The sequence below is a fragment of the Phodopus roborovskii genome, unplaced genomic scaffold, assembly GCF_943737965.1.
Source record: "Phodopus roborovskii unplaced genomic scaffold, PHOROB, whole genome shotgun sequence".
In the NCBI taxonomy this organism is placed as follows: Eukaryota; Metazoa; Chordata; class Mammalia; order Rodentia; family Cricetidae; genus Phodopus; species Phodopus roborovskii.
The window spans coordinates 2,390,862-2,679,219 of record NW_026126550.1 but is presented as its reverse complement, the minus strand read 5'-3'; the positions used below and the strand labels follow the sequence as shown (position 1 = coordinate 2,679,219).

The 288,358-nt window shown below is 44.1% G+C and overlaps 2 protein-coding genes and 2 non-coding genes across 4 annotated transcripts; 2 read left to right on the top strand and 2 right to left on the bottom strand.

The window, feature by feature from the left end:
* Positions 1 to 19,800: 19,800 nt before the first annotated feature.
* On the bottom strand, positions 19,801 to 55,848 carry Acaa2 (acetyl-CoA acyltransferase 2). The gene is made up of 10 exons (XM_051201261.1): positions 55,772 to 55,848; positions 42,462 to 42,628; positions 36,947 to 37,075; positions 36,033 to 36,149; positions 33,994 to 34,141; positions 31,441 to 31,616; positions 30,779 to 30,908; positions 24,852 to 24,922; positions 21,665 to 21,819; positions 19,801 to 20,049 (listed from the first exon to the last, which is right to left on the bottom strand). The coding sequence occupies exons 1-10, from the start codon at positions 55,785 to 55,787 to the stop codon at positions 19,965 to 19,967; spliced, it is 1,194 nt and encodes a 397-aa protein (XP_051057218.1). The 5' UTR covers positions 55,788 to 55,848; the 3' UTR covers positions 19,801 to 19,964.
* Positions 55,849 to 56,306: 458 nt separating this feature from the next.
* Positions 56,307 to 56,446, top strand: LOC127234386 (small Cajal body-specific RNA 17). Its single transcript, XR_007835584.1, has one exon. It is a non-coding gene; the product is annotated as a small Cajal body-specific RNA 17 (non-coding RNA).
* Positions 56,447 to 56,534: 88 nt separating this feature from the next.
* On the top strand, positions 56,535 to 56,613 carry LOC127234385 (small Cajal body-specific RNA 18). Its single transcript, XR_007835583.1, has one exon. It is a non-coding gene; the product is annotated as a small Cajal body-specific RNA 18 (non-coding RNA).
* Positions 56,614 to 64,604: 7,991 nt separating this feature from the next.
* Myo5b (myosin VB) lies at positions 64,605 to 247,237 on the bottom strand. Its single transcript, XM_051201265.1, is given in 41 exon segments — positions 64,605 to 65,025; positions 71,226 to 71,306; positions 72,792 to 72,966; positions 73,953 to 74,238; positions 74,637 to 74,787; positions 77,075 to 77,164; positions 78,996 to 79,147; positions 83,226 to 83,369; positions 84,674 to 84,767; positions 88,994 to 89,192; positions 91,915 to 91,992; positions 96,996 to 97,096; positions 98,126 to 98,365; positions 99,831 to 99,896; positions 103,555 to 103,692; positions 104,627 to 104,746; positions 105,814 to 105,962; positions 107,142 to 107,226; positions 111,350 to 111,583; positions 118,773 to 119,012; positions 119,356 to 119,512; positions 121,294 to 121,505; positions 123,137 to 123,248; positions 134,375 to 134,461; positions 139,328 to 139,425; positions 140,032 to 140,187; positions 151,074 to 151,157; positions 151,906 to 152,028; positions 155,274 to 155,414; positions 155,933 to 156,014; positions 166,014 to 166,279; positions 170,964 to 171,073; positions 173,864 to 173,971; positions 179,632 to 179,713; positions 181,230 to 181,373; positions 186,620 to 186,776; positions 211,433 to 211,577; positions 213,681 to 213,723; positions 213,725 to 213,853; positions 218,068 to 218,178; positions 247,120 to 247,237. Coding segments are annotated over 41 exon segments (5,574 nt in total). The 5' UTR covers positions 247,171 to 247,237; the 3' UTR covers positions 64,605 to 64,872.
* Positions 247,238 to 288,358: the final 41,121 nt, after the last annotated feature.

Here is a 288,358-nt window from a genome sequence, read left to right as displayed (position 1 = left end):
TGCAATGCGACCATTCCACTTGGAGGTATCTACCCTGGAGAAATGAAAACACGCCACCCAGACATTGGTATTCAAACGACTACAGTCTTTCCGTAACAGTCCCTAAGTGGAAGCAACCCAAATGTGCGCCAGCAGGTGATTGGGTGAACAAAAGTGACAAGTGTATATGGTGGAACACCACTCAGCTGTGCAAGGAATGGGTAAATCATCCACACATGCGAAATGAGACATGATGAACTTCACAATTGTGATACCGGGATAAAAGATGCCAGCTTGTTAGTACTCAGGCATCTGTACTGGCCTGTCCTTGGGATTCTGACAGGACACACCCTCAGCTGCAGCCACTAAGAGCACCACCTGTGCATATTCACTATGTTCCCTTTTAAAATGGGACTGCCTACCTCTCAACTTTTTCTCTCTCTCTCCTTTCTACTCTCTCCTGCAGCTCCTGTCTCTGGAAGCCTGTCTTCCCCCCCTTTCCCTTTTAGGATCCCTTTCCCTAATAAAAACCCCCTCTGTTCAAACCCTGTCATGTGGTGTCTTTCTCTCAAGCACCACTTTTCTTAAATTACAACAACCTTGGAATAAGCATATGCTTGTTATAATATACCATGTCATTTTATTTATATAAAGTCTTGGGAAATACAAGGCAGCCTATAGTGACAAATAAACACACAAAGTAGTGTAGGGACCACTTGGAGGTGGCCTTGGGGAGGAGGGAGGAATATGATGAGCTTTAGGGATGCTGAGCAATGCTCCATGCTTTGACCACGATGCTACCTTTATGGGTATACACATGTACCAGCACATACCGGATTACTAAATTGTACACATTAAACATGTTATTCGTCATGCTGATTATATCTAGAAGACATTTGGAAAGAAAACAGTTGGACTACTTTTTCTTTTTTTGGGGGGGTGGGGTGGGGGGTTGGATTACTAACTTCAAAAGCACATAAATGCTCACCAAAATCTCTCCAGAGCTGGTCCTGTGAACTTGTTCTGTTCCGGGTTGAGCCCAATCCCTCTTCTGCTGCTCATTGGAGACCCAGCTGGTAGATGGACCCCAGAGGTCCCCAGGAAGCTATGTAGGGAAGCTATCTCCCTTGTACCAGCAGGAAGGTTTGAACCCTGAGTGTTTCTTCTTTATCTCCTCCTCAACCCACTATATAACCTAGGCTGGCAGCTCCCCTGCCTCAGCCCTGCAAGGTGTGTGCTGTCAACCCTGCTTCAACTTTCTTCTCTTTCACACCATGTGCATGCTGGTGCTCAAAGAGTGTCTCTCCTTTACCGAGCTTCCCATTTGCAGAGTGAGGGCAGTAGTTGTGAGTCATGTCCTGTTTGTGTGTGTCCCATTGTGATGTGTTGGGTGTCCCCCATCCTGTTCCCCCACCCCCACCCCATCCTGTCTGCTCAGGTGCCTAGAATTTGTACCAGGTCTAGAGATGAAAGTAAGCCTTGAGGTCTTTCAGTCAACAGTTGCTACTCTGAGACCTGAAGGCTCTAATCCTTCCAGGGATGTGACCCACTGTTGACACACACACAATTCTACTACTTCCTCAAGTCAGAGGCAGAGCTGCATGTCATTACCTGCATGCCTTTCTAGCTTACAGCCTAGCTGTAAGCCTAACTCAGCCCCTGAGGCAGCATTGTGTCTATTCATTTAAAATGAACTAAGGCTGGAGAGAGGGCTCAGCACCGAAGAGCACTGGTTATTTTTGCAGAGCACAGTGATTTGGTTCCCAGCACCCACCTGGTGGCTCACAGCCCTCTGTAATTTCAGTTCCAGAGGATCTGATGCTGCTTCTGGCCTCTGTGAGCACCAGGCATGCATATGGTACACATACATAAATGCAGGCAAAACATTCAAATTAATAAAGTAATAAATATCAAACTATTTGATTTTTAAATGAACTAAATTCCCTTTATATTCCTAGAAGGAGTCAGTGTCATTGCACTGGGAGATTTCCAGCTGACAGATGTGACCTTGGCATATAGCTTAGCCAGAGACTTACTGTAATAGCAATCCAACTCAAGCATGTTTGAAAGTCCATGCTGAAGGGCCTTACTCTGCCATTTCTTCTGCTTGGATTGTCATCTCCTACCCTGAAAATTAAAATCTGTTTGTCAAGGCCCTGCTGAGCCCTGAGTCCCTTGTAAGACCTTTCTTGGGTCTACAAGCATTTGGAAATGCTTCCCCAGAACCTTAAGGTCACTTAGTACAATGCAAGTCAAGTCCCATCTTGATACTTGCAACATGTGGTACACTAGTGGCCTTTGGGCATCTGTTCTCAAGTGACTTGGTGCCAGGGTATCGGATGAGGTGGGGAGCAGGCTTCAGTTGTTTCTTTGCAGAGTAAGAGATTCCAGTCACCAGTCACACACCAAGAGGACATGTGGTGCCCCTTGCCTGCTGTTCCTGTGGAGACTGCCCTCACCGTGTGTACCTTTTCTCAGCAGTATGAGAGCTGTACTGAGAAAAGCCTCACATTTCCCCAGAAACTTAAGCCTAGTCCCAGCACTGTGCCCTGCTAAGCTCCTCTGGGTCATGGCCAGTTTCTGCATCTCCTGGGGGGCTTCCTGACTCTGCAGAGACATGGGCTCCCCTGTGCCATGGCCAGAGATAGGCTGGGGATGCAAGGAGCCTGCCAGGGAGCAGCTCAGGGACTGGATGCCTGAAGAAGTGTGGGCTCCTTCTCCAGGAAGATTGTGGAAAGGACAAAGCTAAGGAGTCTGGCTGTGCCTTCCCAAGCCCAGTCCCAGGTCCCAGTGCCTTTGCCCAGCAAGAGCCACAGTTGTTTTATTTGTGACAGGGTCTCTTTTTTAGCCCTGACTGTCCTGGCACCAGGCTGTCCTCGAACTCACAGAGATCCTCCCGCCTCTGCCTCCTGGCTGCTGGGATTAAAAGCCCTGGCTTCTCAGTTTTCTTTGAATGAATCTGATCTAATTTAAAGGACTTGATCTTATCGTGATCACATCTCATATCTCCTCTCATCTTATCCTCTTACCCCAGCTTCAAAGAACCAGCACAACCTTTAAACAAAGATCCTCTGGTAGATTTAAGTGTCTTGGCATTAACTATTGTTATTAAATATTATTTAAATATCTGTTTAAATTCTTTGTAGACCTCCCCAAAGGTTACCAAAAGTAGTATGACCATATGTATCATAGAAAAAATGGGAGATGGAAAGGGAAAGAGCTTCTACACTCACAATCCCTTCATTGTGAGCCAGCTCTTGGTCATGTTCCCTCCTAGTTAGAGCCTCTGGGCCAGCATCTGAGCGGCTGTGGATGCCATGTGCCCTTCTCTGCTTTTCCTCCTTATTACTGGGCTGTAGAATTTTCCATCTTGGAACTGAATGGTCTCCATAAATCACTTTAGAGTCTGTAGACTAGCAAAGAATGGAATTTCTTTGAAAACTATCCCTTATTTGCTCTTTCAAAAGCCTCACTTCTGGAAAATCTGCTCCTTTTATACAGTGCTGGCATCTGTCCCCAGGCTCACCTCTGAAGCCCCATGTCTTGGTCCTGGACTTTGGTATTATTATTAGCCTCACCTATGGTGGACATCAAGGGAGGTGGGTGGGCTGGACGAGTACTGTCCAGACTTACAGAGGAACCGTGTGAGTCATTTTGACTGGTTCCCGAGTCGCATGTGGTGGTGTGCACCTGAGATAAGCCCTGGGATGGCCAAGGTTAGCAGACCCCAAATGTGACACCAGCCCCTGCTCACAGCAAGATCCCATCTCAACAAACAAAACTGTTTCTTGATTCATGGTGGAGGGAGTTCAACCTGTCTTCCGGCTTTCAGGCTGACCATTTTCCAAAATCCCTGAACAAGAAATGAAGAAACAAACCAAGAACAGATAGGACCTCTGTCTCCTTCAATGTCCATGCTAAGCTAACTCAGATGCCCTTTTCTAAAGGGGCAGGGGTGACTTAAGCTCATGAAAGGTTTCTTGGGTGTCCCAATTTCCATGTGATAAGGTCAATATGTTTCCTATATTGCACTGAAGAGGAATTACTAGGAGAAGTAAAACCATAGGCATCTTCACAAATAACTTCAGATGCCATAAAGATAGATGCACAAGACCAAATGTGGTGTACTTGTGGAAAAGCTGAGGATTTTCAATGGTCATTTGTATTACTCTGGTACTCTGATTCCACCCTGACTTTAGGACAAGATGTAACTCCATGTGCTGGGGCAATGATCTGAATCAGTTTCCTTGCTCTTTCAACATTTGTCACTGTGGCTCCCAGCAATGGGGGTGGCATGTTACAGGAAAAGCAATGAGAAAGAGAGTTCAGGACAGTGAAGCAGGAAAGTTACACTTACCTCTTGCCTGTTGCCTTAAAGCCTGTAATAAGGTTCTCATTCCAGGGGAAATGGGCCAGACAGAGTCTGAACATCACATTCCTCAGTTTATCAAATGAGATATGACACCATGTCTTCCAATATTAGTTCTATATAGCTATCCATCTTGCTGGTACTGGTTGGGTTTTCCTTCCTTCCTCTCTCCCTCTTTTCCTCCCTCTCTTTCTGTCAACTTGATTCAAGCTATAGTCATCTTGAAAGAGGGAACATCAGTTGAGAAAATGCCTCCATCAGATTGGCCTGTAGGCAAGTCTGTTGGGACATTCTCTAGGTTAATGATTACTGTAGCAGGACTTAGTCCACTGTGGGTGGTGTCATTCTTAGGCAGGTAGTCCTAGGATATATAAGAAAACTCAGAGGTTATGAGCACTGGCTGCTCTTCTGGAGGATCCAGGTTGGATTCCCAACACTATCTTGGTCACTAACAATGGTTCTAGGAAACCAACACCCTCTTCTAGCCTCAGGGCAACAAGTATGCTCATGGTGCATAGACATTCATGTAGGAAAAACAACATAAAAATGATATTTAGAGGTTTTTAAAAGAAAGAAAATTGAGCAAGCCACGGAGAGCAAGCCAGTAATCAGCATTCCTCCATGGTCTCTGCTCCACTTCATGCCTCCAGCTTCCTGCCTGAGTTTCTGACTTCCCTTTATGATGGGCTGTAAGCTGTAGAATGAAATTAACCCTTAAATCCCCAAGTTGCTTTTGGTCATGGTGTTTATCACAGGAATAAAAAGCAAACTAAAACAATACTTTCAATAAACATAAGCATAAAAACACATACACAGTTTTCTGCTTCTTCGGGTCTTTGTTTTTCATTTAGTAATTTCTGAATGCTGTCTGAAACGTGTCACTTCTTAAATATTTCTAGTTAATCTTCCTTTTGTTAAGGGCCTCAGTTATGAATCTAGAGATGGAGGAGGCGGAGGCTGGATCTGATTTGCTGCTGTTGCCAGTGTCATGAACAGTCAGGGTGACTGCATGGCATGTGACTGCATGGCATGTGGCTGCATGGACCATGCTGGGTTTGATACTGCATGATAATGGTCTGCACTCTGAATTACTTCATCTTGCGTTTTAAAAAGTCATACTATGGAACTAGACTTCCTTATCTGTGGAAGATACATTCCAGGGTGCCCGGTAGAAGCCCCAAGTTGCAGATGGTACTGAATTCTGTATACATCATTTTTTTCTATAGATGTTAATACATATCTAAAAATTAATTATATATCAGTCACAGTGATTAACCAGAATTCATAAAGTGATGTAGTTAATGTTATTTAATGTTTTTGAATTGACTATTTCTGGAATTTTTTTGTTACTATTTTCAAATTATAGCTGGCCAGAAATTGTGGAAAGTGACACTCTAGGAAAGAGGAGACAATTGTTTAAAAAAAAAAAATCTAAAATTTGCCATTTACACCATTGTAAGAGCCAGAGAAACAGCTCAGTTTGGTACAGAAGCACAGACAGGTGGCTCTCTGGGGCTTGTGGAGCAGGCAGCCTAACTTAATTTGTGAGCCCCGTGAAAGGTCTCCATGGAAGGCCATTTCCTAAAACCCAAGGCAAATGGTGCCTGAGGAGTGACACCTAAGGTTGATCTTTGACCCCAACTGTATGTATACATATATACATACACACACACCTACACTCCCCACACATGGACACACATATATTTTTTGCTTTGTTTAGTTTTTTTCAAGACAGGGTTTCTCTATGGCTTTGGAGTCTGTCCTGGAACTAACTCCATAGATTAGGCTGGCCTCAAACTCACAGAGATCCGCCTGCCTCTTCCTCCCAAATGCTGGGATTAAAGGCATGTTCCACCAATGCCCAGCCACATATACTATTTTTAAAACTCAAACCATTTTTAAAGTATATACTCATTACAATCATAAATATAAAATAGCTCATAAATATTATCATGAAGTACATTCACAATCCTGAATGCCTATTACCATCATCTCCATCATCTACCTCTAGAATTTCATCATCCCAAAGAAAGATGCTATCCTTATTAAATAATTCTCCATCTCCCTGACCTCAACCATAGGTAAGGTACCTCAATCTTGCTGTCTCCATGAATTTGACTTTTCTAGGTATATCATATAGAATAAACAATTAGTATTTGTCCTTTGTTTCTGGCTTAGTTTACTTGGTAAAAGATCTTCAAGTTTCATCAACTTGATAGTGTGACAGTATTCACCATCCCTTTTTAAGGCTGAATTCTAATCCCTTACATGGATATACCAAAGTTTATTCATTTATCCCTGGATGAACTTGGGTTATTTCCACCTTTTGTGCATTGTAAATAATGCTGCTATGAATGCCAAAACACAAGTTGTGATTAGCTTTTAATTCATTGAATAAAGGAGGGTAGAGGACTGGGAAGATGATACAGTAGATAAAACACTTGTCATGAAAATTTGATTTGATACCCTGAGTTTGATCCTTGAGCCTGTTTCTCAGAGTTCTCCTCATATGGACTTCAACACACACACACACACACACACACACACACACACACACACACACACACACCAGTAATAGATGGAATTTGACAGGGGGGAGAAAACCCTTCAAACACACAGGCCAATGGAGGTGAAAATTGCAGAAACATTTTGTGGGTGTTAAAAACCTAGGAATCCTTTGTTCCAGACACAGTTGTTTCCCTGTTGATTTTTTTTCCTGGTTTGTTTGATCCAATCTGTTTAGCCATGATGAACTATCAGACTTCTGGTTGTCTTAGCTGTAGAACTGGGAATGGGAAAGAGGTAGCAGCCACATGACCGTAAAGATAACTGCCATTCAGTGCCTCCCACTTATAGAAATGCTAAATGTGCCTCATTGAAGCTGGGCGAAAGGTGTGTGGATTCTTTCATGTCCATATGGTTTCCATTTTAATAAGAAAACAAAAACTAATTGGAAGGATATGAAGTAAACAGTGTATCTTGGATTGAAGGGGTAAGGGCTGACAGGTCTAACTACTGATTTAACCAGCCTTTCTTGGCTCCATCCTCCTCTCTGGGAGCTGGCATTCTGTAACCCGGTACAGTTTGTTTGGAACTCTTATCCCTCATCTTGCTCCAAGGCCAAGAGCAGGCACTATAGAACCAGTTCCTTGTCTCTGGATAATTCCTCATCTCTGCACCGTACACATCAATCACCCTGATGTGAATTCCAGTAAAATGAACTTCCTAAATGGGAGAAGAAAGAAGGGGGGAGCTCTCGTTCCACCCCCAGATGACCAGCTGGCTGAGCCCCAGCTTTGGGGTGGGGCGGCTGTAAAAAAAACGATGTTACCTTCAAGCCCTGTAATAAATTGGGAATTGGAACCAAAGCAGGAACCTTGGACTTGACAGTGATCCTGAACCGGGCTTTCACTTAGTCCTGAGACATCTGCTGGGAGACCATGAGCTGAGGTGGGATGGGGTGAGGAGGTGAGTCACTGGGGTCCAGCTTCTATTGGCTGGGAGGATCTCCTGATCTGGCTAGGGTGGGGTAGGAAAACCAGTTTGGCAGCCCTTGGAAGGCAGCAGGCAGCAACTGCCTGGCTGGACCACGTTGGAGCACAACCCCCACCAACACCAACACCACCACCATCACCACCAGCCTCTCTCAGCCCCTAGCAGTGTCCCTGGCTTCTCCAAACTGTCTGCAATGTTTGGAAGACAGTCCAGGCTAGACAGATGAAGGGACACAGCAGTACACTGCCGCTGCCAATGCAGACTGTGTGAGTGCCTGCCTCATAAAGACCAGGCCATGGGAGCTGTGTCTGGTTTCAATGAAGCATCAGTCAGAGACATCGACTCTGAGGTGGTGAGGGCATCTTAATCCCTCAGGAAAGTCATGTTTTCCATGGCAGCTGCCCCTGATGCTTTGGCTCTTTAGAAATTGGCCTGGCAAGCAGTTCTTAAAATCAGCCCATGAGAAGAAGGAGGAGGAGGAGGAGAGAGTTGCAGTGGTCCTCAACCTTCCTAACACTGAAACCCTTTAATGCAGTTCCTCATGTTGGAGTGAACCCCAACCATAAAATTATTGTCATTGTCACTCCATAACTGTAGTTTTACTATTGTTATGAATTATAATGTAAATATCCGTGTTTTTCAATGGTTTTAGGTGACACTTGTGAAAACACTGTTCCTCTCCAAAGAGGTTGGGACCTAGAGGTTGAGAACCACTGCTCTGTTGAAAGCCAGCACTCTAGGATGGAGCTGCACCTCCAATCACAGTTCTCCCAATTCCTAGAGGCTGGCTCTCCAAGTGTCCAGAAGTAGCTGGCCAGTTACCCTGGACTCTTGGTTGTAGGTTCCCAGCCTGTTCTGTCTGCTCTTCTTGCCATGGCTGCTGACTACTCCTCTGTGTGTACCCCAACAGGTTTTTCTTTTCTTAAAGAGAAGTGTAAAATATCTATTACACCCATTATAGTACATTTGGGGCCATTGAGCTATCCTGAGGATATGGTGAAAGGGAAAGGGGGGAGGAAATACTATTAGTTGTAAGAATTAAAGTATAATAAATAGCTTTTAAAAGTCTGTTAGTTTGATGTGTGTGTGTGTGTGTGTGTGTGTCCTCAAACTCAGATCCCCCTGCTTCAGCTTCCGAGTGCTAGGATTGCAGAGATGGATTACCACATCTAGCCTTAAAAAGTTTTAACATTCTCCAGCCTTGATGTCAAATGCCCACACCTGTTTCCTTTAATCGTCATTGCAGGCCTCTGGAGATCATATCCCAATCCTAGAGGTGGAAGCAGATGAAGTAACTGTTCCTACTCAGCTCTGCTGGAGTCCCTAGCCCATACCTGGTCAGTGAGTGACACCCTTGCAGGCCCTCTGTATCCCTCTCATTACTCAATGAGGCTGAGGCTTCAAGGTCCCAAGTGACTCACTCAGGTCTTGAAATCAGTTCATGCAAAAGTGGGGCCCGGAAGCCAGATGTTCTCAGAGGCATCCTGGGAAATGTGTTGTTAGCAAGAGCTTGGGTTGATGAGGAAACTTTAAGAAGCTGATTACTATCACTGGTGCCTCCCCACATGTAGATGCCACATGGGAAATAAATCCCCACCTCGGAAAGGCCAGGCCACGGGAGCTGCACCTGGTTCCAGTAAGCACAAGTCAGAACCCAGGATGGTATGAATGCTGTTGCTTGGGCAAACCCTGCATTGACTCTGACAATGGTGCCATCACAGCTGACCCCTTGTTTTCTACGATGCTAATAAACAAGCTTGCCCATGACTGGGCAGGGCAAAGCTGGGTCCAGGGAGGCTAACAGGCAGATGGAGCGTCTCACTTGGCCTGTCAGATAGATAATCAAAACTAGAGCTTGAGTTCTCAGAATTTGGCTGAGATGGGCCGGAGCCAATTTAGTAGGAGGGAGGAGGTGGTAGAATAATGATGATCATGTTGGTATGCCAGGGCTCAGGGAATTCTGTCTTCCAACAGAGATAGTTCAGGGCAGTGGTTCTCAACCTACCTAAAACTGCAATCCTTCAATACAGTTCCTCATGTTGTGGTGGTCCCCAAGCATAAAATTATGCTGTTGCTACTTCATACCTGTACTTTTGCTACTGTTATGAATCATAATGTAAATATCTGATATGCAAGATATCTGATATGTGACCACCATGACCCACAGGTCGAGAACCACTGTTTAGGGGTTAGTTGGTCAGATGATAGCAACAGGTTTGGGGCCAAGGTATGTTTCCTTGGGGGATTTGTTGGCATTCATAGGGTGCCATGGTTAGAGGTGACCCCAACATGGCAAGAGATCTCACTGGACTAAAGCTGGAAGCAGAAATCACTGGACCCTGTTGAGGGAAGCCAGAAACCTAACCAGGACTTCACTATGAAACTGCCCAGCAGTCACTGGGGAAGACTTGAGAATCTGTGCCTCATTGGTGCTCCAGGCTCCTTCAGGGAGATCCCCCAGGGCAAGCTTCTTCATGGAAAGGACCCTTCCAGAGCTCCCAGAAGCTCAGGGACATTTAATGTATATTATTTTACCTGAATGGGTTTCTCCCATTTCATAATATTGATGGTTCCTCGACTCGGTCCATACTTGTCAGGGCTAATTGTGTCTCCCACAGAGCAAGCCATCCTTCCAGAAGAGAGTTTCAGGCAGTAGCTAATATGAGGCTATTCCCAGAGAAGGTTCATGGCCTTTGAACTCTGGGGTAGGTGGGTCAGATCTCATGAAGAACCCTAGAATATCTGATGTTATTTTTTAGTTTTGTTTTGTTTGAGATGAGGTCTCAAGGAGCCCTTGCTGGATTTCACTCACTGTGTAGAGCAAGATTGGTTTTATACTTGCATCCCTCCTCCTGTCTCTAGGATTACAGACATGGACCACCATGCCTGCTGAGCACTGGGCTCTGATATTGAGGGGCCCAGGATCCAAGGGACAGGAACGATTAAGAAAACAACCCTAAGAAAGGGGATGGGTGGCTGAGGGTATTCTATTGACACTTGGCTTTTTATGGTAACATTCCCCTTCTGGTATTGTTCTTAATGCTGGAGCACAGGAAGGGCAAGGCTATCTGGCGGCCCCTAGAGCTCTAATGCTAGAATGCAGTCCAGGTGCAGAAGACACTGTTAGGTCCTGAGCCGGAAGGCAAGGAAAAGGAGGCATACTCTCTCTAGGGCCTAAACTCACTCAGCTGTATAATGCCTAAATGATTGTTGGGAACAGATCTGAGATGGTCAGTGCAAGGATTCAAAGGCATCAAAACTACTTGATCTTTGTAGAATTGTTCTGATCCAGTAAAAACAAAAACAAAACAAAAAGGGCCAAGACCCTGACAATGAGATGAAGCCTGTCTAAAGCAACAAACTCAAGAAACAGAACAGTCTGGAATTGCCTCTCACAACCTTGATAAACATAATGTCCCCCAGCTTCCACAGCAGTGTGGCAAAACAGGAAGCAGGGATTGGGGGGTGGGGGGGAGTCAGAGCCCAAATCATCATTGATCTGGCCCTGGTGTGTGAGTGTGTGTTGGGGAGGGGGGGAGGGAGGAAGGGGAAGAGAGAGAGAGAGAGAGAGAGAGAGAGAGAGAGAGAGAGAGAGAGAGAGAGAGAGAGAGAGAGAGAGAGAGATTAGTTCCACCAATGGGGATGTTTTGTCCTGGGTTTTCTCTGTAGCATCTGGAACCCTTGAGACAGGTAGCAGCTCTGAGGAAGCTAGAGGGGCTGAAACTCAATCCCAGTACAAGAATTCTGTACTCCAGTTCACAATGATGCTGTGGCCAGACAGTACAGGCTACAGTTGGGAATGGATGGGCTACCAAGGCTGGGCTTTGTGGGGTAGAAGCTATCAGGATGCAGGACTTTGAAGAGGGAGTGTTGGAAAAGGAGGGGCATGCCGAGACCCAGATCCCAATTAAATACATGAAGGCTCATTCTTTCTTATGAATGCACAGCCTTAGCTTGGCTTATTTCTAGCCAGCTTTTCTTAACTAAAATTAACTCACTTATCTTTTGCCGCTGGGCCTTTACCTTTCTCTACGTCTGTAAATCTTTTCTTTACTTCTTACTCCATGACTTGCTGTGTAGCTGGTTGGCTGGTCCCTGGTGTCCTGTCTCCTTCTTTTCTCGTACCTCAATCTCTTCTTCCCAGATTTCGCCTCCTTTTTTTTTTTTTTTTTTTTTTTTTTTTCTCTCTGCCTGCCAGCCCCACCTATCCTTTCTCCTGCCTGGCTATTGACCATTTATCTCTTTATTAGACTAATCAGGTGTTTTAGACAAGCAAAGTAACACAGCTTCACAGAGTTAAACAAATGCAACGTAAAAGAATGCAGTACATCTTTGCATCATTAAGTAAATGTTCCACAGCATAAATGAATGTAACACATCTTAAATTGATATTCTACAATGCCCAGGAGTCTAGCTACACTATGTAAAAAGGAGGTGAAGCCTGGATTGTGGTGCACAGTGACTTGGCACGTTCACACACCAATCACTGGCTAAGCTAGGAAGCCTATTCCATAACTCTTGAGCCAGCACACCCTGCTCAGCCTCACACAAGCCATGTTTCACCACAGCAAGGGAGCTGGAGACTGGCTAGAATCTGTCTTGCAGTGGCAAAGTCAGAATGGCTCATTCCTTTGGCTTGGTGACTGATTTGAGGTAGGAAGTATTTCAGACAAGCCAGTGATAATTGACACCAATTTTGCCAGACTCTCTGGGAACAAGGTGCATGCTATTTCTCAGTATGCACAGACCTGCACAGTTTAGGCCTAGAAAGTTCCATGGACTCCTTTCCTCATGTAGAAATGGGAACAGAGGCAGGCGATAACTCAGTCTTGGTACATTTTAAGCTCCACCTGAAGTTCTCCCAGGACATTTTAACCATAGAAAACTGGAACATCTTTTTTTTTTTTTTTTTTTTTTTTTAAATTTCCTCCCTCCCTCCATGAACTTGAGTCTGATCTCCAACGATTTGCTGTGTAGACAGTGGAAGCTTAGCTATGTCCGTAATCCCACCATTATTGTTCCTTTGGTCTCCGGTCATCATACTCAAGCAGATATGCCTCTGCCCACATCCTCTGATGATGTCCCTGGGATTTAGCAGAGTTGGAAGCCTGTTTACTTACTGAACAGAAATACTGCTGTACTCCAAGGACCACAATCTGCTTCAGGAGAGAAACAAGATCAGCAGGACACAGTTCTTGCTTTCAAGGAATTTGTAGACTCAGGATGTGTTATTAAATGAACCATGGCATGCAGTGTTATGTGCACTTACGCAAGTCTGTGCAAAACTCAGAACATATCTAGGGGAAGGAATTCTGCCTGGGGCGATGGGGGAGCCATCAAGGACATGATCTGGGTGACAAAATGGGAGTGAGGTTAGAGGCAGGCTATGATCCTGTGATGCCACCTTCCTTGTCCTTCCTTTAAGTGGCACTGGTTCTTTGGTGCCCCTCCCCTATGGACTGACCCTTTCTAACTCATAATGACTCCTATAGAGAAATTGGACCTAATCTCTTTGGTGACAAACTGAAGTCATTTGGCTGCATGGGCTATTCTGGGTTCTCTAGTCTAAGGAGAGATGAGTAGGTTGTTTTTTAAAAATTGTTTATTGGGTTGGGGATGTCACTCGTTGTTAGAGCCTTGTTAGTGTGCTTGCTTAGCATGTGTGAAGCCTTGGACTTGACTCTCAACACTACATAGAACCAGTGTGGTGTGCCTCATGCCTGTGCTTCGAGTAATCAGGGGATGGAGACAAATGTTCTAGGCAACTCTTGGCTACTTAGTAAGATCAAAGCCAGCCTGGACTACTTGAGACCTTGTCTCAAATAAACAGAGCAACAAAAATGAGATGCTACCAGGATTTATCTTGCTTTTAGTTTCCTTGTATGGCCAAGTGAGGAGTGGCTTTTAGCATAAGCACTCTCCAGGAGCCTGCTGCTCCCACAACAATGCTGTAAAATGGATGAAATGTGAGAAAATGTAAAGACAAAAGCAGCAAATCACCCAAATTACACAGTTAGTCATCTGATGATAGCCTTTAGTTAACACCAAGACCACATCTGTTTATGCAAGTGCATCTGGAGGAAGACAGAGGCAGAATCAGTGGGGCTGTTGAAGATGCTTTCCCAGTCGGCCCCCACTGTGCTCACAGGAACACATGTGCAGAAGTGACTTCTACACTGAAGTTTAAGTGAATTTCCAATAATTGTTCCTCACTTCCAAAAAATCCATCCTTATAGGTTGCTACCAAATGTAAGGAAATTCAATAAGGTAAGTTCAGTGTGAGTGTGCACACATGTGTGTTTGGCTGTGCATTTGAGTGTGTGCTTTGGTGCTCATGAACATGCATGTGTGTGTTTGGGTGTGCATACCCATGTGTGTTTGGATATTCATATATGTGTGCATTTGAATGCGTATGTGTGTGTGTGTGCATGTGTGTGTTTGAGTACACATGTATATGTATGGGTGCAGAGGGTAGATGGCAACCAAGGTTTTATTCCTCAGGAATTCTCTGCCTTTTTATTCCTTAGGAGGAGCTCAATATTTTTTGTTTATTTCTTTGATGGGGTTGCTCATCCTGGAGCTCACTGTGCAGGGTAGCTTAGCTGACCAGCAGGTCCACAGACGGAGCTGTACCTCCCCAGTGGGATCACCACGAGGCCTAGCCTTTTCAGGTTCTAGGGATCAAACTCAGGTCTTACACTTGAAGGCAAGTGCTTTACCAGCAGAGTCACCCCCAAGCCTGGTGCCTGTGTGTTTAAAGTGTGCACAGCATGGGTTGGTCATATCTAGGGAAGACAAAGGACTAGCCCTAAGGTACACACATCTTGCCTTCCTCTTCCTCCCAGCTTTGGTACCTGCGTTAGTCTTTGTCAGCCTTTCCCTGTTTATTTTCAAGCCACTGTTTTCTTGGTGTCTCACGGAGTAGAAACCCCATTCTCAACAGGTACCAGAGGAACAGGGCGTTTCACTTTGACTCACCCTTGAGATCACAGGGCTCCACCACTGAGTCCATTTTGCAGGAGGGCTCTTAGATGTGAGCCTTTCTATGCCTGGAAATATGATCTCCAGTCTTTTAACTATCAGTCCAGCCCAGCTGTGTGTGGTCCACTTGGATTGCACTCTTTTTCCTTCTAGACATTTTGCCTTTGTTATTGCACTGGTTGCTGCTGGAAGAGCATCTGAAGCTGCCCTATTCTTCCCGTGGGCTTCTTCTTCTTCGTCTTCGTCTCCATCTCCGTTTCCGTCTCTGTCTCCTTCTCCTTCTATTTCTCCTTCTTTTATGTCTTGGGTATGTATATACTTCTAAGTTTAATGGATTAGCCAGAATGTCTGCTATTATAGAAGTTTCCCAATCAATGGTGTTTTCAAAGCATATGAATGTCTGTGCACCACATGCTGTGACCATAGAGCCAGAAGAGGGCATTGGATCTCCTAGGACTGTAGTCACATATAGTTGTGAACCACCATGTGGGTGCTGGAATTGAATCTGGGTCCTCTGGAAGTGTAACCAGTGCCCTTAACCACAGAGCCATATTTCCAGCCTGTTTTCAAATGTTATACTCCTAGCTAGACCCATCAATAGCCATGTAACTTCAGAGAGATTATGTTTGCCAATGAGCTTTTGTTTCTAGAATCAGCAAGTAGTAGTGATATTTGTCTTAATCACTACACAGAGCCAGCAAGGCAATAAAGAAACAGGCTTGAAGTCATCTAGCAAGTTGTGCAATATAAGATGTCATTATTCAGGTGCCAGGTGGTGTGAAGTCAGGGTGTTCAGGGCTCCACTCCTCCAATTCCGTTGTAGCCAACTCCAGATCCTTGAAGGGTTGGCTCAGCTTGTCAGTTATCTAGAAGCCTCAATTCCCCTTTTTTTCCAGAATGTAAACTCCCTGAAAGGTGTAATTGACTTCAATCCAATTAACCCAAGAGAACATGGTAGTAGGAGCCTGAGTTGAACAAACCTGAGCCTCAGCTTAAGAGACCATGAGGATTCCAGAGGTTTGAACCACCCTTGCCAAACCTTCTCCTTGTACTGTACCCTGGCAATGACCCACAGAAGCTGTGATGTGCTTATTGAACACACAGGTACAGGTTCTCCAGGCAGTGCATTTCAAGATGGCTTCCTGAATCCCGTTACTTTTCCCGGTTACTGTAAGAGAATACTGACCTCGTCTTCCTCTCTACTGCCAGCTCCCAAATAATGACTTATTATGATTATGGAAGCTCGGCCTTAGCTTAGGCTTGTCCCACTAGCTCTTATAACTTAAACTAGCCCGTATGTATGTATGTATGTATGTATGTATAATCTACATTCTACCATGTAGCTCATGTCACTAATTTCTGACACTTTTAGTCTGTAGACTCATTTATAAGTACAGGGGCCAGGGGTGAGAGAGAGGTGACACTGAGTCCCACGAAGGTAGAAGTGTGGTGGCACCGTGACTGTTTTCCCCATCTTCTCTGCTGTTGTAGAAGGTTTTAGCCATCTTGCCTGTGCTTTTGGGAGCATGGGAGATGGGCAGGGGTCCACCTCCCTAGCTCTGGTACCCTGCACCTCTCCACTTCAGCAAGGGCCCATCGTGGTCTGCTCAGAGGCTCAGTCATGTCAGCTCTAGGGGTTTTTACCTCTGTCTCATTTGCACTTACGAGAAACACAGGACAGTGTTCTAGGCTAGGGGCCACTAGATGCTGGACAGGAGGTGGGACATTTGTTCACATCAACCGTCCTGGTTGTCCTTATTGTTTGTTCCTTTTTCTCCCTTGTTTGATGCCCAGGACACTAGGACAAGAGTTTGGCCACCATAGCTGAGATGCCTATTAAATTAAGTTGTAGTTATTGCCTATTAAATTGTCTATTAATTAAATGCAATTGAGAAAGAGAAGGAAGCACAAGTCTGGGGCGCCACCTAGGGGAGGAGGTATCTCTGTGCTTACAGCTAGTCTAAAATAACATCACTCTGACACTTGGTTTATGAAAATCTAAAAGTTCACACACACACACACACACACACACACACACACACACACATGCGCACACGCAGAATGAAAGCAAATGAATAGCCATTCATGTCCTAAGAATTTTTTCTTCTTCACAGGGCATTCTGGCTGTCAACATGGTTTACAAACCTTTTCCCCATGGAGGAGAAGACAGTGGCACTTGTATGAAACACCAAAATCAATCCCTGCCCCTTCCCGGAAGCAACACACATGCATTAGACAGCCTCCATGTCATCTACATCTTTCTTTAACACAAGGAAATGAACCCAAGGAGTGTCCCTGCAAGGAGAGCTGATCTTCATTCCTCGTTCATCTAGGACGGGGCTGATCAAGTTCCACCTAAGGCCAGAGGTTCTCACATCAAAATCTCAGACCCTGCTAGGGCAACTCACCTAGACCAGTGACCTTCCCTAAACCCTAAACCTCTTTTTCCCCCCTGAGCTTGGTGGCCTGGACTCTCCTCTCTACCAGTTCCATCCTATTGATTCACCAGGGACTTTCCAGGCTTTACCTCAACATGTGCCTATAATCTGAAACTGCTCACCACCCCAGTGCAGTTCCCAGATACATGTCAGAACAACACCCAGTCCCAGATTCTTGCAATAGCATCATTGCTGGCCTCTCTGCTCACATCTCTGCCTCGCGTTGGTGGACTTCAGCGGAGTAACCCCCAGATGTGAGATGCCGTTTCCCCTCTCCTGGAGAGCTTGCAGTGGCTCCCCCATCTTCTAAAGAAAAGCTCAAGCCCAGTGAGTTCCAAGGCTCTGCATGGCATGTACCCAGGGAGCCTGACTGGCTCCATTTGCCCAGCTCACTGCTCTACACACTTGCCTCCTCTCTTCCCTAAGCTGGATGTGCGCTGGCTGTTGTCTGCTCTTTTCCTTGATGCTTGCACAGGCATCTCTTACTTTTTTCAAGTGTCTGCTCAACAGTCACCACCCTGAGAGAAGTACACTCAACATGGACACATGGAGTGTGTTTTCTCAGTTCTCTGGAGCTGAGGTAGTCACCGAAACATACTTTGGCTTAATTAAAAGTAGGATAGCTTTTTGTCCTGGTTTGCCTGGGATCATGCATTTTACACCTGTTACCCAAGTGTAATTAAGTGTTGCTTCCACAGTTCAGAGGTGATATGGTTTGGATTATAAATTCTAGGATTGTCCCATAGGCAACCTCTGACACACTTGGCTTTCTCCCCAGCTCTTGTCAACAGTATGCTAAAGGTTCACTGCTCCCAATCACCTCATTGCTTTCTGCTGATTTGCAGAGCCAGGAAACAAACACCTCTGAACTTTCTCTCAGTCCCCCACTGACCTTTCTTCTAAACTGTACAGGCACATATGGGCATGAGTGGGCAGACACACAAACACGTACTTCTGTGATACTCTGTGCAGATAGAGGATAAACTATGTAAGGGCAGCTCCTTGACTACTGAAAGTCTGTCTTCTCTTTATCTGGGATATAGTCTCATGTAGTACAAGCTAGCTTTGAACTTGATCTATATAGCCAAGGGTAACCTGAAACACCAGATTCTCAATCCTGTGGCCTCCATTTCCAAGTGCTAGGATATTAGAAGTATGCATGACCATGCCTGGAACTAACTCTCTTGCTCTCTCTCTCTCCCTCCCTCCCCTCTCCTCCCTCTCTTTTTCTCCCTCCAACCCCCTCTCCCCAAGAAGAATTTATTGTCATTTAATTAACTTTCCTGTGTGGTTTCAAGTCAATGGGCCACAGCTCTCCTGCTGCCTGGAGGGCTCTCCCTTGCCCAGAGTGATGCAGTAGCTGGATGGCACCATATCAGTGACAGGAGTGCTTTCAGTCTTCTTTGTGGCAGCATTTAACACAATGTGACTGTTCCTGACCCATGTCCGCAATCTATCAGCTGCAATAGGGCAGATGTGCCATTTCCTTTAAGTGGTAATGCCTACCAGCTCTCCAAAGCCACCTGGATGACGCTTGTCTAAGCTCACCCTCTGGTGACACACGTTACTAGTATTACCCCAGCCTCCAGCTTGCTTCTGGTGTGTAGCTATGCACCCATGGCTGTGGTTTCAATGTGGGTCCTAAGTTTCTGAATCTTCCTAAATCTGGATGGCATGATGGTGCCAAAGGAAAGAAACTGGATGTTGTAGAATATTACTTTAACTAGACAAAGTTGTGCTACATTTGTTTATGCTGTGGAATAGTACTTTAACTGTAAAGGTGTGTTATATTTGTTTATGCTGTGGAATATTACTTTAACTGTGTAAAGGTGTTACATTTGTTTATGCTGTATTTGTTTAATGATGTAAAGATGTGTTCCTGTTTAGCCTTGCACCTGATTGCTCTAATAAAAACCTGAATGGCCAATGGTGAGGCAGATGAGGAATAGGTGGGGTTGTGGGCAGAGAGAATAAGTAGAAGGAGGAATCCTAAGCTCAGAAAGAAGGAAGGAAAAAGAGAGGGAGACTTCTGGGGTCAGACAGACAGACATGGAGTAGGACATACAGAATGAAAGAAAGGTAAAAAGCACAGAGGCAAACATAGCTGAAAAGAAACAGGTTAATTTAAGTTCTATGAGCTAGCAAGAAACGAGCCTAAGTTAAAGCCAAGCACTCAGCTAATAGTAAGTCTCTGTGTCATGGTTTGGGAGTTGGTTGGCAACCCAACCACACATAAAATAATACATTTTTTAAATGGACAGTTTCAGCTGTACAAGATGAAAGAGTTCTGAAGATGGGTAGTGATGCTCTTGGCACAACATTGTGAGTGTCCTCAATGCTACTGAACTGCACACTTAAGAATGGGTAAAAATGAGACATTTTGTGTAATTAAGAAAACACAACAAGAAAAGATTAGCTGAAGTTAAGGCAACATTTATTTAGCTTGTAATTGTATCATATAAGGCACACAGTGGTAGTTATGGATAAAGACACCATTTCTTTTAAGGCTTTCAATGGTTGGGTTTTTATTCCAACACATCATGTTAGGCAGATATGAAGTGGACAGAACCTAATGTATTTTGCCTTTGTATTTGCATTTGGTCAAATGCAATCACTGTCACAGTAGTACTGCCCTGAAGGTCACCAGGTCACCTGTTCTGTGGCCTGGCCAAGTAAAGGTGGTCACTGTGCTTGTGATCTCTTCAGGCTGTGTTCTGAATGATCAGGGCAATGCCTTGACCACCTCCGATGCAAGCCGACCCTACTGCGTACTTTCCACCTCGGCGCCTGGGAAAGAATGAAAAACTGTTATGGGGCCAATAAAATGGCTCAGCAGGTAAAGGGGCTTTCCACCAAGCCTAATGACTCATGCTCAATCTCTAGAACCCACGTGGTGGAAGAGACCATTTCCCTGTAAGATGTCTTCTGACCTCCACACACATGCTGTGGAATGTGCATACTCTTACTATATGTACACACACACACACACACACACACACACACACACACACACAAATTAATTAAATAGTATTAATATTCATTCTTAACCAGCTCCTCTTCCAAGGCCATTCCTCAACCCTTGATTTTGGTCTATGGTCATAATAGATTAAAAAAATTCAGAAAGCAGAATATTCTTGCCAAAAAAAAAAAAAAAAAACAACAACAACAACAAAAAGTACCACACAAGAGGGAGACAGTGGATGAAGGGGGACAGATGGGCTTAGGCAGGCTGAGGAGAAGCAGCAATTGCAAGGGTCATTTACGTAAGTGGGAGTGATAAAGAGGGGGCAACAACTCTGAGCACGATTTCAGATTCCTGTGTCACTGCAGAGTAAATGCAACTGATATAGTTTGTCTACTGAAGGGGCGGGTCATTTAGAAAGGGATCATGTCCTAGTCATAAAAGAATCTGTTTTCATTCCTCAGTCCTGATCTGTGACCTTAGGAAATTACCCAAGCACTATTTTTCATGTCACTAGGTGACAGGAGTCCTCCCTGTCAATCACTGATTGCCATCTCATGCATCACTAGATGACAGAGGTCCTCCCTGTCAATCACTGATTGCCATCTCATGCATCACTAGATGACAGGATTTCTCCCAGCTTCTACCTAACAGGCTGAAGTGAGCTTGCAGCCTCATAGAGTCAAAACATTTTCAACTCTCCTAACAGAACTGAATGGCCCCAAATACATAAAGCCAAGAGTTTTCCTACCCAAACCGGAGAATATCAAACACCCAGGACATAGGTAAAAATGTAGGTTGCAGAGATTGCCTGTTTGCTCAAGTTTTTGACAGTGGCTTCTAGATCTTTACCTTCTCAACATTTTGACTTATTAAGTAAGTTTATCTTGCTACAGCTGTAGACACTAAAATGCAGTCATAGAAGCAGGGCCTCGCTGTTGGTCACCAGCACCAAGGGGGCCTGACATGCCTGGGTCCCTCAGTGAGCATTGAGTGCTTGTATAGTGCACACAGCAAACTCCAGAAAGAGCTTGTAGGGCCACTAACAAACTGACTAGTGCTTCTGCAATGCCCAGTGCAGTGTCTCCTAAACAACTTGTTTAGGATATGAAGAAGGAAAAACATAATTGTGTTGAGAAAACCTAAACTCATGTGCTTCTATTTTTTTTTTTTTTAAAAAAAAGCCATATTTGGGGTCTAGAGAGATGGCTCAGTGGTTAAGAGCACTGGCTGCTCTTCCAGAGAACCTGGGTTCAATTCCCAGCACCCACATGGCAGCTCTCAACCATCTGTAACTCCAGGCCCAGGTGATCCAAACCCCTCTTCTAAACTCTTCGGTACCAAGCTCACACATGGTACACAAATGCAGGTAAAATACTCATACACAGAAAGTGATTAGAGAGATAAATCTTCAAAAAGAATGGGACAACTAGCAAGTACCTTAATTCGTGAACCAAGTGTGCAGTGATTCTCGATCCAGAGCCTCCCAGTGGGTGACCCAGGGCAATGGCACCTCCATTCACATTGCTTTTACTGGGGTCAAGATCCAAGCTCTTCTGAACAGCCAAGTACTGGGAAGCGAAAGCTTCATTCACCTTAGAAGAGTTAAAGTGCACAGAATCATTACTCACAGGCTAGTTTTTAACAAGACGTTCCAATTCTGTTGACAGCCATTTCCTATATCTTCTTATTTCAATTAGCTCACAATGTTATTTGAATTTATCTTTAATCACTTCATGTCAAGACTGTAGATCCTCAGGGGTGTGTGTGTGTGTGTGTGCGAGTGTGAGCTCACAAGGGTATCTTTCATTATTATTTGTTAACATAATCATGTTTAAGGTTATTTAGAATTAATTTCCTCTACAAATAGGTTTAAAAGCAGGCATAGAGCTGGGTGCAGTGGCACAGACCTCTAATTATAGCTAATTGGGAGGTAGAGATGGGAGGATTCCAAGTTAGAGGCCAGCCTGGGCATAGGCAAAATGTACCTGTTTAAAAATAAAAAGAGTTGTATATTTCCTAAACGACACATCAGATCAAAAGATTTCCCTAAAAAGCTATATACAATAAAAACAGATGTGTACATGGAGGAGTAGAGATGGTAGAGAGAGCTGTAGAGGTTCAAGAGCTAGATGGAAGGTACCAGTTTCATTTATTAGGATGTGACCTTGTGTACTTTTTAAACCCTTTTATACTTGAATTTCCACAGCAAAGTTCAATTCATTTCCCAGGTTAAATAAAGTCATGGTTAGAAAGCATCTGCATGTATTTCCTGACACATAGGAGTATGCCTACATGGCTGCTATTATCACCTGGTACTAAGCCATCCTTCCAGGAAGACACTGATAGACAAGAATATACCACCCTTGCCTAAGGCACAGGGATTAGTTACTGTGTTAGGTGTTGCAGAACTGCCAAGCACTGTTCACATCACAGTGACACCTGCCAGCTACCCATGAGAATGGCTGTGCTTTGTCTACATTATATTTTTCAGCTCGGAATTCCATAAAGAAAATCTACTGCAAAGAAGGTGATTGTCACAGAGGTGGCATCAGATTTCAATCTCATTATCCTTCCTACTATATTTTTGTACTCTCCCAAGATGGAGTCTGACTCACCCTTAAACCAATGCTATTCTTCTGTTTTATATAGTAATCCTCAAGGAGCTGTGGCAGGATGTGGAATATGCTGGGAAAACAGTCTTCCAAAGCCCAGGGAACAGTGTGTCAGGCTCTGTCCTCAGTATCTACATATCCAGAGATGAGCACGGGCTGCAGGCAGGATGCTCTAGCTCAGTAGCTAAGCATAAAGTCAGAAATGTAGTGGTAGCTTGCTGATTAAAAATTGACAGGTAAGTGGTCCCCTTGAGGCTTAGAGTGAAAAAAACTACAGAGGGAAGAAATATTTATGTTTCTTAAAACTTGGTTTCTAGGGTAAGGGTTATTATAGAGAAAATCATCCAAGTGCCTAGCCCTTCTCTATGAATTTTGGTAGACATTTCCTTTGTTATATTGCTTCTTAATACCAAATAGCATCAGTTTAATTACCTACAATTCTCAATATTCCCCATATATGAGGCATTTATAGTCCATCATTAAGAAGTTCCTTTACTGTCTCTTGATGATAGTATCATTTTGGTGTTTTGTTTGTTAGCGTGTTCTCTGAAGTGGTCTCACTATCTAGACCAGGCTAGCCTAGAAATCAAGAATCACCAGTCCCAACCTCTTCAGGGTAGAGGTTAAAGGTGTGTACCACCACACCTGGCTATTTCAATGTTTTTGAGACAGGATCATGTTAATGTAGTCCTTGGCTATGTGCCATCTTTTAGTTATGGTAAATATTAAAATGTCTTTGTTCTACTATTAGCATTTTAAAAAGTTACTCTGGGCTGGAGTGTAGCTCAGTATGGAATGTATGTTTGGCATACATTAATTCCTAGAATGACACACACACATGCATGGGCATACACAATCATTCTACCAATACATTTTAATTTCCGGTGTCAAAATTGGGATAATCTTTTTGTAAACTGTGTGATTTGTCTCTGTCCTTCCTCACCCACCTAAGGCACCTTCTGCTTGGTTAATAAAAATCTCAATGGACAAGTTACACAGGTGAGACAGGCAGGATTTCCAGGGAGAGATAGGAACTCTCAAGGCGAGAGATTCACCAACCAGACACAGAGGCAGTCAGACATATGGTACTGAGGAGAGGTAATGAGCCACATGGCAGAATGTAGATTAATATAAACTAAAGTCAAGCTTTCATAATTAATAAAAAGTCTCCGTGTCATTATTCCAGAGCTCATGGTGTAAAGAAAGACTGGTTACAGTAAGTGTATTCTAAATCAAGCCACAACTATGGTGGAGAAGCCAAATATAAATTTAAAGGGCCCTGAATTTGAGGGAAAGGGCAAGTAACTTCTAGATTGGCATTATGTATTGCTTTTCTATTAGATAAGTGACTCTTGTCTACATTTCTACTCTTTATTCTTGACAACAGAGTGAAGGCTACTTATTTCCCACCCTCTATGACACAGCATCACAGGTATACTAAGGTCTAAGCTGCAATAGTGTCCTAAGAAGTTCTAAGAAGTTTCCAGGATTAAGAGAGATCAGAGTGCTTGAGTCACTCAGAAGTAGGTGAAGTGGGGCTGGGGAGATGGCCCAGTGGATAAAGTATATATTATGCAAGCATAAAAACCTAAGTTAGCCCTGCACCGCCTACATGAAAGAGCTGGGCGTGGTAGCACATTTGTGTAATCCCACTGGGGTGGTGGAGATGGGAGGGTTCCCTCAGGCTTGCTGACTGCAGATTTGTCTCAAAAACTAAGGTAGAAGGAAATGAACGGAAACAACAATACAATCTATGTTTATATAGGTGAACACACATATGCGCATATATGTGCATATACAGATAGACACAAATCACACACACAAAAATAAGTACAACACTTTAACACTGTGGGGAACATACCAACACAAAGCATGAACAGTCAATACGTATGTGGGTGGAGAACACGTGGGAAAGTTAACAGTACTGAAGGAAGAGCTACAGGATACCAAGCTAAACCATTTATGCTGTAAAAGTAGATGGCTTATTCCTATTGCGAAAAGAAAACACTTACATCTATCAAATCCATGTCCTTAAGACTCAGTCCAGCTTTCTTCAAAGCTCCATTGATAGCAGGGACTGGGCCTATGTAAGGATAACGGAGTTAGATGGAAGTATATGTTCCCTTGCTATTCACATGCCAGACTTCTTTAAGCCAGGCGTGTGGTGCATACCTGTAACCCCAACCCTCAGGAGGCTGGAGTGGATGGACCATGAGTTCCAGATCACCTTGTTTATACAGTTAGAACTTACCTCACACAACAAAACTCCTACTTCTATCATATACAAGGAGATGATCACATAAGACGGGACAAAGGTGAAAAGCTGACTGCAGTCAACTGTGGGTGAGAGACCCACAGGAGACAGTCCTGGCTTTAGGACTCTGAGCAGCCAGGGGCCACATGCAGGACTTATGGTCCATTATAGATTATACTGATCTCAAATGACCAGGCAGACCAAGTGTTCCAAGGTGGAAACCATACCCATTCATTCACTTCAAACCTTCAGCCCACATGGATGAAAGGCAGGAACACAGTGGCATCTCCATAAGGCAGATGTCTGCCAAGGGACAATTTCCTTTTCTACTTATCCTTTAAGGAAGAAAGTGTGTGAATGATTCATCAGAAAAATTCTGCTGTGAAGTTACATGGCTAAACATCCCATACAGATTTTACCCAGTTAAAAGGCTCTTTGGACCAGTTTGCTTGTCAAATGTGACCATTCAGTAACATGATTCAGTTTAAAATGCAGTTCTGAATAGCTACTGATTTACTAGAAGCTAACTCCAGATTCTTTAGAAAATGGATGACTGGTTTTATGGTTAATAGTGACTGTCAACTTGACAGGATCTAGAATCATCCAGGAAACACACCTCTGAGGGGTCAACTAGATAAGGTTAGCCTCTAGGCACACCTGTGAAAGGTTATTTAGATCAGGTTAACTGAGGTAGGAAGACACACCTTAATGGTTGGTGACACTATTTAACAGACTGGTGGACAGGTACCTTGGATTAAGAAAGAGGAAGTGAGCAAACCATTACCATTCATCTCTCTGTTTCCTGACTGCAGACATCATGTGACCAGCTGCCTAAAGTTCCCGCAGCCACTATGGACTTGAACTGATAGCCAAAAATAAAGGCTTCTTCCATAAGTTTTCATATGGTTAGGTATTCTGTTGTAGCTACAGGATAAGCAACTAATAATACAGATGTTGGTTGGGTCTGGTAAACCCGGCCATGTGCTTCCCAGGTCTTTGGAACTATGGTTTTGTTGTTTTTGTTTTTTTTGTTTTTTTTTTTTTTTTTTTTTTTTTTTTTTTGGTGGGGGTGGGGATGTGGAAAGATTTGGAAGTCTGGGCTGGGAAAGTACTGTAGACAGAGCTTGATGGGCCGACCTGGTGGGTTCTGTAAGACAAGGGTGCTGAAGCAGACAGTGGCTCAGGTGGTTTCAGAGGGGGAATGGGACTCAATAGAGAATGGGTAGGAACGGTAACTAACATAGGTATAATAAACAGGTACCCAGCATAGTTAGGGCATTGCCAGTCAGCTTTCTACTACTATACAGAAATACCGAGATCATTAGCTCATGATGGTAAAATGGATGGACACCTGATGGTGCTGAGACACTAGCCACTTCCCTGTCTGCAAGAACAGTCTTAGTCTGCTCAGGCTAACTCAGAGTCTGCTCATCCTCTAGGCCAGACCCCTCTGGGGAAAGTACTCTCCCCAGGCACTCATGTTTATTTACTGAGACCCAGGAAGGCTTACATCCTTACACAAAAAAGACCTTATTTCTAGTTCTTACCATTGAAAGATGTGGGACTCGAGACTCTTTGAGGGTTTTAGAGTTAATTAAATCATTCTCTGAGGGGCTGGAGTGATGGTTCAGTGGTTAAGCATTTATTGCTCCTGCAGAGGAGCCCTGTTCAGGTCCCAACACACATATGTTGGCTCACAACTGCTCATAACTCCAACTCCAGGGGATCTAACACCCTCTTCTGACCTCCACAGACGAGAGACATACATGCAGGCAAAATATCCATACACATAAAATAAAAATAACAAATAAATCTTTTAAGAACATCTTTGAATGGGGTAACTTTTGTCTTCTTAAATTTTTTAAATTATATGTATATGTGAGTGTCTGAGTGTGTGTTTATGCACACAAATGCAGCACTCAGAGGCCGGAGGCATGGGATCTTCACAGAGCTGGACTGACAGACAGCTATGAGTCCCTGATGTGGATGTGGAAACTGATCTTGGGTACTGTAAGACCAGTACATGCCCTTAACCACTGACCCATCTCTCCATCCTCTGACCTTTGTCTTCTTTTTTAGTTTACATATATGGTTGTTTTGCCTGCATGTATGTCTGTGCATCATGTGTGTGCCTGATGCCAAGAGGCCAGAAGAGGGCACCAGATGCCCTGGAACTGGAGTTACAGATGATTGTGAGCTACCATGTGGGTGCTGGGAATTAAACCCAGCTCCTTTGGAAGAACAGTCAGTTGTCTTAAGCTCTGAGCCATCTCTCCAGCCCCCTGACCTTCTTAAACACTGAAACCATTTATAAAAATGACGTCAAATAAAGTTAAAGCTAAAGTTGCTCCATTCAGCTAAATGAGCTTCCACACTACACACACAGTCCACACCCCACCACTGCACCCCACACAGTCCACACCCCACCACTTACCCCACAGTCCACACCCCACCACTTACCCCACAGTCCACACCCCACCACTTACCCCACACACAGTCCACACCCCACCACTTACCCCACACAGTCCACACCCCACCACTGCACCCCACAGTCCACACCCCACCACTGTACCCCACACACAGTCCACACCCCACCACTTACCCCACACAGTCCACACCCCACCACTGCACCCCACACACAGTCCACACCCCACCACTTACCCCACACACAGTCCACACCCCACCACTGCACCCCACACACAGTCCACACCCCACCACTGCACCCCACACACAGTCCACACCCCACCACTGTACCCCACACACAGTCCACACCCCACCACTGCACCCCACACACAGTCCACACCCCACCACTGTACCCCACACAGTCCACACCCCACCACTGCACCCCCACACACAGTCCACACCCCACCACTTACCCCACACACAGTCTACACCCCACCACTGCACCCCACACACAGTCCACACCCCACCACTGTATCCCACACACAGTCCACACCCCACCACTGCACCCCACACACAGTCCACACCCCACCACTGCACCCCACACACAGTCCACACCCCACCACTGTACCCCACACAGTCCACACCCCACCACTGCACCCCACACACAGTCCACACCCCACCACTGCACCCCACACACAGTCCACACCCCACCACTGCACCCCACACACAGTCCACACCCCACCACTGCACCCCACAGTCCACACCCCACCACTGCACCCCACACACAGTCCACACCCCACCACTGTACCCCACACATGATCCACAGCAGTGTATTCATACAGTTTTGTGCTCCCTTGCGAAGCTACTAGTCCTGCCAAGTCCTGGGTCTTCCTTTTCCCTGGTGACAGCTATTCTGCAGAGATGTGAATGGCTACATGTTAGGAGCCTGCAGAACTGAGGAACTACTGTTTGCACAGACTGCCAAGCCAGCCCTACTAGAAACACTACCTGTTCTTGCTTATCACACCCAGCAGGTCATTGAGTTACCATGTTTAATCCCACCTGATGGGACAGACAAGCTTGCAAGTGACACAGGCACCAGACACTGAGGGGTCCTTGGCATGGAAAGTTCCACTCAAGCATCCAGGCCTAGCATTTGAAGCTTTACCTTTGCTCACCAGTTACTGCTAATCCACCAACCCCCATTAAATGAGTTCAACTGGAAAACAACTATAAAAGAACTACTGGTTGAAACCACAGAAATTTGATAGCTCATCAAAGTACTCAAGGGCTCAGAAATCAAAAGCAGAAACGCCCACCTCAGGTTATAGACCTATTGAAACAAAACCCCCCAGAGGACCAATTGGGGTAGGAACCAGTTCGGATGGTGTGATAAGATGAAAGCCATTTCACTCTAGAGATTTCATTTCTCAGGGTTTCCTTCTATTTCCAAAGTAGAAACTTTTTTTTTTTTTTAAATCATTGTAGCTTTTAAGTCCATAACATAAAAAAAAAAAAATCCTGACTTTAGTAGTGTCAAATTTTCTGCAGTTGCTGACATTTTTATGGAAGGTGAAAAGGTATGAGCATGCCAGGCTCGTTTCCTAGTAATTCTTCATGGAGGGAAGCCTTGTCTGAAGGCTTAGGCTGCCAGGATAGCTGGGAGCTGACTCAATCCCAGGCAGCAGTCACAGTGTCACCTACGGGGACCTGCAGCTCTGACATGGCAACAACATTACCATCCTCCTGTCTTCACAGCCATCTTAAAAACCAAACTAAGCAGTCAAAAGGCCCAATCTCACAGAAAACTCTGGTCTGCTAAGAATCTGAAGTCTACACTGTACAGAAGCCTTTTCCTTAGGAGAGGATGGAGGGTGGGATGCAGAGCACCAGTCTCTGCAGTGAGCACCTAATTGGCCTCTTGTTTCCTTAAAGGTGCCGGATAAGAAAGACTAAACCTCTCCTCACTGGGGCCAGTGAGATGGCTCGGTGGATGACAGTGCTTGCCACCAAGGCTGATGGCTTGTGTTAGATCTCCAGAAAACATAAAAGCGGAATACATAAAGAGAGACGACTTTTGAAAGTTGTCCTCTGACCTTGACATACAGGCAATGATTTGTGTGTATACATGTGCCTGTGTACACACATACACAGAATGAACTAATTTTAAAAATTTGCCTCTGTGTCTAGTGTACTTAGTAAAAAGCAGTTTTTGTTTTTCTCTTCTCTTCTTTCCTTTCTCTCCCTTTTTTTCTTTTCTTTTTTTCTTTTTTTTTTTTGAGATGGGTCTTGCTATATAACACTGGCCAGACTGGAACTTGCAATCCTCCTGCCTCTGCTTCCTGAGTGCTCATATATCCTCTGTCCCATTTCTAATTAATAAAATTAGACTGGGCCTGAAAAATATCAACAATTTCACATCTCCTCTCCCCCATTAGTGCCTGTCACCTGACACCTGCCTAAATAGTTCGATTTGCTGAGAAGCCTGGGCAGAGCCAGGGGACATTGCCAGCCTAATGGTGACTTCCAGAAAGAGAAGTGTGCTTTTTTCTGGTGTGGAACTACACTCATTGTAAGTTGTAAGAGAAGACTGAGTGAGACCCACTAGTGACTGTGGAGCTGTGGTACTGGCTCCCTGAGCAGGCTTCTCTACATCGTGATGTAACTGAGTAATTCTGTTTCCTTCCTTTCCCATGGTGCTGGGGACCAAACCCAAAGTCTTACACCTGCTATGAAAGGGCTCTGCCACTAAGCTACAACTCCAGGCCCCTCTATTATTTTCTATGTTGATTTTTAAAATGTATTCCTATAATTTTAAGTTAAGTGTACTCTCTCTTTCTGTATTTGTGTGTGTGTGTGTGTGTGTGTGTGTGTGTGTGTGTGTGTCTGTGCACGCGCATGTGTGTAGAACGCCCATGGAGGCCAGGACAATCAGATACCTCTGGAGCTGGAATTTCAGGCAGCTGTGAGCCACCTGATGTGGATGCTGTAAACTGAATTTGGATCTGCAAAAGCAGTATGCATTTCATGGCACTCCCTCTAGCTTCTCTGTGGGATGACTTTTAAATACCCCGGACAGACAGCATGCCAGGAATGCTGCCCACAGAGGGATTGCATGGTCTTGGTTGCCCTGCTATATGTAGGACAGTTTCCACAGTTTCCATAAAGATGACCTAAGTGATTTCACCAGGAATCTTGATTTGGTTGCCTTTCCAAGATTCTGAAAGCCCAAACAAACCTAACTCTGGTAAGAGAAAAGAACAGTTTTCATGATAAACTCACCAATACCCATGATACTGGGATCGCATCCAGACACAAAGTAGCTCACAACTCTGGCCAGTGGTGTGAAATTATGTTTTTTGACAGCATCTTCACTAGCTATGATTACAGCTCCAGCACCATCAGAGACCCCCTTAAAAACAAAAGCAACAGGTTAAAAACAAAACCAGTAAAAGAAGTGACTTAATGCTCCAGCTAATGGTGTTATAGACCACAGAGTAGAATTAGGGCTAGGAAGCACTGACAATGTGTGGGATGCCAGTGGGAAGTACTTAGGACCCTGTGGGACTTCAGAGAGCCTTTAAGGGAGGAGTAAAACTTGACCAAAGGGCAACAGGAAGGAATGCAAAAAAAAAAAAATATCTTAACATCAGATATGTGTAGATATAAAAAGAAATCTGATAAATTATTATGTGAAAGAGAAAAGGTATGAGGTACCATCATAAACCAGGTGGATCTCCTTTTAACATACTAAAAAGACGAAGAAATCAGATTATATATGTCCCTGGCTTCAGGTTTTGTGTTAGACCATGAAAACTCAAATTAACAAAATATGAACATACCAGTCTAAGTTAAACAACTAAGGGTTAGAAAGTTTCTAGACATATCTAGAAGAGACACTTGAGAATCACTTGGCAAGAACATAAGTCAATGCTGTGACACACCGAGGCATTCCCTGCAGTGACAGTGCCTTCTTTCTTGAACACTGGAGGGAGCTTTTGCAATTGTTCCAGGGTTGTTTGTGGCCGAGCATGCTCATCCACTTGCATCATCTGCTTTCCTTTCCTTGTCTTCACCTCAATGGGTACCATTTCCTCATTAAAGTAGCCAGCATCGTTAGCTGAAAGAGCAAAAGACTATCATCAGAGTGAAAACTCCAAAAGGAGGAGAAGCCAGGGGAACCACATCTGTCAACTTAACGCCTGCTCCACTTGCTCAATGGGATTTAATATACCCTCAGGAGTATACACAGTAAGTCTGCACCTTTTTGAAATTATCGTTCAGGGTGTGTAGTGTAGGGGTGTGCATGGTGTGTGTGTGTGTGTGTGTGTGTGTGTGTGTGTGTGTGTGTAGGTCAAGGAACAGCCTTGGGTGCTGGACCACACCTCCCACAATGCTGGAGGAACAGTCTCTTTGTGTTACTGTTGTTGCTCCTTGGTGTACACCAGACCAGCTAGTACATGAGCTTTTGGGGATTCTCCTCTCTCTGCCTTCCATTTTTCACTGGGAACATGAGGACCACAGATGGTGTTACCATGCCCAACTTATGTGGGTTCTTGGGATTTGAACTCAGGTCCTCATGCTTGCAAGTACTTTACAGACATATCCTGAGCTCCTACTCTTTTTTTTTTTTTAATTAAATGTTTTTTCTATTATGAGATGCTAAACTGATAGCTGTGTTAGATACAGACCCAATAGTACTAAGTACATCTAACTTGGGCTGGAGAGATGGCTCAGTGGTTAACATCACCGCCTGCTCTTACAGAGGTCCTAAGTTCAATTTCCAGCAACATTTATAGTAAGATTTGATGCCTTCTTCTGGCATGCAGGTATAAATGCAGAACACTCATACTTATTCACAAATAATATAAAAATTTTTAAAAAAATACATCCAACATTTTGGGTGAAAAAAAGTAAACTTTACCAAGTTGCCTATGCCACCAAGAAACTGATGGCTGAGACAATGATAACCTGAAGAGATTGTAACAGCTGTAACTGATGCTATTATATGTAAAACAATGTATTATTTTGAATCTCCATGGATTAGAATGGACTGGAGTCATCTATCACTTCAGCAATAGAGTTGGTCAGGAAAAAAAACCCATTTTAATGTGTGTGTGTGTGTGTGTGTGTGTGTGTGTGTGTGTGTGTGATATATCCCTGTGTACACAACACATGTTTGCACAGAGACCTGAGGTATCCTGGTACCCTGCTCTCACTCTCTGCCTTGTTCCCTTTAGAGAGAGTGTCCCTGAACATGAAGCCCACTGTTTTTGCTAGCCTGGCCAGCCAGTTAGCTCCTAGCATCCATGTCTCTGCTTCCGATGCTGGAGTATGGCCGTGTTCAGCTTTATGTGAGAGCTGAGTTTTCAAATTCAGGTTATCATGCTTGTGTATCAACACTCCCACCCATGGAGTCTCTTGACAGCCCTTCATCTGAACTCTGATATCATATTTCAGTTGGAAAACACAAACAAACAAAACTCCTCCCCTTATCTGCCTGAGAAACAGGAAGGTTAGATTTATCATCTCTATTTTATAGGTGGATTGCCTGGAAATTGCTATAAAAATCAGGTTAGCCTGGAACTCACAGAGAACTGGAATTTAAGGTGCATACCTCCATGCCTGGCTACTTTATTCTTGATATCATTTTATAGTTGGTAAACAAAATGAAACAAACAAAAACCCCAAAACAAAACCATGCCCCCACTGCTATAGTAAGTAGTTCCTTCTGGTGGAAACAACCACATACCTCAGTGTGTTCTGTGGAAAACCAGACCAGTTCAGGACAAAATCCCCATTTTCAGATTAGGCCAAGTGACATCCCACTTTCCCTCTTATTAGCTTTAGTTATTAATTTATTACTTATCTGAGTATATGTGTGCCTGGGTGAGATTATATGTATCAGAGGTACCCATGGAGGCCAAAGGGCATCAGGTCCATAGAAACCTGAGTTGTGTGCAGTTGTGAGCCAAGTAACGTGAGTGCTGGGAGCTGACTCTGGGTCTTCTACAAGTGCAGTGAACATATCTTAATAACCAAGCTATCTCTTCAGCACCCCCAGATACCACTTAAAAAAGGCTTTAAAAATTTACTTTATGTGAATGTGTTCTGCCTGTATGGATGGATGTGTGCCCCATGTATGGAGTGCCCACAGAGGCCAGGAGAAGATACTGGATCCTCTGGAACTGTAGCTACATTCAATTGTGAGCTGCTATGTGGGTGCTGGGAACCGAACACGAGTTCTCTGCAAGAGCAGCTAGTGCTCTTAACTACTAACCCATCTCTTCAGCCCTCAATACTGCTTTTAAAAGTAGCATTACCTTATTATACAAGAGAAATTCCATGTGAAACTTTCAATTACCTGATCATCCAAAACCAAAAGAAACAACAAAAATATGTGATTTCCAAAGGTACGAGTTTTAAAAATACATCACTGTACGGTCACTACAACCTTCAGGATAAAACCTCCCCTACACTCTCATCTCTATACCAACCGGCTTTCCACCTCTGCTGGGACTGCAGTGCATATCTGTCACAGTCTTCTCTGCTTATGTTGTGTTTTGCAGCAAGGTTCTCTGCAGTCATTCCCATGGCGAGCTTAACATGCTGATCCGTTAATCCTGCCCACAAAGTATCTTCCAGCTATAAAGACAGTGAGGCAGTGCTGTGTTAACTGCCATCTTTGGAAGGAACATGGCAGATATCTATGTCTATATCTACATATAGATATAGACACACACACACATATATAAATTGCATTTATTATTCCTATTCACATTTGAAACATTAAGAAAGTCTAGTATTTAAAAAAGAATATCCAATGTCTTCCAAATGTTCATTTTATGCCACTCTATATATACAACTCTAAATGTACAACAGGAGTTTACCCCACAATCCCAAGTGTATCCTTTGGTGAGAAACCCAACACTTGGCTTATATAGGGTTTTTCTGCAGCCCCTTTAAGTAAGCTGTCACATGTTCTGGAGGGAAGAGCACATGTGTGTAGCTTTTCCATCCCAGGCCTTTGGTGACAGATGCAGCTGGCTCTGTTTGTTATTACTAGACTAAGAAGAACCAGGCATGGAGTTGCTGAGGAACAGAAAAGATCTCATCAGAGAGATCTGAGAAGGACATTCCACTTGCTGCCCACAATCCCTGTGTTCAGCTGTCTCTGCAGAGATTTTATGTACATCCTGTGTCTGAAATGCTCATGTTTTTTAAGTCTCATTCCTTAGGTCCCAAAAGGCCATTTCTTATTTATTTATATTATTTAGTGTGTGTATATGTGTGTGTGTTGTGTATGCGTGAATGTGAGGGTGTGTGTGCACGTACAGAGAGGCCTTCAGGTGGCTTCTTTACTGCTCATTATTTTATGCCTTTAAGACAGGTTCTCCCACTGAAGTGCAGGCCCTCTCTTTTAGAGACACTGGCTTGCCAGAGTATTCCTGGGATCTGCCTTTCTCTGTGATGGAAAAATTAATAACTAAAAGGCATAAAATTAGGGCTTATGGCAAGAAGGGAAAACTAGAGAGGACAAGAATTTCTTCCAGAAGATAACTCCCTGACTGCAGAGTACAGAGCCCACTGCTCTCAGGAGATAAAGAAGAAAGCAGAGCCCACCACCAGCATCCTCCTTGCCCCTTTATCTTGAGAACAAGGCCACTGAGCCTGCCAACCTTGTGAAGAAATGTATTCGGTAAAATCTCTGTAACCTTGGAAACCTTGTGAGTTGAGACTTGCGGTCTCAAGCCTCCCTTTCCCCTTCCCCCTAATGCTTTGCAATTCTAAGCAGGAACCTTACTCTTTGGATAGAGTGAGGTCCTAGCTTGTTTGGTTCTTAGCAATAAAAAATCTTTGGTTTTTGCAGTCAGGAGTCACTTCCTTGGAGGTTGAGAGGATTCCTGGTAGGCACAACATCTCCATTTCCCGATACCAGGGTTAAAGATACTTGCAGCCATGTCCAGCTTTTTACGTGGGTGCTGGGGACTTGCCCTCAGGTCCTCATGCTTGCAAAGCAGGCACCCTTATCACTAAGCTGTCTCACCAGCCCCTGGAAAGTGCTAAGAGATAGAGAATGCTACCTTAAGAGCAGGGCAATGAACTATCATTCTTTATCCCAGATGCTATTATGGGATAGCTGTCAGAGGTGAAGGATCAGGTTTTTCCTAGACAGTCTGGATCAATAGATGTATTCAGACACAGCACTTTTTGTGATGAAGACACCTATTCAATGGACATTGCTCCACAACTCCCATAACCATGACAACAATCTAGTTCCCCAGATTACTTATTAATCTACTTCTCTCTTCCCTGCCCCACCTTTCCCTACGATTTCTTCCATATGAGAATTATAACCCCATGTAGATTCGAACAAGTTTTGAAGTAGCCTGTAAAATTTAAATCATACAAATCTTGGCAGTATTCCATGAACAAAATTGGGTTCAAAATTAGTTTTTTTTTTCTCCCTTAAGAAGGCTATTAACATTACTTATATAACTAGTAGAAGAAGTCATTAAAAACATTTAATGCAAACCTTGAGATCTAATCCAAATTTGGTTCCAAATCGCACATTTCTGACACAGTAGGGGGCCTGGCTCATGCTCTCTGTTCCTCCACACAGGACAACTTCGGCATCTTTGACACAGATTTCCTGTTTTAAAAAAAAACCACCAACAACAAAAGTCCTTCTATGCTATCCAGAGTACAAACTGAGAAATAAAGAATTCTATAAATTAGTGGTGATTCAAACAAATATTGTGTCTTCCTTTGCAGTGACCTGAAAAGAAATGTTTCAAGTCGGTGAAAAGCTATTCCCCACATCTAGGGGGAAGTGAACAGACCTCAATAGTATGTGCCAGAGTAATATACCCTAGACTAGTCTGTTTTTAGAGACAGAGTCTCATTCTGTAGCTCACCCTGGCCTGGGAGGGGTGGCAAGCCTTCGACTCAGCCTCCTAAACTCTGAGATTATAAAGATGCAAGACACACCCTGTTCTAAGAACAGTAATTCTTATTTCATTATTAATCTGGGAAACCCACAGGGATACTTATCTCCAGCTTAGATATATAACAGATAATAAAGGACACATCTATTTAAAAGTCATACAAATTGAAAAGAAAAAAAGGTCTTATTAATGGAACTGGTAAAGTAGAGGGTTCATAAAGGGGTCCATTTCATTCTTCCAGTTTCCATCTCTCTGAAAAGATGTAAGCAACATGCCTCTAAGAGGATGGCATTGTGCTTAAAGTTAACGCTGGAGGAGTAGGGACCAGGATTTAAAGTGTGTTGTCATAGAGACCAATGTGAAGATAACTTACCCATCAAACTATGACTATGTCAGTTACCTGGAGCAGTGAGAAATCAAAAGCTACAATGCCCTATTGAGGGGGAGCAGTTATTCAAGTAACTGTCACTGTGTTTATAGAGGAAGAAAGGGCAGCCCATACCTGACATCCACTCAGGATGGATTGGAAACCAGAGCCACAGAGCCTATTGAGGGTGAGGGCTCCAATCTCTTTTGGGACTCCCACTCGCAAGCCCACATGCCTTGCCAGGTACGCCGCATCTGAAGAACTCTGAACAAGAAAAATAAGTCACTTTATAGGAAAGGCAGTAACAATAATAAAAGAAAAAAAGATATGAAATGCTGGTCATCTATAAACTATGGATCCAGGGAGAAAAAATATATGCAGAGACTATATACATGATTTTAATAAATACTATAACTCAGTCAATAGTGTTTTCTATTGTTTTATTGTGGTAAAATGCATTATCTTGTTCATTCTTAAGCATACAGTTCACAGCCATCAGAAACATCTGTAATGTAATATTCTGCAACCATTCATTATTAATTTGTTTTTTTAGACAACTGAATTTTAAACGTACTAAGTTTTTCTTCTACTTAGGAAATTCACATATTAAGTCCTCCAATGTAAGATGGAAATTCATAACAATTTCTAACAATTATAAACCACAGAGGTTATATCAGAGAATATGCTTTTCAACCTTAGCTATATGCTAGTAAGATTCAGAACCTTTGCTAGCATTACTGTATTTAAGCTCCTGATTGGAAAGGCTGGATGAGGTGATAATTTGTTTGTACTTTAACAAATAAAGCTTGCCTGGAGATCAGAGTGCAGAGCTAGCCACTAGTTAACCCGAAGCCAGGTAGTTGTGACACACACCTTTTATCCCAGCACTTGGGACGTCATGCCTTTGATCCCAGTACTTAGGAGGCTCATGTCTTTAATCCCAGCAATAGAGAGGTAGAGAGAGGAGCTCACCCTTTTTCAGTCTGAGGATCTTGTGGTGCTAATAACTCTAGGGTCTTGCTGTTCTGCTTCTCTGATCTGTCAGCTTTCCCCCCTAATATCTGACTCTGGGTTTTTATTAGTAAAACCAATTAGAACTCAAGCTACAGCTGGAGGGTGGCCCAGCAGTTACTATTCAATGCATCTAAATAACTCTACTGTGAAATCAGTTGAGAAGTGCAATTTAGGGTAGAGATAGATGAATAAGATGAGTATTTGATTGCTTTTTATTATAGGAAAAGATTAAATAAATGTAAAAACCATAAAGAACTGGTCCATAAGAGTAGAGTTTTTAGGATGTTCACTATACTGTTCTTCAATTTTTTAATTTTCAAATTAAATTCAACAAATATTGCACACTTAAGCATTGTTGTTAACAAAATCTCAATTGTTTGGTTTTTTGTTTGTTTGTTTGTTTTTTAAATAAAGTCTGTGGAGCCAGATGCTGGGGTCAAAGCCTGCTTGCTCAGAGAGGCAGAGAAAGCACCCAGTTGACCTTCCTTCTCTACCATCACCCCAGAACCCCCCCAAAATGAATGTCTTTCCCTTCTACTTCCGGTGAATTGCTCTATCCATTCCCTTGACTCTATTTCTATGGTTTTTCCTTAAAAAATCCTATATTAACTTCCTGTCAACTGGTGTTTCCTCTGCCTCTTGACCCATGGTGTTTACAGTACTCAAGCAGACAGGTCTTAGATTAAAAGTGTGTGCTGGTGCTGAGTCACACCACAACTAGAAACAAGTTTTCCCAGTAAATAACACAAGCTAGAGGTTCACAGTGACAGTGTGATCAAATCTCCTGCAACACTCATGTGTTAGTGGTTTAGAATGTAGGGTGGAAGGGGAAGGAAATCATAATATAGCATCAGCCAATATGCTGACTATTTCATCATTTAGGGGAAATGAACTTACTTTACAAATCAATGCCACTGAATGTAGTTTAACCAACTGATATTCTTTCCCCTGGGTCTGTTTGTAGTTATTTCTCTTAAAATATTTTATTGTGTGCATTTACCTATTGGTAAAATAGTTGATTTGAATATGTATATATGTGTGGTATATGTGCAGGTGTGTGCATGTATGTTTGCAAGTGTGTGTGTGTGTGTGTGTGTGTGTACATGTGTACTCACGTAGAGACCAGACTTGACCTTGGGTGTGTGTGTGTGTGTGTGTGTGTGTGTGTGTGTGTGTGTGTGTACATGTGTACTCACGTAGAGACCAGACTTGACCTTGGGTGTGTGTGTGTGTGTGTGTGTGTGTGTGTGTGTGTGTGTGTACATGTGTACTCACGTAGAGACCAGACTTGACCTTGGGTATGTATCTTCCACAATCAATGTTCACCTTGTCTACTGAGATGGTATTTTTTTTTTTTCTTAAATATAGAGCTTGCTGATATGTCTAGCCTAGGTAGCCAGTTTGCTCAGGGTATCCCATTTCTGCCTCACCTACCACTTCCATAGGTACTGGGGATCAAAACTCTGGCAGGCACTTTACCCACCGAGCAATCTCCCCAGCTCCTAAAATAGGATTTTAAAAAACTTATTAATTTATTTTTATATTCCAATTCCAGTTCTCCTTCCCTCCTCTCCTCCTCCTACATGCCCCCTGCCCCCCCCCCTCACACTGCACCCTGTATCTGCTCCTTGGAGAGGATTTTTTTTTAAAGAAGAAAAATACATGCAGTAATTTGAGGTTGATAGAAAGAATACTGGGTAGGAGGTCAGGAGGCCTGGATTGGAGCATGGACTCTAAGATTTCCAGGCAGCACTGGGCTCTGATGCCGCCACCCCTGTGTTCTTCATGTGGGAAGAGTCATCTGCAAGTGCATGCATTTTGCATGCCTTTTGTGAGGTGGGGGCAGTCATTTTGATTGAACAGTTAGGTCAACTGAACAAAGACTAATTCTTTATAAATGTGCTAATACAGTCCTGCCTCTGTGTGTTCTAGTGTAGCCCTCCTGCATGATGCACAGACACCAGACATCAACTTAGGCTGCTGTTTTTGACAATCACTTTCCTTTTTGTTAGATTTTCTCCAAGAGCCCTTACAGAATGGCTTTGACGTCAGTTTGAATACTGAGACACTAGGACTGTTGGAAAAGCTTGGTGTAAGAGGGCGAACACAGAAGTAGATGTTTGGAAGTTGGTATTCAACGCATGATTGTGCTAGGCTGCCTTGTCAAATTGAGTGATAGAGCAATAAAAGAGAGACGTGGGCCTGGTGGTATAAGCCTATAATCTAACTCAGGAGGCTGAGGTAGAGGGAGTGCAAGTTCAAGACCAGGCTGAGCTACACAGTAAGTGTGTAATTAGTGAGATCTTGTGAAAAAATGTCTCAGTAGTAGAGCACTCACTTAGCACATGTGAGTCCGGAGTTTCTACCCTAGTGCCAGGGAGGGAAAATGCTGACTTTAGGAACAGAAGCTCAAACACAATGATAGTATTTATCAATTAACTGATACTATTTATCACTGACACTATTAATGAACTGATATTATTTATCAGTGAAGCTGACACTACTTATTGTAACTTCCTAGGAACACGAGAGATTCCACCAACACTGGGGAACAACAGTTGGATTTTAGAAGGAAAATATCTTCCTGAAGTAAATTCTAGAAAAACCTCAAACCAAATGTAGTTTATTTCAACTTTATTTCTATCCTAATATTCTCTTTGATCAGTAGCAACAACCCCCTGCCAAAAAAAGAAGGAAGGGGAACTAATATTAAGGATTAATTATTAAAATAGATTAGTCTCAATAGGCAAAATTGAAATATAAAATGGCATTGACTTTTCTGCCTCTGAAGATGTACAATGATGGATGGACAGAGAAGAGTTTAAATCCAAGGCCTTGCACCTCTGTCTCCACCATTGTTCTGATTTGGTAGAGCTCACATCATTGGCATCTGATATGGTTTGCACATTAAATGCCTCTGTGTGCACACAAAGCTTGTATGCCAAAGCTTATTGTGGGTGGACAGGGGGGAGTGGAAACTTTGGTAGGTAGGGTCTGGCTGGAGGAAGTGGGTTACTTTTCCACTTCCTCTTCCTCTTTTTACTTCCTGGCTTCCATGAGATGACCAACTTTCCTTTACCACTTCCTTCAGCCATAGTCTTGAAAGCAGAAAGCAATGGAGTCAGCTCAGTATGGGCCATGGCCTTTGAAAGTATGATCCAAAAGACATCCTTCCAGTCAGCCGTAATGGTGCATACTTCTAATCCAAGCAGAGGAGGTGGATCTCTGTGAGCCTGAGGACAGGCTGTTCTACACAGTGAGTTCCAGGACAACCAGGGCTATATTAAAGAGATCCTGTCTCAAAAAAACAAAAAGAAAGAAAAATCCTTCCACTTTAAGTTGATCAGGTATTTGTCACAACGGCTAGAGCATCTTAGAAATATACAGCCAGGCCCCTGCCACTCTCTCTTCCTGCTGCCTGCTGATCCAGATGTAGAACTCTTAGATAACTCTCCAGCACTATGTCTGCCTGCATGCTACAATGCTTTCCGTCATAACAACAATGGACTAGTCCCTCTGAAATGTAACTTGGCCCCAATTAAATGTTTTTCTTTATAAGAGTTGCCATGGTTATGGTGTCTCTTCACAGCAACAGAACCCTAACTAGGACACTAGGCAACCAGTAAATGGCTGTATACTTTAAAGGTGCACATAACTTTCAGTCATCTTCATATGGATGATCTACTTTGTAGATGATGCATGCCAAGATAGAGGGTAAGGAGGCTGCTCATTTCCACAAGAAATCCTGACCATTTCCTAGAAGGTGTAAGAGATTATGCCAGGTGCATTACATTGCTTGGACCTACTCATTCATGCTGTAAATAGGATCTAGAATATCCCCCAAGAGGTGTCTGTGAAAGGCCCAGCAGATGGCACTCATGGGTGGTGGCTCCTTTAGGAGGGAGGGCCAGTGAGAGGGAATCAGTCATTGGGGGAATGCCCTCCTAGAGCAGATTAGAGCCCTGACCCTCTATCCCTCTCTCTTTGCTTCTCCAGCACACACTCCTCTCTTGAGTTTTGTGGCCCTGGCTGAAAACTAGAGAGGCAAATGACTATGAACAGAAACCTCTGAAAACATGAATCAAAGCAGTCCTTTTCTCCTCCAAGTTGACATCCCAGGCATTTTTGACTTAGTGATGGGAAAATGACAGGTGTATTTCCTTTAGCAGTACATGGAGAAAGTGAACTTACTTCTCCTAAACCTAGTGACTGCTTTCAAAGAAATACTGAGCCAGGGCTGGAGAGAGGCTCAGCTATTAGGATTGGTCTCTCAGATCCCGGCCTGTTTCCAGACATGCAGGGTATCTCACAACTGTCATTAACTCTAGTTCCAAGGGATCTGATGCCCTCTCCCGATCCCCATGGCCACAAGATACACATGTAGTGTACATATACACAAATAGGGAAGCATACATACATAAAGGACAAAAAGCAGCATTGAAATGTGTTCCAACTCAGATGGGACATGTGGTGTGTTATATCTGCTATTGCTCTTACAGTCAGAGGGTGAGCAAGGTTACAAATGTCAAACACTGATAACTATTATTGTGTCATCATGCTGACACAGTAAAGGAATTATTCCCAGAAAATGACCAAAGATAGAAACAGACATGAATATCTACCCATCCCCACTAACCTGCATGACATTGCCCACGATGACACTGTCAATGGTTTCTGGTGGGACTTTGCCAGCAGCCAGGGCAGCCTTGGCAGCAAATTCAGTCAAGTCAGTAGCAGAGAAGTCCTTGAGAAGACCTCCATAAGCTCCAAAGGGTGTTCGCTTAGCAGCCACAATAAACACACCTAACGCATAGAGGAGAGATGTACAAGCAGTCACAGGTTAGTCAGCATCCCTAACATGTTCAAGTTACCTTTCCATGAAATTTCATGGTAAAGGACAATTAGGTAACTGAAGATCTTTGTCATCCAATAATTCAGAGAACCAACCACACAAACAGAAACAGAGTATCCAGTGCAGGGTCCAAGAACTACATTGTAAATAAATTCCCCTTAGACATTCTTACTCTGTTTACAACATTGTAAACATTTGAAAACTGAAATGCCTTTTCTCTGTGCTGAACCAAAGAATCTCCAATTTAGAGGGCACACTAGGTGGCCAAAAGTTGTGGGAGGTTAACTACCTACTTCCTAAGAACTCCATCTAGAATATTCCTGTCAAGAGGCTCTTTCTAACTTTCAATAAGAAAGTATACTCCCCCATGTAAAGCAGCATGCCCACAGACACACAGTAACAGTTTATGACTGTTCTCCATCTAAGCTGATTTGGATAAACCAAACCCACTTCTATCCATGTCTCTCCCTAAGAGAGACAGATAACACGATTTCTAGAACATATGGAGCACTGAATGACTTACATGTGCTACTGCTTCTGGAGTCACAGGATGACTTGAATGACAAATTTCCAAAGCCCTGAACTAACTCTCTCTCTCTCTCTGTGTGTGTGTGTGTGTGTGTGTTTTGCTATTGTTATCTTTTACTGAGTTACTGAGCAATAAAATGGGCAGATTTGGCTACCATTTACACACAAAATTCACCTGCAGTTGACTAATCTAAGGAACTCTCCAGACTTAGTGATTCTTTTCCCAGGTAAACAGAACGCATCCTTGCTGGGGCTGGGTTTACAGCTCAGTGGTAGAGTACTTGCCTAGCATGTGTGAGGCCCTGTGTTCAATCCTCAGTACAATAAATAAGTATGTGTTCTTATGCACTTAAATAATCATTCCTTTCCACCATTGCCAAAACCTTATGATTATACAATTCCAAAGCTACAGTGAGTGGCAAGCACTAGGGTTGTACAGTGAGATGATGGTGCTTGCTTCCAAGGCTGACTATACAAGTTTATTTCTGGCACCCATATGGTAAGATATACCCACAGGTACAACAGTGACAAGCATTTTGTAGGGTGACTAACTGCTTTCTGGTTGAATTTAAGGCCTTCTCCTTAGGAGGAAACTCAAGCATGGTACTATAAATTTGGACAAGAACCAATGGTTGGAGAGCTCACAGTCTCCAGGAGTGGGCCTACTGTTTGCTAAATGGACATAGCATAAGCTGCCTTCTAAATTCCTGTCTCTATACATCAACAAGTTAGTGCAGCATTCAGATCTTCAGAGGAGTTTCCTTGTGTGGTAGATGGCATTTAATGCAGAAAGGTGAAGTATCACTGGCACACTCAGCCACAAAAGTCCCTACTGTCCTTCCCCCAGGCTCAGGGACCATTGTGGAAGAGGAGGAGGCTGAAAGGCTCTAAGAACCAGGGGTCCGGGAGGATCAGAGACAATGTCTTCTGGACATGATAGGACCACTGTCCTGGTGAACTCACAGCAGTTGAGACTGCCTTCCACAGGAAGGAACCAGGCAATCAGCATGATGGAGGAGCTCAGGAGATCCCTCCTCTGAGAACCTTCTGACAGCTGCTGGCTTCTAAGGTAGGAGGAACCAGTTCTCTTTAAGGGTGTGTATTACTTTTCTGGTTCTGTGATAAAAACACCATGACCAAGGAGTTTATTTTGGTTTAAGGTTCTAGAAAGACAAAAGCCCACCATGGTGGAGACTCATGGCAGGAAGTAGCAGGCATGGCAGGAAGCAGAGAGAGTGAACTACACCAGGGACAAGGCTATAAACTGGTGGTTGTCAATCTGGATCGTGGCCCTTTGGGGAGTTGGTTGTACATCAGAGATCCTGCATATCAGACATTTAATGATTTATAACAGTAGCAAAATTACAGTTATGAAGTAGCAATTAAATAATGTTATGGGCAGGGGTCACCACAGCATGAGGAATTGTATTAAAGGGTGCCAGCATTAGGAAGGTTGAGAAACACTACTGTGAACTCTCAGTGCCTGCTTCTGAGTCATGCACTTCCTCCAGCAAGGCTACACCTCCCACAATCTCCCAGACTGGAGACCAAGTGTTCAAATCTGTGAAACTATGGGGGACACACAGTTCTCATCCAGGCCATCAAAGTGCAGCTATTAGTAGATTGATCACACTTCAGTACATGGCCCCATACCCATGAGTAATTTATTGGCAGCACAGTTCAGACTCTGAAGTTATTCAAACAGTAGGGGGAAAAAAAAAAAAAAGACATGAAGTTAGGAGGGGATAGGAAGTGGGGTGTGAATCTGGGAGGAGCTTGAGGGAAGACTGGGGGTGAAAATTATCTAAACACAATTGTAAGAAAATCTTAAAGAAGTAATGAAAATAAATTTTGAAGAATGGGCAAAGGCTCTGACCAAACAGTTCATCAAAGAAAACACACAGATGGCAAACAAGCATATGCAAAGATGCTCAACAAGAAAGGTTATTCATGTAAATTAAAACTGTGTTACAACCACACAATGGTTCCCATGGCTAAAACCCAAATACTGACACCATCAAATACTAGAGAGGCTGTGTGGCAACAGAAAGCCATTTACTGTCCGTGGAAGACAAGATAATACACTTTGGAAGACAGTTTACCCATTTCATAAAAAAACATAGCTTAGGTCCACTCGGAGTTCCTGCAGGCAAGATCCTTGACCCCCAAATCCTGGCCTCTGCCAAAGAACCAGGTCTCAGCTGGAAAGCACCAGTTTCCAGTGAGATCCCACTACCCTGCAAAACCTTCTCAAGTTCCAGCTCAGCCCTCATCCTCTTCCGCCAGCTATTGGCCAGAGCTATTGGCCAGAGCTATTGGCCAGAGGACCACTGTGAGTACCTGCTGGCATCTTCTTCTGGATCCTCATCCTTGACCCCATCCCTGGATCCCTGTCTGCGGAGAAACCTCCTAGAGAGCTTGGACCACACAGAGCTACAGATATTGAATCTCAGACCCACATAAGCCCATCAGGGAAGTACCATAGAGAGAGGGAAGAGACACCACCAACACCTACTGGAAGAAACTATCTGAAGAAGGCAATACAAGAGAACACCTAACAACAGAAAGACAAACATGACACCACCAGAATCTAGGGAATCTACACCAACTAGAATGGAACACAACAACAAAGCAGAGGAAGCAGAAGGGTACAACTTAAAAATTACCATCACAAAAATGATAGAGGCCCTCAAAGAAGATGTGAGAAAATCCCTTAAAGAAATGGAGGAAAAAACAAACAAAAAAGTGGAAGAAATGAACAAATTCCTTAAGGAAAGTACAGAAAGCCAAGAAAAAACAATTAACCAGGTGAAGGAAACGGTTCAAGACTTGAAAACTGAAATTGAGAAAATAAAGACAACACAAACGGAAGGAATGCTGGAAATTGAAAAGCTGGGCAAAAAATCGACAACTACGGACACAAGCATAACCAATAGAATACAAGAGATGGAAGAGAGAATCTCAGGCGCAGAAGATAAACTAGAAGAAATAGATTCATCGACCAAGAAAACCATAAATCCAACAAATCCTTAACACAAAACATCCAGGAAATGTGGGACACCATGAAAAGGCCAAACCTAAGAATAATAGGCATAGACGAAGGTGAGGAAGCCCAGCTCAAAGGTGCCAAAAACATATTCAACAAAATCATCGAAGAAAACTTTCCAAATCTGAAGAAGGATGTGCCCATGAAAGTACAAGAAGCATACCGAACCCCAAATAGGCTGGACCAAAGAAAAAAGACCCCTCGACATATAATAATCAAAACACCTACCATACAGAATAAAGAAAGAATATTAAGAGCAGTGAAGGAAAAAGGACAGGTAACATATAAAGGCAGACCTATCAAAATTACACCTGACTTCTCCATGGAAACCCTCAAGGCCAGAAGATCCTGGATAGATGTTCTAAAAATATTAAGAGAACACGGATGCCAGCCTAGGCTACTATATCCAGCAAAACTCTCAATCAATATAGATGGAGAGAACAAGGCATTTAATGACAAAAACAGATTTTCCCAATATGTATCTACAAATCCAGCCCTACAGAAAGTATTGGAAGGAAAATTCCAACCCAAGGAAGGTAACTACGCCCACAAAAACGTAGGCAACAGATAATCCAACTACACCAGAAACCAAGGGTGAAGCAGAACAAATATATTCACAATACCACTGCCAACAACAAACCTATATCAAACAAGCATCAACAATCAATGGTCCTTACTCACCCTCAACATTAATGGTCTTAACTCACCTATAAAAAGACACAGGCTAACAGAATGGATACAAAGACAGAATCCATCCTTCTGCTGCATACAAGAAACACATCTTAGCTTCAAAGATAGACATTACCTCAGGGTAAAGGGTTGGGAAAAGATTTTCCAATCAAATGGAAATAAGAAGCAAGCAGGCGTAGCTATCCTAATATCTAACAAGTTAGACTTCAAACCAAAATTAGTCAAAAGTGATGAAGACGGTCATTTCATATTCATCTCAGGAGAAATCCATCAACACAAGTCTCAATTCTGAACATCTATGCCCCTAATATAAAGTCACCCACATTCGTAAAAGAAACACTACTAAAACTCAAAGCTCATATAAAACCTCACACACTTATAGTGGGAGACTTCAATACACCACTCTCAACACTAGACAGGACCACAAATCAGAAACTCAACAAAGAAACAAAAGAATTAACAGAAGTTATGTCTCAATTGGGGTTAACAGACATCTATAGAACATTCCATCCAAAGACAAAAGAATATACCTTCTTCTCTGCTCCACATGGAACCTTCTCTAAAATCGACCACATACTAGGAGACATAACAAACCTCAACAGATACAAGAGAATAGGAATAGTCCCCTGTATCTTATCGAACCACCATGCTTTAAAACTGGAATTCAGCAACAACACAAATAGCAGAAAACCTGCAAACTCATGGAAACTGAACAATGTGCAATTGCACCACTCCTGGGTCAAAGAAGAAATAAAGAAAGAAATTAAAGACTTTCTAATATTCAACGAGAATGAGGATACAACATAACCGAACTTATGGGACACCTTGAAAGCAGTGCTACGAGGGAAGTTCATTGCACTAAGTGCCCATATGAAGAAAACAGAGGATAGTCACATAAGAGAATTAACAGCCCAACTGAAAACCTTAGAACAGAGAGAAGCGAATTCACCCCGCAGGAGTAGATGCCAGGAAATAATCAACTTGAGGGCTGAAATCAACAAAATAGAAACCAGGAAAACAATACAAAAAAAATCAATGAAACAAAGAGTTGGTTTTTTGAAAAAATCAACAAGATAGACAAACCTTTATCCAAATTAACGAAAAAGCAGAGACAGAACATGCAAATTAACAAAATCAGAAACGAAATGGGGAATATAACAACAGACACAGAGGAAATCCAGACAATTTTCAGGTCATACTTTGAAAATCTGTATTCCACAAAAATTGAAAAGTCAAAGGAAATGGACAAGTTTCTGGATAAGTATCACTTAACAAATTAAATCAAGAACAGACAAACAACTTAAATAGACCTATAACCCTCAATGAAATAGAAGCAGTCATCAAAAGCCTTCCAACCAAAAAAAGTCCAGGGCCAGATGGATTCAGTGCAGAATTCTACCAGACATTCAAGGAAGAACTAATACCACTACTCCTCAAACTGTTCCACAAGATAGAAACAGAAGGTTCATTGCCAAACTCTTTTTATGAGGCCACAATAACTTTGGTACCCAAACCTCACAAAGACAAAACTAAGAAAGAAAACTACAGACCAATATCCCTGATGAACATCGATGCAAAAATACTTAATAAAACACTGGCAAACCGAATTCAAGAATACATCAGAGAAATCATCCACCATGACCAAGTAGGCTTCATACCTGGAATGCAGGGATGGTTTAACATACGAAAATCTATCAACGTGATCCACCATATAAACAAACAGAAAAAGAAAAACCATAGGATTATCTCCCTAGATGCGGAAAAAGCCTTTGACAAAATCCAACACCCTTTCATGATAAAGGTATTGGAGAGGTCAGGGATAACAGGAACATACCTAAATATAATAAGAGCAATTTACAGCAAACCAACTGCCAACATCAAACTGAATCGAGAGAAACTTAAGCCAATTTCTCTAAAATCAGGAACAAGACAAGGCTGTCCTCTCTCTCCATATCTCTTCAATATCATACTAGAAGTTCTAGCTAATGCTATAAGACAACAAAAGGAGATCAAGGGGATCCAAATTGGAAAGGAAGAAGTCAAACTGTCTCTATTTGCAGATGATATGATAGTTTACATAAGCGACTCAATAAACTCTACCAGGGAACTCCTACAGCTGATAAACACCTTCAGCAAACTAGCAGGATACAAGATAAACTCAAAAAATCAGTTGCCCTATTTTTTTCAGACGACGAAGAGGCAGAGAAAGAAATCAGAGAAACATCACCCTTACAATAGCCACAAGCAACATAAAGTATCTTGGTGTAACGCTTACCAAACAAGTAAAAGACCTATATAATGAGAACTTTGTGACTCTAAAGAAAGAAATTAAAGAAGATACCAGAAAATGGAAAGATCTCCCATGCTCTTGGTTAGGTAGGATTAACATAGTAAAAATGGCAATCTTACCAAAAGCAATCTACAGATTCAATGCAATCCCCATTAAAATCCCACCACAATTCTTCACCAACCTTGAAAGGATAATAATCAACTGTATATGGAAAAACAAAAGACCCAGGATAGCCAAAACAACCCTATACAATAAAAGAACTTCAGGAGGCATCACCATTCCTGACTTTAACCTCTACTACAGAGCTATAGTTCTGAAAACAGCCTGGTATTGGCATAAAAATAGACAAGTAGACCAATGGAATCGAATTGAAAATCCTGATATTAATTCATGCACCTATGAACACCTGATTTTCAACAAAACAGCAAAAATTATACAATGGGGCGAGGAAAGCATCTTCAACAAATGTTGCTGGCATAATTGGATGAGGGTGTGTAGAAGACTGCAGATAGACCCATGTCTGTCGCCATCCACAAAACTCAAGTCCAAATGGATCAAAGACCTCAACTTCAATCCAGCCACATTGAACCTCTTAGAAGAGAAAGTAGGAGGTACCCTTGAACAAATTGTTATAGGAGACCGCTTCTTGAACATAACTCCAGGGGCACAGACACTGAAAGAAACAATTAATAAATGGGACCTCTTCAAACTTAGAAGCTTCTGTAAGGTAAAGGACACAGTCAACAAGACCAAACGGCAGCCCACAGACTGGGAAAAGATTTTCACCAATCCTCTATCCGACAAAGGGCTGATCTCCAAAATACACAAAGAACTCGGGAAACTAGTCAACAAAACGCCAAATAACCCTATTAAAAAATGGGGTACAGAACTGAAGAAAGAATTCTCAATGGAGGAAATCAAAAAGGCTGAAAGAAAATGCTCCACATCCTTAGCTATCAGGGAAATGCAAATCAAAACAACTTTGAGATACCATCATACCCCTGCCAGAATGGCTAAAATTAGAAACACCAGTAATGACTTATGTTGGAGAGGATGTGGAGAAAGTGGAACACTCCTCCACTGCTGGTGGGAGTGCAAACTCATACAGCCATTTTGGAGATCAGTATGGCGGTTCCTCAGGAAAATGGGAATTAGTTTACCACAGGACCCGGCAATCCCCCTCTTAGGCATATACCCAAAGGATTCACATCCATGCAACAAAGACATCTGTTCAACTATGTTCATAGCAGCACTATTTGTAATAGCAAGAACCTGGAAGCAACCTAGATGCCCCTCAATTGAAGAATGGTTAATGAAGATGTGGCACATCTACACAATGGAATACTACTCTGAAGAAAAAAATAATGGTATCTTGAAATTCGCAGGCAAGTGGATGGCACTTGAAGAAACCATCCTGAATGAGGTAACCCAGTCACAAAAAGAGGAACACAGTATGTGTACTCACTCATATATGGATTTTAGACCTAGATCAAATGGTCACCGGCCTATATTTCACATCACCAGACAAACTAGGATACAAGGTGTATTCTAAGAGATTCATATAAAGTCCCTCACAGAACTGGGAAGGGACAAGTCCCCCAGAGCTCAGGTGAAGTGGGGGAGGACAGCTCATGGAGAGAGAAGTAGGAGAAAATGAGGGGGAGGAGAGGAAGGTATGTGCGACCAGGAGGATTGAGCCTGGTTAGGAATGGAGGATAGGAGAGAGAGAGAGACAGAGACAGAGAGAGAGAACATAGGAGAGGGAGCCAATATTCGTTTGAGGATAAAATTGAACACAAAGAAAGGTCGAGAGAACTACAAGACTGCTCCCAACTAACAATCTCAGCTTCCATGGAAAGGCTATCATAAATGCCCTTCCAGGAGAGTGAGATCAATAACTAACTTCTCCATGAAGCCCTCAACTAATGCCTGTTGAAAACAGGATCAAACACCCATACATAAACACTGAGTCAAACTAGAACCCAGATGAAGATGGAGAGGACAAGACCATGCGACAGAAACACATAGAGACAGCTTACCTGAACAAGGAGGAGATGACGGCCACTAGACTGATAACTGGGAAGCCAGCATGGGACTGACTCAGGCCCCCCTGAATATGGGTCTCAGCCAGAAGGACTGAGCAGTCTGGGAGACCTCAGACAGTGGAGCCAGGATGTATCCCTGGTGCACAAAAGGATTTTGCAAACATATCCCCCATGGAGGGATGACTGCCTTAATCTAGAGACAGGAGAGAAGCCCTAGTCCCTACTTCACAGGACCTGTCAGATCTACATGACCCCAACTGGATGGCATTCCCCTACATATGGAATTGGGGTGGGGGGATGGGAGGGGAGGGTGTTTAGAGTGCATGTGAGAGGGCAGAGAGGGTAAAAGGGAGGGAAGGAGAGAGGGAGGGCTGGGGGGAGGGAGGGAGGGAGAGGGAACTGGGATCGACATGTAAAATAATAAATTAAATTAAAAAAAAATGCTTTGACTCCAAAATTTAAGTTGAAGGACAAGTTACTGGGGAAAAGGACTTCTATTTTTTTGTTTCCACAGAAAATAAAAAGATGTGGATTCCTTCCAGACTATTGTGGTTTGATCACGCCAGACCGCCAGATACAGAGTACAAGCTGATCCTACATTCAAAACAGCTGGACAAAACAGCCCTACAGACTATAGCCAGGATATCTGAATCTTCTTCGAATCCCCCAAGACAGCGCCCCTTACCAGCAGGAAGTAGTTTGGAAAGAACGACGCCCAAATTCCCAAATATTGTGTACAAATTTTTTTTTCATTTTATTGGACTTTGTTATATAAAATTAAATTAAAAAAAATCCAAAAAAAACATAGCTTAACCACATGCTCTAGAGATTCTGAGACTTAGCATTTTCCCAAGTGATTTGAAAGCCTACACACATGGATGATCTTTGACATGTAATATATCTAAGTGTCATATATAAGATGGAATTCTATTTTGACAATAAAATACATAATCTTTTGTACACACTGCTAAGTGAAATGAAGTCAGTCTGAAAATGCCACACACTATATGTTCTTACTTCACAATGTGTGGAAAAGGCAACACTACAGATAGTACAAAAATAAGAACTGGGGAAAGGGCTCAGAGACAGGAGGGAACAGGTGGGACATGGAATTTTTAGGGCCAAAAAATCTTTCTCTGCATTATGGGGATGATATGTGCCATTTATACATTTGTCAAAACTCAAAGCACTGAGTCTAACAAAGTGTGGACCTTGATGTAAATTATGGACTTTGGTAAATAACAATGTGTCAATATTAGCTAATCAGTTGTAACAAATGTAATGCAGGCATGATGGTGCACACCTTTAATCCCAGAAGCATTTAGGAGCCAAAGGTAGGCGAATCTCTAAATTCAAGGCCATCCTTGTCTACAGAGCTCCAGGACAGCCAGTGGCTTCAAAGAGAAACCCTGTCCCAAGAAAACCAAAAACCAACAACAACCCCCCCAGAAAACAAAACACCACCCCCAATCAAACAAAACAAACAAAACCCCCAGACGTTCCATGGTAATGCCAGGCTTACCATGGTAATGATGTTAACTATTAGGCAAATTGCCATATAGTAATGGGCTGTACATTCTGTAAATTCCAAACTGCTCAACAAAAGTCTATTACAAAAAAGTAAGTGCACCAACAGCTGTTATAGTACCACAGTGATGAAAAGGAATCGGAAGAAAACAATATGAAGAAATACAAAATGTAAATTCTCTAAATTTGGTAAAATTCAAATTTATAGGTTCAAATTTAATGAAGCCCAAACAGAATATACATTTCACATACACCTTCCTCCCACACCCTGGCACATTACTGTGAAACTTTTGAAATCCCAAAACAAGGATTTTAAGAAGATTTTTATTTTAATTATTGAGTGTAGTACCCATGGAAGAAAGGGGGAGTGGGCTGAGCCAGAGTTACTAATGTGATGGGTGTGTTGGGATCAAATTTCAGGTTCTCTCCAAGACCAGTACATGCTCTTAACCACTGAGCCATCTCTCCAGCCCCACAACAAGGGGATTTTAAACACTGAGTGATGGGGTGGGTACCTTATGTACATGGAAAATGGAATGATCATAGATGATCTTGAAGAAAAAAAAATGAGGCTAATTTCAAGTTTCTTCACAAGTCCCTTTCATTAATACATATGAAGTATTAATAGTGAAATAAGTGATATTAACAAAGAAGAATGTGGGGAAATAAAACCAATTCCATAAACTTCCCTTTCCCTGTATTACTGCTTCTTCCTAGTGATCCTGACTACAAACTCATTCTAACTATATTAGTCCAACTATTTAAAACATAACCTGGCATGTGATACAAAGATGAAATCTTACAGGGTTATTTCATAAGCCATTTCAATACCAAGCCAATATGTGGATATTTAAAGGTCTAGAAAACTTTAATATTAAATTAAAATCTAAAGTGCTCTGAGAATTCATATGCCAAAAACTTCTAAATGACAATACCAAACAAAAAGCCTTAAGATAGGAGACATTAATCCAAAGAACATGGAATCAGAACCTCAGGGGGAAACATAAACTGTATCGACTTGAGTGTGAACTTTACTACATAAGTTCTCATTTTGGGGAATAACTATCAACAACAACCAAGGAAAACTGCTAGTCATCCATTTGTTTCAAAAGTAAATTGGCAGCGCTGCCTGCTTGCTTGAAGGGTTCTGAACCTTTCCAACACAGCTATGGGAGAGTAGAATTAACACTACCAGGTGAATTTTCTTGCCAAAGAATGAAGTAAGTGGTTGTTAACAGTGTTTCTCAACCTTTGGGTTTGGGTCACCACCCCTTTGATTCACAACCCTTTCACAGGTGTTGATTAAGATCATTGGAAAACAGATATTTATATTACGATTCATAACTGTAGCAAAATTACAGTTATAATAAAGTATCAAAGAAAATAATTTTGTGGTTGGGTCACCATAGCATGAGGAACTGTGTCAAAGGGTTGGAGCATTAGGAAGGTTGAGAACCGCGCCAGAGTCACTCAAATGTGTCTTCCTTAGAACACTCAGTCCTGTGGCCTTAGTCCTCACCAGCCTCATCTTCTAACTAGCCCATAGCAGTCACTACTTCAGGCTTAAGGTTTTCTGCTCATGCTCGCTACCTGCTACCTGCCTGTGACAGGCCATCACTTGCATTTCTGGACATTCATGTCCTAGTGAAAGGCAGGGAAATGGAAAGACATCAACACAATCTAACACACACACACACACACCTTTTATTTCTTTAACACGGACATTGCTTTTCCTTAATATGTTTGCTGTTTTCGTTAAAATTTCAAAGGAGTCTGTATGATCAGAAAAGTGTGGCAACAGTGATACCCTGCATATTATCCCACATTTCACTTGGCTAAGTCACATGTCTCTTAGGCTCCTTTGACTTCCAGATGCCACTAACCAGTGCCTGCTGACATCTCCCCTTTATGTACTTCATAGGCTTCAAAAGCTTCATCCAAAACGAATTCTCAATCGTTCCAAGCCTTTCTTCCCCAGTCCCCACCCCCACCCCCCAAACCAAGTAATATCGCCCACAGTAAAGAAGTTCCACAGGACCGAACTTCTTGTCACTTGACCCTTCCTTCACATTTACCCACCACACTCTATCTATCGCCACCTTACTGTCAAACTCGAGTCACAAGAGTCAAAGTTATTGCCTGACGGCCTTTATTTTAAAAGCAGCGCCAGAGCCTGGAGGAAATCGAGACAAGAGTAGCGACCACTGTGCCCTCCGGGTTTGAAACGTTGCCTTGCCTAGCAGTGCCCTGGGTTTATGCTAACCCCCCGCAGAGCCCACTTTGTATTTGCATCACCAAAATGGTTTTAATGTCACGTGAAGTCTTCTCCTACCTCCGGGATTTGATATGCATTCTTTCACCCTCATGGTCAACAGAGACTCGGGTCTCTAAGTTAAAATTCCGTTTCCTGTGATGAGTTGCTACGAAAAAGGAGTTTGGCATTTCTTAAAACAATAACCCTGTAGTTATGTACTGAGGGCCTGCACTTGTCTGCAGTCGCTCCCATTAAAGGAACGGAAGAGAAAAGGAGTAAGATGGAGTTTCTCAATTATTTTGAGGGGTCAGGACACCCCAGTGGAGGTTCCCTGAAGCCCCTTGGGGAATATTATGTTCCCGCACACGGTGGCTGAGACAGGCCTCCGCGCTTCGGTGCACACCTGCTCTGGCCCAGGCCACCGAGGGTTTCTGGCACCACCACGTTTTCCCGCAGAGTTAAGAAAGAATTCACTATCACGCCAGCGACCTCCAAGGTCAGGAGCATAGCCAATCCTGGTCTTTAGCCTGTCCTCTGGAAACCGCACCGAAATCCCTGTCGCCCGTGCCTTCTGCGGAGTTTCCTCCTCAATGCAAACAATGTCCGCCCGACCCTGGTCCCGGGAATGACCAGCACCCGCCAGCCACCTCGGCCTGCCCGCAGAGCTCAGGAGCCGAAGCCCGGGATCAGGGTCACCAAGGGCGCGGGGCTCACCTCGTAGCAGCGCCATGGTAAAGCTCAGTTACTCCGCGGGGCAGTCACGACGTCGCAGGGGCACCCTCCCTAGCCTAGCCTTAAGAGTGTGGGCGGCGCCCCGCGAGGCCGCGCCCCTGCCCTTTCCCCTACATCCCTCCCCCCACGCCAGCTCCCCAACTCCAGCGCCGCCAGGGTCAAGGTTACCCTAATCCTTGCTACTCCTGCCCGGCGCCCCTCCCCTGGGAACCAGGGATGACCCGGCCACACACCCATCTGGCCTATCCCTGGCTTCTAAAACCCCGCCCTCGGTCCGTCTCTAGGGGCGAGCTTGGCAGAATAGAGTTGGCGCCAAGACCCCAATCTCCCTCCTCCCCCCCGCAGACGGGAAGTGGGCGGGCCGACGGCAGGGGGCGGGGCTGGCGGCGTTGCGCTGGGATCGGCTGACCCTGCGCCTGCGCAGTCCGATGGCTGGGGCCCTGCTTTGTCTAGGGGGCTTCAACAGCGGGTAGCTGGGCGTCTAGAGAAAGGGTGGGGAGCTCGGTAGAGCAGGGCGCGACTGGGTCCCCGACCCAGCCCCGTGTGAGCCCGAGGTATTTTCCTTATATGATCAGGCCTCACGTGGCCGGCGCTGCTGGTCTGGAGCCTGAGAGGATTATGAAAACGTGGCAGGTGATGGGGCCCGGGGACCCGGCGCGGGGAGCTGAGGGATGAGGGGCCGAGGGGGAGGTGATGCTGGGTGGGGGGCTCCGGTTTAGGGATGCCCACGCTGCCTGTTTGAGCCCTGCCGATGATGACGTGACCACTGCGCAATCTGAGTTCTGGGAACCAGGTGATGGAGTGTGCTGCGAACACTGAGGCCGGGCGAGCAGGAGGCGGCCTGGGCAGGGAGGGGAGGTTGAGAGCACAGGCCCGCTTCCCGACACCCGGCACCGAGCAGCCTGGAAATGGGAACAGGGCGTGGGTGCGCTGTTGCTTAGTTTTAACTCCTCAGACTGCCTGCTCCACGATCTAGCCTTGTGTATGTGGTGGGGACTGTGATTTAAACCTAATCCTTTTCCCTCCTCTCTCTTTTTTTTTTTTTTGTTTGTTTATTTATTTGTTTTGAAGACAGGGTTTCCTGCTGTTCTGGAACTCATCTTGTAGACTAGGCTAGCTTCAAGCTACAAGATCGGCCTAAATGCTGAGATTAAAGGCGTGCCCCACTACTCATAGCTTTAACTTAATTTTGTGTATGTGTGAAAACTTTAAAGAATGCAGAAATGTGGAAAGGTTTGTGCAAGGAAGCTACTGTTTGCAATTTCACACCTACTCATTAAAACCTTATTTAAAAAAAAAAAAGTTGAGTTTACTTCATCCTGAGAACCCTTGAGCACAAGTTTATTTACAGCTCTCTTTGGAGTTTTCATGCATGCCTACATGCCTACAAAGCTCAAGCTAGGCGAACAAATATCTGCGCTCTTGCATGTGTTCCTCTATTTTATTCTCCTTCCAAGTCACCACTAAGAGGGGCTTCCAGGTTTACCATGAAAAGTTAGTACATACTCAGACAGGTATGTGTATATCTGCAGTTTCAGTATCAGAAAAGGAAGTGAGGTGCTCTCTTAACCAGATGATCAAACTTAGAATCACCAATAAGATCATGGACTCCCTTGTGAGGAGAACATAATTCACTTAAGTAGGATTCCTCCCCGGAATGGCCTGAATCTAATCACAGCAAGACAACCCCAAAATTAATTGGCAGTAGGAGACTGGCTTTTGGAGGCTTTGTTTTGTTTTGTTTGTAGTCATGCACAGAAATGTTTAGTTGCAGTATCTACGACTAAAGTCATTCAGGAATAGAGATGCATATAAACAGTAAGAAGAAAAATAAGTGGCAAAAATATTACTGAGGAATGGGAAAGTGTATTATACTCTGTACTGTTTTCCCATTTATGGAGACTTACGGAAAGGGGGAGGGAGTATCTTTTAACCAAGCTACAAAATTACTTAGAAGTATCTCTAAAGTAGTTAGTTATTTAGACAGGTACACCTGTAACACTATACCTTCCAAAATGTTACAGGGGCCTCCACAACAGACTTCTAAGATCCCAGCCTGGTATTGTGTCCTTACAGGTTAAGCCTCCAATGTTTTTAGAGATGCAGTGTTATCTCTTTCTGTAGTTAATTTTGGAGGGGAAGATACAGTGTTAACAAAGTTGGAAATTAGTGAATCCATTCCAAATCTATAAATTCTACGGTTAAGATCGTCCAGGATCTCAGCTGTGCGGCTCCGTCCTTCCTCCCACTCTTTCTGAGTCATTTTTCCATGCTTTCCTATAATCAGCATTGACAGGAGGTACAGTACTGGCAGCAGAGGAAAGCAAGCAAAGTCCTTTGGAGCTGCAGTAGTTTTACAACAAATGTATGATTGTGAGTCTGTGGTGCATACCTATAATCATAGCACTTGAGAGGCTGTGGAAGATAGGAAGTCCATCATGTCAGCATGGACTACATAGTAGGACCTGTGTCAAACCCCAACCCCTATAGTGACAGTGCAAGTGGAAAGCTTGCACATACACACAGTCTGCCTTGGTGAGAACTTTAATTATAAGGCAAATAATAGCTTGGGTATGGTTTTTACTTATAGCAAGTATTTGCTCTCCAGGAAGTTCAAGTTGTCAAACAAGGATAAACAAACTATAGACATGAAGTGATAGATGTTGATTTGAGAGCTTGCTTATTTTAAGTTTACCCTGTCTTGATGAGTTCCAGTAGCTGCGAGGCATTGTCTTAGACATGAGTTGAAAGTGTTTTTCTTCTCTATTTGTCTCAGGCTATTTGCAGATTCTTATAAGCCTTTCTTAAAATGTCATGTACCAATACAGAACAAATCTTGATACATCCTTGAGTACAAGGTCACTCTGTAAAGCAAAAATGTTGATCAGGGAAGACAACAGTTTTGATATCTTTCAGTCAGATGGGTTCTGAAACACACTTGTGGTTAATGTTCACAATAGGCGGGAAAGTGCACACCCAGGGCATACCTCAGGGAATTGGTTGGTATCTCAGCAAGAAGGTGTTAGGATTTGGTGTTTGATTTAGGCTCCAAAGAAGCAGGAGCTCCTGTCTGGAGCTGGGGATCAGTAAGTACTAGGCCAGCCAGGTTACCTTATCTCAAAACAAAAGAATAGAGACCTGGTCCAATACAATTTATGGGAATGCTGTTGTATACACTCTGTGAGAAAACCTTGTAGTGCCTATGGAATAATCTGTAAGATTAGAGCTTGGCTAAAGCCACACTTTGTGAAGAAGCTACAGTCCCTTGTAGCTGGGATGATTAGTATGCCATGGTTTCCATTTTTTTGTACTTAGGTGAACTTACAAAGTTGTCTTGTTTCATCTCACATCAGTCACAGTAGGTGTTGGCATTTTATAAGATCATGTGTCTATCTGGTACTACCAACCATATGGGCCTTAGCCAGGTCCTGGATTTGGAGCTGCCTTCCTTTCTCAGCCATTGGGTGGTAAGGGTTTCACATGTAAATACAGCTAATGTAAACTGTTAAAGCCTAGCCTGGAGGATCAGGTGAAGGCTTCATTAAAGTGTACTCTACTGCCAGTTGCCAGAGAAAAGGACTCCCATCCTCTGGTTGGACTCTGGGTCCAGAGACTTCACTAATACATTGTGAACATTACCGTTTCTTAAAATGCAGAGCTGCACATGCCCTCTACCTCTGAGCTACACCTCTGTCTACTAAGAGTATTTCAATAGAGGTTCCTAGAGATGTATATCTGAGAGTATCAGCCAGCCATGGAGATGCCTTGTTTTGTAAGTGTGGGAAGGGCTGGGGATGTGACCTTTATCAGTTCCCAGGCGATTTTGATGCTTTTTCCTAGGGAGGAAGTAAGACTTCCATATTTGAGTCCATGCCAGTCTCACATAGCTGACTCGCTGGGGAAAGGCTTCCCATCTTCTCAAGGAGCTTTTGCTGTTCCATAGAGATTTTAGAATGAGCTTGTCAATTTTTCACATTAAAAAAGACACTGAGATCTTGATAGGATGGAGCTGACAACATGGTGGTGTCCTTTTATCAGTGGAAATTATTTCTGAGATCTCAGAAAATGTTACTACCAGCTTAATGTCTTCTCTACTGTAGTTCAGCATACAATTTGTTTGGTTTGTCTCTAGGCTCTATTATTCCTTATTGACATGCTAATTTTTCTTATACCCAAACTGCCTTGAATTCTTTATAGCTCCAGAGTAATTGCTCAATAAATTTTATCTTCCAGACCAGTGGTTCTCAATCTTCCTAATGCTGTGACCCTTTAATATGGTTCCTCATGTTGTGGTGACCCCCAGCCAAAAAATTATTGTTGCTACTTCATAACTGTAATTTTACTATTGTTAAGAATTGTAATATAAATGTTCCCCCACCAATGATCTTAGGTGACCCGTGTGAAATTATTTGACCTCCAATGGGGTCATGACCCACAGGTTGAGAATCACTGTTCTAGAGCACATCCTTTCCCATCTCCAGCTTACAGGTGGCTGTGTACTGACCCCATGCATAACTGAATCAATACTTCAGAATTAAGTTCTCAAGGAAACATTAAAAGTAGGGGCTGGGGAGGTGGCTCTGGATAACAGAGAACATGTGCTGTGTAAGTAGTAGGACCTGAGTTCAAATCCACATCACACACAGAAAAGCAGGATGCACAGGCATATTTGTAACCCCAGTACGAGGAGACAGATGAGTGGGTATTGGCAGCTTGCCGCCTAGCCCCAGGAAGTGAGGTCCCAGTCCAACGAGAGACCTTGTCTCAGTGAAATAAGGTAGAGAGTGATGAGGAAGGTACTGAGCATCCTTCCCTCACCTGAACTGGCATGGGCAGGTGTGTACACACACCATACACACATACACACACACACACAGAGACAAACAGACACACACACAAACACAGACGACACACTTGCGCGCACACACAGAGGCAGACAGACACACATGCAAACACAAACACAGACACACACATGCACATACACATGCACACACACATGCAAACACACACATGCAAACAGACAGACACACATGCACACACACCATGAGGCTAGAGAGATGGCTTAAGTTAAAAGTACTTGCTCAAAATTCACAAGGACAGACTTCAGTTTCCAGTGCCCACCTAACAAGCTAGGTGACCCAGCAAACTCAAGCTAAAAGAGTCACAGGGGCTTCCAGCCCAACAGGAAACAGAGTCCCAGGTTCAGGGATGAGTCTCTGCCCTGAAGAAATAGGCAGAATGATAGAATGATTGAGAACACAGTGCACACACCTCACACATGTGTGTACACACTTATACAGGTACATATGCATACACTCATACATACAAATCTTTAAAAAAAAAAAGACTTTAGTCAGTACTACTTTTAGTCAAGCTGACATCTTAAATTTTGTTCAGATTTGGCACACCACTTTATTCAAAAGTATTTATTTCCACAAATTTTTGTTCACAGCTGAATAATTACAGCAACCATTATAAGCGTTTTCCTATAACAAAGCTGTAGTTTACAGACTTGTCCAAAATGAAAAAAAAAATTTTTTTTCAGTAGTATTTCTTCTGCAGTGTTACATTTACCCCTGAATATTTTGTTAACTCTTTGAGAGGCAGGCCTTTAGCTAAATGCCAGCTGATTGCAAAACATTATATGCAAATTGGCTTCTTACCAGTATGCTTTCAGACAGTAGCCCAATTCCATCCTGTTGATTCCCTTTGTTGGAATGTACTCTGTTACAGTGTGTGAGTGTGCAGACATGTGCCTGTGTGTAAGACCTTTCACTGTGGGCTCTGGGGATCAAACACAGGTTGTCAGGCTTCCATGGCATCTACTCTTACCCATTGAGCCATCTTGCTGTCCCAATTCTTGTTTTAGAAAAGACAATTTTTCATATCCAATGATGGTCATAAGAGAAAACAATCTTGTTTGTCATTGGCATTATCCTTTAATTTTCCTATATCTTGTAATTCTGTGATTATGGGACCAATGTGTTAAAAAAAAAAAAAAAGGGCAATTTTGGGTATTTGACTCATAGCAAGCTAACTGTAGAGATCAACTTGAAATGCTTTGAGGAGAAATGAAGGCCCTATGCTAGCACAGTTAGCCACCACTCACTCATAGTGCTCAAGTGTTTGGGAACTAGTATATGAAAAAGAATTGGATTCCAGTTTGATGCTGTAAATATCAATGCATTCATTAGGGCTCTAAAAGTTAAATTAGTGGTAGATTTTAGGGACCTATAGTCTCCAAACTCCTAATTTTCACAAGAGCCTTAACATTTGATCCTAAGGAATATCAGGAAGGAACTCCTGCCGTGTTCCATGGAAAGGGGGTTAAAGCTTACCACTGGGTTAGTCAGGCGAGCCTACAGGTGCTGCCTCTCTTAACTGCAGCGGGGTTAGCCCGGGGAGGATGTGCACAGATCACATGCTTGTCTGCTTTAGTGACAACTAATTTATGTGGAAATGCAACATTTCTATAGGGAGGTGGGTAGTACCTGGGCGATAGCACTTAAAATACAAAAGGTAGACTTATGAATAGTGGTTAGTTTTTAAGGTGCTTGCTTCATGAGATGAATGGGAAGTCTACAGGGTGCTACCTACACCGAACATTAGGTTTATCCCACAGCAACTCTTTCAGAGAATAAGTGGTACACAGGTTATTTCAGCAACTGCTAAAGGCACATGATAGAAAGATAAGCAAGCAAAGATACCTAGAGAAGAGTTCAAACTTGTGTTGCATATATTTAAAGATATTGATTTTGTGAAACTGGGGCGTGTTTAAAACTACCTTTAAAAGGGGAAGGGAACCCATTGCTGAGGGAGGCTCTGGGGTAGTGTGCTCTAATGATATGCCTGAGGACCTGGGTTCAATCCCCAGCACTGGGGGGAAAATACACAGAACAAAAGTGTTTAAAAAAAAATTCTCACAAGGTACTTTTTCACCCTTCAGGTTTGCAATGAAACAGGGAAGATGTAGTTGCTCATCAACCACTGTAATGTCAGTACAGCTCCAGTGGAAACTCCTGGTTTCTGGAAAAACTAAAGATGTTGTTTCTTAGGCTGTAGAGAGGATTAGTGATCATCTTCCTCTGTGTCTAATTGCTAAGCTTTTATTTAGTGAGCCTTTGCACTTCCTGACCAATCAGTGACAGGAGAGTCACAACCCACATGGGGCTGCTTGGGATGAGGAGATGGCTTCAAACTGTATGTGGGCAGAGAGCCACATTTGGGAAGACACCACTTCTTAAAAATGCTTAATAAGGCATTTTTGGTGTTCTTGGGGGTTAAGGACAGTCTATACATGAGTCAATTTTGAACTCTAAAGTGTATTAATAAACAAATTCTATTCATAACCAACTTTAAAGAGGTAGCCATGGACCCAGTTGTTTAAAATTGGCTTTCCAAAGAATTTGCTTTTGGTGGTTGAAAGGTCTGGTATAGTTATCAAGGGCTGTAACTGAAGGTGGTAGGCTGCTCTTAGAGACAGACACCTAAGTGCCAGGTGTGTGTGTGGGGGGGGGGCTGCACACTGCTCTTGGGGACAAACACTCAAGATTAGTTGGGGTGCTTACTGTTGACACAGAAGGGATAATGCAGATAACAATGCATTTGTTGTCAAACTTAATCTCAAGCCAGGTGCTGTTTCTTGTTCTGGCCCACCAGGCAAGGAGGACTAGGGACACAGTCCTGTAAAGACAGAGGATTCTAGGGCTTGGAGTCACTGTATTCCCAGGAACCTTCTAAACTGGGAGACACTCAGAGAGGTCTTCTAAAGTATGGAGAAATCTCAGTGTGATAATGAGGCTCCTGTATGATTTGCAAACAACCTGAACTGTCAGGGACAGTGCATACTTTTAATAAATATTGCTTATAAAAATCGGTAGAAAGAATATATAGTTGTCCAACTAAATCTTTGTTCTTGAGTCTGAAAAAAGCACCCACAGCAAAACAAAAGCATAAGAGCAGCAAATACATAAGCCTGTTCCATTATTATTAAATATTCTTTTAAATGTTTATTTCATAGTAGAGTATTTACATTGATTTTAAAGTTTGAAAAAAAAGTTGAAAATAACTTGAGAAGGGAAAGTTTTCTCTAAGCAGTTAAAGAAAAAACAAACCATAAACCTTTGGATTATAACTTAGTGATCATGCATTCTCCTTCAGACAATTGGGTTCTGAAACTGAAGTCTGTTTCCCTTCTGCTCTTGGGGCCTGGAGTCCATAGCATACTGTGAGGCCCTTGTTGAAGGTTTAGTGACATAGGGGAAGTTAAAAGCTTTCACCCTGGTTTGGCTTTTATACCTGCAAATAAAAGTTATCTATTCCCATCTGCTATTTTTCATACTTACATTGTTGTGGAAGCTTTGCTGGCCCCAGGGCATTGGCTAGCACTGGAAACTATTTGTCTACCTTTCTCACACTTGGTATCTGTGATGGCATTATGTAACTCTCACAAACCTGAGACTATGGCAAGAAGTCAAGCTTATCAGGGTCTGCGTCATCCTGTTTGCTTAGAAATGGTATACAGCATGTTTAGTGCGGAGGTCAGCCGTACCACCATCTCCTATTTACCAGCAGCAGTCAATACTTTGGGGAAACTTCTGCAGAGGTTCAGGCCCACAGTTTGTTCTTAAAACACCTCACTACAAGTTCATCCACACCTTTGGTTTATCAACATATGTAATTTTTATGGCATTCATATTACTCTTTGTTGAAAGACCCACAAAGGCAATTTATGTCATTATTTTTTTAATATTATCTTAATTTGGACATTTTCTTTCCAGTTATATACAAAGATCAAAGCTAGGCACTTCCACTCTGCAGAACTGGCATTTTTATATGGCAATTGGAGCTACACAGTGGCTATTCATTATGATGTGTCTTTGTTTAAACAATCTCCCACATTTCAAGTGTTTTTATTCTGAGCAGCATATACAAAAACTGACAACGTGTGTCACTTTGTTTAGTTCGGTACTCTCCACGGGTTCTCTAACTCTGGTTTCATCTACTTTGGGCGTATTTAACAGGTCTAGAATTCTCTCAGCTGACAGCACATGGTTCCTGGTTTGCCTTGGAAACACCCATCCTCAGACTTCATTGAGAAACTCCAGACTGAGACATGCCGGAATGTGGATTGAGTCCATGGTCAGGGCAGACGGATTAAATGGAAACAGAACAGGAAACATGTGTTTGGAGTCCAGCAGTAGCTGCTGAGGGTCATTCCTCTCTTGTAGTTGGGCCTGGGGAGGGAGAGTAAGAACATGTAAAAACTTTACAACAACCTAAAGTTTAAGTAATTCCACCAGTGCGAGCGGGCATAAGGCATGGAAAGACTTCTAAAATAATGTATAAGGTGTACAGGGTCAGGAGAACGTGGTCTTCCTGTGCCTGTGAGGCATGTAGTGGAGACAAGCCCTAGTCTGGGTTGTTGGAGATCAGATGGTTAAGCACTGTTGCCATTCTAGCATTATGTTAATGCTTCCAGCTACAAGAGAAGGTGAAACTATGAGAACCCCATGGGAAGACTGATGGCATCGTTCATCGACCAGATCTTACAGCAGTGGTTCTCAGTTTTCCTCATGTTATGATGATCCCCAGCCATAAAATTATTTCATTGCTACTTCATAACTAATTTTGGTACTGTTATGAATCATAATGTAAATATCTGTGGTTTCCAATGGTCTAAGACCATTCCTGTGAAAGGGTTGTTCAATTCCCAAAGGGGTAGCTATCTACATTGAGAACCAGTGCTCTAGAGGCAGGCTTCCTGCCCTGAACAAATGTCCAAACCTCCCTATGTCTTAATTTTGTCATCCGCAGAATGGAACATCATGAAAACTGCCAAGGCAGGAAGTCTAAGGATGAGTACCCCACTGAAGCAATCACTGAGTTTGAAAGCATGATTCTGTTTAACCATTTCAAAATTCTGGGACACACTTAGAGACCCATTATAGCCATGCTGATGAAGAGAGATGGTGATCTTTGGGAGTATGTGTCTGAACCTACTTTATGCCCCATTCCTCAGCCTCGAATATGCCAATGGTGACAGAAGCCCACATCCCTGGAGTGTCCAGGGAGTGTCAGGGAAAGCAGTGGAGTTTTGACCTCTAAAAGAGTGAGATTGTGAACTTTGGTTCATCTGCTGGAATTCAACATGGATACTTGTCTTGGAAAGGTTTTTCATTGGATACAGTGGTTTATCTTAGTGGCATCAATTGGAATATTTAAAAGGACGAATTCCCTTATCTCTTCCCCTCTCTCTGAAGAGACAAAAGGACAATAACCAAAATTAAATTCATTAAAGGTGCTCCACAGCAGGCCTGGGGAGGCAGAAAGGAAGCCCAGTGAGCTGGAAGACAATAGTGTTGAAGTGACCAAGTCTCAGGAAAGAAAAGGATGAGTAAGAAATCTAGAGCTGGGTGTGGTGCTGCACACCCTCCAACCCCAGCGATTGGGAAGTGGAGGCAAGAGGATCAGGGTTCAAAGTCATTTTTGACCACATAGCAACTATGTAGGACCCTGACTGAAAACAAACAAACAAACAAAGCTTGAGGGTTCAGGAAGCAAGGTATCAACATACATGTAGAAGTAGCAAAAACGAGGGAAAGAGGCAGAAAAACATTTAAATAAAAACTAAACCCATCCAGACTCCAATGGGCAGTGGTATGAATACATCCACCCTCCTTGAACTTTAGTCAGGATAAACTCACACACCAAGATATACAAATTGTCAAAACCAAAACACAGGGAATCCTAAAAAGAACAGTGGAGGAATGCATTTGCCATAGAGTACCCTGAAATGAGACTAACAGTCAATTCTCATCAGATGCAATGGACATTAGGAGGCATTAGGGTGATACAGCACAAAGGGGGGGGGTACATGAGAAATTTACATCTGACAAAATTTCCTTCAAGAACACAGGGAAATTTACATCACTTCTGGAGACAAAGACATTTAATAAAAGTTTCCATTCATCATGAACAGTTATAGATGGGAGCACAATTAGAATATTTGATGCCCAAATTGACAGAACTGAAGAAAGATAAAGTTCTCTGTTAATTCTGGGACACTTTAATCTCCCACTTTTGGTGACATAGAGCATTGTAAGATAAGGTCCATAAGCAGGCATGATGAACTTTTTTTTTTTCTTTTTCTTTTTTTCTTTTTCTCTTTTTCTTTTTTTTTTACATGATGGACTCTTTAGGATGGAAGTTGGGTCACTGGGGCATGCCTTTGAAGATACAGGGACACTGTCTCTTGCTGTCTCTTACTCTTGGGCTATTGTGCAGTGAGCAGGTATCCCCTGCCCAAGGCTCACATCATTACATACTGTGTGTTCACAGACCCTTAGACAAAGGTTGAGTCACTGTGGACTAAAATATCTGAACGTGAATCATGAAGAACCTTTCAAGTTAATCTTAGGTACTATGCCACAATGACAAAGCTAAACTACACAATACAGATTTTTCCTTAGGAGGAGATGGAGGGAACTCTTCTTAAAAGGCTGTGAGGACCAAGAGTCAATAGTTCAATGCACTGAGTTCAGTTCTGGCACCTGGCAAGTGCTGTATTTGTCATTAGTATACCCTTACTTTGTTCTTCCTGACTTGGAATTAACCATTAACAGCTAACTACAGACTCCAGCAAGGAGCTGTACTTTTAACTAAGGTCACTGAACTGTGGAGAGTGTTGTCAAGGGGAAGATCCATAAATCTGCATCAGGAAAGTATAGGTCATGCCATGACAGCTTGAGACACAAAACTTTGTTGTTGTTTTGTTTTTCCTTCTTTGTGATAAGACACTATTGCTTCATATAGTAACAGTGTCTTGCTATAGTATAACTTTCTAGAGTTTAATTGTTACCCAACTTTGGAGTTGGAAAGCCAAGGGCTGTTCTTTGCTAAATCTCCGTAGCAGCTGGCTTTAACAGCTCTAGCACTCTGAGCATCTTTACCATTACTCTTAAACCTTGAAGCGGGCTGAGGCCTGCAAGTACCAGTGGCTGTGAAGGGCGAGCCATTTGAGTACAGGTCTCTGTGACTTGGACTGTAGAACATCAAATTGCTCACATTTTGTTCATTTACCTGGATGATGACAGAAAGTGCTGCTGAAGCCTCCAGATGTTAGCCACAGCATACTCATTTCTGGCATCTGAAGAGTGGGGCCACAACTTTAAAGAGTCTGACACAACAGTTGGATATAAGAGGTGGGGTTTGGAGGAGATGAGGCTATTTACAGAGGAATAAGCAACAAGCTTCACTGATTCAGGGTACCAGTGGTGGCTCGGGTGAGACCTGGCATGGTCTCTTATTGATGGCTTCATTGATTCTTGTAGAATGGCCACACACCCATGATTGTGGAGAGCAGGAGGCTCCGCAGGAAGCCACTCAGCATTGCTATTCCTCATATTTCAGGGCATTAGCTACATTGTGGGCTCTACTATTTAAAAGCCCTGAAGAATGCCCACCTAATTTTTGATAAAGGAAGCAAAAAAATACACCCCAGAAAGATAGCCCTTTAAATGGGCAGTGCTAGCACAATTGCAGAAGAATGAAGTTAGATTTGTATCTTTCACCTTGTGCACCATCAATTTAAAATTGATCAGAGACCTTAACTCTAAACCCCAAACCTGAAACTTTTAGGGAACTTTTAGAAAATAAGATAACGGGGTAGGCAAGACATATTCAACTACAGCATCAACAGTGTGGGTGCTAACCCCAGCACTATCAGATGGATTGCATGAAACAAAAGATTTCCACACTGCAGAGTCAACAGTGTACAGGACAGGAGCAAAGCTTTATCAGCTACCCTCAGGCCAGGGGCAAATATCCAACACTTACAAAGAACTGCAGAAAATAAATACCAAGGGAATAAACCTGCCAACAACAAATGGGCCAATGAACTCAACAGACAGCTTTCAAAAGAAAGAAACAAAAAACAAAAAAACACAAATGGCCAATAGCTATATTAAAAAGCATGTAATGTCCGAAGTCATGAGGGAAATGCAAATTAAGATTATTTTGAGATACTACTTCACCCTAGTCAGAATGACTATCATTGAGCAATCAGAAAAAAAAAATAATGAAGAGGATGTAGAGAGAAAAGGAACTATTATGTGTACTGTTGGTAGGAGTGCTAATTAAGACAGACATTAGGGAAATCTGTTTAGAGCTACTATATGACCCAGCTATTTCACTCTTAAGCATATACCCAGAGGCACTCCATACCCCACTATAGAGATTTCTATAACAGTTGTGGACCTGGTTGTTTACAAACAGAAAATATATAATATATATATTCTATTGCATATATAATGGAATATATTAAAGAAAAAAATGAAGTTTAAAAGTTTCAGGAAAATGGATAGTCTTAGAATGTATAATAGTAAGTGAGATTACATAATCTCAGAAAGAAATAAACTTATGCAGAATGTAGCCAAATATATATATATATATATATATATATATATATATATGCATGCATGCATGCACCTGAAGGTACAATGTGACATGAAAAGAACAAGAAAGGCTAAATACTAAATATAAGGGATGATGAAGGACTGAATGCAGGTTATTGACATGAGTTATGAAAGAGGACATAAAGCTAATTATATTTCTGGTTACAATTCGGTCGTGGATTGTTTTGAATAGTAAACATGTACATAAAATATATTCAATACTGAAAGTGTAAAATTTAAGGTGAAGACTCACAGCTTCTGTTCCGAATACCAACCCCAACTGTATATAAGTTTGCTAAGATATAATCCGACCTTAACTGTATATGAGCTCACTAAGTTGTATAGATTTTGGATCTGGTTAATTTCCATGTGTGATGTTTTTATTTGAAAGTTTTTTTTTTAAATAATAAAGATCTTAAACAACACCTTGAGGAAACTGTAAAAGACATCGAGGTGAACATGAAAAGGGGTGGAAAGGAGAGGCTTCATGACAGCAGTTTCAGCTGGGCTCAAGGTACAGGTACAAGGTCTCTCAGAAAAGCCCTGTGAACTCTGGTAGGTTTAACAGCTCTCAAGCTTCCAGTATCCAAGTTTTAATATTTAAGTGTTGTTTTGCTGTGCAATGCTTCAGTAATTCATATGTTTTTAAACACGTATACTGCATCTAATGTGCACGCAATGATATGTCTTACAAGCAGCGTTGACTGTTGGGACATGAGATCAAGTGTGGTGGGGGGTGGTGATGGGATGGGATTGGGGGTGTGGTGAGGGTGGTGACTGCTCACCACTTGTACTTTTGTTTGAGCTGCTTTTCAACCCTTCACAAAAATTAGTAGTGGGTCGGGGTATCTCATGGCTTCTCCCTCCCATCTCCCAATTCTTTCTCTGCAGTCAGGAGCTGGCTCTATGCTCATCCTAACCCATCCTCCCACTCAGCATCCTCCCTCCTCTATTTTGATGCATTCTTGTGTGGGTGAGCTGGCCTGTTCTGAGGGTTGTATGCTTAGTGGGCCCTGGCATTTCCCCATTGCCCTTGAGGCAGGCAACAGCTACCTTTAGTCTGCTTTGGCATCTGTCACTTGACCTCTGGCTTCATCTCTACTCAAATACCAGGCTAAAGTTCATTTATTTTTTTCCATGGGTCTCTTCAGGTCCAGGACACTCTTTCTAAATCTCTAGAGCACTTTAAATCTTGGAACAAAATCTCCAGCCTTGCAAAGGAGAACAGCATTCTATGCCAAAGCCCTTGTCTTCTCAGGGCCTCTAACAGCTTTGATAAATCTCCATTTCTCTGGTCTCCCTTCTGGGCATGTTCCTTCAGTTCCCATCCTTGGTTCATGCTGGCCAATACAATGTGTCTGTCCCGCATACCTCCCCTCCCCCTACATGTCCCAGTGAGGGAAATGAGTCCTATTTTGTGGAGTCACAATCAGCTCCTGCCAGTCACTGTCACACAAGAAGGCCCCCAACAAAACCCAAAACTCCCTGGGCTCAGCTTGAGGAAGCTAGTGTTTAGGTTAAAAATTTACATCTCAGGATGGATCTCTTAAATAAATTTCTCCTTACCGTATTCTCCAAAGACAAATACTGTATGGATCAGGGACACAGTTTAAGAGTTTTGATTTACTTCCTAGAGGATATTTCTTAGTTCCACATGGGAGGAATTGAGATTAAGCCCTCTTGTTAAGCCCACCTGGTAGCTTGATTCAGAAAAGTGTTCCTGGCCAATGAAATGCTTGAGTCAGAAAGCTGAGGGGCTAAGGTTAAGTCCACCCATCTGTGTGTTACTATTACTACTACTATTATTACTATAGTAATAGTTACTATTATTGTGAACACTGAGGTTCACGTTCATTTAAGTAGGAAGCCTATGAATGCAGGCTTTTCTAGCACACGGTGTAGCCAGCATTAGTAAAGAGAAGGTTAAACCCTGCCCATTCCGGCTTCTGACTAGGACTTCATATAACTGGTACAAGACTCACCTGTATTGTTCTTATAAAGGACACTGTTACCCGCTCTTCAAATTCATTCAAGGGAGTGTAAAGGTTTAAAATTTTGACAATCTGTTGGAATGAAAACAAAGTTTAGCACAGAACCAGGCAAACTGAAGACAACTCTGAAGTTTCAGACTCTGTGATAGCGGCATCGTACAAGTGTGTAACTCTGTGGAGAGAGCCCATTAGGCGTGTGGCCAGGCTGCTGTTTATGGAGTTTTCACCCATGGCTGCCTCTGCAAGGTTTGAGCTTCAGTACCCACCTTTCCCCTATGCTTGGTGGCTTACACACAATGAGTTCAGAAAACTGCTGTCTGGGACTCACGGCCTCCTTTCTGCTGGCAACTTAAAGGTTCTTCAGAAAAGCGCAGGGATCTTAGATGAGGGAGGGCTTACTTAACCATGCTTACATCTCTTCCTTAAGAAAATTCATTTATGCCAGGCAGTGGTGGAGCACATCTTTAATCCCAGCACTTAGGAGGCAGAGGGAGGAGGATCTGTGAGTTTAAGGCCAGCCTGTCCTACAGAGTGAGTTCCAGAACAGCCAAGGACGCAAAGAAACTTTGTCTCAAAATGACACACACAAAAAAATAAATAAGTAAAAATCATTTACAAGTGGGATTTTCTTCTTAAGCAGACACAGCCTTTTGTCTGCCTATCAGTTGTTTTGGTGGAAGTACTCTGGCCTCATGCAAGGCCAACTGCAAGCAAGAAGTAAACTCACAGAGGGACCTGGGAAACAGGAGCATTTTCAGCTTTCTTAAAGAGTTCTCTGGTTCATTTCAATGGACAGTGGAGGAAGTCTGAGAAGCATGTGTCCTTCAATGAACCGTGTTTAGAGCTGGCTGCAAAGGGGAAGGTTGGGAAGGGCATGCATTTGATCAGAAGAGACTGGTTCCATTTGTCTGTAGACTATTTCGAAGTGTCCAGATCAAAGGTAAGATCTGGAGACTCATCTCTCTATAGACTAGCCATTTGTATGTCTACAACATACAAATACAATTTTTGCGGAGAGGAATTTAAAATAATGAAGTACCTTTAGGTCTGTAAAGATTCATCTAAGATGATATAAATGGGGTCTTAGAATATGACCATATGAAAGTTATAGTTGTAAAGAAAATACATAAAGAAAGCAAACAGCCTCATACTGACGGATTCAGACAAAGAAATCTCTTTTTGGTAAGAAACTATCTGGAGCTGTCTTTAAAAAGTTGTGACATGAGGTCAGCAAGATGGCGCAGTGGGCCACCAAGTCTGATTACCTGAATTCAAATCCCAGAGTCCTCATGATGGAAGAGAGAACCGACTCCTTTCAATCACCCTCTATTATCAAGGTTTGTGGGTTTACCACCTTGTAAGTTAGCACATAGGAAGGAACAGAACGTTTTAGGGAAATGGCATCAGTTTTTACAGACCAAAGTGACCTCCACTTCATCAAGACCATGTTCATCAGTTGCAAATGGGGAGTGTGTCAACAAGGCTGGCAGGACCACATCAGAAAACTCTGGGCAAGAACAGACTGGTGGGGCCAGTGCTGGTCTCAAATGGTTGTACCTGCTGGGTGCTGAGGGCTGTACACAGAGAGCAGATGGCTTCAGCATCCTCCTGTGTTTTCTTCTTCAACTGAAGGAGCTGGGCTGCCTGGATCAAAGGTTCCATCGTCTGAACCGCTCCACTCTGGTGAAGGTTTTTTCCTCGAAGCCACTCTTCAAGTTGACTTATATTGTACCTGAGCCATAGGTAGAAAGGGAGCTGTGTTGGGCCTTAATTCATGGGGGAGGGAGGGTACCTGCTGTGTTTTACAGGTGAGGTGTAACTAGGGTCATCCTTACCTTCACTTTAACCTCATGTGGTTAAAAGCTTTCAGAGTATGGGTAAGGAGGCAGCTCAGTTTGTAAAATGTTTGCTTTGCTTTGCCAACGTGAGGACCTGAGTTTGATCCCCACACCCATATTTAAACACACGCACACATCCATGCACGCACACACCCCACAAATAAACAAACAACAACAAAACCAAAAATGATCAAGGTGGCACACAGTTGCAATCCCGGTGCTGGGAGGTGGAGATACCTCATTGGCCAGCCTAGACAAACTTTGGCAGGTTTCAGTTCAGGGAGACTTTTTTAAAGGTGGATATTTGAGTTGTCCTCCAGCCTCTATATGTTCATGTACACATGTATGTACCACTCCTATATGTGCACACACATGTTATAAAAGGACAAACTCTACAGAGTGCCTAGCACTCAGTAACCATATGATGAGAAAAGAATGAATAGAAGAGGAATGCATGCTTAAAATCAAGCAAAGCTGAGATACCCAATGTGTCTATATAGTAACAGGGAGGAAAGCATTCAGTATGCTAAGTTAAAAATCTATATTTAACATTTACAAATGTTTATACTTGACAGCCCCGATAAGTCATAACTTATCCATATTTCTCACTGACCTAGCCACATTTCATTGATCTTCAAAGGACATTTGAGCATCACTAAGCTAGTGAGCATCTAGTTTGTTTACGAGGTCACTATCTCTGCAGGGTGACCAGCACCAATCAATAAAAAAAAAAAATGTGATGGTTTGAGTCACATACTGATTATGACAAGGGCTACCAGTTAGATGTGGATTTCACCTTGGACACAACGGCCTTGTGTTCTGCCCCCAGCCTGTGTTGGGCCCCTTAGCCTCCACATGCTGGCATGGGCACCTCTCTCACCTGAGCTGCATGCCTGTACTCCAAGAGCAAGCATCTTTCCTCAGGAGCAGGTTGTTAAGAGTCACAGCATTGATCATGTAGAAGAGCTGTTTGAACACCTGCAGGATAATCTCAGGGTCCAGGCCCTGGTCACACATGACAGTATGGAACGAGTTCATCTGGCGGATGATGGCCTCCAGGCAGTATGAGTTCTCTCCATCCACCATGCTGGAGGAGCGCTTCCGGTAGCCAGTTGGCCTCACACCAGATAGCGCCTGGATACTCTCGTTTTCCAACATGGCAGAAACTGAAAGGAAGGCGTGGTTAGAGAAGTCTGTATGTTCCCCTCAGAATTCTACTGTAGGACCACTCCTTGGCTGGATGAAACCATTCAGATGGTGTCAACATATGCAGGGACTTAACACATTTGGCAAAGAATTCTGAATGTGGTGGATGTAAATCTTACATAAAAAAAAAAAAAACATGGATCAAATAGTCACTTAGATTCATGGGGATTGGACAGATAATGGATATGTACTAGCTGGATTCCATACAACCTCATGCTTACCCCAGGATGGGCCTGGCTTTGGGGAAGCCATAGTTGGTAACAACTGGTTGCTGCAAGGCAAGGCAAGCTTGCCACAACCCCCCCCCTCCTCCTCCAGACCACACAATGTGTGCTGGAAGCCTTCAGCAGCAGCTTACCTATCATAGGTTGTAACAAGCTCTCAGCAATTTTAATGAGCTGCTGATAGATCTGAATGGAAAGGTCGCTTAGCACCTGCCGATATTCCGTGAGGTCAAAGTTCTTGAGACAGTGCTCATTCTGCTTCGGAGTGTTCTGCTTCATGAAGCCCTGAAGAGGAAGAATGCATATTAATGAACTTCTGGGTACCCCTAGGCTCTGCCCACCTTCTGGAACTTGGGTCACCTTAACAACTCCCTATTTGCAGGGCTCTGCTCAGGCCTTCCCTATGTGTACTGATCTCAAAAGCAGGAGGCCTTTGGGATGGCAATCTCATGATGGATAAGTCAGAACTCTGTAAATGAAAAGGCCTACATCATTCAGACCCTCAAAATAAAGGTGAGTTCTATATATTAAAAACCCAAAGCCAGGAAAAAAATAGTAATAAAGGAGGTCCCGTGCTTTCTGAATGTTTATCTGGTATTATCTGCATTCAGATTGCCATAAAATATCTTAGGCTATACAAGACCCTACAGGAATAGGGCAGGTTCTATTTGTAGGAGACATCTATGGACTCTGCCATTTATCAGTTACCAGGCAAGCAGGAGTGGTGACTGCATTGTCCTCTTACCCTGATGTAGTAGGATGAACCTGTGATCTGGGATAAGTAATGACATCAAAAGGACTTTGTGATTGGGGTCTTCTTACCACTCTCTTTTGTTTTGAGATGGTCTTGCTATATCGTCTAGGCTGTCTTTAAAATTGTGGTATTCCTACCACAGCCTCCCAATTGCTGGGATTAAAGGCATGTGCCACTGAGCCTAGTTCCAATGTCCTTTTTATTCAGGCCAAGAGGAATCAACAGCAGCCAAAAAAGATCAGGACTGACAAAGAGGCAGCCATATCCCCTCACTGTGGTTCAAATCTTGTCTCCAGGAACAGAATTACATGGAGCAGCCCAGGGTCATGGTGGCCTTAGGCTTGCCCTTGTATAACACACTGGCTTCTAATTGTCAAAGGGGCAAAAGTCTAGAATCAGCTGGGAGGCCGGCCTCTGGAGCATGCCTGTGAGGGATTTTCTTAATTGGATTGAGGTGAGAAGACCCACCAGGAATGTGGATAGCACCATTTCAGTGGCTGGCCCTGGACTGAACGCAAAGGAGAGAGGGAGCCCAGCACTGGCCTGTTTATCCCTCGCTCTCCCTTCTCTATTGTGGATGTCACATGGACTAGCTGCTTCTGCTGCCTTGATTTCTCACAGTGGTGGTCAGTAACCTGGAGTTTATTGTAAGCCAAATAAACTCTTTCTCAATTAAGTTATTTTTTTGGTCAGGGCTTTCTGTCACAAAGGAAGCTAAGGCACTGTGAAGTGAGGGACATTGATGAAGTAACCTGAAGTGCTCCACAGGTAAAGAGCTAGCATGTGCTATTGTGGGTGAAGAAAAAGAAGGCATCTAACCTGAGACAAAGGGTGTTTCTTCTACCTTTACCTTCCCTTTCATTATAAAAGCAAGTGCCTAAACCCAAGTTCGAATTCTTGAAGGGAGTTGGGATCAAATGCACTCCAAAAATGATTGACAGGTGAAGGAGAGCCATTTACTACATCAGGGAGAAGAGTGTTCCTGTTGGTTCTGGCACAAAAGATGGAGTAAAACTTTAAAATACTGTTGCATGGTTTTAATTCTTGCTCTACCTTGGTCTTGGGCAGGGTGAGGTATGTGGAAGTCAGGGGGAGGGGAGAGTTGAGACTCTGTGGGGATGTGGGAGGTGGAAGGCCTGGATGCAGTGAGATTCTCACTGGGGGAACTGGAGAGTGTACTGTGTGGCATGAAGCTGAAGGCAGGCACTGCATGGCAGAGGGAAATCCCACCTGTGTTGGGAATGGTGAGTTCAAGATAAAGCAGGACTCAAGAGGTCTAGAGTGGAACAGGAAGTGATTTATCAATTGGGTCTCAGGTCAGAAAATCAAATTAATCTAGAAGCATGAAACTTGACCTCAATGTCTATTTGCACCATGAAGTTCTATACAGGCTACCTCTCTTTTTGTGGCCATCTTTATTCTTAAATAGACAGAGCTTAAAAGACATCTTAATGCACCAGACACTTGACCTTTCTCCCAGTCTTCGCTGTCATGGCTCCTTTAGGACAGCGTTAGAAATACAAAGGTCACACGGGTCCCTTAGAGAATGAAGGGGCTTTCTGGCACTGTGTGGTTAAGCAAACTCAATTCTATAACTATTCTACTGTTTTGATTAAGGGGTGGTTTTTCAGGGTTTCTTGGGTTCACTGAAGCCCAAAGTCTCTCTGCCCCCACCTGGTCCTGCTAACACATGCCCACAAGCTGAGGGTCCAGCAGGTGCCTCACAGGCTTTCCACCATCATCTAAGGAACGCCAAAGCACCCCAACTGCAAATAGATAACGTGTGGCCCACAGTGAGACACTTTGCTCAACACTCACCTCATCCCCACTGTACTGCTTCAAGCAGTGAAGGAAGCGGCAGGTGTTGGACAGCCAGAATGACGTCATCTCAAAGTCATCATTGTGCTTCTGTGAAAAGGAAAGCATGCCACTGGCTCTGAGTGAAGTGTCTCCCACTGGCTGACATACATCCCTGCTGCCCTCTTCCTGTATTTCCTGTGTCACCTAGCATTCCTCAGCCAGCCCTGATGTATGCAGTCTACTTGGCATTCACAAGAGTGGATACCCTTTGCTGAGGTTTGCTGTTTCTCCACTCCCTGACTTGGTACACAGATGGAACCGTTCTCTGGTCCCTTGATGAGTGGTGTCTACACCTGCACAGGTGGGAAGAATAGGCTGTCTCCCAGAGTTAAGGAATGTAAAGCTTAGGCCCATCAGTCCCAGGCTCTAGTCTAGTCAAAAGTTTACCCTGGCGGGGGCACAGTAACAAAATACACTAATGTCCCACTGGTCTAAAAGTCAGATGTTCAGAGGCAATAGACTGAGTGAGCAAGGCTGCTTAGCAACCTATACACAACTTGACCTATCCAGTTCCTATATTACATCCTCTTAATTCTCAGAGCCCTTCCTGTAACACAACATCGTTATTTAAATGCAATGACTATGAGCTATGACAATAAAACAACAAGGCCGACCACACAGGCTATGGGCTAGTGCAGGCAAATCTAGCTCAGAGCTAAAAAAGACCTCTCTGAGGAAGTGATGTTTGTCGTCCTCGGCTGCCTTAGTCTCCAGCTGGAGCTTTTAGGAGAGGTCAAGGCCAGAGATACAGATTTGAGAGTGACCAGCATGTGCATGACACACTTCAGGGAAATTAGTAGGTAATGCTGTGTGGAGACCGTGAAGATTTGTCGTTGTGATTGGTTTCATAAAGAAGCTGAATGACTGACAGCTGAACAGGATAAAGTTAGGTGGGAGAGCCAAACTGAGAATGTTGGGAAGGGGAAGGGCAGAGTGAAGAATCACCAGCCCGATGCAGAGGGAGCAGTAGATGAACATGCCACGCTAATGGAGGTACCACTATGGGTTAATTTAAAATGCAAGAGCTAGTTAGTAATAAGCCTGAGAATTGGCCGGACATCTACAATTAATATAACTCTGTGTGGTAAGCTGGAAGCGGCTGCCAGGACAGGAAAACTCTACTTACAGGAGCCTGAGACAGGGAAGGCAGGACAGCTGCCAAGGACACACTGCCAGAAGTAGAGACTAGCTCTCTCTCTCTCTCAAATCATGGACCACAGGCTGGTAGACCAGAAGAGGCTTGCCCATGGTGCTCTTGAGGATGGTTTGCCTCCTTGGAGTCAGCAGTATTGGGGAGGTTACAAGTCAGTCTATGACATAGGACTGTCACTGTCACCGAGACGTCTCTTGTCTCTAAAATCTCCTTCCTGCCACCTGGCCCCAGCTCCTCTGTGAACATGTCTCATCACCAAACAGCTGCTACTACATTCATCTTCTGTCTTAAGGTGACATTATTGAGCTGTTTTCACACCCACCCCCAGGCAGGCCCAAGCTGGCCCAGACTGCCTCATCCTGTAAAGTGATGATTGGCAGCTGCTCTCCTTGTGCCACCAGATAGTGTGTCCTAGCCTCTTGAAAAGGTGAGAGAGAGAGAGTATGGCTTCCTGAACTCGGTACAGAGGCAATCCATCTCCCTAGCATCTATGCTAGTGGGCAGCCAGTCATTCTTGTGAACACAGGTTTAGCAGGGAGGTTGCTGGGAGGCCCACACTGGAGTTCTGGGCTTCCTGGCACTTGAGTCCTGAGCCTGCTCTGAGAACTGCTAGGCATCCCAGGTAGTGTAATTTGTGCCCTGGCACAACATAAGAGAAACGATGGAGGTCCTGGCTTTGCTGGGGCTATTAGGAACTGAGTCTGTCTGCACAGGTGCCTTACTTACCTTGAGGACTTTCTTAATGCCGTTGATGGTGGAGCTCAGCAATGAGTGTACCTTGAGGTCATCGTTGGTGTAATCCGCATGCCTGATGCACATGTAGAGGATGTATGCAGGCAGACAGGGCACAGTGCCCGACAGCATCTGGGGCTTCAGGTCTAACAGCAATAACATGTGGGTTAGTGCTACTGGGCAACACTCTGAAGGTCAGAGTCCTGCCTCAAAGGGAAATGTTTGCATTATTTCCCTGTGACTCACCTAGGAATCCACTTCTTACAGGGATTCAAAGAGGGATAAGATAGACCGTGGTAGTTTGACAACTCTATGGACTCATGTGTCTGAACACTTAGTCCCCAGCTGCTGGTACTGTTTGGGGGCAGGGTTATGGAACCTTCAGAAGGTGAAGCCTTGCTAGCAGAAGTACATCTTTGAGGATTTATAGACTCCACCTACTTCCTGCTTCCTGTGTGCAATTGAAATGTGGTCAGCTGGTTTCCTGTTGGGGCACCTGTTGCCATGTCTTCCTTGCCTTTATGGCCTCTGTCCCTCAGGAACTGTAAGCCAAATAAACTCTTTTATGAGTTGCTTTGGGTTATGGTATCTTATCACAGCAACAAGATCACTGATGTAGACACAGGTCAAAAATTAAAAGTATGGCCTGGCCGGATATACTGGTATATGCCTTTAATCCCTGCACTCAGGTAGATGGATATCTATGAATTTTGAGGTCAGCCTGGTCTACAAAGAGAGTTTCAGGTCAGCCAAGGCTACAAAGAGAAACCCTGTCACGAAACAAAGCAAAAGAACATATTACATTCCTAGGTGCTTGTATTGGAGCAGTAAAATAAATAGGCCCCCAGTGACTTATCTGCCACATGAAGGAAAGGACCACCAGGTAGAGACTCATGCCATGGTCCCCAGGAAGGGGCTTTCACCTAGAGGCAGGATATAAGCTTGCTCATGCAATGGGGTGAGAATACCTCCATTTCTTGGTACCCTAACTTTTAACTAGGTCCAATGGGTTCTTTGAATTGAAGATCAGTATCAGGAGAATTTAGCAGTATCATATCTCATAGAATATCATGTTCCCAGAGATAGCCAGTTAGCTGAGGGCTGAGAAGGCTGGAATGACCTCTGGTCCATGGGTGTGCTGTTTAGTTATTTTGTCACCTTATACAAGTGGAAAGAAAGCACTACAATTGAGAAAATGCCTCCATAAGCGAGACCTGTAGGTGAGCTGGTAGGGCATTTTCTTGATTAATGGTTGATGCAGGAGGGTCCACAACACTGTGGGCAGTGCCACTCTTAGGCAGGAATTCCGGATGGTATTATAGAAATCAGGCTGAGTAAGCCACAGGGAGCAAGCCAGTAAGCAGCACCCCTCCATGTCCTCTGTATCAGCTCCTGTTTCCAGGTTTCTGCTTTGACTTCTCTTCATGATGGAGTGTGATGGGAATGGTCATGGTTCACTACAGCAACAAAAGTCAAACTTGAACAGTGGAGCTGTCAGTTTGGAATGACTCCCTCAGCACAGACCCTGAGGTTGCACAGCTGAACTGTCCAGCAGCCCACTGCCACTCTGCCTTCTACTCAACATGCCATTTTGTCCAGCTGCTGTCTTCTACCCCTTTCCCTTTCTTAGACTGTCACTCTATGAACTCCATGCTGGCACTCAAACTCCCTGCCCCTCCCTCCTAATACTCCTGAGAAGGTGTCATATGGATTATGGTGTCCTGGGTGCAAGGAGCCAGATTTAAAGTGATGAGTAATGGTAAGAAACCAGGGCAGTGGGAAGTCAGGAGATGGGTGAGAAAGTGCCCCAGCACCTCACTGTGGCTGTCTGTATCCTAGTTCTCAGCCTCCAGTCTCAGTACACTATCCAATCCAAGCCCCCAAAGCCTTCTGGGCTTGGAACTCACAAATGGGGAGGGCTCCCAGGCTCCCATCCTCTGCCAGGGACCAACAGGGTCAAGTCATCTGTCAAGGCTGATGAGGGTTGGGTTGGGCTGGGCTGCAAGTATCTTCAGTTGATTTACAGGTTACATCCTTCTAGTTAGTGTTACAGTCCTAACACTCTGCACTCTGGCATGTTCTAGGTTCTAGGCTATACATTGGATCTTGGTTCTAATTAGAATGCCAGCAGTCTCCATCCAGGAAAAAAAATGCATTTCATAGGCCCATGCTTCCAATTTCTAACATCTTACTTCAAGCTTTTCCCCATGTGCAGATTTTAAGCAGCTTGCCTTACCTTGGAATTTTCTACTGTAGCTCACTTCTGTTTCTAGGCAGATGTTAGCATTTCATAGGGTGGGAATTACAACTCTACTTTCTTCTCTTCTCTGAAGCAACTAGCCAGTGATGGGTTCCTAAGAGGTGGTCCTTCTATGCATATAGGGTCTCTTAAAGGCAGATGATGAGGCACTCTTCCTTGCTATCTGGGTAGGAGATGATTGCCTAGAGCCATCTCAGCAATAAGAGCAGTAAAGAGACCCTTGACTCACTCTTACTTATGTTATAAAATTTAGAGTCCTATTTACTTAGTCAGGTAACTCCAATGTTGTAAACTTTCTGATTCATGTTCACCACAGAGTCATCTTTATAAGGAGCATGACAGTCACTAACAAGCTACTAAAATGTCCAAATCAAACAACCAAAGGACAACCATGCAGAGATTACATTCTGTTTCTCCTGTGCTCTTGGCCTGGGAGCATCTCAGCAGAGGTCCCACTGCCCTGCAGTGACCTCTTCTGGGGTAATGTTTACCTGGAGCTCTGACTCCTTATGTAAGAAAGCCCTGCATTGCATCCAGTTTCCTCCCTGGCTCTATTTCAGATGCTGGGGTAGGCGGGGTCAGTCCTACCATCTGATTGACAGAAGGGGACACTATAGTACCACAGAGAAGAGCCAGTGGTGTAAGACTAGAGGATCAGACTACTAAAGGACCCTCCTTTTGTCCATCAGGACTCTTTTCTCTTAAGATTTTCCTCCTGGTTCTGCAGGAAGCTGATGGGCTGGACAGAGAATAAAAGGGCTTGTTGAAGGCAGATGAGGCTGAGAGAAGATAGGAAGGGGATCAGACCAGAGTTAGTGAGGAAAGTGGCTCCCAGGAGTTCTGTATTCCCTCCCTGAAGGCGGGCAGCATCCACTATTGGCCACAGAGAACTATCTTGACATAAACCTCAACAATCTGCAAACATGACTCAGACCCCCTAACTAAGCATCCCTGAAGAGTGACTCCATAGGCAGGAGGTTCCCCTCTAACTTAATAGGAAAACCTCTTCTCTTTTCAGAGCTGTAGGGGCTAGAAAGTGGGTAGCAGGTGTTTTAGTCCTGAGGACCAAGCTGGGAGGAGTTTACCTTTTCCAGAGCTGCTGAAGCTTCTAGGCCACTACTGAGCTTCTAACCCTTACCCTGCCGCATACAATGTCAATGTGAGGGTGTCCAAACCCTGGAATGGGAGTTACAGACAGTTGTGAGTTACCATGTGGGTGCTGGGAATTGGACCTGGGTCCTCTGGAAGAGCAGCCAGTGCTCTAAACTGCTGAGCTACCTCTTCAGCCTGGTGTTACAGGTTTTATCACCTTCTCAGGTCACACACAAGGACACTGGCCCTCGACTACATGGCTTGTGAGGAAGGGGGCAAGTTTATACATAGGTTGTCCAGTTCTAAAGTCCACACTCACATGTGCTGGATTGCACAGTACTACAAACTGTAAATAGAAGGATTAGAACCCACGACCCACTATTTATCCCTTATGTGATCTGAACAAGTTACAAGAATGATTTCAGTATTCTCCAAGATAAAGCCAGGGTTTGTATAGTGCTGACTGATATAGATGAGGGGAAAATTAAACAAACAAGGAGGGTACAGCATTTGGCACAGTTGCTGACAAGCCTGCGCTGCTTGTCCCACTATTGCCAAAGCACCATGGCCCACCCTCAACTTCCTCAGAGAAAGAAGAGGTGCAGCAGCCACCATGGAGAAGCAATGTGGTGGGCAGGAGCCATGTGGCCCCTGGCAGAACAGAGCCCCCACTCCCCTTCCCAGTGCTGACGCAAGGCTATAGAGGTGGGATTTTGAAGAGGCAGAAGGGGAGCATAGAGCAGCTGGAGATGGTCAGCCTGAGGTGGAGGAGGGCATTAAGAAGATCTACAGGGGAGATGAGAGGGTTGGGGGTGAATAGAATTGGGAGAGGAAGGAGGGCTGGCAGGTGGCATGCCACTGTAGATCCTGACCTGTCACCAGGTTCCTGATGAGGAGAGCCTCGTCCTCTTTGTGGTACTCCAGCATGCCTTGGAAGTCTTTCTCTTTTCGCTGGACCGTGACCTGTCTTGTGAGTTCATGGTGCCTCCTGTCACTCTGTGCCAAGGCCTGGGCAGCTGAATGGGACAGAGATGACAGAAACATGGTGAGAACATGCAGCTGACGATGTCTCAGCCTGGGGATCATGCTCAGGGAACTGGGACACCCATACTTTATGTAGCCTGTTCCTGCAGCCTGAACCCTCTGTTTCTGTGGGTCAAGGACCTTAGCACATGTATGGAGGGTTGCTGTAGACAAGGGGAGGAGAATATCCAAGAGGGAAATGGATAGGTTTTGACCAGAGAAAATATGAGAAGTGGTTGCTGTCATGTTCAGCCTTCCCTGCTGATAAGTCCTTCTCTCCTCCTACCAAGATGTAAGGAAGGTCCCCGAGTCTGGGAAGAGAGCCAGCCAAGCCGGTTCTACCCAGTTCCCATGTGTACACAGCACTGGCCATCATGACACTATGATAGTACATTTGTGAGCTGGCCAGGGGAGCAGTTGGTGTCAGTGGGGCAGAAACACTATACCTAGCATCTAAATGTAGTGTGAGCCTATGTAAGCACCACTATCTGGGAGACATCTTAGTGGTACCCGTCAGGGTATCAAGGACTTATTAAACTCTACTCAGATCTTTCCCCCAGACCAGGGGAGGATAACAGACTCCAAAAATTTATTCATTGCACACCGGGGGACCAACAGTATGAAAGTATTGCCATCAGCCAGGACAGATGTGAAGTTCTCAATTTTGTCCCCACTAGTCTAGCTGAGGAGATGCATTTTGCACGGAAAAACACTTGGCAATGCAGTTTGGCCAGGTTGCAGGCCAGGAGTGTGTATCATGGGTGCTGGTGGAGACAGAACACTGAGAAGGATGAAGATGGAGATCTGAGACATGAAGGGCCTCAGGGCTACAAGGAGGGTGGCACTCGCTCAGAGAGCACAACAGTTACAGTTACAGGACTTTAGGAAAGTGATTAGCCTTCTGTCTGCCCCTCCCTCTGGGCTAGACTCCAAACTGGGAGTTTAAGTGTAACATCCATGGCATGGGGTGAGAGCCATAGGTCTTCGTGACACAGTGTTCTTTCAGACCAGAAAGCCTTGCCTCTGGCTCTATGTCTTCCAAAAGCAGCTCACTATGAACCTGTGTGTCACTCCTCCAGCCTGCAGAACCTGGCTCATACCCACTCAAGCAGCTCTCTCTGCCTGCTGAGATGTGAGCTCCCAGGAAGATGAATTCTTCCATGACAGGGCTGGAGAAGGATCAGCCACCAGAAAACTGATGAAGGGGGCCGTGGACTGAAGTCCCACAGGCTGGCAAAGTCACCTCTGCCTCATGCACACACTCAGGTACATACTCTTGCACACCCAGGCACACTACCTTCTAAGTCCTGGGCTTTCTTCATGTAAATCTTCAGCTGCTTTTTCAGCTTCCTCTCATTCTTTTCCAGCTTCTCTACCAATTCCTTAAAATCCTGAAAGCACAAGGGAGCCGCATGAGCACAGGGTGTTGGCCTCACACTGAAGGAAATGGAAAACTCTTGCCAGGAACAGAGGGGCTCAAGAAGGCCAAGGAGCCCCACTCAGGTGGGGGAAGAAGGGCTGTCTCACACTGGCTCAGCACCTGCTCAGAGCTCAGGAAGGGCTATGAGTCAGAGTTCATTGTGCCAGCAACAACAGGCTGAACTCCTCCCAGGGCGAATTCCTCCCACTGGGACACTCTGGCGCCTTGTGGAATCCTAGGGCTCCCTAAGTCAAGCCTCCTCAGAGGGCACCCAGCCTAGGTGTCCATGGGAGTGTTGAGCAGCACTCTGGGTGGAGGTATGGTAAAGCAGGCATAGAGCTGGAAGGGTCAGCAAGCCAAACGGACTTCTGGGATTGGAAGCCAAACAGGACAGGAGTGGTGGCCTCAGTCCCTAGCAACCGTTGCCACTGGAAGCGAGTCAGTCCATTGGGACCTAGAGCAGTAAGCTGTCCAGGGAAGGACTTTGCAATCATTGTTATCCTCATCCAGATGGGAGGTGGCTCTTTGAGGTAGGGAAGGGAAAGGAGCCCTGCTTTCACCATTGGAGCCAAGCCTAGGTAACCAGAGCCATGGAAGGGAGAAGCAAGCACTTCATCCCACCCCATGTGTGTTACAGGGTATAGAACCCAGGGCTAGATATGTGCTAAGGAGTGCTCTACCACTAAGATAGAAGCTTTACCTTAGAATTCAAGGCTTGGATGACATTTTTTTAAAAGGATTTATTTTATTTTTATGTGTATGTGTGTCTTTGAGTGCTGTGCTGTGTAGCAGTGAACTTGTAGTGGTGGCCACAGCCTTTGGGCGTGGTTTCAGGTGCAGATGAGAGCCTTTATAAGGTAGAGGAGGGGCTGGCTTGTGCTCTCTTGGGTTCCGGAGAGCATGGGAAGGGCAGAGACTGAATCTTCTGGAGCAGGAAGATGGTGCAGGTCTTTTACTTTTATCTGTGTGAGTCCTTCCCTAATAAACACCTATTTATCATTTGTCTTGGGTCTGGTGTTTTGAGGGACTTCATTTTCATTTAAAAGGGGAAGAGGCTGGCAAGGTGGCTCAGCAGGCACTGCTTCCAAACTTGTTTGGTCCCCAGAACCTACATGGTGGAGAGAACCGACTCCTGGAAGCTTTCCTCCAACCCTCCATACGTGTGTGCTAGGATTCCACAAAAGTAAACAAACAAGCAAACAAACAAATTGACAGATAGTACAAACATCTAAAAAACCTCCTCAGGTTGAGGGGCATTTAAATGTTTACCTAGTTCAAAGGATGGGGGTGATAGCACAGACAGGTGGGGAAGGGAGAGGGGAGGGGCAAGGGAGGGAGGAGGAAAGGAGGGGGAGAACAGATCAGAGATTCTGCAAGAAGCCAATTGGTACAAAGGACTTAAGTATCTTGAAAAACTTTAGTCAAGATTCTTAGGGGACAGATAAGGTCTCCTGTTATCTTAATCACTGTTTTATTGCTGTGAAGTGACACACTGACAAAGGCAACTCATAAAAGAAAACATTTAATTGGAATCTGGCTTACTGTTTCACAGTCTTAGTCTATTATCATCAGGGCAGGGAGTGTGACAGCACACAGGCAGGTGCTTGAATAGTAGCAGAGAGCTACATCCTGACCCACAGGATGAGAGAGACACTGGGCTTGGCATGGGCTTTTCAAACCTCAAAGCCCACTCCCAGTGACACACACTCTCCAACAAGGCTGCACCTCCAAATCCTCTTAATCTTTTCAAATACTGCCATTCCCTGGTAACTAAGTATTCAAATCTATGAGCCTATGGGAGTCATTCTTATTCCAACCACCACACCTGTGAGCCCTTGGGTTTCTTCCTACCCCATCTCATTCATCGCATTGACTAAGCCAATTCACTGAATGAGGAATGTTGCAGACCCAGTCAAGGTTCTGGTACTGCAACTTTCAGCCACGAATGTGACATTACCAAGTCTGGAAGACAAAACTGTGCTTGTGTTTCCCCATAATTGTTCTTAACAAACTTTCACAAAACCCAGGGGGATAATTAACGAATTCTGTGACACCTGTGTGCAAGTGTCACCAGATACTTCTTCAAGGAAGGGTAAAGTCCAACATTCAGGCTGCAGCAACCATTCTATTTTAAGGCACAGACTCCACAGCAGCCTCTGCGGAGGAGCCTGGAAAAGGTACCCCTCCACACGAATTGCTCCCACAGTTGCTGACTGCTACCCATGGTGCTGCATCTTGTCTGCCAGCTCTTTAGGTTAACAGCCCTCATTTAAAATGCGAGGAGCCTTCTCCTTAACATGCTAAGCAGCATCATGTAAAGCTGTGCTCCCCACACTTACAGTGCCCTGGAGCCAACTGGGAGTTTTTAAAGCCCAAGCTCAGCAAACTCAGGATAAATTATGGCTACACTAAAGCTGGCAAACTTGGGGGGGCTACTATTGAGGTCTAAAGCCACAAAGGTCACAGTGATGGTGATTAAAGGACCAAATTAACCCAAGAGAAATCTTGGCATCGGAAGTTGAGTGTATCTGAAGACATCTCTAGTGAGATGCTATGGGGGCAATGACATCTTTACACTACCCACAAGCCTCCTTGACCTCTTCAGCCAGAATTGCCCTGAATTCCTATACATTTAGCTCTTGAAGTTCCCAGCATGCTGTGTTGTGATCAGTTGTATACACATGTTCACCTTCTTGCCCAGTGCCCATGATTCATCTAGCACATAGCTGGTATAGATACTTGCTGACAATGGGGACGCAAAACACAAATAGTTCATAAAATGTGCTATACATTGGCTCTGCTTCTGGGTCACAATCCCAGACCATGTGGTACAAGTCTTCCCAAAGGTGGCCAACTGTAGTCTTCTTGTTCCTCTCCTCATCTTCACAGACCCAGAATTTTGGGCTCCTACACATGTCAAGGTTCACATGGGCAGATGGGCCTATGATACAATCTTTCCACATAGTTTCTTCTCAATGTGGGATTGTCCACTGTCTCTCCTAGGCTGCAGCTGAATACAGCACCTCTATGTCATACAGCTCTTTTTGCTAGCTGATCACCCACAACATCATGTCCAGTGGCCCTCCAGGAAGCATAGACCAGCAAATACATTTTCTAGGCTGTCTTTAATCTACTGGAAGCTGGCTCAACAACTTACTTTTTTTTATTTGGTTTTTAGTTATATACAAAAGTAGGTTTCATGACATTTTCACATATGTATATTATTGCCGACAATGTATATATTTCCATGCATCAGGCCAATTGTCTATAGTAATAAGAGCATATAATAGGGGAAAGAAAAGGAGGTATGTGTGAATCCCAAACCTCACCCTCCTCTCTTTGGATTGGCCTGAACCCAGGCTTCCTGGTCATCGGGGCAATGGTGGCCCAGCTGGGCAGGGCTGGGAGCCCTGCCGGGGTGTGTCCCCTGACAATCAGGATTGAGTACCTCCTACTCTTCCCTCATAGGTACCCTGCCCCAAAAGACATGTGAGCCCCACTTTTGTTCTTTTCCTCCATAAATCCTGTCTCCAACTTCTCCTTTTTCTTTAATATGCGTTGCTAATGCCACGGAGAACCATGTTTTTACGAATACCGTCTTCCTTCTGCCCTTCAATCGCCTTCCTTCTGGCCTGTAGTTCTCACAGGGTACACACTCTCCCACCATTCTAATAGCTTCCAGGGCCACCAAAGATAGCCACCAACTACTTCTGCTCCCATCAAGGGACAAGTATATCCCTACTATATCCAGCTGAACTGTGGTATTTGTCCTGGTCACTTAGCATGGGGCAGAAGTGATGTCATACTGGTCCTAGGAATAATGGTTTAGGAGCCCTATGGCTCCTGCTTGATCTTCTTGGAAGCCAGTGCCACTAACATCTCAGGCTAGTGCCACATACAGCATCTCAGGCTAGGCTAGGAAATAAGACAGCATATGAGAGAAACTTCATGGAGAAAGACCAAAGTCCAGACACCAGATAAAGCTATATTAGGTCTTCCAGCTCCACGTGGAGCATAGGCAAGCTGTCCCCATTAGGATCTGCCAGCATCCCCAACCTGCACGTGGATGTTGCCATTTTAATACATCAAGTCCTACTTCAGAGCTAAGGATATGAGCCTTGCCCGTCTGGCAGCTCCTAATCCTATCCCATATATAAGTGATTCAAGAGCTATAATCCATGAGGCACAGCCACTTACCAGGTTCTCATTGGTCAGGCGAGATATCTCCTGCTGGACACCAAATTCCACCTGGGCCTCTGGGGAGAGCAGCAGGGTCTGGCAGAAGGTCTGCTGCTGCTTGTCCATCTCCTCCTTCAGGGCCTCTACCTGGGCCTTGAGACGCTCCACCTCCTCCTCATGCTCCAGGCTCTGGGCCTGCAGCTGAGCCTCCAGCAACCTGCACCCAGGAAAGCAGGTCAGGTCACCATGTGGCTGGGGTGAGCATGCACAGTGAGGGGCCGCAGGCAGACACAACAGAGGGGTAGCCAAGTGCATAGCAGGAGCAACCATATGGCCCCAACATGAATGAACGCAGTGGGGAGGTAGGTATCAACAGGCAAGCAAACTGACTTGCCATCCTCTCAGATGACCATAAACCAAGGCCAAAGGCACCCTTGAGTTTAGGCTTCTTTTGCCACCCTCACCCCCCCACCCTCACATGGGCACAGACTACTGGTTTGGGATTGAGAGGTTGTCTCCATGACAACATGCCATTAACACTGATAAATGACTCATAATGTTCTTTAAATAGTGACATCAACATCTGCTCCAAAATTTGTAAGAATGTCCTTATAAAGGCAAAATACTAATAAACAACACTAATTATATTAGTTTATTTTCCTTTCTTTCTTCTTCTTCTGAAGAGCTAATGTTTTGCTTTTCATTTCCTTTATTGTTCTACTTTATATGTCATCTTTTACAAAATTCCCTCTGGTCTAAACAGCTAAGACTATTTGGGGGGATGTGCCATAAGAAACAAAGATCCTGAGGAAGCTTGGGGAGGCTGGAGAGAAGGCGCAGAGATTTCTAAGAGGCTCATGGCTAGGGCACCAGGTACCCAAGGGGAGCACCTGCCTGCTTTAGCAGAGGTAGGGGTCGGTAGCTCAGCAGCAGCCTCAGCTTGGATCTGACCCTGACAGGACCAGATGCAACAGGGGCATCTCCTGGGACTTCAGTCACCGGATCTAGTTTTCTGATCTAGTTAGCTACCTTCAGCAAAAAGGGACATGGCTGGTGGGGTTCTGAAGGACACGGTCCCCCCCAGTCTTTTCCTGATCCTTAGTAAAGATTCTGCCCAGGGTGGTGCCCAGGGACATCTCCTGGAGTCCAGATGGCAAGGAACAGGCAGGCACCATGGGATTGCTGTTCTGCTGGTTTAGGAGCTAACTACCATAGGGAAGGGGAATAGTGAGAAAGAGGAAGTCTGTTGTGTTGGCAGAAGCAGCCACATTTTAGGCATCCAAGTCAGCTCTTTAGGCTGGTATATGTATGTAAGGGCTTCTCAGCAGCGTGATGCAAATGAACGAGAAAAACGATGAAGGGATTTGCCTACCACTACAGGCCTATTATCAATGAAAAACAATAGTAACTTTAGTACTTTGGTAAAGAAACCAAAATTTCAGCTTGCACACAGTATTCAGACAACATTCAGCATTGGCTACTACACACTTAAAACTTCATTAGCATAAGATGTAAAGTTAACAGGAAGAGGACATGGACCTTTTGGTTCTAGGGAGTTGTGCTAGGACCTCTTTATAACCTGCTACGTGTCCCCTGCTTGCATCTGCCTTACTCTCAAGTAGATTCAGCTCAGGACTCTATACCAGGAGTAAGATTCCTATTGAAGCGTCTGAAAGATCTCCTGAAGCCCAGATCCTGTGTGTTATTTTCTAATGCATTTGCTTGAGTTTTCTTTGTACCACATCCAATCTCATGATGGACATGAGGAGTGCCCTAGAAATGCACACATGGATTCCCACTTTGACTGGTAGAACTCTGACCATCACAGTAGAAACAGCACCTAATGCTTCTGTATTTTCTACATATGTAAAACTTTGCCTGGAATGAACCTTTTCCTTATGGTGGCCCTGTGTGCCAGGGCCTGCTCCAATCCACCATTTGACAATAAGAAACCTTGACCACATCCCCTGCTCAAGTTATGGGGCTCAGCAAAGGCTGCAGCACTAGATTTGCTGCTCCCTTCACTGCCATGTAGGAACCTTCACCATCTTACCAGCAGCAGCAGGGAGAGGGCGGTGGCAGGTCTAAGCTGAGGTATGGACACCACCCAGTCACCCAGTCGCTGAGGGAGCCAGGCCTCACACTCATCCACCTCTCTGAACTACTTTCCTCTTTTGAGAAGCTAGCCCTGATGACTACCACCACATATCTTGTCGAGAACAAAAGAACAAAGTTTTGCTTCTCTAAAAGTCACAGCAAATATAGCAGGCCATTGTGCCATTGTCATTCTGCATATGCTCCTGGTTAAACTGTTCACCCATTGCTGAAGATGGATGGGGTCAGCTTTGGTACTGATATCAAATGTTGGACTGTCTACTGAACCAGGACTCAACCACTCCCCTAACCCTGCCCCATTGCACTCACAAGGATGCTGTGAGGGTCAGATAGCACAACATACCTGCAGCACCAGCTGTTGGGACTGGGACTAGCTACATGCTGATAGCATGTACTAAGGAGTCTTGCATTTGCAGCACAGCCAGCATGCAAACTAGGTCAAGGATTGTGGCTAACCCAGAAGGGTAAGAAGGTTGGCATGTAGCATATCAGTAGCATGGGCCCTGGAGCCCTACAACCAAGTTTTCTTTGCAGTTTTTTTCTCAATAGTTGTGTGATTTCTGCTACAGAAACCCTGCTTTTCTCCACCTATAGAAAGAAGAGTTGGGTCACCTAGTGCCACCATCTTGACCTAGGCAAGCAGCTTCTGCTGATATCATTGTGTCTTCCCAGACACAAATGACTAATGAACATCATAGGGGCTGCTAGACAGAAGCTCTTGTGAATCGTGCCTCATACTCTCGCAGTTGCTCAGGCCAAAACAAGGAACATAGACATGAGCAGGCACATAGATGAAGCACACACAAGACAGGAACATGTTTGACCTGGCAACTTGCTTTAGGCCTTGGTAAGCCAAGCCGAGTTCTCCATCTTCATTCAAATATCCCCAATCCTCAGTCTTGCTAGAAATAAAGTATAGAAAGAGAGGGTGTCCAATGGAGAGGAGAGAAGCATTCAAAAAGACTGGAAAGCTTACAGGCAAGGCTTGGAGTCAAGAAGACAGTACAGACTGCAATTGTTTCCCACACTTCTCTCTGGCTCCCAAACTCTAGGTGCTTCCAGACAGCATCCTCCTTATCTCCCAGGTTTCAGGTACTGTCTGGGAAAGAGGTTCATGTGGTTTTACAGAGATCCACCAACAGCTGCAGATCAGGGACATATTGCCAAAGGCCAATGAACTGTACTTGTTCCAGTAACTCTACAAAGAACAGTCACATAGGCTGGGCCATGGCACTTCCATGTCTCATACCCACCATGTTTCCTTCCATCTGAAGAAGTTGAAAGAACAGGGAGACAAGCCTAAACAGGGTCTGAAGAGAAGACACGAAATGTGCATATGGCGCCACAGGGGCTGAGCAGGCCCTTACAGTATGGAGGATGTTGCACCACAGAGAGGCAGGTGAGGCACCAAGGGGATGCTGGCCTCTGCCAGGGTAAAGAAAGAGATTGCACATTTTGCTTCCCTTTCCATTCACAACTTTCTGCTATTCTCTAAGAACATGTATTTGTTTACTAACCTTAACTCCAGCTTTCTTTATAGAAATACATGTGTGCATGTGATTAAAGTTAACTGCAACAACCTTACAGGCTCAGAATCAAATGATGTCTTCCCTTGACTTAAGTTACATACCATTTCCCTGTCCAGTCAACCTGTGAAAGCAGATTCCTGCTTCTATCTGTTGGTATCTTCTAATGGTCATGTTATCTGCCTGAGGTCAGCCAAGGTGGCTCTTGGAGGTCATTGTGCCCAGTGTTCTTATCCCACCTCACAAAGTCCTGGGCACAAGGGTGTCTTTAAAGGCCAGTGGGATAGCAGATGGAGGGCATGAATCATGCAGCAGGAGTTAGTTTACACAGCCTAAAAGAAAGGGCATTCAACCCATCCCAGAACCCAGACAGTAAACCAAATAGCCCTGGTCAAGCAAACTACTGTCTTGCTTTGTCATGTTTTGAATAAAGTAGGGGCTGAAAGTATCCATTTCAGATCCTTCCAGAGCTAGGCTCTAGTAGAAAGCCCCAGACCTGCTTACACAGACTGCTTCTACAGCTGCAGTGCCCAATCTGTACCACACCCTGAAAGTCCACTTCTGGGACCTTTCTATGGCTTCTGTTCCTAGTCTATGGCCAACACTTAGTGTTAGAGGTCCCCATCTGTGTGGCAGGGCAGTGAGGAGGACTATTGCCAACAAGGTTACTTCGAGGAACACTTCTATCTAAGCCTTCTGCCTGGCAAATGTTTGGAACTTCACCAGTGTGGCGGTTTAGATGAGAATGGCCCTCATAGACTTATATGTTTTGAATATTTGGTCCCCAGTTGGTGGAAGTATTAGGGAAGGGTTAGGAGGTGGGCTTTGTTGGAGGAGGTGTGTTACTGAGGGTGGGCTTTGAGGTCTCCAGGGACTTTACAATTCTCAGTATTTCTCTCTCTGCCTTGTGTGTCTAGACCAGGATGTAGGCTCTCAGCTACCACTCCAGCACCATGCTGCCATGATCCTCACCATGATGCTTATGGCCTCTAACTCTCTCAAAGCATAAGTCCCAAATTATCTTTTCTATTAATGGTCTTGGCCACAGCCCCCTATCAACAGCAATGGAAAAGTAACTAAGACAGCCAGATACAGCTTTCTCTTTCCATGCCCAGTGGTTAGGTGTCCTGGGTAATCCACATGTCCCAGAAAATCCATAAGGACCTAAGGCTGTGTTGAGCAGGGGCTGATATCTGCACCTCCTGTTCTCAGATGTTGAGGCTTGAATCTCCCTAGGGTCATTTGTAGCAATTATTTACTCCAAAGGAGGCCCTGGGACTGTAGGAGTTCTTGGAAGTGCCCAGCAAGTGTGCACCAGTACTGAAAAGAGATAAAGGCCAGCATGCTGTACTCTAGCCATTCCTTCCACGACAAGTAGAGGCATGGCTGGACCTCTGGGATGGGAGTGTCTCCCAATCTTTTGAAGCTTCCCCAGCCTCACTGGCTGATCTTTTGAGAAGGACTGCTGGGTCTCTGAAAGAACATTTCCTCACTTCTGTAATTGTCATACTTTCCGAGTGGCACACGGATGATGCCCAGACATACTTCTTGAAAGTTAGCATCAGTCCCATTGTTTCTAATTTCACAGGGAATTAGAGTTCTGACTTCTGTCACCTGCTGGGGATCATGTAGAAAGGTAAAAGGTAATAATGTACAGCCCAGACACTCAGCATCAAAATGTGAAAACAGTCACATGAATGAATTAAGAAACTAATGAACCAACTCAGGACAACTGAGGCTTTTGCTCCTAGGAGAAACAAACCCAAAGTACCAGAGTCTCAGACTCTTTCCCTCCTATGCTTGGGAGTGTGGCTGGGGAGGGAGTGACACCTGCTGGTGTGAAGAGAAAAAACCAAACAGCTCAGCTCCAGGAAATCAACTAATATTCACAGATTGCCCTGTGCATAGGCTCACCCGCAGTGGCTAAATACAAAGGAAGGGGCAGCAAGGCCGTCCTTCTGTACTCTCTGACCTGATTTTCCATGGGTTAGGTTAACATAGTGAGCTAGATGACCTCAGAAGTATTTTCTAGTAGCTGCAGAGGTCATGCAACAGAAATGGCTTCAGAAAGGATGCACATCCCTCTGCAGACCTTGGAAAATAGGATCAAGCAACCATACTCCATCATATACCAAGGCATGTTGAGGCTGGTCAGTACCTTGTGTGCAGGAAGATCCCTCTGTGCTCTATGGGCACTAACTTCTTTAGCTCATACTGAATTTTCTATCAGCGGCCCAGGAGCTTGGCTGGGGCCTCTGAGAAGTAGATCAGGAGAACAGACAGAGGGAGAAAGAGGCCACATGAGGGGAGAAGCTGCCTTCAGAGCTGGGCTCTGTCTAGGTGCACCTGTATCTCCAAGAATTGGCACCTCCAGGGGCACAACTCTAGACAAAGGCAGTAAAGTTTTTCTGTGCTGAGGTCTCCTGCTGTTTCCTGGGTCCCAAGGACAGAGCCAACAATGCACTCTGACTTGCTGTGGAAGACTTCCACAACCTTGACAGGGCTCTGGTGGAAGGGGTCAGAGGAGTACTAAGGAGTACTGAGCCCCGGCCACACTCTGCATCCAAGTGCTAAGCCAGCTCAATGACCTGGAGGGCCTGCCTAGGGAATGCTGTCCTTGGGGGTGGGGGGTGGCAGTAGATTCTCTCCCAGGCCACATCTCCATCCCAGAGCCAGCTGGGAAAGGATGGTAGACTTCTGGCTCTAAGCTTGACTTCCATGGCTATTTCTTTTCCTCAGCTTTGCTGTAAGTAAAGCAGTCAGAACAATGCTGGCAGCTCTTAGGTCCCAAGATGGCAGCATGAGTTTGCAGAAACAGAAGAGGGAGTGTCTCACACTCTGGAAGATCTGGCCAAAGCAGGCCTCAGTACTGCTTTCCCACAGGCTCTCTGTGCAGGGAGACCCTAGACAGCAGGCTCCTCTCAAGGGAGACCCTAGACGGCAGGCTCTCCACAGTGCAGGGGAGATGCTTGCCTGCAGGCTCACAGTGCAGGGGAGACACAGAACAGGTGGGATCTCTCTGCACATCTCAACAGACCATGGGAATTCAGCAAGTGGGAAGAGTGCTAAACCTGGGGGACTGCACATGGGACTGAAGTGTAGCTGGAATCTTCTCATAATTCTAGCCTGAACTCAGGATATGCACACAATACATATTCTAGGTACAGATTTCATCAAAATTCTAAGGGACCCACCCAACCTCATGTGCATGTAAAGCTCTCCCTTGTAGGCCAACCACAGGAAAGGCACAGCAAATCTCCATCTTCACAGCACCCTTGTCATAAGGAGGTGTCTATCTGGGCTCCCAGAATCACATCATGGCCTAATTCCCCTTCATTGCCAGTCAATCCAGCTGCTTTTCCTCTTAATGCTCGGATTTGCAGCAAGCACAAAACTTTCTCAAAGCTGAGGCTGGAACTAAACTGAAGGAGACAAACTTGTGCAGTGCCTAATGTGGCAGATACTGAGGACCTGGGTCCCCCAACTTCTCCTCCTCTAGGCAACTGCTCTTTTCTTAAGTCAGGTTCTCAGCTATTAGTTCACTATTGCTTGCTGAGTTTTCTGAGCAGGGACTGATTGTAAGATATAGTAAAGGCTATTTCTGTCTCCTTGTCTCCATTGTTATTGAGGTAAGATGACAAAATCTGGGCACTGAGCAGCCCCTGTTAAGACCTAGATGGAGGACTGGACTCCTGACAACTAAGAAGTGAACAGAAAGAGGGCCAGGAACAATTTCGGTTCTAAAGATCAGAGCGATAAGCCCAGCATGGGCTGCCAGCTTGCTTTCTAATTTAATTTACTACCCATGCTCTTTTCACTCATGCTTCTCATTCCTTCTCTTCCACCCAAGAGAATTTAAGGTGACTGAATCTCACCTCCAGCTTTAGTGCAGGGAGTCATCTTCATTCCTTCTCTTTTTTTCTTTACGGAGAATTGGGGGCTGGCTACATCTCCCCCTCTGGTTTCCCATGCAGGGTGGGCATGGAGCAGTGCATCCTAGAAGCCCAGCCTCCTGGATTTTACCTTGGTTTGGCTCTAGGCAAGCTACCTGCCTAAAACTGCTTAATCCTTCTGGGCCTCAGCTTTCTCCTCTGCAGAAGATTGCAGCAGAAGATGTGGAAATCCCAAGTCTCAGAGGAAGCAAACCCAGGCTGTGCTTACAGCATGAGACCCTGGCTCTTTCTGAAGGGTTCACTGCTTCCAGAAATTTTAAACAAACACTTTTCACTGACAGGTTTCCAAAGGGCCTTCTCTTTCCAACAAATAATTCACTAAGGTTGTGCAGATGGTCAGTAACATGCTAGGCTAGACAATGGTCCCTCCTGTCACCAGACTGCCTACCACTTTCTCCAGGGACAGCTCTCAGAGGTGGGCCCTACCTGTTAGTCTGGCAGACCCCATGATAGGCCTCAATGGCATCTTCCTGGTCCACATGTTTTTCACTGTTGGGCCAACTTGTTCTGGAATTGATGTTTGGCTCCTAGAAGATACCAAATAAAAATTAATCTTGGTTGCACAATACCTAGGAAATGGCTTTCCAATATTGAGACATATAAATGTGCTTTTGGGAAGAGAGGAAGACCCAGAGAAACAGCCAGCTGCTGTTAGACGCAGGCAGGGGCAGGACTTCAAGGGGCCATCTTGGGTGGAAGGACAGCCTTAGCAGTGCCTGGTGAGGTATGAGAGCAAGTAGAGGGGAGACTGGACTGGATCCTGGGAGACGAGAGCACACACATCAGCGGACACCATCCAAGGCTCATTACTGAAGTACTTCATCCCCCAAGCCACCTAGGGCCCATGTCTACAGTGGTCCAGTCTATTAGAGCCCACTGGATGACTCCAGTTACCTCCCACTCTACAATCTGTCTTAGAAAGGTGAGAATACCAGAAACAAATCTGAAGGGGGCCCACTGCCCTGGAAGAGCTGATAGAGAAATACTTCCACAGACAAAATGAACAGCAAGGGGCATAACATGAAAAACAGCCACTAAGATTATTCCTGTCTTGTTTCTTTTGAACATTTTCTTAATTAAAAACCAAAACCAAAACAAAACAAACAACAACAACAAAAAATAACAAACAAAACAAAAAACAAACCAAATCATCCATGTGTCTGTTCATGTGAGTGCAGTGCCTATGGAGGCCAGAAGAGGGTGTCAGATACCCATGGAATTATAGGCAGTTGTGAGTTCCCTGATATGGGTGCCAGGGACTGAACTCTGCAAGGCCAGCGAAGTGCTTTTCATTGCAAAACCATCTCTCCAGCCTCCTTGATTAGTTTCTCAAGTTTAGTAAATTCTAGAAACTTCTAGCTCCATCTCTTGATCATGCAGGTCATGAAGAAAGGGCATTAAACTCCTGTTCTACTGTTAGAGACGTCAAAGATATGCAGACATTTTGCTCTTCAGGTTTAAGACTCCCCCCACCCCAAGTAAAGATACATAAAAACACAAACCTACAGGCTCAATGTCACCCCCAAGAAGAGCAACTGTGGCTGCCATCTCCTTACCATGTGCTTGCCAGACAGTCGGCGCTGGTCAGTGTTCATGATCTGGGTCCTGAGGATCAGCACCTCCTCTTTGCGGACCTCAAGCTCTTCATTAGCTAGCTTGAGCTGGTTCAGCAGGAGGCTGTAGCTATCTGGGGAGCTGTGGGTGGAGTTGTCCTGCATGGCTTGGTCAGCAACAGCTTTCCTCAGCTCATTGAGGTCGTTCTTCAGCTTTTTGTTCTCGGACTCAAGCTCTTGTCTCTGCAAGACAGCCAAGGGACACAGCTCACTGCTTTCTGGATCTTCAACAAGTCCCAGCTAGTCCATCTCTTCTCTTGCTTTAACTTTCCCTGTCTACCTGAAGAGCAACTTTCTGTTTTTAAAGAGCACATACATGGCTCAAGATCTGATGTCATCAGTGGTAAGTCAGAACTAGGGAGTAAACTCATCACCCCTAAGTTCTCAGAGAAATGTATCTCATACAATGGGTCTGTAGTATCCACTGGTGATTCAGTATATGTTCTAAGAAATTTGGCCATGAAATTTTTCTTTGTAGAAACGCTGGGCTGATAGCTCTGTGTGTGTGTGTGTGTGTGTGTGTGTGTGTGTGTGTGTGTGTGTGTGTGTATGCATGAATGCCTGCATGTTCATACATATGTAGTGCTGGAGATCAAAGCCAGAACAAGTTCTCTATCACCAAGCTGTGCCCCACCTCAAGCTGACAGTTGTAAGCAATACATTGTTTACAGGACTTCCTACAGCCATTATGTGTTCATATGTTCTGTGACTTTCTAAAAACTTTAAAAAGTGATATACTTGTTAGAGACACAAGGTGACTGAGCCAAATCCCACTGGGTAGAACCTCTATTATCTGAGCAAGAAGCCAAAGCAGAGTCTACAGAGGTGTAGGCCCATAGCAAATACTTGAACCAGGATAACAACATATATAAAATGACTGAATCTTGAAGGCGTTAATGTCATAAGAAGACAAATACTGTGAGTCTGCTAGAGTAGTGCATAGAGACAGGAAGTAGAATGGTACCTGACTGAGACTGTGGGGAGGGAGGAGTGGGAACTCTTCAGTGGAGTCAGGTTTTGTAAGATAAACAGAATTACAGGGATGAACTGCAATGAACCCCTTGCACATCATGAATGAATCCTCTATTGCCACCCCTCATAAACACTTAAACTTGTTGAGATAGTAAACGCTTTGCTATATGTATTTTACCACAGTGAAAAATAGTTGGGGGGGGGGGCGGTGTTGGAAGCCACAGAAGTGACTCAAGGCTGTTTTTTGTTTTTGTTTTTTTTTTTTTTTGAGCAATAGCTATGAACAAACTGTTGTTCTGTTGGGGACCAGCTGACTGTTGAAAGTGCCTCATCATAAAGTCTTTGGGAGGGAAGGGTCTCCCCTCCCTCCTCCTTGGGTCTGAAGCCTCCACTTTGCCCTCTCTGTTTGCCACACACAGAAACCCTCTGCCTTACATCTGGGTATCTTTCAAAGTGATTTTATTCCTGTGGCCACATTTTATTCTAGCTGGAGCCGTTTCAAGTAGGAGAGGCACGTGTTTCTTGGTATAAATACAAACTCCCCTTTATTTCAAAGATGAGGATGTGGAAGTGTAGAAATGCATTCACTTGCTTATTGCTCCACTGGCCTTTGGGACCCAGTTTCCTGAAGCCCGGCTCTGACATTTGCCTTATACTAGAGATCAGAGAGCCTTACCTTCAGACTGTTGTAGGCCAGATCTGCATCCTGGTCCACATCTATGCCATTGTTTTGTTGTTCCACCTGCATAGGAGGGACAGAACGGTAAGCACAAGCCACAGGGCGTGTGCTCAGCAGATGTTTTTTATGACAGCCACACTTTCTCATCCTGCTTTTGCATGAACAGCTGGCAACCTCACCCTCCACAGTTGTATTCCCCACCTCCTTCAAAAATAGGTTTGTGTAACACTGTGTCACGGCTTAAATTTTAAGTCCTAAATTCCTCTCCCTGTGAATGTGACCTCCTTTGGAAGAAGGGTCTCAGGAGATGTAATGGAGTCCTAATGCTATACAAGGAAAGGACACACAGACAAGATGGCAGGTCAAGAACATCAGAAACCAAGAGAAAGGAATGAGGTTAAGTCCTCCTCACTGCCTGAAGAAGACAGTCACAGTAAAACTGTCACTTCCGACTTCTGGAAGAAGACCTATTTGTTAATAAGTGGCCTATTTGGTGGTATTTTGTTTCAGCAACCCCAGCTGTAAAATCTGAATATTTGCTAGGAGTTGGTGGCACATGACTTTAATCCCAGCACTTGGCAGGCAGAGGCAGGTGGATATCTGTGAGTTCTGGGCCAGCCTGGTCTACAAAGTGAGTTCCAGGACAGGCTCTATAGCAATACAGAGAAACCCTGCCTTGAAAAACCAAAAAAGAAAAAGCAAACAAAACAAAACAAAACAAAACAAAAAGCCAAAAAACCTGAATATTGATACTATGCACATGTTTGGTGGTGGTGGTGGAGGGTGAACTCATGGGTCTATTTCCCAATTCAAAGCACCTTGTATTGCAGCCATTTCCTCTAGACACTCTAGCAAGGCAGCTGGCTCACAGTAGGTATGCAGTATGTAGAATGCCAAAGCTGGTGGCTCTGGGCAATAGTAACGGGAATAACAAGTCCACCAGGACTCAGGTTGGCCAAGGACTCTCATTCTGTGGCAGCCATTAGAGTTGAATTTACTGTTAAAAGGGGGGCACAAACAACTTTCTAAGCAGCCAATTGCTTGGAGTGAGTTTAATGTAGGGGGATTCATCTCTGAAGAGGATGGATTTTTAGAACTAAAACCCAATAGAGCACTTACAAGATTACCTAAGTCCTGGGAACCTGAAGTCCAAGTAAGGCTATCACTGCTGTGGTGCCTGGGGTTTAGAGTGAATGTCTCCTGCAACTGCCTCCAGACGAAGGATGTGTACATTTGTGGCACTGTTTCCTGCCCTGTAAGCTGGGGGAGAGCCTTGTCAAGGTACCAACTTCTGCCTTGGCTCCCTCCATCATCAGTGGTACAGGAGATATGAATGACCCAAGTTGGAGTCAGCAGTCCTGCTGCTAGGTAAGTGGCCTGCACTTACATTCTGTGTGGCACAGATTTGCCACACAACCCTCTAAATGTTGAATGCATTAGATTCTCAAAGAAAGAGGACCATGTAGTAATACCTCAAGGGCCATGTAAGTCATGTTTCCAAGTACACTGTCTGTCAGAGTCACTGTAGTTGATAAGGCAACTGTGCATGTCTGGGGGAAAGGGACTGCATAGATGGAGCAGTCTGATTAGCATCCACTTGAGGCTCCACTCTCACAGTGGCTTAGTCACACCACATGGATGGAACACCCCACATACACCCCAGTCAGGCTGTATTGAGTGCATGGCCTCTAAGGCTGGGGACCTAGGTTATATCTCTTCAGAAGATTCCTTCTGAAACTAAGGAAAGCCCCAGAACTTGATCTCTGGAAGTCTAATCTCAGGGGATAATAGAGGGTCCATATTATTTCCTGCGATATCCCTGTGGGCAACAACACACAGGACACAGTCCACCGGTCTTGATTGGGAATTGTATTTTGAGAGAGTCCCCTTTTCAGTTAGATCCAGACAAGCCAACTCTGAAGCCATTCTTCCTTTTCTGAAATGGAGGGTCCAGAAATCATGCCTTTAGGTTCAGGAGAGTACCTAGAAACTTCCATGCTAGGCATATCTAATGCCATCCACTTCATATACACAAGTCACCCATGACTTATGATGACTGACTTAAAATTCCTTGACTCTAGATGGCACAAGAGCAACTAATGTTCACCAGAAATTGCTCTTCATTTTGAACTTTGACCTTTTCCCAGGCGGGTGATTTGCTCATGAGCCCCACGGATGCCACAGAGCAATGGTAACTCTCTGTTACCCCCAGTCATCCCCACTGATCATGGAAAGGAACAGCCACACTCTATGGCTGTGCTGTTGCTGAGTTAGTGTCTGGACGCTTGGAGAACTAAAGGATATTTTAACTCTGCACATCTTCAACCTGCAGTGGGTTTTGGGGGGATACAACTGAAAGAACATCTGTCCAGTATTTGATTCCTGTTTGTCTATGAGGGCAGGTTTCCTTATAATTGGAAAAGCCACTTATGTACTTAATGCTTTCACACTACCCACTGTGATCTAACCCACCTGAGGGATATAAATCAACCAAGATTTCCCTCTTCACTTACAGCTTATTAAACAAGACATAACAAAACAAAACAAAGAAATAAAACAACAACAACAACAAACCAGGAAGCTGCCAGCAAGCCACACCAGAATCTGCACCACATCCAACTAGAAAGGTAAGAAAGTCATTATGAAAGAAGAGTTTGGGTACAGGCTGTGGAGGTCAGGGATGGCTGGAGAGTGTCAAGACCCACGGTTTTCAGCTTAGGCCTGAGAATAGATCTGCTAGTGATCTGACCCAGAACTGGACGTAAATCCCACAAGAAATATTCCTCACAACTTCAAAGTAAGAAAACATACATGGCTCTTATCCCCTGCATGGCTACATGCATGTGTGTGTAATCAACTCTGAATTCCTATCCACACTATAGCGTGATTTTTATATTACACATTGGGTTACATCTGCTACTCCTAAGCCCGATTCAAATTCCCCAATGGCTGTTTTTCTCTTGAATTTTTACCTGTCTTTAAAAGAAAGAAATATACTATATACTAGTGAATATGTGCATGTGTGTTCATCATGGCTTGCACATGCATGGTATGTATGTAGAGGTCGGAGTACAACTTACAGGGATCAGTTCTCTCCTTCCATCCTGTGTGTCCCTCGGATCAAAGTCAGGCCTTCAGGCTTGGCAGTAAGTGCCTTCACCAATACTGAGCCATCTTGCTGGCTCTGTGTTTTCTTTTGTAACATATGTATACTTGCTATGAGTCTGATACTAACATAGTTCTACACGTAGCCTAGGTGCCCCAAGGTCCTGGAGACAGAGCAATTACTCTCCAGCGTAAAGTTTCACACAGTGTTCTTTCAAGACTGAAGATGAGGATGGCTTCTGCTGTAGTGACAGCACAGCCATGGGTAAGAAAGGTCTTGTCTGACCGAGTTCGTGCTAGGTTCCAGGCCTGCAAGGGTGGTAGACTTTCTCTGCTAAATTTGACTTCTGCTGTATTATTTTCTCTGCATCTGCTGCCAGTCCTCCAGGCATGAGCTCCTACGGACTCCCTACAGCTTCCCGGTGGAATCCTTTGCCCTGGGACACTCAGGGAGTACACGGTGCACAGAGCAGTGGTATGGGACACTCACAGAGAAGTGATTAGTTTGACTCCAATGAGAGAAGGCTCTGAAACCCAACACCATCAATACCCCATAGGCTCACAGAGCTGCCACAGGCTCACAGAGCTGCCACAGGCTCACAGAGCTGTCACGCACCTGCACTTTCTTGTTGTCCTGTTGCTCCTTTTCTAGCTGCACCTGAAGCTTTTTCCTCTCCTGCTCAAGTTCCCGCACTCTCTTCTGCAGCTTCAGGAAGACGGTCATGTCCATAGCTGCCTTCTCTACACCAATCTCCTACAAAGGAAGAGGGGTGCACAGAAGGTAGTTTCCACAGCACAAATGTTTCAGGGAACACACAATGCCTCGCTGCCCACCTCTGTATCAGCCATCTGTCTCCTTACTCCTCCCCAACACTAACTTTGCCTCCAACACAAAGCCAGTGCCAAACCACTAGTGTTTCTCACAGGAAGGCTGATGCTGTGGGCTTATTCTCTTCTAGATTATATCTCCGTCTCAGTCAGTTGTATTTCTCCCATGTGAGCCACTTAAATAACCAATCACATATTCTAAGAACACATGGACACAGGCACAGACATTTTCTTTGGAAGCTAAAAGGGAATTTACTTCTGGGAAATGGCATTACATGAGAGAAACTAATCTCAGGACATAGTGCTTCCTGGTGAGGGATCACTGTGGCCACCAGTCATTGTAAATGTGATGCCCAAACCTACCAGATTGCAACTTGAAATGATCAATATCCCCTACCATGGAGCCCATGATACTAATGCACTTAATTCCCAGTATATTTCTATTCTTGCAGAATCATGTCTGGATTTTACTATGTGGGTTAAGTATGTACACAAACATGTGTCTGCCTGTGAGTGGGTACACTATACTGTGTACACGTGTGGCAGCACGATCTTGTTCTGCCTCATGTAATGAGTACTTTGTGCTCAGCCAGCTCAGGATCTGCCTTAAGAACATAGCCTGAGGTATGGTGTGCTCATATCTGCATGGAAACAGTATCCACACAAATGCTGGACTGTACATCTGACTGCACAGCTTGCACAGTCTATAAGTCCACTGTAACCCAATAACCCTGTTCTCAATGCCCATCCCCTGCAACCCTTGAGCTACCACCCACAGGGTGGGAATCTCTGTTGGATAGTTCCACGCAGGTCATTAACACATCCGGGGCAGGATGGCTGCAAATAGTGCCCAGGCTTACCTCTACCTGCTGAAGGGCATCCTCAGTGTCTCCAATCTCAGAAGTGGAAATGGAGGGGTAATTGGAGTCCGATTCTAAGCTGCTTTGATTTGATGGGTTCTTCCTGTGGCCCGGAGTTTGCTGCTTATGGAGAAAAATGTGACAATTCATAACCAGCTCATACTAAGAATGAGACTAACTTCTCAAGGAGCGGTAGGCCCTGGACATCAGCCAACTGCCTCACTTGTCAACAAGGACTGCTCCTTGTCAACAGCACTGCTCCTTGGAACAGTGGATAAATAACTACTCCCATGTACGCTATATAAACCTTCTACTGAAGAGCCACATGCCCAGCCCTTCCCTTGTCTCTTAATGTTTTACAATCCATGACACCCAGAAAGTGAGGAAGAACAGCCCTTCTCTCCCGACTGTGCCCCCAGAATGCACACAGTGTACCCTTTTCCGTGTTTCCGGAAGGAATGCTGCAAGTCTACCCTGAACTGCCTCTCCTTCCATCACACTCTGCTCATGGATATGGAGTAATTAGAAATAGAGCGGACCTTCCGTGCTATTCATTTAAAAAGACCTTTCAGTTTTTTTTTTTTTTTTTTTTTTTTTTTGGCAGCCGGGTTCTTTAGGAGTGAAAAACTGAGCTTGGTGGAATTTTTTTAGATTTCTATTTCAGTTCCTATTCAGATTGCTTTCCTGGTTTCCATGCAACTAACTTACTGATGTTGAATATGTATGTTGGGAGGGAGTATTCATATGGGTAAATAAGAATGTCAAATCTTGAAATGTCACAAAAATATATTGCATTTTTGTCAGATTAGGAGATCAAATCCGGTTCCAAGGGTCTCTCTCTATATGTACCAATGCAGCTGAGGGCACAGCCCACCATACCACTGTCTCAACACCTGAGTTTTCTAGAACAAGAAGCAGGATGACAACATACACACATAGGAAAATAATTGCTAGCCTCCTAAGATCTCAATAAGACCTCAGTGTTGACAAAGGGCATCCTCAGGAAGAGACCACTGACTGGCAGCTTCCTAACCCCAGGGTTCCCATAGGAACAAAAGAATAGGTGGTCCTTGCACACATGCATGTTTGCTGAGTGGGGCAGTGCCAGAGAGCAAGGGCTACACAGCCAGGTCTAAAAGGCAGAAAAGGAAGCCTTTTCCACCCGGCAGCAGAACTGCCTCCCTTGCCTTTAGCATGGTCACCTCATCTCGAAGGTTCTCATATCTCTGCTCCAGCAGGGAGTATTCCTTCACGAGGTTCTGGTACCTGGACCTCTCCTCCTCCAGTTCCTTCTTCATCAGGAGGTTCTCCTCCACAGAGCTCTGGGAAGATTCAGCTGGAAAGCAGGCATGGGAAGCTGGGTTTCAGCAACTGAGGGGGATCCTGTAATGCGCATGCCCTGCTAGGAGCATTCTGACTAATCTCCTGTTAAGAGGCTGCCCACAATAGCTCATCGCAGTCTCTCATTTCCCTCACCCACTGTGGAGTTGAGGAGGGTCTCATTGTCCTGAACCAAGGGTCCTGACAGGAAGAAGGGTGACCCTGCTCTCAGAGAGGTGGGGAGAGAGACTCTCAATGCACATGAGCACCCCAACCTGGCAGCATTTCCAGTAGAACCAGGCTTCATTCTGAACTCTCATCATAATCCTGCTCTTACAGGTCCTTGGAGACCAGACCAGAGGTGCTATAGGGAGAAGTGGGCTAGGAACCAAAGACATTCAGATGGGCTTTTTTCTCTTGCCAACCCCGTATCCATAGTAACAGATAAAGGAAAGCAAGTTGGGTTTTTTCTTTTTCTTTCTTTTTTTTTTTTTTTTTTCCAATTTGAAAGCATCTTATATTGTCACAAGATCTTAGGTTGGTGAGGGGCTGTGAGGTTATGATGCTCAGCTGCCCTGTGAAATTGATGAGGACCCCAGGGAGGAGATCTGGTTACACTGGACAGACGAGAACTGGCTTTGTTACGTACTCCACTGTCCCCACCTTAGACAAGTGAGCCACAGGGGTGGGTGGCAGCCTGGAAGTTAGTGAGTACTTGAGAGGTTCATCTAGAGTCTAATCAAAGACCCTGGTCTTCAGCAAGAGGAGTGACAGTATGGTAGGAAACACAGGTGATAAAGATGAACAAGACAAACGTAAAGACACACATGGACACTCTCTGTGCTCAGCACCAGCTTAAGCGGTTCACTGGCATATCTAGCTCCATCCTCCCATGAGCCCTTCCAGTTCAGTCTTCCCTGCCCATTTTCAGATGGACACTTGCACAAGGTCACAGAACTGTGCATAGCGGCGTCATGCTTTGAATACTTGAATACTGATACCAAGTCCCATGGGTGGCTTTACACATTAGGAATGTACTCTCCTTCCAACACATTGTTCAAAAGAATGTCACAGCAGAGTGTTAAGATTCACCTCCCATCTCCCCAGCTCTCCTTAGCAAGCCCTTCCTCCTCGGCATCATCTAGGCGCCAGGAAAAGCAGGAAGGAAGAGACATAATGCTGCTTTGGAGCTTACCTTTTGACTGGTGCAGGATTTGGTTATTAAGGTATTCTTTCTCGTCCTTCAAGAGAGCATTTTCATGTTCCAGGTCTGCAACTCGCTGAAAAACACCAACAGGTAAAACAAAACAAAAGCCAGAAAAACAAAACCAAGAACCCAGCATGGAGGTTGCAGGGGACTCTGAGGCTCCACCCCTAGTGGGGGAACTATTGGCAGTTGATGTCTACTCAGGGAAGGACAGTCACTCTCCTTTGAGGACATGGCCCCTGGGAGGTTGCCCATGCCCCAGTGGATGGCCCCACACCCATGGATATACAGGGAGCACTAATTGGACTCGAGTTATTAAAACCAAGTAAAAAAGAAGATATGAAGTTTTAGAGTGTGTGGTATCAGGAGGAGCTGGAAAGAAATAGTAGCAGATGGACTCAAAGAAGAAATTAAAAATTTCTAAAATCTAAGGCATGAGAGGCCAGTGAGATGCTTTGTCAGAGGGAAGGGTATCACCACCAAGTTTAATTACTTGAGCTCAATTCCAGATGGTAAGAGAGGGCTGACTCTTAAAAGTTACCCCCTGACCTGCGCGCGCGTACACACACACACACACACACACACACACACACACACACACACACACATACACACACACATTGTGATGACAATGATGTTAATATTTAGGTAGTGGACTCTTAACACAAAGTTGAAATTAACATCTTTCAGATACTTAAGCAATTTCAAAATAATGAATAACTCGCATCTCCAGGATACTCTTGGGGATGTGTTCCAGTTCATTCCCAAGCTCACAGAGCCTTCAATGCTGAAGACAACTGCTTATCTCTGGAGGTTTCACAGGCTACAGTGGTTCCTGACATCACAGAGTGCTGCCAGGTCTCACCCCCATCTCTTTGCCAAAGCCTTACTATCCTTCTCCTCCTGGCTGCTCAGCACCGGTCACTGCAGATGTCCTCGTGGCTCACTCTCACTCAGGTGTCTTCAGTGAGGCACCTCTGGCTGTCACACATGACCCACGCCCCACTCCCCTACAAAAGTCACTCTTCATCCCCCTGCTCAGTGTGCTTTTATAGCACAAGAAGGAAAATCGCAGAAGCACTCCCTTCTCTACCGTCTGTTTCCTAAGAATGAGAAGAACCTTTGTGACTATTCTTTTTGTCCCACTATGTAGAACAGTTTCTAACACACAGCGCACTAGATAAACACCTGCTGAGTGAAGGACAATGACTTCTATCATTCTGTGGCAAGCCCTGTCATCCTCAGAGATGAGTTAAAACCCTTTCTAATAACTGTCAGCCTTTTCATGAAACCACAAATCCCTGTGCTGCACCTTGAGGAGGCTCAACCAATGAGAGCCCTGTACTCTCTCCAGACAAATCTCTCTGTTTCCATTATGCCACATACTGGAATTACTGAAGGAAACCAGCAGGGGTGGTTCTGTGACTGCTAAGGTGAAACCACATACAATCTGATGCACCAGCCTGACCACTCAGGACCTAGGGCCTACTAGGCACCAGGGAAGTGCCCAGGATGCCACAGGGTCAAGCAATTGGATGCAGGTCACTTTTCTTCTCTCACTGCAGCCTTGTACCAAGGTAGGCTCCATGTAACCTTCAGAGCACACTCTCAATTAGGAGCTCATGATGGTTTGAAAGAAAATGGTCCCCAAAGGGAGTGGCACTGTTAGCAGGTGTGGCCTTGTTGGAGGAAGTGTGCCACTTCAGGGGTGGGATTTGAGGTCTCCTATGCTCAAGCTATGCCCAGAGTCACAGTTCACTTCCTGCTGCCTTCAGGTCAAGATGTAGAACTCTCAGCCCCTTCTCTAGCACCATGGCTGCCTGCATGGCACCATGTTTCCTACTATGATGATGGTGGAATAAACCTCTGGAACTGTTTGCCAGCCAAATTAAACATTGTCCTTCAAAAGTTGCTGTGGTCATGGTGTCTCTTCACAGCAATTGAAACCCTAATGAAGCTATTGTTTTCCATGCCAGTGGCAGCCCAGGGAGGTACCTCCCTTCTAAGTAACAAAGCTACACAGAACAGCACAGCCAGAGAGGGACGCTAAGGCTTTAGGAAGGAACAGACGGGACAGAGTTAAGATCCTTAGTGAGGACTAGTCTATGGAGAGGTCATGTCTCCCTCACTAAAAATTGATAGGCTGGCGTGTGACAGGGGCAGCCCCATGCTCTGTGGACACAGAGACAGACTCCTGAATCCTAAGAGCTAAGGTAGCATAGCCATGTGGTCTACTAGGTAAGAGCACTGGAGGTGGCAGCCCCAACTGTTCCAGGATGCCAATTCCAATACAGCACTTGCAGTTTCTGCTGACAGAAACATCAAACCCATTAATTAAACATCTACCAGCAGCTGGCTCCATCTCTGTGCTTTGCTGCTCTCATCAATCTCACTCAACACAGAGAAAGCTCCTGGACATGACCAGAAAGAAACCAACTGTCTTATTATTCAGCACTTGTTCAGGTTGGATACTGTCCTTGCTACATATTAAACCCCAGCTAGGCAGATACTAGAATAGAAAGTGGGAACCAGCTGTCCCTTGACCATTCTCCAACCACTGAAGTAAAATATTCCACAGACTACTAGAGAAAGGAGAATGTCTATTTCTCATTTTTCCATTTCCTAGAAAGCAAGGATCTGCCCACTTAATGAATCATTTTATTCCAGTGTCTTTTGAGGGCTGTTAACATAGGCTTGTATTCATTTGGAGTTAGAGAAGAGGGTCTTAGCTAAGTATATTAGTGTAAGATTTTTATCCCAGCTCTCAGGAGACAAAGGCAGATAGACAGATCTCTGTTTGAGGCCATTCTGGCCTATGTAGCAAGTTCTAGGCCAGCCAGGGCTACAAGGTGAACCCTCATCTCAAAAGATGGTGTGGGGGCAGGTGTCTTTGCACCAACTATCCCCTTTCTGGTAGTGTCCTGGACTTTTTTCTTGCTAGTTCCAAGCTCCAGTTATATTCAATCTCTAGGCCAATAGGCTCCTAGGTAACAGCCATTTTTTTATTTTTATTTTTTTAAAGAGAGCAGGGTGGACTTGGCTTCTCTGGTTGGCTTCGCCACACAAGTTTTCATACAATAAACCCTTACCTGCCTTTGGACAGAAACCCAACTATTTTAGGTGCTCTGAGACACCAATTCAAAATCTTCGTGGGAAGCTGGGAAGGGAAATTAGAGTTCATGGTTCTCAGCTACAAGGGAGAAGCAGGGTAGAGGAAGAGCCAAGGACTACAGAGCAGGACTGAAGTCTTCTATCCAGTTTAGAAAAACATATAAAATCGTATGTACTGGCTAATCCAAGTCCAGAAGCAGACTTAGAGATGATCAAGGCCATGTGTCGAAGTATGTTCATGTACATACATGCACACCTACACATGGGCATCCTGGCCAGTAGGAGATTTTGCACACACTTGACAGTATAGAGTAGGGGTTAGGGTCAGTATTTCTGTGTCTGCTCCAGGTGTGCCAGCATTGTCTGTCCTGATTTTAGACTCTCTCCTTCCTTGGGTTCTCAATCCACATGACTCTGTATGGTGGACAGATACCAAACATGAGGATGATGTGCTATTTTCCTTCTAGTTGCATTATGGTAGAGATGGGGAGAGACAGAGGTTCTCAACCACGACCCTCCAGTGTGGGACTTTCCTAGTTGGGAGAGCTATATTGGAAGTTCAGAAAAGCTGAACAGCTGGAGCAGTGGAAGCAATCCAAGAAAGTCCCATTTCATGGACTGGGAGAAAGCCTTATGAGCCTTATGAACTATAGTGAGAAAAATCAGGCTACAGCTTGCAAAGCAGACCCCCCCCCAAAAAAAAATATATGGATTTCCTGGTGGGAATGATATCTATAGGCTGTTGAGGCCCTAAAACTCTTAACACCTGTCATCTCTCTCACTAAAGACTAGATCTGTAGAGTTGACCTGGGAACTGCCTGTAGGTTTTAAGGAAGATGGGCAAAGACGTTAGACAACCATTTGCTATCGCAATGGATGCCACAGTGTTTAGCTAATGGCAGAAGCTCACTCAACACTTGCTCGAGGAAGAGACATTTGTTGCATGACCCAGAAGCAGAGCCATTTTCGAAGCGAAGAAGGGTGGCTGGTCTGAGGACACAAGCCCTGGAAATCAGGGAAATTTCCCAGCATGAAGCCCACCCACCACCCTTTTCTGCAGGCCTGCTCCCCGGGTCCACACATACCTTTCTCAGCTCGCTATTCTCCCTGCTGTGGGCATCCTCCAGGACCCTGCGCTCTGACTGAGCCCTCTGTAATTCAGTGCGCAGGCTCTGCACCTCCTCCTGCAGCTGCAGGCTGGTGTCAGCCTCCTGGTTCTGCTGGTAATGTGCCAGCTCCTTCTTCAGCTTCTCCACCTCCATGGCATGTGTGGAGGTGACTGCAGACAACTGCTCTGACAGAGTCTTGAACTCTTTGTTCTATAGAGAACAGAGGTGGGTAAGGAAAAACAGAGGGTGGTTGAGTCATGAAAACGCACAAAGGCTGCCAGACTTGTGGGGCAGAATTAAATCTCAGAGCCCTTACATGCCCAGGCACTCTCCTGCCATCTCTCTAGCATCTTTAACTTCTATTGTGAACCTAGAAGTGGAGGGAGACACAAACAGCAGCACCGACACAGAAATAGTTCAAGGAATATGCATGACTACTCACAGGGTAGGTTGGCTGGCTGCAAGAATGATGCAGCCAGCTTCCTGGATCTGTAGCCTTGGCCTCTTAGGGTTCCCCAGCATTTCACAAGGAGCCCTCCTGGCCTTGGACTAACTGGCACAAAGAGTTGTAACCTAATCCCTTCCTCTGAGACAAAGGACCCCTTCAGCATCCCCTCTTTCAAGGAGGCCCTCCAAGGGGCCCCAGGGTCTCTCTTGCCACCTGTCAACAGAGCTCATACCACATAACCCTCACTGGAAAGACTGGTATCTGATAACACCCACCCATAGGCTGTGTACCCAATCAGCAGCCAACTTGTGTGTGCATCAGGTTCTGAGAATCTACTTCCAGGATCAAGCTCCGGGTAGTAAAGGATGGGCTGGGAGAAGTGAGAGAGATGAGGCAGAGTAGTCAGTAGAGAGAGCAGGAGCAGAGGAGAGAGCACTCCCTGAATCAGCAGGCAAGCAGCACTCACTGGTTATTCTTCATTGCTGTATTCCACAGAACTCCAAGCAGAACAGAGCCATCAGCTAAGATGTCATTAAGCCAGGGCATCAGGAACCAATGGCTAATTCACAGGGAAATTAAACCTCATAGGAATGCTCAAAGAAAGGCTGCTGTCATAAACACAATAGCACACAGCTCCAAGTGCTATGTTTGAGCATGCAAGCAGTTCATTCCTTGTGTGCAAGATTCCCCATGCTCTCTGCAAGCTCCAGGTATAGCCTCCTTCCCCCTACATCTGTCTTGCTATGAGCCTCACCTGCAGAATCTAGGGAAGTCTAATTAAGCAGCATCTACTTAGAAAGACCAATACCTGTGTGAATTGCTCACCAGGGTCTGGGTCTACACTGGAGGCAGAGGATCCCTGCCCAGGTGGAGGTCATGCTTAACTAGCTACTTTTTGTCTTCATCTTTGCTCTGGGATGTGAGTTAGCTCAGATCAGTTGTCAACTCCCAATGGCTTGGTCCAGGCCAGATCAACAAGGGTAGAGAGGTGGCTGAAGTCCCTAAACAGAGCTGGTCGGGATATAAAGAGACAAGCACATGGTGGTGGAGCAGGCGACACAGGCACGTCTCACCCTGCTATGGTCAAATGTGACACTTTGGAATGCTGATGTTTTTGGGAGGTTCAGCTTTCCTGACTCTGATGCTACCAGAGACCAGGCTCAAACATTGAGGAAGAAGGTGTCTGAAGCTAACAGACCTGTGCCTGGGTTCGTCTTGTCCTCAGCCCATCTTAGAAGGTCAATATATAGGGAACAACATGCTTATCCAGTATGTGCCACAGTCACTCCTTGGTTACTGTCACTGAATCTCACTGACCTGTGTTCTCTATGGAGTCCCCTTGGCTGCTGCTCAGAGGCTCTGCTTCTCCCAGGCCCCAGTCCCAATCACCACCAACACCCTTGTCATTCAAACCACCTCCGCGCCCAGCTTCCTGTGGCTGTATGTTTTGTGTCTTAGGCACAAAACCGACACAATCAAGACTCGTTGTGCTTTCCAGTCTCGTGTGGGCTGGTGTGGGAAGAGGGAAAATCATTGCAAGAATCTCCATGGGGAACTCACAGACTACTTCTGCTAAGTGCTCACTTGGGGCTATCACTGTACCTCATTTATGCCTATCAAACGTCATCTTCAGGGAGGGCAACTGAAAGCCCACACATAATTCAGATAATTCACTGGTGCACAGAAAAGTCCCAAAGCTGTAATTTATAGCAGACTGTTTTCCTAACATATATGGATACCCCTGAGAATCATAAAATATGGACTAATGTAACATTTACCAAATGGCTATTATCTTGAATCCAACTGATTTAAAGGTCACTGACCTAACTATTGATTTGGGTTATATTTTTTTCAGATAAAAATGTTTAAACACAGCATTATAGCCACAAGGGCCTAAGAATCTTGAATTCTATGACAAGAAACTGTAAAATCTGGCCATGTCATTCTACCACAGTGACAGAGTTCACAGACTCTATCATTTTGGTTGAACCATATCATACCAGAGGCTAATGCTAGGTACACCATGGGACAATTTCCAGGATGGTCCCTGTAAAGGTCACTGCCAAGGAGGTGGCATGTGACATCAGAGACCAAAAACCCTGAAGAGAAATGTTTTAGCACCAGGGACAGCTCCAGACTCTGGGTTACCCTATTTCTTCCTGAGGGACTCTAATGTAACAATGTCCTCTTGATTACTCACAAACTTGGTGCCAGTTGGAGTCTGTTCTTTGCAGCTGAGGACCTCAGCTTGAAGGCATGAACTTGGGGTGCTCATCTCCCCTGGTTTTGCCTTTTGGTTTCCTTCACATGGTGGTGGGGAATACTCTCTCTAGACTTCAGTCTCCGGTATGGAGATACTACCTCCTATGTCATGCTTTTCTGACAAGTGACTTGGGACACTTGTCTCTGGTATCCCTGGCAATGTGCATCTTTTCCTTCTGGCTTAAAGACTGTAAAGAGAGTGGCTGTCTAGATTAATTCCTGGAGTCACAGGGAAAAAGACACCCAACTCACTTCCCAATAGATGTTTTGCCCACCAAGAGATCGCCAGTGCTCATGGTGATGTGTGCCCATGCCTCACCCACCATCATGGATGTCAAACATTGGCCACCTGCCCCAAGAACATGATATTTTCATGATCCCAAACCTACATTAGGGTCTCTGTTTGGCCTGAAGAACATTCCTTGTATGTCCCAAGGGTATCCCATGGGAGTGATCTAGCCAGAGGTGACAAAAACCTGCCTGAAAGCAACCCGCTATGTTTCAATCTCAGCCAGGATACCTACTGGCTTCATGGCTTTTGGTAGGTTACCTACCCTCTGTGCCCTTTAGTGTGCTCATTATTAAAATGGGGACAATAGTAAGACTTGCCCTGAAGGTGTGGTGAAGATCAATGAGTTAATGTATGAATCTAGTGCCCGGCATGAGAGTCACATGGAGAATGGTGTGAAAAAGATCTCATGTGTCCTCTGATCACCCGATGCATATAGGAAGCCTAGCCCAGGGTGGCAACATCTGCCACTGCTCACAGATGTTCACCAAGCAGGAGGAAGCTTAAGGCAAAAAGCTCCCTTTAAAAATAGCCCTTTCAAATCTACTTCTCTCTGATGTGCAAGCATGTGGGGTGTAAAATGCTATATTATTTTTATCCTCTGGCATTGACTTCATACATCAGCAAGGCCGATGCTGAGCACTATCTGAAACCAGCAGGTTAGCCTGTGGCACACAGGCTCCTCCCTAGCGGGAAGAGTGGTTTCAGTCCCCTTGTCCTTCTGGCTACACTGTGCCTAGGAGACTGAACAATGGTGACTGGCCCTGGCAGACACAGAGGACACTGGTGCTTGCTGTTTTAACAGACTCCTTCCCTAGTCACTGCTTCCCTGACTTGCTGTGTCACTACAGGCTGACCAGGGTAGGGACTGAGCATCCCCAACTTGTACTTAGAGGACTATCTTTAAATACCTTCAAGCCAGCACTCTGGATAACTTCCCAGAGAACACAGTCCCAGGGTACCAGCTCTTCTAAGAAACCTGGCCTCTACCTGGAGCAAGAAAGCAAAGTGTTCCACTGTCAGCTCTCTCTGCACAGGGGCTCACATGTAGGACAGCCAGCTCAGCCAAAGGATAGTTCATTTTACTGCAAATGTGGCTCAATCAGCAGAGTGCTTGCCTTGCAGCGTGAATTCCCTGGTTGAGCCCTAGCATGGCATAAAACTGAGCCTGGTAGCCCACCCCTGTTGATGCCAGCACTCGGGAGGGAGAGACAAAAAGTCAGAAGTTCGAGGTCATTCTTGGCTATAAAAGGTGTGACAGGCTAGCCAGGACTACATGAGAGTCTACCTTAAACAAAACAAAATAAAACAAAAAAGACTCATCAATTTTCTTGCCCAGAGGCTACAGGAAGGTTCAAAACTGCCCCCAAATAGGCACAGTCAGATCAGGTGACCTGCACTGCCATGCCTGGTGACCCCACTGCCAACTTTCTCTTTTCCCGACACCCATACCATGTGCACTTTGCATCCTTTCTCTTTGCTTTTTTGGAAGCCTGGTCCTGTGGTCCCATTGACATAGCCAGGGCCCTGATGCAGCAAGTTTCTTTTCCTCTCAGGAAGACTAAGCCAGTAATAACAAAGACCAGGGGCAGCTCATCAGTGACAGTGGAGACTAAGAAGCCAGCACCGTCCTCACACTAGCTGTGGGGTGAGACCTGGGGTGCAAGCTGTGGAGTGAGGTCTGGGGTGTAGGGTGTGGAGTGAGGTCTGGGGTGTAGGGTGTGGAGTGAGGTCTGGGGTGTAGGGTGTGGGGTGAGGTCTAGGGTGTAGGGTGTGGGGTGAGGTCTAGGGTACAGGCTGTGGGGTGAGGTCTGGGGTGAAGGCTGTGGGGTGAGGTCTGGGGTGCAGGCTGTGGGGTGAGGTCTGGGGTGCAGGCTATGGGGTGAGGTCTGGGGTGCAGGCTGTGGGGTGAGGTCTGGGGTGCAGGCTGTGGGGTGAGGTCTGGGGTGCAGGCTGTGGGGTGAGGTCTGGGGTGCAGGCTGTGGGGGTGAGGTCTGGGGTGCAGGCTGTGGGGTGAGGTCTGGGGTGAAGGCTGTGGGGTGAGGTCTGGGGTGCAGGCTGTGGGGTGAGGTCTGGGGTGCAGGTTATGGGGTGAGGTCTGGGGTGCAGGCTGTGGGGTGAGGTCTGGGGTGCAGGCTGTGGGGTGAGGTCTGGGGTGCAGGCTGTGGGGTGAGGTCTGGGGTGTAGGCTGTGGGGGTGAGGTCTGGGGTGCAGGCTGTGGGGTGAGGTCTGGGGTGAAGGCTGTGGGGTGAGGTCTGGGGTGAAGGCTGTGGGGTGAGGTCTGGGGTGAAGGCTGTGGGGTGAGGTCTGGGGTGAAGGCTGTGGGGTGAGGTCTGGGGTGAAGGCTGTGGGGTGAGGTCTGGGGTGCAGGCTGTGGGGTGAGACCTGGGGTGCAGGTTATGGGGTGAGGTCTGGGGTGCAGGCTGTGGGGTGGGTCTGGGGTGCAGGCTGTGGGGTGAGGTCTGGGGTGAGGCTGTGGGGTGAGGTCTGGGGTGCAGGCTGTGGGGTGGGTCTGGGGTGCAGGCTGTGGGGTGAGGTCTGGGGTGAAGGCTGTGGGGTGAGGTCTGGGGTGAAGGCTGTGGGGTGAGACCTGGGGTGCAGGTTATGGGGTGAGGTCTGGGGTGCAGGCTGTGGGGTGAGGTCTGGGGTGCAGGCTGTGGGGTGAGGTCTGGGGTGAAGGCTGTGGGGTGAGGTCTGGGGTGAAGGCAGTGGGGTGAGGTCTGGGGTGCAGGCTGTGGGGTGAGACCTGGGGTGCAGGCTGTGGGGTGAGGTCTGGGGTGCATTCAGATTTTAACACTTTATTCCCCTGTGACTTGGCTAAACTATTTGATGTTCCTAATCCATCATCTTCAAAATGACTCATGTACAGATCATCTACTGTATGAATCATATGTGAGTGAACATAACACACCTAACACAGGCTCAAAAACAAAAATCACAGTGGTATAAACAGAGCTTCAGACTAGTATAGACTATATGAGAGTCTTTTTTTTTTTTTCCCGATTTTTCAAGACAGGGTTTCTCTGTATTGCTTTGGGACCTGTCCTGGAACTTGCTCTGTAGACCAGGCTGACCTCAAACTCAGAGATCCACCTCTGCCTCTTGAGTGCTGGGATTAAAGTCATGTGCCACTAATGCCCAGAATGAGAGTCTATCTTTAAGAAAAAAATAAAAATCAAAAGCAAAATGACTCTCCTATTGTCCTGCCTTGAGGCTTTGAGAAGCTTCAAAATCTCTACTGTACTAAGGTTTATCTCTATAATAACAGCATCCAACCTGTGCCATGTTTCTTCCTGTCTGTCTGACAATCAGGCACCGAATGGAGGTCTTCTGGGGTATAGGGGAGTAGATCCTTGGGTCACCTGAGTGGTGTAAACCTATTTCCAACTTGTACTCTACCCTGAGCAGACATGAACCCAAAGAAGGAGCTTGCCTCAGATCCCTTTCACAGAAATCCACCCATATAGGGCTTTATCTAATTGCTTATCTAATTGGTTGATGTGTGAAGGTGGCCAGGGCAGACAGAGTTAAATGCTTAAGCAATGCAATACCAATGTCATGTCAGACAGGATGCCAACATTTACCTCATGGGGACAGTCATACACAAATAGGGAAGTACAATGTGGGTCCACAGGAACCTTTGGTAAACACCAGCCAGTGCTTTAGCTGTACCACACAGCCTCTGTAGGAGTCTGACATAATCTATCAATTTCCTACTATTGCTATAAAGAATAAGATGAAGTGGATGGCTCAGAACAGCATAAGCTACTATTTTACAGTTCTGGAACACAGAAGTCTAAATGTGGTCAGCAGGACTGTAGTCTTTCGGACACTCTATGGGAGAACATCCCTCTGTTATTTGTAGCTCCTAAAGGTGGCTTGACTGTTGTAGCTTGTGAACCTGTGTGGTGATATATTATTTATGATTTAATAAGCTTGCCTCAGGGTTCAGAATGCAAAGATAGCCACAAGCCATAGAGTCAGGCAGTGGTGGCACACACCTTTAATCCCAGCAGTCATACTAGCTAGTCATAGAGTCAGGCAGTGGTGATACACACCTCTAATCACAGAAGCCACACTAACTAACTTGATCCAGTTTTCCTCTTGCAAGCATCCTATGGTTCCTGGGTATCCCTACCTGGGTATCCCAGGGTCATCTTCCAAACCAGACATCCTTAATTGATGCACAAATTTATAGATCCTGGGGATTAGGGCCTAGCATCTTTGTTAGGGGAAGCTCTGTTCTGTGTACTATAGGTAGTAACTATTCTTACTTACTGGGCAGTACTTCCTGAGGTCTCTGGTACCTGCAGCTCCCTGAAAAAGCTTGAGGTCCCTCTCAAGCATGTCCCAGTATCCCTCAAGCTTCAGCAACTGTGTAGGAATTTCCTTCCACTGACCTGGTCATCGATCTTCCGCTGTAGCTGGACCACTTTGTTCTCCATGCCCACATTGAGACGTTTTAAATGCTCTGCAGAGCGGGCCTCAATCTTGAGGGCCTTCAGCTCCTGCTTGGCCTTGAGCCGCCGGAAGGCACACTGGATGACAATGGCTGCATCCCGCTGCCGCTGGAAATGTCTACGTGCCATCCATCCCCGGGCATACTTCTGGATGATTGTGGCTTTATACTCCTTGAGGACCTGGTGAGGACAAGCACATTCAGCCTGTGGGTTTGCTCTACAGAATGGGGACAGGTGCAGCTTCTCCAACCACCCTGAGGTGAAAGCAGGCTGGCCTTGGGTTTATGAGACAGAGCACAGGTGACCTCTAACACCTGAGGATTTGATGGAAAGTTTTAGCTAGGTCCTGTAGATAATGTGTCCACAGGGAAGCAGCTGTCAAACTCCTATTTATACCCTTATTTTACTAGAAAGGAAACCACAGCCTAAGAAGCTTAACATATTGGGAAGCCCAATGATCATTCCATTCCAGAGAGGCAGTGGTACTGGTGCAGAGAGTGAGATTCTCATGGCAGCTACTCACCTGGCAGTAGTTTCTTCGCACAAACATGGCCCGTGTGAAGGACTGGATGACAACTGCAGCTCTGTGGATTCTCCGGTAGGCCAGGCGGGCCCTCTGCATCCGGTAGTACTTCTGGAACACTATGGCTGCACGGGTTCTCCGCAGGTGCTCAGCCAGTCTGGGAGTAGTGGTGGAAGAGCACAGGGGGCATCAGGGACAGGGACGTGGCCAACTGAGCTACTCATGAAGTAAGCCCTTCCCTCTGTGGCCCTAGTTGGAGCCCCAGCTAGACTAGAGTTACAGACACCTGTGAGCTGCCGTGTGGGTGCTGGGAATTGTACCTGTGTTCTCTGGAAGGGCAGCCAGTGCTCTTAAATGCTGGACCATCTCTCCAGCCTAGCATCTCCCATTGTTAAAAGGGTCACACTGCTGTCATCCTGTGCCCCCACAAGCTCAGAGATAGTTCAAACACGCTGCATTCTTGTGTCTAGTTTAGGATTTGGCAATTCAGGACCAGGGCAAATGTTTGCTGAATGGAAAGAAACTCCTCAGGCCAACAATGACCCCTCCTAGTTTTCTCATTTCTCCCAAACTTCCCACTTTCTCCCTTCTGCAGTCCACCCACCTTTAGAGCACATAGGTCCCACCCTTCTTGAGAGCCTATCAAGTTCATTGCAAGGGCTCAGGGAGAGAGGATCAGAGTGCCCAGTGCTGGGGAGGACCTAGGAGATCACAGCACAACCCTGAGAAAGGAAGTTCCCTCCTGGGCCACCAGCACCTACATGCAGAGGTTCATGGGTCCCCTAGTCTGTCTCTCTGTCCTTTCTTCACACAAGGCCTGTCCATCCCCTGGGTCACATGACCCCTTCAAGGAGAATGCAGCAAGATCACCACCAGGAAGCCTGAGCAAGTGCCGATGATAGTGGGTAGGGACTAAAAAGCCACTCAGAGGTGGCCTGACTGCCCTTTCATCTCCACAGCTTCTGCACTGGAGCTTATCTTAACAGTACAGAGGTGACAATGGCAAGAGCTATCTCTGACTATGTGTAAGAAAGCAGCCTGCAGCAAGCACATAAGCGAGGACAGCACCTCCACCTTTACCATACAAAAGAGGCCTAGACCAAACTTAGGTGGGGGAGGTCCTTCTGTAGGCTGCAAATATGCGCTGCTTTTATTGGTTGATGAATAAAGCTATTTCAGCCAATGGCCAGGAAAGATATAGCTAGGCAGGACATCCAAACAAAGATGCAGAGAGAAGGAAGGCGGAGTGAGGGAGGTGCCAGGGAATTAAGATGTGAGGTAACAAGCTATGAGCCTTGTGGTAAAATATAAACTAATAGAAATGGGTTAAGTAATAGGTAGCCCTAGCCAGTAAGAAGTTTGAGCCATTGGTCAAACAGTATGACTGATATCAAGCCTCTGAGTGGTTATTTCATAAGTGGTTGCAGGGATCCACAAGTGGGAAAGAAAATGGTCCAGGGGGACTAGGTGGAATGCATGAAGAGATTTCAACTACAGGTCTGTGTTTCTCTTTCTCCAGTAGAGATGGTGGAATAGCCACTTGAGAAACTGGCAATTTCCATCATCTCTCCAAGGCAAAAAGGAGCAAGCACTGTGAGGCAGGCTAGGCCTCAATCCGACAACCCATGTACAGGCTAGGAGGAAGCAACATCTAGCATCTCACTGGAGCTCTGCCTCTTACCCCTGCTGCTGCCATCTTATTGTTCATTAGCCCAAAGCCACTCATTGGGAAGAGAGTGGTGGCAGTAGTTCCCCCCTGCATGGTACCGCACAGGGAAGAGTCTGGCTGGTGTCCTGTCAAGAAAGTCATCACAGGGATGCACAAAGGTACTAGGAGCGATTTAAGAAGCAGATTGGGCCCAAGAGGAATAACTGCAATTCTAGACAAAGAGTCCCTCCCCTTCATCCTGACCCGAGGTGCACCCCCAAATGGCTCACCTGCGGGCCAGGTGTCCTCTGTAGAACCTCTGCACAGTTAAGGTAGCTGCCTTCAGCCTCTGATACTTCACTTTCTGCAGCCAGCCCCTGACTGTCTTCTGGATCATGACAGTGGCCTCCCGGAACTTGTCTGCCCGAAGCTTCTCCAGGTAAGCCACCTGGCCCGCCCTGAAGAAGATCTTGGTGCGGCCAAACTGGAATTTGTCTGGATCCTTTACAAGGTTGGGAGGGAGACCAGCTGGTTAGAGAATGCTGCAAAAACATAATAGCCTTTCCTTCCAACCACTTGCCAGATTGTGTGTTTACCCCTTGCCCCAGGAGACACTCCTAGATTCTCAGTATTCATTAAACAGACTTCAGTCTTCATGGTAAGACAGGCATGGATCCAGGATGTAGCCATTAAAAAGATACCTGCCCTCAAAAACCCAACAACATGGGGAAGGCAGATAGAAAAGTAAACAGGAGAAACCCTTTAAGAGGGGGAGGATTAGCAAGAAACAATGTTCAAAAGGGGTGGTCTAGGCCAGTGGTTCTCAACCTTCCTGATGCTGCAATCCTTTAATACAGTTACTCATGTTGTGGCAATCACCAATCACAAAATTATTTTCATTGCTCCTTCATAACTAATTTTGCTACTGTTATGGATCATATTATAAATAACTGATATGCAGGATATTTGATATGTGACCCTCCCAATATTTAGGGCCCCACATGTTGAGAACCACTGGTCTAGGCAGTTAGGGCAGTGGATGTGAGCAAATATCTGTGAGATAAAGGGGGCAGCCATGGAAAGGTAACCTGTGGCTCAGCCAAAGCACAAGTGAGCAGTATATCTCCAAGATAGATAACTGTATACAGTGCCCTAACCAATCACCCCAGAGCAGTAGGTACTGTGCCTGTGAAAACCTAAGCAATTCATAGTCACTTATTATACTTCCGTTTCCTCATCTGTGGATGGAAAGTTCTGCTAATAATCTTGGAGGAATCCAGGCCAGGGTGAACTATGACTCAGGACAAAGAGGAAGGCAAGCATGCGGTCATGGAAGCTACTCACAGGCTTGGGGTATACACCAGGAGACCAGCCCTGGCAAGAAGGGAAGCACTATATATTAACTGAACTCAGCTGACCTTGAACACATTTTCCTAACCAATGAAAAATGAGATGTCAAAACCCATACAGTTATGATGGATGGGCCACAGCAACACCATAGTTAACCAGAGTCCATCAACCAAGCACAATCTACAGTTAACCACACACCACCCTCTCAGCACTGTCTTAGCCAGCTAGTTTGCAAAAACATGTTTAATATCATCACATTCTGGAAGGTGTTTTCTATAATTTAGCACTTTATGGAGACAGATTATTATACTTTGTTATAACCCTGGAACTCTCTAGAACTATTGAAATATTTAAGGATTTACCCCTCCAGGCTCTGCTCTTCCATGTTTTTAGCCTCAAATGTGATTTTTTGGGTTGTTTCATTTAAAACAAGTTTTCAAAGCCTGCAAATCTGTTTTTTTATTTATAACAAGCTGATGCTGGCTACAGATCAGACCTCCACTGGGCACAACAGTCCTGAGAAACCAGAGCTGCTGAGATACCAGCAGCAGCAGCCATGGCCACCATAGGTTGCCTCCACACACACCCTGGTGACCTGTGCTCTCTGTGTGCTGAGATGTAGAAATGTAGAGAATGCTCTAGGTCAGGGAAGGGATTCTCCTTTCCCAGCCACTGTTTCAGGAAATGGCTTAGGCAGTTTTTTGGGGATGAAGACAACACTGTAGGTAGCCCTGCCCTCCACTGTCAGGGCTTTTGGTCCATGCCCTCCTACAGCTGGATCACCTTGATGAGGCTCTCTAAGACAGACTTGCAGATACTCTTCTTGTCAGTGTTGACAAGCTCTCTCTTCTTCATCAACACCCGGTACCGATTGAAGAAGTCATGGTAGGTCCACCTGGAGGAAAAACCAAGGTGGTCAGAAGGTGACCTTAGTTGCTGTCTCATGGAGTCAAGGCTGTTATATACATTATTGTAGGAACTTCAGACCAGTCCCAGGAGAGCTTTGTCCTTTCCATTTCCTACTAGGAACTCCACAGTGTGTCAGGATTCCTGAAGTTAGGTTGGGGAAATTGTGTGTTTAGGAGGTACCTCCCATGGAGCCATGTCTCCATCTGTTCACACCCATAGAGCTCTCTCTTCTGCTGCCACCACTGTAGAATTCAGGCACCTTATGCAGACACAGCTTTGTCTATGCAGTTTGTTTTTCATCTTTGAGAAGTCATACTGATCTTTACAAACACATTTCTAAATGCAGGAAAGTTTGTAAGAATGAACATGTCCTCACCATGATTCTTTTATCACTGCTCTTAATTTGGAAGACAGAAGAACAGGTCATCGGAGACATTCTGCACTCCAGACTCTTTTTCACCTGACAAATTTTTACTGATCCCAAGGACACTGGGCCTTGGAACGAAACAGACTGATGTGAGTGGAAATAACAAAAGGTCATTTCTACTCATCTGTATCTCTTCCTTTATGACATACATGGCTAAAGATGGTTCTTTCCCTTTTTGAGGAAGGATTTTATGTACCCCAGGCTGACCTCTAAGTCACCACAAAGCTGAGGTTGACCCTGAACTCTGGATCTTTTCTGCCTCCCCTTCCCAAATGCTGGATTACAGGTGTGCAACACACCCCTAGCTCATGTCTGCTCCTTTTAAACAAGCAAAAGCTTTTGGGACATCATATACTATATACTTATCCTTTTGTGATTATTGATATGTATGGTATTTTGCCCACATGTACATCTGGGCACCACATGTGTGTCTGATACATGCAGAGGCCAGAAGAGGGCATCAGATCTTCTTGGGACTACAGTAATAAATGGTTGTAGGATGTTACAGGAATGCTGAAAATCAATTCCGGGTCCTTTGGAAGAGTAGCCAGTGCTCTTAGCCACTAAGCCATATATCTAACCTAAATTTTCCCCTTATACAGTTAAAATAACTTTTAGTGTATTTGTGAAGTTGTGTAACTATCCCCAGTATTCAATTCCAGAACATTTTCACAACCCCCAAATGAATTCTCATACCCCTGAGTAGTTTTGCCAGCCCCTGAAAATCACAAATCTACTTTGCCTTATACTTCTTGGTTTTAAGCTGGCACGCACTCTCTTAATGAGGGAAGGCAGAGAGTACTAGAGCCCTGAGAACTCTATCTCAGGGTCAGGAAAGGTGTCCCCTTGGCTTTGACATTCTACTCATTGAGCAGAAACTCTCCCACCCTCTAGTGGTGGACTACTTGCTACCTTTAACAGCTACCTTACAAATGCAAACAGGGCCATGCGTTAGTGGCACATGCCTCTAATCCTAGCACTCGGGAGGCAGAGGCAGGTGGATCTTTGTGAGTTCAAGGCCAGCCTGGGCTACAGAGTGAGTGCCAGGTCTGGCTCCAAAGCTACACAGAGAAACCCTGACACACACACACAAAAAAAACCAACCAACCAACCAAATGGAAATGGTAAGGTTATTTTCGCAGCTAAATGCAAATCAGAAGTGCATTTTGTTTAGTAGCTTATTGTGTTGGTGCTTTCCTAGGCTCTTTCTGCCCTGGCCTCTGATACTTCTACCTAGAGGAAGATGGACTTGGCTAAGAACCCAGTGGAATCATGCCTGTGAAAGAACTTCCTGGAGTCTAGATCTCCTTGCCACCTCTCTTACTCTGACTCCTTGCCATTGATATACACATCTCAGAATGTAATGGTTTGGTGTGGGCACTTTCTCCTGACTGTTTCTCCTGACTCTTGAAGGGCACTTCTCCCATTCTGCATCATGGTTATTTGTGTGCTTACTATTTGTCTCTGTGAGTTTGCAATTTTGCTGTGAAATAATTAAGACAGCATTTAGCTGGGCTAAAATCCTTAAATGTTTCTAATTTGAAAATTCTCTTGCTGCTGACAGATCTACAACTCAAGGAAATTATGAGGGTGGGGGAAATGTGACTGCAAAGATGTCAAATCCAGTTTGTAATGAGTTTGGAACACAGGAACATGGAAGTATGACTCTGACCTTGGCCATTACTGTGACCCAGGTAAAGACCAGACTGCATGACATCTCTGCTTAAGAACAGAGTCACCCATCTCACTAAAGTACCTGAGCCTTCATAGCCAATGAGTCATTATAGGAGTTCTGGGAAAGCTATCCAATATGTTCCTTCCTGCTTAAGGCACCCAGGCCTTTTTACTTGCAAACACATTTTGAAACACACCTGCAGAAGGAAAGGGTGGTACAGTGAAGTTGGAAAAGAGGAATGCTGAGAAGAGAACCCCTGGCCTTGGGAAGGAACTCGTTCCCCCAGGAGATAGTATAACAAATGTGAGTTTGCTGTGAGGGCCTGGCATCACCAGACCTATAGAAACATCATTTACCACAGAGTCCAGGATCAAAACACTGGTTCCCTCTTTTAAGAACCTGCATGTACCCAATGAGAAAACCTTCACAGCAAAGTCTCCCTGACTGTAGTGTGGTGTCTTTATAACCAGTTGCTTACTATAGTTGAATAATATTTTATTGACTATTCAAATGGTTGGGCCCTCCAGCTTAAACCTTTTCTACCAGTACCTCTTAAAGGGTGTGCTAAGGGATTAGAGTGTGAGAATCCCATACAATTCAGGGTATTCTGGAACTTTGGACTATCACCACTCCCTCACTGAGTCATGGAACAACAACAAAATCTCTCAATACCTGCAAAAACATTTGCTATAGAATATATGTTAGTTTTCATTTAGAAGGCTAGCAGCCACTATTGTCCTCTAATTATGTGGACCCTTCCTACTCAGGTGACCATGATATATCTTCTCTCATTCAGTATAGCACTGTGCCTCGCTGGCTGCAAAGCATCCATTCCCAAGGATGGCATGGCATGGAATTCTATCTCATATTAGTAGCAGAAGCAAAACACTCTGAGACTAGGGCCAGCTCCTGACAGCGCTCTATGACAGTGTGCAGCCACTGTGGAGGTAGGCTCCCCACTTCCTTAACCCTGACTTTCTCCCTGGATTCCAATGCATATGCTGGGTGCCCATCTGTGCATTCTAGTCTTCAATATCATGCTTCCTTTTCAGAAATGACTTCCTTCACCTGAATGGACAAACAGTCCTTAGTGTGTGTGTGTGTGTGTGTGTGTGTGTGTGTGTGTGTGTGTGTGTGTGTGTGTGAAATTTGAGGGCTGTGACTGCTTTGAGACTAGGCAAACATTTATCAGAGCATTCAATCTGGAGAAAGGCCTGCTTAGAAATGAGCTCCTTGGGCTTGAGACATTGAGGGATAATGCAGCTGTTGTGAATGTCACAGAAAACAGAGTTGCTTGGAGTGCTACTTTGGTTGACCAGGTTCCCATTTCGAGCCTTGCACTGTATTTAACCATCACCATGTAAGGCTATTCTGCAGAAGATGTCTGCCTACAAGATTATCTGTGAAGTAGGGTAGATAAAGTCATCAGTGAACTGAGACAGACATATGAAACAGGCTGGCCACAGCTGCACAGCTCTGTGTTGCTCCCCCACTGAATGAGGATATTGGCTTGATTACATAAACCCTCAGATTACCTCCTGAGAAAGACCTTGGTATGATTCTTTAAGTCAGTCTCTATGATGTCAGATCACAAAGAAGTTGCCCTGAAGATGCCATGGCCAATGGTCTCAAGGACCCTTTAGAAAATTGTGAAGAACCCTTCAGGGTAGGATTAGTATTCTTTAGTAATTATACTTTTGGCTGCTACAAGGGCAAACACATCCTTAACTGTTTCCATCTGGGAGGACTTGATTCAATCACAATTGTCCTGGGATTTGTTTCCTCATTCATAAAATGCGATACTGCCCATCTTGCTGAGCCCAAGAGTCAATGTGATCTTTTCATAAAGTGATGCCGAGACAACAGCATACCCCAAACAAACATTGAAGTTGGATCCCTTATCTCATAACTTACATATAGGATTACTGAAAGTTGTGAAACACTTAGAAGAACTAGTACAAACCTTTGTCCTTGGATTGAACAATGATTTCTTAGATATGATGTCTAAAGCACAAATAACTAAAAAATAAAAGCAAATAAATTCAACTTCATTAAAACTGAAAAGTTGTTGCATTTAAAAGAATGCCATCAAGAAAATAGGACCATGCCCTTCCCCTATAATGAGATTGATGGCTACCTTATACGCCATCATAGAGCCTTTATCTAGTAGCTGATGGAAACAGAGGCAAAGACCCACAGCTAAACACTGAGCAGAATTCATGGAATCCAGTTGTAGAGAGGGAGGAGTGATGAGCAAAGGGTCCAAGACCATGCTGGGGAAACCAACAGAAACAGCTGACCTGAACAAGGGGGAGTTCATGGACCCCAGACTGACAATGTGGAAGCCAGCATAGGACAGAACTAGGCTCCTTGCAAGTGGGTGTTATTTAGGAGGTCTGGGCAGTCTATGTGGCCCCTGGCAATGGAATAGCATTTATACCTAGTGTACGAATGGACACTGGGAGCCCATTCCCCATTCTCAGCCTAGACACATGGGGAAAGGCCTAGGACCTGGTCCAACTGATGTTGACAGACTTTGATGATACTCATAGAAGGCCTCAACCTTTCTATGGAGTAGAAGAGGGATTGGGGTCATTAGGATACATAGGAGGGGGAGGGTACTGGGATTGATATATAAGATAGTTTCTAATTTAAATAAAAAAAGGGAAAAAAGAAAATAAGAAGACTAATCATAGAATTGGTATTTGCATGTGTGATAATGGTATCAAAAGTAAAACTCTCATTACTCAACAACAGGCAAATAATCCAATTTTTAAAATGCACAAATGATTCAACCATACATTTCTCTAGAGAATTCACAAAATGACCTAAAACATGTGAAAAGGGCCAACATCATGAACCATTAGGGAAAAACAAATCAAAATTACAGTGAGGTATCACTTCACATGCCTCAGATGGCTGTGTGCGGTTATGGGGCTCTTTGTCTACTGCTGGTGATTGTGAAAATTTAACTGCTGTGGAGATAGTATGGCAGGTCCTCAAAGGGTAAATGGTTATCATAAGGCCCAGTATTTCTACTGGCAGCTATATAATGAATAAAAAATGAAAATATATGTCTGTACAGAAACATGTATGAGGCTAGGCATGTGGCATATACCTGTAATCCCAGAACTTGGGAGATAGAAACAAGAGGACTACAAGTTCATGGCCAACCTAGGCTCCATAGTACAGCCCTGTCTGAAAACAAAACCAAAACAGCATGTATGAACATGTTCACTTTCTGAAAAGTGAAAATCCTAAATGTTCCATACATGGGTCCAGCAAATGCTCAGGGCTCAGTCTCTGAATCTGACTTTTCACAGGTCTGAAAAGCAGTACTGGCTTCGTGGTTTGTAAATGAATAGTCCTACTGGGATGTACTGGCTGGAGTATGAACTGCGGCAGTGGCTCTCAACCCTTGGGGGGTCACATATCATATAGTCTGCACATTAGATATTTACATTGTGATTCACAACTAGTAAAATTACAGTTATGAAGTAGCAACAAAATAATTTTATGATTGAGGGTCACCACAACATGAGAAACTTGTTACATTAGGGTTGTAACATTGGAAAGGCTGAGAACCACTGAACTACTGGGTCATATCTCAGTTTATACAAGGACAGACAAAGCTCCTACAACAGAGATAAGAAACAGAGATAAGCTAAGCCCCACCTTACACATTCTCGGAAGAAGTCCAAGATCAAAGGCAGCAACTGTATGATTCATATAAGGTAAGCTAGAAGGTGAGAAGGCGGTTTCCAAGACCTCTATCTAATTCTATAATTATAGACCAGTTTTTCCACCTGGGTTGGGAAAGGTAAAGTCGGGAAAGCTGCAAGTCTTCAGCAAGCACTGGCCAGGGTAGCACATTCCTATGGGCTCAGCACTTAGAAGGCTGAGGCAGGAGGGACTGATACCAGTTTGAGGCCAGCTTAGGCTCTAAATGAGACCAAGGCTAGTCTGGACTGCAAAGTGAGACCCTGTCTCAAGATGAAAAACCAGTACTGGGCTTCCAAGAATAGGATGAGAACTGTGTGCATGAGGTTTTGTCTTGCTTCTTTTTGATACAAACACTGTATGTTTGAGGAGTCCTCCCACATCTGTTTTGGCTGAGCAGTATTTGCCTCACAGTTCTTTCAGTTATAAAGCTGTGAGAGCGCCTAGAGATGGTTAACAGCACAGACACAAGAACAAGAGGCATCTGGGAGCTGCTGTCCTAGACAGTCCATCCATCACCTTTCTTTATGCTCTTTACAGTGAGGATATTTCTTAGCTACTGCAGAGCATTTCAAATTGAATAATACATTTTCATTATAAGTCAGCTTCCTAGAGAGCTGTAATTCTCAGGGAGGATAAAAGTAGACAGGCACCGCGAAGCCTGTGGGAGAGTGGGAGACCCGGAACACTGCTGCTGACTAATCATGCACACTTGTTCTTACTGGTAAAATTTGGGAAATTTAGTGGTGCTGATTATGTCTCCATTTTCAAATGGGGGAAGAATTCCTCCCACAGCATCACTTGGGCTGGGTGGGAGAATTATCTGAAAGGCTGGAGCCCTTGGGAAGAACTCCATGAAAGAGTTTTCACAGTTCTCTGTAATCCTGGACAGGTTTTTTTCCTTTTTTTGTCACTCAAATAAGAGAAACACAGGAGGGTGTTTCTCCAATCATAGGAGCTTGGGAAATGCTCTGCACTTACTTGACAAGCAAATACAAGGGAAATCACTCCCTGTGAGTTCTCAGAAGCTCAGGAGGTGAATCATTTTTGCAGGGGAATCTCAACCTGCTCAAGTCTTTCTGGTCCCATGAAGGTCTCCCCAAGTCAGATCAACAGATTTGGCTACTCACAATAGCATACTGGATGCTGGAGCTTGGTGAGGACAGGAGCATGGATGGGGATTAGGATATGCACGTGATAGAATGGGTGCTGCAACTCCATTTCAACACTAAGCAAAGTGCTGCTTTCTGTAATGTATAATTTCCAATTGCAGTTTGGGAAGGGAAACAGCTCTTGGACCCTTTAGCAAAATGTGTTAAGGCAACAAATGCAAAAAGGACATGGGAAACATGTGCTGGATCTAAGCTCATGCATTTAAACTGCAGCTTTCTGCATCACCAGAAACACATCCTTTCTTCCCTGAACTTTCTGCAATACCTTTAATTACAAAAAGAAAAGGTGTAGAGACCCTTGCAATTTCCTTTTGGAAAAAGCTCTGAAATAAATAGGACACAGGAAAAGATATCCACTAGGTGAGCCAGCAAGCCATGGAATGCTATCCCTGCTGGTGGCTGTTTTACCTGCAGCCAGGTGAGCTGAGCAGTCAATGCCATTTCAGTGTGGGGCTAAAGCCTCAGTGGGCATTGGTCCTCTTTGCTGCTTGGGCGAGACATTGGGCAGATGAATATAAGCTTGTTATGACTCACAAACTAGCAGTTGCAAGAGGGCACAAAGTTGGCAGACAAGTAGTCTTAACTTGTTTGCCATCAATGGAGTGACAGCTCCTGCTGTTTTCCCACCAATCTGAATCCTTGTTCTTTAAGACCCAGCTTAAATCTCACTCCTCTGAGAGGCTACAGCTTTCCCATACTTGCTCTACATCCTTGTACCTTGCATTGCTCCCTAAATGGCTCCAAGCTTGTGTTTTCTAAATTTGAGCTCCTGGTGGGCAGGGGTGTCAACACAGGTCTGGATGCTCCACAGAGAGGTATGGAGAGAGACTGTGGGAGAAGAGGAGCCTATGAAGGCAAAAGGTTGTTCTCACTCTACATAAAGCTCTCGTGAGACCCCAGAAATAAATTACCCCCTTCTACCTTGAAAACGGACTGTATTGTGCTGCAGCATCAAGTCCTGTAGAAATACAGTGGCACACTGTCACTATGATTTCACATGGCAAGGCTGAGTGAGATCTTAGCCAGTGGATCAGAGGTGGCAGGTATACCCTCACGGTCAGGGTTCTATATCCACCTGCATGGCTGCTCAGTAACCACCTGCCTGAGCTTTTTATATAATACCTCCAAACAGTTTGCGCTGAGGTAACTCATCCTCCCCCCCCCCCGTGTGTGTGTGTGTGTGTGTGTGTGTGTGCGTGCACGCGCGTGCGTACACTCTGTATATTTGGTGGTGGGGATTGAACCCAGTGCTTTATACATGCATAGAAACACATTACCACTGAGCAATACCACCAAGCCTTTTATACAAATTATAATTAACTTTTTCAGTTGCATGGAGAGTTTAGGGGATTTCAGAACACTGACTTGAGGTCACACACAGAGATTTCACAAAAAGAAAATCAGAAGCCTCTCTCATGCTCCCTCAGATACTTATGCCTACACAGAGGCAACTATGTGTTATAATAATCCCTTTTCTGAAGGGCAGCACTTGACTGATTTGAATAGTACTGCTGGGAAATATCACAGTACAAGCAAAATGGTGTTGATTCTAGAACCAACTCAATTGCTGGCTGGTGACTCAGCAGCCCACGTCCTTCTGTGGGCCTCCCTGGGAAACATGTTAGATTTAAGTATGTCTTTTCTACCCATAACACAGAGATGTGGTCATGCCTAAACATCCTTTCTTCCACAAACTGTTCTATTACAATTCCAACCTAATGTTTTCAAGGAAAATCTGGCCACAGCCCATTCGATTGATTTGTTGACCACTAATGGGTCTCAACATACAATTTTGAGAATCAGCAAACTCATAATAGCAGGACTACAATGCCCTCTTTTAGATGATGTCTTGGGAGACTAGCTAATGCAAGAGCTAGGAGAGAGCACTCATAAGGATGCAGCTTGGGATCACTCAGGTCCTCCCCCAGTTCTCCCAATGAATGGAACTGTAGGTTCTGAACCCAGGGCCTGTGGCAGCTCTGAAAGGTGGCAGAGGTGATGAGAACACACATGGTTTATGTCAGACCCCAGCTCTACTGTACCAATCAAAGGGCAATGCCAGATACTGCAAGGGCCGATGGAAAAAGCAGGTGGATCTATAATATTCTGCTCTGACCTTCAGATTGAAACATGAGACAGACTCCAAGGACACTGCCTCCTGCTTCTCAAAGAGCCTTTCACATGGCTCCAGAATTACCCTGAACAATTGCCTAAACCTTCTTGGCCTGGAAAAGCTCCTGCTGCAGATTTGTAACAATTCCTACTTTCCAGCTCAAGTGCTGATTCTCCCAGCAATTTCCCCACTAGGGCTGACACATGGGAGCTGCTTATGGTTAAGCTGTTTATGGGCAATTAACCACAGTATATGAAACTGGTCCCCCACTGCCTGGGAAAGTGCCAGGTGCAGGAAAGAGGAAGAAGGCCTGGGATACCCCCACGCTGGCTCCTCCTATCTCCAAAGAGAGGTGTCTCAGAGTAGTGGATCTTCACAAGCAGGCTCCAGGGCTGCTCCTCCACACTGCCCCATCCTGGTTGACAGCAGAAGGCATTTGGCTCACACAACATTACTAGTGTGCAATGTGACTTTGGAAGAGCCAGTGCAGTAAACTCACACTGCTGGGCAAGTGCCCAAAGGAGAGCCACAGTCTTGGTGTGGCTTCTCCAGGCTGTAGTGTAGTTCTGTGGCATAGCCACACCCAGGCCAGATCACCAGAGTCATGCATTTTGTTTGTGGTGTGTGTGTTCATGTGAGTGTGTGCATGTGTGTAGATATGCACACAAGGGTCAGAGGTTAACCCTGAGTGCCTCCTTTGAGGCACCTTACTTCTTTTCTCATTTCAATTAGAGACATAACCTTTGAACCTGGGCCTCATCAAGTGGCTGGCCATTAAGCTCTGGAGATCTGCCTGTCTCTGATCCATCCCCCCACCCAATACAGTAATGGGGTTACTGACAATACATCTGATGCCGGGTACCTGAACTCAGCTTATGCTTGAGTAACATCCCCCAAGTCTCCATGAGAGTTATTTTTAACTCAAAAAAGTTGTATTTTCTACAATAGATATGCTTTCACATTGAGAGTTAGAGAGGTCCAACACTAGGGGAGAGGATAGGTAAAACATGATAACATACATATAAAGGCTCACTCTTCTGCCTGAAAGAAGAAATTCTACCACATGCTAAATATAACACAGAACCTTAAATATATAGTGAAATAAGCAAATCACAAAGAGGACTGGTACCACATAATTCCACTTAAGATGGAGCATCTAGAGTTGACCAAAAGACAATATGTAGACAGACTTAATGTCTTTTGGTGAAAGACAGGAGTAGACAGGGGTGCAGGGGCTGGGACAGGAATGCCGTGCCATAGTGTGTATGGTTTTCCCCATGAAGGTTCCTGAGTTAGAAGTTTGGCCGCAGAATGGCAGTGTTGGGAGATGGTAAAATAATGGGGCAAGCAGGGCTAAGGGGAATTATGGGAAAGTTGTTAGGTCAATGGAACTGCACCTTTAGGAGGGACTGTAGGACCCCAGCCACTCGCCCTCTTCTTATTGGATGATGTTCTTACATCATCCTACATAACTTCGGGCTTTCAGACTAAAACTGAGACCAACTCGAAGCGGTCTGAAAATGCAGATAGTCTGTGTGGAGTACTTTGTTCGCTCAGGCATTTCATGACAGTAATGGGGGACAGACTAAAACAGCCAGCCGCTGTGAATGGTTCTAGTTTTGTAAAATTAAAGGAATTCTTGAGGTGGCTGGTAAGAATGGCTATGCGTAATGCCACTGGACTGTATACTTGAAATAGTAAAGACAGCAAACATTATGCCACTGTATTTTGTCACAGTACAATGGGGGAAAAGATGAAGGATAAGACTGAGATGTCCACTTTGTAGTTCTAGCTAGCCCATCACCTGGGCCACGTTGCACAGAAAAGCTTCCCCAACACCCGGTTCCTGTTGACTCTCGTGTTTTCAAGTTGGGCTGAAATTCTTTCTGTCAGCACCCCGTTTGGGTTTTCAGGATGTAGGGGATTTGTTGAGGGTCTGTCCCAGGATGATAGCACATACCATGGCTCTGCAGCAGCCTGAGGAAGGCTTGGGTGATGGCATTACCTGGATGGGTAGCCAGCTGCACTGATCCGAATGGTCTCCAATACTCCACAGGCTCTGAGCTGTTGCACGGCTCTCTTTGGGTCGAAGCTGCCAAGTAAGATAAATCACATGAAGACATGGTGGCAGGTGGGAGAACAAGAGAGAGAGGGAAAGCATTCCTCTCTTGTGGCATATGAAACCTGCTGCCACCAGTTGCAGATATATGGCCACACACAAGGTCGGGGTAAAGTACTGACTGAAAGATGGAGGAAGCCACATCAGCAGTCTGAAGACTGCCTACATCCTTTTTTTTTTTCTTTTTTGGTTTAGTTTGTTGAGATGGGCTTTCTCATAGTTTTGGAGCCTGTCCTGGAACTCTGTAGACCACACAGGCCTCAAACTCACAGAGATCCATCTGTCTCTGTCTCCCAAGTGTTGGGATTAAAGGCATGTACCACCACTGCCCAACAATGGATTCATTCATGGAGTTGATTCAGTGCTGGGAATTGAACCCAGGGCCTTGAACATGCTATGTAAGTACTCCACCCCACCACTAAGCTATCCCAGCCGGAGACTCTGCACATTCTTACTCCCATCCTTTTCTTTGTCCACTTGCCTCCCTGAGACACGCCCACCTTCCCAGACCCATTCTGTCTACTCTCCGGAACTTGCCCTGAGCACTTCCTTCCACAGACTTTTTAAGGGTGTGTGTGATGCTAGGAGGGGAAAGAGGAGGACAGGGCTCAGCAGAAGACACCAAAAGGCACACCTTAAGATCTGTGGGGAAGCAGGTGCTGAAGGGAACACTGGAGAATGACAGCAGGAGACTGGGACAGCCAGAAATCTTATTAAGAACCAAACTGACTCAGAATAAGCCACATTTTAGAATTTTCTCAGACTATGGCCCTCCTTGGACAAGTGATGAGGAACATACATGCCCTTCTTTCTGGCTGTCAGGGGCTCAACTGAAGCCAAGGGCTATGCTTCTTTTGTTCCTTGCACTCTGAAGATGAAAGAACAAGTCTGAAGACCCATAAGGCCCAGAACCTTGTACCAGAGAGCACAGTGGCTTTGATCAAAACCTGGTTAAGGCTGTAGGCAGCTAGCTCACCCTGGCAGATGAAGAGAAGTGGGAACTACACCAGCTCCAGGACCTACATTGGCCCACAGGATAAACCCCATGCTCCCTGACAACCCCAGTGCTCTTTTACGGCTATACAGCCTACAAGGATTTTGGAATTCCAAGGATGGAGGTGGCCTAGGGACTGCCACCCTCATTCTGTCTCTCCGTGAGATAGACTATCTATAGTTTACTCATCTTGGTAAGGTGTGACGTTCCCTTGGCCTTACCCACATCACTCTCTCATGCTGTTTGCCACACGAGCGTCCCTCATGAGTCATCAAACTGGCAAAGGGTCCCGAGATTGCCTGGATTCAGCAGGTGTTTTCCTGGAGTCTGATGTCTCTAAGCTGTTACTGCATTATCAGGTGTACTGTGACTCCATTAGGTCCTAGGTTTGAGGATTCCCACACTCTCCTTCAGGCCTGTTCTTGTTTCTACCTCCTCACCTCCCTCACACTGCTTACCCTGCCCCTATTTTCTGCTGCACCCCTGACCTGGCATCTCCAAATTCTCTTCCTACTTCCTTCAGCTCTACATGAGATAACTTCAGGTCACTAGCAACATTATGTATATAGGGGACAACTCAGTGTTGAATTTTACATGTCTTGATGAGAACAGTCACTCTATGACTTAATTTCCTCTTGTAAGGACCACAGCTCTGTAGTGGAAGAGGCTTAGTAGACAAAAGGAACCACCGAGCACCTAGGTGGAACCTACACTTTCCCATACCATGCCCTGAGGTACTTATGTCCACTTGGATCTGCAGCACAGTTCTGGGATCTGGCCCTTAATTGGGCCAGAAGAGGCCTCTTAGGACAGGAGCTCTGTTCACAATCCCAGGAAAGCCCTCAGGCCCAGGTTCTGTTCCTCTTACCTCTAAGGCAGTCAATGGATGCTCTAGGGTTTTCAAGCATAGATGCGGGACTTTTGTCCCGGGGCTCCATATCTACTACAGCCCTTTCCTCTGGGCTACCATCTAGAACTCATAGGGGTTGCCTGCCTCTGCCTCTCAAGTGCTGGGATCATGAGCCAGGATGCTTAGCTGCTCCTTCATTTATTAAGAGGGCTACTCTTTGTCTCTGTGGCACACATCTTTCCTCACTCTTGTACCATCCTATATAATGCTTTTTGAAAATTCCTTACTCCAGCTCTGAGACTAGGCCTTGTCTGATGGCCAGAGTATGGTTTGTGGAGTGAGGATACCCCATATACCAAGGCAGCATTGTGAAATGCTGGGAGAACAGCGGGGGTGGGGGCAGTTTTCTCATGTGCCATGCCTAGAGATGGTCTCATCAGGAAATAATTCTTCTTGAGACATGGTGGGGTTCAGTCTGGCCTTGAATTTAAGATCTTCCTGTCTTATGTGCCACCACATCTAGTCTAAGTCAAGTTATTTCTTAGCTTAGCTTTAACATCTCCTTTGGTGATCAGTTCAGCAAAATATTCTCTGCCTCAGACAGCATCAGTATCCCATCCACAGCCCCTGTGTGGACTACCACAGCTGGAGGTCTCCACTGACAGCTGGGACCACTTCAGGCAAGACATGATCTCTCGTCTCATTTCCCTCACTTACTTAGTGGGTGTAGAGAGCATCTGCCCACCATGGCTCTTAGACTTGCTACAGCAGTCACAGAAGGAAAAGGAACTTTCAAGAGAAAAATCACCAAGACAGGACAAAGAAGATGGTGCACCCTCCTCCTTGTCCAGGGAATTGGGAAGCCCGGATCCTTCTGTGTTCTAATCTTATCACTACCCCACTATGGTATGATGAGGAATGGAAAACCAGTCTTCCACTTTCAATATGGATGATAAGTAACTCCTAACTGTAGACTAAAAAAACCCACCAGGCACAGGTGTAAACTGCTGAATGCCAGGTTTACACTTCACTGTTCTCAAACAGTGCAGGAACAGCATGGCCTCAGGCTGCAGACGGATAAGCCCGCAGCTGCAGCTTCTATAATCATCACTCACTACTCTATCAACTTTGCACAGGCTATAAGATTCCAGCTACTTCCCCAGGATCTGCAGCATCCCTATAGTCTCCTCTCAGCAACCAAGACCCTGAGACCAGTTAGTTAGTAACTCTCACCAGGTCCTCTACCAAGTAATTCTAAAGTGACACCCACCCTGGACCACTTTCTCTCTGAGAGAGGACAGTCACTTCATTGCTTCACAGTATTTTTCCAAGTCAGTTCTTTCCTCCAACTATGTGGGTTCTCAGGATTTGAACTCAAGCCATCAGGTTTGGGGCAGGTGTTTTTACTGGCTGAGACATCTTGCCCTTCCTACCCCCATAATATTTTCATAGAATTGTTGATAGTCAGTCACTTCTGTGACAGTTATTTGTGACATGGAAGTCCTTTAACCAGGGGAGAGAGGCACAATTTCAATGCCATTCTACCTGTCATAGCCAAGTGTCTAATGAAGAAGAAATAAGACAGATGTTTCTTGACCAAAAGCAGAGGGGAAATACTTTTATACAAGAAGTGCTATCAAAAATATACAGGACAAGGGGGCTTAATGGGGGCTATTATGCTCCCTAGGGAACACTTAGTAATGTGTATACATATTGGTTTTCACATTGATGGAGATGCCACTAGCATGTGGCAGGTAGAGGCCAATGATGCTTCTAACCTTGATATCATGTTCAGGACAATTGTTTATGACAAATACTATCTGATACACACGATTGTAGCGGTGTCTAGCCAGTGAACCTGCAATGGTGGCCACACCCTTTGGGCATGGCTTCATTATTGCTAAGGACAAAACACTGGAAATAGGGATATATATATATCTATATAGTGAATTTTGTTTCTAGAATAATGTCAATAGTTTATATCACCATATATAGTGCTATATATGTATAGTGTGTGTATGTATGTGTGTGTGTGCCATAAGTCAGCTGTGGGTGTTGTTCTTCAGGTACCATCCACACTGTTTTTTAAGGTACAGTCTTTCAGCTGGTCCTGAGGCTTGCTGATTAGACTACTTTGGCTGTGGCTGGCCACTGAGCCCCAGCGATCTACCTATCTCACATCTCCAGTGCAGGGAATACAAGTACCCACCACTTCACATGGCTTTTTTATGTGGGCCTGGAGACCAAACTCAGGTTCTCACACTTGCAGGGCAAACACTTCACTGATCGTGTTATTTCCCAGCCGATAATAATAATAAACAGCAACACATTTAAATCATATAAATTGTTATATTTCTTACTGGTTAATTCTCATTTATTATCTCCGTGTGTGTGTGTGTGTGTGTGTGTGTGTGTGTGTGTGTGTGTTTTCAAAGTCAGGATATTGTAAAATCATAACTAATTGACAAAGGAAGTAAAGATCAGCTTGGAATCAGCCAACTCTGGTCCTGGATTACAATTGAGGTTTTCTGCCTTGGTTTCAGTCTCTCTTATTCTGTTTTATTATCATTCTCTGCTTTCCCCTTCCTTTCTCATCCTCTTTCCCTCAGGGGTGTTGGTGGTGGTGTGTGGTGGTGTGGTGTGTGGTGGTGGTGGTGTGTGTGTGTGTACACTAGGCCTTGTAGAGAACCTGGCATTTAGTGAACACCGGTCTTTGATGAATGGACTGATGGGGTCACAGTTGGCTGGAGCAGAACAGGCAGCAAGTTCCATTTCTCCTCTTCTAGGCCTTGGATGCTGCTCTGCCCACCAGCTCTTTCAAGCCAACAGATCCAGGTGCAGAGGTATTCCCAAGCATGCCTTGGAAATGTGGCGGAAGGGAAGCAAGCAAGCAAGCAGCATGCCCAGAGAGGGCATGGTCAGCATGTAGCCCCATGGCTACTGACTCTGAGGCAGGATAAGGGGCCTGGTGGGGCTACACCCTGCTGGCACTTACTGGAAGGGGAGCTTTTCATCGTTGGGCTTGATGCATCGGACGTAGTGTGGCGTTGTGGCATTCAGGGTCTCCATCAGCAGGGTTAGGGAAGTGCGGAACTGCAGAGGTAAAACCAGACTTTGGTTATTTTTAATATTCTGTTGAATGCACTGTGAAGAAACACTAAATTTCCAGTGACAGCAGGAATCACTTTTATTATGGTGATTAATTCAGAAGGACAGAATAAGGAAGACATTCAGTGACCAACACTTGCTGTGAGTAAAACTGAGGCCTTCCATAGTAGGGCTCTTCAAAATAAATGGGGGAGACTACTCCGTAATGTGCCTAACTCTCACTGTCAGGGGAGTCAATGAGATAAAACATGAGTGCTAAGAGATGAGAGATCTGCCTGTTGTGTGCTAGAGGCCCACTATCCCTGCATATGGGGAAAGCGGTTATATAATGCCTGTACCCAAACATGCAGGAAACAGTGGGGTTTGCATGAAATGTTCAAATTGGCAGCCCCTGTGAAATAAAAGCAGGTGGGATTACCAGGGCTTTGTCTTTGGAGACATACTAGAAAGCAAGCACTTCAGTTGGACAATCCCTCCCTACACTACCTGGAGACCTTTAGTGGGACCCTGTTTCTAGGCCCCTTCCTTGTTCTGTAAGTCCCTACCAAGCCAGCCCTGCTACACATGCCACAGGCCTGGGACAGGACTGACCTGGAAGCCCACAGATTTCTTGTGCTCCTTGTTGGAGACCTTCATGGGGGGTCTGGAAGATCGAATGTTGATTTTTGAAGATGATCGATTTTTAGCTGTGTTGGTGGCAGGAACAGAGTCCTTGTCATCTTGGAACAAGTCAGCCACTAGTGGGAACTAGACATAATCACAGGAAGAAGGGTGAAAAGGAGATCTCTTATAGTTAAATGCTGTTTATATTCTTCAGAAACAGTTAATATATACTTCTGAGAAATGAAAATACACATCTATACAAAACCTTGTGCACCCATGTTCGTAGCAGCATTATTCATAAAACCTACAAAGTACTAATGGGTCAAACGACAACCATGGGATGAATGAATAAAGACTGGTACATCAATATAGTGGAATATTATTCAACAGTGTAAAGGAATGAAGTCTTCACACATGCTAGAACACAGCAGAGATGAACTTTGAAAACATTATGCTAAATGGTAAAAGCCATGCATAAATGAAACAGAGATGTGAGACTGTTTGAAGCATTTAGACAAGAGAAAGTGCCCTACTGGTTGTCCAAAGAGGGAAGGGGGTGGCAGGTATTAAGTGCATTTTTTTTTTTTTTGAGTAATGAGAACATTCTTGAGTTTGTAGCATGTGACTTGGTTGGCTTGTTCACAGAACTATTTGTAAATGTTAACTGTTTTCTAATACTTATTGTTGAATTTTGCAATGCTGTTGGGCTCCCCTGAGTCCTGGGTTGAGACTGCATCTACTATAGAAGATTGCTACAGGGATGCTGTTATGTGTTCCTGTGTTAGGGTGACAAGGTGCTAATGGCACAGACAGCATGTCCATCAAGACTCTCAGCCTGATGAGGACATGTCTGCCCTCGATCCCTGAGTAAATCAGTGCTGGACTAGCACTGTGAGGTCTCCAATACACACCTGACAGTAGAGGGGAAATGAGTCAACCTCAGCATGCTGAATCTCACTAGAAAAAAGGCTAAAAGGCAATGCCTCAGACTGGGGGTTCCTCTAATCCATTCTTTAAATACCACTTAAATTCAATAATCCCTCTCCCCTACCATGTCTGGATGCCTGGGCTAGCACGTCTGAGCCCATCACCTCCCAGAAGATACTGCTGGTACAGTTATTAAACTGCTTTCCCTGTTCTTCCTGATGGTAAGCCTTATATTCCTATTCCTCCCTTCCACCTTTGTTCACTGGGCTCATCTTACCCCAAAGACCCTACCTTCTATTCTCTCTACATGTCTTAAAACCTGTCTCTCTAGGACCAGCTCTGCATCCCTTTTACTTTCTCCAACACATTTTACCTGCTCCTAAGTCTGTATCTCATAGGCCTAATCTATAGCACACAGAAGCCATCCTGGCATATATGGGCCTAGAGTACTATTTTTGCTGAGCCCACAGTATTCTTGCTGTTCCCAACACAGAGATAAGGGCAATATGAGATGCTCACTACTTCATCTAACATCTAGACATTATCTACTTTTAGTATTATGTTATACATACAAAATCAATAAAGATTTCCCACTAGGAACACCCCCAGAACTCAAAGAGGGACGTTAGACAAGGAGGGGAAGCTCTGTCCTTAAAGACAGCATCTTCGCATCAGGATACAGGTCCTATGTGGCAGAGACAGAAGTTCACACTCTGATCCTGTTCTGCAACAAATATCCCAGGCCTTCTGCGACAACAGTCTCAGATTAACAAGTATTCATCAGGCACTTAGAGGACAAAAGCAGGGTGTCATGGCAATAGCTCAGGAAGTGACAAAATCATATGACAGGTTCACAACCCACAAAACAATTCAACAGCACATTCCATTAGTCCTTCAGTGTTTTCAGAGTCTGCATTCTCTACTTTTCCTGTTGCTAGGATAAAATACCCTGACAACACCACTCTACGAGAAACATCCATTCAGACTCACAGTTTAAGGATCCATCCTGGCAAGGCCACTGAGGGAGGAGTTTGAGGTAGGTGGTCATGTGACATTTACAATCACTAAGCAGAGAGACAAATGCTACTACTCAGGTAGAATTCTTCTTTTTATTCAGAGCAGGATACAAGCCTGGTAAGCATGGATCTCCCCACCTCAGGTAACCTAATCAAGACGAGCCCTTGCTGGCATGCTCAGAGATTAACCCAATCAAGATCATCCTTAACAGGCAAGCCCAGGACCTTGTCTGCTTGTTAATTCCAGATCTTGTCAAGCTGACATTCAATATTACCCACGACCCAGTCCTGGACTTTGTATTATAGCCTGCAGGAGGTCCTAACTCATCTCAGCCATTTGAATATGTGACAGTATCCAAATAAAGCAGCAAGATGGTGCTAGTGGCACATGAGAACTGAACTTGGGCATCAGGATCAGGTGACACAGCTTATCCAAAAGCAGGCTCTACAACACCATTAGGTAATTATGCTGAGTGGCAGGCTGAGGTGACTGGAGCATTTAACAGGCCAGTTACCATCTTATCCCCTTAGGGCTTCTTGCAACTCAGCCACACCCAGAGTGGCCTAAGACCTCTGGTCTGGAATTGGTTGTGTCCACCACACTGGGAGGTGCAGACACTGCACAGCAGGCATTCCCTAACCCCACATGATGGCCTCTGGCTTTCTTTGCATAGTAACAAAACTGGCAGACATTGTGAAAAGTAAAGCACTAATTTTCACTGGTCGTTAGGTCTGGTCCCATGCACAAAATTCCTGAGAGATCAGCACAGGTGTACCCACTGGCAGGTGCAAGGTTGTGATGGCTAATGTTCACAACTGGTACTCAAGGCTTGTCTCTTTCTTATACCAAGGATTTAAAACTAAAACAAGGGGTATATACAACTATTTTACCCTTAGTATTATAAGTTTACATTTTAAAAGTCAATTTTAGAGTCAAGGGTACTTACATTTAAGTGTTTTATAGTGCATACTTGGAAGAAACTGCCAAGTTTGTGTTTGTTTGTTTCAAGACAGGGTTTTTCCTGTACAGTTTGGAGCCCGTCCTGTCCTGGAACTAGCTCTTGTAGACCATGCTGGTCTTGAACTCAAAGAGCTCTGCCTGCCTATGGCTCCAAAGTTCTGGGATTAAAGTGTGTGCCACCACCACTTGGCTTGCAATTGGAGGTTTTAAGCAGCAAAGCTGTTTACTGTGCCTGTGAATACGTGTGTGTGTGTGTGTGCGTGCGCGCGCGCGCACACGCGCATGTTTGTGTGTGTATGCCTGTTTGCTCTTCCCTTTTACCCTTTCATTCCCATAGAGCCAGCCACGAGAAGCACCTTAACTTTCAGTTTTTTAGCATAGTGGTTTGTGTGCCAACCATCTTTACAGTTCACTGGCCTAGGATGTCTAAAAGCACCAAACAATCTGGCCTGGGGAGCTGTAGACATATAAGTTTGTGTAGCACATGGGAGGCCCTGGGTTTGATTGCCAGCATCACAAAGGTAAAATGAATGAATCAAAGTATAAACCAATAGTGCAAGGTCAAAGACCATCTATTGTGAATAGCTCAAGTACATTCTTCTGGCTGTAACAGACTAGTGACAATTAGAACTAGAGGATGTGATCACATTCCTTAGCAAAATGCTTCAAATCCTGGCCCAGGGTTTTGAAATCTTCAGAATATGCAGAACCAAATATTTACATAATAGGAAATAAAGGGATTCCTATACCATTGCTGAGGACAATGTTGCCAAGCAGGTGGCTTTGAGGGTGCTTCAGAGACACAATTATAAAAATTATTTGAAATTTTATCTGCCAACAGATAGCAATTCTGCACATTTGCATTGGGTTTTCAAAGTCATAAATACTCTTTTGTCTGAGATATATTTGCATGTCACTAACATAGTAGCGTTACTTTTACTAGGCATTAAATTCTATGTGCTATCATAGAAATGAAACCAATCTTTCCTGATTCCCAGATATCCAATCCATGCTAGGGCTGGTTACACAAAAGTGAACAGAAACAAATACAGCCTTTTACACATAAGGAGTTCATGGTGTAGCATGGAAGGCATGACTACCTGTCTTCTCTGATGGCTTCCACCCACTGACCCATACTTCCTTTTTAGAAGTCTTTTCAGCGACATGGAAGTTCCACATCCTGCTAATCTTTGTTGGTTTTCAGTTCTCCAGGACTCTTCACTGACCCAGCTTCTGGCCCCTCCCTTTCCTGCACTGCCTTCTGCAAGATCCTCACTGAGGGCTCTAACACAAATCCCTAGCAGACTCCTTCAGGCCTGAGTCTTCTACTATACCTCAACACTGGCTCTCCAGTCCAGAGCCTTTCCCATCACCATGATCCCTAGTTCCAACTGTCTGCTTTATATCTTTCTCCTTCTCTAATGCCACAGAAGCTCCAAATTCAGTATGGATGACAGTATCCTCACCCACTGACTTCTGAAACTGAGGGTAAAGACCATGCCCCATCTCATCTCATCAGGATCTGTGATAGTTCAATGCCTGACTCTTCCCTACATGAATCAGAACATGGGTGCCCTCCTTCAGCACCACCTGGGTTCTGTTGTAAATCATAATTCAAATGGATTTCATCAATAGTTGGAGCTTCCTCTCAATGTAAACCTTATCTAGAATCCCCTTGTTTAAACATCTGTAGGTCCTTACTGTTCTATGGCAGAAAACTACCATGACCTGCTGAGAACATAGGAATAGAAGGGACAGAAGAGATTGTAGGCAGGTGACTGCCAGCCTCTACAATTCTACCAGAGTGCCCAGGCATACTTGAATAAGGGAAGATCATTGCTCAAAAACTTCTACAGGGAGATAATGGGTGGCTAAGTGTTTGTAGCAATGGTAAGGGTTATTGAGCTGTGTAATTACACTATATGAGAGATCTAGTCTATAGAAGTCTTTAATAGCTTATGTGAAAAAATTTGTTAAGTCCTATAGTTGGGAATAGATCAAAAGTCTCATGAGTAACCTAGAAGTCAGATGATTGAGAAATAAAAGTATTTTAAGTTTTCAGCTCTTTTTTCTTAGGTCAACTTAGAGATGCCAACATCAAGGGAGATTAGGATCTGCACTGGCACACTCATCTAAAAGATTTGGGGTTTGTTTCCAAATTTATGTTTTAATTGCAGATCTCTGCTACTAAGATTGTACCTGGGAAGGAGAAGTAGGCTTCATGTGTGCAGGGCTTCCTTCAGTAACAGAGTCATATAGAAAAAAAAATCTAGGTTGGCCATGAAACTCAAAGGCTAAGAGGGACCCTTATATAATCCTGGATTGTAAGCCAACAGCAAAAAAGCCAGGCAGAAAATGCCTAGCATGACCCCTATTCACTCATCTGCCAAGGAGGGCTGGGATAGACATGCACGTTACTTGGGAACGCCCCAAATAGAAACAAACCTGAATCACAACAAATATCACAACTTGATAAAGGACTCAACAAAATTTCCACACTGCTAGTTGAAGAAGAAACTCCAGGTTTGCTGTGGGAGGTACTGAAAGCCTGTGTTGTAAAGAAGACCAAGAATGGAGGTCCCTCAGTTCTTCCTATGACAGCCACTGAAATGTATCCCACCAAGGCTTTTACACAAACTGTTCCTTTCTAACTCAATTGCAGTCACGGCAACATATTCAGATAAACCAAACACATTGCTAATCCTGTTTGGCATTTATGTGAAATATCCCCATAGGTACTGGCTTTTCTCTGCCATTCAAGCCTAGATACAGACTTTAAAGACCTGAGGCAAATCTATTTGCAAAGGGATTAAGAGAGGTATGAAAACACCTTTTAAAGTCTGACAGTCTAAGGAAATTTCAATTGCAGCTGTGTGCACACTGTTTCCTTGGAAACCACACTATTCATTCGTGTTTATAAGACTATATTGGAGATTTCCTTTCAGACAGACAGGTGATACTGGAAGAGGACATAGGAGAACAGTTTGATCAGGAGGTTGTCCTCAAAAACTGCTGCAAACACACACACACACACACACACACACACACACACACACACACACACACACACACAGCACTTTCTTTTCAAGTACTTCTTTCACTTTGGTGGGAAGGGGGTGAATGTTCAACATATAAATAAAAAAAATATTTAATGGGCTTTGAAAGACTCAGCCCCACCTTGGAAAAGGGAGGCAACACTATTTATCAACTGAAGTTCTAATCTTCTTATTATCTGACACATTTTCCAACAGCCAGGGTATTGGACGCCAAGCATACTGAGGAACACGTGTGTCATAATGCATAGTCTCAACAAAGTACTATAAAGCTTACACCCAACAGTAATGAATTTTAAAGCAAACCTCGATGGGGGTTTTTAATGTCAACTTGCTACAGATTAGAATCACCTGGGTAGGGAAATTGTTCTGACCACCTTAACTGATGTGGCCAGGTGCACTCCAGTTGTGGGCAGATGTACCCCAAATTGTAGGCAGCACCTCCAGATAAAAATGGCCTTTTGCTCACTTGGCTCTCCCTCCTGCCAATGAGTAGATTTGCCCTGTTGCTGCTGCTTTCTTTGCTATTTCAGATCACTGACTAAGCACTAGTGGCAGGAATCCTTCAGGGTTGTGGCTCCAGACTGAGACTACAGAGGCACCTAACCTTGTGGACCAAGTTCCAACTGGGTTCTCGGCCCTCCTGGTGTCAGACAGCCACTATGAGGGTCCTCCAACTGCTGGGGCCCCAGCCTCAAGGGAGGATCTGGTCCAGGTTTTCAGCTTCTTGAGAGTGAGAAAACTTGTTACTGTTTTACAAATTCTTTTATATATACATATCACTCTCTCTCACACACACACACACATGAGGACATTCAGACACATGAACGAACACACACACACACAGACACACACAGACACACACACACACACACACACACACACACACACACACACACACACACTTCACCGGTTCTGCTCCAAAGAACCCTAAGGCACACACATTTGTTCCAAGTGGAACATTAGACCTCAGTCTGAGGGGCTTCTCTGCTATGCCTGGATCCTGGGGATCACCAGGCTCAGTGGAGGTGCTTTGGACAGACTCTATAACCTGTACTGTACTTTAAGTCACTTCTTGGAGGACATAGAGTGGAAAGACAGTGTTACTTGTGTCCATCCAGACCCATGGCCAGGTTGCCTGGCTCACACTGACATCAATTTCCAAATGAATAGTTGTCCCTCTGACCTACACATTGTGAGAGAACATCTTCAGAGGAAAAACACTGTCCTTTTTAGGACTGCATCCCCTGAGCCTCCCCTACACCAAGATAATCCTTTCCTTAAGCATAACAGTTGGGAGGGAAAACTTGCTGTTCTTAGTATTAAAAGGAATGAATGTTTTAATGCTGGGTTTTAAAGAGGCCTTTCTTTGCTGCGTCCCTATTTATAGCTCTGTAATAGCTGAGAAGCCATTAGCTCCATTCTGCCTCTTCATAGTCTAACAGGCTTCCCTAATCGCATTCTCCTTGCTTTATCCCAAGTGTGCTTTCTGTGATGGTTCCCTGGCTGGTGGCAGGGGGGACTCCTCTGTTTCACACCACTTAATCACTCTCAACAAGGTGATAATTTCTTATCAGGTATGCCACATAAAGGATAAAAGCCAATAGGATTCTCATAAAATAAAAATACATGAAATAAAATTATGATTTAAACAATGATTTGAGAATTAGCTGTGTTTAGAGATTAAAACTTATCTTTAAAAAGTAAGCTTTACATTATCCAGTTGGTGTCCTAGGGTCTTAAATGTTTCTAGGTCTTTATTATTTTATTTTTGGTTTGCAGTTCAAACCTAAGTCTTGGAGGACTGCTACTACAGCTAAACATTTTTTAAAAATGAGCATGGCTTAGTAAAGAAAGACGTGTAAGTGTTCATAATGACAGATGCACTAGGCATCAGGCAGAGCCTGAGAGCCCAGTGCCCCTCTTTGCTGTGCAGCAGCATCTGTGCAGGCTCATCTGTAGGTTCTGGTTGTGCACACGTAGAGGAGGCAACATGGCCATGGAAAGCCAGAAGTGTGGTAGTTGGGTTGGGGCAAAACAAGGGAGTCTGTCATTAAAAAAAAAAAAAAATAGCACAGACTTTTTTTTCCCCTTCAGTTTAACAACTCTACAACTGTTGCACATACCAATTGAACAATCAATTTCACTTGAAAAATAATAGCAAACTACCAAGAGTTATTTACAAAAGGAAAAGCCTGTGTGTATACATATGAAGGGATGGCCAAGACACAACGATATGTACAAAAGCAGAGGGGAGCAGTTTTGCATATTTTGATTATTTCACCCTTAAAAGAACACACCAGTGTGCTATAATGCAGACTAAGCACTCAACAGAAGATGGCTCATGGAATGGGAGAGGGGCCTTGTATATAACTCTGTGATATTTCAATTTTTATCACTAAATTTCTAATAAAAGTCCAGTATGTTTAACTTAAGACACCATCATGTGTAGAAAAGAGCAAGAGCACCATCCTTCCCACGGCCTGCTTTCCAGCCCAGCTCTTGACTGGCATCTGGCAACTTGGATTTTGGGTGGGTTTTCACCATTCCCTGATATGACTGCTTCACTATTTCTAATTTGGCTGTGCAAACAATTTCATTCATTGGTGAGCATCTGCTTTTCTCGTGGGAGTCTGAAGGTTTACTTCTTGCTAGACCAAGAGTGCCAGTCCATTGGCAAACATCCTCTTAAGTACTATTGCACTTGTCTCTGTGGAGGAACCCCACACACCTATGTGATTCTCCGGGAGAAGGGTTTTGGAAGCTTGCACCTGCTGTATCCTTGATGCTCCCCTACACACCTGTTCTTTGCTGAGTTTGCTTTGTGTTCTTACACTGTAATAATTGTTACCCTAAGCATGACCACATTCAACTTCTGCAGGTCTTGGTAGCAAATTGCTGACACTGAGGTCTCCAACACACTCTTCTATAGAACTTTCTTCTTGACCTCCACACTCCTGCATCACAATCACACACATCTTTCTGCATCTCACATGTTAAGTACTAAATGCATTTTCTCACTTGACTAAAATCTCAAAGATTGTCTAGATGTGTCCATATATGTTTCTATATACCTAACTATTCAATGAAACTGTTAAATAAAATTAAGTGGCAAAAACTGCTCAGCTAATAATACTTGCCTTGCCAGATAGTTTTTCTTCTCTTCAATTGTGATTAGAGAATACTTTTCTATGCTCCATCCCCATTATCATCAATAATGGAGAAACTCCTGCTAACCACCATGAGCTAAAGATCTAGACATTAATCTGAGATCAAACTCCAAAACACTATGCATGTTTACAACAATCTGATTGTCTCTGCAGTTTGTTCCCTGATGTGGATATATGCTCAGATGACAAACAATGGGCTGCTGCTGACTCAAACCCTACCCAAATCCCATCTTTGACCTGATTGAAAAAGGGTTCACCTGGCCTTAATCGCCTGGGTCAATGCTTCTGGCTGCTCTTTCTCCATCGCATCATTTCTCTCTATTGCAGTCACAATTCTAAAGCTTATCACAAAGAGAAATTACTGTCATCTCTTCAGTGTTATCAGGGCCCTGCAGTGAGTTTGGTACAATGTAGTCTGGGAGAAAGGCTCCTAAATCCTGCAGAGTGGTCCTGGATGTACTGAAGGGCCGAGGCTGGCACCACTGTCTATACCTGCATCAGCTGTAGGTGCACTGGCCCCTTTTGGCTGCAGGCACGCCCAGGCTTCTTGTCCTTCTACTATTGAGGTCTCTGTTCCCTTTATATTTCCTGTGTGGATGCTTATCAGCTCAGCTCATCTAGGGACAACAAGAATGTAGCTTTGCTCATCTCTGAATGAAAAGAGTGGGTTGGTATGGTGACTCACAGGAAAGTGCTTACAAGTATATAGTGAGAAGTGCAGATGGACACACTATCTGCATTTCTTTGCTACGGTCCTGAAAAAAGGAGCAGATGAAATTTTGGAGATAATAAATATTCCAAAGTAGGTTTAACTGTCCTTGAAGTTTCACATTTTATTACTGTGATGGCTATTCTTGGCTGTCAACTCAACTACATCTGGAATTAATTAAAACCCAAACATTTAACATACTCATGAGGGATTTTCTTGATTGGATCATTTGACTTGGGAAGATCCACCTTTAATCTGGGCCACGCTTCCTAGTGGCAGCCTATATAAAGCACATGGCAGAAGGAAGCTCTTGGTCTTTGCCTGAGTGTCCTCACTCTCGATGGAAAAGTCTATTCCTTCATTAGTTATTAGAGCCTGCTTCTTTGGGATTCTGACACATACTGAAGACCAGCTGAGACATCCAGTGTCATGAACCAAACAACTGTTGGGTCCTTGGACTCTCTCTTTGGAGACAGACATTGTCAGAACAGTCATGTAAGCCATGCTAATAAAATATTATAGCTATTCAGTCTACCAGTCCTATTTCTCTAGGGAATCCTGACTAATACAAGTACATTCAGGTTTTGTCCTTTAGATGGCCGAACAGAAATGAAGTACACAAACACTAGGCTTGGGGTGGTTCAAATCGTCTTATGTATGCAAGCAGAGGAAGGAAGGCAGGTGACTTGAACATTAGCGAACCTTTCAGCATAGCTTTACTCCTGTATCTCTTCCTGGTTGTCAGCTGTCTTGCACCTCCCATGAGCTTCATCTGGGGTTGTCTTTCCTAGCTTTTCCCTCTTGGAATTGAAAGATGCCTTCTTCCTGCTTTGTCCCCTCACAAGATGTAACAAAAAACACTTCACATTGCTACTGCCCCATATTTCATAGTGGGGCTCATAGGAACATAGCCCATCCCTTATCTGTTGGTTTATATTATTATTTTTTCATTCTTTAGCACCAGCTAAAACTTGCTATGTAGATCAGACTGGCCTTGAGCTTTCAGTGATCCTCCTGCCTTTATCTCCAGAGTGCTAGAATAACAGGCATACATGACCACACCCAGTTCCCGTATGTCTATCTTTTTAAGGTGCTGGGGATTGATCCCAGGGCCCCGTGAAAGTATTCTAACATGACTAAGCAAGCATTCCCCCACTGAGTGACTTCACCAGCCCCACTCCCAGTGTTCTTTACCTTGCTGGCCTTCAGGATGTTGATCTGTTCTTCATATACCGTATCCCTATTTTTCTCAAGAAAACCATCGGAAAGGTACTCCACCTGAGCTCATGGCAATAAAAGAAAAAAAAAAAAAAAAAAAAAAACAGTCTTTCAGGAGCCTTAGCAGCTTCTTAAGCAATTTCATCTCATCTAGTAACATTTTTCTAAAGAAGCTGAGAGTAAACGGAGACCCACAGATGTCCCTGTTTAAAATGCAAATCCATTATGTCGAGATTTACACAGAGGAAAATGCCATCTTAAAAGGGAATTCCCATGAGAGAAAGCTTTTTTAGGCTCCATGAATGCAACTTCTCAGCCAGTGTCCCAGATGCATTGAATCAGGATACGCAATTACACGCACATTACCACCTAAGAATTTGGTTGAAGTCCACTTAGAGATGTTCAGTGTCTATCCCCATCACTGGGATCAGTCAAGCTACTCCAGAAAGAGCCCAAACATGTAAGAACCTTGTCTTCACTCCTCCCTCTGCTCAGGCTCAATGACAGCAGCTCAATGACTCCTAACTGCTCCACTACTGCGGTTGTCCCAGGAGAGCAACCCTCAATTACTACCTGATGTTTATGTGAAAGGCAACTGTGATAGCATATGCTTAGCTTGTATCTAGTCTTGACAGTCTGGTATACTAGAGTTGGGGTCAGGGCAGGCTGAGGAAGCAAAGTGCAGAGGGGAATCTATCTACAACCCCAGGCCACTGGAACTCACAAAGGCCATTTCCTTAGCCTGGGAACCCTTTATTTTTCCTACTGTGGGCCTAAAATGGCCTAGGTCAACAAAAAGGACAGATACCTTATCTGCAAAGTGGATGACAATGAAGGCTGTGTTGGACATGCGTGGTTTCTGGAAGTGCTGGCTGTTGGAGTGCCGTTCGTAGAGCTTCTGGGCCCAATTCTGATCAGTTCCTTTGGGGACCTGCAGAACCACAAGACCAGTAACAGTGCCTCGTGAAGCAGAACAGAGTAGTGGCACATCATGGCAGGGGGTTGGAATCGGGATTCAGCTCTCAAGCCAGGACACTGACAGACTGTGATAAGAATAACTCAACCCCAAACTCTTAGGGCCCTGCTATGAAAGATCATTGACCTGCTGTGTGTAAGTCGGCATCCATGGGAGAATGTTGAGCCTCAAAGGACAAGCTAGGCAGCAAAAAGGGGATGCCCAAGAGAAGATGAAGATGGACACTAAGGCCACAGGGGCAGAATCCCATCTGTGGAGTTGTCTGAAGATGCTTCTTCCTGCAATGCCACCCCCATTCCCTGCAGCACCATGCTCATGCTCACTTGGAAGACTAGCATAATTAACCTTTACCCCTCCCCTAGCTCATCCATACTACTGCCTTGGCTCAGCCTGTTGCCCCTTTTTGAAACCTTGCCTGGCCTTTTTTGGTCTCGTGTCTATCTTCTTTGGAATTCCTAACAATAGAACTCACACACATAGACATACTATTACAGGTCACCATCAGCTTCTGGATACTGCTAGTACATACTCTAATATACAGAGTCAGAAGACTATCTTAGATCTTTTCCCACACATCAAAGGACTGAGAATTGGTCTCTGGCCTCACACACAAAGATGCTTTACTTATTTCCTGTCCCCCAAATGTAGATCTAGCCTTAGAGGTGCCACTGTGTGACAAGTTCTCAGGATCAGCCTCTTTCTGCATCTCTGCAGATGGCTTCCAAAGTAAATAAGCAACTTGCTTCATTGAAGCTTTTACACAGACTGCTGGCTGTGCTTTGAGATTAGCTCTGTTCTTAGCCTTCATCAGAGAAGCTTCCTCTTTTTGCAGTGGGTCATGCAGTCACAATTGTGTGTGTGGACAATAAGTGACAGTGCAGTGCTCGGCTCTGAGTGGGACATCTGTATCACACACACAAACACGAACACAGGAGGTAGGGTGTGCACACCCAGCAAACACCCTGGAACAGAGAGTGTAAGTAATGCAAGTGGCAGAACTCTTGGAGGAGTGTGTGAAACAGTGATCAGTGCGGCATGGCCAATGAAATCATGAACTCACTGAAGCTCTTGTTTCCTGCATGAGATTAGGCTCATTAGCATATATAGAGGAGGGACTTACAAGTCTCTGTCTCTCTACAGGCAGTTAATGGACCCTAGGGTGAAGGGAGTCCTTTTCTTCAGTGGTGAAGGCACTGATAAACTGCCCATGTTCCAGTCAAATAGCACACACCCCCAAACAAACACACACAAACATAGATACTCAGCCATACAGGCAGCACTGGGTTCATTAGGTTAAAAGAAAGAACAAAGACAACGAAGTAGGAGGGACCTGTTGGAAGAAGAAGGGTTTTGGGGAGTGGGGAGAGAGATGGGGAGGGAATGAGAGAGGACAATAATGGGGTAGGAAAAATACAACATAGTCATTGTGCCTGCTGTTTGAATGGTCAGCGATGGCAGTGGCGTATCCAATAAGACATCACTCGTTCTGTTACCCTTGACACTCACTGACAGTCCTCAGCTGCAGACCCTCACCTACTCCCTATGAGTTATGCCAGGCTTTCAGGTCAGGCAAGATTGGAAGTGACCCTTATAGTGGCCAATTAGAAAAGGGCTTTACTCAGTAAATAAGATGTGTTCCTAAAGAAATGCTTACAGATGTGGAAACAAAGTTCTTAGGCCCTTTGCAAGCAAACCGTTTTTTTCTCCACATTCAATTTGGTGAAACTAGTATTGAATCCCCTGAGCCATGTGCCATAGGAAATTCAGAGAAAGAAACCTCTTTCTTGAAGGAGGCTATTAATTGTGTTGGACAGACAATAAAATACATTTAATTCAGCACTTTCTATAAATAATCCTTTATATTTGTCTGCTAGAGTTCTGTTTTAGAACTACCAGGTGTAGGTGAAGGAGGAGTCAGCACATAGCAGGGCTTGTCAGGACAGTAACTAGGAGCAAAAAGGAACTCAAGGGACTGGCCCAACTGGGTCACACCAAACCACAAAGAGAAGCTCCACGAAGTAAATGCTGCCATCTGCTAGCAACCAAGTCATCTTGCCTTGAAAATACACTTGAACTTCAGTGAGAAAATCCTATGATCCGATACAGTCACTAATTTAGATGGACATGAACAGTCAGAGACCAGTGATAAAGGTCACGTGTATACAAATTTTCTGACTAAGATCCACCTCTCCTATAACTCCCCATTCAACACATTTTTACCATATCAAACTCACTTGTCTCCATATCACCATACTCAGAGAGTTCTAGGCCATTCTGGGGTGTAGAGTGAGACTCTGCCCCTCAATTCCTCACTGCCAACCTCAAAATTGATACACATATGCCAGCTACAGGATTACAGGATTTGGTATGTTTCTACCTTTTTTTTTTTTTTTTTTTTTTTTTAGGGGTGGGGAGAGGTTTTTGTGTGTTTGTTGAGACAGGGACCCAATAGATAGCACAGGCTAGCTTTGAACTCACTTTTTAGTCTAGGCTAGTCTTACACTTGAGTGATCCTCTTACTTCAACACGCTGAGTGCTGGGACTATGGATGTGCACCAAGGCAATGTTTCAGAAAACCATTCTAGAAGTAGTATGCCTTTCCTTCCCTAAACACCCAGCCATACTCAGTGTTTTTCCAGAAAATTATGGGAGAACAGAAATCAAAGCAATTGGTTCTTCTCTGTCTAGAATAAGCCGTATGGCTTCCACACCTTCTGAGGCAGGCTTCTATCACCAAAGGGACCAATTGCTACACATTCATCTCCCTTCCCAATCAGGCACCACAGTGGGAGTGACTGTCAACTGCTGTTGGCACAGTTCTATTTTATATTAGGAGAAGTCCACAAAATTCAGGGGTTTGTAGATGTGGTTCTCACTGTCCTGTGGATTCCCATCATCACAGCCATCTGATACTATAAAGACCACCCTAGGAACACCTGTCTAGATGTTGGCTGTGAGAGACCAAATCCATACCACCAACATAGCAAGCACCCACTTTCTGCCACTATTTACTAGGAGAATATTATCTGCTAGTTACATTCAGTGGGTTAAAGTTTAGTAAGCATGATGGACAACCAATACTCCTTCCAGACAATCAGATTCAATTCCAGCTATGAGATTTCATTTGTTCCCTTGCATCACATAGGAGCCCTCTGCCCAATACCTAGACCTGAACCACTCAATGACAACAGAAGTATTACCTTACACTCTTCATCCAACAGGTCAAGGATACCCAGCTTTGCTTCTATGAGGTCTATACAAGGTTGATTATCATAAAAGTCAATCAAGGTCCATGGGATCTGCTCCTTCATGTATTCTTCTTGCTCCAGCTTGAATACATGCTAAGGCAAGAAGCAAAAAGCCAGGGTGAGTGCATTACAGACACACTTGGCAGTCATCTCCCCAAGCACTTGTAAAGTTCTTTGTCTTGGATGGCAGGTACCTGTCAGAAAAGGTCTAACTCACAGTTAGAGTGGAAACGGCAGAGCTCAGCTTGGTAATTCCCATTCCTTTGCAACCCTTGTCTTAGGATATTATAATCCCACATGCATTGTTGGACTCCAGCCAGTTAAAGGAATCCTGTATCTGGCCTCCAGTTCCTTAAACGCCCTGAGAGCTTGGGCTCAGAGAGAAGTGGGTAAATCAAGGGAGACCTTTTACCCTCTCCCCAAGCTGCCTAAGTCACATTTCCTCCCCGGCAATGAAAAGCCAATTCAAAAAGTTAGGAGCATCACCAGGAAGAAAGGGAGGTCCAGGCAGAGCAGAAATACACCAATCTCAGAAGAGAAGTGGCCTGGGTGTCATGCCAGGGGGATGGCGAGCCCCTGCCCTGTCAACCTAGGTCATACATCAAGCCTACCGAATTGAACTGTTGCTGGAGCTTTTCATTGGCATAGTTGATACAAAACTGTTCGAAGCTGTTAATCTCGAAGGTCTCAAACCTGCAAAGGAAAGAGTGAAGCCGCAGGTAAGATATACCATCCATGGAAGCAGTCACTGAGATTCAACAGAGCTGCCTTCCTCTTTATGTCTTCCCTATGCACACAGACTTCTGTTGTGGCTCATCAATGCTGCAGTCTTGGGAAATTAGAAGCAGGACATAGACAGCTTTGTTTATAACTGATAAAGGACTGACAGTAGGAAATTACAGGGAAGACAGACAGAAATGAGAAGGTCAGCCATGATTCTCTTCCATAGCAGTAGGTCTTTTCTTGGTGATTTTTATAAAAGAAAAACAAACACATACTTTACTCCTGTTTTTACTATTTAACTTCCACTCCAAACACATCACTGCACTATTCTTTGGGTCTGTATGGATCTGTGGGCTGATACCTGGGAATGCAGAGGTGTCTGGATTGGGGCAGACAGAACACAGGTATGTTGCTACTTCTCAAGCCTAGGACACATCCCCCAATTTACAGACGCACCTGGGAGCTGGCACACAGATGTGCCAATCCCCCATGAAGGGTGTTTGGTTCTTTCCCATCCTATGATGCTATCAGTGTTGTGACCATTTTACAGATCTCTTCAAGTTCATGATTCTTTCATGACAATATTATCCTAGGAGAAGAACCAAGTCAAAAAACATGTGTGTATGTGTGTGGGTGTGTTGTATGCAATGTGTATGTTATGTGCAGGTGTTTATGTATGTCCATGCATCTGTGCATATATGAAGAGGCTAGAAGAGCTGTTTTGTTCCTACCACTTCTCTACCTTATTCCCTTAAAAAATTCTCTCACTGAACCTGGAGCTCAGGTTGGTGGCCAGCAAATTCCAGCAATCCTGTTTCTAGTCCCAAAATGTTGGGGTTATAGTTGCTCATGTAGCCATGCCCTGCTTTTTATATAAGTGCTAGGGATTTTAACTCAGGTCCTCCTGCTTGCACAGCAAAGATTATGGCCCACTAATCCATCTCCCCAGTCTCCAGAGCACTGTTTTGTGAAAGGGAGAAACAAGCACATACCCAGAAATGTAGAAGTAATTTCTTATTTTTCTACCCTCGTCCTTGCTATAAATGAGTGTTATTTTAACACCAGTCAACGGTGTTATATTTTTAACATATTTTTATTGAGTTAAGTATACCAATGAATACAATGTTTCAATATTGCAATGCATTTTTACAAATGTCATGTATAATGTATTGCAGAGACACAGATAAGCAACTTTCGCAGATAAATGTTTTTAATACATAAAACCTACTGTGTTCTATTTAGGTCATTCTACTCCATCCCCACACCTCACTAGGAGTATTACCATATCTGTTGGTTAAAAAAAATATGGTGTGATTTAAAGCCCACTCCACAAGATGGAACTCATGTCTTATACCATTAACTGGGCTTCAAACTAGTGGCTGTCTAGGTCATAGGACCTAGGAGAAAACCTAATACCATTAATTCTGCTAAATAGACATACTAATAAACTTCCCTCTAAGATCACATCTTTATACTCACAAATTAGCAAATCTCTCAGACCTAGCTAGAGAAGGTTCTTTTTGCAGTAGGTTGCATTTAATAAGGACCCACACTTGACCAACCCAAAGAAAACAGGAGACCCATCTCTAACTGGGACATCTACATCATACCCTCCTTCTAACCCCAAGACTCAGGGAGCCATCTCAGAAGAGACTGTGGGAAAACTCTAAGAGCCAGAAGTACAGGCAGTATTTGTGAGACTTGACAGTACCATTGCACAAATGAACTTACAGCAGCTGTGAGAGCTTGCATAAACTTGTATAGAAGTGGTTCTCAGCCTTTGTAATGCTGCAATCCTTTAGTACAGTTCTTTATGGTGTGGTGACCCCCAACCATAACATTATTTTTGCTGCTACTTCATAACTGTAATTTTGCTAATATTATGACTAGTAATGTAAATATCTTTGTTTTCTGATGTTCTTATGAAATCACCTGTGAAAGGGTGACTGAGCCCCCAAAGGGGCTGTGAGCCACAGATTGAGAACCTCTGCTGTATAGGCTCAAGCTAGCATGGATGGGGGAGGGGTCCATGAAGTCCCACACCTAGCCAAAGAGTTATTGGCAACTGATGTTAGAAGACAGAAAGTCACTTTTCTTCAGGGATGTGAACCCTGAGAGCCTACCCATGCCTCACTATAAGGCCATGCACCCATGAGAACACAGGTGGATCCGGAGGATCAGGGGAAGCACCTATGAAGTCGGAAAGGAAAAGTGGTGGTGGGTTAGGAGAGGATCTGGATGGAAGCAAAAGAGGATAGAGATTGATGAACAAAATGCACTATATTCATGAAGGAAATTCTCAAACAATTTTTTAAATTTCTTGTTACTTGGTGTAAAGATGCCTTTGAATTCTTTTGATAATCAAGGGGGTTCAACATTTCTTCTCTGAATCACTTATACTTGAAGAACTGTCTGGAAACCTCTGTAGCTTTGTTAGGTTATAGTCCCCAACATGGACTCATATGACCTGTCCATACTTTAGAATATCAGTACTTCATTGTTCAGCCCACACATTTGCAATATGGCTGAGGGATGGGGTTAAGGAAGGAAGCCTGTGGGGAGGAGAACAGGGAAGGAGAGAAGAGGAGAGGGCAAGGGAGAAGAGATTTGGAGCAGCAGAAAGAGGAGGGCCCTGCCTACAGGGCTTGTAAATTATACTATTTAAGGTTTGGATTTTTCTGGGGTCAGTAGGGGATTCTGGAAGATTCTAATTAAGAAATGACTATTATATGTGATCCCTAAATAGGAGAAAGATAAGGCTAAGCAAGGGAGGAGGACAGGCAAAAACCCCTACTAGGGCCTGATGTCTATTGGTGGCAAGTAACAAGTTCTAAAACATTAAGGAAGGGCGGGACTAGATAATTGCAGGTGACCTATAGGATGCTCAGAGAGGTCCACCATTAGGGGCATTGGAAGGGTGTATGGGGGAAGGTTCCCTCCATTCAGGTGACTCTAGCCTATGCCAAATTGATATAACACTGGCCAGCACAAGCACCTACTGGTCACTGGCTTGGGGTGGGAGGTTCCTTTAATGCTCACAACAAGTAGGAGTGAGGTCTCTTATTAATTCCACTCTACAGCTGAGAAGCTCATGTATGAGAAAATGAACTACCCAAAGTCAGAGTGTAAGAAGACCAAAGTGTCTTCTGACCAGAGAGAGGGGCCAAACTTTAATTTAAAAGGAAGAGATCACCTGGAAGGGCTGTGAACAGTGTTTTTTTGTTTTGTTTTTTGTTTTTGTTTTTTGGAAGGAGGGGTATCTGAGGCCTGGAGAATGATACTACCAACAGGAACAGGTTGGAATTACAGGCCTCATCTGGCCTTCTTCACAACCCATAAGTTCCACCCCGTCCCACTCTTAAATAGAGACAACTGAATTTTCTGTCTTACGCAAGGTGTCATTGCAAGCCCTTCCCTGAACACTGCTTTCAGGAAGAGGTGACAGTCCTGTCCCTAAAGAGGAGCTGGAGATACAGCAATGGGGAGAGAGCTCTCTGTGTAGAGGGACTACCAAATATAGATTCACCAGACGCCTAACAGGCCCAGAGCACTGTGCAAAAAGCCCCAGGCTTCCCCCATAGCCTCCTCCCCAGCAAGGTCTAAGATGTGGAAAAGGGAGAATCAGTTTCAGATCAAAAGGATCAACTTCTTGGAGTCAGCCACATTAAAGTACAGCCTTTGGCCATGCCCACATGGGAAAAAAATGACTCCAAGTTAATAAAACAAGATCAAAGACTTAAATGCTATGATGAGTCACTGCTCCATCACAGTGCGGCACAAGCAGCAGTTATTACCCTGTAGAATGGCCTCTCCTTTTCCAGATAGCCCTTCTGTAGATCCAGTTATATCACTTAGAACCTCAGCCATCCCCACTTCCACCCACAGTGGTAGCTGATGACTGTTCAAACCTAGAGGAAATGTAATTAACATAGCCTAAAAAGAAGATTAAAGAGTCAGCCCTGAAAATGGCCAGATAATGGCCATCGGGTATGCTGGCAGAGCCAGCCCTGAGCTCTACAGATAGAGGATTTAAGTATCTTCCACTTGTCATTTTTTACAGGTTTACACTGGTAGCACTCCACAAAGAACATTCTCATTAATTTGAGATGGCTGAAATTAGCTCATAATTTCCCTGTTTCTAAGATACTATCTGGTCACAATTCCTCTGCCTTCTAGCATAATTACTGTAATGCTGGAGACAAATGGGAGGCTAGGCTGACTTGGAAAATGACTAAGACACCCAACTTCAGAAACACACAGTCAGGGAGACAGGACAATGTCTCCCTTCCAACAGAATTATATTTGTATAATTCTGTCCATCAACAGAAATGACTCTTAAAAATAAACACACTTACTCCATAACATTAAAATGTCACAAGAACATTTATATACAGGAGGGAAATGGATTTGTCTTGAGAAGAGTTAGATCAGAACTCTTTGGTGGGAAGAAGGAGAACACAGAGAAGGAGATATGGCATCTGTCCTTTGATAGTGCAATGACCATACCGTTGTTTCCTTCTGCAATAAAGATGTGACCAGAGCAATGAACAATTTCCTTCTCATTGGACCCAGTTTCAGGAAGGATGAGAGCTATTTGCCTCCAAAAACACAACAAAAGCCACTACAAGATGAACTTGCAGTGACAAGGCTATGCCTTAGCTCTGAATTATTTACCTCCATGAACCTGCTGCCCCACAGAAAGGAGACCCAGCAGAGTGATGCCTGCTGCTTGAAGGCTGGGCAACAGCATCTCCTCTGAGTGTGGGTCGGGGCAACTAGGACCTTAGGCTTCCATAGCAGAATGTAAAGAGGTGTATATGGGCTTTACACACTGAACAGCTGAACAGCACCCAGGAAGCTGACCTTGGAGAGATTAGTTCTGGATGAACTTTCAAAAAGAGTCAGTAAGCATGGATGCCAGAGATCAGAGCCAAATATCTTTTCCAGGTCCTTTCTCACCCTGAAGCCATGAACTCTCACAAGGGCAGCCTAAAGTCTTCTTGTCTATCAACCATTCTCATTCTGCGCATTGGACTTTCAAGTGGCAGAGATTCCCACTGTCCCTGTGCTTGTGTATATTCTGTCCACAAAGCTTGTCCTTCTGTGAGAAACAGGTCCAAGGCACTGATGGAAGACAAGTACTCTGCCAGTATCTTAATTCCTCGGTGCTTTTCACACCTTATTTCCATGGGGATCAGAAAATGCCCATTCTCAGGTACTATACTTCTCCAAATCCAAGAGCCAAACTTCTAAGAACTGCAATGAATAGCAAGCCATGATCCCTCTTCCCCAGTTTACTACTAGAAAGCTGCCTATAAGCTATTTCAGTACATGAGAACCTTTCAGGGGTGTGACAGTTTGAGAGAAAATGACCCCCAAAGGGACTGGCACTATTGAGAGGTGTGGCTTTGTTGGAGAAGGAATGGCCTTGTTGGAGTAATATGTCACTGTGGAGGTGGGTTTTGAGGTCTTAAATATGCTAAAGCTTCACTCAGTGTGATACTCAGACCACTTCCTGTTGTCTGCAAGAGTTAGGATTCTCAGCTACTTCTCCAGCACCATGTCTGCCTGCACATTGCCATGTCCTATCATGACAATAATGGAATGAATCTCTGAACTGTAAGTGAGCCACTCCAATCAAATGTTTTTCTTTATACGAGTTGCTGTGGTCATGGTGTCTCCTCACAACAATAGAAACCCTAACACAAGGGAATACTAACTTCATCTTCTCTAGGCTTTTAGAGGTGAGGTTACAGTATCAAGGTGGTTAAATATAGACAGAGGAAAAATGGGGCTTCATATGAGCCTTCAATTATGGAGGGTTCATATTCCAAGTGACCATCAACTATGCCCAGCCCATGGGTCACGTGTGGCCATAGATTGCTGTGACTAGAACCCCTAATATAAAATCATAAACTATCTTAAAACACTGTTTTGTGACTTCTGTGTATGTGTTTATGTGTGTGCAGGGATGGGTATACATGTATAAGGGTGAGCACACACATGTGTATGTGGATGTAGAGGCCAGTGGCCAGTGTCAGTGGTCCTCCTCAATCACATTTTCACCTTGATTTTGAGATAGTCTCTCTCATTGAACCTGGAGCTCACTGGTTCTGCTAGCCCATTTGAGCAGCAATCCCCAAGGATCCTCCATCTCTGGCTCCCCAGATGAACTCTGTAGATGATAGCATTGTTTTGCAATGTCAAAAGGCTGGACACCCTGAATGAGTCTTGAAGATTGCACATGGTTTTGGATTACCCCAGGATGGAAACCTCTCTTCAGATGTCAAGATAATATATTACCAACATAAAAGCATCACATGGCCTGTGAGTCTAACACTGAGGTTATCTGGCCATGCTTGCTCTGGAGTTGACAATGTCCTGTGGCCTTCCAGTCCACCAAGAACTGGGATGCTGTCCTCAGGCCAATGGGTAAATGTAATTGCAGAGTTTGCCCCCTTCATTCTCCACAACACCCCTTTACACAGGTCAGGAGAGGCTGGGCAGTCTCTCTGAGTAACTATTCTGGGACTGTGCAATTATCTGCTCTGGAGAGTGAAACCAAAAGCAAAACAAACCAATGACACAAAGATTTTCTTTCAACAGCAAATGAAGGCAATGGTAAATCTAAGAAATAAACTTACAAATACAGGACAGTGAGTCTACAGAGTAGAAATGGAGGACATGTAAATTCACCTCCACTAAGAGATTAATGTTCAGATATGCACTAAGTTCCTGAAACCCCAAAGCAAACACTAAAGGATCCTGGACTGTACAGAGAATCCTAATGAACACTGGCATTCATACTTGTTTCTGGATTGTGGATACATGAGATGAGACACTTCAACCTGCTGCCATGACTTCTACCATGGTTGGCTTGACTTTGAATTGTGAGCTAAGACAAACACACTTTCTGTTTTGTTGGTTTTGTTAGAATATTTTATCATAGCTGCAGACAAAAAAACAACAACAAACAAACAAAAAAAAAAAAAACCAAAATAGACAGCAAATCCCATATCCTTCATCCCACAACTGCCCTACTTCTTACTTCAGCCTCTCCTACAGTATTTCTCAGAGTAATGTGCTTACCTACTGCACCCTTCATTGTCCTCTGCACAAATGGACTGGCTGGAACCAAACCTTGGCATTTGAAAGTTGAAGTCAAAGACAAAAAAATAATAGTGTGTATTTCCCCCAAATTGAGCCATTTATTTCTTGATGCCTCAAGGAGGAATAAAAGATTACCATTGTAACTAATGAAGCCAGTAGAGGCCAATGCTAGCTAATCAACGTGCAAAGAAACTCCAGCCAAAAGCTGCCAGGCTGTTCTATATCAATGTCCAGCCCTGCCTGGCAGGAAACATCCCACAGGGAGTTTCACAGGTCCTTAGTTAGAACAGCTTGGATTGGCACAATTTCTCTGGGCATTGCTTATCTTGCACTATTTTGGAGAATAGAAAAGGGAGCTAAAGAAAGTGAAGCCATTCTTATAACCAGGCACTGTGTGTCTGGAACTGGTCTACTCAAAATGCCTGTAGAGAGCCCAGTGGGTAGCAGGCTCCCACAGATTTCTAGAGGCAGCTGCAACTTTTTCTCCTCCACAAGCAACCTGACAGTCAGTGCATGGATATGTAGCGTGGTGCTGGCCCCCATGGTGCTCGCTTGTATCCTGATCTGTGGAAATGCTTACATTTACAGATTAACATAAAATGAAGCAGCACCTCCATAGTTCAGAACTCTGGCCAGCTCTATTCCACTGAGATTTAGGGCTGACCTTTAGGGCCATGCTTGAAAGAAGACCTGGAGACACTGGGTTATAACATCTGATCCAACCTGTCTTTACTGTTTTTCTGTAACTGCAATAAAATACCCCAATGAAAGCAACTTAGGAAGAAAGGGGTTTGGGGCTCATAGTTGGAGGTTACAGTCACTGGTTGAAGGAAGTCACAGCATCTGGAGCATGGAGCAGGTGGTCATACTACATCTTACAATCAAGCACAGAGCAATAAATGCTTGTCCTCAATCCACTCTTTCCTTTTAATTACAGTCCAGGATTCCAGCCCAGGGAGTGGCACCACCTGAAATCTGATGACCTGAAAATACTCAAGGTGGAGGGAAAGTAAGAATCGGTTATTGACAGTTAGGCAATAAGTTCTGTAGGAATGAGGTGCTCTCACAATGCAACAGGAAGACTGAGTAGAAGTATGTGCCCTGCTAACCAGAGGGGGGGGGCGGTTACATCGAGAAGCCATGGGGAGGATGCACCTCCCACTTCTGTTTTTTCTTCATCAAGCATATGACTTCTTTTCACGTTTAAGTTTTTAAAATTTATCTGAATTTATGTGTATGAGTGTTTTGCCTGGTTGCAGGCCTGGTAGCCACAGAAGTTAGAAGAAGACATTGGATCCAGTTAAGGCATTGGAACCCTCTCAAACTGGAGTTACAGATGTGTAAACCACCATATAGGTTCTGGGAACTGAACCCAGGTCCTTTGCAAGAGCAACATGTGCTCTTAATTACAAAATCACCCCTCCAGCTCTGACACCTTGGGTGTTTTCTACCACCTTGACTGTACTTCTTTTCCCAATGGTTGCCTCTCCTACTTCCCATGTTCTATCCTCCTCCATCTAGTTCACATCTTGACTCCTGCAGAAAATTTTTCATGCCTGTATAAAAATGTATGGCTTCTCTGGTTTTCATCTTAGGCCTCCATCACAAAGCATCTAAACCATTGTGTGGACTGTTTTACAGTCTCTAAGGGTTCTTGCATTATTTACTTTGTGCAAAAGACTTAACTCTTCAGCATGCTCCTGAGGTCTTTGTGATCCCAGAATAAAACTTAACTCTTTTCTTAAGCCCCATGCAATATGGGCCACCGACAAGCCAAGGCACCAGCGGGAGGTGGGGGAGCCTATCTGCACAGGAAATGGTCTCTTTGAAGAAGATTCTCCTTTGTGCCATCCTCAGGTGGTCCCAGTAGTTCCAACCCCTAGAGTGTCCCTGTTCTTACAACACTGCAATTTATGGTCTGGGCTGCTATTTTAAGCAGAAGCATTCCTTCTAGGAGAATTTAATCTATTCTTAGCTTCAAAAGGTCAAGGCAGCCATGAGAAACGAAGAGCAAAGGGGGATACAGCCCTGTCCACAAACCATCATGCGTCTAGATGGGTCTGAAATAATCTCAGGAAGACTGACTCACAACCTCACTTGAAGCCATAGAAACAGCCAGAGGGGTTATGACTGTAGTCATTTAGCTCTTGGTGGCAGCCTGGCTAGAGAAAGTCAGTCTCTTGCTGTCTTGTCATACATACTTACCTCCAAGCTATGTGGCCTCACCCTGCAGAGATAAGTCATAAATAAAACCTGTCAGTTCCCCCTAGATTCCAAAAGAAAGGCAATCCTCACAAATGCTAACATATAGCACTAGTCTATGCAGAACTGGGCAAAATTACTATTAAAACAACCACCTCCATTGAAGAGAGTGAGATCAAATGGTAAGACCTAACATATATAAAAACTGAGAGAGACTCCTACAATGAGAATAGACAAGGCATTTCTCTCTCAGAGTCAGTTTCCTAGTAGTAAAACTGGAGGTCTAATATGACCCTGGCAAAATACAGTCAGAATCCCTGTACCTGGGAAGCTGAGGCAGAAGGATTCCAAGTTTGAAGCCAGTCTAGGCCACATAATAAGTCTCCATCTTAAGAAAAATGGTGTAATAGAGTTTGTGATGGGCACAGGGCTATCATTGCTTTGACAGAGCACATTCTCCCTTGGGAACTGTCACCTGTAGAACAGTAGGCATCTCTGCTTTGGGGTAAACAATGACTCTAGTTATAACAGCCCCAAATGTCCCTGCACCTGCTGGCTGGAACCACTAGGGAGCCAAAGAGGTTGTAGACTCCTAAACGCTAGCAGGGACACACTGATGACCAGCAGACAGAGTGAGACCAGGGAGTGCAAGCCTACCCGTAGATGTCCAGGACCCCGATGAAGGAGTGCTGCTTCAGGGATGAGTGCAGGGCCTTATTGATGTGCTCCACGATCCAGGAGAATAGCTGGGCATAGATGTGCTTGGCCAGGGCGTTCCGGGCATTGACCACCTGCTGCAGGGACATGGTCTTGATGTAGGTCTCTGAGGTGGTGACCAGCTTGCGGTGGCACAACCAGTGCTCCATCTGACTGTGTTCCACTCCCAGCAGGCGGCAGAAGTTGCTCAAATGTTCATCCTGAGGCTGAGGAAAGAAGACAGGATCAGGAGGGGGATGGGAGACAGGATGCTTTGCCCATTTTCCCTCCTGCCCAGAGCCCAAGAGTATCCTGGCAGGCATGGAACCTGTCCTCCACCTCAGTAGTTTAGTTCCCCATGGCCCATATCAGGTAAGTATAGAGCCTAGGTGCTGTTGCTTAAACTTATCATCACACCTGCCAATGACCAAATGACAGAGACTTAAAGTAAGTCACTGTGCATTGGTCCTGTGCCTTCCTGAACTGCAGGTTACAGCCAGGTAACTGGTAGGAGGGGACAGCGGGACTGAAGGGAGAAGCCTGTGAACTGACAGCTTAGTAATGCAGAGGCAGTCTCCTGGCAGGGGTCAGAAAGCAGAAGACATGAGTTAAGCATATAGCATGCATCTGTAGAGGGCACATGCAGCACCCATAGCACTCCAGAAAAGCAGTGCTCAGCCTCCCACCCTAAGCCCTTCACACACACGCTCTAGGGCTGAGGGACATTCAACGGTCTCCTGCCCTCAGGCTTCAGTTCCCCTTCTGTGACAGGGACCCAACTGGTAACTGTCCTACAGGTAGACAGGACATGGGAAGCACCCTGGTGTTTTACACTCCAGTCCTCTAAATCATATGTGACTCTAGTGGGTGTGTTCAGAAGTGCTGGTAGAAACAAGTCCAGACCTAGGGGACAGTGCTTCTCAGCAGTGTTTACCAGTCACACCGCCTGGCTTGTAAACTGTTAGGAAATCAAACCCCTCCTCTCTAGGGCTGTGCCTCACCTCATTAAATCATCTAAGTCTCTTGGAAAAACCCCACAGAAAACCATCACCCCTGGTGGTTTTTTAGACCCTCATCTTGCTGTACTTGGCAAAGTGGCTAAGCCAGCTTATTAACACTAAGGCAGGAAGGGAATCTTTTAAATTCATAACATGATATGTTACCTCCTTCTGGATCTAGACTGTTTATGGGTCTCAATTTCTGATGAGGCCAACTGTAGGATTTAAATAAGGGCTTATTCAATTAAAAAAAATTAACACAGACAACACTATCATTTCCCTCTTAACATTATATCTTCTGGCTATTTATCCCTTGCAGTATCTAGCCATCTAGCCAAAGCAAACATTAATATAAAATGGGATGTTAGAAAAGAAAGCTCCTCCCCACAAACTCAAGAACAGTGTGTTCCCCAAGCATGGGTGGGAACACACCCTGGAGAGAGCTCTAACCAGTGTTATACCAGGTTAAACACAGCTGAGCTCATGAGTATCAAAAGGCAGGCATGTAAAAGAACATGCCCACTCCTGTGGACTAAGGTCCTCATTTCTCTGGGGTCAGATGAGGAAAATGTGTCTGAGTGAGGCTCCCTGACCATCAAGCCAGGCAGGCAGCTTGAGCAGGCATGGCTTGGGGTGTAGAGAGCTGCCCTTCACACTCACTAAGCAGTTAATGGCAGAATCAAGGCAACTTCTGGCCACAGCTTTCACTCTGCAACCACTCTACCCCTGCCTGCTCCAAAATAATGTTACCATTCAGGGTAGAATTTGGAACCTGCTTGGCAGGCAACAAGTTCACATGTGGCAAGTGTCCAATTTGTTCATCTGACCTAATTTTTAAGGAATTCTTAATTGCTAGGCACACAGTACAGATGGATCCCCTGACATTTGAATGAGTGGTTTGCCTGAAGCAAACAACATGGACCAGCTCCCAGGCACCCCCACTCCAGAATGTGGCAGAGACACCACAGTTTGGGAGCTAACTCTTTAACAGCCACCAGGGGACAGGTCTCCAGCACAGTGGGGACTTCTCTGCTCCCACACACTTCTGACTGTTGATTAAAGGTGTTAACAGAAACCGACTTAACATCATACAATTACATTTATGCATAATTAGATGATGATAAATCCATTAAAACAGTCAGCATTATAGACAGCAAGTTAGTTTTATGAGCCTGTATTGCCAAATTCAAGAGGGAAAAATTGCCTCTGGTGTCCAAGTAATTGGACACTGTTGCATCTCTAAGGTAACACTGGCAATCATGGAACACGTTCTAATAAAAACTACAGACAGAAGGCACATTGCTTATAAGTAGACAGCAAACCTACCTATGGACCAGAGGAACATATCAAAGATCCATCCTAATGTGCTTCTCAGTGGCATACTTCTCCAATAAGCAATAATGGGTCACTGGAAGTTTGTATGGGTGGCTCAGGTCACTAGGTCAAAAATTTGAGTGAGAAGAAGTGGTACTAGAAAGAACCCTGCTTGGGCTTTGTCCTGGCATGAGCATTAGTTATTCTGTCCTTTATGAAAGAGGGCCCTGTCTCTGGGATTTACTTAGTTTGTTCCTCTGTATAGGAAGAGAGTCATGCTCTAGAAATGGTTCATTCTGGCTCAATCAATCAAAATGGTACTGAACTTAATCAAGATCAGCCTGGAGTGATGAAGGCCTCCATAAGGGGCTGCATTCGGCCTCCACTCAGTGTGTAGAGGAGAAAATGGACACAGGGAGGTGAGTGAGCATCTCTAAGACACATACCTGATAGACCTCATAAGTTCCCCAATTCAGTTCACTTTGTCTGCCACCTGCATCCTCTGTCCATTTTTCTCTGAGTGTATCCTGATGGCCCCATCTTTATGCAGACCTCACAAATACATGGTGCTACTATGTATCCAGAAGAATAGTGACATAACAGACATGGTCCTACAGTTAGTGGTGATGATGGGCACTGATCAATGACTTGCCTCTCATAGGAATACCCAGGAGTGTAGGACTAGTCATAATATCAGAGAAACTGCTTACAAGCCCAAGGCTGGACATTCCAAAGAAGGTACCAGCCCTGACTCATATCCAGGACAAGTGCTCAGGGCCTTACTCCCTTACTGATGGCTCACTGAGTTCTGTCTCAGCCACACTAGCTCTCATTTTCATTACCATCATGGCCTACTCAATCTCAACAAGTCACCCAGCTATCATTCTGGAGTGCCTCCTGGGCCCTGTACATTGCAAAGGTGACTCAGAACAAGTAGATTTGTCAACTTCAACAGTTTGAAAGAGGGGGAGGAGAGAGAGAAAGAGACAGAGAGAAAATAATCACACAAGGAATGAAAAATCATTGTGCTAAGGGGAAGAGGGTAGGCTTGGCATAGTGTGAGAATCCATAGCAAAGAAGCTGTGCATGTAGCTCAGGTGGAGAGCTCATGTGGAGGAACCTAAACCTTGATCCCTAGCAACACATACACACACACACCAAAATTGCTTATCATCAGCCTAAACCAGAGCTATGTCAATGCATATTTTTCTTTCCAATCTTCTTGGTTCCTTGCAGAATTCAGCTGCCCTAAAGATACACATGGCATTTGCCAGGAAGGGATGTGCATATGGGAGGCTTAGACCCCTATGGCAAAGACCCCAGAGGGCCAATTCTTCACCAGCCTCAAACCCTCACTACTAGGGTGGGTCTGGGCCTGCACTCACCAGCTGGGCCACAGACATTGGAACTGTCCACTTGCTAGCCAAGCATCATGGCTGCCATTGCCACTGCACTGCAGTTTCCACCCACCCCACAGTACACACATGCAAGGCAGGTTGTGAATGTCAGATGTCAGAAATCACTCTGGGATACTACAAGTTCCAAAACCTCCTCTCAGAGCTACAGAAGCTACAGAGTTCATGCTGGAGAGGGTGATAGGCCCAGACACCACCTCACTCCCAACAACATTTCTCACTTAAGGACAACATATAGGGCTCGAGTGGAGGTTGGGGAGGAATTCTATTGAACTCAGGTAGAATTCAGGTCTTTTCCTCCTTAAAGGCAGGGGCATTCTGAACTTCTGCTAACTCTAGTCCTATACAATAGCTGTAGCAATAAGTGGGAAGGGCAAAGGCTTTGGCTTGTGGCACGGGCACCTCTTTGGACTTTTCCTAGAATCTGGTTATTTAAATCCCACATCCTGAGAAGTAAGAATCATACTGTGGACTTTCTTCTAGGCTAGTCATGAATAGCCATACATATGGAAATATGGCAGATGCACCTATTCAGGGTCTGAATGCCAGTTTTAGCCCTGGCCAACAGAATTAAGTGGCAGACAGGACACAGCCACACAAACCCCCTCCAGCATCCTTATTCCACACAGACACTCTTGTCTACCACATGCCAACTGTGGCACTAGACTCAAAGGAAAGGACCTTTGTTGTAAGCCTTTAAGGAATTGCCATGGCTGCTAAGCCTTTGACTGAGATGCCTCACTCAGTATTCTGCCTTGGGGTGGGAAAGGGTCAGCACAAGCCATCCCATCTCAGCCACTTAGAATGCCAGATCTTTAGAAGTGGTCACCAACTATGGTGTCCAACACTCCATTTCCTTGCTGCAAAGACTTCATTCAGCCTAAGGCTCACATGGTACTCAATAGATTGATGACATGGTGCAGAATTCTATGTACCTCAGAGTACTTGGAAAATAAACCCATCAAACAAATTTATTGACTAGCCACTAAATCCCTTGCCCCAGTGATAGAAATTTGATGGCAGCTAATTTGAAATTGGATTGGTTCTTTAAAAAAAAAATTATCATCGAGAAAACAGAAGTCATTATTGCTCAGAATAAATAACCAGAGGGTGCCCTCTAAGCCCATGGTATCAGGCCGGGGAATCTGAGTTGACGATGCACATTTTATCTTGGTGTCACTTACTGGTATGCTGCAGGAATCCCCGTCACGCTCAGACTGAATCTCCACACTTCCAAGGTGCAAGATGGAAGCAATTATCTTAAAGATGCTTATTTGATGAGATTCCCGCACTCCTGAAGGAGAAAAAGATGCATGAATGACATACAATCTCTGTTCTATGATAGAATGGACTTTTTATCCTTCTTAAGGACTTTAAAAATTGTTTGATTTTCCTTCCTGGGTTAATGGCTCCCCAAACCAGTCAAGCCAAGTAATTACCTCTCAGAGAAGCATCTCAGAGGGCAAAGGGGCTCCTATTGGAAGGGAAATAGCCTCACTCTGCTTGTCTGGGTCACACCAGATGGGGCACGTTCTCATTGAACTTATCCAGGAGCATGGACAGGCAGCAGTAGGGCTGACTCACTTTGGGCTTCATTTCAACCAGACACTTTATGGGTGCTTTTATGAGTTTAATAAGGATGGCCGTTTATCTGCAGTCGTTTTTTCCCAACTTAATATCCTGCAAACATCTGTGACACAACCATGGAGCCAACAGGGGAAGAAAAGGAGTTTCCTCCACCACACCCCTGGGATTACTGTTCCAGGGACTGGCCAGCCAGCTGGCTTATGGGCAGTGCCAGCTGAAGGTGGCTGTTTGACTTGCCATACATACCTCAACAGTGACAGAAACACTCACAGCCTAGAAGTACTACAGCAATAACCTTGATCATCAGATTTGTTATTTGCTTGCACCAATTACCAGAGGCATATCTCTTAAATTTTAGATTTAGCTTGAGGGCATTTAATTCTTTTTAAATTTCAAAGTATTTCAAACTTATTTAAAAAGTTGACAGGACGGTATGATGAGTGTTAGTAAAGTTGCCTTCTATTGAAGAAATGGTAGTTGTTCCCCACATTCCTCCACAGCTACACCTAGGTATCCTTTAGACTGCTCTACTCAGGCTACAACAACCAGTGCACCTGTCTAAATGGAGGCAAAGACAGGGTTAACATTTCCCCCAGCTCCTCCACAAAGTGGACAGCCCAAGCATGACCTAAGAAAAAGAATTGCCAACTAGGAATCAAGGGGTCCTCTGAACAGGCAAAAACTAAACATTCTATGATGAGTGACTACAAATGATAAGTGACCCAACACTACAGTGCAAGCCCTATACCTAAAGGAAAATCATGAGAAGGAAATGGGAAGATTGAGATTACTACATTTATTATGTTGTAGAGAAGCAAGTAATGTTGAAATAATTTCACAAATGTGATTTGCTTTGAAAAATATCTGCCTCACAGCTTGGGAGACATCCATCTGTTCCTACCAACTATTGTCCATTGCCCACAGCACTGCAGAATGGTGGATGTTTCTCCTGTAAGCAGAATGGGCAGAACACATCTGCTCACTATCATATATAACCTAAGTCCTTCACTGTGGAGATCTGTATGGTATGTGATGCTTGGTGAAGCAGCTATCAATATACTCTGTCTTCCCCTCTGTGAATTGCTTGGTGCTGACTGACAGAGGGTCAGGGTTCTGAAGTAAGGACACCTTAGTGACGCAAAGGCAGCAGAAGATTGTCTCCATTTTGGGTCTGGTCCCTCCCAGTTGTCACCATTTACCTAAGGGCCAACAACCTCCTTGCTGAGCTCACATTAGGCGTAGGGACCCATCATTCTCAGAGCAAGCACAGCCTACTTGTTCAGAGTGCTGGTCCTTAGCCTTGGGTATACTTCTCCTCTTCCTAGATGGGCCTAAAGTTCATCCACAACTCTGGTTCCTCTACTCAATAGTCCATTGGATGCTTGGTTCCTTACACCAGCCATAGCAGCACTTCTTTTGTCCTCAAAGGCCACTTCAGCCCTTTCCACAGTTTCTTACTGTTGCTCTAGGTATAACCATGTTGTTTTCATGATGGAATAACCAGAATGTTTTCTATCTCCTGATAACTCACAGGTACAAAAAAATGAGTTCTACCCATGTCTCATCTACCCAAACAAGTGCCCACACTGGAACCACATTGCACAAGCCTTTCATTTCCTCCCATAGAGACTAGGGTGTGTACAGTTTGTTCACATTTAGCTTGAACACTGACAAAACTTGGCTTATACCACAGAGCTGAACAGATGTTGTTCTGAATAACCTGGCAGAGAAGCCAAAAGCTTTGGTTCTATCAGAGAAGAGCTGGGGAAGACACTGTGGCCATCTGAGTCACCTTCTGAGTTTCAGGCTGCCCTAAGCTTCCCTTTGCTTGGCTAAGGGCCCCAGGATTGACTACTTTAGTTTCCCAATTAGGAGAGAAACACCCTTCATCTCACAAACCCAGGAGCACCTCTCCCCTGAAACAGACTGGGATTAGGACAACTCTCCCCAGCTCTAACAAGTTCATCTGCTAGTGAAGGTCACAGAGAACTTTTTGCTTCTGGGGTTGCAATACATGGCTAGCACAATAGTACTGCATGTAACATGGGGCTCCCAGACACTGAGGTCTGCTTTTGCCCATATGCTGTGGCTAGTCTGGCTCAGTGGGAGGGTCTTTCCTAGTACACAGGTGGCCTGGTTCAGTGGGAGGGTCATTCCTAGTATGCAGGTGACTGGCTCAGTGGTAGGGTCTTTTTTGGGGCACACATTGCCTCTGAAGTCAGCACACAAAGACATGGCTACACTGGGCTTCTCTCCATGTGTTTCAACACCCAAGTAAGTGGCGGGATACTTTGCAGTTGCTGGCTCCAAAGTTTATTTCTAAGAAAGCTTCCAAATTCTAACCTTTGAAGCCTATGAACTGACAGAAGTAAGAGTACAAGAAAGCATCCATCAAGGCTCAGCAGACTTAATAGGTAAGCAGGGAGGCCTCCCCTCTTTCCCTCCCCTCCATGGGATCAGACCCTGTGCAGGCTACTCTTGTTCAGCAGGTCCTTACCAAGGAGTGTGAGGGCTTGTCGAGTCTTCTCAAAGTCCTCTGCATCATTGACACCCTCGATGGTTGTGTTTCCTCCATGGGATGTATAGAAAAAGTCCTCTGCACAGGCTGTGGGAGGCAGGAAGAAGTGAGACACTAGAGAGATCTCCATTCCTCATTACCCCAGACCACCAGCTATGAGGGTGTCTGCTCTGAACATATTAGCTCACACCAATTCTTTGGTATTAGATGGATGTTTACTCCCTTATCCACAATGGAAAACTAGAGAGAAAACTGAGTGATAAAGAAACAGGTACTGCACTCAGTATGTGTGGCTGTGAGTGCATGAAATCAGCATGGTAAACAAGTTGGTAAGGTAGACAAGTCATGGGAAGTTCAGGTTAGCATCACTCAGTTCAGAGTTGAGTTTTCAAAGGACCTAACATACAAGGAAAATGTATAGAGTCACATTCTACAATTTCATACTTCTGGCCTTGGGTGATATTCATCTAGCAGCCACATTTGACAAATGAGGGACAATGAAGGGTGTCAGGGACTTGGCTTCATCTCTTTTACAAGGTCAGGGCACACGGGAGCTACTCCGCTCTAAGGACAAGGAAGGGCTGGTATCCTTATGTGTTCTCTCACCTCCCAGGTTCCCTGTCCCTCAACTGTGCCTCTGACAGCCTTAACAGATGTTAAAAAAAGAAGAGTTAGTGCTATGTTTTACAAGCAGTAGACAAGCTTAGCAAAAGGCAAACATCCAACAAGCACTTGGAATGGCATTACTTGGAGGATGGTAATATCTGCTCTTATGAAGGGGCTGGCCTCAGGTCAGACTGAAGAACATGACTGACTGCAATTAGAATTATGGGGGTGGGGACTGAAGAGACAGCTCAGCAGTTAAGATCATGCACTGCTTTTGTAGAGGAAAGAAGTCCGATACTAAGTACCTATCTATGTCCTATGCCAGGAGGCTCAACACCTCCTGTAGCTCCAACTTGTGGGGATCTGAAGCCTCTGACGTCTGTGGGCACTGACACACTGACACACACCCACACATGTACACACAACTTTTAAAAAGTTGCCTTTGGGAAATACTTAAGTCTTTGACAAAATGTGACGACAGCCCTGCCTGGTACTTCAAGCTCTGTGTGTATGGCACTTGCTTTTGATGGGAGGGCAAGCCTAGACATAGGCTGCTTTTCCACTTTCCCTCAGAACCACCCCCCCCCAATCCTTTCCCCCTAGACCTAGTAGTGCACATTGAATTTTGACTTACACCCCCGACCCCAAGCTGGTAACTTCGGTCACATCACTCTCCTACACAAAGCCCTTCAACAGTCTGACTGCTCTCAAGGCAAGGCTCAATTTCCTAAACCTTTTGTGGCATGGCTACCTTCTACTCCACCAAATTCAAGGCTCATTTCTTTCTTCTCTTCGTATTTGACACATGCCCATCTCCTCACAGCTGTACCTCATCAGCCCTTCTCTTTGTCATGCCGTTGACAGTCCCCAACTACCTCTATTTTCTCATCTCTACCCATGCCCTGGTGCTCTTACATAACATCAGTGCTCCAGACCACAATGAAGTCTGCCAAGAATTCTGGAAAACTGAACACTAAACAGTCCTAGGCCAGCTGCAAAGTGTCAGAACTCAGCATTGACGTACAGGTTGACTATGCAACCACATTCTAATAGGCTAGACCAATACTTGAATAGGAATAAAAAGAAAGGGATACATAGAATATCCTCTGTGTGCTGAGAGAGATTTCCTGGAGCATCAACTTAACACACTTAGATGAATGGAAGCCAAGCTTCTTGAACTGGAAGAGAAAGGATGTCAGTCCTTTACCCACTCAGAGCTTCAACAGAAGTGAATTTTTATGACTCACACTCAAAACATATTTAGCCCTTTCATAGCTGATTACTCCATAAGCTCAGAGTGCTGAGCAAGAATAGATCCAGAAGGTTAATAAAGCAATCCTTCCTCTTACACTCACTTTTTAAAAATAGCTTACCTGGCTACTTTTCCAGTGCCACCCGAAGATGACTTACTACATTCACCCCTTTTCAGCACGTAAGCTGAATATGACCACAGCATGCTAAGGAGCTACACAGGCTTACCAGGGGATGACCAGGATGGAGAGCCTGATACTAGAATATTCCACTGAAGAGATGATTAATCTTTAGTGTCCCATGACTTTGATTTCTTTTCAACTCATTACTGAATGCCAGCCAAGATAGCGTAGTCACTAGAGATTCCAAAGGTGGACATCTAGCTTCCGCATCAGAGGGAAGCGATATTCAGCATCTTCAAAAGATCCTTCACTGTCAACAGCGACTGTGCCACTGGCAGCTGTTCTGTGTCTGACAGACCACCCCACCCACCTCTCCTGTTCTGCATCCCCAAACTCAGGACCAGCTGGGCTGTTTCTTAGGCTGAGGTGACACTGCCTGTAGAGGCCACCTGCCGAAGCACCTGACTACTATCAACAAGGTCATCTCTTCCCCCTCTGCTTCTCCCTGCCTGCAGTGAGTAGCTGTCATCATACAACAGCAGCACACAGTTGGTCCTTCCCTCTCTGCCTGGCTGGCTGCAGCTCAGTTCTCCTCCATTCAGGTCCAAGAAGCCATCACTATCCTTCCTTCCTACAACACCTTCACTCATCATTCAGCTATGACTCCTTTCTCTCCTCTCTGCCCCTCTCCTAAGAATTTACAAGGAGAAATAAATGCTAAAATGCCTATTAACTGGTTCACCAGACAGACACCAGCCCAGGAAGTCAACAGAGGACAAAGAGGCCATCAGTCTATTGATTGGAGCACCAAACATCAAGGCCTATTTCACACAACTTGGACCTCATCTGGGGAGGCTGTACTCTGACCTGTGCAAGTCTACAGCAACTGTTATCAAACTATATCAACACACTCATGAGTGTGAAAAGGAAGAAGAACTTCCTTAACACCTAAGTAATAGATTTAAAGAAGGTGGGGACTTTACTATCAATTATCCCCTAACAAAATTTCCAGTGGAGTTGTTCTAAATTTCCCAAGGTCAAATAATAACAGTGGGGTAGAAGGAAAATATGAATGACAAGGCACAAATCCATGCCTTCCACCTTCAGACAATTGCACAAGTTCATGCCAGGACACCAGAGATTTTTGCATAATGTGTTTTAGATTAAGAACAAGAGAAGGATTACGATGTCCACAGAATCTCTGGAGTTTTTGGCTAGTTCATTTCTTTGACTTTTCCTGCTATTTATCAGGGTTATCAGTGAAACCAAAAGCCCACTTTCAGGGCTCATAGGCACACAAGACCACAGGCTTATCATAGGCCCTTCATTTCACTCCAAGATGCAAGAAATTGATTGAATTGGGTAGTTTTCAAGGATTCTGGCAGAAGCCCAGAGTCTGTACCTTTCACAAACAGCGAATAAGGAAAAGTCTCTTTAAACCTCAATACAACTCACATAAGTAAAAAAGTTAGACAACTTCCCTATTAAGGTTCCATTCAGGATCAAGTGGCCAGCCAGGTGGATCATGTCAGATTTGAGTCTCCATGAAACCTATCTTAGAGAAAAAATAGCTTCTGCAGGTTAGCCACAAAAACTTCATTCCCCATTTTGGGAAGACAAGAGGAGGATGACAGTGGCCCACATTGTGGCTGCTTATCTAGTCACTTATGACTAAGAACTGGAATTCAACCCAAAAGGCCCCAGGTCAGGCCAGTGCTCACACAAGGTCCACTGAGAACCTGCACTGACTACCTGCGAGCATACACTCACTCTTTGTCCTTGGGAAATTATGGTAATCCTGGAAGGATCAGACTTGCTAGCAACTGTACAACAGGATAGACCAGCACAGTGGGTACCATCCAATGTGTCCTTTCTGGGTTACAAGTAAACTATGACTTTTCATAGGGAACACTTTACCTTGAGACTATGGTTCTTGCAAAATGGTTCTTACCATTCCATACTGTAACTGCCAGGCTAAACTATGGTAGTAGAACCTGCAGCTATGTCATTCAATATTACATCAACATGGTCCCAGTCAAGTTTCATGAATGAATCATGTTATGTGATATACACAAAACACACCATAGGAACTTACCAGGAAGGAAACAAATCCTGGAACCACGTAGGGTTTGAAAAAGAATTGCCTGCCAAGGGTGCATATATTCAAATGCTTAGACGCCAAGGAGTGGCACTATTTGAAAGGATTAAAAGGATTAGAAGGTGTGGCCTTGCTGGAGAAAGTGTGTCACTGGTGGATGGGCTTTCCAGGTTTCAAAAGTTCATGTCACGCCCAGAGTCTGTCTCTCTCTGCCTGCAGATCAGGATGCTCAGCGCTGTGCATGCCATGGTGCTCCCTACCATGATAATCATGGATGAAACCTCTGAACCTGTAAGCAAGCCCCCAACTAAATGCTTTCTTTTATAACAATAGCTGTGGTCATTGTGTCTCTTTACAGCAATAGATCAGTGACTATAATACCGCTTGAAAGATTTTAGCTATTGGGGACACAGCTGGGACTGGGACTGGATCCTTAGGATAGCTAAGTTTTGGGGACAGGGCCTCACAAATCTGTTTATATCAGAGCTGCAAAGACCAACCAGCCTTTGCCTAGACAAACAGTTCTTCACATCATCTTTTAACCAAGGCTCTCCATATATAGATGTAAATACAGATAACAGGCCAAGGACAGGATGCCACTCAGCTCCATCCCAAGGAGAGATGCTGCATGCAAGACAGCCAGGAATAAAAGCCTGCCCTGTCTCCCTATCAATGCTTCAAAACAAGGAGGACTTGCTAATGTGTTCAGGGGAAAACAAATGAAGGGCCCACTCAGTTAGTAGGGACAAATGTGTTGGCCATGGTGGTTGTGAGACACTTTTGGCTGCTTCACTCCCTTCCAGTGAGTGCTCCATCATGGATATGCAAGAAGCTTCCATGCCTGTTCATAAGGGATCTACAGTTTTGCATACTGAATCTCACTTGTCTTAACTGTGACTTATCCTTCATATGTGTGTTCTGAAGGCTTTCCCACCATGGCTATCACTGTTAGCCACCTTTCTGTCTCAACCCTAAAATATGACTTAATATACATTGGCAAAGTGATGAACATTATATAAATCTCTAGATCATTTCTGAAAGGGACCCATTTCTCATGGTGCAGAAAGAAGAAACAAATTGTTTCATTTAAAATTAACAACAAAAAAATCTGTGTGTGTATGTTGTATACATACACATTTGTGTGGGTCTGTGTGTACCCATGGAAGCCAGTGTTCACAAGTGCCAGGTGCCTTCCTCGCTCACTTCTCTTCCCTATTGTTTGACACAGGGCCTCTTACCAAGCCTGAGCACATCTATTCCAGCTAGGCATACTGGTTGGCCACAGAACTTCAGGAATTCACTTCTCTGTTCCCCACTGCTGGGGTTACCTACATGGATACATGAGTGGCTTTCTGGGGATCCAAATGTAGATGCTCACGCTTGTGTGGCAGCCCTTTGACTGAACCATTATTAGCCTCACAACACATCCTTTTCAAGAAGTAACAACTGCACTGTCATGGAAAACACACTTCCCACACCTGCAGTTCATCCCTTGTGGGTAGCCTAGATATATTCAACCCTTTACTAACTGGCAGCAAGGTTCTGACTAAAGGACAGGACCACAGTAGGGACAGAGCTGAGACAAGAACCCACAAGCCAGGGTTCTGGGCAGAGCTCCGGGTTGCCTGCCTGCTCCAGCGGCTACCCTGGCTGTGTATCTGGTGACTTACTTAAAGCGAGCTCTTTAAACTCGGGGAGACTGGCAGCAGCACAGAGCTGGTAAAAGATGTGGTAATTCCTCTCATCTTCTGCCTGGGGGAGGAAAGGAGATCAGTTTCAGGCAGTGATTCCCCGGATCATCTCCATGATCATCAACATGGCCACTCTGATCCTAGGTGTTCCACCCTGGTGTTATGAGTTAGACAACCCCCCCCCCTCAGGTTTTTCTTCCACACCCTGGTCACCTGCAACTTTAACTGCCTTGTTTTCCCCTTGCTCTGACAGGGCCTTCTGTGAGGAATTTTACCTCTTGGCTTACATGGAAGCAGGCATTTCCTTTTTCTTTCTACATTAAACACCAGTGTCATGCCACAAATGGTGGATCAGTCAGCAAACACTACCATCCTTGCTGCTGCCTGACCCACACTCTCAGTCCTTTGCATCCCTGTTGGAAGCTCCCCTGGGGCTTGGGACTAAAGCTGAGCTTGCCTACATCTTTGGGCTGGGCAGTCAGGAAGGTCCCAGAGGACTTTCAATGGATGCTCATGACTAGAATAACCTTAAATTGGCTGGAGAATGGTATATAAATATTTAGGAGGCCTGGGTAGTGACTACCATGAAAGAGAAAAACTCAAAGCCAGTGTGAAGTGCAAGCAGCTTGTCAGTCCACCCAACAGAGCTACCTGCTCTCTCTGCTGTAGTGAAGGAAGGATACAGGACTGCCCAACTAACTTGTGAGGGAAGAGGGGGAGCTGGTCTAAAACTTCATGAAATACCTGCCACCCATCAGCAGGGAGGCATCACTCAGAAACAGCTCAGGAGATTCTGGGGGATCCTGGGGAGGGCTAAACCCCAGGGACTGGGAAGCCACTGTGCATAAGAAAAAAGCAAGCTACAGATGCAAATCAGGCCACCTCTGCTAACTCAGTCCAGTGGTGGGAGGACAAAGCTGCTACAGAGGAATGGTGGGTGGGGTGGCACCAACCATCTCCAGAGTCAGGAAGAAAGGGTTCAGGCAGAGGCCAAGGATAACTAAGCAGGAGGCAAAGGAGGGGAGGCAGAGGACCCCCATCCATATGAGGACATGGATTCCTAGGAAAGAATGCTGTGTGTATGTGACTGACTGTGTGTGTAACTGTGTGTGTGTGTTACTGACTTTGTGTGTGTGTGTGTATGACTGTGTGGGTTGAAAGTGTGTTGTGTGTGCGAGTGTGAGTGTGAATGTGTGTGTACACATGTATTCTATTTTAGCATACACACCTATCTTTCTAGCCACACCCATATTTTGACCCACCAAACAAGCAGGCTCCCTGAAAAGCTGAACCCAGGCCCTGTTTATAACATTGTCTATTGCTAAGACTGTAAAAGCTGCAAGAAGACTACCCTGTCCTTTATCTCAGGGTTGAGCACCTGTTTAACACACAATAGTCAAAGCTGTGTAAAAGATTTGTGGACCAAATGCTTAGTCCAAATGAATGTTTACTCTGAAAGAGAAGAATGCAAACAAGAATCTTGATCCCAGGCCAAAAGAAGGGCTGTTCTGTGCGTACAGGGTGTGGGCATAATAATACTGGCAGCAAAATACAAATGTCCGAGTCCAACCACTCACCTGAAAAACCACCCTGGACTTCTCCAGCAAGTAGGTCCTCATGTTGGCCCCAATGATGTGGTACTTTTTATCAAAGCCAATTTCAATGAACTTCCCAAAGCGGCTGCTATTGTCATTGCGAGTGGTCTTGGCATTCCCAATGGCCTGGATTGACAGACAATAGAAATGTGTAATAACCGGGAAGACAGCTCAGTCAGAAAAGAACACAGGCACCTCCCATACAAACACCCTGCCCTGGGCTTCTTGACTTCAAGACTGTAGACCCATGGCACTATGGTAACCCTTTTCCTTCGATATACACATCTCTGCTATTATGAAGACAATGGGCTGACAGAGAAATTCTGCTTGGTTTGATTACAGCTAAACCAAAACCAATGTCCCTTTCAGCCCTTTTACAATTACTGGCCACCCTAAAGAGCTATTAGTTGAGTAGAAGCCTCTTTAGAGTTGACACAGGCAGGTCAGAGAGCCTCTAACCCACCATTCCTCCACGCTGATTCCTTTTTTTCTATCTGGAATATACATGTGACAACTGTACCAGTCACTCTGGGCCCAGGAAGCAAAGGGCTAGAGAATCAGAGACTCTGGCTCTGATGTCCTGGAGCCACCAAGTCAGCACTTGTGCCCACGTTTCTGCAGCGCTTAATCTACCGCGATCCCTCATGTAATCAGGCAGCCAAATGCTTTGCCCTTCTGGTAAATGGCACTTCCTGGAGTGGCCATCAAATAGCATGCCTATTCTACTCATTACTAAGGCAAATGAGCATGTCACCCACCCTAAGGATCATTTTCCACAGCACAAACCATAGATCAAACGATACACAATACTTTAGGTGGGGGATGGGGGTCAAGGTTCTCTATGTAGTCCAATTGCCTGGATTTGGGTTCTGTCCCTGCCCCCACCCCTGATCTCCTGATTAGCAATACTCTCCTAATTGGTGCAGACTTGGGGACAAATCCCTCCTGGGATGCTCACAAGCTCTTTAGAAAAATCGGGTTAGGGCATACTAGCACTGCCAACGAATCACATGGATCTGCCCCAGCCAATCCTAGCCCAGTCTTCATAATTCCACAGCTGACACGCAGCTCAGCCTACTAGTCCTTCTGTATCCTCAGATACAGATATGTCTGGCTCTCAGTCTCCCCGGGGTGGTGTCTGTAGTGAGAACAAGGAAACATGACACAGTAACTGATTGCTTAGGGGTGAGCAGGGGAACTCTTCCAGGACTGGGCAGAATAGTCAGTAACCAGCTGCTCCCAGTTGAGACAATGTTGCTTAGCCCTCTCCGAGGAGCCAAAAGTTGATGACTTCCTGAGTACAGGCTGGCTAATCCTGAAACATTTGAAAAGTTGTGCTCTGGATGTTGGCAGAGCAAAAGGTTTCTCACTTTCTGTTGGCAGCACTCTAATCCCAGCCAGCATCCCTCCTCACTGCTGCTTCCTCTTCACAACCAAATTCACACCTTCCCCCACAGATAGCACCATCCACTCACAGCTGATGGGTGGAGTCCTCAGTCCTTAAGTGGATGGATTCCAAATCTGCACCATCCGCTCACAGCTGATGGACAGAGTCCTCAGTACTTAAGAGAATGGATTCCAAAGCAGCTAGCTCACAAGGCAGAGTGTCAAGCCTGGGACCCAAGCAACTATATATACACAGTTGTGATTAGGGCAGTTCATGTCCTCACTCCTCATTCAGACTCTAGCAATTAACCACACCCTGGTCTCCATTGGGGATGCATGTTGCTCTTATGTTTGTTCCATGCCAAAGCATCCTTCTCATAGAACTCAACAGCCTACTTGGGCTGTAAGGGGCAGTGCATACTATAAGTTAATAGTAACCACTATAGTTTAAAGTATTCCCAGGATAGGGATTTAAATCAATAACTTCCACATTATCAATGTCTACAGAAGGAATATTTACAATAGCCAAAACATAGAAACACCCACATTTCTATCAGGAGAGGAATAACCAAACAAATCATAGTATTGATAGATATGGATGAAACTTGGAAACATCATGCCAAGTAAAGTTAACCAGATAAGCATAGACCAGTATTACACGATGCTACTCACATGAAGTTCCCAGAGTAGTAAAAGTCAAAGAGGTTGAAAACAGTTTGGCAAGGACTTGGTGAAGGATAAAGTCATTGTTCAATGGGATAAGATTTTTAGTGGTGCAATGGGAAAGTTTGGAAGTAAATGGTAGTGGTGGATACAAACAATGAATTTATTTAATGCCTCTGATTCATAAATCTATAGTGGTGTATATCTGCCATGGATATTTTACACAATAAAAATTTTGGAAATGCCCCTTTTTGTCTTATTTAGTAACATGGTGTCTTGCCTGCGCTGAATTCCAAGAATGACTAACATGCACTTTGATCAGCGACCAGGCATCAAAGAGATAATTCTCTGATGTGCCAGGATAACTACCTTATTTTTAAAAGAAGGCCCGTGTCTCTGAAAGATAAACTGAATGTTGAAAGTCAAGCAAGGGAGAAAGGCTGACTTCGGTCTCATTTGAGAGGAAATCCAGTGTGAACTGCACAGCAGTGGCCTAGCTGTTTTCCTGACACACCAGGAGTCAGGAAGGCCAAGGCTATGGTCCTATCCCTGAGCAGGAAGGACAGTTTTCCAGGTAAAGCCACTCTGAAAGAATTTTGTTTGAATTAAAAACAAAAACAAAAAACAAAAACAAACAAACGAAAAAAAACCTGCTGTGACCTGAGACTCTGAATTTACTTCTGTACTTGGCAAAGGCAGAGGGAAATAGAGGGACTCAGAGGTACCATAGAAGGTTCAGGAAGCATAGTGCTACATAACAGTGCAAAGATCTATGGCTGCAATAACTTGTTTGGGTTGATGGGGCTCAGGACCTGCAATGAAACCAGACTTTATCTGAACTGGGCTGCTTCTGTTTCCTTCCAAACCAAATTCCAACCAACTGTATCCAGGTTCTTTTCATGATGGGCAAATGACCATTAGTATTGAATTTTCTGACTCCCTTCTTGTATAGATTATTAAAATCAGACAGCCCCCTCCCAGCTGCAAAACTCAATAAAGTCTCCATTTGAGGCTGGGAAAAGGGAAAGTTCACCATGAGAGTTGACTGCTACTAGGAAGTATGTTCCTTAAAGGTTTACAAACCAGCCCTGACTTTCAGGAAAATAAAGTGGCAGAATTACTCATCCGAAGACTAGCAGTCTAGAAAAGGAGTCACCACTCTTGAAGAGGGCAGCCTCAAAGCTATCAGCAGAGAATCCTGATGACTTGATGCACTGTCCCCAACAGGTCTCTGGATTTAAGGGAGTCATAGACAGGAAGGAGTATAAAATGGGCTGGAGTTTTCACTCACTACCAGGACTTGTGCAAGTGGCCATGGGTCTTAAGGTCAGGGAATCCTTCCTCTTGGAGCCAAGAGGAAGACTGTAGCATGAGCAAGGGAGATATTTCCTGCATACATCAGTCTAGTCAAGGAGACACTGTTAGCAATACAGCTGCTCCTCCACACCAGTGAAGTTTTCTGTGTGCTAACAACACACCAAGGGAAAAAAAATAAAATAAGAAATAAAACTCTTCTCTAGAATTTCATAAAAAAAAAAAAACACTCCCAAATTTATAGTCACTGGTAGTTACACACACACACACACACACACACACACACACACACACACACACACACACACACACACACGGCATCTAAAGTGCCTGCAGGCTTCTGTGACAGCTCTGTTGGGAGGTTGGGAGTATCCATTTCTGCAGTGATGGCACCCTTGCCAGCATCAGCTTTCCCCTTCTTTCTGCACCCCCCCCCTTGCTTTTTTCAAGTTTGGACTCCAGCTTTCAAGAAGTGAGCTCAGCAGAAACCCCTGCAAATCTTCTCTGTGGCTTGTCAACTCCTTCACTTATCTCCCCCAGCAATCCCTATCACCCTTCTCCAGTGCTATGCTGGCGATGGTACGGTTAACACACAGAAGTTGGAGGTACGGCTGCACATAGCTTTCAGTTGGGTCTGGGGAGTCATTTTTACCCTGTCCTCTTCACAATGTGTCTTTATTTTTTTCTTAAGAAAACAAAGGTGGCGTCTGGTCTGGAGAAAGTAAGCAATATTCAAACCTGCCAATAAAAAGAACACTGGCTTCAACAGTGGGTGTAAGAGCTAGCCAGCTTGATTGCCAATTTAACATGGCCTAGAGTAATTTGAATGGAAACCCTCAACTCAGGAATTACCTAGATCAGCCTGGTTTGTGGGCATGTCTGCTAGAGACTGTCTTGGTAATCATCTGATGCAGTAGGCCCAGCACACTATGGACAGCACCATTCCTTGGGCACACATGAGCCAGGTAGTAGCATTCCCATATGGTTCCTGCTTCAGACTTCTGCTCTGACTTCCAGTGTAAAGTAACATAAGTCCTACCTTCCTTCCTTCCTTCCTTCCTTCTTTCCTTCCTTCCTTCCTTCCTTCCTTCCTCCCTCCCTCCCTCCCTTCCTTCCTTAGCTGCTCTTGTCCAGCTAAAGAAAGAAACTACAACAGTGGAGTATCCAAAGTGACCCAGGCTATGAAGACATTTAGTCCTCCTCTATCAGAATAAATCCTTTAAAGAGGACAGACACACAGAGAGACAGAAAAAGACAAAGAGAAGGGAGGGAGGGAGAGATTAAAGAGGAGACAGACGATGAGAAGGGAGAGTAGAAGACAGAGAGAGATAGAGAGAAAGAGAGAGAGACCTTCAACCATTATGAGCTACATCAAGATCTAATTTTTAGAAACAACTTTGACCTGAACTTAATTCCAGTTCTCTGAGCCCACCCAAACCAGGTTCCTGTCATAGTGTCCTAGCCAGTGACAGGACCCAGACAGGGCGTGCCTTGGCTACTTTGTGCCATTACAGGGCACTGTTTCTGAAGATCTTCAGCAGAAGCAATGGTGTCCCAGCTGTGCTGCTTCTCCTTCACCACCCTTCTCCATAAGGATAATGCTTCCCAGTTGCTACCTAGTCTGTCTCACCCACCATGGAATGGCCTTCTCATTCAGAGAGTCCTTTGAAGTATCTACTGGTTCTGGGGAGATGCTAATTTTCTGACCTATGACAGCAGCAAGAATGGGAAGCAGCAGTGGTGGCAGCAGTAAGGCAATGGCCATTACTACAGTGAGCGCAGAGTCTGAGGACACAGAACACGAACACAGAACACACTCCGTGTAACGCTGGGCCCCTGCAGGATGTGGCCAGGTCAGATTATGTTTAGATCTGAGGTTTTGGTGACACTCTTGTCTCTCCCTGACATAGGAGGGCGTGAATGTTACCTAGGTGAGCTGTTTCAAAGATATTCTTCATCACTCATGCCGTATTCAACCCCCATTGATCCCCTGGGAAGGAAGGCTTTACCTCCATGATGGGACTGGATGCCAGGACCTTCTCTTCAATGTTGGTATCACTGGCTGAGCCACCAACTGTGGCAAAATAGCGCATGGCATACTTGGCTGATACAGTCTTCCCTGCTCCAGACTCTCCGCTGACTATGATGGATTGGTTCTTTTCATCCCTGGAAGGAAAAGAGCTTGTATTAGTCGCTGGCCATGGAAAGGTGCTGCTCCCTGTCACAGACTCCAATAAAGGTGAACCATGATAATAAGCATCTCTTGGGGATAAATGTGGATAACTGTGTAAAGTTTGACCTCCCTCATAGGCCTACACAAACCCTGAAAATGGGAAGGAGAAGCAGGTACGAATGGGGCTTTCAAACGTCACTCAGGAGATGGTGTGACCCTATAGATGGGGATACATTGCCTGTTATCCTAAGAATTTACACATGCATCCTTTCATCTTTGTTCCTCATACTCTGTGCCACTCCATTCCCCAGATGTTTTCCTTTTTAAGAACAAGGATCTTCTCTTGCACTGAACCTAGTATGCTGGTGGGGACAGATTTGAATACAAATCTGTTCATACAGATGTATTACACAAAGGGCATGCACCAGCCTGATCTCACATCAAATAAAAGGACCGTAACCAAAGCGATTGGAGACTAAATTCAAGTCAGATAAAGAGGATACCTCACATCACATAAACACAACCACAGTTACTTTTGAAATACAAAGTAGGAAGACAGGTAATAAATGAAAGGTGTGTGCTTTCATGTCCCCAGGGGATACAAGCATTCAATGCAGAGAGGAATGACAAACATTTGGGATACCGATTAGGGCAAGAAATTGCTTATGATGGTGAACTGAGCCATCATCGTTTCATAGTTCACAAAACCACAAGGAGGCTGGCGCTCTACAAGGGGGGCTGGTGCTCTACAAGGGAGGCTGGCGCTTTACTTCCAACTCTCTGATAACAGTGCCTGCTACCCACATATGTACCCAATCAGCTAGTGAACTAAAAGCAACTTAGGGCCCAGAGGCTCCAACTCCTCCTCTCCTAAATGAAGGCCTATTTAAAACTCAGGACTCATAGTGCCGGGTCCTGTGGTGTCCCAGGCACATTGAGTAGAGAATAACTGAGTAGTCTCCATGATTGGATACCCTGCCTTGTTAGCTATCAAAGCTATCAGTGTGGCTGAAAAACTGCCTACCATCTCCAGGTCTGGGCCAAAGCAAAGGAGCTGGGCAATGGTGTGATGATGTAAAAGGACTAAAAAGAGGAAGAGCCCAGTTGGAGGCTGGAGTGCTTGTGGAAAACATATGAAGGACAGGGGTGGAGCTAAAGAGTTGGACACAGAAGGCCATCCCCATTAGCATCACAATCATGGACAAACATGGACCCCAGGGGCTCTGACACAGAGAAGATGAAGTTGAACACACATATAGGCTACCCAACCCATTAATGAAAATGCATACAGATCCCTTCCTAGCACTCAGGAAATGAAGTCTTCACATCTTTCTGAGATCCCCCTTTACTCTAAGTATTATGGTTGCTCTCGTAAGTGTCTATTTCTAGGCTCCTTGCTCTTATAACAACAACACAAAAAGGTAGCCTCCAAACATGCCCACAATGTGGCCATTTCCCATTTTCATCCATTTACTTACTTATTACCATGTGTTTATCTGCTTTTATGTATGTACACCATGTGTGTTCCTGGTGCCCATGGAAGCCGGAAGAGGGTCCCTTGCAACTGGAGTTACAGGTGGTTGGAAGTCACCATGTGGGTACTGGAGCCAAACCCATCAAGTGCTCATAGCTGCTAAACCTGCATTGTCACCTAGTTATTTATTTATTTACATTGCAAAGGACACTTTGGACATAATGTCAAGTGTCAGGTGTCAGCTCTGTTCTCATTATGTCAATTACCAAGTTTGTATAGCACTGATAGGAGACACAAGCATTCAAGATAGCTGGGAACTTTGCCTGGCTTTACACTTCGGCAACAGGCACATGGCTCATGTGCTTTTTCTGATGTCACCCTGAGAGCTCCCTGTGTGTAACAAGAACCAGACTGGGAAGCCACACCCAAGATTTTGGAGCTGTGTTCATCTTTTATCTCATAATAGGAGAATGGATGCAGGATGTGTCTGTGGTCCTTGGCAGAGAGCCACATACTGTCCCATTCACCAAGGATCCAGGGAGGGCCATGTATATTGAAACAGCTAAATTGGGGAAGGGATACATGAGTGCCCTGAGGCTTCCTGTAGTGGCACAGTGCACACAGGAAATTGGACAGCAAGGGGATCTGGGTAAAACATCTTACCTGGCAAAGATAAATAAAGCACCTTTTTCACTTTCAATGTCCCAGGTGCAAAACACTGAGAATGCCTGAGCAAGCGCTGCTCAGGGAAGGGATTGATTCACACAAGAGGCAAGATGCTTCAGGAGCAAAGCAGCCTAGTGCAAAGCAAAGTGGCCAAGAAGGAAAAACAGAGGGGCTAGTTTCTTCGACAAGTGTCAAGGGGGAGAAAGTATCAAAAGAGTGGAATAATCAAAACCCAGCAGGGTGAGGAGATGAATCCATGGCCAAGATTCCATCAGAATCACAGCTATCCTTGCACTGTTCTGGCAATAAGGCTCAGTCAGTACAGTGCTCCCTACACCACCCTGAGCATTGTGATCCTCAGTTAGCACTTAAGAGGATGAGCATGGGGTGTGCACCTGTAATCCCAGCACTTGGGAAGTAGAGACAAGAGCATCCATGGGGCTGCTGGCCAGCCCTTTAGCTCAAAGTATAACTTGGAGAGCAATTGAGAAGTGTAACTCATATGTGCACATGCACATGTGCATGTACACACAGACACAGACACACACACACACACATACACACACACACACACACACACACACACACACACACTTTTTGTATCCGAGTCTTTTTAGAGGAGAGCTATTAGATGTGACTGTGAGTTTTCACTTAATCTGGTGACTATCAGGGCAGTTACTGCCATGTAGTTTCAAGTCAGATAAACTCACTTCCTAGACCACCTGTGAGGTTATGTTCACTGCTGCGTGACAACCCACAAGGATGATGGAGCAATGTCACCTTCAACTTTATTTTCTGTGTTACCTTTCCTCCTGTCTCAGAACTGGAATCCAGGCAGGCTACAGACATTAAAACAGACTTGAATTTGAACCTCGGTTGTATTACAGATTGGCTGTCTGATGTTGCAGGCCATTGTTAACTTAACCAATCACTTCAGCATCTCTTAGGCCTGGGATCCCTAAGGCATGAGCTGTTCTGAGTAGTTGCCTTGATTTGGTACTGTCACACCCTGGCCAGATTAAATTTCTAAATCAATGATCTGATTACGTTTTTCCCTTTTCAAAAGTTAAAAAGCTCTTCAATACTCATCAAATCAAGTTAAGGCCCCTCAGTTGAACATGCAAACCCCTCTACAATATATGATACTAAAGCCATTAAAAAGTATGGGGCAATCTAAAAGAGTGGAGAGTGTACTAAGCCCCAGCTTCTGCCACTAACAGGCTCTGTAAGCCACTCAATCGCAGTACAGAGGAAAATCTGTACACTGAATATCTGCCATGAGATCATAGGACAGTTTTGTGAGTTAGCCACAATGGACCACTTAGTCTATGATGAACGCATACTTTCCCCAGCACTGCATCTGGGGTCCTCTCTGAACTGAAGTTCCTCCAGTACAGATCCTTTGGGAGTCACCCAGACTCCCCACCCCAGGCATCTCAGAAAATGTAATTTCTCATCTCTTGAAGTCTAGTGGCATTTGTTTCCTTCCTCTTTTACTATGGTGCCAACTTTCATGCACACTGTACACTGGCTGCAATCCTCCCGGGATAACTTCCGCCTGCCCTTCCTTTTTCTCGCATTCTGTCTTCTCTAAAGCAGAAAGCAGCAACATGGGTCCCATGTTAGGTTTCTCCACTTTTGACATTTAATCATTCTACAACTAGTCCATTAATAGGAGTGGTGGGCAAGGAAAACACTTAGTTTCCAACTTCAGGGCATTTGGAGATGGGCATGGGGATACATGTGTAAATACAGAACCCTACCCAACATCCTTCAAAAATTACAACCAGTGTTGGCTTCAGCTATTCAGCCCCCTCATAGAGATAGTCTAGATGGTGACTTGAGTTAATCTGCTTTTTAATAAATCCTTTCCTTTTAAGCCCAGTAAAATTCCCTTTAGAGAAGGCAAACCATGGCCAAAAAATCTATTGCCCAACTGTCATCCAGAGTCCCAGGTGCTGCCTGGATGGCATTTATTCCTGCAGGCAGAAAATGTTGAAAGGCCTGTGTCTCATATCAGAGCAGAGGGTTAGCAGAAGATCAACAGCTCAGCCATTCTGCAGCTCCTGGGAAAAAATGCCTGACGTCAACATCTACATCTTGCCTCTAGTTACCAACATCTACATCATTCCTCTAATCACAACTCACTCCAGGACCCCTTCCTGGACACTTGGGAGGTACGACTTGCCTTCGAGACCCCCTAAGTTTTCTTCTAAGCTTCCCCTCACAGCCGTTTTTTAAGCTAGTGACCTCCCCTGCCCACCATTCAGGTAGGTGTAGAACATGGCACATAGGGTGGTTGAGACATGTTCACCCTAAGGCCATATGGTCAGCCATGGTACAGTCAGAGAGTTTGTTTTCAATCCCCTGCTGAAGGGTTGTTTTGTTTGCACTTCATAAAGAGTGATTTGTCATTCATGGTTGCCAGATCAATAACATGTGTACAGGAGCCAAAGAGAAATCCTGCTTGAGTCATCTCTGAGCTCAGAGACCTGAGGTCTGCTCTGGGGCTCTAACTCACAATAAACTGACCAGGCTGTGACTTGGGGACCAAGTATTCCACCCACACATGTAGCACTTTGGCATCTCCTATCCTCCCATCCAATGCTGTGCCAGTCACATCAGTTAACATGTTTGGTACTGATCTAACAGTTCCCAGACACTGGCCTTAAATCCTGATACCAACACCCAGGGAACCCAACTAGAAATAAAAAGCCAGGGCTTTCTTTGTGTAGGCTACCTAGCTGCTACTCAACCCCTCCCATGAGTACAGAAACCACCATGTTGGTGACCCTTCCCTCTCCATCAGAACCAAAATCAGCACATCCTTCTCACTTCATCTCCAGAACAGTCTGCTCTCCCCTCTATAAATTTCAGGCCAGTCATTATCTGTAAGCATTGGACAACAACTGTTCAGCCTCTTCCTCTCCTCCTTTACTTAGCAGGCAAAAAGGCCTTGTGCAGACAGATGAGTACTGGAGAAGCCAGGAAAGTTAAACATACAGCTCACCTCTTCAGTAGAATGAGGTGTGCAGCTGCTTTTCCTGGAACACTAGGAATGATGTCATTTTACAACCTGTATGATGGGACAGGCTCTATCTTATCTCCCAGAATTTATGTTTTTACTTATCCAAGACCTTTCCCCCTAAACCTTGAACATTGTTTTTAGACCATATAACCCACTCTTATGAGTGATGTCACTTGTGCTTAACAACAGCCTAAGTGACTGCTATGTTATCTTAGGGTCAGACAAATCCTGACTCTCACGGGCATTGTGTTTACCTCAGTCAAGTTCCCTATACACTAAATCTTAGGAACTATCTCTGAGTCAACTGTACTCATTCTTGTAAAAGAAGCCAGGAGTACTTTGTAATGAATCTCAATGTAAACATGCCTTAAGTTGCTGTGCACCTGGGACCGAGTTATCTGAATACAGTTTTCAAAAACTGGTCTGTGCTTAAATATGGCTAAAGCAAAATGATCTGGGCCAAATTCTAGAAGTCCTGGTCCAGCACTGGTTACAATAAAATCAGGCTGAGCTGAATTTCATTCTTTGTTTTTTTCATGGATGTTTGCCCCTACAGGCTGTAAAGTGAACACATTTTATCATTCCCTTCTCACATGACTTTCTGAAAACCAATGAGGCTCTCTACCCACTCCTTGCTATTAAGCCTTCCAGTAGCTCCCTTCTGCCTCTGAGGAAGAGACACATTCCACTGGGTTCAAGGCCAAGGCAGCCCAGCTTCTCTGTCCAGCTCCATTGCCTGCCAATCTTTATATCCACACCACAATAAGGCTTTGCCCTTCATTCACTCCTGCTCTGTGGCAGCCTGATGCTTTCCTAGATCAACCTGATTGGTAACTTTTCATTTCAGAGCTTTTAATGCCTGGTACTCAGTCATATCATGCCTCATAACGGCTCATGTATAACTGCTTTTTAATTTAATTACTAGCCTATTTACAATATGCCCAAGTGTTTACAAAGCTCTTAGTCATGTATCTCACACTTAATAGCCATAAAACCAACAGATATCAATCTTTGCATTTTAGAGAAGAGAAACCAGAAGCTGAACATATCCAAGAAATGTGCTCAAAGTACCTGAGCTTGGGATGCATCCTGTCAAAACATGAGCACAGGTTTGCATTATCTGTTCAACCTTCCACAGCCTATCCTCTATCTTCTCTGTGACCATTTATTTCTGGTATAATTAAGCAGTGTTAACAAATCTAGCCCTAATACAGGGTGAAATGTGAGTCAGGCATCCTCAGCATTGACCGGATCACTGTCAAGTCCTCTGCTCAAATACACCATCTGCAGAGGTCCTTCTCCAAGAACCACATCATCATGGCATTTATTCCACAATTTACTAAGGTATTAATCATCAACCTAATGTCCTTAAACCTAAGTCACATGATAAAGAGTCTCAGCTGCAAAGAGCCTGGGTGGGCAGTGCAGCACTTGGACTGTGCTACAAGGACAGTTGACACACAGCCTTGTTGACATATGTAGTTGCAAAGCTGAACTCAGAGCTAGAGTCTCTTAGAGTTGTGCAGTTTCCTATCTGTAAAGCCAAACTGGTTATCCCTACCCTCGTGGATCAATCATGGTTGGAAGACAGCTAGCCGTTTGGAGCCTCAGGCAGGCACAAATCTGAACTAGAGTCTCTGTGGGAAGATGAAGAAGTGGGAACATCATCCACTTAGGCTCCTAGTATCCAGCGTGGTTGTAAACCAGGAAGCAGAGGAGTCTGGTTTCGCCAAAGCACAGAAAGGACTCATCGGCTCTGACATGTTGTTAAGCCATTCTGTCGTTTCCTCCATAGTGACAAGTCATCTGCGAACTTGAGTGTCAGCATATATTCTGTCTATCCTGGGCATAATCAATCTACTGTTTCTTGCTGCCTAGTCTCTAATTACATTGTCAACCACGGCAGCAGTGGGAAACCACCAAGCTAGAACAGGAACGAACTGTTCAACAAGGCTGTCTGTGTCAGCACCATGGACAGTGTTGCTGAGAGACAGAAAAGTCAGGGGCAAACTGGGAAAGGATGGTTATTTCAAAATGGCAATGTTGATACTGTCTTCATAAATTCAAACAAAATTAAACCACCCGAGATGGAATAAAAAAATCCATATTAATATACATCAATAAAAACCTGTTACAGGGAAGAATCTATAGAGAGAGAGGGCAAATAGGGGAGAGGAAGGTTAGGTTGGAGGTGAAGGAGGAGAAAGACAGAAAACTTCAGGGAGGCAGACTGAGGTGTGACCTAAGAGCCACATAGTCACAATCACTCTAATCCCAGGATCAGAAGCGACATAAAGACACTACCGCTGTGACAAGAGTCTGGCCCAGACGGATGAAAGCAAAACATCTGAGGCACAACAAGAGAGCCAGGACTGGCGGAGGGAAGGGATGGATCCAGACAAGTGGAAGGAGGACACTCTGATAGGGGCCCTGCAGACCTCAGGTTCCAGGGATGAGGGTGACAACAGGTTTGTCTCGATCACCTCAGCCATTGGGCACTGGCATCCTGCACATCCATACCCTCCCCTCAGGGCCCAGCCCCGAAACCAATCTAAGTCATCCGAAAACTGCCATAAATACACTCAGAAAACTGTTCATTTGTCCTTAGCAGTCAGAGTCTCCAGTGTGTACTTGAGAAGATGAAAATGGACTTCTGTGTAAAGGAGAAGTACTTAGTGAAATTATCACCCAAATACCATTTCCCACTTTTGCTTCACAGTGGTCCTAGAAACCAGGAGCTCTTCATAAACCACAGATGTAGCATGATACATGCTCAAGTCAGTCATGGGTCTGTCTCCACCACATCTGAGAGAACCCAAGAGCTCCATCCAGCCGACCTGCCTGACATATAAGCAGAGACAGACTGGGGACCCGCCCTTGTGAATGGGAATGTGCCCATTCCTGTGCTCATAAAGCAAGGGACCATAAGAAGTTACAAGACATCTGACTTGCTGTACTTGGCTGAGCATATTCTTACGACAGTGGATTTAACAAAGCTCTAGCATGTGATTCTCAACCTGTAGGTCAGGTCCCCTCAACGACCCTTTCACATATTTACATTATGATATTACTCTGTATACAATGTAACACAGCCTTAAAAACTGGCTTGAAGAGACTGAACACTCCTTAATTGGAGAATGCAGTAACTGTTCTTCCCAGTTCAGAGAACAGGGGTTGTTACTTTTCATTTTATGCTCCAGTGAAAGGCTTGCGATTCACCTAGAAAAAGCAAGCAGTTTCCTCATTAGCTGGATTTATAGTTTTGAATTTTTTGAGTTTGGAAAGCAGTACAGCTGGACAATTTAGAGAAATCAAATGCAGCCAAGTATGGGCACAACCTGTAACCCCAGCCTGAAGTTAATTAGGTCTGGGTTACTTTCGGGGGTCTACTCCACAGGTTATTGGGACTAGCTGGAGAGAACCAGTGCTTATGGGGGTCCCCATCCCTCTCATGCAGCTTTTGCAAGTCTCTCACATTTAATTCAAGGTTAACATTTTCCCGTCTCCAGTCCCTTAAAAGCAAGAGAACCCCAGACTCATGGATCAGAAGCTGTTTCCTCAACCACAGAAATCATTGAGACATGGGGGTGAGGGAGTGGTGGCTTGTATGTTCAAGAGACAGATGCTTAGTACAAGGTGGTGTCAGGAGCCAAAAAGGCCTGTTCAGGACACAAGACAACGGTTAAACGGCACAGAGCACAAAGACACATGGTGAATAAAATTCAACCACATGTCCAGTGCTCTGCCGTTACTCAAATATTTCATGATGAATGAATACATACTGTGGGTGAGAAAAAGAAACCTTAGAATATTGCTTGGCTATGAAAAAGTACTAATAATTATACCCATTCATGTCAGCTATTTGATATCTATGACTAAATCATGCAGCACTATTATTATGAATAGCATTAAACCTGATACATGAATGCTGATGTAGGCTTCATTCAACTGCAAAGATAAATGCTCCATCTTCTGGGTTACCTCTAGAGTTTTTAAAATGCAATAGCTCTCTCTCTCTCTCCAGGAACAGATGCACACACCTGCAACATAGGCAAACCAATTGCCTCAGGACTCACCCATTACACAGCATTACAGCCCCCTCCCTTAATAAAAAAGTGTTTGAGAGGCAGATAAAATAAAGGTTTCAATGAAGCAAACAGCTTCTAAGAAAACAATCAGGAGAATAGAACAAAGGAGGCTCATGCTGACAAGTACTTGAACCTCAGTTTCTCAGTGACTTACTGGGTCAGAGTGTGCTTAGATTGAGTTGGGAACCAAGGATGATTTGATAGAGGGCAGATAATGCTCCTCTTGTTGGAGAAAATGTAAGCTGCAAGGCTTGGGATACCTCTGCAAGGCTTACAGGAAGAGGTATGAGGCCTTCGTGGTTTCCATGTTCTGACCACAGACTGCGCAGTAAGAATGTTACCTCTGTCCCTCCAGCAGGTGGTTGGGATACAGTGAAGTGTCTCAGGATTTTCACAACACAGAACTGGCAGTGTGGGGGACAACAACATTTACTACTATTCTCAATCAGCCAAGAGCCCAAGAGAGGATCCGTGTCCTCATTGACCACAGATTTCACTCCAGGAATTTCTCTTCTTCAGGTTTATCCCCAATTTGACACAACTCAAACCTCTCTCACTTTGGTTTCTTCACCGGCATTAGCACAGGAGTGAAATGAAAGACAGATGATGGCACAGGGAAGGGATCTTACCTGACCACACCAAAGGACTTCCTTGGCTGGCTCAGCTTGGGTGGCGCAGCCTCTGCCTATAGGGTGGGTCTGGGTCAGGAATTCCAGTGTGTTCTGTACTGTGGAAACCTGCAGTGGATCTGCAGACCACTTGGCTCAGACTGACCTACAAGGCTGTCTATAGAAGAGTGCATAGAACTGTGGGAACCCAGGCAATGCTGTGTCAGATGTGAGGGTCTGAGAGCCCCAGGGTAGAATGAAGAGATACAAAGAGCCAGAAGGAAACAAGAAATCAACCTGACCAGGCAAGCTCCATTCATCATCCAAGAAGAACTCAGCTCATAAGGGACTGGCAGACTGTTCTGAGGAACACAAGACCCACATGCTTCAATGAAACAGGATGGCTGATGATCCGTGTTCAGCCTGTACTTCCCTTTTACATCTTCCTTCACATGAAAATTCTCTCTCTTTCTCCTTTCCCTGCTCCCTTAACCTGTTTCCTTCATATTTGGGGCCCCATGATGAAAATTCTCTTAAGAGTGGCTATTTCTCCCTCTAGGGGCCCACCTCCTACAGCTGCTTCTTTTCTAAGTGAAAAGAGTTGAGAGGCACACAAAGTTGAGGGACTCAAACCAGACACCTAAGTCCAGCATTCTTCCCTCCCACCATGCCAAGGTCCTTTAACCACATCATGCATCCAACCTCCAGATTGGCTTCCCTGTGAAATGCCTGCTTCAGACTGAGACATTCAAGCAGGTGTGAGCCACCTGAAAGCTGGGCTGATAATTCATGTAATAGCAAAGCTCAAAGCGGGCCCACAACCCACGACCATGCTGTTTATCAGCAGCACTCCTTTATTCGCTGGTCTCTTTGGTGCAATGTCCTAAGTCTGTGGCTCCCAGAGCACAAATGAATTCTCTGCATGCAGTCTGGAAAGTCATCTGGGTCCTCAAAAGGCTCACTTTAATGAGCTGGAAGAGACCCAGCAATAGAAGGCAATCAATCATTTGTTAGGCAAGCAGGAAAACTTGCCAAATCTCAGACAGCCATCTAAGAAAATTAAAATTGAAGTTGTCTTTTCTCACCCGTGCAAGATCTGGATAGTATCTGATGGGTCCCATTTGGGAAATGCTGTTGAGAAGGGTCACCTGTATCTCTCCACTCCTCACAGAGCCCCTTACCCACCAACAGCTAGCTGAGGTTTTAAGGTGATAAAGACAGGAGAACACCACACTTAAGTCAATGGCTGAACTTTGCACTGGCAGCCTCTAGGCAAACCCAGACAGCATCATACTAAGGACACAAAATCTGCCAATACTCTGCCTAGTGGGAGTCCAATCAAGAGCTTCCCTGTAGACAATGGTGTCTCTACTGAAGGCTTAGAATGTGACTTTTTTTTTTTTTTAAAAAAAAAAAATCTTCAAATAACTCAGGTTTGCTTTGATTTTTTAAAAGCCATTCTAGATTTCCCTTTAGTAACTCCAACTCCTTAAATCTATTTGTAGTAACAGGCATTTGTAAAACTGAAAATCGTATTTTTAAGTGTCTTTCAGTGGTCCTTTAGTGTCATGTATCAAGATCCTCAAGTTTTTAACGACAAGAAATTCTACCAAAGCAGAGTAAGGAAAACTGGGCTCTGCAGCAATAGCAGTCACCTCCGCTGAGGACTCAGGAAAGGTACCCTGGCACCCATTCTCATGGGATCACCAGGCTTGCTCTTCCCTTGCCACTGGTGTGAGCAAATGGCCCCTGCAGACCTCTGTCAGTGCACCTGTGCTGAGCACTGTGTGTAGCCTGGAAGGCAGCTCTCTCAGGGCCGTGTTTGTCTACCCTGTGACAGTATTGATTAATCCAGGATCTACTAAAATTCTTAAGGACACTGGGGTGGGCTCGAAGAAATCCAAACAAATATTGGAATAGATTCTGTACAATTTAAAATCATTCACACCTGCATCTCTCCCTCCATCCAACCAGTCTGAACCTCACCTACTTAGGTCTCAAATGATACCAGCCATGAGACCCCCTTTTTTGCCCTGTTTTCCCAAACTGCAAATACTACTCACAGAGTTAGTGATGTTTTCTGAGATATAATGCATATGTCATACCATTTACACAGTGGAACAACCACCAAATTACCTTTTAACATTTCCACCATTCCCGTGTCTATTATTATCAGCTGCCTTCCATTGGTAGTAGTCCTCATACCCTACCCTACTCCAATGAACTTACTGCATCTACAGATTTGTCTATTCGGGCATTTTATGTACATGAAATATATCATGTTTCCTCCCGTGACCAACTGATTCCTTTCAATGTGCTTTTCTTGAGGATCATCTATACTATATGTCAGTACTTTTCTTCAATAAACTTCCCCCCCCAAAAAAACCCATAATTTTCCATGGTATATGTAACTTGCATCTTGTTAATCCATCTTCAGCTGATAGATTATTTCTACTTTGGGCAATGATGAATAAGGATATATTTATGGGTGGGTTTTGTATGGGTGTATGTTTTCATTTCCTTGGGGTCAATTGTACTGGCTAGTTTTGTATCAATTTGACACAAGCTATGATCATCTCAGAGAAAGCCTCAATTAACAAAATGCTTCCATAAGATGGGCTATAAGCAAGCCTAATGGGCATTTTATTAATTAGTGAGTGATGGGGGAGGGCCCAACCCATTGATTGTGGGGACACCACTGATCTGGTGGGCTGGTTCTAAGAAAGTAGGCTGAGCAAGCTCTGAGGAGCAAACCAGTAAGCAGCACTGCTCTATGGCCTCTGCATCAGATCCTACCTCTAGGTTCCCACCCTGTTTGAGTTGTTTTCGTGGTTTCCTTTGATGAACAGTAATTGAAAGTGTAAGCCAAATAAATCCTTTCCTTCCCAAGTTGCTTTTGGTCATAGTGTTTCATCATAGCAACAGTAACCCTAAGATACTCCATAAAATACAATCCTAACTTTTGGATCTATTCCACTCATTAAAACTCTTTTGTCCTATGGTCCAATCTCTTGGAAGCCAGTGTTTAGTTGGACAATGTCCTCAATATCCCAACCCAAATGACCACGCTCATCTGTTGCAAGCTCTCAGAAAACCCTGCAGCCCCCACCCTCAGTTACCCATCCCTTAGGATACAACCCCTTTGTCCAGCTACTAGGTCACCTTAGGATCGCTGGTGCACTGGCTATGCCAATCACTGCAGTTCAGCTGCAAATTTTAATTTCTCTAAATGTACATGACTTATTCTCATGCAGCCCAGGATTACAGGAGACATCAATACTACAAGGAATATAACATTCACACATTATTTATCCAGGATCTCACTGCCTGTGTATATATAAAGATTATTACAGAGCTTAACAAAAAAGGGGGAAAAATTCTGGGACCTCCCCCTCAACTTCTGGTCCACTTCATCAACCCTTCTACACTGACTATAATTCAGAAGCAGTTCCAATTTCACCTTGCACCAAAGAGAAAAAACTTTTTCCTGCTTTTATAGTTTTTTGCTTATTTACATTTTAACCCGCTGTGTTCACTGCGTTTAATTAGCACGACCTATATCTGAACAGCCACAAGGTCACCTTGCTCTCAGTGGCCAAGATCCTAAAGAAAAGTGACTCTCAGTTCCTCAGCAGTCATCAACTGTCAATAGCTCCTCAGCTAGTGGTGGGACCTTGAGAACATCTCACCCCAAACTATATTTTAAAGCTGATGCGGCAAAACAGAACTCCAAGGTGTTCTGTCTGACAAACAGAATGGCACTCCCTTACTGTAAACATTAAGCAAATTAAATGTTTAAGCAACTATGATGTTTCTCACTAGACCAGTTTACCTTTGACTTCTAGAAATTCCATTTCACATTAAATTTTAAATGATCCATCCTGTCCTTCCCATAGCAACAGAAGGAGCCCATCTTCTCCATGAGGGGCCTTCAGCCTTTGAGCTCTCACCCTTCTCTGTCACTGTCCTCATGACCTGCTGTACTTGCCTCTGCCTCTTGGCCTAAGCTCTCCCTCCTGCTGACTCATGCCTATCAGCATTTTCAGAGACTGAAATTATTTACCTTACAAAGACAGACCAGGATGGATTTGGGAACAGAGACAGACAGACAAAGACAAGCCTCAGGGAATGTGGCTTTGACCCAGGGGAAGACAGACAAGAGACCTGAGTAACATTTCAGAGGTGTGACATAAATGGCATTTTCCATCTTAGAGACAACGTGTATTTTAATAGCTTTTGACTCAGAGCTGACAGCAAAAGTAACACTTTAAACAAAGTGACAGGCCAGGAGATGGATATTTTCCAGCAGAAAAATCTCTGGGCAGTCAGCTCACTAATGTGACAAAGTTGTCTATCCAGACAGTTTCAAAAGCTGTTCATTCCATGTGGACCCTGATACGCAGGGCACTCTGTCACTCAAGCCTACCAGTCAGGTACTGAGTGGAGAGGGAAATATGCAGACAGAGGAGAGGAAAACTCACCCTGCCCTCCCAGGCCACATATAGGGACATGTAGGTACACATCAAGGGAGAAGTGTCATCTGCATTGTGACATTGTTGGAGCAGCCATCAGTAGCAAGGTGGCTGCAACACACTTGGCTTCCCAGTAGACTGGCTGTCCTGCAGTTGTGAAAACGATCCACTGGAACTTGCTAATTAGTCAGGATGCAGGTGATGCTCTTTGGAGATGACAACTAGAAACCCCTCAGCTCAGCTGAGAGTTACTCACCAGGTTGGAAATTTGCATGTGGGTTCCTCTTCTTCCTTTATCAGAGATTCAAACATTGATTGTTCTCAGGGTTAAATCTGAGTGGTAACTTCCTCATCCCCACACACTCTCCCTACTGGGAACCATCAGTTCCCAAGGTTGGGTACCATGCATAGGCCAAGAGCTCCCTGAACTGCATACTGCATTCAGCTATGAGCCCCCTCTCCTTGAGTGACAGGAGTAGGGGATCTAAAATAGAAATGGCTTCAATAAATACTTTCTTTCCTTTCCTCAAGAGCCTCCCTTCATCCTCCTTCCTACTTCCCTGGTCTCAGCAGACAGAATTTCCATCTACCCACTGTCCAAAGTCAGCAACACAGATCTATAACCAGCATGGGGGCTGGGGTTATGGCTTCCAAGTCCACAGGTCTCTGACAGCTACCAGTCATGTGCCTTAGAGATGGGTAATTTCTCCATGGTTTTACTACCAACCTATGAAACTAAGTCCTAGTCGATTAATCAACACCCATACATCACTCAGCATAGCAGGGACATTCCCTCTCATTATCATGCAAACCAACAATGTGGGGAAATAATTTTGAAGTATAGTAATATGTTTATCTCTCCCACATTTCTTCTATATAACATCCTCCTTTTTCAACTCAGGGCATTAATCTGTCACAGAAGATTAGGATTGTTATAGTAGGAAGACAAAGATGAATGAAAGGTGCCACATGGTTCAGCCTTTGATGACCAAAATAAACATTTTGGTTCCTAGCATGACTGCCTTGAAATTCTGCCAGTGGGTGTGGAGATGCAATGTTTCAATGTCTATTAGTTTCAGCTTGGCTACTGTGAGTCAAGTCTGCAGATTCAATAAACATCATGGCCAGAGAGAGTTCAGAATATGGCATGATATGGATCCCACTGGCTGAGGAGAGCCTGAAGAAAAGGGGGCAGAAACAAAGAACAATCATTCCCTGTTTGAGCCTTTATCCCCACTTCTCAGATTTAGAAAAGATTTAGGGGGAATCCCACGGGACAGACTTAAAAAGGCAAACCTCTCAGGAAAGGCTGGGTTTGGTTTTGATACCTCTGGTTTGTGTGTGTAACAGCAGATGGAAGCCATGGGAAGCAGTATATAATGAACCCATGGGATGTGCTGGGTGAGGGTAGAAATGTTTGTTGTCAAAGTTAAACAGGGTCTTCCTTCTCAAGAGTAAGCCATTGCTCTAGAACTATGTATGACTCAGCTAAATGAACACCCCTGCTCTGTCCTATTAAAAAAAAAAAAAAAAAAAACTTTTTTGGGCAACTGACCACTAGGATAACAAAGACTGATGTCATTATCTCTAAGCACATTGCCCCATCAGATCAACTCTATAGCAGAAAGAGTGCTAGAAGAACATAAAGCCTAGTTATAGCAAAGACATGGCTACTTAGCTATGGTGCAAGACCATTTATAACCATGATGGGCACCCAGAATATTCTACAGCAATGCTTTACCAACCAACGTCAGAGCGACCAGAGTCTGGAGACACAGGAGAATGGAACAGAGTCACAATCCTCCACTCTAGATAGACTAAAGCTGGGATTCTAGTTCAAGTATGGAAGCAACCATATAGGATAGTTAGAAAAGGCTGGAATATACACCCAGTCAAGTCTCTCAGAATGGTAAGCTCTCACATGACAGATGGTAATCAGAGCAGGAAGAGTTCAATCTGGTGAAGACAAGACAAATGTTCATCCCCAGTTGCTTCATTAGGAGGCAGATGCTAGGGCAGGAGTAGTGGGGTTGCAGATGTCTGTCCACCTTGGAGTGCTTCCAAAGAGTGGAGCGGCCGAGTCCAGAGGGAACTGCAAGTTTCCACCAGACTGAGTTATCACACACTGAAAATGAAAATGCTGAGGAAGAAATGTTTTGTCCCAGATGATGTGACCTCAAAAGTCTTCCTCTGTCAGGAAGAGACACACTCCTCACACACAGTACATCATATCAACACACACACACACACACACACTACAAGATAAAATATAAGAGAATCTATAAATGTGAGAAAGTAAAATGAGCAATACTGTGGAAATGGCAACCCTGCACAATTGGGAAGAAAAATCTCTGCTGGTGACTGCTGAGCTGGATTTGTACATGTCAGGTAATTATGATGGATCAATAAGGGCAATGACGAATGGAATGACTCTCTGGGAGCCCAGTGACCCAGTGGGGAAACAGAACAAACCAGAGTGAGCATTGATCCTGAGCACCCCAACTGAAGAGTGCTCCCCTGCCCGCCCCCTCCCCTGACCCACACCAGCTAAAAGTAATGAGAGAACTAACTAGTTCACACCTACATCAGCAGGCCTTCAGCAATCTCCCAGGAAAACTAGCTATTCTTAGCTAGTAAAGGCCAGTGATCAGAAAGGTTACATAGTACGCAAATTTTCTCCTCCTCCATCTTTGCTACTAGGTTCAAGGCATAATCTAAAAAGAAATCCCATAATTATATATACATATTCTTGGTGTTGGTTCTTATAAGGATGTTAACTCCCCCCCCTTTTTTTTCCAAAAGAGGACATCTTTTTAAGAATAAATCATTCGATCATGAAGCATTTTATTCTTTGGTTCTGGGAATGTAGAGGACCAGCAAATTAACTTGCCATCTTTTAGCCGCAGGTGCTGCCTCTTGGGCATCTAGCATCATTGATCTCTAACACAGGTGGGGGCCAGACAGCCATAACTGGCATTTGTTGTTTAAGCTTGTCCTCGGAGTCCCTGAAGGACACACACACATGGGCTGCCCCATGGCATTGCTAGGCTGCAATCTCAGTACTTTAAAGTCTTCCCAGGGGTTCCCTGATGCATCCAGGGCAGCTGATAAAGTTGGAGGATCCCACCATCTAACTTGTTTTCAAATTCGGAGACCCCTTTCCTTGACCATTACTTCACAGTGAGGTGTCAAAAGCAACCCAGCAGAACATGAAGGCTTGGGGGCAGGGGTGATCAAAACCCATCACAAGGACTCCATGAACACTAGCTCTGAATACCCTGACCCACAGAAGCTAATCCATCCTAGAAGTTCCCTAAACACTAGCCCAAAGACTTGAACCTTTTCAAAATTACTAATATGGCATGTTCACCTCCAATACATTATTTTTCTATGCCACCATATTATTACACAATTACAAATATATAAATGACACCTCAAAATTTAAAGACATGGAAGAAAACTTTTAATGTATTTTCCACACATAACTAGTTGAATCATCCCCCAAAACCTACTGTACTTATGCAGATTGAAGGCCATTGCCATTTGTGAAAAGCCATTTTCCGGCCTCTAACACAGGTCTCAGGTGAGAGCTCTCTCAAGCTACTTGCTATAAGATAATTGGAGTATAAGAGATGGCTGCTCAATCTTACAGATCCACTTACCTATTGGTGATGATCATGTGGTTGGTATTGCCCCAGACTCTACCATAGGAATGCCTGGGCACTCAAAGTTCAGTTTCTCAGATCATAAAACCAAAAGCTGTTAAACATATTTAAGAATAGCACCATGCTCCCCTAGACAGATTAAAATCAGAATTGTAGAGTTAGGTCTGGTGGTATTACCTGTAATAGCCCCTAGGAGGACTGTAGCAAGTTTCAGGTTAACCTCACCAACATAGAGGACAGCCTAGGTTACAAAATAATAAGCTGTCTAAACAAGCAAAAAAATCTGGAATTATAGAAGTTACTTGTGGTTTCCAAGGAGTTTATGAGAAAGTCTACAAGAACTTCACAGGGCACATAGAACAGGAAGGCCATGGGTGGCTCTTCATTCATAAGACTCAAAGTAACATCAGCTTTGAGGCTATCAACCAAGGGGTCCTAAGGAAGTGTAGCAATTTCCTCTAAACTGGAACATTCCATCCTGAAAAAGGCTGCTTACAATCCCCAAACTAAGTAAACTTACAAGTCTCTTGAAGTTCCTGAAACTTACAAGATTCTCAAGGGCCCTTCCCTAAGGTTATATAAATAGTAATAATAACTGAGAAGAAGACTCTCAGAACTGTGAGATTTTCAGGCAGCTCCAGGGACACATCTTTTGTGAGCTGTCTCCTATGCTGCGGTGGGCTTTTTGAAGCTTCAGCTGCCTTTGAGTCATCCATGTTCCTGCAAGCAACCTTTCACCCATATTCCTACACATGCTCAATAAACTTGCTGTTTCACTAAGCTAGGCTTGGGTGGAATTATTTCTTTGGTCTGCTAATTGGTACTTTATCTGGGGTGAATAGACATTTGCTCACATCTCCCCAGGAAAAGTCATGTAACACCTACCCAATTTTGAATTCTCCTCTGAGTACCATCTCCTCTAGGGCACTGTACTATCATGGCACAAATCACATATTACTCTCCATGTCATCACTACCAACACCATGTCTTATATTCAATGAATGCCCTGTGCTACAAGTCACACAAAAGCACTTGTACTTATCAACCTGTTTAATCATAAGGTAGACATTACACCTCTATTCTTTTGATGATGACGCCCTAAGGACAACAGTGAGGTGGATCAGCAGAGCTTGGTCATCACCCCACCAGACTGTACCCTTTGCCACACACACACACACAGCATCCTGGTTTGAGAAACCAGATGTTATCCCTGTCCTTGGGACCCTAGTTTATCCACCTTTCTTCATACACCTTCCTTTGCTATTACAATCAGGCATGTCAGCATGCATGGTTCACAGCTGCTCTGTCTTCTGGGATATGCAGGTGGAAATATGTAGCTGAGAAAGAAAAAGAGTGGTTACCACAGCATGAAAAGGCATTACTGTGATATAAATAGAAAGAAACACCATCCCATCCTGTCCAACTTCAGCTTCTATTAGCCGTTTTCACCGAAAACCATTTCTGACACCTTGAAAAACGAATCTTGCTTACATGTCACCACATTATTAATTTCAGAGATGCATAGGGGGTGACAAGCTTGACTTTGACACCAGAAAAAGTCTATATAATGAGAACAGTATGAAATAAACTCAAGTGCTCAAGAGCCCACCTCTCTAGAGCATAGCCCAACACAGGGCTCAGTCACTCTACACAGTTGAACCCTTCTGTGCCTTCCAGGAGCCTGAGAAGGCACACACATGTGCACACATAGGCACATACACACAGAGACACTCATGCATGTGTACACACACACACACACTCACACTCACACTTATGCTCAAAAGGGCAATTGAAGCACAAGAACCTGACCAGGAGGAAATGGGATATTGTTGACTGGTACAGCCCAGAGCACTGCTGATCAAACTAGCAAAAGCACAGGCTTCAGCAAATTTCAGATCATTTGAGTTCCTAGCTCACATCTTCTTCTATGAGATTAAATGAATGGCATTTGAAGACAAACTGAACTACCAGCTGGTTCCTCCATTAATGGAACTCATCAAGATTAAGACATTCTTGTATACCTGTGTGGTGACTGAATTCAGAGCCTTATGTATGCTAGGTAAATGCTCTCACTGAGTGAAATTCCAAGCTCATATTCTTAACTGATAAAGAACTGAGAACAAAATCATTGAATTTGCACATGTAGCAAACTAGAAAGGTCATATATGATTCAAAATTCAGAAGGCAAAAAATGTATACATACTTAAGGATTCATAGCAAGTTCAGTGGGATATAAAATACTAGACAATATTGATCAGCACATGTGTTCATGCACATGCACATACACCTCACAGCAACACACAAGTGCAGGGAATGAAGACAATAAATCTTAAGGTGGTTTGAAATTACAGTGCCAGAAAGTGGTTACTTGGAGCTGATAGGATGGATTTTATCTCAGGACAATTGTGGGAGTAAAGGAAGTGCTATAATGATTGTGGTGATGGTTACATGAGTTGTATACATGAGTCAGAACATGTTATACTAGTTTCCCAATATGTCCAATTGCATTAGACATTGCTGCCAATCATTGAAGACTGAAGTTCTAGGACCTATAATCCTTGAGCATGGATATGGTTGAAAGGGAACACAAGTTTAACACATTAAAAATGTACTGAAAAGCAATACAAAGTGACAGCCTAAAATAAATACTTTCTGTCTTCTTTCACAGAAATCCATTCTAGGAAGTAACTTCATCCCAATTCAGAAAACCACCTAGTGAGCAGATGATGAGTCTGAGAGACGGGTGGGGATGGTTAACACAGCACCCAGAGGTCCTTGCTAGACATGCTGTCTGGCATTCTTATGCCCCACAGTCATTGCTGAAGGCTCTTTTCTAACATGGAATAGTGCTGCACATAAAATAAAGACTACTAGTGAAATACCTCCAAATGTGTGATTTTCATTCAGGATTTAACATCCCAAAGAAGTGCTGCAAATACGTCACTGTTAAAGAATATTTACATCCTTTAGGGGGTGGGATCAGCACATAGGGCAACACTCAGGACATAGTTTTAAAATCATACACACGTCAGGAAAAAATAAAGAGCTACCCCTGGATCTACCATCTGGAGCTCCTCCTGCACCATGTGCTGGTGCCGCTAAGAGTCACACTTACATCACATGTAACGATGGCGAGGCAAGTACAACTCTGCGCAAAGATGAGCAGCTATCAAGTCAGTGTTTCATCTCACTATGAAATCCAAGCCAAACTACACTGCCCACTTATGAAGCTCGCAGGGGCCTCCTCCCTCACATGCAACAGTAGTCAATGACATGCTCTATACCTCTGACAAGTAGGCCACAAAGATTACGATAGACAACTGTCACCCACTCCTAACTTCTTGAATTTTATGATTTCAGAGGCGAGAACCGTGCCCTCCTGACAAGAGGATGACCCTAAGCCATGGATGGCAGGGACAGGCCATTATCCATCAACACTCAGTACACCATGATCACTGGAGGGAAGCCTAGATCCCCATGCACACAGATGACTCACAGACAAGCCAAATGTATCCCTGGGTTGGTCTACCAATGATGTTCTCACACAGAGAACATGAAATCTCCACCGGGAAGCTCTTTATACCCCAGACTTCCAGGAACCACAACAAAGAATCTACTAAAGATAAATAAACAAACAAATGAAGCAATATATCATCTAATTTGATCCAAAAGCAAGCTTTGAATTTGGCTTACAGATAATTGTGCCCCCCCCCCCCAAACCATCTCAAGTTCTACCTACTGCAGCTCAAACAGACACTGGCACATCCCAAGTCTATTCTCATGCACACAAGAGTACTCTACCTCCATGACTACAAACTTGTCAGTTATTTTGATCCCAGAGATGGAGAGTGCATAGCTTTTCTTCTTTCCTCTCCCGTTAGACCCCTACCATGTGGAGAGGATCTGAGCTGTCAACTCTTGACAATCAAGGAGCCCCCCATCTCCACTGATGCCATCATGAAAAGCCCTTTTCCTGGTCACCACACAGAGCTATCTTTAGTTTTTTACCAGGAACACTTTTCTCATTACGGACACTCACTTTCACCGATGTTTCCACTCAAAAGTCTGTCAAGGGCCTTGAACTAAAACACTGTTTTCACTGAGCACAGGCTTTCCCCTTCCTGGGCTTCATCTCCAGGGGAGGCAAAGCTCCTGCTGGGCAAGAGTGTGTGTTTTAGCCATAGCCAGGAGCCATGCCACTGGTCCATGCAGCTGCACTCCCCACCCCTGAGTTCCAGGCAATGACAATTTCATCTTTCATTGTTAGTCACATCTTGGCAGCATTGAGCAGACAGATGGGGAATGTGGGTGCTCAATTACCTTGGCTACCTGAGCAAACAGACTTGCTTTGCAGTGTTCCTATTATTTTCAGAAAAAAGCAACTCAAAAAAAAACACAAATAGCTTTTAAAAAGAATTAGACCCAGCCAGCTCAGAGAGATGACCACTCCCACCAATGAGGCTGGGAAATGCACCAAACCAAACTCACTGCAGAATCTGAGGTACTTCTTAACTTTCCACTGAGGGGAAAACTCTAGTTCAAGACCCTCAGTGTGGCCTTGAGGACCAAAGTCTGTTCTGCTTCAGCAAGCCTATGGGAGCAGTCAGTGAACATTCTTCTTGGCTAACACCGGAGGTTGTGAAAAAAACCACTTGTCTGGGATTCCACCTCAACCCATGTGATTTAAAGACCATGGAACATTGTCTGGAGGCCTGTCCCATATCAAGGGGTAATTAATTTATGTGAAACTCTGAGAAACAAATACATCCATGTGTCAATTATTCTTCATTCATTCTTGAGCAACAATCATGTGTCCTGGGGTTAAGTGTGGGTGACATAAGAAACAACACCGAACCACAGTCTCACTCTTAATTCTCTGCTGTGTTCATTCCACACAGGTAGGTGGATAACTTATGACAAAACAAGTTATTTCTACAACAAACTAATCTTCTCATGAGAAAGCATTCTTACCCTTGGTAATGGCACAGAAGCAGTGAAGGAAAAGACTGTTATGAAATAGGATCCACCAGAGATCAGCTGTTCTTTGAGCAGCGCAGACATCACATCGTGTTCTTATCCAGTCAACATACACATCCATACTTCTCCAGGACAGTGTTCCACAAACAGTGCTACATAGAACATTGGTCCCCTGAGATAATCTCTGAAAACAGTTTTGTGTCTAAATATGATTTGTAAATCCAGAAAAATTCAGCCCGTTGATGTAGACTCAGAATGCATCCGTCAAGGCTCTGGGAAGTTCTGCTGTGAAGATGGTTGACTTTAAGGTTAATTCAGCATTCCCTATGTTCATCTGATCACCTTTTTACCTCTTTAACAGAAGGCCTTGCTTACTTCAGTAGCGAAAGGCCTCCACAGTCCAGCCTGGGCTCACCTCTGTAACTCACAATGATCTATGGAGCACCATGAAGCTAAAACCTTTGCCTTTGTTCATAATGGCTTTATCAATACAACATACACACAAACACTAACATATCCCCCCCCTGCGTCCCCCCCACACACCCCCTGACAGACAACAGAAATTACTTTCTATGTCCCTCAAACTGCATTTCTAGAAAACCAGTGACTTAGCCATAAAGGTGTCTCAGTTGTAAAGTACAAGATATGGTTTTGGATTCCCGGTGACTACATAAAAACTTGGAAACTGCAAGTCATGCCCATGATCCAAGCACTGAGAAGGTAGAGAGGAAGATCCTTGGGGTAAGAGAGACCAAACAATCCATAATTCAGGTTCAATGAAAAATGTCTCTAAAAATAAGGTGGAGATTAACTGAGGGGGACACCCACTGTCAACCTTTGGTCTTTGCCTACACGTGGACACATATGAATATACATGCACACATGCACATAAACACATGCAAGAAAATCGATAATCTACATCTTATTCACCTGCCTACACTTGGCATTTTGTATCAATGGGATTTTAAAATATATAGCTTTTGGGGTCTAGTCTTTCAGTTTCTGTGTTTCCAAGGCTCATAAGTATTAGTAGTATGCACATCAGCTCTTTGTTCCTTTTTATGACCAAGTAACATTCCAGTATATGGATAGTCTTCATTTTGCTTACTCCCTGATGACACAGATCCACACCTACTATAAAAAAAAAAAAAAAACTCTAGTGGGAGAAGGAGGGAGGGAGAGAGGAACAGTTGCTCAGACACCCAATCAGAAGTCCCCTTCCAGTCTAAAAACAGAAAAGCACTGAATCCAGCTGCTCACATGCCATTCTGTTTTCCACCCGCAATGCTTGCTACCTCAAGAAGTCATCAAGGAGTCCTTGTTTCTTCAAGTGTCTTTTGGGAGGGATGCGGAGTGGGCTTCACTAAATGAACAGAAATGCCATGAAATGGTTCTCTTATAGCAGCAAGGGAGGAGGAAAGAAAGCCAAGCAGCAGCCAATGCAGGGGATTATTTCATTGCTCAAACCTGAAATAAATCTAAGCAAGCCCTGTTCCAGGTACACACAGCCAAGAGAAAGAATGGAAGGACCAGAAATGTGGGTGGCTTTGTTTCCAAGAGGCTTCCCGGGTCCTAGTCTCACCATCTTTTGAGTAACTGCAGTCAAGCAAAGTAGGCACTCCCCCCTTCGTGCCCCTCTCAGGGAACCACTGAGCTGAGGGTATCTCTCACCTGGCCATCTGCTTGTAGGCTTCTTCTGCCACAGCAAAGATGTGAGGGTCCATGTCACCCATATTTTGGCCACTGTAGGCATAGATGACATCTTGTCCATAGATTGGCAGCTGCTCATATGGATTGATGGCAACAAGCACAATTCCTGTGAACAGACAGGACATCAGCCTAAAGCATGGTTCTTGTGTGGAGGCGAGGGGGGTGTGTAACCAGTCAACTACAGAAAGAACTATCCGTGAGCTGCAATGGAGGTCCTTGTGGTGAAAAGAATGAAGAGGGCATAAGCCTCAGGCTGTCCCACAGGAACACACAGCCACACTAACACTCACAAGCACCCAACAGCTGAGTTCATGACATAGATGCAAAGTATTGCAGGGACAGAGAGGAGAGGACCTTTCACCTAAAACTCCACCTGAGAATTAAGTCCAGAAAAGACATTGTCCCCTCATTTGTACATGAGCTATTTAAACAAAAAATATAAACTTGAGGACAGCATGATTTACCTGCCATAAAGTCTAATATTGATGTAATCAGTGTCTGTGAACACCAGGTTCTTATTTAGCCTCTGCTATAAAGTGGGCAACATACACATGGACTATCCTCAAGGAAGCACAGCCATTGGACAGAAGAAAGCCTACAGCAGTGCCCTGCATCCGAGTCTCTGTGTTTTCTCTCTACTGGATCATACCCACATCCCTGCACCCAAACATGCTGACCTGGTAAGGAGAGAATCCTGCTAAGGTTTTAAACCTCTTTTGTGGATAGGTGAGGCAAATTGATCACAAAATGCACAAAGAAGAAAAGCAAATTCCGTCTTCAAGACATGATAGCAATATGCCTTTTTGTTCTCTCCCATGAAGTTGCATTGCATATATCCAAAGACCCATGGACTAAATACAAAACTGGAAAATTTCCAGTCATCTGGGAAAGATGAGGGCCTGCCATGATGAGAAGTTTTCCTGTGTTGTGTTCCCTCCTAGTGGTCCAGTGGGAAGAGAAACACATGTATGTCCCCTTCAACAGGAATTGGAAAACAAACAAACAGAATGAAACAGTACAATAGGGATCAAAGCCCTGAGAAATCCCACTGAGGCTTATCATTTGGAGAACACTCTTAGGAGCAGCCATACACGTTCTTCCATTTTTCAGAGGGTTCAGTTTAACTCACATGACCACTCAGATGAAATTTTAATCTCATGAGGTCACCTATTTTCCCAAAACACTGTGGGCTCCTCCAGAGAGGAATGCTTCCACATTACTGCATTCTGGGTGGCACTGGGTTCTCTTGAGAGCCAATGGAACATTGGATCAGCTGAGGGACCTCTGGTCTGTACAGACATGGAGTTGACTCCAGGGGGAATTCCCTGAGACTGGAAAGCCGATGGTCATTTAGCTCTTTCCCCTAAAGGGGAGCTTTGCAACAGCTTCATATTGGAATTTTTTTCTTGAGTTTCTGATAATTGATATTTCTCCTAAATTAACATTTACTACCAGTTGGAGGTAAAGGAGATTTTGTTAACCATTCCTTCTCAGTACTAAAACCTAGCAAAGCAGCTCACCCAGGCTAAGTAATCAACCCCCAAGGCCAAGAGGAATATGAAAGTGGAATAGCCCCTGGACACCTGAGCTGTCATAGCAGTAACAATGAGGCCAAGATCTTCAGGACAGCAACTTGAACATCCCACCCACAGTCTGGTTCCCTATCAGGCCCTCATTATTTCCAGACAACTGCTGGAAGATTCTATTCTCAACATACTACAAAACAATACTCAAGGGCAGAGGGGACTGGGGGAGGGATGAGGAATGGTGTGAGGAAGAGGAGGGAGAGAATAGATCAAAATTAGGGTTATACACATAAGAAATTTCAGGACTTTATGTTCTAAGCATTTGTTACTGATTTTGCACATTACCTGAACAACATCTCCAAGCACTACATTTTCACCTGGGCAGTGAGAACACCAGTGGGGAAAGCAGAAGAAGGAAACAAAATCCATGTTGTACACATGTTCCAGAGTCAGGGTACCACAAGGGACTTGCTCTTCTACAAGTAACTACAATCAAGAGCCTAGACAAACTTTCCCAGAAGCTGTGGCCACTTCTCTGGCAGAGAATCCCCCTAACCATAACCCTCAATGGGTCTCATATGAAAGGTTCATATGCATGAGAGCAGAGTCATGGTTCTTAATGTTTTAATATCCTAAGTGCTGGCTAAAGATGACAATCCCCCTCAGCAGGTGCCCCCACTTACCACAGTAAGTGTAGATGTGGTTGGACTCCAGGAAACGGACTTTTTAAGTTATGCAGAACTGCAGGCTCATGGAGATGGCTGAGTGCAGTGAGGTCATTTTCTCCTACTAAGATGTCTGGATTCCGTAAGAATGGCAGATGGTTATTTTGAACATCAATTGGGTATTCCAGGATCTATCGACAAGCAAGCAGCAGACACAGAAGAGCAGTTATGAAGCATTTGGCTTATATTTGGTGTCCCACCACTATCCTAACAAAATCATAAGACATACAATAAGCAATGTTCAAAAGAAGACAAGATGAATGAAATACCTACGATTCCCATAAGACACCAGGCCACGTGGAACTTTGATTACATAATCCCAGCACATCAAACACAAAAGACTAACGCAAGAACTGAGGCACAAGCAGACTGAAGGGTGGGGATTCAGCCGCTTGAGAAAGATGACAGTGAACTTTACATTTCAGTTAATATGGGAGGGCTCTCTCTTCCCAACTCACAAACCTTCCTAGACTGGTTTTCTTTACTAGCTCTGTCTCTATTTTCTTTTTAATCATTTTTCCCATACAATATATTTTTATCATATTTTTGCCCTTCCAACTCCCCATAACCTTCTCACCTCCCTACCCATCCAACTTCATCATGTTCTCTCTCTCATTGTCTCAGAAACAAAAAAAGCAAACCAAACACTCAAAACAAATCAAGAAAAAAACCCCATCAAGGTTAAAAAATGTCTCCTCAAAACAAACTCCCCCCAAAAAAAAACCAAACCATGGAATCCATTTTGTATTGGCCAACTACTAGTAAGCATGGAATGTGGCTGATAGGCATAGTGACATTCCACTGAAGAAAACTGAGTTTCCCTTTATGTGTGGGTATCAGTTTTAAGCAGCTCTTTGGTTAGGGGCTGGCCCTGTGTCCAGTGTCTACTTTCCTTTTAGTGCTTGGACCTACTGCACATGTCTCCTTACTAGCTCTGTCTGGCTGCCCATATGCTCACTTCTCATTTGGACTATCTTGCCATTAATGTTTTGCCCTGTGTAAGCAGACTCAAGCCTCAAGCCCAACCATTTGCATGTGCACTGCTTGCTCCACGGCCTATCTGTAAGTTCTTCCAGGACAATAAATTGTCCTTGGACATAACTTCATTAGGAACTCCAGTTCTGTGTAATTTGGGTGTGGTACAGTTTATCCAAAGGTCATCTCTCAGGACATCACCTTGGTTGTTTTGCTTGACTCAGCATTTGAATTGAGAGCTCAAAAAATATTTGACAGAACACATGGATGTATATATGTAATTTACTAAAAGCAGTTTAAAGGTGGGATATGTGGACATTTAAACAAGATAAGCGTGGCTATTGCTACCTTTTTAAGTGTTACATTTCTTACACGGCTCTTCAGAACTAGCCGGGAAGCTTGAAAACCTGTTTTCTGAGCATGCTTTTGTTTTGGAAATTCTAAAGCACGGCCTATAAGTTGGAAAACTTTAAATTCAACTAACTTTGATATACATGCCTTGTATGTTACATAAGAATCACTAATGTCAGAGCCACATCTATTAAGTCTCTCCAACATGCTGTCAAACATGAGCTACACAAGAATGACACCAATGGACCTGCCAAATGGATGGGGGAAATAATACCAGGCCTCAACCCTGCACAAACACCTATAGGCACCTACAGAATGCTGAGTTGGAGAGCAAGTGTCTTCCCTAAGGAAGAGCACACAGATGCTTCCCTAAGGAAGAGCACTATCCAGTACCAAGTAGTCAGCCCTAAAAATATGCAGAGTAATAGTGTATAGACAAAGCAGACTATTTTTAGGAATATGTATGTATATACATAAACACATTCAGCAACCATTAATGAAAAAAAAAAGACCATGAATTTCAAAGAGAGTGAGGAGGAGCATATGGGAAGGTTTGGAGGGAGGAAAAGGAAGTGATATAATTATATCATAATACAAAAAATAAAAAACATATTTTTAAAAGGAGGCAACATGTGATTAAGAAACATCAGGAAAATGAAAAAAAAAAAAGCAATTTAAGTACATATATTCCATACACCAAACTTTCAGTCAAAAATTCACACTTGTTTGAATGTGTTCAGTGTGTACAGGTACTTCGAGTCTTTCTTTCCTGCTCTTTTTTTTTTTTTTTAAGACATTGTTTCATGGAGTCTAGGCTGACTTCAAACTCACTATGTACATGAGGGTTTAGCTGGAATGCGGCCAAGTAAAAGCACAGAAACAGGGAGTTTTCAGCCAGCAGAGGGCAGGAGTGGAGCAGTTTGCAAGGAGGTGGGAACAGGAGGTGGCACTTGACCTGTACTGAGCTCTGCTCTGGTCAAAGCATAGAGAGACTGCTCTCATCAACCCAAGGCTGGCATCCACCAAATGCCCAGCACAATCTAAAAAGCAGAGAACCAGACCAAGAATTAGCACACAAGTATACCATACTCATCTTGACTCTAGAGAGGAAAATAAGATAGATGACACTATTCTTTTCTCCAGAGATGTCACCATCTTCTGGCTGGCTGTCAAACAGAACATCTTACATTATGGAAAGTGACCTAAGCCAGAGGAAGACATGTGCACCCATGTGGTATGATGGTAGCTAGTGTGACCAGAGTCAATGACAGAAGGTGGCCCAGTGGCAGGCTGTAAAAAAAAAAAAAAAAAAAAACAGGAAAGGTGTTCAGGAAGGGGGTAGATCCAGTTTTGCCATATGGAAAAAGAGCATGGTAACCGTTGCAGTAGTGCAAACGCCACTGGATTGTTCACTTAGAAATGGACCACCTGGTTACATTTATATTCCACAGTTTACTAGAAGAAATACTAGAACAAATGCAAAAGTGGGAGGGGCATCTGAGGTGAATGGTGAGGAGCCTCATCACAGGAGGCCATTGGCAGTGAAGTAAGCAGTCCTGCTGTCAGCCTGGGGTTGGATTTCCTAGCAGATCTGGCCTACCTTCTTTGCATTTGCTTCTGCACTGAAACCAACCCCACTTTATTTTAGGGGCTGGGAGGCCATGAAGGTAGCACAGGATGGCTTCAGCTTCAGAGGAACTGCTCTGAAGCACTCAGCCTCCAGCCATGCAGTGCCTGTGTCCCTACCTCCAGTGGACAGTGCCCAGTCACTTTGGGGGCCAGCTTTGCGCCAGTCATAAGCCATGGGCAACAGAGACAGAGACTCATATGCTCAGAGCCCATGCTGATCTCCATCCCCAGGCTCTCTTCCAATTCCACAGTGACCAGTCTCATAGCTGGAGAGGAAGAGATGAGCCATGGGCAGCTGCCAGGATTTGTCATTCAGGGCCAAAGCTGTGTGCAGTCAGGGACACAAGCATCTGCTGTTTTAGCAACATGACAGATCAGCCCTCGCTGCCTCCACACAACTTTTAACAACATCCACCCACTTGAAAAGGCCTACTGAAATGAAATTTGTTGGAGTAGAAAGCACTCCATTCAAGCAGGTGAACTAAATCCATTCTGTTTCAGGTGCAGGGTGGGAAGTTATTCAACATGGTAAAAGAGTCCATCTGCTGACAATTTTGTTTCTTCCCTCAAAACCAAGAGATGACTATCAAAACCTGTCAACTGGTGGGGGGGTGAAGGGACATGCTAACTAACTCCAATTCACCTGCTCAATGCCATACTCAAAGTGACACACTCAAATTCATATAGAAGGAGTTGGTGGTTGGGGAATGTTCAATCAACAGGTTGCTCAACCAACCATTTGGAATGGGAAACAAAACAAAGTACACTGAAGAATGAACAACAGCAAGACAGTTAATAATTGACAGGCAAACTACACAATACAGACATTCCAGACCCTGGCGCTCAACACAAACCTTCAGTCCACTCTATCCTGCTCTGCAGCCCATCCATCTAGCTATCTGTCTGTCTGTCTGTCTCAAACCCAGTTCTGCATGTCATCCCACCACTTTGATTAAAACCAGCCTCCCTGTGTATACCTGGTGTAAAATGGCTGCCCATCACCTCAGCCTCAGGCCACCTGGGTCCCAGGTTCACTGGTCTACCTCCCTTACCTTGTGCATATGCACCACTGGGGGCTCAGGCATTGGGCACACTTAGCTCCTGCATGAACATTACCCACTGTTGGCCCAAGGCTCCCACCACCTATTCTGTTCCTGGGGATTGTTCCCTCCTGCTGTTGCCTCAACACAGCAGACCTGTCCCCTTCACTCCAACATAAAGACTCTTGTCTCGACTACCAGCAGAGCTCCAGTTGCTAACCTGAGTGGACAGACTCATACTTCGTCACTCTCCACATACACTATCATCAACAGTGGCAAAAGAATTTGGAGTTCAGAAACTCCAGTGGGCAAGCAAATCTAGGGCCCCCACCTTAAGGATCAGCACTTACTGTGTCATCTTCCAGTCTGAGCTGCAGGCTTTTATCCCCCTCTTTGTAGTCCTTGGTTAATTCACCCGAGCGCCACACTTCATCTGGGTCAGGGATCCAGACCCTTGTGTACTGAAAGATGAGAAGGAAAGAGACTTAGACCCTCTGTGAAGCATCCAATCCTATAAGCACATGCCACCATCTATGAAGAGTTTGTCGTGAAAATATTCTACAGCAACATCCACTTACCCTGCTCCCCCACTAAAGACACAAGATGACTTAATGTTATAAATAATAAATAATTCACAGGACTAATTTACAACAGCACCCTCTCAATCTTAAGAGAACTTGACAGTGATATTAAAATTCTTCCAGGAGACAGATGAACACAGGCTTAGATCTAACTATGGGGGTTTTACACTACCCTTTTAAAAGGAGACACAAAACAGAAGGATGGGGCATGCTATAGTTAACAAAATAATTCTGGCCAAACACAGGGAAGTAGAGCAAGACTTCACAGTATAGGTTATGCTGTTCTGATAGTCTACATTCAGCGGAATTGGCTGACAAGTCAAAGGCACTGTTAAATTGTATGAATCCAAAATGTCTCCTCATGCTCTAAATGATTTTGGGCCCTGGTGCTGCTAATCCAGGAAGCCCCGACCCTTTAGTAGGTTTGGCCTAGTCAAGAATGGGGGGTTATGATGGTTATACCTGCCTCCATCCCCTGCCCTGATCCAGCCACTGTCTTCTGGCTCTGTGGCCCACCATGATGTAAACAGCCTCAACCACACAGTTTCATTGACTATGGACATGGAAATCAATTGTTCAAGCTTCAGGAACCTACTTAGTTGGAATATATCAAATATATATTTGAAGGAGTGCTGGGACAACTCCTAAATATGGGGGGGCATTGATAATGGCTACTTAGTCCATGCAGGAGAAGGTAAATTGGGCTGTGAAAGAAGAACCAGGCAGCTACATTCTAATGTGGCTTTAGAAAGGCATTGCACATTCAGATCTTATTAGGCAAACTTCAAACCAAAATCCAGTCAACACTTGGCACCTAACCTGTGCCAGTCTGTGGCAATGCTGTCATGATTCTCTGCAGTCTCCCTCCAGTAATAACCTGTGTGACGTTCCTCTTCTCTTCTGAATGCAGGGTGGCTACATCTGCAGGCTGGCTTCCCTGTGCCTCCCATCTCTTACATCTATCCTCTGTGGGCTCTCTGCTTGAAGCTCCTACAAATTACTGAACAGGGTAGCTCATGCAGCGTCATAATCAGTGCACACAACGGGCAATTTACAGCATTTTAAAGAGTAATTTAATGATACACCAACTTTGAATTCTAGTTTTGCAAACACTGCCCCCACACACACTTGCCCACATGTAAAGTAAGGCATGGTCTCTGAAATATGCATAAAGTATCACCAGCACAAAATAAACAAGAAAGCAGACTGAAAAGGGAGAGACAAGTGCCATGGTAACTTGAGAAGGGAGGGTAGCCAGGTGTGATGGGGCTCTGGAGAGGAAAAGGATCGGAAGGAGACATCTCTGGGAGTGATGCAAACAAATGCTAGACAGAGTGCATGTGCTAAATATGACTTGAAATGGTTCCCTTTACATTCGGCTCATTTGCTCTCAATTAAAATGATGTGAGAATAAACCTTGAGTAACTGCAGCAACCAGGAAAGAAAATGGGCAGGGGGAGAGGGGAGTAGCAGGGTACAGGTGACTTGAAGAGGGAAAGGGGCAAAAGGGAGAGATAACTACTACTGTGATAATGTATTCAAAAGTTGTAAGGAAGCATACTATTATATCCCTGACTAAAATAGCATCGTATTTGTGATATATAACTTTTGGCAGGGAGATAACATATATACATATATATCTCTGTGTATACATACACATATACAATTGAAATGCAGTCTTCTCATGTGGGCTGACAATGCTTCCCCCAAGGGCCATAACTAACAAAAACCCCAAGCATGAGATCCCCCTTTTGATCTTGGGTGGGGCTGTCCAAGAGACTACCCTTTGTTGTCCCAGAGATGGAAGGTAACTCCTCCTTGCTGAAGACATCATGCACTTCAGATACAATACCCAGAGGACCAGAGCTGGGATTGGCCTCAAAGCCACCTCCCAGAGGACTAGCTTTCATGGTATCAGACAGAGCCATCCAACTTTCCAAAGGAAGAGAGAAGGGGTCTTCCCCCAGAGAAGAGCCCCACAGAGAAGAACTTATCTAATAGCAAGCAGTCAGCCTGGAGATTATATACATACAGGTAACATTATAGGCTGAGCAGGTTGTATTTGTGTACTAAGGAGTGTGTGTGTGTGTGTGTGTATGTATGTGTGTGTGTGTGTTTATATTCCAATAACTAAAGAGACCATGAATTTGAGAGAGAGCTGCTGGGTGTGTGTGTATCAGAAGGGTTAGAGAAATAAAGGGGAAGGGGAAAATCATGTAATTATAATTTTAAAAATTTATTAAAAACCAAACAGCAAACCTTCCCTAATGTCCACCACACTGTTTTACTGCAGAGGGTCCAAAACCATGATGTATGAAAACCTTCTCTTGTCATGTGTTCTTAACTACTAATCTGTAGGAAAACTGTAGCAATATATATGTTCAAGAAACTTATCTTCTTGTATTTGTGTGTATGTGTACCTGCCTGAGTTTATGTGCACCAGATGCCTGCACAGGAAGGAAGAGAGCATCAGCTCCCCTGGAACCAGAGTTAAGAGGTACCTGTGAGCCACCATGCAGGTGCTGGGGGTCAAATTTCAGTCCTACACAAAAGCAGTAAATACACTTAACCACTGATCCATCTTATGAGCTGGACAGAAACAGTTCTAAATTGAGTGTGTGTGTAAGGAACTGGGGGACCAAATCTAGTACCTGGCATATGTTAGGTCAGAGCTTTGCCACCGAGTTACCACCAGCCTTTTATTTTTCACACCTGTGAGAGTTCCTCTCAGATGCGACCTCTAGCAGCTTCACTGTATGTAAGACATCAACAATCTGAGGATGTTTGCTCTGTATTCTAATTAGAGTTACAGAATCTGTCACTACCATATTTTAGGCACACTTAGCTCCTTTATAAAAAGCCAGTGAACTATTCTTATATTCTTCTTCTTCTTATTATTATTATCATCATTACCAAGTAAGAGGTGATCTGGGGAGGAGCCCCATATATAAACTAGGGATGCCTGCATCAAACATTAAAGATCAGCACGGAGCTGCTCTCCAGGCCTTTGCTCCTTGCCTGTCTCCAGTGGCAGCTGAGCATTCAGCTAGAGGGCGGGTGCCTATGACAACAGTACTCTGTGCTCTGGCTGCACATTACAGTCACTTGGGGCTTATGAATTCCCAAGCCAGGCAACACCCTAGATTATCTCCATCAGCCTGGGGGGGGGGGAATCAGGCAGTGTGGAAGCTTCCCAGATGAATCCAATGCACAAGCACCTTGAGAACCAGCAACCTATGTGGTTTGTCTGAGAAACCTCTTTGGGTAAAGTGATCCCCATGGGTATAGAGGCATCCTTTTGCCAGCATTCTCAACTAAAATGCTGCAAGCAAATGCAAACACCATGTCTGCAATGCACACCATTTGTTCACATATGTATAGCTTTACATAGCATAGCACTGTGGTAGGTGTCTGGGCTCTTTAAGGCAGTTCAGTGGCCAAGCCATAACTGTCTTGAGTGGGCTGTTGTGTCTAGATGCCACTCTCCTCAGATGAACAACAGGGTGAAAACTGTATCTACCTCAAATAGTTACCAAGAATTACAGGGATATCAGAGAATGACAGGGGTGATACGAAGTACACTATGTTGTATGAAAAGCAGGATCCTGGTAGGATTCTAGATAGCAATACCAATTTAGACATAAGTCTGCTACCTCAATTATTTTAGTGTTCTTGGGTCTCTGCACTTAAGCAGTTAAACCTTGCCTTATGTGTGGTAACTGGATCTAGCCCCTTTCACTCCACAAACTGAGAGAGGTGACTCTTGGTGCTGGCTGATGGAAAAATATCTATCTGTAGATCTTTAAAACACAAGGACACTATACCTACATCCTGAATTTGAATAATTAACTCTCTAGGGGGCAGATCCAGAGCAGTACATTAGAACAAAACAAAACAAAAACTCCAACTTTCCAAATGATGAAATAATCACATAATCATAATCACTATGTCAGTGAGCCTCAGAGCAAAGAAGAAACATGCAGTAAGAGAACACAGGCACTTTCAGGATTCTCTTCCTGGCATTATTAGTGCTACCTCCATCACCTTAAGCTGAGGTAACTCACATCAAGTCCTTTGGTCATGTCAGCCTGGTCTCAAATCCAAGTCAAGGAGAGTGGCATTATAAACAGAAGAATCCAGTGGTTAGACACAGTAGACAATCTACCCAGGCTTCTGAGAGCTGAATGTGTAGGGGTTTTGCAGACCCAGAGTAAAGACCCCAGCTTCTGTCTCTAAGTCCTGATCTTCTTGGGGAGGAGCCCATATCCTTCTGGCAGGTATTTTATATTAATAAAGTGTCGCATATAACAGTGTCATATATGAAAACAAGTGTAAAGGCATAAAAAGGTAAGAACCCCAGGGAGTTTCTGTGTTATACACCAGATACACTGACAATTCAGGTACAATGATGCCTTGATCTAAGGCAAAACAGTTTGGATTATGCTCCCTAAAAAGAGCCAGAGATGGGCAAATGGCTTAGTTTGATGGCTGAAGGCATTCTCTGCCTGCTGACACCTATCTGTGTTTGGAGGCCAAGTGTTGAAAGGTCACCTGAACCCCATGTGTTTTGTACTATAACTAAATATCATGCAGAGTCACTTAGCCCAGGCTGTGGGTAGGGACTTCCTAACAGAATGGAACACACACACACAGTGAACAAACACTTGGCCAGGGACATACCTTTCTATTGCTGTGATCAAACACTATGATCAACAGCAGTTTGGGGGAGGAAAGGTTGATTCCATCTTACACTTCCAGATAGCACTCCAGCACTGAAGAAAATCGGAGCAGGCAGGGACCTAAAGTCAGGGACTGACACAGAGGCCTTGGAAGAGAGCTATTACTGGTTTGCTCCACCTATTTTTCTCCAGTGCCACACTGGGCTGGGTCCTCCCACATCAATCAACAATAAGAAAATTGCCTACAGGACAATCTGGTGGGGGCATTTCCTCCATTGAGCTTTCTCCTTCCCAAGTGACGGTCGCTTGTATTGAAATAAAAGCAGCCAGCACAAGGCATAAATTCTGTCTGGAACCCATTGAGGAAGAAACATCTGAGTGAGTCAGCTCCCATCCCTAAAGGAACACAGAAGACAAACATCTCCAGTTAGGGCCAAGTCCAAGTTAGAACGTAGGGCCTGATCATAGACTGAAGCCACCACCACAGAAATGAGATAGTAACCGGGCTACCCATTTCCAGTGGAAATGAGTGTCAAAGGGGGAAAACTCGGGTGCCATCTGTATTAGTTGCTTTTCTTTCTTTTTTTTTTTTTTTACAGTATTTACTTTTTTAATTATGCATATATGTATGTATCTCTGTGCATGTTTACACACATGGATGCAATGTTCAAGGAGGGCAGGAGAGGACATAAGAATCCCTGGAGCTGGAGTTACAGGTGGTTGTGAGCCCACGTCGTGGGTGCCGAAAGCAAACTCAGGTCCTTTGTAAGGAAAGTATGTGTTCTTTAATCACTGAGCCCTCTCTCCAGACCCTTTAGTTTCTTTTTTCATCACTTTGATAAAATACTTGATAAGTGGAACTTAAAGATTACTTTGGCTCATGGTTTGAGGGCTTGGTATATCACACTGGGGAAGGTGAGGGAGCAGGAGCGTGAGGCAGCTGGTCACATTGCATTCACAGTCACAAAGCCCAGACAGATGAACACTGGTACTAGTTCGGGACACCACCCTTTGCAACCATGCTACCCACATTCAGGGTGGTCTTCCTCAGTTAAACATTTCTGGACACACCCTCACATATACAGCCGGGGGGGGGGGGTTTCTATGATCATTCTAAATCCAGTTAACAATATGGATTAATCATTCCAGACACCTGCCAAAAAGCACAGGCGTGGATTCCCCAATCCTAGCAGGGAGAGAGAGGTGGGAGACCTCAGATCCTCTGTGTAACTGAACTTGAGCCCCTTAGTATGAAGATATTTAAGGTCAGCTCTTCAGAAAGCTTAAGCCAACACCCTTGACTGCTAGGCCTAAGGATATCCACTGTATGTTTCTTTGACACAGTGTGAAAGAGACAATAAAGAAAGGGCAAAAATCCACAGAAATTAATCCAGTTGTTTTATTTAAGCATCCCCAAATTGGCACCCTCCCAAATGTCCTGGTACCCCACAGTAGCAGTCACCTGTTTTAGGAAATACGAAAATAGCCAGGCTGACCTTGCTTATGGAAAGTTAGTCACATTCGATTGTCTCCCAAATTCCTAGAAAAATGAGGCCTTTACTGCAGCTGAGTGGAATCTCACCCACTCATCCACACATTTATGTATATCTCAAGATAGTGTGTATGGGCCCAGACATCAGCTGTATCCAGCCAAGACCCCCTGAATTATGAGGGCTGAAGTAAAACAACTCTCCCACTGATGAGTTGCTGGCCATCTTCCTTTAACAAGGAAGTTAGAAAGAAAAATCAAATAAACAAACCCTAGTAAGTAAGGTGCTTGCCCCAGCTCCCATCAACAGGCAAGGTTGTCTACTTCTGCAGCTCAACTTCCTTGTCTGTAAATCGGGAAATAACTGCTCTGTCAGAGCTGTTGCTAGGACTCAGCATGTACAAAAACATTCAGCACAGTATCTGGTGCACTATGACTAGTGGCTATGGTTGCCACGAAGGCATTCAAATCTAGATCTGGTAACACGTGGAAGCTCCCTGGAGAAAAGTGCCTCACAACCCAAATCCACCAGAACCATGATTCCACAGGGTGTCAAGGGAACATGCAAATTTTTGCTTCCAATTTATTTCCACATGATTTAACTCCTCCTCTAGCCATCAGTAAGCCACCCCCTTAGTTTCTCTTGATTCATCCCCAAGAAAAGCTTAATCCATATTTTATATGTGTATCTGAAGTTTAGAAAGAACCTCCATGTAGCTGAAGACAAAATTCACTGCTCCACAGACACAATAAATAGAATGTATACTATGTCCTCAAATGACAACTTACTAGAAAGGAAGTTCTTAGTGTACAGGGAAAGGGACTGACATTGTAGAGAGCTGGCTTATGGCAGGATCTATCTTGCTAATGGCAGAGTTGCAGGGATACTAAGGCTGTGGGATATAGCAATAGAGAAATGTGTTGGTGTTGAAGCATCCAAGACTTCCCATGTTCTATTTGCTCAGCAGATGTATGTATCAAGTCCCTCCTGCATGCCTATTCCCAACAAACTTGGATATAAATCTGTGGAGACATTAGGGAGGGAGGGAGGGAGAGAAAGGGAGGGAGAGAGGGAGGGAGAGAGAGAGAGGTGACCCACTAAAATTCCTCTATCTGAAAGGGCTAGGTCAAAACTGATTGCTGTAAAAGTGGTGAGAAGAATGTCCCCCACCAGCTCATATATGAATGCTTAGTTGCAGGGAATGGCACTAGTTGAGGAGGATTAGGAGGTATGGCCTTATTGGAGTAAGTGTGTCAACAGGTGGGCTTCAAGGTTACAAAAGCCCACACCTAGCCCAGCATCTGTTTTTGTCTATGCATCAGGATGTGGCTCTCAGCAACTGTTTCAGGGCCATGCTCAGCACCATGCTTCCATGGACTAAGCCTCAAAGTGTAAGCAAGCCCCCAATCAAATGCTTTCTTTTATCAGAGTCACTTTGGTCACAGTGTCTCTTCACAGCATAGAACAATAGCTAAGACGGTGAGCAAATGAATAATAGAAACTTCATATGCAGCACTCAGGAGGCACAGGCAGATGGATCTCTAAGTTTGAGGCCAGCCTGGTCTACAGAGTAAGTTCCAGTACAACTAAGGCTACACAGAGAAACCCTGCCTGAAAACACAAGAGAGATAAAGAAACTAACTTCATATACCAACATGCACATTTACCACCAATGGAATAGGGTTTATTTCCAAATCTATAATAAAATTATTAGCAGTTGGGGCTGAAGAAAGAGCTCAGTAAAGTGTCTGCAAGTCAAGCATGATGGCCTGAGGTCATACCCCCCAGCCCATCAAAAAAGACAACTTTGAGTAGAGAGCATCCATCCTTTAACACAAAGTAAAACTTTCCCAATTGCATCAAGTCTGGGTTAGAGCATGGAGTCTGATCAAAAGAGAAAGTTCAACAACATAGTACTAACTTACCAGTTGGTCTGTGGGCTACAGGGGAAGGAAGAGTTAAAATGAGGAAGATCAACTGCCATCTCTACTAGTTGTTTTTCATTTTTACAAGATTTTTTTTAAGAAGATGGGTGTGTGAATAGTGTCTGTGGGTTTGTGCACCTGCATGCAGGACTGGAGGAGGTCAGAAGAGGGCAGCAGATCCCCTGGAGCTGGAATTACAGGCAGTTGTGAACACATGGGAACTAAACTCAGGTCCTCTATAAGAGCAGTATGCACTCTTAAATGTGAGCAAGCTCAGTACAGAGCAATTTAAGACATAAATTCACCAAACTGTTGTGATATTTAAAATCTCATTTGCTTAGGACTATTCCAGAGCAGGCCATCTTCGTTTGCATCAAAGGTCTTTAACATAGTACAAATGTAAGCCTATGTAATGCCATCACTAGGTAATTTCCTTTTTTCTTTGGTGAGTTTATACTCTATAATAAATAGCTAGTACATGACTTCCTTCAGAAGAAATAGTCTTAAAATCATGACAACACTCATTAGAATGTCACAGTCCCAAAAATGTCTGCCTCTTTATTCTCTTTTTATTTTAAACCTGTTCCATTACATGGACCTGCTAAGCCAAAGTCACCACACCACTGACTTATATTGTTTCAGGGTTAGGTCTCTCTTCTAGAAACCATATTTGACCAATCAAAATAAAGTAAGCAATGGAAGACTGCAGAAAAACACAGTTCTCTTGCTGAGCAGTCACTTAGAGAAAATGGTACTTCGCCTGAACATGGGAGCATGATGGTATGTTCTTGATATTCTACAAGAGACAGAATCACCTACCACAGAACTGAAATGCGCCACATGGACAGGCAGGGCTCAAGGGAGCTGTATGTCTTCCTTCCTTAGGATCAAGCATGCCAAATCATCCACCCCAAATAATTCACATACTCTGTCTTTGAGGCTATTGAACATTGTTGAACTTCTACAAGTCCCCAGTGAATGACACAGGTCTACAGACTAGAGCATGAATTCTAGTCCAATCACCTATCCAGAAGACTTAGAGAATACTTCTACTTGACTGGTGCAGTGTGCAGTAATGGGGACTATAAAAGAAACACCTCTGATTCCAAGGCATGCAAGCACACTCTGGCTCATCTACTGTGATAGTATAAACTGCTCCAATGAGCATTCACATCACATAACGGGGCCCTAACTCATCCTATTTATCAGCAAAGACCCTACTGATGGAGCAAGATTCGAGTTGAATGACATATGGGAAATGGACTAGGTCAGAAAGACGGGAGGTTTAGATGATGCAAGACTGCATCATCTAAACCTCCCCAAGAGTGGAATTCATACCCTCAGGACCTCTGGGGGAAGGGTATGAATTCCACTCTTACCACTAAGAGCTCAGTGACCCACGGAGACCCTAATACAGTCTTACACATTCTACAAGAATGTTCCAGAAAAGCTATTTACAAAACACTTTCAACCCAGAACTATTTTGAATCCAGATAAGAACAGAAACCCTAGGGCAGCATGAAAAGCCTCATTTTCGACAAAATTCTTGCTTCTTCCTGGATTCCTTGTGCTCTAAATAACCAGTGAGCTGTTGGCAAGTGTGATGCTACATTATCGATAGTTATTGAGTCAACCACAAATCTAGCTCTTAAAACAGATACACATGCCAGCTGTTCGGTTATGCAGGTTCAGACATGCTTCCTCCGGTACCATTTACAGAGATACATCCCCAGTCTGTAGATCTAGACTTCCCAGGAAAAGCAAGCATCACTCTCCCACTGTATCTTTGGGTGATACTTTGTAGAGTCTGCATTCACTGCAGCTCTAGGGATGAAGAACAGCATTGTGTTGTGACAGAGTCACAACTTACAGCAGCAACATCAACCACTCCATCTCCAACAAATGGTTTCCTACTGCATTCTAACCTCCCAGGACCAATTCAAACCCTACTTGGTAGGATCATTCAAGCACCCAGCAGGCAAGTGCGATCTGAAAGAGGAATGCTCCTGTAGTGGGAGAGCTGTTTGGGGAGGTTTAGATGATGCAGCCTTGCAGGAGGAAGCATGTCAGATTGCAGGGGATGGGAGGATGAGAAGAAAACCCTGCATGCTTTCAGTTTTCTTTTTTTACTTCATGATTACAGTTGACGGTGTGATGCTCAGCTTCCTGCTCTGGTCACCATGTCACTTGCTGCCATGACTCATCCCTCTGCGACCATGAGCCCAAAGAAACTCTTCTGTAAAAGTTGCCTTGGTAATGGTGTTTTATCACAGAAACAGAGAAGTAACTAATAACATAAGGTGCGGAGATGCTGAGGGCTCCCAGTCTCTACAAAATAAAGAAAAACTCTAAATACTCATACTGCCCAATCAAGTATCAATAGAAATGTAATATTACCTAAAAGAAAGGAAGGAAGGAAGGAGGGAGGAAGGAAGGAAGGAAGGAAGGAAGAAAGGAAGGAAGGAAGGAAAGAAGGAAGGAATGAATGAAACTCATCCTCTGACATCATTCTCCTGCATGAAAACATCCTTCTTGCTTATAGAAGGCTCATGCAAGACTTCACGATCTGGTCCAAGGACTCCCGTGATCACCTCCCTCTGTCACTTCTATGCTCACTATTCTATAACTCCAGCCACACTCACCTATTTTCAATATCATTGCTGCCTTTCCTGTCTGTGTGTTTTGGCTCATGCTTGCCTTTCTTGTATTCTAGATGTCTTCCTGTTCCCTTTCCTTCCTATTGCTGCTCCAGGATCCAGTTGACATACTATTCCCTGGGATGAACAGTTTTGTTCCCCCAGTGCCTCTTTTATTTTTGCTGCAACATTTTTGGAATGTGTTACATTAAGTTATGTGCATTCCCCTGCTCTCCAGAACAGGAGTGGCATGCTTTATGTCACATACAGATGGGATGGTCCTTGCAAGGGACTTCAGTGCATGCTGGTGAGATGCACTGTGGAATAATTCTCTTGTAAGTTGCAAAGATTTGTTGCTCTATAATTTGTTTAACAAAATGCTGACTGGCCAGGAGCCAGGCAGGAAGTATAGGCAGGGTGACCTAACTAAGGATGATGAGAAGGGTGGGGTCAGGAGACACTGGCCAGACACAGAGAGAACAAGATGGGCATGCCATACTAAGAAAAGGTATTGCCACATAGCAGAACATAAATAAGGAATATAGGTTAACTTAAAATGTAAGCGATAGTTAATAATAACCCTGAGCTATTGGTTGAACATTTATAAGTAATATTAAGCCTCTGTGATAATTTGGGAAGCAGCTGTTAGGTATTTGGGACAAAGTAGCTCTAAGACAGTAAATTTCTGCCTTCAGGGATAGCTGAACACATGAACACACTCTAGCACGCAGATTTTTATTTCTCTTGACCAGAAAATGCAGCCTCTTTCCAAGAAATACTAAGTGTAGCACATAACCCACCAACATAGGAACATCACAGCTCAAGAACATTTGGGCATCAAATCCCATCCCCAGTCTGAAGTCTCTGTACTTCCCTCTTCCAGAGGTTATCCATGAGAAGTCTAGCTCTGACAGATTGTCTGTGACCTGAAGCCTCAAGAAGCACTGAGGCAAAATGATATATGTAAACAAAGTGTTTGATTGCCCTTAAAGTGGAAGAATGGCCACAAGGAACGACCAATGACATTCCACTAAGTCTTAGGCTTTGGTGTCACAAGAAAAAAGTCAATAGCTAACTTCTAGAACATGCTGTGTCAGAGCAGCAAGCAACTCCTAAGGAACCTTATATAACCAACAACCATTACAAAAAAGGGCTACAAAACATCCAACACTCTCCACAGCCTGAGAGGATAAAGCAGGGGGCAGTGTAGTGGAGGCTTTATCTACCAAGATCCAGCCCAAAGGCTGCTGAGCACCCCTGAACACAGTTCACAGCAGAGACTCAAGAGCCATTCCTGAGTAGTTCATGCTCAGAATGCCTTGGGAAAGTTGGAAATGCAGTGAATGCTGTGTATACCTGCCCACTTCCTCTCTTAGTCTCCTTAGTGGTAGGAGTTGCCTGCCTCGTCTCAAATGGGCATTCAAGGGAAAGGGCTTTCATGTATTAAATACCACACAAATACCTCACAAGTTTGTGCAATGACAGTGTGAGGCACAGTGGCATCTTTGATGGGATTTGCTGTTAAGAGCTCATAGCATAATTACACAAAGCATAAAATCAGCAGCACCCAATAAGTGGAAGACCACAGAGTTATAGAAAATCAGCATAAGGCTAAGCCTAGTGAATGGCAGTAGCTCTGGGAAAGGCTGAGCAGGGAGTTCCCACCATCAGATAAGGGCCAACACAATATGATGAGCATGACTGGAGGTGGAAATAGAACAAAGGCTCATATTGCAAGCAAGAAAATTGAGGAAGAACTCTGAGGAGCAACACCACTGGTTAGAGTGGAACCTGTTGTGGAATAACCTTTTTGTACACTATGAAGTTGTGTCTTTGCCAAGGCACCTTCTGATTGGTTTAATAGAGAGCTGAATGGCCAATAGCTATGCAGAATATGGTTAGGCGGGACTTCCAGGTAGAGAGAGAAGAAGAGATAAATCTAGGCACAGGAGGTACGACAGAGGACACAGAGCGGAAACACGAGGTGCAAGATGGAAGAGAGGTAAAAAGCCATGAAGCAAAATGGGTTTGTTTAAACTATGAAAGCTAATGGAGCAAGCCTACGCGATAATAAGTCTCTGTGCTGTTTTGATGATTGTTTTGTTTTGTTGCTTTTTGTGATCTCACAGACTAAAGGAAAAATCTGTCTACAGGAACCAGTGACTTGTGGACAAGAAGGTAAATCCAAAAGACAGGTTGGGTTCACAGTGTGGCATAAGATTGAGCCATTACTAAAGGAATCTCACCAACTCTTTATTCAGGAGAAACCAGAGCAAGTTCATGAGTAATGAGTAGCTGGGTGACCAGTTTAATAAAAAAAAAAAAAAAAAAAAAGGAATTGTTTCATGTTTAGCAGGAGAAAACAAAAATGCCAAGCTTCCTCGCTACTGCTCCAGTATTAAAGACTGATGCCATAGAAGGGTACCCAGATGGCACAGATAAAATGACTGAAAGCAACACCCAAACCATCAGATGGTTTCTATTAATTTAATCACAGTGATGCATGCGCTGTACTCTTGTAAGATGAGAACATGCCAAGAGGCTCTCAAGAAGGTGAGCCAAGGAGATCATGCCAAAGTTAATTACGAGACTACGCTTCCTCTAAAAGAAAGCTCTGTGAGAGCAATTAGCTCGCCTGCCTGTCCTCCTGGTGTCTTCTCACCTGCCTAGTCCCCCACTGTGGCTACATGCTATAAAGTGCTGGTGTCCTCTTGTCCAGCCATGCTACTAACTTGACTTGTCAATGACATCTTCTCTGTGACCTGCACCCACATATCCAACTCAGTGTCCAGGTTTGGAGTCTAATGTGTATGATGAATGTTTTGAAAACTTAAGCTGAGCCTCTGAGCCAGTCCATCTCTTCCCTAGTCTTTCTCACCTCTGAAACTGATATGCCAGTCTACTTGATCACTGTGGCAAAGAAGTCCAGGTGTTACCCAGTTTCCTATCTCTTCCTGTAGACACATTCTATCATCAAGCCAGGCTCCTTAGTTCAACCACCCAAAAGCACCATGTTTTATTCATATCCACGGGAGACCTGCCCTTTCCTGAACAGAATGAATAGAATAAAGGAGGAGTGCATTGGTAAGGGGGGAGGGAGCACACACAGAGGGCGGCTGGGGGAGGGACTGTGAGGAGAGGACGGTGGAGAAACTGTGACTGAGGTATAATTTTTTTAAAGGCACCTTGGGTCTGCCACATCTCCCTTTACTCTGCATACTCTAGCCCAGCCCCTCTCTGTGGCCTCTGCTTCTAGTCTTGTCCTCACAGACTCTTTTCTCCCCAGCAGCTAGTGTCTTCTTGGAAGGGTCCACCAGATCATGTTGCTTCCCTGCTTAAATCAAATCTGAATGTAGGTTGTCTCTGCTCTCATCTTTCCAGTCTGTGGGTTCCATAACATCTACACCTGTGTCTCCTTCCCTTGTTGTCTGAATTAGCCACCTTCCTGACCACACTCTGCCTTGGGAACTTTCATAGATGGTCTCCCTCATGTCACAAATCTCAACTCAAGTCTCACCTTCGCATAAAACTGTTCCTCAGGAATTAATCTACAAACAGGCTCATCAATCACTTCTGTTCCTTGCCACAGTTTCTTCACTTCTTCTGTCTGGATAGCTTGGGGTCATTTCCTGACTGTCCTAAGCCCCCTCAATGTGAGTGAGCTTCAGGCAGAAACATCTTGCTTTGCTCACTGGTCCATCTCCAGTATCAAGAATGATGCTGGATATGCAGTAGGCACTCAGGCATTTGTAGGAGAGCCCATGCGTGTTATAAACACTTCAGTGCTGGAGCAAATGGCCACACTTCTGTCAGTATTGCTAGTATGTTAACATCCAGAGGAAAGAGGCAATATAGAACAAATTCACACAGAAGACATAGGCTGGGCAGTAAGATATTGCAGGTAGGTGACATGGTCCTGAGGACTCTAACTTTAATTTTATTTTGTATTTTAGTTTAAAAAAAAGTATGTGTATGTATATGTGTCCATGGTTGTATGCACATAGATGTGTGCTTGTGTGGACAGGAATAGTGTGTTGGAATCCCTGGAGCTAGAGTTAGAGGCAGTTGTGAGCTGCCCTATGTGGACACTGGGATCTGAACTTGGGTTCTGTACAAGAGTAGTTCATATCTTGAGCCATTTCCTCAATGCCAGGAATCTAAATTTTAAACATCCACTGGACAGTGCAGGTGACTAAGGAGGTCCATACAAAGGAAAGGTGTCACTCATGCCACAGTGCAAGGCAGCCTATTGTTTCCTTGCATGGCAATGAGATTGATACATTCTGATTAAGTGGTCTGAACACCACCACGTATCAGCTACCAAATCATGTATTCTCTAGCTGTTGTCAGTGAGTCCTCTAACCCCCATAGTGAAGCATTAGCCCTGTTTGTAAGCATACTAAAGCCTGTGACTTGTAGAAGGCACATGCATCTTTTTCTGCCTAAGGCCACGAACCAATGGCAGCGAAAGCCCAGGTTCCCATTACAGACAGGGTCCCTTCCTTTTTAGCCACACTACCCTCTTCCCCTAAAAGAAATGGATGACTTCAGACTTCTAGGCGAATAAAGATGTCAAAAGAATACAGGACAATAAACAAGGCCTGCTACAAATAAGTCTTGACACTCACTATGGGTCTAGGAGAGACAGGCTCTCACCCCTAACCAGACACAGGAGGCAGAATGACTTCCAGTTCTCAATAGTCCTTCCTGCTCACCACACCCATTTCATAAAACAATTAACAGTGGCAACATGCAGTTCTACCAGTAAATGCTCATCCAAGGCCAGAGCATGGCTGCTGGTGGAGTGACTGCTGAGCAAGTGTGACTGCAATCACAATCTGCCTACCTAAAGGCCTCAAGGATAACCCTGTGAACTCTCCACAGGTGTCTCCACTGACACTGCTGGATGGGGTCACTCTGAGCATCTGCCTCAGATGACCACAGCTGTAAGGACAACAAGGAAGAAGAACTGGCAAGCTGTTTCCTTTATTTTTCATTGGCAAAGAGCAATCATCAGCCAGAGGCATGGACTCACTTGATATTAACAACAGACACTGGGAGCATGGCAGAGTCCTTCCCCTGGCTGGGGGAACTGAACAACGGAGAAAGTGATTAATTATGAGTTTACATACTTGGGGAGGCAAGAGATAGCCCTGTGATGCTCCCTCTAGCCACAAACACCCCACAAGGTCAGCCTTGCCTCAGCAAAGTGAGGTAAAAACAACAACTTAATAAGGAGAGAAAGAAAGGTATTCGACAATAAAAGCACACCTCCAACTCAAATACACTAGCTGAAGGTCACCTACATCTTTCCATTCAGAACTGATGGTTCCTGACCAAGAATGCAACATCTTAGTTCAAGAAGCCATTTACCCAGTTGATACCCTTCAGCACTAAGGACAAGATGACACAACCGGTGATCCCACCCAGCACACATCTATTCCAAGGAACATCCATGTAGGCAAACCTGCACACCATCCCAGAAGCCAAGGGAGGTACCAGCCAGAGACATCCACAATGATAGTACCATTTCCCAAGGCCTTCCAAAGCCAGCACCTCCCCCAAGTGCATGAGGCAGCCACCCCTGCCCTTCCTACCACAGGCTCACCACAAGCCTTCAGTGAGCAAGACCAATGGAAGCTGAGCTGATAGTTGCTTCTGACGAAACGGTTCCCAAACCAGCCAAGAAATACTTTCCACTGGCCATGGCATCCTTCACACCCCTGCCTTGGAATTCTGCCTCTGCAACCACACCTTTGAATCTTTGCCTCACTGTTTCAGGACCTGTTAGGAAATGTTAGATTGAAAGCAGCATTTGTAGCAATTAAATACATAGAGACCATGGATTTAAGAGAGAGCCAAGAAAGTTACATGGGAAGAGTTGAAGGGGGAATGACATAATTACATTTTATTTAAAAATGTCATTGACTAAGTAGCCTGACAATGACTGTGATGGTAAAAATCTCCCAGGACATTCACACTTACATCAAGTGAAGGAGGCCACGCTAAGATGTTTGCTTCTGGAAAGTACACCTTGACACAGTAGCTCATGCCTTTAATCCTAGCATTTGGGAGACTGAGGCAGGAATATTGCCCCAATTCAAGGCAATCCTGGGCTACATAATGAGTTCCAGGCTAGCCTGGGCTACTACTGTGTGTAAGCATTTCAGTTGTTCTTTCTCTTCATTAGAAATTGCTTTTAAATGTTTCTTTTATGTGCATACCTTTATGTATGTATGTTGTACGGTATGTGTATGTATGTGCATGTGAGTCCAGGTGTGCAAGCCTGTGTACCTAGATGGACAGGTCAGAGAAAGACTTCCTCTATTGCACTTCCTTGAAACAGGGTCTCTCTTTAGAAGCTCACCATCTTGGGTAGGCTGGTTGCTAGCTACCTCTTGGGATTTACTTGTTCCAGCCCCGCAAGTGCTGGGCAAGTGCTGGTTTTATAGGCTCGCACACTATCAATACCCCCCCCCCTTTTACATGGATGCTGGGGATTTGAACTTGGGTCCTCATGCTTGCATAGTAAGTACTCTTCCTCCACTGGGCCATCTCTGTAGCCCTGCATACATTCCTTTTAAATGCCTGTAAAGATGGCACTCTCTTCTCAAGAAAATAATATTCTTTATACTGGGATTGTATTTTTTTTTTAACAAAAGACCAACAAATACTAAACAAAACAAGAACCTAGGGTAGGTAATAAATGGCAGGTGAAATTCTTTTTTGCTTGTGGTTTAAAAGGACGTAACCTCAGACTAGTGCAGGCTCAAGCATCAGAGGACATTTCTTTATGCAGTGAAAAGCAGTTAAATGAAAAAAACAACTGGCCAAAGGGCAGAGAATAAGTGACTGAGAAGTATGCAGTCACACACAGGACATCTATGTCACATACACCACACCCCAAGGCTCAGGAACCATCACAGGTAAGGGGCAAAAGGACTGTAAAAGCCAGAAGTCAGGGAGGACCAGAGCAGAAACAGTGATTTCTGGACATTGACAGGGCCACTGCACTTAGGGGCTAGGCAGCTGGGGCTGTCTAGAGAAGATCAAGCCAGTCTACCCTGGAGTGGGAGGGGCTTCTTGAGCCCTTACTCCAGCTGGGAAGCTGTGGACAGCTGGTGGTTTCTGGGGGATGGAGAGGTGGGTTTTGTTTTTAGAGTGTGGCTCCCAGAAGAAGGCGCCATCCTCCAGGGGAAGGGTCCCACACCCAGCAGTGTACAAGCAGCACAGACTGGACTTGGTGGGCTAGTAAATGAAAGAAAGAAAAAAAGAACATGAAGTTGAAGATAGGGAGGTAGGGATGGATCTGGGTAGAGTTAGTGGAAGGAAGGAAAGGGGAATATAATCAAAGTATAGCGTATGATATTCTAAAGGAATAAATACAGTTTAATAAATAAAATACAAATATGTGGTGGGCAGTGGCAATCTATCAGTAGTTAGGATTCTTGAATGTTATCTCTCTTTTCCTAATCCACAAAATCCAACATCTGGGGACCACTGAATCTGTGTTCTGGTTTTCATAACACACCATGGCTTTGTGAGCAGGGTCATGGAAGCTAAGAGGTGCCAGCCACATCCCTGCACATTTACTACCGGGAAGGGCCATCAGAGCAATGGGGAAGAGGAACACGGAGGACAAAGAGTAGCATCTCTGTGTGTGTGGGGGGGGGAACCATGATTCAACCCGTTACTTTATATGCTAACCAGAAAACTAATTTTAAAACTCAAAGAAAAATGAACTTTTAACTCAAGATGGCTAGATTCAGCCACTGAATGCACACCTACATGCAGCATGAACAGGAGGCCCAATCAGAAGAAGCTACACAGCCAGAGCTTAAGAATCATGCGTAATCAGTCACCGCCTATAGATTTAAAGTGCTCCTTTGCACAATTCTCAATCTTAAGTTTTTATACCATTTGCTTAATTATACTTTAAGCAAACCTCACTAAGAGGCTTTATTTATTCATTTTGAAGAATGGCTGCTTCTAGAGAGGTGCTTGGGTTACATAAAGGGCAGGTAGGGAAACAGGCTAAGAGAGGAAAGAGTAGTTAAAAGTGGTCAGCAGACCTCTAGCTGCTGTGACCCTAAGGCTCTGTGCTCACAAGGTAAGAGTCCTATTGCAGATTGGGAAGAGCCAAGTTCAGGGAAGTCAGCCCCTTCACTGGCCCCTACAAAACATACGTTAGCCTCCAGCCAACACACTCCTTGGATCAGATTTTACCAGGCAACAACCCATTGTGAACTGGAAGAAGAGGTGTATGTTCCCACACAAGGCATGAACGCTTGGACTTACCAGAGCTCATGTTTTCTGAGATCAACAGAAGCCAAGCAATCAGGGCCAAAGTATGTGTGAAACCAACAGAAATACAAGAAGAGTTAGGATGTTCCTTTATCCTGAAGTCATCTATGTCCTAAAGGCTGAAAAAGGACAGGAGTCTCCAAAGACCTCATGCCTGTTAAGCTGAATCCAAAGGGAGGGAGGAGGCCCCACCAGGGAAGAATTGCATCAGCGCTTGCCATCTTTCCCAAATCAGTCCCAGATCCTGAGCATCCTGGGAAAAGGTATCCTTCTAGGTCCCATGAGGCCGAGCGCATACTACAATGCCTATTAGGGCAAATCTTTCTATCTATGCCCCTAATGGCAAGAGGGGAGGGAGGGCACACACTGTTACCCATCAGAATTCTCCTCCACCTTTATCTTATTTCTTTAACTTAATTTCTCTGATTACTGAAGTGCTCAACTTCATTAAGAGAGATTAAAAGTGTGATTCCACCTCATACCTCAAGAGAAGGGAAGGGAAAGGGGGCAAAAGGAAGGGAAGGAGAAAAGGAGGGAAGGAGGAAGAGGAGGGAGGAGAAGGAGGAGGAGGGAAGGGAAGGGAAGAAGGAATGAAGCTCTGGAAAAAGATGCAGACCAATGTAGGCTTTTCCAGGAGGTTCCTAGACAGACATACAAAGAAGGGAATTACTCAGACCCACTGAGGCTGTGGGTCAGAGTCTTCTGTGACAGCAATGCTACTTTTGTGTCCAAAAGACATGTGAACATATGTTCATCAAAAGGAAGGCACAAGACTACTACAAGCAGCCTTTTTTATAATTGCCAAGGACAATAAATAACACAATGCCCACTAACAACAAAATGAACAAATTCCAGGATATCCCTATCATAGTACACTAAAATCAACAATGACATGAACAGACTGCAAGTAAACACAAGGCTGATCCCAGATGTGACCAAAGCATAACATATATTAAATTGCTCTATTCAAGTAAGCCTTGAAAACAGGCAAAGGACAAGAACATTTGGACATCCTTGTCCTAGGGAAAAAGATGGGGCTACAAACTTCCAGGGGTGTCTCCTCTTGACTGGATGGTAACAGGTAGCAGCATGAATCCCTCATTAAGTCTTTGCATTTTAAATGTATTGTCCTGAGTATGTTTTATTTAAATACTGTTAACAAGGAATGTAGTTAATCTTTCATTCTGGTTCATTCACTGTAACTGTCTTTTTCCTCAAATCTTTCATTAATGTGCATGTTAGGTTAAAAAAAAATACATTCTGGGAAAATGTGACTATTGTCCCTCTTCAGAAGGCTCACACATTATCCCCGCCCACCACCGACTGCCACTATGTAAGAGAGGTCATAGAAGCCTTCTTTTTCCCCACTGACCCTAAAGGTGGCTAATCCCTACCTCCTCTAAAAGATGATGCATGGGTTAAGAAATGAGGCCCTCTTAAATTCTTTCCCTGGGATGCAGAGCCCCTCACTCCAGTAATAGAGCAGAGAAACCTCACTATTTATGTTACTTAGTTGCCCACCATCTTGCTGGCACTGGTGACCATGAATGGAAGATTGCATGAATGGCTGAGCCTCTTTAATGCAGGCACATGGGGTTGCAGTGGAGTGGGTGGCCCCTAGAGTACTGCCAGATCATCCAGGCTTAGCATTTGGGCAATGGTCCAAATGGGACGTGTCCAAAGGAATCCCTGCCCTGAATTCTCCTGAGAGTCTACCCGAGGGTAGCTGTGTCTCCTTACCACAGGGTATTATGTACAGCCCAGAGACTTCTGGTGTAGGGAGGGGCTGCTCCTGGTACAAATACCACTATTCTCAAATTACAGTTAATTAAACTAAAAAGTAATAACATCTACCATTTTAGTCATTTTAAACAATCTGTAGCATGAAAGATATTCATATCACACAATCACCACCATCAAGCCTCTAGGATTTCCATCATCTCAAACAAAATGCACACAAGAACTAACATCAGTACCATTTGCAAAGGCACAAGACAAAACACAGAAAAATAAAATGGCACTAGGCAGAAGGGATTGTAGGGGCAGTTAGTACAGCTTGGACAAAGGGGACAGCCTGACAGGACAGTAAGCTGGCTCTAGTGGCAGGGTTAAGAGACTTAAGCCCCCAATTCTAAAGGCTCTATGTCTTAGTTCCAGAATGCCATCTGGGCAGCCTCTCAAGCCAGTTTTCCAGAGTAGACCCTTGCAAGAATCCCACCCATTTCTCTACCCATCTTCCTGCCTGCCCTTACTCTGTTCTTATATATTATTCCAAGTAGACATGTTTATAAAGCCCAGAGAGAAAACAGTGTTGATATCACCTCTGCCACCACTGAGAATAGCATTTGACCAGAGGCCAACAGACCTCTCTATGTGCATTTACAGACAGTTCCCAGTCAGCAGAAGTCTCTTCAAATATTAGGTGTTAGAAACAAGGACAATGGGAGGAGGCAAACAAGGAAAGAGTACAGAGTGAAAACTGTCCCTGGAATTATGCTAAATAATATGCATTTATGGGACATATACTACCTACGGAAGTCTGCGTAAGGAACTGTGCCAAGCCAGCCTATGGGAACTCGGCAGTCAAAGGGCTGCTTGCTGAGAGTCCCTGCAGCCTTTGATCTCTGAGTCACTGCCTGACTAAGGCTCTAACTCACCTGGAGGATGTCCTTTAAAAGCTCAGTTAGGTAAACCAAGAAATGAGCAGAAAGCAGACTTGAGACAATATTCTTTTACAACTAGTATTGCAAGCTAAACTTGGAAGGAAGTTATGATGTCAATTCCCAAAGTCCTCCAAGAAAATATATGCCATTTTCTCCTCAGGTGACTTCATTTCTCCATCCTCCCCATCCTCCTCCAACTTTCAATAGATCATCAAAGCAAGAATTTAGGGTAACCCCTGGTGGGGGGGGGGAGGTTGCCTTCCCCAGGACTCCATCTTTCAAGCAGCCCTCAGATGGATTATATCAAACATGAAGTCACCAAGATATTTGACATTTCTGGATGAAGATTTCCTACTCCACAGTCCAGAAGATTCCCCAGCTCATTCTCAACGCCTTTATCCTCATTGGAGAGGAATCTACAACTTTCAGTAAAAACAAAGACCTGCCATTTGTCTAACTAACAAAACGATGATAGTTCTGGTCTGTCTCAGTTGACTCACCCAGCCTGTGGGCAGGTGACTCACCCAGCCATTGTGCCAGTGCCGGGAAGGGGGTTAAGAAAGCACAAACATGATGAGCCTCAAGTTGTGGCTCAGTCCCACAGCACTGGTGTCCAGGTGAGATGAAATTGCAGGCCTCATGTGTCTGCCCATGCTTCTGACCTATCAGCTGAAAATGCCCAGTTGGGGGGGGGGTGTCTTTATGACTCCCTTATTTGCTGGGAAAGCTCATAAAACTTACAGAAACGCTTTACCAACATTATTCATTATAAAGGGCATAACTAGAGAACAACCAAATGGAAGAAATACACAGGATTGGGGGTGGGGAGTCTTGGTCTTCATGCTTCCTCCAAGGGAACACAGTCCCCTAGCACCTCCATGTGTTCACCAACCTTGATGTTCTCCAGACTCCATCATTTAAGGTTTTATGGCAGTTTCATTGGCATAGGCATTATTACTTAAGCTACTGGTTACTGGTGATTAACTTCACCCTCCTCTTCTCCTTACACACACAGCAGTAGAGCTGAAAGTTAGTTACAGCCCTCTAATCATGCCTTCATTAGCATTTTTGGCATCCAGCTCCCATCCTGAAGCTAAGTAGAAGCTGCAGCCACCTTGGTAACAAAAAAAAAAAAAAAAAAAAAAAAAAGCATCTGTTAATCCAGAGTCCCATGGTTTTAAAAGCTATGTACCAGAAACTGGAAATAAAAGACCAAACATATAATTACCCCAGGCACACATATTCTGTGTGATGTGTGAACATTAGAGCCCTATGCATCCAAGGACAAGAAAGAATGCAGTCTTTGGTCAAGGACAGTTAATGTCTCTTTAACATATAGTCAATCATTCTTCACATACATAGGTTTACTTGGAGCCATCTTTATGGGCACCCATAGTCCCCAAGGCCATATATGGCAATATGTGCACCCAGCATCATCGGGGACCTCTAGCTCACTCACCCTCAAGACATCTAATCTACCCCAATGGAGACCTTTTTACTTAAAAGCAAACTAACAAGGCATGGATGTTTCCTGGGACGATTAACAAAGCCTTTTCACAGAAAACACATCCCAGCCAACCAGATACAGTAGCAGACGTCCAACTCCAGAGAGTAACACAGTGTCCCTTGTGCCTCAGAATATCATGAGGTTTCCTCTTCTAAAAATAGATGGGAGAACTCCACAACACATTAAAATTTGTTGAACACTACCCAGCCAATACTAGTACATACTGTCAATTTGAGCTGCAAATTTCCTATCTGTAAAATAAATGGGGAAAAGGTGAGCCCCTTATCCTTTGTTCAGGGTAAAGCAGGCAGTCGGGTATTTGTCCTCTCAGCTTTCTGTGAATACTATTTGGATTTTTTATAATATCAAGTCAACCATTTGCACTGCTCTAAGCTAGACCCCTTTACATTCTTTCTCATAGTAGATTGGTAGAGCCAAGAATAATATGTCCACGAGGGATCTAAACCACATAATTGGTGAGAGGGAGAAGACTAAAAGGAAATGTGTACTCAATCTTCATATCTCTTTTGGATCTCTGGCACAAGGATGGTTTTATGCAGTCTGGGTTTAAATACTGCCAGCCCCAAAGAACTCATTACTCACACAGTGATTGCTTTAACTCGCTAGAGAAGCTCCTAAAGTTCTCAGTTTCCACCCTCTGGGAAAATTTGAACCTATAATACATATGGCTCACCACTTACTCTAATGGTAATAGCAGCAGATGTGTTTATCGTTTGGAGAATGTAAAATCACTGTCAAGCTCAAACCTCAGAATTCCTCTGAGATGTAAACAGAGAATAGATTATTCCCACTCAAGAAGTGGTTGGGAGGTTGGGCCTCCGTAAATTTGACTGGCACAGTCCAGTCTTCTTATGAAGTGTCAGCACAAAACCAGTTTCTTCTCAGTGGATTTTCAAACCATTGTCATCCATCTGCCAGGTCAGAACCACAAAATCTCTAGGCAGCCTCAACATAATCAGTGTTAACAGCCCTGGAACCTTTTCTTGGTATGTTGCCTAGATCATCCAATGTGAATATTTCTCCATCATACTAACAGCTTATTTTCTTTGGTAAACACAAACATCACTGGAAATATATTTACATCACCTGCTTTATAAAATTTAAAATTCCATTTCTGTAGCAATGGACTATCTAATAACCATCTCCAGGCTAAACAAAGAAGGTTTCACCCTGTTACTTTCCACAGGGACACCAGCCATGCACCCACTTAGCACTGCCTTCTAAAACTGTGTGCCAGATGAAACTAGGATAACCAGTTGAATCCTTAAGCTATATGGTGATGTAATGGACCATAAAAGTGCACAAAGGTAATTTAACAAGCAAATGCTGTTCAGGACAGTGCTATCACCCAGAGGCGAGGGCAATACTCAGCAAGGCAGAAATCTGCCCTGTTTTATTGCCTGGAAAGCTGGACTTCTCATTTAAGCAGGTGTCCTTTCACCCATGAACACTGAACATAGTACTCATGGAATGGAGAGTGGAGGGGCGTGACTATGCATCTACTCTCACCCCACCCAAAACTGAAATGCCTCCGAAACTGTATCATTTCTTTCCCTGTGGGAATGTGGGTATTTTTGAAATTTCATTTTTATTTAATTTTTTGAGAATTTCACACATGATTTCTATATTTACATAATTCCCACTCCTCCAATTCCTGTGGGCCCACTAGCCTCTCAAATTCATGACCCAGTCTTCAATTGTTATTGATATATATGTACACACACACACACACACACACACACACACACACACACACACTGTACTTTGCCCCTGTACATGTGTTTAAGGCTGACCACTTGGGATTGGATAGTCTATCTGGGTCTTATCCCTGAAGAAAACTGATTCTCCTCTCAGTAGCCACTGAGTTTCTATAGATTTTTATGTAATGTAGGGCTGGGGCTCTATGACATTTCTTCTACCAACACTGGTTTGCCAACTGCTATCATCATTGCCAGGTCTTGTTTGGGAAACCACACTATTGATATTTCATGGGTATAGCTTCCCTGTCATGTCTGGAAGACACTGTCTAGCAGCAGGTGTCCTGATCCTCTTATAATGTTCTTGCCTCCTCTTCTGGAATTTCCCTGAAGAATTGTGTTGTAGTTACAGCAATTGGAGCTTGGTACCCCACAGTCACCTTTTGCCTGCATTTTGACCAGCTGTGGACTTCTGTAATAGTCTCTACCTATGGCAAATAGAATTTTCTTTGATGAGAGGTGAGGGTCCTACTTATTTGTGGGTATAAGGATGTGTACTTGGAATATACTAGAGATCATATTAGTTTAGAAAATGGTACTAGTAGGCTTCCCCTCTATGGTCTATGACCTTTCCAGATCCTGAATGGAGAAAGGCACACATAGTCGTGTGAGCAATAGTTTGAGGATTTTAAGTGGGGAGGGGAAGAAGGAGAGAAATAATACTAAGGATATTTTTTAAACATTCTATATGCTTATTTAAAATATATATTTATGTACACATATCTATATGTACATATATATGTATACATGCACATATAGGTGTGTGCATATATGTATATATATATATATATATATATGTATTATACATGAAATGATAATGTACCTTTCAAGAGCCATAAACTAATAAAAACCCCAATGTCAGGTATGGGAAATTTCCTTTTGAGTTTTGTTCAGAGGAGTCCAAGAGACTTCACCAATACTATAAATCATTGTTGTTGCCCTGTGGCTGTCTGCCAGAATGTGAAGATAAGACCCTATTTCTCAAGGCACTACATATTTCTGACAAAGATCATGGAGAAATATAGCACTATTTATTCACCAAAAGACTATGGGATGCTGTGCTTTTGGGAAGAAAGTGTTGAAGATACAGTGAGTGTGGGGAAGAAGGCTACCGTGAGGAATGGTGATCACACAGGGGTGTGTCACCTGCTTTCCATATGCTGCAGTAAATGGCTTGCCCTTGGCACTGGAACCTGAAGCTCTCAAGGGGCCTCTACAGCTTCTCCGAGGAGACTCTTTGTGGGTACAAAGGTCTTTCCCGCTCTCTTACTATTTTTTTAAACCTAATGTATCATATTGTATTCTCAGTAGCCAGGGAGAAGATCTCATACCCACCCTGATTAACAGTTATGCATGAATAAAACATCCTTAGATGAATTAGTTCAAATAAATATTTAAGCACCAATGTGGTAGGTGCCAAAGCACATGGGCAATAAACAGTTCCTCATGAAGCCAACTGACGCTTCTCAGTTCTTGGCCTTCCTCTGAGAACACATAATAGTGTCACATTGAGATTTTAGCCAATTATGTGAGTAGCCAATCATATTATAAAGAAGCCAGTTAAAGATGTTCTTTAAGGAGATGCCAAAACATTTGTACAAATTTGGCCTTCAATATTAGCTGCCAAGCCTGTGTCCAGCATGGAACTTGACCACCATGTAACAGGTAGACACTATGTGTGTACTGGAAAGGGGTAGTTTTACAAAATGTCTGAAGTCTCAGTACATGACCTGACATAGGCACTCTTGTCTAAACTCTGGCCTCCTTCTATCACAGAAGTAAGGGTCTAATCAAGCTGCTGTGGCACTTCTCAGCAAAGCATACTGATCTTAGTCCTGCCTACCATCCTTTTAAAGAGTTTCCCTACAAAATAGAAGAGACCTTTTGAAAATATTGAAAAGTTCCAGTAAGTATCCATATCACCAACATTCAGTGTTATTAACATTTTAAGCCTGCTCCAATTTTGGAATTTAAAACAATTCCTTCATATTTGTAAGTTTCATCCCCATTTAAACTCCCTCTCCAGCCCAAACAAGCCATTAGGATGCTACCTGACCAGTGTGACAAAGCGATATAAACAGGTACTCCAGAATTCCTGATATTATCTGATTGTATATTTCAGGTAAATTATAACATACTATCCATTCTACAAATTTTTTAGACCCAAACATGACTATCACTGTTGGTATATGTATGTCTGGTTCACCCATTTTAGTATTCCAGTATACAGATATAGTTAGCCACCTATCCCTCTATTGCCAAGCACTTGGAAAGCGTTCATCTACTAACTCCTCAAACTATTGCTCACACGACTATGTGTGCCTTTCACCATTCAGGATCTGGAAAAACTTTGAGAACGTATATGATTCCTTCATTTGGAACTGAAGATAAAGAACTCCCTTGTAGAAATGCCAAGCGGTTAGCTGCATTTGTGTGTAGATAACACATAAAGAAACAAACACTGGGGAAATGATCCAATGGTTACTATGCATGGCAGACAAGCACTCCACAAGTGAACCATAACCCCAACTCCAAATCTTTAGAAGATTCATGTCCCTATCTAACTCCAAATAAACTCATGTGAAATAAAATGGAAAGAGAATCAATTTTTACATCCAACATCTTGACAAGTTTCATTCTCCTTCAAGGACTCTACATTTTAAAAAAAATTACCATTTTCTACTAATTGCCAGGATTAAGCAGTTGAGCACATTGCCATTAAAACAAATTCATCCACAATACATCATTGTACAAAAGTGATTACAGCATACAGTTCATTTCAGACTTTCCTGAATTTTCTGCCTCTGTTTTGCAAGTCTATCTTATCTACCCCTCTAGATCATAAATTTCCTTTGAAGACTGCTTCTGTATTATGCATCTTTGCTTCTTCCAAAATTCTTGGCCCAACAGAAGCCTATGCCTGACCAATGTTTGTTAATGGAGTCCTATTCCTCCCAGCTTAAGTAACATCATGGGGAGGGGGCTCTCCCTAAAATAATCATCTGCCCACAGTGACCTTCTGGAAGACAAAGCAACTTCCTTTCAAAGCATCATTTAAAAGTAAATTTTAACTTTAGTTTTGATCAACATATAATAATACATTTTATAGGCTATAATAAGACATTCCAATACATGTACACATTTATAGCCATCAAGTAAGGATAATGGTTGATCTGTTTCCTCAAATATTTGGCTTTAGAACAATAAAACTCCTAACATTTTTCGAATATTCAATTACTGTTAACCATAAATGTCCTGATATGTTACAGGACACTGGAAGCTATCCCTTTGTTCATATACAGCCCTGTACATATTGATTCTCTCTACTCACTACAACATAACCCTTCCAGAATCTAGGAACCACTATTCTATTCTCTTAAGTTGCATTTAAAAAGTTCATCTAAAGATCAATTTATAAGGATCCTTCTTTAAGGAAAAGAGAGATGAAAAGTAAATCCACAGTTTCTTTCTGAGGAAAAATTAACAAAAGATGTCTTTGCTCAGCACACTTGAGTCTCTTCCTTAGGAATGAGGTCACTGATCAGAGACAAAGATCCCAGAAAGATGGTGTACAGTATTACCATCCTTCAGAAGGTTTGTCTTCAGATGCATGTGGGATGCATAGTCAATCTACAATCATGTTCTACAATCAACATGTTCACTATTCTGAAAAATTACTATTGTGCCATGAGTGTGTTCTGCCTCTGTACCCACTGTCTTCACCTAACTCTTCTTTTTAAAGTCTCTTTGGATTTTTTTTTTAAATCAAAGTTACTGAAGTGCAACTTAAAATCGGTAGTGTTCTAGCTTTGTGTACTTCACATCTCCCTGCAACTGACCTGCTGTGTGTTGTAGTGCAGCACAGGGAAGCTACCCCCTTTTGGATCCATCCGAAAAGGACATCACTGTATTACCACTTCCCCTGTGGCAAGATCCACCACATCCTACCTCACCGTCAAAGAACTTCCTTTATCAGTATGCAAACAAGTTGTGTTCTGAGTTCCAAACTGGAATTCAGAATTTACCTTTTCCACAGCAACCATCCTAGAAGTGCTGGGTTCCCAGGGATAGCCCACACAGCCTGCATGCTTAGAATGCTGTGAGACCTTCCCAGGAGGACAAGCATCTCGGGTCACTCAGCAGGTATGTGCCTGGGCCCCAGCTAAAGACAAGGAGAGGCAAAGGCTCTATTGGGAGCAAATATGCTGCAGACACTGGCCACCTGATCCAATGAAACTGGAACAAAGTCCTCTACTATTATTCATACAATGGGAGGGGCAGGGTTGTAAAGGGCAAGCTAAATATTTGGAGGCCCATCTCAAAAGCCTTGATTAATCAATGCATATTTACTAAAGCAAGTATCTACTTCCCTCCTATGTCCACATTGATAGAGTACTAAACACTTCAGGGAAGACAGCTCCCATTGGAAACATCCCTGGTATGTTTATTCATTTGCCTTCATTGTACCCCTATCCTTGTTTTCTTGGAAATTTAGTCACAACTGTCACCTACAGTAATAAAGCTACAGTTTATAGATGGTACTTCATTGAGGTCAGCATCCACAGATCTCAGCCCTTAACCTGCGGGGATGTACCATGAGGTAGAGCACACTCAGGAAGGAGATGCTCCTAACACAAAACTGCTAGCAGCTTCCAAATGTATTCTGAACACTACCAACTTCTCTGTCTCATCATCTGAAACTATTTCTGCCATTGCACAGTTAAATATACACTGTGTGTGTGTGTGTGTGTGTGTGTGTGTGTGTGTGTGTGTGTGTGTGTGTTGTTGATACTCAGGGGAGATCTTCCCTTTCCAAAACAGAATTGGAAGAATGCATTGGGGGGTGGGAACAGAGGGGGTTGAGGAAGAGAGACTAGGAGGATAGAAGGGAGGGGAAATTGTGGCTGGGATGGTAAAAATACCATTTTTAAAAATGAGCCACTTCAGAGCACGCTTGAATACTACACCCAACTGAAGCTCAGCACCTCTCATTTCTGTTTAGTTTCTGTGGATTGAAACTCCCATTGCATACAGGTATCCCTTGACTGTATCCACTTTACATCCTAACACACTTAGAGGAAAGAGGAAAAAATGGAGGTAGAAAAGGCAAGGGATGGCTTACAGGATACTCATGCACTGAGGGCACCCTCAAAAGTCTAGGAAGCAGGAGACTGATGGGACTGCTGGTTAGGACAGCCCCAAGGCAAGCTCTCACTGGAGCTGTGTAGCCCAACCCTCTACCAGCCGACTTCGGCTATTTCAAGGCTGTTACTTCATGATATTCATGCATCTGGTCTGCCTCTGCAGGTTTCTAATTTCAGCCACAGAGACAGGGTCCAGGAAATGAGGCAGACACATATAAAGGCCTGCAGAAACAAAGAAGGTTCCAAATGAATAACTGCTCTCCTTGAAGGGATTTCAAATAAGAGGTTCAAAGATGGAAAGAAAAGATTAGAAGAAAAACGATAGACCAAAAAAGCCCATAGATGCAGACACAGCCTGAAGCTGAAAGTCACAGAAAAGAGATGGGAGAGAGGCATTCCTGCATTTGAAATCAAGTGGAGATGATGAGAAAGGTATGGGGAACAAGCCCAAGGTCAGGCAGTGATGGGGAGGAGAGACTGGAGTGTAGGGTTCCTGCTGCTGGGTCCTTTCTAACTCTAAGGATGTGTTTATAGCTCATAACTTTGGTTAAGATTCAGGTTTAAAAAAAAAAGTCTGCTGGAAAAACCATACATGATTACAACAGTACCATGGAAGCCAAGTGACAACAAGGAATGTTGGAGGGCTGCTTAGCTGGACCATTACTTCCAGATTTTCTAACAGGCCAAGCCTCGGCTTCCTAAAAAGCCACCTGTCATCAGGGATGAATGTGTCTGATATTCTAGAACTCAGAGTGGAACAAGGAGGGGGAAGAAGGTGCTCTGCAGCAAGTGCTCCAATTATTATCTAATATATATTATATATTATGGATATATAACTTATACATAATATATATTAGAAATATTATTATGTTATAATAATAATATATATTATATAATATATTAGAAATAATAGAATATATATTAGAAATAACATATATTATATATTAGAAATAATGTAATGTGTGTAATGAGCTTTTTCATACACAAGAGTCTAATCAGTTTCTCTTCCCCCAACTCTTCCCAGCCCCCCACCCCACAAATTTTGTCACTGAGTAAGTCACCATATTGTTGTCCTCAAAAATAATCCATTTTCTAGATTTTGAAACCCTGACATAATTCAGAATCCATAGAAGAAAGATTAAGAAATATTACAGCATTCCCTTTCTTTTAAAAGATTCCATAAACAAATGTAAAGTCTACCAGAAGATGGGAGAAAACTTTCACAAATACGCCGAGAAAACTCAAAAAATAATGATGACTTCTCACTGGCTGTGGTGGCACAAGCCTTTGGTCCCAGCTCTTGAGACATAGACACAGGTGGATCTCTAAGAGGTCAGCCTGGTCCACATGAGTTCCAGAACAATCAGCTATGTGATAAGACACTAGAAAGAGAAGAGAAGGGACAGGATGGGAGGAAGAGGGGAGGAGGAGAGGAGAGGAAAGAGGAGAGGGGAGGGGAGAAGAGGAAAGAGGAAATGAGACAAGAGGAATGGGGAGGAGAGAGGAAGGGAAGAGAGAGGAGGTGAGGGAAGGGGAGAGTGTCAGTGAGTCAGCCAGTTGTATATTGTGATTAGGCGTTCTTGAATTACCTCTTACCCTGACCCACCAGAAACATCTTAACCTCCACCTGGAAACCCTGAACCTCTACTGTGCCCTTCTCTCATCTCTGCCAGCACAGGCAGTATCTGGCCTAGCATTACTCACACACTGATCCAGACTACAGATTGTATAAAGGCAAATTCTGCCTTGCCATTGTTCTGATTCCCCATCATTTGACCCCCAAAGGGGTTATAACCCACAGATTGAGAATCACTCACTGCTAGAGAGCAAAACCGGCAATAATCACAACAGGACTATTGCATTCCCAGTAAATTTAGTAAATAATCAGCAACTGTCAGCCAGTGGGCTGGGAAGGACAGAACAGCCCAGCCTCACAAGGTCTCAATGAAATCCTTGCTACCTCAAGGAGCAGAACTGGGTAGTTATGTGTAGGATGGCAACAAGGGACCCTCAGCAGTAAACCATGGGCCTTGTAAAGGAGAGGGAGGAAGAGAGGAAGAGAGCAGAGAGAGAGGGAGGAAGAGAGGAAGAGAGCAGAGAGAGAGAGAGGACAAAGAGAGAGAGACAGAGAGAGAGAGAGAGAGAGAGAGAGAGAGAGAGAGAGAGAGAGAGAGAGAGAGAGAAGCAGAAAATCAGAGACAGCTTGATTTGGGGAAGAAATCACTAGCCAGGAAACCAAAGCTCAGTCTAAAGTAAGAGAATGCTACCACTGTTTAGTGTCCAAGAACATAGAAATGTAATGACAGAATGACTACTTCTTACACACACAAGGTTTGGGCTAGAGACCAACACTCAAGAGCAAGACAGTAATTCTCCCCCAAGTAAGCATTCCCTCCCTCCACAATTAAATTTGCCTTTAACTTCCTGTCAAGCAATCAATCCATAAATTCCTGTAGGGTTATACTTTAATGACAACAAAATATATGTAGTGATATTACACAGCTTTAAGCAGCTTATTTTATGAATGTTATCCTTCTCAAACAATTTGACAGACAATGTGTCAAATTGTAGTTGTTGTTTTGAAGCAACAGGCATCAAAAGCAACTGTTGAGTTGTACAGATTGCAATTAAATTATAACATTGATAGTAGGCATCCCAAAAACCCTACCAAAATCAACACCAGACCACCTAAGTACTTAGCTATTTCTCAGGATGGGAGTCTTCTGTGCCTTGCTGGCTGCAAGGTGGATTTTTAAATGGTTGCACTGTGTGATGTGGGTCATCAGCATAGAAGCATGGGCTGGATCAGCAGGGAAAGATTTGCAGTGGAGGCAGGTTTCAGCAGAGGAAAAGGAAAGATATACACTCAGCAATGAATAGACACACTCTTACATAATAGATGCTGTAGGGAACCAGCTTTCAGTGTGATCCAGGTGACAGCAAAGAGACCCGTGGTCCCTTCTACTCCCATGGGACTTACCTCAAGGTAACTCATGGGAACCTCCCTCACTTCTGATGATCTAACCAAGGATCTCACCTAAGTAGGATAAATATAGGCCTCCAAGAGACACTTTACAAGGACTTGAGATACTTGTCATTGAATTTTATGCTGCTTTCATGTGAGATTGTGCTTCTGAGACCTTTCAATAATTGTCTGTGTACATTTACTGGCAGCATTTAACTAAGATGTATTATTTTCCCTGCAAAGTCAACTGGCCTCATCATGCTAGTAAGCATTTAATATTAGATATATAAAACTTACCTTCTGCCAAAACAAAAAACAAACAAACAAAAAACCAACTCATTACCAGTATTTACTAGTACCCTCTCCATCCTGCACCTCCCATGGACTCTCTGGACTAGTTTGGAATTCCCATCCCACCCTGTACCTCCAATGGGCTCTCTGGACCAGTTTGGGATACTCAACAGAAGGCAGAGGTTCCACAGTTCACACTGACTCTTAGCATCATAGGCAAACTTCAGGGATTTGTCTCCTGCCACACAGCAGGCACCTTCTAAGTTCACAGCCCAGTTAACCCAACTACACATATCAGCAGAGCCCTGGCTGTGATAGCTAAGAGTGGTCATATGTAAGTACATGCAATGACAGAAGCAAAGGGAATCCTCTCTTTACTACATGGTCATACCTATTTGGATACATACTAGTGTGGCTAACTGACTAGTTCCATTTTACTGTCAAGATTCACACAAAGTATTTTATGTGACATCTGCTTCTGGAAAATCAGAAACTCATTTCCTCCTGAGCTGTCCCACTGAAGAAGAGATATTCAGGCAGCTGTGCATCTTCTCAGATACAGGAACCCTAGCTTTCTTGATGTAATGAAGTCTCTACTCCTCCCAGTCAACAGACCCATGGACTACAAGAAGACTCAACACCTAACACGCAAACACGGTACGAATAGGTCCAAGAACTTAATGGTGTGAATCAGGGGAGACTTTAGCTCTCTGCTCTCTGTACCAAGAACCTCAGAATACTGCCTAGTCAGGTTCCAGAGTATCAAGTAATAGTAGTTATTGCCTAGCATGGCCATGGGTGTTGAAAGAGGCAGAGCCAACAAAGAGTGCATCTACCCTTTTGTCCCTTCACCTGCTTCAGACCAAGGGATCAATGAACAGAACCAGGGCTCAAGCCTCCTCAGAGCCACTGGGCTCTTAACTTGGCATGCCAGAAACAGCCAGAAGGTCCAATGGAAGGGTTTCCTTCTATGCTGAAGCCAGCCATCAGGACAGGAAGCATCTCCAAAGAAACTGTGGCATATATCCATAAAACCCACTTTAAGCTACCTTGCCCTCACTTACACAAACAACAACACCTGGCTCCCACATGTATGTGCACCCACCATGCTTTTGACAGCAAATTTAATTAAATGTAATCGGCCATAATGGGGGAAAGATATGACAGGATAACAAGGACTTGTGAGGAAGAAAGGGTTTATTCTGGAGAGAGAGGGAATGCAATCAAGATAATGGGGAGAGATTATAATCAGGTATATAATATATATATGAAATTGTGAGACAATAAATATAAAAAAATTTAACAACAAAGAGGTCATGATTGCATTTATTCTAAGATCATGGGGATGTGTGGCAACTAGTGCTATGCTTTCTGATGAGTGATGTTCTGCCGCCAACTTAATTGTGACCCATTATAAAGGTGGGCAGCAAGGCTATGGGCGCTAAAGATGCTTGAAGCTAAAGCCTGGTGACTTAAGTTTGATCACCCCATAAACCAGGTAAGGGCAGGAAGAAGGAATCAATGAACTCCACAAGACTGTTTATAACCTCCACATACAAGCATGGCATGCATGACACCCCTCTACATGGAGACCACACACACATACAAATAAAATATTACAAGAAGGCCTCTCCAGGGAATTAATGCAGAAGAGAAAGGGTGGAAATAAAGGTGTGAACCCATAAACACCGAATGGACAGAGCAGATCAGAAGTTGAAGGCCCACTTTAGATCTGGGATAAGTAGCAGAAGCGCCTTGATCAGAAGTACCAAGAGCTTCATTCTGGGAAATGATGCTGTAAAAAACGCACAGTTCTCTCCACATGGCACTCAAGCTGACCCATCATGGTAACCCAGGCACAGAGACACTCTCATCAAGAGGAAAACACAAAACCTCTTCTTTGCCAGCAAAGTCACCCATACCTATCAGACTCTATTCCAAAGAAGCCGGGGTAGTAGCCCCAGCTCTGGACACCAGCTAGGCACACCAGCAGCAATCACTTCAAGCATTCAGTCAGTGTGATACTTGACAGGCTGTGCCAAGACTCCTTCCCTATCTGCCTTTAGCTAAGGAGGGCCCTTTGGTATCAGCTCTTCCTTCTAACCTCCTCTGATACGAACTCCTTCAAAACAGTGTGTTTCTAAGCTAGCACCTAGTAGGAACTCAACTAGGTGAAAATAAACAATTACTAGTGACAATACATAGTCAAGATGTAATGAAAATGAACCGGTTTCACAGCCACCCCCAGCAGAGCTGGGGTGCTCTGCCACAACAGTGCTAAAAACGAATGGGGCCATTTATTTCAATAAGACATTTATTAACACAACACAAATCAAATCACAAACACCTAAGCCTATCACCCACATTAAAGTTTAAAATAGTTTTGTTTAACGAAGGTTATGTGATGCTGATTGCCTATGAATAATGCACAATTAGAACATATTCTCATTGCCAGGAATTAATGGTTGTTTGCTGAGAAATTTTAGTGGAGCCTGCCTGGCCCTACCACCCACCTGCTGAGTGACAGGCAGCATTCTCAGAAGCTCCCCATCCTTTCAAAGGATATCTGCTCAGTTCCATGCTACACTGGTAACACTGTTCTAAGTGCCTGTTAGAGAATGATGAACCAAACTGATGAAAATACCCATCCCTGGAGCAATCTCAGGGGGTACTGTGACACAAACCACTTTGCCTACCAGGACTCTCTCTCTATGTCTCTGTGTGTGTTATCTCTGTGTGTGTGTCTCTGTGTGTGTGTCTCTGTGTGTGTGTCTCTGTGTGTGTGTGTGTCTGTGTGTGTGTGTGTGTGTCTGTGTGTGTATGTGTGTGTGTCTGTGTGTCTGTGTGTGTATGTGTCTGCGTGTGTGTGTCTGTGTGTGTGTCTGTGTGTCTCTGTGTGTGTGTCACTGTGTGTATGTCTCTCCCTCCCCATCTCTCCCAGTCTCTCCGTCTCTGTCTCTCTGTGTCTCTGTATCTCTGTGTCTCTGTCTCTCCCTCCCCCCTCTCCCCCCCCCCATCTCTCTGATGTACTGTGATCATTTCTGCCAACTTCACCGCAAGGCTCATGATCGGGAGGCAGATAACTATTTCAAATTTGTGTGAAAGATGAGAGCACGTGCACATCAGAAAAAACCCTATCCCTGGGCTAAGGAACACTGCTCTGTTAATGGTTTAATTATTTGACCATAGAGCTGCTTCCCCTTCCCTGGTGTCTGAACATCAAGTGTGGCCTTATCAGGCTCAGGGCATTTCAGTTCATTTCTGCACATTAAGGGGCATCCAAAACAGTACTAACTACCTAAAGATAAATACGCTGGGAAGGCTTTAAAGTCTCAAGTCAGTGCAGGAGTTTTGATAACAAAGTCCTTCAGGGAGCACCTCCCAACTGCGCTCTTAACCACTCTGCTCATCACCTCTGATTGTTGCCCTCTTTGGAAGCAATTCAGCTGCTCGCCTCATCTCTCAGGAATCTCAAATGCAGAAGCTGAGCTACTGTCCAAATCCTAAAGGGCTGCTACACCAATTGCAAAAAGAGAACACACAATTAACTCATTTTATTGATTTCCCAAGTTCATTCCTTACACTGAGCAAATGGGATCAGATTTCAAAAGATTAAACTTCCATTTCACAGCCCCATTTATAGCATTAAAATCTCTCTGCCACCTGAGCCTGGTTTTCATCCACAGCCTTGTGCTTAAAGCCCCCAGCATGCCTGGCCACCACTTCATCTGGCTTGCTGTCAGCTCTGTAAGGTAATACGCAAGGGCAATGGCTGTGTGATATCACCATTTTTCAGATGAGTAAACTGAGGCACTGGCAACAGGTTTTCAAATAGTAGAATTTAGTTTTCGTTTATGAAATGTCGGTGTCATTGTTGTGCTCAACTCACGTTGTTTACAATGCAAAGAATATGCAGAAAGCCCAGTCATAGTGGTAGACAGGCAAGAAGGAACAAAGTCTATCAGTCTGCATCTCAACTGTGGCCAAGGCATCAGCTAACAGGCCCTTAGCCTAGGGCTTTCCCTGTGCTCCAGTAATTCCTTACCAGGTCACTTGTCCAACTTATTCGCTAAAGGAAGAAAGAGTCTAGTTATCAGAGGGAAGGACAATCATAACAACTGAAGTGTTTTATAAATGAGCAACTACAGAATCTATTTCCACAGGGACCTATTTTTCCTAACCCCTCAATGATTGACAAAGGCATTTTGCACTACCAAAACCAACAAATTATACTTATGGAAAACAAATAGTAATCACTATTTATACTGGTAAGCAGTCTAGACAAATAAATAGCCAAACCATAGTATATATCCTATGGGCACAGATCAGGAAGTGAGGAAGAGGAAGGGGAAAAAAGCAGGTGCAAATCAAGTTAGTAGGACAGACATCCTCAACACAAGCACAGTGCAGCTTGGGTCTGGGCTGATTCCCCCACCTGTCTCTCAGACAGGCCCAAAATGCTAAGCCGACTCCGATACCCAGAGCACACACAAATGTGAATTTCCTACCAAGTCAATGATCATTTTCCTGGAGAAAAGTTTAAAATGGAGTCATCAATTTAATTAAGAAACGGGCTGATGGTCTAAGAAAGCCTCCCAAGAATAACTCATGATATATTACTGAAATCAGAAGACCAAAGCTCTCAACTGCCAAGAAACTTTTGTCACTTATTTTCTAGCCAATAGCCAGAACTTCACCGTCACCCAATGAATGTGAGTAGGGTGCTCATTTCCAACCAGAAAAAGACAGCAAGGAAGGAAGGAAGGAAGGAAGGAAGGAAGGAAGGAAGGAAGGAAGGAAGGAAGGAGGGAGGGAGGGAGGGACGGAGGGAGGGAGGGAAGGAGGGAGGGACGGAGGAAGGAAGAGGGAAAGCTCAGGTACAGCTAAGAAGTAGTTGTGCCAATCAAGAACACTTGGTTGAATTCACTGACCCTAATTGGAAAATTTCACTTATGTAGCAAGAGAGTTTCCAGTTTTAACTCGAAAAAGTAAGGTGCTACATTTGAGGTCTCCAATGTGCTCATTCAATAGTTAGAGGACAAGACAATCCCTGACCTCAAGGACTTAATCTTCCTCAAGCCAGGACAGTGGTTTTGAAAGTGTGGTCCCCAGACCAGCATGTTCTTAGTCCTCACCTGAGACCCCCCTCAGTCACTGATCTGTAACTCAAGAATGTGTGCTGACCAAACTCTCTAGGGAACAGGGAGGCAGCTAAAGAACACCAAGGTTCAAACAGTCAGGCACATAAAGTCTTCACAGTGGAGAATCCAATGTCCTCTAGCTGTGAACATGTTTCATATATGAGCTACATTTGTGAGCTTCTTGACACCATCACATGGCCACAATACACTAAGTACCAGTAAATGGCATTTTGCCGTGAGGTAAACCTCACTCCTACATTCTGATACATTACTTCTGTGTATTCGGTAGTTCATTTAAAAAAATTTCCCTTGCTTGTTTTTTTGAGGGGAGAGGGAGTAGGGGCCATGACTATGTTTGTTTCATTCACTGCAATTTAGAGTTAAATAAAGTAACCTGAGTAGGAATGTGACCAAGGCCCTATAAAAGCAGGGGATAGTAGTCAGTTTCTACAAATGCCTCCAGAGAAGAAACCTCAAAACCACATTTTTAAAATGACACAATCATGAATCTGAGTTCTGAACTTCTGAACTTCTTCCTACAAGGTCTTTTTACAAAGAGTCCCATCAAGTACATGGCAGATTTCCCACGACTTTGTAAAGCCTGTCTTGCTCCTGTTGCCTCGGACAGCACCTCTTAGACAAATGACTGGGTCAGAAAGAACCCTCTCATCTCTAAGCACAAGGAAAACATCCCCAGAAGACATCTTCTACAGAATCTTTAAAGTTTAGATTATATAATCCTGTATATCTCATCTCCCCAGGAGTCTGACTTTCTTTCTCTCTAGGCCAGAGCCCAACATATATAATGGGGGAATTTGTTCCCTAAATGCTCTGTAAAACCCAATGCGGGAAAGGTGTATCTTCAGGGCATTCTGCACCGTGCCCTGTACCACCCATCTGAACAGGAAAGAAATGGGGTAAAGAAAGGGGTAGAACAGCCTCCCAGCACTTGTCCCTAATGGAAATGATATGCTTTCTAAAAACAGCCCTTCCTCTTTAGGAGCCCTCCCAGGCTCAGGCCTGAGCCCACACAATGGCTTATGTAATATCACCACCACGTGGCACCTCATGCCTTGGCCAAGGGGCTCTCCATCCAGCATGTGCAAGAAGCACTTACTGCACAAAGGAAATGAAGCCGAGTGTGGGGCACTAATCTCCTCCCCGGATCACTCAAGCTGCCAAATTTCATGAGGAAGTGAAAGACAGGCGAATGGGCTCCAGTGCCTGGCAGCCGTACATTACTGCGCGCCTAATGAAAATGGCCTTTTTATTACTGCCTCAGCCTCTGCCACTCAATGCAATCAAGGAAATGTTTGTTAAATGATGGCAGCTCAATAGAACTAAATAAATAAATAAATAAATAAATAAATAAATAACCAACTCAGAGCAGAACAGTTAGTATCCCAGCTTTCCAAGTTTGCCCCCACATGGTCTTGGTTCGACCCTGAAAGAGCCAGGTGCTCCAAACCGGGACATGCTATGAACATCAGAGCCTATGGCTACTGGAAAACAAACAAATAAACAACAAACCTGCATCTGTCACCAAGACAGATGTTTCCAACCTGAACCTGTGGAAAGTGTCAAGGAAGGACTGCCACAGATTTTAGTAATTTAAAATACCTATCTTTCTGTCAAAGAGCACTTAGCCAAGAGTAAAAAGCCAAGGCTGGGGCTCAGGTGAACCCCAGGTTTGCAAACCTCCCTAGAAGGCTTTATAAAACAGTGTCACTGTTGTCATTCCAGGTGGGGCCCATGAACCTGCGTTTCTTCTTTTAAAATTTTTATTAATTATTTTATGTGTTTGCCTGCATATATGCATGTGCACCGTGCATATGCCTGGTGCCCTCAGAGGCCGGCAAAGGGTGTCACAGATCTCCTGGAACTGAAGTTAATGGGGAGTTGTGTAAGCCACCATGTGGGTTCTGGGAAATGAACCTGGGTGCTCTGCAAAAGCAACAAGGCCTATAAACCAGTAAGCCATCCCTTCTGTCCACAGTTCCTAAGAGGGGAGGGGCCACAGTTGCTCATCACCATGGACCACAGGAGGGATATATGAACCTCCATTGCAGCTCACCCACTAAGCCACTGAAGGAACACGAGCCCGCTATTGGCCTTCCTGGACAGCCTGGAGCATCTCTGGGACCTTGTCTTCGCCTGCAAGTGATGACAGGAGGACTCAGGAGCTAGATTCCTAGGAATGTTTCTCTACTTTTATCATGTGGCATTGTCCCCTGGAAGACTGCTGTAACTGAGCCCTGCTGGGCTTGATTAGGCCCAGGAATCTGGACTTCTGACCATCTTCCCCATGGTGCCAGTCCTGCTGCCTAGCAGCCACTGTATGCAGTTCTGTCCTATAGCACATGAGGGCCCTCCTTGGCACTGATACAGCTGTCCCTGGGGCTGTTGTATGTAACAATTTAAATAGAAAACTGAGTAGCAGCAACCCTAAAAACTTCGCATCTTTCAGTTTAATTGTTCTAAATTCTCCATTTTCTCTCAATGTTCATTATATCAACATCTGCATTCCATCACCCCCAAACTTTTTGTCTGTGGATTTCGAGACTGCTGTCACTGCAGACAGTGTAATCTTGTGGGCTGGGGAGGTTTTCTGTTCCATGATCCAAGCAGCATACACAGCAGGATTGTGGGGAAATTCAATGGGGAGGTAGAATATCTGAAGCTGGGGAGTCAGATCCATGGCTTGCCCAAAGTCTCAGAGCCAGCGAGCAGCAAGGATTTACTCACTTGACCTCCAGTCACAGTAGCTGCACGGCTCCTTTTCCGCTCTAAGAGGTACATGATAAAGAGGAAGGCCAGCAGTAAAGTCAGGCTTCAAAAGACAATCCATCCCTTTCAAGTGCTGGAGGTGAGGAGAGGGAAGAAGGCATTCAGCCAATAAAGGCAATGCATTTAGCTTACTTTGTGTTCTAATAGATACTTTATTACATTTTTAAATCATTTTTCATTTTTTTCATATATTTTGGACATATTCTTTCCCTACCCCATCTTCCTAGTTCCTCCCTATCCACTCAATTCACACTTTCTCTCATAAATAGATAAAATAAAAACAAGAAAACAAAGCAAAAAAGACAAAGAAAAAAACCTTCCAAACCATAACAATACACAAATAAACATGAAGTCCATTTTGTATTGGTCAACCACTCCTGAGCTTCAGGCCTGGCCTGGAGTGAGGATGATATACCCGATGTCACTCCCTAAGAGAAAACTGGTGTTCCCTCTTGCAGCAGGAATCAACTATACATAGCTTCCTGGTTAGAGGTGGGATTATGTACCCATTTCCCCTTCTCCACATTGGGGATTTTTGTCTGGCTTGAATTTGTGCAGGTCTTGTGCATGCTGTTAATTCTCTGTGAGTTCATTCATGCATCAGCTCTGTTGTGACTAGGAGGAGGTTCTTCCTTGCAGCCAGATGATAGGCTCTTACTATCTTTCTCACCTCTTCTTCTACATCAGTCCCTGAGCTTTGAGAGAAGAGGTTTGATAAGGACATCCATTTAGGGTGAGTGTTCCAAGGTCTCTCCCTATGCATTGTCCAGTTGTGGGTCTCTGTGTAAATTAGCATTTACTACAACAAGCAGATTCTCTGATGAGGGCTGAGTGATGCATTGATCTATGGGTCTAGAAGTATGTCAGGAGTCGTTTCATTGCTATATTCACTTAGCAGAATAATTGGGTACAGGGATGGGAGGGCAAGGCAAATGAAGGAACATGTAGAGGGACAGCTAACACCGAAGACCTACCACTCTAGAAGCTTCCTAAAATATATAAAAGGAATTCAACTGGAGTTACTATACAATGGGGTGGGAGGGAAGAATGCCCCATAGACATCATATGATATCCAGTGAAGCCATCACCACCAGGAATAAGTTACACTTATTGACTTGTTGATCAAAGAGGTTCCCAGAAATACCAAACATTACAGGCTATTTCCAATGTTATTAGTTGCCTTCCACTACAAGGCAATAAAGCCCCATTTCTAAAGACAGCATTTAATTCTTCAAACATGGAGAAACTGAACTGTTACCAAACTAGACATTTCACTCTTACTGACTAGAGGTCATGGTGCTGGAAGGTTCTATATATGATACCAGCATAGAAAGTAATTATCTACCTCTTGCATTTACAACCTTGCAACCTATAACAGTGACATGCCTGTAAGATATCCTGGTGCAAGGGTGCCATAAATGTTATGGGGGTGACCAAACGCTTTTTTTAAATTTGGATTTAAGGCCCATTCCATGAAATGGAACCCACAACAGACATTGTCGATGAGGCTAAAAACCTGGGACTAGAAGGTCATGAGCCCTAGGACAAAATCTACTACTTGTATTCTGCTATAAGTAATCTACTAGTCACCATTATTCTATTAAAAGTACAGATACTTTAAATGAACTAACAAATTAGTCTGAGCAGAGTAGGAGAAATTACAAAGTTTCGTGACCTTTGTAAGCATCATTCTTCAGGTCACACTCTTCAGTATCTGTGGTAAAGCCCTTCCCTAGCTCACTGAAGGTATGGAATGAAGACAGTGAAGGCAAGAAGATAACACCTCCTCCCAGGACATCATCAATCTCTGTAGCCAGGATCCCTAGAACCTGTGTGAGGTCCCGATGAAGTCAGTTCCTAGGAAACACCTGGCAGATGGAGCGCTCACTACTTCCAGGATCGTCATTCACTACTGCTCCCTCTGCACCTAGGCTGTTAGGGGAAAGGGTGAGCCCTGGGCAGGATATTCCAGCATTCTTGGGCCCAGCACATTTTCCTCTAAGTATACAGTTGGACCTTACACAGGTCTGCTGCATGTGAGTCTCAGTTCCACAGAAGTAACAAGGAGATGAATATCCCTGCTTATCCAGAGACTACAAGATAATTCTTCCAAGCGAGGAACTGCCTGTGGGAAGGAAAACCTTATAATTCATGCCTCTAGGCCTGTCCTCCCTTCAAAAGAAAACGGACATGTATGCTGTTTTCTGAGCAGCTGGGAGATAGTGGACACTGGCCTCAATCTGCCTGAACACCTTTAAGTCCACAGAGCTTCTCCACCAGCCCCCTCCAGTGAGGTGTCAGGTCAAGCCCAGTCCTGGTGCCAACACACTCTCCTCTGGACCTTTTTCACACACCACTCCCCATAGTTGAAATGTTTTCCTTTCTCCTCCCTGCTTTTCAAATTTCTCTAGAACTACTCTGGACCTTCCTCTGAAATCTTTCTGTCCAGAGCATTCTTTCTCTTTATTTCTTTCATGAAGCCCCACTGAACTCCTTGTGGCATCGCCAGACCCCACCATGAATCCAGCATTTACCCAGTGCACCTAGAGAGTTGGAGTATCACTCTGGACATCTGCTCCCCTTCCAGATTGTAGTATATTCCAGACTTCATCTCCAGAAACCAGTTCCCACATGGATTTCATAAATAAACATGGTCAAAATATATGACTTATAAAGAAGGTAATCCGGTTATAGCATCAATGAATGACCTTTTTAAATAAAATTGTGGTACAGGTGCATCTCACTCTAACCTAACTCAGTATGAGGAAAATCAGATTGATCTAAAAGATACAAGAGGCTATTACAACAGGATTTGCCCAAGGACATTAAATGTCAGATTTCCATGCATTTAAACTAGGACCCAGTCTTACATTTAGTTTTTTCAGATCATTGTCAATTCAGTCCAGGACACATTTCCTGAGCAATGTCACCAACAGAAGGCATACCTGAGCCTTGCTGTAGCTGAAGCTTGCCTTGTGTGCTGCTTCACCCTCAAGGTTCTGTGTAATCAAACAATATCCACTTGAAAGTCACACGGACAAAACAAAGACCCTGTGGCTCCCTCCATACACATATACACATATGCTCTGGGCTTCAGCACAGGATGCTCCTAGCAACTGAAGTCTTGGATTTCAGCTATCTCAAGAGATAGCTATAGACTCCCAGGACCCATGTAGCCCCCCCCCCCAGCAGTCCTTCTTTGCAGCATGTCAAGTCTTCACTGCTGACTGAAATACTTGAAATAGAAGTCACCTTTCCTTTTTTTTTTTTTTTTTTTTTTTTTTCCTTTCTGACTTCCAGGATTCAAACTCCCCATAAAAAGTAAGTGGGCCTTTGAGTTAAATTTGAGCCCTGAGCTGAACCCCAAAACTACTACTTAACCACTTACATAATTTCAAATGCATCATTGACTCTTGCCAAACTCTTATCTCATACATAAAGCAGGGTGGTATGAGATCTAAACCTAAGAGAGAAAAATCACTAGTGTACTAAGTTCAGAGGAAGCATCCACTCAGCAATTGTCACCACCAAAGTATCTTTCATAACATCATATGAAATCATCTTAAAAGAAGGAATATGGCTCCTCTGTAATGCCACTCAACTAGGAAAAAAAAAGTCCTGAAATGCAAATCAATATTACAAGGCAGAATTGGTTTCCATATAATAGGATGGCTAACACTCAACAGTGGCAAATGGTGGATGTCACCATGGATATGAAAAAAACCAGAACCCTCAGACACGACTTGCAATGTCAAGTGATACAGTTGCTCCAGAAAACTGAAGCCACTGATCACAGAACTCTATGATCAGGGAAAGCTGCTCCTAAATATAAACATAAAACTTGGAAATGAATACTCAAAGAGCTTTTCCAAAATGTAAATAACAGAAAAAGTTCATGATAGCTAGTAGACGGAAACAACCCAAATGCCAATCATCTCAGACATAGATAAAATATGGCAGAGCTAGCACTGTGGAATGGTTATCTCAAGGGCTTATCTACCAAAAGGAATATGGTTGTCCTATACACTTTGTTGTTCTTTTGCTGCAGCTAATGCCTAAGAAACACAAACATGAGACTCAGCGCCCACGTGGAGTTTATTGAGAGAAGGGAAAGAGGGGGTAGCTGGTGGCCAACCGAAAGCAGGAGAGAGAGTGGGGTGTGGGGCGCTTGCTTTAAAAGGGGGGCTTGTGCATGCATAACTGAGTCCTCTGGCAGCCAGGTAAAGCTTGAGCCACCAGGTAAGGCTGATGTAGATGACAAGACCATAAGCGTTCCGCCCATCATGGGGGGCAGGGGTCAACTGGCTGCTAGTTCCTAACACACTCCAATATGAATGAGACTCAAAAACACACCAAATGAAAGAAGCTAGATAAAAGAAAAAACAAAAAACAAAAACCAAAAAAACCTCTCAATTCAACTAATATGAAATACCTAGGAGGAAAGTCCATATAGAATGCAAATTAGCAGTAGTGAAGGGTTAGCAAGACAATGGATAGTCTTTGTGGGTGACACAAACATTATGGAACCAGCTAGAAGTGTCACAGATGTTGAACATGCTTAACACCAGTGAACTGAACATTTTTAAATGATGTTACCTAGACTTTAAAAAAAAAAAATTAAGGTTCTACAAGATAAAGTAGTTAATGCTTTGAAAAATTGTGTGCCGAGTACCCCTGGGGGGCACATTCTTCAGATGCCTACCACAAGCCTGCTCTGTGTGGACATCAGGCTTGATGCAGGTGCTGCCCTCCCATCTGGCAGCTTTATGGATCATTTGAATCAAATGGTTGTTGGTGTGTACATAATGCAGAGATGCATACCATCTATAGAACAAGGAGCTCCCCCCGAAAGTTCAGTCATTTCCGAGCTGCTAATAGTATCGCCTAGGAACTATGTCTATTTAAAGACCATTTATACCACAGCATGTTATTTGCACTTTTGTTCTACTTGGCAAATCTGACTAAATTCTCATATTAAAATTTATAAAAAGCCATATGATTAGCACAAAATGTACCCAGGCCTTCTGTACAACCACTGGGTTTGCCCTTGGCAACAGTAGGTTTTCACAGAGGTTCTAGCAATGGAAAGTTTTATTCTCAGAGCTTTATGGAGCTAACTTTCAAACCTTAAGACTCTCTTTCAAGCACTTTCGAACACAGGGTGCTAAAACATTTTCATCAAAATGTAGGAAATGTGGTCTTAGTTGAGTAGACACTCATTCCCAAGTACAAGATGGGGGCATCTTTTCCCCATGCATATAGTCACATCAGCCTCCTCAGGCCACAGAGCAGTGGCCTTTCCATTGTGGAAATCATCATTCTGCTCTTCTGTTTTTATGGAAAAGATATTTAGAGAAAATCTGAATGTTTTTACTATCTGTTTTCAAGCGAACATTCAAGAGAAAACTCCTTTCAAAGAATACGAATACTATGGGGCTAGAAAAGGCTTTGGAACTAGAAGGAAAGATAGGTGTCTAATAGTGGGGGAAAGGAATCCTGTGTAAATCCCTAAGTTAAGATATGGTTAGACCTATGAGCACAGTGTCCTAATCATTAACTATCTATTCTGCTTGTTCTGAGTACATTTCTTTCACTGTCGGATCATTTTGATAAGGATATGCTATTTCGGTGGGGGGGGTGGATTTGAGGCTATCTCAAGAATGTTGACATGTCCTTTTCAGGAAACTACCCATGTTGACTGGAGCAGTAGTCACAATAGACACAATGTAGAACCAACCCAAGTGTCCACTGATGAATCAATATGAGGAGACATGGCATATGACAATGGTATACACATAATCAGAAGAAAAGGCTATTGTTTTCAGCAACGTGGATGAAATGTGTTAAGCCAGCACAGAAAGATAAATATTGTGTTTAATTTCTAAAAACACTGATTTCATAGAAGTAGAAAGAACAGAACAGTTACTTTTGGAGTAGGGGAGGGACTGGTTAATGGTTAGCTAGCAAGGGTAAGTTCAGTGCTGATTGCATAGTAAAGAGTGACTATGGATAAAGTATAGCATATTTCAAAATAGCTGTGAGAGGACTTTAAGTGGTCTCACCTCAAGCTATCTTATTCCAAGTTACAAATATGTTAAATACGATGATTTAGTTATTTAATAACATCTACATATGGCAAAGTATTGCATTGTAACCCCATAAGCATACACAAAGCCACTGGACTCCTGTCCCAAACTGGCCACTTCTAGTCTTTTCTTCCACTAAAGTTGCAGAGCCTCCCACAAAACATGTCCATACTAAATTCTTCCCTCTGACCATGCAAGCCTGACTCAGGCACTCGAAACTCCTGGCAGTCTGAATGGGGCTAGAAGGGGTACAGACCCACTTTCTCAAAGGCACTATGCCACACACTTACTTCACCATTGCCTACACAGAACTTCTGAGGTATGAGTACTGCTTCAAGGCAAGTGGGAATACCTGTAGTGCTTGCTAGGCACTTAGGTACTATCCAAGAATGACTCCAAACATAAGGTGATTTCATCTTCCAAACAAACTCATGATGATCCAGCAGATTCATCAAAGTCTAGGAAGGTGCCAAAATGCACAGAAAGCAAGGGCTGAAACAGAAATGCTGGTACAGAAACACTTTTTATGATAACTGGAAGAAAGTGGAAACAGCCCACATGTCCAATGAAAAGTGGTCCAGCCACATAATGAATTATTATTTAGCCTTAGAGATGACTCAGCAATTAAGAACATTTATTCTTGCAGAGGACTCAGGTTAGGTTTCCAGTACCCACATGTTAGTTGAAACTTCCCAAGGGATTTCATGCCCACTTCTAGCTTCTGTGGGCCAAGACAAGCATACAGTGCCCATACATACAGGCAAAACAAGCATACATATCATTTTTGAGAAATTATTTTAAAAGGACGAAAAGCCTGATCCATATCAACATATGAATAAACCTTCTGACCTTCATGACACACAAAATAAACAAGACATAAAAGGACAAATATGATACAGTCCCACTCAGATAAATACCCTGGAATTACCAAATATCAGAGTTAGAGAGGACACTGGTTTTCACAGGCTAGGGTTTGAGAAGTTACATGGGTAGCAGGCTAATGCACATGTTCTAAAGCTGAATGGATGGTGGTGGGAATGTACTCAATGCCACTCAACTATGTACTTCCAAAGGGCTAAAGGACAACTAAGATGCTAAGTTGTGTTATATGCATGAATGAAGCCTTTTTAAAAGTTCAAATAGTTTTTAAATATTTTACCTCAGTCAAAACAAACACTCTGATGAGGCTGGATACTAAGGAAACATCCTAAGTCTATGAGTCCTTTTGCCAAACTAGCCAGTACCTTGGCACCAGAGATAAGAAAGTGTAGGAAGGGAACAGCCTCAGCCTGCCTTCACATGGCCCACATTTCACTGAAGAGACCCAGCTCATGACCACTGCTGTCTGATTTCCACTAAGGCACAGGCCACAGCAGTCAGGTGCAGGCTCAGAGCACAGAGGGCAAATCCCAGGAGAGTTGAAGAGCAGCCTGCCAAAATCAAATCACCTGGATGTGGCAGAATCCTGAAATGTCTACAATGAATATGTCACTCTGGTGGTAAAAAGCCAGGACAAGTCAAGAGCTCTCACACATTCCTGCTCCCAATTCACATGCGGTCCAAGCTCAGCAAACTCCCCAGTGGGCAGCAGTCATGCATGAATCATCTCCAAGATGCTCAAATGAGTCTGTACAACACATTCTTCATGCCCCAAATGCATTTTCACACCATCTCGCAGTACCTACAGGAGTGGGGAATGGGAACCGCAGAATGCTCAAACTACTTAGGTCAGAGACCTGACACTCTATGGTTCTGTAGAGTTCTGAACCTCACTAGGCTGAGTGTTTTGGTCATTTCTTGTCATGCATAATACAATTAGCTGCTATTACCATCTAGTCTATCATCAAAAGATCTAAGGAGTCAGGAGAGGGAGTACCAACTGTGTTTGCTTAGGAAACTGGGGTACAGTAAGCAAATATTTTCCTTAGAGTCCACTGCTCTCCCCAACTACACCCTAGAACCTTCAACGATCTAATAAAAGCATTTGATGAAAACCTAAGAGTCTCACATTTGGCCACATACTGTGCAGCAGACACTGACTACCAATTTTTCTAGTGCCTGTAAGAAACAAGTTCTCCAAACCCAGCACCTTGATTCAGCAGCCTCTGTATTGTCCATTGGGAAACTGAGCTAAGACCCTGGTTTTCATTATTCATCTTTATAGACCAAGAATCTTCACCTTGGGGGAAAGAAGAGTGATAAAGCCTTTGGTACTTGGGCATCTGCCCTTCAAAAGTAGTGGAGATGGGTGAACAAGAACTACTGAACAGAATTAAGTAGAGATGGTAGAGGATGCCATACAAATATACATTACAAGGGTAATGGCAGTCCAGCTAACCTTATTCAAGTTTAGGGGGGTACAATTGATGACAACTGTGGTGCAAATGGAATTTAATGGGTTTTAAATGCTGTTTTCTGGGATGTTTATACAAAACTTGATCAAACCATGGGGACCCAAACACTTGGCCAAGCATTATTTTCGAAGTACATCCTTGAAGGTGCTTCTAGATATGATTATTATTTGAACTGGTACCAAAGCCAAGCACACTGTTCTCCCAAATGTGAACAGTTCTCACCTAATGAGCTGAAGACATGGGCAAAACAAAAAGGTAAAGGGGGCTCATCCCACCTGCCTAAGCTAAGCCACAGGGTTTGCCTGCTTTCAGTTTCAAGATGAAATGCTAGCTCTACCTGGGTCCCATCTCTGCTGTTCTGTAAGGCTTACCCATCAGTGCTGATTCTCAAGTCTCTAGATATGTATGACTGGAACTAGGCAATCAGCGATTAGAGGTCTTCAACCTGGTGACTGTAGATCTTGAGACATGTCTGCCTCTGTTGTGTAAGTTGATTCTGTAGTGTGTGTGTGTGTGTGTGTGTGTGCTTACACCATCTATACAGATTGATCCTGACTTGTACTTTGAATTGATACTTTTACTTTATGTTTTTTGTTTGTTTGTTTGTTTGGGGGGACAGGGTTTCTCTATGTCACAGCTCCAGCAGTCCTGGAACTAATACTATAGACCAGGCTGGCCTCTAACTCAGAGATCCACCTGCCTCTTAAAGGCATGTGTCACCACCACCTGGCCAATAAGCAGTTTGATACATGCTTTATGGCTGTGCATGTGTATAACTACATACAATGTGTATAACCATTTTTCAATTTCAGTATGATGTTTCAGAAGGTACACAAGATGAACTTTACAGCATAGGTTGTATATTAGATAATTTTTCCCAACTGTAAACTAATTCAAGTGTTCCTCACATGCTTAAGGTAAGTTAGGCTAAGCTATAATGCTCTGTAAGTCACATGTAACAAATGTATTTTCAATGTGCAATATTCTCTACTTATAATGGTTAATGGGGACATAACCCATTGCAGTAGAGGAACATCTGTATGTATTTAGGTATTGACTACTAGTTCTCTTTCTCTGTAACCCTTCCTGGTAAACTAGCATTGGCTTAGACAGAAAAGGAAATTTCCCAGAACTCTTAAAAAAAAATGGCTGATGGAATAAAATAGCTAGGTACAGTGGCAAAGGCCTTCTATTCCAGCACTCAGAGGCAAGCAAAAGGACAACTCTAAGTTCAAACACAGTGACTGATCTACATAGTAAATTCCAGGCCAACAAATGCTACATATGACTGTCTGAGAAACCAAACAACAGCAACTTCCTGGAAAGAACTGACATGTTTAAAAAGCAAATGAACGGAGCAGTGGCCATGAGATAAGACTTGGCACACTCAGGGTGGAGTAGCTGTAGACATGGGAGCACAAGAATATGGGTTTGGAGGGAAGGGGAAATGGGTATGAGAGCAATGAGACAGAGCAGGCTGTCAAGGGCTGTCTGTTGGCGAATTCTGAATGTGCCCCTCCATTCAGACAAACAACAGTGGCCATAAGCCTGTGAATGACCCTGCCATATTCAGGGAAATGTACCCTTCCTACCTGAATAGAGAAAACTAGAGCCCTCGAGGCCAGTTAAGTGGCACCTGGATGTGTCCATGTGGCAAGAGATATACAGGCTAAGATATACAGCGAGGGTATCTCTTGCCTTTGAGTACAGACTCACATCCTCCTTGGACCTCAACAGCTCTAGGATAATTCCACAGTTGCTAAGTGTGAAGGCCAGTCAGCCTGGGAGAAGGCGACCTATTCACACCTGATGGTCTGCGGTCTCATGCTTGCAAGCCCATCACTTCCCACTACAGAGTTCCCACGCCTCAGTTTTCCCCTCCAAGAAACGAGTGCAATGCTGTTGATACTTCACAGAAGAGCTGAGTACAAAATGAAGCACTACAGGGGAAAGCAGCCCAGTGAAGAGGCAGGCTACAGCAGAAAACACCCAGTATGGAGCTCCCATTGGCCAGCAGCCTACTGAAAAAGCAGGCTCATTATGGGCTCAGCCATAGAGGATCACCCTGATAATATACTTGAGCCTTCATTAAAATCATAACATGACAATTCAATTGCTGCTCAACCATTTTTACCTTCCACACTAAAATGAGACTGTCCCAACTGACTTAGGTACAATGAAGCAATCTAGGTGAGGTAAGAGGCAATACTAGGCCTTGCCCACAGAGGTGGGGCTTACGATCATGGATGAATGGGTAAGAGGCTGAGTCAGAGCAGGACTCTGGACAAAGGACAGACCTCCCATTACAGTAATACCTGGAACAATGGCTGAAATCTCAAAGAGAACAATCCCACATAATATACAACAACTTCTTTCTGTACTCTCTTCACCCCAGAGGCTAATCACAGACAAGATTCTGCCCTATATAAATTGTCAGGCATGACACAGTCACCACTGCAAATGTCCCATGTGTGAACAGGGCATGGGAGATAAGCTCTGATAAAAACAGAACACTCAAGTCGCTAGGGCTCTTGTTCTCTATCTGCTTTAGAGAACACAGATGATCCAGGAGCAGGTCAGTATCAGTATGTGCTAAGAACACAGAGTGCTCAAGAGACCTTCCCACAAGCCAAACCCCATCTCCTCCAGCCTCCACTGTATCAATTCCTGGGATTTTTGGTCCCTGTGGCATAGCTCCATTCTGCAGATGGAGAAACTGAAGTACAAAGTGGTGAAATATTGACCCGCTTCTCAATGTATAGCAGAGCTGGACTTTCAACTCAGCCTAGTGTGGCTCCCAAATCTGAACCCTGCAGAGAATTCCAGTGTCAATCCTAAAGCAGAGTGCAGGACCCTCTGCCCAGAGAATGGTTGGGGGGGGGGGCGGAATTCTGCCTCCTAACTTTCCTGAATAGTCTAAGACCAACACAATATACTTCAAATAGAAAGACACAAATAAAGTGAAATGGATGCCCCCACCTTCCTTCACCCCCTCTCAGAGGGAGCCCCTGAGAGAGATCACTCACCCAACCCTAACTACTAAGCATGCTCAGTATAGTCCACACTGAAATCAGCTCAAGAATAGAAATTATGTGAACCCACAGCAAGGCTGAGCATCAGGCATATTGTCAAGAGACACAACTGGAATCAGCTGTCAGCTACCTACTGATCCGATTAAGAAATGTTGGTTAATACTACAAGTACAATTAAAAATGCTTCAACCACACACACAGAAAACCAGCTCCTATAACTTTTCTAAGAACTTATTAGACCACAGCAAAAGATTTTGCTGGTTTCTGATTAGCCAGCAGAAGGCACCTGGACCCTTAAGTCTTCCTAGGACAGGAAAAAGTCTACAGCTGTCCTGTGCAATCTCATAGGTAGGAGTGGATTAACCACATGGTCTATACCTGAAAACTTCCTCCCTAGGGCTTCTAGACAGGAGGGTATAGACGGCCTCCATGGCTTCTGGGAGTTATGCTAAGAACTGTGTATATACACATTGTTTGTGTGTGGCTTTAAAAAAAAAAGCAGTGCTTTCTGGACATTGGCAAAGCTCCCTTGAAAGGAACAATGACAGCCAGCAATGCCAGCACTGTACTAGTGGGCAAGTGGGCAAGGACACAGATGTAAGGAACTAAAAGCATCCTTGATGGATTTATGGCTTAATCACAATAACCCTAGAGGTGTTCTCCACTCATCAACCCCTGAAGTTAAAGGGCTCCAATGTTGCTATTCTCAGCCAGTTAGAAGAATGATCAAGAGGAACCATCAGAAGCATCTACACAGGGTGCCACCACTAAGGCCATTGTTCAAGCACACTTGCATACACGCATGTGTGCACACCTGCGCATGCACGTACACACACACACACACACACACACACACACACACACACACACACACAGTGATGTACTTTGCCAATAGAAAATACATGGGGAAATCCTGAACAAGCTCATCTGTATGAAAGTGGATTATAACTTCTCTTGGGTTTTCAGAAAGAACACTACAGAGCCAGCTTGCCAGGGCCTGGCTGCTTCTCAGCAAGTCCATAGCTGTTTCCACTCCCTTGCAACTCTAAGCTTCAGTTATCCCAAGCTGAGCAGTCACATGTCACAAGAACTCTGCACTGCCACGTTTCAGCTTTGGAGTCCAGGGCAAGGGTCCCCTTCCTCCAAGCAACAGTTCTTAAAACTATGGGAAAACAAGTGTTCTGATCAGCTGGGTCACATACAGGTTTTGTGAGAATCAAATGAGACAGCAGCGTGTCGTGGCACTTCAAAATAACTCAAGTCCTACACAGCCTCATAGCAGTCATTAATTGCATGAATTCTACAAAGTCCTGAAAGGGAATCTAATCCTAAAGCCTTTTAATAAGACTCAGCTGAAGGCTCAAAACCTCCAATCCCTGCCTTGGGTTTCCAGGTTTTAGAGAGAGACATTCCACCTCCCAAGCAGTGTGTGCCCTGACTCTTAACACGCCAGTAGGACTCCACAGAAGACAAGCAACTGTCACAGTCTCACTGAAATACATCCCATATCAGTCAAGGGAAGAGGCTATAATAGGTCGTGAAGGCCCTCCAACAGCTCCTTTCTAGAAACCGCATCTAGTCAGCTCTTTCTGACATTGGCCCCAGGCACATACACAATGGCATCATACTTTCCCATAGTGCTTTGCCCTCCCTGAATCTAATCATCATCATAATTATTATTCTCTGATAATAAGGCAAAGTAGCTTGAACAGTGTTCTAAAAGCATTTGAAGCTCAAAAAACAACGGGCAACAGGCAGCTTGAAAGTATGTTAGCTGGATACTGAGATCAGTGCAAGAGCTTATTTGTCACCATGACAGGAGGTGATAATGTGACATTTCACAAGTTTCAGAACAGCAGGGGAAAACCACTGCACCTGCTATTATTTGCAGCAACACTGCATTTCCAAGCACATGTGCTGCATGAACAATGAATCCCTCATTTATTCAGCAGCTGAATACGAAGCTAGCCTCAGTCCACAGTGAGATCTGTGCCTGAACTTTGTGAAGAGAACCTTCTCATTTCCACACCTGCAGGTTTCTTCATCAGCACCACTTTTCCCAAGAAATCATTATTTGCAGAATTCCTAATTTAAAAGGCTCACAATTCCACAGTAAATGCTGACAAAAACTCTTGTTTCCCGGCCTCTTCTTCCTCCTGAGGAGGTCACTGCCTCCTCCCTACCTAACTGGTCAAAAGTGGAAAGAAAGCATTTATCACCCAAGCCAACAACTGTTCTTGGCTTTGAAACAGCAGCCACTGTAGACCTTCAAGAGTCCTTTAGAAGTCGTCTCTGGCTGTAACTCAGTTGGCAGAGTACTTACTAAACATGCCCTAACTCAGTCCCAGCACTACATAAACCAAGAATGGTGGTGGACACCTGTAATCCCAACTCTCAGGAGGTGGAGACACGACAGGCAGGAGCTCAAAGTCCATTTCTACCATGTAGCAAGGTCAAGGCCCTCCCTCCTCCCGGACATACATCATCAGAACATGCTCGGGAAGGGAGGCAATGCTTACATGTCAGGGCCTCAAGCTCTGCTGCTAACTTTGTGACCATATCCAGGCCATTAAATATCCCAAGAGAAAATCCATCTTTCTATATTTGAAAGGATTAACTATGAAAAAAAATGTCTTGTACTATGACTCACATCACAATAGTTTAATGTCAATTAAAACTGATAATGATATGCTATTAGCTTGTTCAAACCTGGTTAACAGCGGTTTTCCATAGACTGGGGAATTTATAACACTCATTTACTTGTGTCCAGTAAGGGACCTACATGTCCTGTCTTCCCTTTAACCATCCTTCTTTAGACTAAGTTTGCTGGTTCAGTATTTGTTCAGCAATAGGCCTTGATAATTGTCCTTAAGAAATGGTAAAAACAATTAGGCATGAGTTGGAGCAGCAATATTTGTAGGCAGTTAAATAGAAGCATGAAACACGGCCATTGTTCCACAACCCCACTTGAAACTTGAAAGGCAGATGAACATTATGGGCAAACATCTCAATCCCCCCACAATCATTTCACATAACTTCCTTGCACCCCTTTCTCCTAGCATCCTGGTGAGGTATGCATATGAAGCTTCAACAGTTTAGATGTATTATAAGCCTTAACTTAAACCATGGGAGAGGGGAACACTTTCTTCTCTATTTATGGAGACCTAAGTACAGCTTTTTGGTGGGAGGGTTTATTCTTTATTTTTGCTTTATTTCATGCATGTGTGTGTGCATGTTGAGTTTGGGGAGGGGGTGATATTCACTTACAAGACAATCTGCCAAACCAGCCTATCTTCCTGAAAGCATAATTCATCAAGAATTTTATTGTTCCCTATAAATCAATATCAATGGGTATGAACCAGCCCCACTCTCCTCCACTTGTACATCTGGATGACCAATCAAGGCCCTTTGATGCTGTACAAAGAAATCCAGGAACAGCAACCCTTGCCATTGTATTCCTGGGCTATAAACCTAGAGTGGTCAGTCACAGAGACAAAAGTGCTCAGACGAAGTTTGTGATTTCCCAGAAAGGGTGAGGGTAAGCACTTCACGGGTTTCACTAACTATCCTTTCCACTATTCCCTACGCCTTTCAACCCATTATACAGTATTTTTAGAGCAATGGTTCTCAACCCTCCTAATGCTGTGACCCTTTAATCAGTTCCTCATGTTTAGTGACCCCCCAACTATAAAATTATTTTCGTTGGTGCTTTCTAACTGTAATTTTGCTACTGTTATAAACCGTAACTTAAATATCTGTTTCTGGTAGTCTTAGGTGACCCATGAAAGGATCGTTTGACCCTTCAAGGGGTTGTGACCCACAGGTTGAGACCACTACCTTAGAGGATTCCAACAATTTTCTCCAAATGCTGCTCTGAGAAGACTTGGGGAGAACCAGTTTACTTCAACCATCAACTTGACATAAACCTAAGGTTGCCAGGAAACCTCAAGAGATTTCCCCATATCAGACTGGCCTGTGGCCATGTTTGTAAGACATTTTCTTTGTATTTATTTTACATCCTGACCACAGCCTCCCCTCCCAATTCTTCCCACCTTCCCTCTGCCCCTCCTCCATACTTACCTCTCAGAAAGGGGTAGACCTCCCATGGGCATTAGCAAAGCATGGCACACCAAGCCAGTAAGGCATTTTCTTAATTGCTAATTAGTGTAGGAGGGCATGGCCCAAAGAGGGCTGGTAAGCCTGAGCCACACAGAAATGGTAGTTGAGGAAGCCAGTAAATAGCTTCCCTCTGTGGTCTTTGCCTCTGTTCCTGCCCTGACTTTCCTTGATGGACTGTAATGGATATGTATAAGCAAAATAAATCCTTTCCTCCCCAGGTAACTTTTGGTTATGGTATCCATCACAGCAGCAGAGAAACCAAACTAGGACAAGAAGTGTTTGGTCTGGAGTTGGGGAAAGAGAGCAGCATCCCGCAGGCATGGCTGGGAAAGGTTACTCAAGAAAGCAAAGCAAGAAAAGATGAAAGAGGACACAGAAAGTCTACATGAAGGGTCATGTGATGAAGACATCAGAACCACACCCCAAAACTAAACGAGGCCAACATGATAGCAGAAGCTGCTGAGAGAAAAGATGGCTCAGAGCCCAGAAAAGTGGGCTGCAGAACCCCAACATCACTCTCTCCCACCCTATGACTGCCCCAATGGAAACACTGCTGTGATACCTCATCAGTGGTGGAGACAGACCCATGACCACAGAGCAGTGGCTCTCAAACTCCCACCAAGCCGCCATCCCTAAACTCAGCTGGGCCTCTGAGCTCTTCGTTGGCTTGTCACACCCAAGTCCAAGAACTACTGCCATATCGATACTAAGAAAACAATGAAAGTATTAAACAAGGAAACCCATCTTTAAGATACATTGAGAATGAAACAGATATAGACTGCACTGCATATACTGCACCTGTCTAAGACAGGTGGTAAAATAAAGGGAGGAATTGATTCTCTGAAAAATGAGAGCTACATACAAGCCACGGCATATACATGAATAATAACAGGAGAGAGGCCTACAGAGATCCACAAGAAAATTGATAATGCTAGCAGCTCACAAGAAAGGAGTTGCCTGATTGAGGTCAAAGGTGGGAGAGATAACAACCACTGTGTTCCTTTTCATCTCTTTGGAAATTTGAACTATGTGAATGCATTATCTCAGTTGCACTGCTTACACTTTATAGGAGTGGGAAAAGGGACAGAAATAAAAACAAGGAAAAACAGTGACTCAGGGATAGTCTTAAATGTTAGAGATCCTGGGATTTTGACCATTCCTGCACACCAGATTTGTAATCACCCTTCACATTTGGCTGGGGCTTCTTCCTATATTCCTACAGCTGCTGTCTGGACTCTGGAAGTCAAAATAGAGATAGCACATTCCCTTGATAGGGAGAAGAGAACCCCTGAGGACTGTGCAAGTGGTGTGTCAAATACCTGCATCGTGAATTTTGTCTTCCAAGTTGGCCAACTCCTTGAAAGAAAAAAAAAAAAAAAAAAAAAAAAAAAAAAGCCATTCCTCAACAACCTTAGGAGCCAAGTCAGGTAAATCAATGCCTCTGGCAGCTTACTCAGCTCTTTCTTGCATGAAGCAACCATTTTGAGAGACAGACCCTGAGCTTTGCAACTAAGCATACAGAAAGTGTTCCTAAGGCTTTGGGTTGCTACATCAGGGAGCCATGCTCTCTCCTCAAAGGAATAGTCCCTCCACTTTCCCTCCTAAATCTACATGTCAAACCACAGCCATGTGATTTCCCACCCATGCTGTAAGGAAAACTTTTCCCTCTTGTGCTTATATTCTGTTGCATTTCTAAGACTACCCCCAACTCTTACCCCTGAGTTCTCCGCCAGACCAAAACAGCCACCTCACACCTGTCAGAAGGCCTGCCTTGGGGGTATTCAGATGTGCTAGTTGATAGCTAGGCACATAAAGGTGCCCACCAATGTGTAATAAGAGAAGATGGATGATTAGACATGGTCAACTTTTAGAACTCTTCATCTGAACCAGAGTTAAAAAAAAAAAAAAGTCCATTTGTGTCTAATGTCACTTCCACTTGGGTACAGACACACACACAGCTTTCTCTTGACAGAAAGAATCTCCTAGAAAAAGAAAACGTATCAAAAGTGTCCACAAACCATCTCTGCTTTTGTTTGTTTGTTGTTAAGATCAATTTAGGTATGCCATTCTAAGAAAGTAAAGAGCATTTGAATTGCTAATTTGTTCACTTTCTATTTCTTAAGCTTAAGTGGGGTAATTAAAAACAACTGTTGTCACATGTACTAACAATTGCCTATGAGCTTGCCACTTGTCTTGTGTGTGGTTTAAAACCTCTAAATCCTATTAAGATGGTTAGGAACTACTTGCTAGGAGGTAACCTGGATAGCTTGTCCATGAACTTGGGGATAAATACTGCATAGAACTAGGTGCCAAGAACACATAAGCCTTAAGAGAGATGTGTTCCAATTAGTGAAAAGAGAAACATGAAATTGGGGATAAAAGCATGGAGAAGTATATGGGAAGGTTTGGAGGGAGGAGAGGTGGGGAGAAATACTTTATAGTATAATCTCAGTATTTTTAATCAAGAACTTACATTTAAATTTGTTTTCCATTAATAAATGCCACTTTTAAACCCTTGGGGAAAAAAAGGTGTGTTTTCAGGTGATCTAACAGTCTTATGTCATTTCAGATTTGCAAAGTGCTTTTCAGACACACAAAATTCCATGACAAAGAATAGTCACTGTTCCAGGGAATCAAGGTGAGTCCTCCTCATACAGCTAAATGCAGTGGACCACTTCCCACTCACCCTCTCAAAAACCCACATCACCACCACAGTCACACTTGTATGTAGCGCCTTAGAGCTGTGTCCTTCCCAGGTCAGCTAACCCAGAGGTTTCACATGTATGAAACCTGTAACTCAGGTGATGGAAATCTTTTCCCTGAGCCCAAGGGACCTGAATCGCCACCCCATGAGTATCTACGTTGCCACTGACTGGCAGGACTCCATGAAGTATTCTTTGTTTTGTTTTCATCCATACAAATTAATTTAAAAAAATCAAAGGAAGTTGTAATTGTATTATTGGATAATTATAAATTAAACATCGGATGACAATGGATCTCTGTACTGATATTCCGATATCTTGAAAGCCCCTGTCCATTCTTAGCTGATTCAGATCCAAATCATATGTCAACTCCACTCAAAATCAGATGTCCAAATGGCTTTCATGTGTATCTGCAGGTTCACGCATGTGCAATACACTTTGTAGTGAGACAAGAGTAAACTGGGCAGAATGGAAGCAACCTCAAACTTAAGGGTCTCCAGTATCTGGTTTGGAATCGCAGTGCTGACACACTGTGCTCTTTGGGAGTAATGCCATCATTTCACTTTTCTCAGACATCATACAGAACTACAGCTAACAAAAGGAGATGACTGTGGCAGGCTCCTGGCACACCACCTGCTAGGCAGGTGTTCTCTTAGCCCTGTGAAACTTCCCTTACAATCTGATTCTACTTTCTCCTTTCCATCTTTAGTTACCAAAATATTAATTGGTCCTACTTCACATACTCAATATTCAAGTATAAACCAATGTATGTCAGCAGCTTGCCTATCAGAATAGATTAAATACTTTGGGGTTGAGGGTCTGGGAGGGAAGCTAGTGCTCACTTTAGTATTTTTCATGGGCTCCTCCAAGATGCTTTCCATTAAGGCTTTAATGGTTCAGAAAGAGCTGTTCTCAAGCACAGCTTCAGGCCATTGGCAGCAAAGGCCAATGGAAATGGTTCACACAGTCAAACGGTTCTGCAGGTAGACAGGTTACTGGTGCACTTGGAATTATTTGTTCCATCTGCCCTCTCCAGTTGCTGCCAATAGACATTATTGCCCAGTCTTCTGTATGCCAGCACAATGCAGCCTCCAGAAAAGCTAAAGATGTCTAAGAACTTGGGCCCTGCCTTCCCAGCAGTCTTTGTATAATAGAAAGACACTAACTAAAATTTAACAGCATTCTTGAAAGAGGGCAGACGAGGTCCTGCTCTGCCAATCTGCAACTGGACTCAGATTTCTCAGCAGGAAATCAGGAAATGGAATAGATTTTTCTCTAATGTCTATCATAGCTCTGTCTTTAGTATATTAAGAAATTGCTTATTGAAATATAAGTATATGTCTCCAAATGTTACTTAATAATGTGTTATTAAAAGGATTTTTTTTTCTACATGAAAGAGAATGACTCCAACAGAGACTGTCCATGATTCTCACACAGGAAACAGGTTATTTCTAGGGTGGAATTATAGAATAAAGGATGCATATGAACTAGGCTCAACTAGGGGCTGAGGGGTAGTAGGCAGGATGCTGTTACAAGTGGCAGCTCAGGAAAAAGCAAGGTTGAGAAGGAACAAGAATAAAATGCCAAATCATGCTTGGTTTTGTTTCAAACAAGGATAAAGGGCCTAGTCGATATCATCAGCCCTTGAAAGAACTTCATGCCAAACCACACCAGGACGTGGGTCTAGGGGTGGGCAGTGACCTTTCAGATTTCCAGAAAGTGAAATTATGCTCAGTATTCTCTATTTGACAGGTTCTCCAAACATAACAATAAAATGTTCTCCAATGCCCAATTAGCTAACAATCCACATAATAGGAATCTGTTACCCCATTTTCCTAGGGGCACAGTGGGAAGGTATCCATTTGTTTACTAAATTATTTAGCAAAGCCCAGCTGTTTCCCTCACACAAGTGAACATTCAAATGCCCAAGCTGGTGCTTGTGTAGTGAGGTCCAGAGAGCCACAGGTGAAGGTCTGGTGTTCCTGTCCCTTCACAGTAGCCAGCCCAGAAGTGGATCTACAACTCTTACCTTCAATACATTTACTTCTTAGCTCCATCTATCCAGGACTTTAATTTTAACTAATAAACAAGTTTAGATAAACTTGGCTTAGCTTTCTCAAAACTCTCATTTATATTAAAATATTCAGCTAAATTGAGAAAGAAGGCCAGAGAAATTTAAGCTATCCAGAGTACAGAAAATGTTGAGGTCCAGTGGCCTTTGAAAATCCTATTTTCATATCCTTTGTGTTTCTTCTGCCTAGTTTTTCTAGTGATCTGTAGGGTTATGGCCAGGACTCAAAAATCTCTTCATCCACAGTCCTGAATCACAGGCTCTTTCTGTGGGTTCCCAAAATGTGAAATAGAGGCAAACTGACTTTCAACTTTACTTTCATTCAAACAGCCAGTGGGCCTGTAAGCACAAATCTTGGCTTGTGAGTTTCTGTGAGAATGTGTTTTCTCCATTAGCATGCGATGGAGACCACCAAGGCACAGGTTGTCAGTGGAGGAGAAACAGATGGGTGAAGGAGGACCCTCACAAACAGCGGGGCTTGGGAGCCTTTCTCCTTGCTCCCCCACATTCCTGGACAGTGTAACCACCTTTTTCTAAGCCATACTGCTTGTCAACTCACTGTATACATAGGAATGGGCCCAGAAAGTCAGGCAAATGATTCTACTCATCAACCCATGAACTCCTACCTGTGCCTTCCTAAGATGTATCCCAGCAGCTCTGACGAAAGGCAAGGAGTGTGTCAAGCATAGCTACCATGCCCTTTCACCTCCCAACCAAGACATCCTTATCTCTTCACAGCCCCCTTAACAATTCTATCCATATGTATGTATGTATGTATGTATGTATGCATATATGTGCATATGTATATATTTATATGTATATATATATGTATAAATGTATGTATGAGAAACAATGACAATACATGTATTAATCACCAGAGAAGCCTAAGTCAGAAAGACAAAATTCAGTTACATTTTTTGAAATTACAATCATCTGCCAGGGGGAAAAATAGTTGGGATAATTAACCAGCTGAAGCCCTAAGAAAGTCAGCACTGGTTGCCACATGTGTGGTTTTATACTTCTATTGTTATTTTGTACAATGAGGTCATTCTATAAAACTCCTTGTAATTGGGAGGCTCAAAAGATTCCGCATGTGATTTTAGACTTAACATGTAAATGATTTATACAGTTTGCTTGAGGTTATCTTTATTAGTTACCAAGAAAGCAATTCATGCTATTACTAAAACAAACAAACAAACCTAAAGGAAATGACTCCTCCAAAACATGTATCCAAATAACAGGTGAGCACAGAGGAAGGCTAAAAGGGTTTTATTATTATTATTAACCCAGAATAATGTCTTCAGTTACCAGAATTTGGAGCATTATAGAGAATAATTACCTCTCCTGTGGATCAGGTAGTTCCATGATCAAAGAGCAAGAGTGGTGTGCTTATTCAGCATGTCTACTGTGGGAAGGAAATCCTCTGTGCCCATAGAGAAGCACTGAGGCCATTCTAGTATCAGTAGTCAAAACTATGGAAACCAAATCTTCCCATCCAGCTCAGGATGAGGTTCTGATAACTCCACAAGAGTCTGTTTCAAGAGACTGGAGAGAAAGCACTGGCTACTCTTTCAGAGGACCAGGGTTCAAGTCTCAACACCCACATGGCAACTCACAACCATCTGTTAACTCCAGTTACAGAGGATCTGATGCCCCTTCTGACCTCTAGATCATGGCAAAGGCCAGACATCCTATATGCAAGGTTAAATTCTTTAATACATAGAAAACAAATGCCCATCCTGACATAAAATGAGATACCCCACAGAGCCAATCAACAAGGCTAGCCTACCACAGTTGAAGTTGCTGACCCCCACATTCCCTGTCACCTTTTGTTTTGAAATAGTAAAGCCAAGCCATAATGAAACCAAGCAATGACAGTGATTTAAATTAGTGAAAGCTGCCAGGTATGAGTCAAGGTTTTTCATACCCATGACTCAGAATGCTGAGACAGAGGATTCCAAGTTCAAGGTGAGCCTGGTTAACACATCAAGACACTAGCTAACAAGAAAAAAAACAAAAAAACAAAAAAAAAAAAAAAAAAAAAAAAAAAACAACAAATATTTAGTTTCCCCTCTCCCTCCAAAAACAAGGTAATTCTTTCACGGGAATTCTGTGACACTTCTAGGGCCAGCAGGGATCAATTTGCTTAGGTTGAGCATCTGCCTTTTGGGATGTTAAATTAGAAGTCTAACGAATGTATTATTTGGAATAGTTTATGTTCTGACCTACCCAAAACTTCACAAGCATCTAACCAACATTTACTTCCTTCTATTCATTGTCAATTGGCTGAAGGTTCTACACAAGATCAACTTTGTTTTGGAATTCAGGTGGATTGAATAGCCTCCACCTGCCACTGAGAGGATTACTCTGAAAAGGGGAAAGTAGATGAGGAAACCATATCTCATGGTCACATTCAAGTTCAACTGGGTGAGGAAGTGCAACCCTACCATGTGGGTCTGACAGAGAAAGAGAAGCCAACCACCTCAGCTCTTTTTCAAGCAAAGTATGACATGTGTATATCCCCTCTATCCAGAGCTGGGAGAAACCTGACTGGGAATTGAGGGGGGAGGTCATGCTATCCATTTTTATATGAAGATACAGGAAATGATTTTTAGCTCGATGAATAATTGATAGTTACAGAATCAAATGTTTCAATCTCATAGTCCTGCCTTGCTTTGCAGTATGGGTGCCAACAATCCAAAGTCCCCATCACAGGAGGTTAACAGCCTCCTTCTACCTCCAAGAGATCATCATAACATAAGAAGTGCTACAATGGCCAAAGCATAACCAAGTATTTGAAGAGTAGCCTGGGTCTGACAATCAGCAACAAGGCACATTCACTTCTACCTCTATAGGTAAATCTGAGCACATGGAAAATCACAGAGCCAATCTCACTACAAAGAATCAGCAAAGCTACAAACAGGAAACACTTCTGTTCAAGAATTTTTAAGAGAAGACATCATGAATGCACCTGATAAATTGCCAGCTGAACTTAGCATGAGCTGGACGAAAACCCCACCACCTCTTCAAAGACTTTTGGCCAAAGAGAACATAGTACTAGAGTTATTGGATGCTTTAAATTTGAATAAAGGCATTGGGATGTTTCTATTACGTTTTATCTTATTTGTCCCAATCCATCAAGTTAACTACACTTCCTTCTTAGCAATACACATAAAGAAAGTCACTGGTAATGTCTAGGAGGGAGATGTCCCCATGACAGCTGCTTAGTTTACATGAGGCCCTGGGCTCAGTATCAACACTGCCAAAAGAAAAAAGAAAAAAAAAATGTGCTTGGCAAACTAGTGAGTACTTAAAGGGATAATGACAGGAAAGGTTCGATGAAGGCCAGCTAGGTGGCTCAGTGACTAAAGGTGCTTGCCACCAAGGCTGTCAGCCTCAGTTCAATCGCCAGAATACATGATGGAAGAAGTTAACTAACACCCACAAGTTTTCCTTTGATTTTTGCTGGCATGTATGCATGTGCAGGTATGCAAGTGTGTGCATACACACACACACACACACACACACACACACACACACACTCATTAAATGTGTCACAGTAAAAAGGACTGGATGCATTTGCCCTGGAGATGTCTTGATGTTGCACCAACTGTGTAAAAGCACTGAGGGAGCTGCCATCAGAATTCAATAGGTTTTCTCAAATTTGAGAGGCAGAAGAGTCAACAAATCAAAGCAGCCTTCAGTCTGAAAGCAGAGCCATTTCCCAACAAGGAGAATATACCATGGGCTTGACAAACACACATTTCTGCCATCAGGGATTGTTCAAGCAATGTATAGCCTCTACAACTCATAGAAAAGGGTTTGAACTAGTAGATCTGTATAGACCTAGACTCCAGACAACTAACTACATCAATATTTATGTGGACAAGGAAGATTTTTAAGTTCTGTAATATTAGTATCACATCCAAAAGAAAACCCCAAAGGTCTACAGACAGAAAAGGGCGAAAGCAGATCTTTGGAAAGGAAGAAATAGCTTAGCTACTAACCACAAGTGCACACATGAAAATCTTTTTATAGTAAGTGCCATGGACTTAAACAGGGTCAAGTAGAACTTAGCAGAATTTGTGGGCACACCTGTCCTAATATTTTTTCCATACATCTGGCTTGATCCTGCTGGTGACCTACAAGGTACATATTGCCCTTTCTACCACTCTTATGGTTGTCTTACTTAGATCTGAACACACAGTGGGCATCCAATAAACATTTTCTGAAGGCCATTAAGCTCCTATTATGTTATTCCCTTCTTATGCCATGGCCTTGGTTTAATTCAGAAGTTTATTACACATACCACTGTAGTAAACTCATGTAGTAAAAACACTCTGGGCAGGTGACTTCAAAGAGTTGCTGATTTAGTGGCAACCAGGTGACCCAGATAACTGCTAATGTCTGGAGCATTTCTCATTAGGAATGCTAAGTGATTACAGCAAACCCAAACAACGCTTTAAATGGGAAATAAAAAGAGAGTAATTAGATAGCATAGCACACTATTAGGGACATTTCCCTTCTTCCCCTTTCTTTCCAGAGGACTATGTAAAGAACTAGACCAGAACATTTTAATGCAGAGATCTTGCTTCTGCCTATGACTGCTTCATACACAACTTCCCCTACAATGCATCTTTGGTTGCCAATCTAAAGAGGTCTGTCTTGGTGTGAGCTTGTCCTTGGCTCTCCTATCAAGTTTTCCAGGGTCAGACCTTCTCAACTTTTGCTCTTTACTCTCCCATCTAGCAGCAGGACTCGGGTAGAAAACAGCAACAGCTGCTGTTGGAAGTTCTCTGTGTACTGTATTTGTGATAATTGTAGCAGGCAAACCTGAAAAATGGTCATAAGCTCCTAGAGAGAGAGAAATCAGTATATAACTGCTGTTGGGGCTGAGGGAAAACAATGGTATTACAAGTAAGTGAAACTCCAAGCCAGACACCAGCAAGAGTCTACAAAGAGAATGGTATGGATGATAAATGTCGAAGGCTCTTTGTCATACCTAACACAGCATGGAAGAGAGGCACACAATGCATCCAAATAAACACCATTTGCATCCAGAAGGCCTTCAGAGAGAAAAGAGCCCTCCATCTTCAGATCACATCACATGCTCAAGTTCAAATCCCAGGTCAGGCAGTGGTAGTGCACGCCTTTAATCCCAGCACTCCAGAGGCAGAGGCAGAAGCAGGCGGATCTCTGTGAGTTTGAAGTCAGCCTAGTCTACAAAGCAAGTTCCAGGACAGTCAGAGCTGCTACACAGAGAAATCCTGTCTTGAAAAACCAAAAACAAATGTCCCAAGTATGGGCAGTAGAACACATGCACTCAAGCACGCTAACACATGACTACTTTATTTATAAACTTTCTTTTTATTTATTCTTTGTGTTTTTCACATCATGCATCTGGATCCCATTCATTTCCCATATCTTCATATCTACCCACTGCCCTTGTGAACTCCCCCCTCAAAAAAAAATAAAATAAAATTTAAGAGAAAAAAAAAGAAAAAAGAAAAATCTCATCATGGAAGCTGTAGTGTGACACAGTGCATCACAAAGAAAATCTAAACTTGCAAGTGTTCATTGCAAGCACTCATTGTCATTTGAGGCCTCTAGCTTATGCTACACTATCTATGCTGGGTCCTCTCTGGAACTTCTCTTGGCTTTCTTGTTGTTGCCCTGTGCCATAGTTTTCAGATCTTGCAGTTTTAGGTCTGCAGGACTTGCCACTTCACATGCTCCAGCAGATCACAGATGGGGTGGATATTAGGGTGGGTGGGCCAGCTCACAACCCTGGTTCCTGGCCTGGGTATTTGCAGGGTTGGTCAGCCCCCAGCTCTCCCCTGACCTCACCACCAGGATGAGCTCTCTAGCACTGCCCTGGTTGGTTCATCCCTTATAGTGATGAGCAAGGGGCAGGGCCAGTCCTGCTTTCACACCCTTAGGGTTGGTTCTCCCACACCTGGACCATCAGGGCCAGCTTTACTCATCACCCAGGTGGAGGTGTAAGGGCTACCCTTCCCAGTGCTGCAGCTGACTAGGGGTAGGGACACCTCTTCTGGTCTATGACCTCAGGGCCAGCTCTCTCACCTATCGCAGGTGGTGTGGGAAGAGGGCATCTCTACAGCTGGTAAGGGGAAAGGTCAGCTCCCTTGCCCACCACGAGTGGCAACTGCAAGGGAGAGGGCATCTTTCCCTCACCCTTACCACTATACAGCAGATGAGGGGGGTGTGGCTGCACGACTACTTTAAATCCCGCAGAGTGTTAGGGGACAGACACATCAATAAAGACACACAGATCCTAACACAGACATGCCTTGTCTTTCAGGAGAAACTTTCCACCTGGAGTTCCCATAGCTTTTCCAAAGGAGATACAGTGGATGACAAAGTTAGAATGACTATACAATGACCTATTTCCAGGAGTCGTTCTGGTGTTCTAACAACAGCAATCCTTACAGGCCATGTCCTAAAAGTGAGGTGTTTTAAATAAAAAATGCTGATGGAGAGAGTTTAAAAAATTCATTTCATTCATCATAAAAAGTGCATTCTTCCATTAGTTAATAATAAAAATGTATTCAACCAACAATAACAAAAAAAAACCTCTAAAAATTATTCAACCAGCTTTAACCTCAAGTCAGGATGTGCAAATTGAACCTACTGCTAGCCATTCCAAAAGAAATTTCTGCACACACAAGGAAAAATGTCATCTGAAGGCTATGAAAGCTTATTATGGATGGTTTTCCATTCAATTTAGAAACTCCAAGACATTCTAAGTCTGCAAACTTGTTTCGCCAGTGGTCTTCATGGGAGCCTTTGACCTTGATGAAAAAAAAAAAACTGCTTACCAAAAACTGGACCACTTCACATGTACATGTTTCCTTGTCCTTTGCCTTTTAAGTTAAAGGGGCAGCCCTTCTTAGTGTATAAGCTACATTTCCCCAAGTGGTATAACAGGCATCAGAAGAGAGAGGCCCAGTTTAATTGTCTTGTTGATGGAGAATTACATAGTAGGGGGCATGTTCAGTACACTTCCATGTTCTGCCTTCACTCAGTCTAATGCCTCACAGATGGGACCAGAGGGCAAAGCTCATAAAGGGTTTGTGGCAGATACAAGCTTGGAGGGCTTAATCCAAAGACCTCACTTTTAGAGATGAGGAATCAGAGCCCAGGGAGGTCAAGCCACTTGTCTAAGGTTACAGCCAATAACTAGTAGGTTCTTTTCCAGTCAGACTTTGGAAAGCCCTCTTACAGGGATCCTGGTGGCTAGAACAGGCAAAGCAGGGCCATGCCCTCAGATGCCCCCTGCCTGCTGGGGTCCTGGCACATTGGCCAGTGTCTCATCAGTGCAGCTCCAAGTCTGGCCTCGCAACCTGATCATGCATGTACAGCAGGAGACAAGCTGAAAAGCAGAGTGAGGGCTGTGCTTTCTGCACTGGTCAATGCATCTGCCCTGTGTCTCTATGTCCTTGGGAAGAAGCACAGATGACATCAAAGAAGCCACCCCTTGTGCTTGGGACAAATATTTGTGCACTCTATATTTTCAAGAGAAATGAAATCCAAATTAACTCAGTCCCCAAACTCAGCCTGTATTTCCCATGATCTCTTTATGTGTTTTTCTACATGAATCACTGCCTCTTAGAACTGGAAGAGATATTAGGAAAGTCAAATCCATTTGGATAAAAATAAAAAGCTTACATATTTAGAGTTGTTTAGACACTGAAAACAGCTGGTGAGATATACAAGACAAAAATGCTTCTATAGCTAATTCTGAGGAAGCTGTGGGGCGTGGAGACAGACCTCTCATTTGTAAAACTGTATTGGTCCACAGAGCAATTTTCACTAGTCTACACAACTTCTCCATTCCATTCCATTAGGACTCACACTTCATGGGGCTTGAACTAATTAATTCTCATTCTAGCCTACACTACTCTTTAACCCTACAAACTACTCCCCAAGGTCAAAGGCCAGTCCCACCAGTGACTCCCAACCCAGCACCCTCTCCCAAAACCTACCCTGAACACTAACCTTCAGCCACCCCAGGAGCCAAAATCTCGGGGGCCATCTTCAAAGTTTATGGAAGGCAAGTTACATAGTTGGTAATATTTGTTATATGCTTGGGCATATTTATTGAGCACATAAAGCCAAAGACATCTATTCATTTGCTCACTCACATCTATTCACTGAGCTCCTTACACGGCAGACTCTTTAATGACTGTGGCTATGGACATGTGCTATACCAGGCATAGAGAAGACATGAAGAACTAAGTAGCTACCTTCTTCTAGGAATTATTCTACATTCTACCTGTGCTATACCAGGCATAGAGAAAAGATAGGACTAATTAACTTCCTTGTTCCAGGATTTATCCTAGCCCTATGATAAACCTGCCAGCTA

Bases quoted from the DNA above. Each gene is read 5' to 3' on its own strand.
- Acaa2 (XM_051201261.1), bottom strand. The intron at 37,076-42,461 runs GTTAGTGGGGAT...TTTCTTGTTCAG, and splicing joins TCGTGGGCAATGTCATGCAG to AGTTCTTCAGATGCGGCGTA. The intron at 30,909-31,440 runs GTGTGTCACAGC...TTTGTTTTTAAG, and splicing joins TCACTGCAGGGAATGCCTCG to GGGGTCTCTGATGGTGCTGG.